General features: G+C 43.1%; 1 protein-coding gene across 1 annotated transcript; it reads left to right on the top strand.

The window, feature by feature from the left end:
* Positions 1–71,595: 71,595 nt before the first annotated feature.
* On the top strand, positions 71,596–205,370 carry fat4 (FAT atypical cadherin 4; the record flags this gene model as incomplete). The annotated part of the gene is made up of 17 exons (XM_083890634.1): positions 71,596–76,698; positions 145,591–145,722; positions 154,066–154,327; positions 155,440–155,790; positions 158,009–158,931; positions 160,767–160,941; positions 177,783–177,963; positions 181,653–181,903; positions 182,211–186,560; positions 188,102–188,206; positions 189,596–189,903; positions 192,556–192,641; positions 193,876–194,055; positions 194,250–194,374; positions 196,255–196,472; positions 201,346–201,607; positions 203,464–205,370. The coding sequence occupies 17 exons, from the start codon at positions 71,596–71,598 to the stop codon at positions 205,368–205,370; spliced, it is 14,919 nt and encodes a 4,972-aa protein (XP_083746760.1).
* Between the last annotated feature and the right edge of the window lie 82,433 nt (positions 205,371–287,803).

Genomic DNA, 287,803 nt, shown 5'->3' with positions numbered 1-287,803 from the left:
CCGTCCTACTGTAATTATATATCTTATTTATACAAGCTCTGTGAAATTAAAGTGGAAGCAAACTGAGATTTTTTTTTTTTTTGGGTGGTGGTGAGTGACGAAACAAAACTTTCCCATATTTTACATAAACAACATTGATGATGTTACTGAAGCGAGGATAAGCCGAGTCCGTCGGCTCCCGAAGGTTAGGACAAATATTTTGAAATGATATCTGTTGTTTGTGGCGATCTTCATTGTCTGTGAACCGGGGGGAAAACGTAATAACCATGGTAACAACGTAGCTGACATTAACTGCAACAGTTTTAGACGAATTTAGCCCGAGTTGTCCTCTATCATTAGCTAAAAGCTAAAAGTTGGCTACCAAATGGCAGCATTCCACTAGCTCTACTCGACCCAGTTTGGTATCGGTTGGAACCGGGTACTATCACTGATAGTAGTCGAGCCATACTACAACTGTACGATAGAAAACAGCTAAGCTATATGCTAACTTTTTACAATCGCGTGTTTGTTTTGCTGCATTTTAGCATGTTAGGATGCTAACAGTTGGTGTACAAAATACCTATTTACAGGTAAAGCCAAGAGTTTGGGTCTTTGCAGTGCTACATTGCTAGCATGGCTAAGACTATTATCTCAGTATGTTGTCACCTGAAAAACACAACTTAAGCTAACAAATTAACTCGAAACAAAGCAGTAAACTGAGTAAACTAATCCACCGTTAGCCGACCAGAATATACCATATAGTGTTTGTTTCGCTGCATTTTAGCATGTTAGGATGCTAACAGTTGGTGTACAAAATACCTATTTACAGGTAAAGCCAAGTGTTTCGGTCTATAGTCTTTTGTCATCAAAGTTATTTATTTATTAATTAATTATCTTGTGGAACATGCAGCTAATGCTACACTATTTAATGAGACATCCCAGTCAGAATCAAAATGGTGGACAGACAGGATGTTGTCAGTGCTACAATGCTAACATGGCTAGGACTTACATGAAAGTTAAATTGTATAATTATCTCAGTATGTTTTCACTTTAAAAAATACAACTTTACTTATACTCGTGCTAACAAATTCACTCAAAACAAAGCAGTAAAATCACCACAGCTGTGGATACGGTGAATATTTAGGTCAGGTCAAACTGTGACACTGCAGTTCTCCCTTGGCTCAATCTTTCATTTGATGGCTCCATCACAGAGTCCATCACTTCTTGTTCTTGTTTGTTTCTTTGACTCCTGGCTCCTTTAGCTCATGTCAGTTGTCTTAATATGACGGCCGCGGGAACCCACAGGCCTTTTGGTAGTAAATAGAGATTTTCAATTTTTTATGACTTTTTATATATTTTTTTTCCTCCCTCCTGTCAGATCCGACAAGTTTCCCTCGCTCAGTATCCTCGGGCTCGTACACGAACGGTTGACGTGATGCAGATGAGTGACCCCGTGGAAAAAAAAACGAGGAACTCGCTTGGCAGATTTCGAGGCTACTGAGCAGCGGAGCGTTTGAAAGCCGTATATTATGTTCTGTTTGACTGCACCGCTTTATTTAGATCACCGGGATCAGATGTGGTGATGAATATGTCAGGACTTTGTTTTTGTTTTTTAAAAAGGCAGGAAAAGACTGTATCTAAATGCTAAACGGATGGGAACAAATTACGGCGTCGCGTTTTCCTGAAGGACAGTTTGAATCTTTTCTAATTAGCTCGCGTTGCTCTGTCGCGTAAATGACAAATGGTTCTGCCATAACATTAATTCAACTTATACTAACTCCTCAATCTTTATTTTATCTCAAAATGTTTCTGATTTATTCTCAAATAGAGCATGTGCTTGTTTTTACTGTGCGTGTCAACAGTTTATTGTCTAAAGTGAATTGTGAAATTGGACGTCACCTGCTCTCGCCGCCTGGATAATTTGACAAGATTATTATAATTAGTGTTCAGTGATGAAAAGTTAGGGACTGAAATGTTGATTATAGAGAATCAATTTTATTAAATTTCACAACTAAAAGCTTTATAAGTTAGTACTAGGAAAGAAAATGACTGTTTTGATAGGGGTCAAAATCTACCTACCAAACTAGCAAGCTATCTAGCAACCTAGCAAGCTGTCATTTTAGCTAGCAAGCTATAATTTCAGATAAACACAGCTAGCTAGCCAAGTATCTATCTATCTATCTATCTATCTATCTATCTATCTATCTATCTATCTATCTATCTATCTATCTATCTATCTATCTATCTATCTATCTAATAACTGTTTTGATAGGAGTCAAAATCTACCTACCAAACTAGCAAGCTAGCAAGCCGTCATTTTGGCTAGCGAGCTAAAATTTCAGATGACAAGAAAACGCAGCTAGCCAGCAAAGTATCTATCTATCGCAGTCTGGATAATTTGACAAGATTATTATAATTAGTGTTCAGTGATGAAAAGTTAGGGACTGAAATGTTGATTATAGAGAATCAATTTTCATTAAATTCACAACTAAAAGCTTTATAAGTTAGTATTAGGAAAGAAAATGACTGTTTTGATAGGGGTCAAAATCTACCTACCAAACTAGCAAGCTATCTAGCAACCTAGCAAGCTGTCATTTTAGCTAGCAAGCTATAATTTCAGATAAAGACAGCTAGCTAGCCAAGTATCTATCTATCTATCTATCTATCTATCTATCTATCTATCTATCTATCTATCTATCTATCTATCTATCTATCTATCTATCTATCTATCTATCTAATAACTGTTTTGATAGGAGTCAAAATCTACCTACCAAACTAGCAAGCTAGCAAGCCGTCATTTTGGCTAGCGAGCAAAAATTTCAGATGACAAGAAAACGCAGCTAGCCAGCAAAGTATCTATCTATCGCAGTCTGGATAATTTGACAAGATTATTATAATTAGTGTTCAGGGATGAAAAGTTAGGGACTGAAATGTTGATTATAGAGAATCAATTTTTATTAAATTCACAACTAAAAGCTTTATAAGTTAGTATTAGGAAAGAAAATGACTGTTTTGATAGGGGTCAAAATCTACCTACCAAACTAGCAAGCTATCTAGCAACCTAGCAAGCTGTCATTTTAGCTAGCAAGCTATAATTTCAGATAAACACAGCTAGCTAGCCAAGTATCTATCTATCTATCTATCTATCTATCTATCTATCTATCTATCTATCTATCTATCTATCTATCTATCTATCTATCTATCTATCTATCTATCTATCTATCTATCTATCTATCTATCTATCTAATAACTGTTTTGATAGGAGTCAAAATCTACCTACCAAACTAGCAAGCTAGCAAGCCGTCATTTTGGCTAGCGAGCTAAAATTTCAGATGACAAGAAAACGCAGCTAGCCAGCAAAGTATCTATCTATCGCAGTCTGGATAATTTGACAAGATTATTATAATTAGTGTTCAGTGATGAAAAGTTAGGGACTGAAATGTTGATTATAGAGAATCAATTTTATTAAATTCACAACTAAAAGCTTTATAAGTTAGTATTAGGAAAGAAAATGACTCTTTTGATAGGGGTCAAAATCTACCTACCAAACTAGCAAGCTATCTAGCAACCTAGCAAGCATTTCATTTTAGCTAGCAAGCTATAATTTCAGATAAACACAGCTAGCTAACAAAGTATCTATCTATCTATCTATCTATCTATCTATCTATCTATCTATCTATCTATCTATCTATCTATCTATCTATCTATCTATCTATCTATCTATCTATCTATCATTTTGGCTAGCAAGCTTTAATTTTCTATATATCTTTCTATCTATCGCTAACAGCTAACAATTGACATGCTAACAATTGATATCTATCTATCTAGTGCATCATATTAGCTAGCTAGCAAGCTATAATTTCAGATGACAATAAAACTATCTATCTATCTATCTATCTATCTATCTATCTATCTATCTATCTATCTATCTATCTATCTATCTATCTATCTATCTATCTATCTATCTATCTATCTATCTATCTATCTATCTATCTGAGTGTGTTTAATAAATGCTTGTAGGTTCACTTATGATGCAACAAACGACGTTTCAGATGTTAACATCTTTTCCATCGACTCGCTCTTCCCCAGCGGTGAAGCTACTTGTTGTTTGATTAATAATTTAGATTCTCAAAACGAATCGACGTTTTATTTTGTTTGTTTGTTTGTTGTTTTTTTGGTATCAGAGGCAGAATCTAACAGTCCACACGGGAACAGACATTTTGAGATTTTTTAAAAATCAGTTAACTCTGAACATCTGGCGTCTTTATGACGATAAGCAAAGTCGGAAAATAAATAAAGAATTGACCGGTGACTTCCTGTGTATCTCCAGTATCAGAACTGCAGAACCATTTAACCAGACTGGTTAAATCAACTTTATATTGTCTACATGGGTCATGAACTCGTGTCCCTTTTTCTCCAGGAACTGGTATTCGCTCCTTTGCTACGGGCTCGTCTCACCCAGCAGACTGGAACTAACAACAACTCCCTGAAATATTGATGTCCCTGGAGAGTGTGTGTGTCTCTGTGTGTGTGTGTGTGTGTGTGTGTGTGTGTGCACCACAATAAAGCAAAGGTTTTTCCCCCCCGAGTGCCTTACAGGCCCCCGTCCTCTCACTGTAACCTCCTGCAGAATTCTTTGTCGACAATCGCAGAAATGATTTGCGTTTTATCTTTGACATTTTAATTATTGTTTCCAGGGCATGTGGGCGTCTTAAATCTTCATTACATCCTAGTTTGTGAATTTCTTTTTTTTTCCACGATAAACAACGATAATTTACAAGAGGACGACTTTATTTCATGTAAATTGGGCTTCTACAGTTTTATATTTAGAGCTCTATCGCGGGAATAAGACATTAGCATTACAGCAAAATGCAATCGGGGCAGAAAGTAACGACACAGTCACCTATAGGTTTCAATAAATTTGGGATTTTCTAATAATTGTAGTTTTAAATCCTTACGCACTTTGTTATTGTATATTTTGAGCAACTTTTACAGTAAATGTCATATACATAAAAAAAAGTCACTTCAACTTCTACCAAAGTCATTTTCTGGTAACATACTTTCACTCAAGTATACCTTTAATGTACTTTATACAAGACTTAGACAAGACAATATAGCATTAGATCTGCAAGCGGGACAGATTCTCATTAATAATCACTCATTATTTTTATGCCAATTGCCATTAATCAACCTTGTCTCATAAAAATGACAATTAAATTAGCCGTATTCTCAATTTTCTGCACCAAAATCACATTATTTAATCAGATTTACTTAAATGTTTTGGGTTGTTCTGCTTGTGGATTTGTGTTGCATTTAACCCTAGATCACTATCGCTCAAATTCAAAACACCGTCACTAACTCCGGGTGATTTTTACCCGAGATAATAAATACACCCAATAAAAAGTACTTGTATTTACTATTACTGGAAAATTAGGAATATGGGAACAAAACAAATTCTAAAAAAAATAATAATAATGAAGATGAAAACTTGGTTTTCATGAAAATCACATAAATGTATTTGCTCGGGTAAAAAAACCACCCGGCAATGAGGAACTGGTTCAGGCCGGATAAGAGTGTGTGTGTGTGTGTGGTCTTGAACTGTTCTTGAACCATGTGGTGCACACGTCATAAACACACACACACACACACACACACACACACACACACACACACAGACAGCAGAATGTCGTCATAAATAACCGGCTGCAGATCTTCTGATGTTTGGTGTCAGTCTGGTTTTGAACTGTGAGGTCTCAGCAACATTGTTACGCACGACGTCGCCTTCTGTCTCGTTAGGTCTTTGCCTCAAATGCGCGTGAACTACGACACTATCGGTAAAACGTCAGGAACAATCAATCACCGGGGAGAGAAAATATATCTACTTTAATTTAAAAAAAAAAAGGTAATTGATTATGCAGTTTCATTTTATGGGAGTGTAAGTTTTTTTGTGTCACAGAAGCTACTGCGCAGTAAAATGCTAAAATGGGAAATAATGATTTCATTATGGAGGGAATAAATCTGCTCGTTCAAACAGAATACTGGTATAAACGAAAACAAACTGCTGCTTTTTGTCCCCGCTCATCCTCGTCTCATCGGAAAACTTTACGTGCCGCGGGATCCGGAGTCCGTTAGCTCCTTTAGCGCCTTTAGCACGGCTACGGTCGAACTGGAGCAGTCTGTTTATTACACGAAAAGAGCAGCGCTGCAAATAACCAGCGTACCTGTGTACTGCGTCTGCCGCCTGACATCCCGCGCGTCTTTATCCGTGCAGTCGTCATGGAAACGCGTCATGCGTTGACATTGCGTTAGCACGACAAGCGCTACATTTTTGTGCGTGGGCAATAGGAGACACAACTTGACGAGTTTTTGACCATTTATTTTTTACCACTTCCAGCGATATTTTCACATGACAAGCTAGCTAGCTAATTTGATAACTTGCTAGCTCGTATCGAGTGATACCAATGACAGGTGTTTTTTTTAGAAGTCTGAGTGCTTTATCGTTTTTGTAATCCAATGTTAATTTGACCTTCTAAGCAGTTTTTCCACATGTTGTTCTTGGTTTATTAAATGAAACGACCATGTTCTTTTTTTTTTGTCATTTCAACATTTTCACCTGCGGTCACCCGGACAGAGAGCATCTCGTCGTCCTCGCTCTGGAACATTGGATGCCTCTTCGGTAGAGCAATACCACTTGAGATTGCATTCACAGAGAATGGCAGGCTCGTCCGTGCAGATGAGACATAATCACACAATAAGAAAAGAATCGATGGCTGACGCATTTAAAAAGCAGCGCTGAAGGTCAAACAGTGCCAGAGACATGTCTGCCCAAATGTAGTTGAACATTTAGCAGCTATGACAGGGGCATGTCAAAAGTCCTTGGGGGTTCCGGGCAAAAGGAACTCAAGGGGGCCCTACATTAGACCACTGATAATGGAATAATGGATAATGGAAACACTTGCTGCCTCCGCAGAGAGCAACTTCACGGCATACATGTCTGCGGTTCAGTACGTATTTAGAGTCCACGCATGTGTTCCCCATCTCATATTCCTTTCATTTGGTGGGAAATGTCTGCACTGTCAAAGTGCATCAGGGCAAATGGATCATTTCCTGAATTTCAAAAATTCATTAAAATTATTCCTTAAGAGGTTTGCAAATATTTTCAACAGATCCTTGTTCAGGGCGATGGCGACTATTACGAAGGTAAATTTCAAGTCATTTCAAGATACTTTTTTTTTAAAAGAAACTCAGCTCACTGTCAAAGTGCATCAGGGCAAATGGATCATTTCCTGAATTTCAAAAATTCATCAAAATTATTCCTTAAGAGGTTTGCAAATATTTTCAACGGATCCTTGTTCAGGGTGATGCCGACTATTATGAGGCTAAATTTTAATTCATTCCGAGATACTTTTTGTTTTAGAGAAGAAATTCAGCTCACTGTCAAAGTGCATCAGGGCAAATGGATCATTTCCTGAATTTCAAAAATTCATTAAAATTATTCCTTAAGAGGTTTGCAAATATTTTCAACTGATACTTGTTCAGGGCGATGCCGACTATTATGATGGTAAATTTCAAGTCATTCCGATGTACTTTTTTCTTTTGAGAAGAAAGTCAGCTCACTGTCAAAGTGCATCAGGGCAAATGGATCATTTCCAGAATTTAAAAAATTCATTAAAATTATTCCTTAAGAGGTTTGCAAATATTTTCAACAGATCCTTGTTCAGGGCGATGCCGACTATTATGATGCTAAATTTCAAGTCATTCCGAGATACTTTTTGTTTTCAAGAAGAAAGTCAGCTCACTGTCAAAGTGCATCAGGGCAAATGGATCATTTCCAGAATTTAAAAAATTCATTAAAATTATTCCTTTAGAGATATGCCAATATTTTCAACGGATCCTTGTTCAGGGCGATGCCGACTATTATGATGGTAAATTTCAAGTCATTCCGAGATATTTTTTTTTTTTTTTTTTTAAGTAAGTCAGCTTACAGTCAAATGCATCAGGGAAAATGGATCATTTCCTCAATTTCAAAAATTATACAGTGTATGTTTTTTTTTATCGGCTCCAGCTACGATCAGCAGTGACTTTTTACAGCGGACTTGTGGAGTCTGCTCCAGGCTGCACCTTTTCCAGTGCCAGGGTTAAGAGTGAAGTGAAAGATTGACACTTGTGGTGGTCGTTCATGGTGCATTTGTGACGTCAAACACAAAACAGTGCAGGAAAGCAGAAAGGAGAGGTTCACCCTAATCGTTACCTGCTCGTTTTAACAAAAAATGAGTCATCACGTTTAATTATTTATTATCCTATTTAGGGTAACCTAAAAAAAAGACCTCACAAATAATGCCATTGCTTATGTAATTAAACTGATTTTAACAATAGTCCATGATTCACTAAACATTTTAAAATACTTCTGCCCCAGTTTTGGACTCAATGCATGTACCAAAGCAAAAATGGAAGAAAAAAACACACAAATGGAATAAACACATAAAGTGGTGTGTTTAAATAATCCCATCATTTATTTTCCATCATAATGAAAAACAAAGATTGAAAGCAGAGTCCTCGTCCTGCTCCTCGGTTTGTGCCGTAATTGCAAACAGATACAGAATTTGCGATGAAAGCCAGTTTTTCTGCACTAAAGTACCAAAAACTACCAGACCAAAATTGGCTGCTTATGATGTTTGCTGGAAGAAAAAAGGCGGCTTTGGATTTAAATGGGATTCTGAGAAAGTAAATGAATGAAAATTGTCTTTTTTGTTGCGTGTTTTCCTGATGTTTGTCGACCTTCGACTCCAGCCCCGTTTGGTAAGAGGAGCCGCACTGTTGTGCTTTTTACGACGCTGGTTGTATAAAAGGACACACAAACACTCAGCTGAGGCTGCAAGTCTGTGTTTGTGGCCATAAAGTCAATTAGAGCGAGGTTTCACTTCCTCTGTGGACGACGAGGAAAGCTATGGGGTTGATGTGATACTTTCAGACAAGTCATGAATTTACCAACGTGGGAATTAGAAAGTATATTAAATCATTCATTTTTGACCAAAGGAAGAAGACGACGGAAGACTGAAACTACAAGAAATGATAAAAAAAACAAGATAAATGAGTCATCTAAACGTACTGTATATGTATAAATAAGTACAGGAATATATAGTAAATCATTGAGATTGAAAAAAGGAACTTTAGTGATGAAATGTATGGAGGGCAAAAAATAAAGACCAAGAATAGAATACATGACTTAAAGATGTATATAATTACAGTACAGAGATAAGTACATATATGTACAAACTGTCAGAAAATGAATGAATACATGACTTAAGTACAGAAATGATGAAGTAATAAGTCAATATAAGAAATAAATCCACTTTAGTGATGAAAATGTATGGAGGGCCAACACTGCCAGAATTAAAAACACAATACAATCCCTGTTGTTGTTTCTATATATAAATTTAATTGATATAGAGTATAATTCTACATTTATTTTTTTATTGATTTAACATTTTGGATATTGTGTTGTCTATATATATATTGTGAAAATCGGCAATTGTATAAATAGAGAAAACAACATGCAAATGTGTACATTCAAACTCAAGTTAGCAAGTTATATGGCGGCAACTTGCTAATGTTGCTTAATACGCCATTTTTTTTTTTAATTTCACAATATATACAGACAACACAAAATCCACTATATTAAATCAAAAATAATACATATTTAAGTATATTTATTAATTTATTTTTAATTTGTTGTTGTTTTTTTGGTAGTGTTGGCCCTCCATACATTCCATCACTAAAGTGGATCTAGTTATGTTATATATATATATATTTTTTTTTTACATTGAAAGAACATAATTAAGTCATTTTATTCAACCAAAACCTTGAAAACCCCCGACTCTGTTGCTCTATAACATTTTTTTCGGGGGGGGGAAGGGTTGTTTTGCAGTGACCTTGCAACAAATGGTTCAATTATCCCCGAGGTACCACCACCACCTCCACCACCAGACCTCATGCATTCTTTGGTTAACACCCCCCCCCCCCGTAGCTGTCACATGCAGTCACACCAGCGCTCACTCAAGCGTTCACTGGCCGAGGAGGTCAAAGGTCAGCGCACTCTTTTTTACCTTCTGTGTCTCTCTCGCTCTCTTTTTCCACATGGACTAATTTGTTGACTTAATGACCATCGCTTTTGCGAGGGCAGGAGTTAAAGGAAACTGAAACGCACGAGTCTGAAGGTTTGAGTTCAGTGGAAGCTTTTTAAAAACACGCACTTTGTCATAAAAACACCTCAGATTTAAAGGTGAAGTAAGTAGTTTATAGTGCCATCTAGAGGAGAGGCTGAAAATGTACAACAAAGAACTGCTCCTCTGCTCACCCCCTCCCTTCCCCGAGCGCTACGGTGTCCTCAGCCGGTCAAATGTCGTCCTCGTCGTCTTTCTCCGTGTCAGCAGATGAGGTTCGTGAGGCGAGGGAGAGGGCGGAGCTACCGCGGCCGTAGCAGACGAAGCGGAGAGAGAGGAGGCGGGACTTCCTGCTACAAGTAAATCGACGCTTGATTTGTTCTCACGCGTTTGTCCTTACAGGCTCCGGTAGAAACATGGCGTCTCTCTGCTAACAGTGGCTATGCAACCGCGGCCCGCGACCGTGTTATTTTACATGACTTTTTGAAACATTTACGAAAATGAAACAAAAACTATTATACAACGACTAGACAATGCAGGAGCACATAATATGTATAAAAAAGTGGATTTTGGGTTATATAAACCCATAAATACTACACATTGTCCCTTTAACAAGAGACTCTTTGTAATGAGGAGGATGTGGTTTTTGGTCCTGTGAAAATTTGAATTTGTGTCATTTATTTTCACGTGAAACATCGGTCACATGCATGCGTATTTGTTATTTTAGGGGCCACCGTGTAGCTGTCGGGATTTTAACTGACGTGTGTTGCCTTTAATAAGTTCTACTGTATGTTACACTACAGTCGTGACGTCACCAATATGAATCTGAACTCTCTTTTTTGATGGTAGTTTGGGCTCACTTGGAAATGTCCTTATTTTTGAAGGAAAAGCACTTTTTTTCAAATACACTCTATACATTGTTAATGTGGTAAATGACTATTCTAGCTGCAATCGTCGGTTTTTAACAACAGTTTTTAACAGAATATGTACATAGGTGTATAGAGGCCCATTCCCACTGTTCTAATGGTACATTGTGTTTGCTAATCGCATTAGAAGACTATTGGATGATTAGAAAACCCTTGAAAACCCCTTGTGCGATGATGTTAGCACAGCTGAAAACAGTTTTGCTGGTTCTTTGACTTTTTAAAAATGGTGCCCCAAGGATAAAGGGTAGCTCCATCCATGACAGTCAGCCGATTGGACGACAGAAGAACATCACTCCCTTGCGATCGGTGTGAAAATATCGCATGGAAGTCGAAGCAAACTAAGTAAAAGGTACATTCTGCTCTCAGTGGAAAAGTGGAACTGTACCGTGATGGAAACAGCATTATGTAGCTTTGGAGAAAAATCAATAAGACACAGAGAAGCACAAGAGCAGATAACTGGAAAGGAGAGAAACTCTGCAGGGTCATAGTTAGGTAAGAAAAAAGTTTAAAAAACATCAATTCAATAGTTGCCTGTGTCTCTGAAAATGTCTTTTTTTTTTTTCTACTTGCGCAGAAACAAAGTCAGAAATACTTCTTCCGGAGTGTTCTTCACAAACGACTCGCACGCTTCTGCGGGGACCTTTTAAAGGTGAATAGGAATAGCAGGCGCATTACCTGCAAAATACCCCGCGAGAGCGCGTCGCGTGGATAAAAACCTAACGACGTTGTAGTCGAATGAAAGGCATTTTCTGCAAATCTCCAGCACCTGGTGTGCGGCAACGCGGCCCAATTTAGTGGATAATTGCAGACGGGGCTGCGGAGGAGACGGAAGTGTCACGCTGTGAAACGCCAACCTTTACAAAGGTTGACAGAGCAATCTTCTCTGGAAAGCACTGAGGGAGCAGCGGAGCGTGGTTTAGAGGAGGGGGGGGGGGGGGGGCGTGGCACGGGGAGAAGAAGCCAGACGCTAAGCTAACGTCACAGATCCTCTTATATTTCTTTCAGGCTTTTAAGTCTAACCTAGTTCCCTGGTGTCCTAGTGAACATGTCTGTGCTTTGCACAAAATACCTTAAGGATGAAGCACCACAGCAGTTCAATCACCCTGACAAAACAGCCCTGTTCAGAACGCTCGGTGTAGTAGTATCTCTTTAGGTCCACCTTAAATATCCACCTTAAAAAAAAGTAAAACGAAACTTAAGTATGGAAGTAAATCTGTGCCATCTGAGTTTGATTTCGAATTTCTAACACTGAATCGAAATTAGACTTTGAATTTTAAAATCCATCAAATTTCAAGCACTGTTTTTTTTGCCATTGATTTTTTTTCATCGTTGAAATAAATTCAGTGTAAAAAAATTTGATGTCTCAAAAAATTCTGTTGCAAAAAACGTTTTTGAAAGTGAATTTTTTTAGACTGAATTTTTTGAGACATCAAATTTTTTGCAACGGAATTTTTTGAGACATCAAAATTTTCTCAAATTTTTTTTTTTCTATGTCTCAAAAAATTCAGTTGCAAAAAATTTGATGTCTCAAAAAATTCAGTCTAAAAAAATTCACTTTGAAAAACGTTTTTTGCAACTGAATTTTTTGAGACATCAAATTTTTTACACTGAATTTATTTCAACGTTGAAAAAAAAATGAATGGCAAAAAAAAAAACAGTGCTTGAAATTTGATGGATTTTAAAATTCAAAGTCTAATTTCGATGCAAAAAAATTCAGTGTTAGAAATTGGAATTCAAACTCAGATGGCACAGATTTATTTCCATACTTAAGGGACAGGAAATGACATCAGTGACAGAGGCTACTGGGAGCTAACAGCAGTTAGCATTTGGAAAAGTGATAATTTCCAGGCTCTAGCAGGCACATTGCCGTCATATATAACATGTATCCACTGGACAGATAAATCCCCTGAGGCTGGAAGTTTGTGTAGAACTCTGTGCTGCACTGTGGAGCCAAGGATAGAACTTTTTCGCGGATTTTTCCGTTTTTTTGATATCGTTGCCCTCGACAGCACTCTCGCGTGTTTTAACGATCAATGCTGAGCTCCGCGAGACAACAATTCCAGGAATTTAGCGCATCGCGGCGTCCCAGTGAGCGCGTAAGTTAACATCGCGTGTTTTACCTCCTGTACTAAGACTCAGGAGGAGCACTAAAACACGAGTGAGTCATCTTTTTTCACACTTTGCCGATCGATAGGACCTCCAGAGTCCAAAATATAAGGATTTAAATGATTTAAAAAGTTGATTTTGCATAATATGTCCCCTTTGAATAAAAGAAAGGCAACTAAAGATGCTACGAGTTTTGAAATCTCCTGCTGTAGGATCAACACCAGTGGTTCCCAAAGCCTGGGTGTCGCAGGACATTGTTTTAGGCGAAATTCCTGAAATTTTATTTAAGATTCATGTGAATTAATATATTCAAAATATAATACAATACTAGCTTTGCCAACCTAATGGAGACACAAACAAGGTTAAGTTCATTAAAAATCAATGTTTTGATTTCGTTTTTTTAAGTCTAAAATCATTTACTTACTTACTTTGAATCTTTCTGTTTATTTTCTTGCTATAGGAAGGCTAGGAATGGAGAATAAAATAAAATACAATTAAAGAAAAACTTAAAAAAGGCAGAATTGTATATATCATAGAACTGCTTTTTCTTAGTCCTTAGGTGGTGATTATTATTACTCATAATGGACCCTTTATTAAACCTCATTGATACAAATACATATATAATGCTTGTTCGACATGTTTTTGTTTTTTTTAATTCATCACTTTCATGACATTTCCAGCACATGCTGCGTTTGAATAATTAATGTGGATTACTTAGCTCTTACAGCTGTCGCATCACTGCCGCCTTATTTTTTTTAATCAAAACTACAGAGACTTCACAAGCAGAAGGGGAGATGCAGAGAAGACAGATGTTTGATCATAATTTTATTATTTCTGTTTCTTCCTCGTAACCTCTGGGCAACCCTTTTTTTTCCCTCTCCCACAGCTCGGGGGTGGGTCACTGCACAAACTCTGAAAAACATCCTCTAATTTTAGCATTAGGTTCAATTGCTGTGAGCGATGGAAATAGATTAATCTCACTTTCCCATCTGCGTCTGTACGCTTACATATTTGCTTTCCTCATTATGTAAACACAGTCAGATGATTTACTTCCCCCGCGTTTAAGCTCTAATTTCCACGTGTTTATGCTATTATGTTTTGTTGTTTTGTTTTTTTACGATGGGTGCAACAGCCTAAATTACCGTCGGTGCAGTAAATGACCTGAGAAAAAGAGCAGATATATCCACTAAAAATACACAAATAGAGAAAAGGTTCAGATAATCGCTGTCTTCATAGGAAACTTGGGCCCTGAATAGACGTGGGTCATTGAAAGTACTTAGAATTTTGTGCAAGAAAGAACCACCTGTCCACTGTCTCTCTCTCTGCAGAACAACGAGCGAGTAAAGCTAAGCGAGAGAGCGCAAATGACCACAAGGTGATGCCTGGGAAATTGAGATTCCAAGGTCACTGTCTCACCCAAAGAAAAGGACAAAGACTGAATTTGACCAAGATCCCAAGGACAATCACTTGTCCAGATGGAGAGCGTGCTGCAGATTAATAAAAGTGGGATTTGAATTTGAGGGAATTGGTCCTGGACTAGTCCTTGAATTTGAGGGAAATGGTCCTCGACTAGTCCTTGAATTTGAGGGAATTGGTCCTGGACTAGTCCTTGAATTTGAGGGAAATGGTCCTCGACTAGTCCTTGAATTTGAGGGAATTGGTCGTCGACTAGTCCTTGAATTTGAGGGAATTGGTCCTGGACTAGTCCTTGATTTTGAGGGAATTGGTCCTCGACTAGTCCTTGAATTTGAGGGAATTGGTCCTCGACTAGTCCTTGAATTTGAGGGAATTGGTCCTCGACTAGTCCTTGAATTTGAGGGAATTGGTCCTGGACTAGTCCTTGAATTTGAGGGAATTGGTCCTCGACTAGTCCTTGATTTTGAGGGAATTGGTCCTGGACTAGTCCTTGATTTTGAGGGAATTGGTCCTGGACTAGTCCTTGAATTTGAGGGAATTGGTCCTCGACTAGTCCTTGAATTTGAGGGAATTGGTCCTCGACTAGTCCTTGAATTTGAGGGAATTGGTCCTGGACTAGTCCTTGATTTTGAGGGAATTGGTCCTCGACTAGTCCTTGAATTTGAGGGAATTGGTCCTCGACTAGTCCTTGAATTTGAGGGAATTGGTCCTCGACTAGTCCTTGAATTTGAGGGAATTGGTCCTGGACTAGTCCTTGAATTTGAGGGAATTGGTCCTCGACTAGTCCTTGAATTTGAGGGAATTGGTCCTCGACTAGTCCTTGATATTGAGGGAATTGGTCCTAGAGAAGTCCTTGAATTTGAGGGAATTGGTCCTGGACTAGTCCTTGAATTTTAGGGAATTGGTCTTGGAGAAGTCCTTGAATTTGAGGGAATTGGTCCTGGACTAGTCCTTGAATTTGAGGGAATTGGTCCTGGAGAAGTCCTTGAATTTGAGGGAATTGGTCCTCGACTAGTCCTTGATTTTGAGGGAATTGGTCCTAGAGAAGTCCTTGAATTTGAGGGAATTGGTCCTGGACTAGTCCTTGAATTTGAGGGAATTGGTCCTGGACTAGTCCTTGAATTTGAGGGAATTGGTCCTAGAGAAGTCCTTGAATTTGATGTCAACCGAGGTGTGGCGACCCTGGATGTCCAACAAAGAGACAGAGAAGATATCTGGTATCTTACTGTCTCACAGTGTGGGTCATTGACTATTGTGTGATGTGTAAGGACCATGTTGAATGCGGTCAACGGTCATTTGCATTTTACTCGTCTGGGTTTCACACAATGCCTTCCATTTGTATACAGTTTGGGGAAAACAATGGTGTATTGATATATAATTCAACAGCCCGGTCTTTTTTCTTACCATGTGTTTATGTTCCTCTGTGCAGCGGCAGCAGACACCAACACTGGCGCGCGGGGCAGTGGATATATACGCAACACAACTGAGGCACTTCTTGTGTTGTAAAAAAATAGCTTCTTGTTGAATTGTGAAAAGCTCGTCTTTGTTAAGAGGAGAGAAAAGCTTCCCTCGAGCTGAACTGAGGACAGAGCTCGCAGATGGTCGAGCCGAGTGTGAGAACGTCGAACGGTGGAGGAACCGGAGAAATGCCTATTGAGCTATTAAATTTAAGTGATGGGTGCTTTTTTCGCCACAGGTTATGCCAGAAATAGGGATGAAATTTCAATGTTCCCTTAAGTGCTTTCAGGTTTTCGAATGATCCCATTTACATCAACCTATTATGGAGCTTGGAAGATTAAATTTTATTGTTTTGGACGTGTAGTTTCATAGGCTAAGAGTATTTTTTAACAAGCGCTCGTTATTTAACATTATCTCTGAGAGCTGTGGAGTTGTTTGTGTGTTTTTTCTTCCTCCTTCACGCACAAGGATCCATTTTTGCCAGCGATTTGCGGTGCAACGTACGTCTTCCAGCCGCAAGCGTAGTCATTAGCATTAGCATGTTTCTTACTTTTTTCAAACTTGGGACAATCCTACATATGATTTATTTCATTAATTGGCTCGTCTAAAAGATTCTTCTAACTTCTTAATCTCCTCTATTTTTGACAACTTCCAGTGCAATACTATGACGTGACATATAGCTGCTAGCATAGCGGTTAGCATCAGTGTTTGTAGCGATTTGTACTTTTTTTATAGCTCGGGACAGCCTTATATATCATTTAATTACATTAATCGGCTTGTCTTAAAGATTGTTTAAAAGAAAAACTGGGGTAAAAGATGCTAACAACTATAGCCACCGTAACATTATCACTTTTTTTTTCTTCCTGTGACTGCTCGTGTTTTGTTTCTGGTTACATCCATGACATGAAGTTCCAATTCATACATTATCAACAAGATGTAAAGGTGAAAAACCACCACGGAGCAAACCAACTTCTTCATCACCTCTATTTTTGCCAATGATTTGCCATTTTTCCAGCGCAACACTACAACGTGACACGTTCTGGCTGCTAGCATTAGTTAGCATCAGTGTTTGTAGCGTTCCTTACTCTTTAAAGCTTAGGCCAGCCTTATATATCATTTATTTCATTAATTGGCTTGTTTTAAAGATTGTTTAAAGGAAAAACTGGGGTTAAAAGATGCTAACTACTTTAGCCACCATAACATTATCACTTTTTTTCTTCCCGAGTTTTGTTTCTGCTTGTATCCATGAAATGACGTCACAATTCATACACTGTTGACATGAGGTTAGGGTGAAAAACCACCACAGGGCAGACCAACTTCTTCATCTCTGGCTGCTAGCATAGCCGTTAGCATCAGTCTTTGTAGCGTTCCTTCCTTTTTAAAACCTTTATATTGATAGAAAGAAGCTTTACTGATGATATAATGGTCCCTTAAGAGTAAAGTAAGGAAAAAAGTGAGGTGATGTGTGTCGATTTCTTCACTATATCGTTCTACGTGACACTAAAAAAGACACAAAAGACAAATCGTAAAAAAAGCAAATTTCACATCTCTGTATAGCGTGAACTCATTCGGACGTGTGTGAGGACGGAAAACCTCGGAAGCCGTGCAGCAGACTCTGTGAGCTGGCTCGTAAGTCGGACTCCCCCATGTCCCTCGCACCATCTGGTCATGTATTCTGGAGACCTGTGGGTGATGTGTGTGTGAGTGTGTGTGTGTGTGAGAGTGTGTGTGAGAGTGTGTGAGTGTCAATGCCGTGTGTGTCGAGTTCGTCAGTGTTTTTTTGTGGCTGTGCAGGAAGCAAAGCCGGAGCATATGGCCTGTGAACCTTATATCACCGCGGACCAAACGAGGGAGGGCGTTTGAGGCTGTGAGTGGTGACGCGGTGACACTGATTTTTATGAATTAACGCATTTTATCCAACGTCAGATTCCTGGTTATGGTCGAACTAGAAAATGAGAATTCGACTTTGGCTTTACAGAGAGTTGTTGCATTTATTTTGTGATCGGTTACCGTAAAATTAATGTATGCATCCTAAGCGATGGCGTATGTATATAATACATATACAGAAATGGAGCTGAACCATTCCCAGACTTCAGACAGGAGCACAAATGTGTAACAAAAATGGGGGTCACATGACCGTGGACCGTGGTGGGGGGGGGCGGGGTCCTTCATCTCGACTCGCAGATCGCGATACAAAACAAACGAGTTCCCTCAGATTTCCCAGCCTGTCCGCGCGGCATGCGGAGAATGTGTGACGGGACTCATAATGTGTCCATTGTCTGACTCGCCGTTTGCTCCGGCGAGCGAACGACGTCAGCGTTTACAGAACGAGTGGTTCGGCCCCCGTCGCTGACGCCGGATGGTAATGTCCAAGCTGCCCTGCGATATTACAAGAAGACTCACTGACACTCTGGTAAACAACGTGTCCGATCGCGTCACGCCTGCAGCTGAATTCTTTAAATAAAACAATCACAACAGATTTTATCGACATCGAAGTCCAGTGCGTCACATTTAGGGTTGTTTAGATTAACGCTCTTACACACTGGATCTTTAATAAGTATTAAGACTTACTTAATAATAATAATAATAATAATAAGTCTTAAAAGTCTTAAAAATATAAGTATTAAAAGTGTGTTTTTCCAGCACCAAACTCCACTGCTGGGACACGGTTAACTGCTTGTCTCCTGCTGCCTAGTTTAGTAAATTTTTGTTACTTTGGTTAATATGAAGGGAGAATTTCAAACACAAGAGTCACAATATAACTTATTTAAACTTAATAACGACTGTATAAGTGGATCTATAACCCCTTTTTGCCTTTCTGTAAAATTGACAGTTTTCTCTACGGGATTTGGTGCAGGAGAGAGAGCGAGCGCGCTTTACAAACCTGCGTTTCCAGCCAGAAAAGTCTGTCAACAAACATATTCTTAGGATAGTATTAGTTTTAAAGGTGCATTATGTAATAAATCTAAATCAACTGGACCATAAAATCCTCATAATATGTCACAGAGACTCAGGAATAATGTTCATATAACAAACTGAACTCACCAACAACAACAGTACAGACAAAATATTTGCATTAAAAAAAATCTTTTGCAGACTGCAAATCATGTTTATGTTTTGAAATCATGTTTTGGCGTCATGTGGCGCCACCTACTGCCATCTACCAATCATTGCAGTCAGTAGAGTCTCAGCTGCCGCGCAACCGCGGGTTACCAGTTACGTCAGAAAACGAAACTTAAAAGACCTCGGTATTTTGAATTTTAATGTAGTAACCGTTTTTGGCCACATTCTTACATATGGCACCTTTAAGCAGGTGTATTATGTAAATATATTTGGCTCCTGGGTGGGTCCGTGGAATGCCATGCTTTGCAAACAACAATAACAATAAAAAAACTGAATAAAAAGAGATGCATTCAAGGACTCACGTAACATTCGGGGTCATTCGAAGTTGTACGCTAACTATTTATTCCATTCCAGCGACGTAGTTCAAACGTCCGTCGTATTTCACACAACCGTTTGCGTGTTTGTGTCAACGCAGGTTGCCGTTGTCGTCATTAATCAGTCTGTCGTCACGACGCGAGCAGACGAGACGGAGTTTAGTCTGAAACGTTGAAAAATGTGTCCACGGGCAAGAAACAAGGGGTTGTTGAGAGGAGATAGATACTGTGAAGAAAAAACACAACACACACGCACACACACAGACACACGGAGAAACACACCCACAGACCACAAAGGTCTCTGCTGTCACAACAAACAGAGCAGCGGTGATGACCCGCGGAGGCAGGAGGGGTCTCTGAAATCAGCTGTCCTTGTGTTTTAAAACAAAAACACAGTCGCCTGCTGTTTGTGCAATCAGGTCGTTCTGAAACCTGGACACCAACGTGGAAACGCATTGAAAATCCAGATGACATGGTGTGTGTGTGCGTGTGTGTGTGTGTGTATGTGTGTGTGCGTTAAGCTCCGACAGCCGACAATAAATCTGAATTATTGTGATTGATGTGCTTCACTTGCAGTGAAACTAAACTCCTGAAGCACTGAACAGGTGCAAAACTTCACAGTTTTAGTGTAAAAGTACTGAAATTACACAAGAATCTGCCTCTCTGCTGCCTCTCTGGTCAAACACCAGCTACACACGCATGACGCGTTTCCATGGCGATTGACCGTAAAAAGACGGAAAGTGACGTCATGTTTACGTGACTCCCGATTGTTAAAATGAGTCTCCAAAGTAACGCTCAAGTTTAAAACCAGATTAGCAGCACACAGGTACGCTGGTTATTTGTATCGCTGCTCTTTTTTCGTTCAATAAACAGACCGCTCCAGTTCGACTGTAGGCGCGCTAACGCCGCTAACGACGCTAACAACGCTAAAGGAGCTAACAAACCTACATATGCACTGTAAACACAAGAAACAGATGTTTCACCGATTTATCCAAGAACGCGAAGAGAGTGCTGGATTTGCGAGAGTTTCGTTAATGTGGTTCAGTGAAATATGATAATAAAAAAAAAAAAAAAGTCTCAGTACCCCTCTCAAAAATGTCTCCGCTCGAGGAGAAGGAAAACAAATACAACATTCAGACCCTGGGACGATGCATCTGAAACATAAAAACACAAGACCCAGGGCATTCGGTGAACATTTAAAAGCCACAACTGAGAGTGTAAGTGTTTTACAGTGCATTTCAAGTGCTTATAGCATGGACCGCAGCATCGTTACATGTAGAAAAACACGAAGGAAATATGCCAAACTAGAGAGACGGAAGCCACAGAATCTTTGCTTCTTAACTTAAAAAAAGAGCAGATGCTGGAGTGGATTATTTTCCCCCATAACGAGGAAGCAGAACGCCTGTTGCTGGAACAGCTTTGTATATATATTTGTGCATATTATGCATGTACACATTCTAATATTGGGTATAAATACAGCTTTCTTGCTTCCGTGTTTTGGAAACTTTGGCAACCACAAATATGGCAGGCTATAAAAAGTCCAAAGTTAACTTCTAATAACTTTGTTTCTCAGATAGATAGATAGATAGTGGTGTGAGGTTCCCTCCTCCCCCTCGGCCTCTCGCCCTCCTGCAGACATGCGAGTCAACTGTGTCATTGGCCTGCTAATGGGAGGGATCACGCATGGCCGTATAGCGAGAGCAGGGGGAAGCTGTCAGCGGTCCTCTGACAGGTGCAGCGCTCCCAGAATGCCTTGCAGCCGCGCTGCCGCAGAAGCGCCCCCGTTCGAATACCCCCTTAAATCTTCCGAGACGCTCGGTGCTGACGAGCCAAATGCATCCGTCTCCCACAGACACAAGTAATTAGTTTTTTCCACCTGGGCCTCAGCCTCCGCTCTCGTCCTCCATTTCAACCTCCCTGATCAAACTACCTCCAGTTTCGTCCGAGGATTGGAGCCCCAGCGGTCGTGCGTCTCTGCTTCGAAGGGGAAAAGAGAAACCAAGGAAATTGCGACGATGACGCACAAAACTCCCACAGCTGATAATGAATCGCTACGCTAACTGCCAAAAACATTTCAGCCGGCAGTGGCGCGTGGGCGCGCGGAGAACCTCGTCACTCAGTCAGAGCCGCTGCACAAACACATCATCACAACAGCAGCAGCAGCGGCGGCGATTTATTTATTCGCATAATTCCGTTACGTAATGAATACGGAGCCCGAGAACAACGGCGCTAATGGCGCGCCTCTGCTGAACAACGGCCGTTCGTTAAAACATTTCCTGCCCACAAAAGAGCATTTTTCTTTTGTACGGCCTTCATCAGTGGCTGGAAAAGGCAAAATACATTTATCTAAAACATTCGAATAAACTTTTTATGGGTCATTTTCAAGTGCTCACAGGTGTTTTTGATGTGTTTTTTGGCTAAAGAAATGGAACCCAGCCATCATTTGATGTCATTATTTACACCTGTGATTCTCCTGCTATATCGTGTCAAAATGGCCGCCATGCAAATATGGCCCGTTGACTATTTGAAAAAAAAAAAAGACGGAAAACATGAAATGGACACTGTCAATCACACTCAAATGTGCCATGTTTTATCGTCTGTTTCCACCCAAATAGGAAAAATAAATTACAAAATTGACATCCTCTTCATCTTAGCCATAACAGCTAACGGCTAACGGCTATCGGCTAACGGCTAACTGTCACTTCTGTTCCTGGGCTTCACTTTTTTAACTTTTAAGACTACGTCTCCTTTCAACAACTTTATGTGGACATGAGGTGTCATGTCTTATTCATTAAAACACTTCCTGCTCACAAAAGAGCATTTTTCTTTGTACGGCCTTCATCAGTGGCTGGAAAAGGCAAAATACATTTATCTAAAACATTCAAATAAACTTTTTATGGGTCATTTTCAAGTGCTCACAGGTGTTTTTGATGTGTTTTTTTGGCTAAAGAAATGGAACCCAGCCATCATTTAACGTCATTATTTACACCTGTGATTCTCCTGCTATATCGTGTCAAAATGGCCGCCATGCAAATATGGCCCGTTGACTATTTGAAAAAAAAAAAAAAAGACGGAATACATGAAATGGACACTAGTTGCTACCATTAATATTAGTTTTCACCTTAAACCAGACTCCTATTGGACGACATCGGCTGTCAATCACACTCAAATGTGCCATGTTTTATCGTCTGTTTCCACCCAAATTGGAAAATTGACATCCTCTTCATCGTAGCGCTAACAGCTAACAGCTAACGGCTAACGGCTAACGGCTAACTGTCACTTCTGTTCCTGGGCTTCACTTTTTTTAACTTTTAAGACGACGTCTCCTTTTAACAACTGTATGTGGACATGAGGCGTCATGTCTTACTCATTAAAACACTTCCTGCTCACAAAAGAGCATTTTTCTCTGTACGGCCTTCATCAGTGGCTGGAAAAGGCAAATACATTTATCTAAAATGTATCTATAACATTCAAATAAACTTTTTATGGGTCATTTTCAAGTGCTCACAGGTGTTTTTGATGTAGTGAGACAGCGAAGTGGCTAAAGAAATGGAACCCAGCCATCGTTAATGTCATTATTTACACCTGTGGTTCCCCTGCTATATCCTGTCAAAATGGCCACCGTGCAAAAATGGCCCTGTTGACTATTTCACAAGCGGCATTTTACGGACTAAATACTCAATTTATTGAGTAAATAGATGAACAGTTGAACTAATTATCAACATAATCCTTAGTTGCAACTGTAATTTGAAGAAGAAGAAAAAAGACGGAAAACATGAAATGGACGCTAGTTGCTAGCATCAATATTAGTTTTCACAGATGTCACCTCCCACCAGACTCCTATTGGACGACATCGGCTGTCAATCACACTCAAACGTGCTTTACTTTATCGTCTGTAGCCATCCAAACGGGACTACAAAATTGACATCTCGTGCTATTGAAGAAGCGCTAACAGCTAGCGGCTAACTGTCACTTCTGTTCCTGGGCTTCACTCTTTTTTTAACTTTTAAGACAACGTCTCCTTTTAACAACTGTATGTGGACATGAGGCGTCATGTCTTACTCATTAAAACACTTCCTGCTCACAAAAGAGCATTTTTCTCTGTACGGCCTTCATCAGTGGCTGGAAAAGGCAAATACATTTATCTAAAATGTATCTATAACATTCAAATAAACTTTTTATGGGTCATTTTCAAGTGCTCATAGGTGTTTTTGATGTAGTGAGACAGCGAAGCGGCTAAAGAAATGGAACCCAGCCATCGTTAATGTCATTATTTGCACCTGTGATTCCCCTGCTATATCCTGTCAAAATGGCCGCCGTGCAAAAATGGCCCGTTGACTATTTTACGGACTAAATACTCAATTTATTGAGTAAATAGATGAACAGATGAACTAATTATCAACATAATCCTTAGTTGCAACTGTAATTTGAAGAAGAAGAAAAAAGACGGAAAACATGAAATGGACGCTAGTTGCTAGCATCAATATTAGTTTTCACAGATGTCACCTCCCACCAGACTCCTATTGGACGACATCAGCTGTCAATCACACTCAAACGTGCTTTACTTTATCGTCTGTATCCATCCAAATGGGATTACAAAATTGACATCTCGTTCTATTGAAGAAGCGCTAACAGCTAGCGGCTAACTGTCACTTCTGTTCCTGGGCTTCACTCTTTTTTTAACTTTTAAGACGACGTCTCCTTTTAACAACTCGAGGCGTCATCTCTAATTCATTTAAAACTTCCTCGCCGTATCTCGTCTTCACTTCCACGGATAACCCTTTAGCCTTTACGTTAGCTTCAGCTGTCGCAGGAGCTTCAGAAGTAACAAGAAGGTCAACGTGGTTCCGTTTTTTCATATTCAGACTTCTTACTTCTTCAAACCCTCGTGGGAGAAAGTAAGCAATGTGCGAGTTTGCCCTTTTGCTTTTTTTTTTTTTTGAAGCCATTTGACAAAAAGTAGGTCAACAGGAAGAGACGGAGCATTTTTTCTTCTTCTTCTTTAAGATGTTTGTATCACTCACACACACACACACACACTCACACAGAGAGAGTCTGAACGGGCCCGATGTAATGTTTTTCTTTTTGGTCGTGTCGCTGAAAAATTTGAAATGATGCATTTCGCTGAGTGCATTTTCTAGGCCAAGGCTGTTTTGCCACATTCACAGCGAGTCACGCCGTGACACTGGGAACAAATTTATCTTGGCAGTCACAGTGTGGATACAGCAGAGCAAGTCATCACTGCAGCCTCTGTAGCTGTCGAGCAGCTTCTGCAATGCAACACACACACACACACACTCACGCACGCACGCACGCAAAAGTGATTTTTATCTATCACGGAGTTGCAGAGTTTGTGTGTATTTGGTGCAACTGTGTGGAAAAAACGGTGGAACGAAATGAGAAAAATAAACTGTCACTCGGTCGAGGTGGTGGTGGTCGTCGTCGTCGTCCTCCACGACTTCCAGACTTCTCTGCTATCGCCTCCACCATCGGGAACGTCGCGAAAAAAAAGTTTGTGTTTACTCAGATTCTGTTTAGACATCGCACTCAGAGGTCCATAAACTCATAAACTCCCCCCAAAAAATGGTGAACTTTTCAGGAAGGAGGAGAATAAAAATAAAAATAAACATCTTGTTTATCTCCACGGCTCAATAACGATAAAACCTTCAGAAGTTTGCACCTTGAAAATATTCAAGAGTGGAGTCAAAGGTCCACCAGGGTCCATGCAACAGCGGGTTGAGTCTGTGTGGACCATATAACAACAACAAGTCTGAAAAGATTAGGTTCGGGTTCGGTCGGAATGGACTGTGAAGGCCTGCACACGTCTTTCGGTTTTCTCATTTTTACCGCCGTCAACAAAGCGGTGTACAATTCAGAGTTCTTTTTTAAAGGTCTGTCGAAGCAAAACTGTGTCACCTCCTGACCTGTTTCCTCTCAGCGAGGTAAGTTGATTTTTGGTTAAAATTGACCAATATTTCTTACTCTTCATAATCTGCAAAGAGGACATACTGCAGGTTAATCTGATTAAAAAAACTTCAGGCTGACTTAGATTGTTCGTGTAGACTTTGTCGGCCGTCCAGAAAATGAATTTGATAGTAATAATATAACTTCAGTAAGAGTCTTAAAGTATATGATATTTACTGTACTTCAATATCATAATATAATACATTAATATAATATAAACGTATTAAAAGTAGTGGAAGGGCGAGTTTGAACTGGAAGGTTGTGGGTTCAATTCCTGACTCTGTCTATATGTGTCTTTGTGCCAACCCTTGGGTCACTGCGGGTCAATAAGTAGTTAAAAGGGGTTCTTAAATAAGTGTTAACTGTGAGTACACATATACACAACAGTAATATGTCTAAACTAGCTAGTTGTTGCTAAGACGCTAAGGAACTAGCTGGTATTTGCTACGAAACTAGCTGGTAGTTGCTGACACCAAGAAACTAGCTGGTAGTTGCTAAAACACTAAACTAGTTGCTAAGACGCTAAGACACTAAACTAGTTGCTAAGACGCTAAGGAATTAGCTGGTTTTTGCTTAGAAACTAGCTGGTATTTGCTAAACTAGTTGCTAGGATGCTAAGAAACTAGCTGGTATTTGTTAAGAAACTAGCTGGTAGTTGCTAAACTAGTTGCTAGGACGCTAAGAAACTAGCTGGTATTTGTTAAGAAACTAGCTGGTAGTTGCTAAACTAGTTGCTAGGACGCTAAGAAACTAGCTGGTATTTATAAATTTGTGTTTTTATTATTTTTTCCTTTCTGCATTACAGAATTACATTAATTTACCTTCTAGCTTGCACAACTGTTAGCTGTTACACATATATAAAACAGTAATATGTTTAAACTAGCTGGTAGTTGCTAAGACGCTAAGAAACTAGCTGGTATTTGCTATGAAACTAGCTGGCAGTTGCTGACACCAAGAAACTAGCTAGTAGTTGCTAAGACGCTAAGGAACTAGCTGGTATTTGCTTAGAAACTAGCTGGTATTTGCTAAACTAGTTGCTAGGATGCTAAGAAACTAGCTGGTATTTGCTAAACTAGTTGCTAGGACGCTATGAAACTAGCTGGTGTTTTTATTACTTTTTCTTTCTGCATTACAGAACTACATTAATTTCCCTTCTAGCTAGCTAGATGCATAACTGTTAGCCGGTGTGGCACTTATTCCAGGCTCATTGGACACAACAAATGACGAAGAATAAACCTTTACATGTGTTTATTCCAGTGTTGGTTAGCATAATAATAATTGAAAAAAAGAGAAAGAGAGGAACAAAGTCTCCAGTGAGTTTATAAAAAGTTAATTGTCTGACCCTCATCAGTATAAAACCATTTCATAAAACGATTGTTTATGTTTGAAAAGAAACCCACACGGATTTTCTCATTCATCATAAAAAATGAGAGTCTCTTTTTTTCTTTTTTGATCTTAACTGTGGTGGAGAGTGAAGGCTTTTACAGCAGCAGCAGCAGCAGCCACACCAGAGTGAGGAGAAATAATGTGCAATGGAAGAGTGAGTGGTGGTGGTGATGGTGGTGGTGATGGGGTGGAGGGGGGAGTTTCTGAGAAAAGGCCAGATCTGCCATCTGACAGCCTCCATTAGAGAAGGAGAGAGACTGGGCTGCAGACCGGGGTTAACTGGTGCAGATCAATCTGATATGGCAGAACAGCAGATGCTCTCGCTCTCGCTCTCATCCACTGTCTGCTGCTCTGTGCAGCTCCTGCTTAACCAGGCTCTTTACGCACCGCGAGGACGTGAGATTGAACATGTCTAAAAAAATACATATATATACATATATATATGGTGTACTATGTTGTTTATAGCAGAGATGTAAACACGCTCTGACGATGACGCATCTGCACTTTCGGAGCTCATTAGCTCGGCCGGTAACGAGTCTCAGCTGTCAGTTATTCAGTCTTTTATCGTAAAAAAAGTACCAGAAAATGACTTTGGTAGAAGTTGAAGAAGTCACTTTTTTTTTGTTGTCTTTCAAATGGAAGGTTGTGGGTTCAAATTCCTGCCACTGTTTAGTCTGTGCGTGTCCTTGTGCAATGACACTTAACCCCGCGCTGCAGCGTGTCAATGTGTGAATGGGTGAAAACTGCAGTGTAAAGCAGCTTCAACAAGACCAGAAAAGCTCTATCAGGGTATCCCCGGGGTCTAAGAAAGTCTTAAATCCAATAATTTGAATTTAAAGGTGCATTATGTCATAAATCTAAAGCAACTGGCCATAAAATATGTTACAGAGACTCAGGAATAGTATTCATATAACAAACTGAACTCACCAACAACAACAGAACAGACAAAATATTTGCATAAAAAAAAATATATTTTGCAGACTGCAAATCATGTTTATGTTTTGAAATCATGTTTTGGCATGTGGCGCCACCTACCGCCGTCTACCAATCATTGCAGTCAGTAGATTCTCAGCTGCCGAGCAACCACGGGTTGCCAGTTACGTCAGAAAACGTAAACCTAAAAGACCTCGGTATTTTGAATTTGAATGTAGTAACCGTTTTTGGCCACATTCTTACATATGGCGCCTTTAAGGCCTTAAAATTTCTAAAATTCTCCTAAAATCTCATAAAAAGGTCTTAAATTCAATTTTGAAAGGTCTTAAAAATCTATTAACATTACTTTTATTTAAAACATGCGTAAACTTCAGTCTCGCTTTTATCGAGCACTACTAGCTAGTGTGCTGTGCGCGCGCCGCGGTGTGTTACAGCCTAGCATAGCAGCGGAGCAAACTTAACGAAAGCTCACAGCTAAGCCGCATTGCTAGCATAAGATGGGTAAGTGCAAGTTCAACGATTTGTGGCTCCAATTATTTGTCGTTTGTACTTTTTTGCCCGTATGGATTTGAAATGGGTCTTAAATTGTATTCATTATGGTCTTAAAAAGTCTTTAAAAGTCTTAAATTTGTCTTGTTAAAACCTGCAGAGACCCTTTCTATACAGATATACCATAATTGCATCTCTTCTTTTTCTTCTGATTTTACTTGGTCGTAACAAGTAACAAAGATAGTTGATAGGAAATGTAGTTGAGTGAAAGTAAAAGTTGGTAAGTAAAGTACAGCTATGTGAATTTTGTAGATAAGTACAATAATGGAACGGAACTGGACTCTGAGATTGAGTCTCGTTTTTTGTACGTATTTTATCCACCAAGTGTGAGTTTGCGTGGGTTTTTTGTGACAATAACAACGTCCACCCAGTCCTTCTTCCTCTTCTTCTTCTCCTCACAAACAAACCAGTGTTTTCCTTCCGACGCTGCGGCTAAATCGGTCCACGATGTCTGGCTAATTCTGTCTGCGAGGGAAACAGTGGAAAACGCAGTTATATTGCGACGAAGCCTCGGCAGGCAAATGAGTCTGGTGTGAGTGAGTGAGTGAGTCATTACTCTTTCATGTCCATTCATGCAGATTGCAATCCGTTTCACCCATTTCTGTCATCCATATTTCAAGGCCTCAGATGGAATAATTGCAGGCTACGCTATTTCTATTTTCGAGGAGTCCTTGGACTGTGAAGCCCCCCCCCCCCCTCTGTAATCAAGCCACTCAAAACCCCGTTTGAAAGACTTGAAATGGAAATCCGCAGTTAGATTAGCACCATTTGTGACATTTCTATTGTGAACAACAAGATTTGCATGGTTAGTATGAAACACGTCTGTGACGTCACAGCATCAACAAAGGTCAACATCACTCATGGCATCTTCACTGTGGGTCAAAGTAGTTAAAAAAAGGCTTCCTGATTAAGTGTTCCGGGATTACACACGCAAAACAATAATATGTCTGAACTAGCTGGTAGTTGCTAAGACGCTAAGAAACTAGCTGGTATTTGCTGAGACGCTAAGAAACTAGCTGGTATTTGCTGAGACGCTAAGAAACTAGCTGGTATTTGCTAAGAAACTAGCTGAATTTGCTAAGAAACTAGCTGGTATTGACTAAGAAACCAGCTGGTATTTGCTAAGAAACTAGCTGGTATTTCCTTAGAAACTAGCTGGTATTTGCTAAAAAAAACTAGCTGGTATTTGCTAAGAAAGTAGCTGGTATTTCCTTAGAAACTAGCTGGTATTTGCTAAAAAAACTAGCTGGTATTTGCTAAGAAACTAGCTGGTATTTGCCAAAGAAACTAGCTGGTATTTGCTAAGAAACTATCTGGTATTTGTTAAGAAACTAGCTGGTATTTCCTTAGAAACTAAGCTGGTATTTGCTAAGAAACTAGCTGGTATTTCCTAAGAAACTAGTTGGTATTTGCTAAGAAGCTAGGTAGTTGCTGACACCAAGAAACTAACTGGTAGTTAGGCTACTAAACTAATTGCTAGGATGCTAAAAAACTAGCTGGTACATCTAAATTAGTGTTTTTATTATTTTTCCTCTCTGCATTACAGAATGACATTACTTTACCTTCTAGCTAGCTAGCTTGCACAACGGTTAGCCGGTGTGGCACTTATTCCAGGGTTCCCACACCTTGGTTTACATCAAATTCAAGGAATTTTCAAGGACTTTCCAGAATCAAATGTGCTGACACAAGCTTAAGACGGACAGGGAGAGCGCCAACAACGCGGCTAATACTTACGACGGGGTCGTACCTATGTTCCCCGGGTCCTATGTTCCCCGTATTTCCAAATAAGGTTCCCCACTTTGTATGTGACAGGGGAACATAGGATCCTTTTTTGAAAAAGGGTAGGGTTAGGGTTAGGGTTAGAGAAAGGGTCCTATGTTCCCCGGTCACATACAAAGCGGGGAACATAGGACCCGGGGAACATAGGTACGGTCCCCTTACAACCTGACGTTTGTTCTGCGTAGGCCTCAAAATTCAAGCACTTTCAATGACCCATGTCTATTTAGGGCGATTTTCCCAAACTTTCAAGGACCCGTGGCAACGCTTCCTTCTTCCATAGCAAATTAGGGGTTATGGTTAGGCTATACTACAATATTTTCTTTCTTAAAATAATCTCCAGATGAGGATTTTTGCCACATATAACTAATCTCAATCTTTTATTTGCTTTATTTTGGAAAATACTACAAACAGTAAGGGTGAAAAGTGCCATCAGAAATGTGTTTTCTTAGACAAATTACGAGGTGAAAGTGAAAGTGAGTGCTAAGATCGTGAAAAGTGAAAGCTAGTATAACTTTGTTTTGATTTCTCAATTTAATTTTTTAACGCAGAAAACCCACAGGTCTTTTACGTCAGCAGTATTTCCAGAATTCTCAGTTTTTAAGGGGGTTTGAAAAACGCCACATTAATGTTGGCCCAGCGTGACCGTGGAAGATGTGACGCTCGTCGGGGAACCAAAAATGTTGTCGTGTGGAACGCGACCGAACCACTGCCATACCTCACAGTTGTTGTAATCAAATCAAATCAAAGGGGATTTGTGGATCATACGTTACCTCGGCTGTTCAACGTGCACATGTGCGACTTTTTTTCACGATTTTCCTGCAGCTCTGAGTGAAATGTGAGCAGACGTGGTGGAAACAGACTCCCACGCAGCCCGGCGAACAAAGATCGTTCTCCTCTGATGGAAAATCTGTGTCAAAAGCAGAAAGTGTACGGTCCACACACTGGTGCTCCGTTATGTTTCTGACATCCATCTGTAACTGTTTTCCCCCGACTGAGTTCAGAGGGCAGTGGTAACAAAGTGCCTCTCTGTTTCGCTGCTGAATAATTCAGAATTACACGGACGACAGCTTGAACCGACCCTGAATCATATCCCGTCAGGTATTTTCCAATCTCATATCAACGAGAAGCTGTTAAAGGAATGACCCACAGTACCTCTTTATGTTTGAGCTCATATACATTTTCCAATATGTCTGCGATTGGGCATTTTCTCGTTTTTTTACGTCTCCGTTTTCTCCCGTGCAGCATTTTCCGACGCCTCGGCTAAAGACACTGATCGTTACCGTGAGAGCAAAGTGCAATTGCACCACTGCATAAAACATAACATAACATAGCTGCAAGAGAGAGAGAGAGCGCCGAGGTTTCACAACATTATCTGCATGGACACAATATCTCCGGCCACAAAGGGAAGAACTGAGAATGATAATTAAACAAAGCACACAATCGATAAGATAACGGGACGACCTGACGTCGACAAACAGCGGCGGCGGCTCCGACGCGACGCGGCGGCTCCGACGAGACGCGTCGAGAGCGGACGTGTCGCGTCGCAATACGCGGCGATAAACATCTCCTCCCTTCCCCTCGGTTTTCGGCCTCAAGTTTGGCTCTCGTTGTGTTTGTTGTGACTACAGTGGATCAGATGTTATCTCGCGTGAGGAGATCTCAGGGGAAAGTCAAGGAGCCACCTCCGACACCACGACATAGTCCCGTCATAGTCGGGGCGGATAAGAGAAGAAACGCCAATGTAACTGCGTGTCCAGTCCACCTAAAGGCCACATTATACTTTTCTCCGACTGCGTCACCACGGAGACCCCCTCGAGCCTTTATAGTTGTCCGTCGCGGTGCCGGACACGCGCTGCAATTTCCCGCTCCGATCAGTAGGGGTCGCTACGCAAGGTTGTTGTGCGTCTGGCTACAGTGAGCAATGGCGTCCGAGAGAGAAACACTGTTGTTGTTGTTGTTGTTGCTGCAGCGGAATAACATTGAAACAGTGGCCATTTCTCACCTGAAATAAATATTTTTCTGTCCCGGAACCACTGTGCGAAATACAGGGGGGTCCTAGGGGGGCTAGACCCCCCTGATTAACATTTGAGAGCCCCTGAAAGCCTCAAATGCAAAATTTGAGGGGGGTTTAACCATCAAACATTTTTTTTTTTTCCTAAAGATTTTTGTAATTTCCGTATTACATATATGATCTACATACTTAATGCACTTTGCATGCTTTCTTATCCTTTATAACCAGACAACATGTAAATTATTTTATTTGTAATACTGCAGGGTGACACCCGGGTGGTGACACGGTATTGCACAATAATTGGGAGATGGGAGATGGGACCCTTCCGACCCTTTTTTAATGGGTATTTCGCACACTGCCCGGAACGCAGTTTTAAGATAATTTGAGGCTAAGAAAATTAGCCATTTAGAGTCTAAACATGTGGTGTTTGTGTATTAAGATATGACGTATTTATAGTTTGGCAGCGACGTTGTCGGCGGTGATCAGCTCCGCTTCTGTGGACGCTCGGTGCTCACTGTGAGCCGGCACAGAGCAGCGTTATCTCGGCCTGTCCTGAGGACCAATCGCAGTCCTTGCCGTCGCCGTCGTTGTCGTCCCGTGACGGAGTGACGGACACTTAGAGGGGTCTCCGTCGTAACCTACGTAGAGCACTTTACGCAGGAGTATAAATTGGGCTTAACGCGGAAAAACTGAACTTTTCCTCAGGCGGGTTAAAGCCTCGATGATGCAGTTTTCAGACTCATCCAGGTGACAAATGAAAGGGATTTTTCATATTCTCCACCTGTGCCGATGACACCAAGCGTCTCACTGAGGAAGGCTGAGCACCCGGCGCTAATGAGACCATGCGTGTTTGCCGCTTTCTTTCCTTCAAAGACATTGACATCTAATCAGCGGAGTGTAAAACGGGAAACGAACGGACAGTAGAAGAGTTTCCACACAAATCAGAGCCGTAAATACAACACCAATCAATTAGGAATTGACGTGCAGCAAAGCAACGAGGTATAATTTCCCCTCATAGACAGCAAAGTAAAAAAAAAAAAACAACCTTCTGCTCCTCCTGTAATAACTCACCCGTCGCTCGCTGATGGAACTGGACAGCTGTTAAAGGATCGGACATGAAGCGGGGGAAACAAATCTCCCACCGACAGGACGCTGATCTGCAGGAGTGAATCCCGGTCTGCGTGCGCTGATGGAGTCCGGCACTTTTAATTGAGTTGTTTAGTGTCTTTCAAAGTGGCAGATTAATTGTGGAGCTGATGTCAAAGGCTGAGCGAGCGAGGAGGAGGAAGAAGAAGAAGAAAATTTTTAACTCTTTGTACCTTTTGAAAAAAAACGGAGCTGAATGTTAATTATTATTATAATTATCATTCGTAGGGCTGGTGAATCCCTGCAGGCCGCTGTAATTGAACCTCGGTTTCAAAGGGAGGTGAGTTTTAGATTAACTGTATCGTTTTGGTTTTTTTTTACACGGAAAATGACTTTCTTCATGACAGTTCGTTATACGGAATTATCGTTCATATCAATTTCTGTCATTGTGTAAATTGAATTGAACAATACAATAGTTTCATAAGACATGCATACAATGATTAACATATCAAACATATGTCTGGTTTACCTGCTCAAATAAATATTAGGCGTTACAGAAATGTCAGTAAAGATTTCGTAGTACGCACAAATTGGCTAAATCGGTTGGTTAACGTATGAATACACAAACAAGAATAACAAACAATAAACCACTAAATAACCTAAATTACCATTTTTCATAATAATTTGACAAATGTTTTAATTGCACAATTTTTTTTAACAAGAAAAATTAAGTTTTTTCACGACAGTTCGTTTTACGAAACCGCAAGAAAGCGTTTGCAGTTTTTCAACCTTTTACCGAATATATATTTAATATGAAATGCATCAAATTATGTTGTGATTAATATATTAAACATGTCTAAAAAAATAGCTGGTTTACCTGCTCAAATAAATATTGGCAGTAAAGATTTCGTAGTACGCACAAATTGGCTCTATGTTGTAAATTGTGATTTGGTCATTGTTGATGTATGAATACACAAACAAGAATAACAAACTTTTAAACACTAAATAAACCTAAATTACCATCTTTCATAATAATTTGACACATTTTTGATTAACTGCATATTTGTTTGTTTTTTTTAGATAAAAAACTACTTTTCTTTTCATGACAATTCGTTTTGCGAAACCACTAGGAAAATGTTGTTTGAGGGAAATGATCGTTCATATTCATTGCTGCCATCGTGTAAACAGAAAGTAAAATTTAATTGAATTATTGAACAATGAGTTTGCAGTTTTTCAGCCTTTTACTGAATATGTATTTAATAAGAAATGCATCAAATGATGATGTTGTGATTAATATATCAAACGTATGTCTTGGAAATGGCTGGTTTTACCTGCTCAAATAAATATTAGATTTCGTAGTACGCACAAATTGCACTAAATCACCATCTTTCATAAGAATTGGACGGTTTAAATCTGTGGTGTGTTAAATTGACGAATAATAAGACAGTAAAGGAACTATAATGAAATTATTGACATTATTATGTTTTTTTTTCTGTTTTCCTCCCACGATGCAGACACCACAGTCAGCTTCACTCACTCCACCTTCTGCCCGACGGTCATAGATCAGCTCAGGATTAACGGCAGGCGGAGGTCGGCACATAATCACCAGTGATGAATATGGAGGAGGGCCTCTGGGTTAACATGGGAGCGCTGCCACAAATGATAACCACCCCCTACAGCAACCGTTACAATGCTCTCATCTCAAGGTTGTAACTGAAGCGGCGGCTGAAGCTCGTGGCCTCTCCAGTCACGAGCTAATGTGGTTTATAAAAGGTTCTGAAATGCGATCCGTGTGTAACCTCACCTGCGCGTCAACTCAAAACATCAATTTATGACGCTGAGAAGACCGGATGCTAACAGACGCACGAGTGAGACAAAGCAGTTCGCCTTTCTACCACATTTATGTATCATGATAACCATGGTGATGACGGTCCCGTGACCTTCAAAGTTAGACGACTGCGCTTGTTTCACTGTCTAATCCAAGAGGATTCTTCAGTCCTCACTCTGTGGTGTAAAAATCCAGGTATGTGAAGGCTGAAAAGAGTCGTTAAGTCATACAATGCAGGTCGTTCACCCCCCCGACCCAGTTTCAGGTCGTTGGTTTTATCTGAGTGGAGATGTGAAAGGAGGCTGTTTAGGTTGAGCTGGGAGAAAACAGTCTGCTATTGTGAGGCGAGTTCACCTGTGAGTGAGTGTTGAGCAGCCTGTGCTGCATTTGACTGAACCCAGTTCAGGTGGAGAATCTAGAAATGCAAATGTTTCTCTGGCTAGCCACCGGTAGCCTTTGTTAGCAATACCAGTTGATAACAAAACTCTACATGATGGCCACATGTGGCCCAATAGCAACCACTTATGCTGCTTTTCCCATTGCTTTTCCATTAGCGATAGTATCTGGTACTTTTTCTAGAACCTGCTCTGGTGACGTTCCAACTAGCAAATGTGTCGTCACTGGAAGAGCGATTAGCGCGACGTCCGACACAAGAATCAAAGTGAACATTCCCAAACTGTAGATCAGTTAAAAAGACTTAAAAATCCAGAAAACGTGCATTCATTTCTAGATAAACGTAGATTCTGGTAGCCTTTGTTAGCAATACCAGTTGATAACGACACTCTACATCCACTCTATTCAAATGGTGGCCTCACGTGGCCCAATCGCAACCTCTTATGGTGCTTTTCCACTTTTTTTTTAGATAGTAGACTACTTGGTACTTTTTTTTAGAACCTGCTCTGGCGACGTTCCAATCTAGCAAACGTGGCGTCAACAGACTGCCAGTGTCATCACTGGAAGAGTGATTAGCGCAACGTCCGACACAAGAATCAAAATGAACATTCCCGAACTGTAGATCAGTTAAAAAGACTTAAAAATCCAGAAAACGTGCGTTCATTTCTAGATTAACGTAGATTCTGGTAGCCTTTGTTAGCAATACCAGTTGATAAAATTTTGCATTTGCATTTTTGATATATTTTGATCGTGGGCTGCGAAAAATGTCCGGCCCAGCTAAATTTCCCGGAATATCACTGCTCTACATGGTATTTTGTGCACATAAGAACAAATTAAACACTATTATTTACCGTGAAACAAATACTACTACTTGAGTTTCTATGCTAAACACCCAGGGTTGAAAATTCCGTGTTCCGACTAAAAACTGAACACCCTTCACCGTTGAGTGATGTTTTGTCCAGGTTAGACGGACGTTTCCTTCCCTTCGTCGTCATCCATCCGTCTTCCTTGAACCCGCTCGTGTACATTCTCATCAACAAAAGAGCCGTAGAAACATGGCAGCACATGATCGAGGCCTCCATAAAGCGAGGCACTTGTCTGAGGTACATGTCTGCTGCGTCTCACACAGATCAGGTGCTTCTTTTTCTTCCAGCAAAACCTGCTTTTAAAATCCTCCTCTGCACTCGTGTAAAATGAACGGAATCAGTGGAGTGCTTTTATTTTGATGCAGGAGGAAGAGCGTGTGACATAACGAGCAACAGGTTATAGGCGCTGAAACTGTGAAGAAAGATAATTTTCACCGTCTATTTTTTTTTTTGCAGTGAGACACGAGCACACGCGGTAAAAATAGATGAGAGGTCTATTCCCAAAAAGAGCCGCGCGTACGTCTCGCACGGGCGGCGGGAATGTTCTCATTAGTAAATATGTGTGTCTGAATGAAAATAGCTCTCAGTGTGAGACGGGACTTAGCTTACGAAAGGCAAACAGGACTTTTACAATTTTACAATGGATAATATAATTTTATAGTAATGTTAGCGTGCTAACGGCGGTTAACGGCGTCGACGTTGACGCGCATTTACACATGACGCATTTCCATGACGAATGACCGGAAAAAAAAGACACGTGTGAGTCCAGGCACCGTTTTCCAGTTAGCTGCGTTAGCTCCTTTAGCGCCGTTAGCACGCCTACAGACGAACTACAGCGGTTTGTTTATTAAAACGAAAACAGCAGCGCTTCAAATGGCCAGCGTACCTGTGTAACTGCTGCACATGTGGTTTCAAAGTTTAGCATGACTCATTTTAACAATCGGGACGTCACGTAAACATGACGTCACGTGCGTCTTTTTTATAAATCTAAAATAGTGCTGTCAAACGTTAACGCGTCAACGTTAGCGCATGGCGGGTTTCCATGACGAATAACCGGAAAAAGACGCGCGTGACTCTCCGATTGTTAAAATGAGTCTCTTAAGTAACGCTAAACATCAAAAACAGAGGCACACATACGCAGTGCACGGGTACGCCGGATATTTGTAGCGCTGCACTATTCGTTTAATAAACAGACCGCTCCAGTTCGACTGTAGGCACGCTAACGGCGCTAAAAGGAGCTAATGCAGCTGACGGAGCTAACTGGTAAACGGTGCCTGGACCGCTCCGGTGTTGCCTCATTCGCCTCTTTTTCCGGTCAGTCGTCATGGAAACGTGTCATGCGTCAACATGCGTTAACGCGCGTTAACCTTTTGCACAGCACTAATATAAAAAGAAGTGTCATTTTTGGGCATTATTGTGATGTAAACGTAAAATCGTGTGTGTTGTTATCGTGTGCACGGCAGATAAGCAGCGATACGTCCTCTCCTCCCCCGCGTTGCAGATGAGGTCATGGGTTTCAGAGGATAATTAATATGGACAGAGCAGAGTGTGACAGGCTGAAGGATGGTGTCTGTCACCCGCACTCATTTCCTCTTATCTCCATCAGCCACTCAGCAGCTTCACCCTCCTCACTCACAGGCTCAGCCTCGGCTGCACGATAACGCCACGCACTGGAGTCTCTCTAACGGCTGCGTTTAAGAGAGAGAGAGAGAGAAAAAAAAAATTAAACGAATAAAAACAACATTTTAAGGCTCTCGTTGTGATGTGATCGGGAGCCAATTTCCACCACTGACATGTTTGGCTGGCTCCTCGGCCTAGTTTTGGTTTGGTGATTAACACTGACAGACTATTTTTCATTATTCATCCAGGAGTCAAGTGAGAGTGATTAGGAAACTCAGTCCGACCACTAAAAATAGCCCTTTTAACGATTTCACGTCTTAAATATCTGTCAAAATACATTTTCTATCCGCTTCCTGAGCTCAGTTACAGTTTAGCCTGAACTCCTTCGCACTGTCAAGAAAAATCAGGAAGGCAAGAGGACGAATGTTTACGGATAAAATAATAAAATAGAAGCTAAAAACCTAGAAGATATAAAGATGACTGAGTCTGATCAGTGGGGGGAGATTTGAGGGGCGGGCAGAGGAGTCATCCATTTGCTGCAATCTGCAGTCTCACCATTAGATGTCACTAATTCTTACACACTTGATCTTCAACAGCCCAATTCGCACAGGATTAGTATGACCTGGGCACCTCATGTTATTTAGAAAAGATCTCCCCACGTCTTTAAGTGTGGCACAGGATGCTCACAGGATTAGTGAAGCCTGGGATTTTACTCGGATTTAGTGACATTACCCTCGGATATGAGGTCAAGGCTTGACGTTCGAGGCGCTTGCTGGTGGAGAGGGTCGCCTTTAGTCTTTGGTCCACTCCCTGACCTGCCTCAATCCCGCCCCTCATTTGGAACCTCTGGCCTAGCGTGGTTGCAGTGACCAAGGGTTAGGGTTAGGGTTACCCTCCTTGCGCCAACCGGACCACCAACAGGACCGGGTACCCTGCTATCCTTTGGAAGGTGGTGAGTGGTTGGTGGTCTCCTACCCCTACACCCAAACAAAAGAACGTGTATGATGTTAAGGTCATATACAAGGTGGCCTCTATTGTTCTTTTTGACCAGGAAAGAGACAGAGAAATGGCGCAAAAGGAACAAAAACGTAGATCCCTTCATATCACAAACATGTCGGGACCAATGTTATCACGAGACCTCGATGTGTGCCGGAATGTGGTCAGTAATTTGCTTTGGAGGCAGTTTGTGGTGTAATTTCTACATTACAAATTACAGATATGGATGATTCGCATGGGCTTTATCATCCAATCTGTGCCAATCTCATCTGACATACCGCCGGTCCATCACAGGGCCACATATACAGACAAACAACCTAACACCTAGGGTCAATTTAGAGTGTCCGATTTGTCTATAATCCCCCACATCTGCGTGTCTTTGGACTGTAGGAGGAAATCGGAGAACCCAAAGGCAACCCACGCACACATGGGGAGAACAGGCAAACTCCATGCAGAAAGGCCCTCGATCACTAGAGATCCCCCCAGGTAATCCTAATCCGGTGCAAATAAGGGCTTTCAACACCAAGAAGGACCAAATAAATACACTCTGGAACGGTGTCAACTCTACCTCCTTTACTGTAACATCAACACTGCCTCTGAAGGACACAACAAGCAGCTGCATTTGGATGCAGACACTCAACACAGTGAGGTCGAGACCTCACAAGATTATAGGGAGAAACTCAACAGTTTCCCACAAAGAGTAAACAGTGGAGAGAACACAAAATCCCCCTCTGTATCAGGAGAAGACGCCTCGTGTAAATGGTCACGGTCCCACAATATGACGAAGAAGAAGACGAGACCACACCTCCCCCAACCCCCCACCCGCCCTGCAGGACCACCTCTTCTCAGATGTCATTCATCGGTCTCCATGGCAACCAGAGGAAGCCTTGAGAAACAGAATAAAAACCACAATAAACGCAGCGTCATCAATTTCAGGTTCGGCTTTAAAGTGTTTCATGTTGGGCCGAATCAAAGTAGCCTCATTCATTAAAGTGCATTACGCTAACAACCTTTCGACAGTTTTCAAACCCCCACCTCCGCCGCCTTCTTTCCCCTCCATCTGTGTGAGTCTAACCAGACCAACATGTCTGGTGGAGGCTCCTTCATCTTTTTTTATTTTTAGCCAGGCGGTGCATAGCGTAACCTCACAAGCCCGCCTACGTCCCGAGGGGAGAGCACCAATCTCGCCACTCAACCGCACACGGTTTGGACTGGACTCATCCCTCGATGGGGGGGTGGGGAGGTGGGGGGGGGGGAATGAAAAGGCTTAGTCCAATTAATGGTTGCGATGATGCCCCCTTGAAGAGCAGCCGCACTCAATGCGACCGCCACCACACCCAGAAATGAGCCACGAGGCCCCGAGAGCGTGGTGTCCCTGCCCGCTAAATACATCTGCACTGTAAACACCACACATGTTAGTCATTTTTAAAACATGCCGCTTCTTCTTCTTCTTCTTCTGACTCGGGGGTTATGTAATATACAGTAGATCAGTAGACTTTCCCAAAATCTCCTTATGGGGACCCACTGTTGTGATCCAATGTTTTAACCACACTGTAAAATATTTCTTCAGTTGCAGTAAATTACTGGCTAGTCTACACTAATTTAAAAATATATAAATGTTTAAACTTAGATCTGCTGCTTACGGCTTTAAAGATTGAACTTCTATTTACAAATGTACTTATATTGGACTTATATGAGAATCTACTTTGTAGGCGGGAGTTAGCATCACATTGCTAAACCAAACAAACACTAAACTATCATATAAACACAATATTTAACATATGGTGATGTATATTTGACAGGAGCTGAAACAAACAGACACGCAAATGAGCCTAAACCAAGTTCAATAATGACATACAGCATGCGCCACGAGTTAAGCTAGCTCACATTACTGTAGCATTAGGCAAATGCTAACATTGTGTAATTCAGCTGCAGTATTTTACTGTGACTAAACACTAATGATGCCTTACAGTAAAGTATTGTGATTAATAGTGATGTTGTATGTAAATACACTATTTAATTGATAAATCACACTAGGAAAGTGTATTTTAATTTTTTTTTATCCCAAATTGGGATGTCCGATTGAACTTGAACTTGGTGAGTATAACTTAAGTGTTTAAAATTAGGGAGACGTTCAAACCTCAAACCTGAGAAAATCAAATTAGAATTTTTTCGAAATATACAGCCTACAAGCGCTTCAGACTGCGATAAGTAATTAACAAGTTGCCCAGTAGAGGGCAGTGTAGCCTACGTATCCACGCCCTTTTGATTCATCAGAAGAAGACAAAGGCAATGTTTTGTTCCATACTTTAAAAACCACTTACTATTATATCGATTATAATAATATACTGTATTATTAGTTTGAATACATTAACCAGAGGTAAGAGTTGGATCAAAACTTTACATTTCATGCACATAGGATTTCAATAAATCTTAAGTAAAAGCCTAGAAAAGAAAAACAGAGTCTCTGAGAATGAGTCTGGTGTGGAAGTAGAAGTCAATGAGCTTTGTCCGTGCAGCAGGCTGGTGCATTGTCATCTGTACTTTATGCTGCAGGGTGACACATGGGGCGGTGGGGGAACAATAAGGGCGAACACCTGTGTGATATAAAAGCCTTTGTTTTCAGAGTAAATTATTTCAATTTCATTTCCCACAGATTCAGATTTTTTTTTTTTTTTTGTTAGTTTTTTTTTTGACTGAAACAGCCGTTATCGTTCCATCTATCCCCCAGTGGTCTGGATGATTTCTGCTCCACTTCTCCGCAGCCTCGCTGCTGCCAGAAGTCAATATACAAGATAATAAAGACAGAAACCCTCCGTTTTTATATGTGTCGTCTGCTGCTCACTGTTGTCTCTGACCCAGACTGTGACAGAAGCGCATGTAACTGAGCTCATTTGCATAGTAATAGTAGAACAGTGCAGTGAAGTGAGTGCAAAATAAAAATTCTGACGAAATGACTAAGTTGTGTTTCCGGCTACACCTGAAGCAATCGGTCAAATTCTCTCAGTCACTCACTCATCTTTTACTGCTTTATCCTCCGCATGAGGGTCACATGACTGCTGGTGCCAATCCCAGCTGACAAACAACCTGCAACCTGCAGTTAATATAGAGCAGGGCTATTCAACAAGAAATTCCCAGAGGGCCAGCTTTTTCGGACGGCTGTCCAGCCAACTGAAACGGATATGTTTTAAATTATTTAGCACTTATTTATTGAAATGGCTGCAAAAAAGGTAAGAAACAAAACCACCAACATTCAGGTACAAGACAATTTGCGTATAGTGCAAAAAGATTGCAGTTACAGTACCACCAACATTTGGGTATAACAGTCGCAGGGTATCCACGGGGTCTTAAAAGGTCTTAAAAAGTCTTAAATCCAATAATTTGAATTTACGGCCTTAAAATGTCTTAAATTTTCCTAAAATCTCATAAAAGGTCTTAAATACAATTTTGAAAGGTCTTAAAAATTGATTGTTACTTTTATTTAAAACGTGCATAAACTTCAGTCTCACTTTGAAATTTTCTATTCTATTTTTGAGGATGCTCTAGCATAACCACAACATGGAACTAAAGTAGGCCATTTGTGCTGCACGCAGAGAATTTATCAAGCACCGCTAGCCAGTGTGCTGTGCGTGCGCCGCGGTGTGTTATAGCTTAGCATAGCAGCGGAGAAAACTTAACGAAAGCCCACAGCTGAGCCGAATTGCGTTCAACGATTTGTGGCTCCAATTTTACTTTGCGTCTTTTGTACTTTTTTGCCAGTATGGATTTGAAATGGGTCTTAAATTGTATTCATTATGGTCTTTAAAAAGTCTTAAAAGTCTTAAATTTGACTTGTTGAAACCTGCAGAGACCCTGCCGTCAGAATTGGCTTTTACAAAATTGGAGGTAACGACAACATTCAGGTGCAATGGCCACAATAGGCTGTTTTTTGCAGAAATATAAGTAACAGTACCGATAATATTTAGGTACAACTGCTACAGTTGGCCCTCAGTGCAAAATATTCTGGTACAAACATAGGCTGCATACAATTACAGCTTTACTAGTATTTGCCAAAAAGGGACGCAAAGTATCACAAAGTGTCGTGAAGTGCCAGAAATAGGTGAAGCCCCAATGGGCCACGGGCCGGTCCAAATTGCTTGAAGGGCCAGATCTGGCCCCCCGGTCCTTAAGTTGAATAGCCTTGATATAGAGTGTCCGATTTGCCTAATCCCCAAATCTGCATGTTTTTGGACTGCGTGATGGTCAAATTCTACTCATTTGAGTCATTGTGCCCTGATCATAACCACACACCGTATATCCAATCCAATTTGCGATCGTCTCCCGGGACATTTGTGAACGCTGTGTTCAAATAATTTGCAAATCTATGAGCAGCAGCAGCAGCAGCTTCTCCTTCCACGTGAAGGTTTGGTTCAAACAGCAGCTGTGACACAGACTCGTTGGCCTTGAAGAAACATGACCATGAAAATGCTTCATTTGTTTAAGAAAATGTGTGGGTTTTTTTTTTTTGCCTTCCCCAAAAATGACAGAAATGGTTGTCAGGTTGACATGAGCCTGACCTCCTTCTACCAGATGATGTTTTGATTTTCTCCAGTGGGGGGGGAGAGACGACAGGCTGTCATTGCAGCTGCTGTGCTGTACTTAACGATTAATCCCGTCCTCCCGCGCGGAGCACTTAGCACTGTCTCTTAACTGCTGGACTCATTTTAAGTGCCGGGTTTCTCGCAGACCGAGCTGTTTGATTTGCTTGAGTGTAACATGTACGAATGTGGGGCCATATCTGCACGATTAAGCCGTGGCGTTGATGTCAACGGAGACATGCTGTAATTCTGCATTGTAGATGAAAGACACCACTCGTAATTGCACTGGGATGCATTATCAGTGATCTAACCAGGGGGGAAGTTGATCAGACCCCAGCATGGCTCCCCGCCCTCTAGTGGCCTCCTCTGCAGCTTCTTAACGACTCCCCCTCTTCGCTTCATCGCGATGGCCAAAATTGTAAACCCTCTCCAGAGTGAACGTCCTTCCAAAGCCTCAACAGTTCACCTCCGCAGACTCACATCAGGCCCACCATCCCTTGCCTTTGCCATGTGTTCACAAGTTCCTGGTACGTGGTGCACTCCACAGATTTGGACCAGCAACAGCAACGGAACGGTCATCCCACTGCTTGAGTTGTGATCTTTGGGTGTCAAGAAGACAGACGTTGACTTGACGAGTGTAACACTTATTTTCGTGTTAGGTTAAACTCTCCTACACTAAAGGACAATTGGCCAGAGTTCGGCCCCTTCTGACAACCTTGGGTGTCCTCCAATTTTCAGCTGTTTTGAGCAGATTACCTCTGTCAAATTATCCTGTGGTGTGAGGGATTAACAGATCATCGGATGCATCAGAGTATTCCCAATTTCAAAACGTAACGATTGGGGCGTTGTAACCAATGAGAGCAAGTTGAGTGGGAAACGGACTTTGCATACTTTTGTACAAGCCAAGTTGCTTGGGTGTTCTCTACCATGACTTCATCCACAGTTTTTTTGTGTTTCCTCAGCACAAAACCAAGTTTTTGAGGGATAACAAATCCCTGGAATCTCCTCCCCAGGGATTGTGTGGTGCTGTGTCTTGACTGGATCATCTAGTCTGTCTTTCCTCAGGATTAAAACTTGCATTTACAAAGTTTGTTGTGTCTGTTGTCTCCCGGGGTTTTTAAAATAAAGTCAGATTTGAAAATCCTTGTTAGGAGGCAGGCTTTATATGATTTAGAAGGGTCGGGCGATCATACCCTACCAGTGGTGATACATACCGTGTAACAAGTAGCAGTAGGAGGGAAAATCAACAACTAACTCTTCTGTTCTGAAACAGATGTGATGCTAAGGTCCACTTCCAAATGCCAGTCGCTCAGTCCCACTGTTTTTCAAAGAAGGTCTTCGTGAGCAACACTATCAAGCCTAGCAATCTCGTTTAGGTCATGGCATCAATGGTAGCAACCATTTCCAATGCAGGGCTTTGGGACAACGTGCTGAGAAGATGTTCCAAGGATCCTCTTTCTCAGTATTTAGGTAGGTAGGTTTGCAGGACTTGGTGGGGTGTCCTTGGACCAACAATCTTACACAACGGTAGTCTACTTGCCAAATGTTGGGCCATGTGATCTTTTGCTGCTGAACTTTTGAAATGTCCTCCCTACCCTGACCTTTTGAAACTCTTTGTAAACACTGTTCATCAGTGTAAACGTGGAACAAAAATCACCTTTTCTGTTAATATAACTTTGGACTAAAAGACTAAAATCCAATGAAAACACTAAACTCTACAGCATAGAAATACTAACAGGTGTATCCTGTTCCCTTGCCATTGGTTTGGACTCAGTCATGTAAGATGGAAGCAAAATATGCCTATAAAACTTTTGGAAGTGATTTACCTGAGACTACTTTCCCTCTGTGGTACTTTATATTTAAATTCCAAACAACAAAGTTCTGGCCTTGATGGCAGAGACAGTGACACATATATTGTTTATAAAGAAATAAAAACACCAATATATGCCAAAGCACCCATAAAAAAAAAAAAAAAAAAAAAGGTCAGTAATGTATGAAAATCAAAAGTCAGCCTATAAGCTTCCACGCTGAGGCCAATACGATATAGACCTTGGCGAGATGACAAATAAACGGCTTCTCATTGAACGGGTCTTAAAATCTTAATCATAATCACACTCCATGATCAAAACCCCTCACAGCGAGCGTCGACATATTTGAACAGCTTGAATGGAATACGGGCTCACTCCAGATGGAAAGGGCAGAGCGCCACCAAATAAATCAACCCTGGATCTTTTCATACGAGGCCATTAAGACATTACGGCGCGCAGTGAAAGGGAACAGAGGACTTTAGCAGCAAACGGGCGCACGAAGGCACCGAGACGCCGCCATGCATGTAAACACGAGCGGGAAACTCTGCAGGTGCCAATCGTGCTTCATGGGCTGAGTGAATGAGGACAGATGGGCGAAGCGCTCACCTGAATTTCACACACACGCCGCTTTTGTCGGAGAAAACAAAGACGCACGTGCGTGCAAATTCTCATATGTTTATTCTACAGATCTCAAAATATCACAGGATGTTCAGTGGCGACCCCGAGTTTCTAAAGGTTCAACGACACTACGATGTCATGTCGTATTTCCTTGAAGGTCCAGAGTGTGAGAATTAGTGACATCTAATGGTGACACTGCAGAATGCAACCGATGCCGGACTCGGGCAGCTACGGTGGCCTCTCCAGACCAGAAAGGATGCTGTTTGTCTTTGTTTGACAGCTTACAACTTCTCAGCGAGTGTTTGCAAAAGCAAAATGCGAACTCCGAATTCCCTTAAATCCCCCGTCACACCTTAAATATCTCACAGAATCGTCTTCATAAAGCTCCAAATAACCCAAATATGGCCATAGATTAAGGAAACATGCTGAATTTCAATACTGGCTTCACTGATAACAACCAGTTTATTCACAATAAAATTTTTAAAATGTACCATCCGCAACCTGTTTATGTTTGTAATCTGGGTTTTTTGGCCTGTTCCATCCGATAACACAGCTCATAGCACTTTGACACGTGCGTTGCCAGAACATTAAAGGCTCCATATGTAAGAATGTGGTGAAAAACGGTTACTACGTTCGAATTCAAAATACCTTAAGGTCTTTTACGTTTCGTTCTCTGACGTGACTGGCAACCCGTGGTTGCTTGGGCACCTGAGACTCTACTGACTCCAGTGATTGGTAGACGGCGGTAGGTGGCGCCACATGCCGAAACATGATTTCAAAACATAAACATGATTTGCGGTCTGCAAGATATACATAATTCCTGAGTCTCTGTGACATATTAGGAGGATTTTATGGCCAGTTGCTTTAGACGTATTAAAGGTCACAGAGTGGTCCTGTTGCACATATATGTGAGTTATGGAGGTCTACTTACATATATTAAGTTGTTTTTATGGTCAAAATCCTCCTAGTTGATGTAAACGAGCCAATTGAAATCTGTCCTTTTCGAAGCGATTGTCAGTCGCGCTATTTCAGCAATAAATCTCGCCCGAGAAGACAGAGTGTGTTGTGATTGGCCAGCCAGCGTAGAGCCTTCCCACCTGTGTTGTGATTGGCCAGGTATCTGGAAGTGACGTAATCTATCACGTCAGCTCTCAGAAGCGCAGCGCCCCCCTCTGGAGCGGTGGATGCACTGCTCCTCATTATCAAAACATTGTTTTAACAGTGTTTAAAAATAGCTTCTTCACGACTCTCCGCCGCAGTCCCTTTATGAGTTTAAACCGGAGTCAGACCCAGAGTCAGAAGACACTGTTGCTCGTGAAACACCTCCACAACGGACGTTATTCTTCTTCTGCGGTTCAATGTACGCAAACCGACTAGTGCCCGGAGCAGGACGATCGGTTGTTCAGGAGAACCGCTGCTTACGTAACGTTAACAGGATTTTCAGTGATCTCGTTGAGCCCCGAGATTACAATAAAACACAACGTTCTCAGCAGTGGCTGAACTGTTTGTTTTGAACCTTCAGGGCTTCATAAACAAGGTAATGACGCAGATACACACTAAAAAAAACTGCGATAATAGGAACTTCTGGTCTAGTTCCGCTTTAAATAAAGCACCTGTAAGTCAAACTACAGATATTTCAGCTTCCCCTTGTAGTAGGCACCTAAAAAAATGTACATGCAGGTGTGAGTTTTGCATCAATTTTGGGATTGCAGTACCCAGTTTAAACACTAAAGGCTGCAGTTGTACATACTTTACATACAGCCTCTTTTAGTAGACAGTTTTCCTATCCTTTCAGGTGACTGTTGAGCATTATGTGTGATGCAGGTTAGATCTTAGATCATAGTTCTATAGTCTGTAGACAAAAAAAATAAAAAAATAAAACGCTCTCAGGCTCAACAAATGAACGTCCTGGAGTGGAACCTGAGAAGAAAGAAAGGTGCACTGTTGGATGACTTAACAATAACCTCTGCTCACACTGCATGGCCTCAGGCAAGAGGTCCTGGCGTACGATTACATCCCCCCCCCCCCGCTAAAAAAGAAAAGGAACACAAAGCAGAGGCAGAGATAGGGGTGTATTTTCTGTCTCCTTCACCTCCAGGCGTTATCCTCTCGCTGCAGCGAGCAGCTGAACGTGCCGCCGCGGCCGCCGTTCGCCGCTCTCTGCGCCCAGGTACTCGCAGACCACACGGGCTTGTTTTCCACATTCCTCTGGCACTCGGGTCAGGTTTGATTGACACCTGTGGTCGGTGAGTCACAGGTACAGGCCGGGTCTCAAACCCCCAGCATCCAGCTGCCCTTACAAAGACACTCTCTGATGGTTGGTGAGCTAATCCCACAGCTGACGATCGCACAGTCTTTTGGCTTTGTACTCCCCCCTTCACTCCCTTCTCATCCTCCACTTTGCCCTTGGTATTTTCTTGTATCCTCAACTTCTTTATTATTCTTCCACCTTTACTCTACGTCTGTCTATTGTTACTTCGCTTGCTCCACTTCTTTCTGAGTCAACAATCCGTGTCTCTTCTTCATCCTCTGATCAAATTTCTCCTTTTTCCTCTTGAGGAAATGCTTTTTTTGTATCCAAAATATTAGGTACATGTGTACAAGCTAATACTGCATTTCCTTGTGCTTCCTAGCTAACTAGTGTACAATACATTTCACAAGAAAGGTACTATATATGGGTGAAACTGTGCCTATCTGTTGAAGCTAAGCATGCTAGTATCCCTTGCTATTACTATGTTATATTACTGTACTTACCATAAGAGTTTAAGGGTAGCTGTAATGAGTTGAATATTGCATTTATTTGTTGAAGCCACACATGCTATCCTTGCTAAGTAGTTTACGAAACATAACACATGAGCTAAAGTTTAGTTACACAGGTGTAACGCTGGTTTGACAGCAGCTAAACATGCTAACCCCCCTTGCTAAGTAGTTTACTTAACATAACACACGAGATAACGTTTAGTTACACGGGTTTGACAGCAGCTAAACATGCTAACCCCCCTTGCTCAGTAGTTTACTTAACATAACACACGAGATGAAGTTTAGTTACACAGGTTTGACAGTGGCTAAACATGCTAACACCCCTTGCTAAGTCGTTTAGTAAACATGACACAAGGGGTAAAGAATGAATTTGACAGCGCATTTACTTGCTGAAGCTACACACGTTAGCCTCTCTTGCTAAGTAGCTTACTGTAAATAACGCAAGGGCTAACGTATATGAGTTAACAGTGCGTTTATATGTTGAAGCTACACATGCTAGCATCTCTTGCTAAGTATTGTACTGTACGTACCAGTGACCTGACTTTATTTACAGTTACAGACAACGGAAGTCTGAACAATACGGTGCTTAAAAAACACAACAACACATATATTAAAAGAAACTTTGCACAACTTGAAGTCAACATCACTACACAGAAAAACATAATTTTTTATTCTCTAAAAAAATCTCTAATTTGTGGCCACAGAATAATTATAACTGTGTGTTTTAGCATTACCATCAACAGCTTGGACAGCTGGGTAAGCAAACGTAGCGCCCCCTCGCTTGAAACTGTGACACTTGTGCGATTAAATTAAACATTGCTATGAAACAATACAACAACATTTTCATCAAAAAGAGCTGGAGAAACAACGTCGATCTCTACGTGCAGTCAAGACCTTGTCGTCTACGTCATCGGCTTGCGTCTCGCATGTGATGCTGCCTTGGCAGAGGTCTGCGCTCTCCGAGTGCTTTTCTAGTCTGCTTTAGTTCCCTCTCTCTCTCTGCTGTCGCCACCACGTCTTTCGCAGTCTCATCTGATCCATCATTCTTCATCCTTCATCGGTCTCACCAACCCACCGGTGTCTAGACTCCAGGGTTTTTTTTCCCTTCTTCTTCTTCTTCTCCTCGTCGTCGCTGTTCGGAAGCAGATGTCCTTGGCTTGGATTTTCCCCCTTCGTGTCCAAGCCCCAAAGACTCATTACAGACTTTTCAACAAATGATTCTGTTCAATCATCATCATCAATGTATATTTATATACGCGTTGATCTCAGTGGTGGAATAACTACAGGTTGTACGGTCATGTACAGCAAGAGAAAGTGCAGTTTTAATCACATTCGTGTACAAACAGAGCAGGGAGTGGTGAATCGGCACCACTTAGTTATCGCCCATCTGACAAGCGCTCCCCCCTTCGTCCTGAGGGAAGGCGTGGAGGGTTTGTTTGGTTGTTGCAGGTGACCTGTCTTCCTACATAGGCCGTCAAGTCACTGACGCGCCGCGAAGCCTCGGGGGGGGGGGAAACAAACAAAGCTCCCCTGCGCTCATCGGCGAGGCCGCTGTTCCCGACAGTCTGACCGTGTTCGAGTGTAAACACACGGGGGGGGGGGGAAAGCCTCTCCTTTAATTATGTTTATAAAAAAAGGAGCGGGAGATTAGCGCGATGACAGCTACTTCAATGGAGCTAATTGTGAGTCCTTTTTCGTGGAGCGGTTGCAGTTAAAAAAATGACTGTTGGCTCACGGCCCAAACATGTCCATTAAAGACAGCTCTGAGCCGCTCGCAGTAATAGAGCAGTAACCTGGCAGCGATGTTTCGGAAATGAGCTGGAGTGAAACAGTGATTCACGATTCTGTGGCCAAGAAAAGCAACAACTGCACTAAAAAAAAAATCACCCGACTGACGTTGTTTTATATTTATCAACGAAACACAAACTGTCTGCCCGAGCGGAAACTGAAGTTTGATTAAATTACGATAACGCGTTCATCATCACCTCGTCCGTAAAATATGGACTTGAGACTCTGCAACTTGGACGTTGCAGAGTTTTCTGCCTGAACCCGACAAAACCTGACAGGGAGTCTGGCTTTTATGTTTGAACCTGACCTCATCTGATCAGCTCACCCCCCCCCCCCCAACCTTAACTCAGCTTAGGTTTCCTGAGTGTGCAGGCTACTGCCCGGGAAGTATCAAATATCTTAAAGCTTTAAAGCTTGAAAAGACAGTATTAAAGTATGAAAGGCAAAAAGTCAGCCGAAAAGCTTCCAATACCGAACAGATCAAAGCTTGAATAGACAGTAATTTGGCCTGAACTAGTCCTTGTACAGCAGGGATGTATTTATTGCCCACTGAGTTGAGGTTTTTTTAGGGGTTAAAAACACTATTATTCTTATATTTAGTAACTGCACACAGGGGTGTAAAAGGTCCAGTGTGTAGGAATCAGTGACATCTAATGGCGAGACAGCAGAATGCAACAAATGACGCTCACGCCTGAAGATTTATTGTTGGTTTATGCTTCAGATTTATTTGGGCAGAACCATTTGTATTTTACACTCTGTTCAGGCTGGTTTGTCCATTTGGGCCACCGTAGAAAGATGGCAGTCTCCATAAAGCAAGGTCCTTGCCTTGAGTACTTTAAAAAGGCTTATTCCAGGAAAAAAACTTTAGTTTAGTTACACGGGTTTGACAGCGGCTAAACATGCTAACACCCCTTGCTAAGTAGTTTGGTAAACATGACAAAAGGGGCAAAGTATTAATTCAACAGTGCATTTACTTGTTGAAGCTACACATGCTAGCATCTCTTGCTAAGTATTGTACTGTACATAACAGTGACCTGACACCACATCTTTAAATCATGACGAAACATAACAGACATTGAGGAAAATTACCAAGGGTTAGGGTTAAGGTTATTCAGGCCGGTTTGTCCATTTGGGCCGCCGTAGAAAGATGGCAGTCTCCGTAAAGCAAGGTCCTTGCCTTGAGTACTTTAAATCTTTATTTTAAAGCAATTATACTGAACATACTTATGGTTGTATATTTGATTTTTGCCAAAAAACTTTAGTTTAGTTGTACGGGTTTAACAGCAGCTAAACATGCTAACACCTCTTGCTAAGTAGTTTACTTAACATAACACATGAGTTAACGTTTAGTTACACGGGTTTGACAGCAGCTAAACATGCTAACACCCCTTGCTAAGTAGTTTGGTAAACATGACAAAAGGAGTAAAGCATGAATTTAACAGTGCATTTACTTGTTGAAGCTACACATTAGCCTCTCTTGCTAAGTAGTTTACTGTAAATAACACAAGGGCTAACATATATGAGTTAACAGTGCATTTATATGTTAAAGCTACACATTTTAGCTTCTCTTGCTAAGTAGTTTACTGTAAATAACACAAGGGCTAATGTATATGAGTTAACAGTGGATTTATATGTTAAAGCTACACATGTTAGCTTCTCTTGCTAAGTAGTTTACTGTAAATAACAGAAGGGCTAACGTATTTGAGTTAACAGTGCATTTATATGTTGAAGCTACACATGCTACCATCTCTCGCTAAGTGTTGTACTGTACATAACAGTGACCTGACACCACATTTTTAAATTATGACGAAACATAACAGACTTTGAGGAAAATTACCAAGGGTTAGGGTAAGGGTTAAGAACTACATTTTGGATTTGTTGTTTTGCTTTTAATCTCATATATTGATTTAATGGTGTTTTAGATGGACAAATCAACATTAAAGCGTAATATTCACAGTATAGGCGTTGCATTCAGGGGTTGTCGTGCAAATAACACGCTGTAGCATGAAACAGGACACCTCGACAGGTGATCTATCATTTTTTATAATGTTGAGGAGACAGAATAATTAGGCGGAGAATCATTATTGTTATTATGGTGATGGATGTAGCAGCCGCTAACACGCATCAATCACCGTTAAACACTTTGGTAATTCACCAAACGGTATAAAACAATCAGCATTCCCCCCCCCCCCCCCCCCTTTTTTTTGCTTCGTACATCTCCGATAACAAGAATAGACTCAGGTAAATGGAACACACGCGACTCGTAAAAGTCTGAATAAACTTTGATTTAGAGACAATAACAACACAAAAGCAGAGGTAATAACCGCACGTTCCGCGGCTCCGAGACGGACTCGGTCACACATCATTTGCCGAGTCGACAACACAAACCCCCGAGTCCATCATAACAAGTGTGATGAACGGCCCGGAGCTCGCGTACGCAGGAAACACAGGGGCCACGTTCTGACACGGCGAGCATCCGATATGATAAACAGCACACTTTCCCCTCAGACTTCTTTTTATTTTTTATTATTTTCTTTGTAATCTCACTGGCATCAGAGTGGAACCGCGGAAACATCGCATCGCCTGATGAAAGCCGAAGATACGACGCCGAGCGCGGGACGTTTGTGTGCGAGAGTGTATTCGCAGTTCCCTGCACATACTGTACAGTCATTTACGCTGAAGGGGAAGAAGCACATGTAATCTCCGATACCCGATCTTAAAAAAAAGGGCCGCATTCATTTTACACTCGGATGAAAATTATGATACGAATCTCTACTTTCGAGGACACAATAGCTTAACATGGTTATTACAAGTGCATAGAAACGCTGACAAAAGAACAGCGATAAACCTGCTCGAGGAGAGCAAGAGGGCAAATGAGAAACCAGCTGCTTTTTTTTAACGCTATTAGAAAAAACAGATGAAATACGAGATAAATGCTGAGTGCAAAAAAAAACGGGGCTCGCAACCCCCCGATTACCGAGATACTACTGTATGAGCAGAGCACGTGATGGAGGAGATATCATCAGTTTTATGTTTCGCACAGTGATACCTAATACCACTTTGCAGAGAGGACATTTATCCTCAGGAATGCAGGAGCGATAAAAGTGGATTTATGGCCAGTTATGTACACTGGGGGCACTATAAGGCGCACATTGTTGCAACTTAATTTACTTCCATTGTTAAAAACACGTAACACGAGTACTGTGTTTCGCGTTTTTTTTTTTTTTGTTCCACATGTGTACGCAAATGACCATTTTTTTTAGGGTCGTCATATTAAGTTACTTAAACCGGGGGGGAATTAAAGAATGTGGAAAATAATCGAACTCTGCACATGTAAAATATAGCATTTAAAAAAAAAAATAGTGTTAGCTCACAACATGTACCCCCATGTTGTGAGCTAATAAAGCGCAGAACAGTAACATACATTTGGTTACACTTCACTGGGATATTTCTCAAACCAGCCATATATTTTTTCACAAAAGTGAAGTCTGGACTCACACCGGTAGCTGCACAAAATTTCATAGACTGACTTCAAAGGAGAAGCGAAGAGCAGAAATATGAACTATCATAGCAAACTGTAAAGCAGAGGTTTTCCCATATGGCTCCACAGAGATATATCAAACTTACTGCTGTATCAGACGAATCAGACACATTTTGAAGTGTTGGATAAAAACCACAGAGGATGTAGCAGCATGTGGTCTGTTTTCCAAAATCAAAAATATCGCTGTCACAATTTTAGACTGCTGATGGTAAAGAATTCACAATAAAACATTGACCAAACTATTTAATTTTTAAGTATTTACCTCTCATTTTGTCTTTTTCTCAGATACGTTGCAATAACAACTTTTTGGTGGGGTAAAATACAGGGTAACTCGTTTGATATGTGACGCAAAAACAGCTTAAAACAACAGTGCAATAATGTTCAACCAGCTAATCTGAGGCGTAAAGTTCTGTTAAGTCAAAGATGAAATCGACTTTAGCTGATTTAGCAGTGTTTTGAGCTCACTGGGACACAACAGCTAATATTGTTGTCCACTAGCTAACACCTAACATGGTTGTCCACTAGCTAACAGCTAACATTGTTGTCCACTAGCTAATAGCCAACATCAGTGCCAATGGTGCTAACAGCTAGCTAGCTCACCACTAATAGATTAAGCGGGCCGGGGCATCACTCACAGGTTACAAAGCAAATTGACAAACGGTGCAAAAATAATACAGAAATCAACTTTTGCTGATTTAGTAGTGTTTTGAGCTCACTGGGACACGGGAGCTGCTGCTAACAGCTAATATTGTTGTCCTCTAGCTAACCGCTAACATTGTTGTTCACTAGCTAATAGCTAACATTGTTGTCCACTAGCTAATAGCCAACATCAGTGCCAATGGTGCTAACAGCTAGCTAGCTCACCACTAATAGATTTAGCGGGTCGGGGCATCACTCACAGGTTACAAAGCAAATTGACAAACGGTGCAAAAATAATACAGAAATCAACTTTTGCTGATTTAGCAGTGTTTTGAGCTCACTGGGACACAGGAGCTGCTGCTAACAGCTAACATTGTTGTCCTCTAGCTAACAGCTAACATTGTTGTTCACTAGCTAATAGCTAACATTGTTGTCCACTAGCTTACAGCTAACATGGTTGTCCACTAGCTAATAGCTGAAACTGTTGTCCACTAGCTAATAGCTAACATCAGTGCCTATGGTGCTAACAGTTAGCTAGCTCACCACTAATAGATCTAGTGGGCCGGGGCATCACTCACAGGGTAGAACAACAAATTGACAAAAGGTGCAAAAATAATATAGACGACAAATTTTGACAGTTAAATTATTTGGCTATTTGTCTTTTTGCACATTCAGTACATATATTTTAAATGTCTGGTTTTAGTTATGGTAGCATAATAAGTTGACATTTTTCAGTTTGCTTGGATTGGCTCCAGCAGCCCCTGTGACCCTCAGAAGACAACAGACTACAGATGATGGACGGATGGATATCAGCGAGTTGAGTCTGCATAAATGAACCACGCTCAAGAGTCGTTGCTATGTAAACAAACCCACTACAACTTGTGTCGGGCTGAGGTTGTTATTCCGGAGTTAAAAAACTAAAAATCCTGGCAAAACCCAAAAACAAAGATGTCAAACCAATTCCTTATAAATAGAAAAGCTCCTCCGCCTTTCACATTTCCTCCTGTTCTTTTTGCATTCTGAGTCGTATTAAAGGAGATGTCTGTTGGAGTCGTTTAGCCGAGTTTAGCTGAGATTGTTCAGCTGTGCGAAAAACTTTGCACGGGGCCTTGGTTTGAGCGGATATAGCACTTGGCAGAAATAGAAATTGAGTATAAGAGCGTTAAAATTCTACGTAAGTCGTTATTTGGGGCGCGTTTGTCACAAACTGAGCTGACAAACTCAAATTAAAAGAGGAAAAAGAGAAGTGGCAACAGCTCACAAAGCAGTGTCTTTTTTGTGTTTTGTTTTAAATTCTATTATTATTACTACCCAGAAATCCACTTTCTCACAGCGAGCAACATTTCTTAATTACAGACGTGCCAAGGGAATATGCTGGTGGAGTTCAAATGCAACGAATCCGTCCAGTCATTCCTCCGCCCTGCGTACAAAATCGCACCCTCACCACACAGCATGCTGCACAGATTAGCTCCGGGTCGGAAATTACAGAACATCAACCAACCCTCGGTGGAACTCCGTCTGCAGGCTCCTGCCAACGCTCAGCAGCAGCGGCGGCTTCCTGCGACTTCCAGTGAAGCCGCCCGTTTCCTTCAGAGCTGGATAAATAGACGGCTCTGTTCGGAGTTTATTTCTGGCACATATTGTACAGGATGATGGATGTTTACTTTTGCTCGGCAGCGAGCACGGTAAAAGTGATGATATAAATAGATCTTATCCGTATTCAACATATTTTGAATGTACCCCCCTTTTTTATTTTTTACTCGGCTTTGAAAAGTGCGTCCCCCTGCGGGCACTTTGAGGGCACCGGGGCATTCGATACCGATGTAACTCAAGAAATGCTTACAGTGTTAAACTTTGCTTAATGGGGTGCCTCAAGGATCCATCTGCACCTCCTTTTTTTTAACCCCCCCCCCCCCGTACCGCCGCACCATTTTATGACATGCGATCACTGAATCCAGGGACACAAATCAAGGGATCACTTGAGTGTGGACTCGCCGTCAGTCGGTGCACCTCGGCGCAGGGCTTTTCTTCTCCACATTTTTTATGGACGAACGTAGCACTTTCAAAGCTATTATTTTCCGCCTCGACAAACATGAAATCTATCCCCTGGTAGTAATGGAACTGCAGGGGTGGTGGTGGTGGTGGTGGTGGTGGTGGTGGTGGGGGTGCATCTTTAATGTACAGTACAAGATTTACACACTGTGCTTTTAAGACAGCTTTGGGCTTTTATCCGTGTGGGTGTGATGATGCACAGCGTTCACACGGCCACTGAGGACACCGTACCTGACCGCGCTGAGGCTGCCTGCAATCACATCTGAGGGAATACGATATGAGCGCGCTGCGATCCCTGCTGTGAGGGGCATGTAGAGGAGATACTTGACCCTACATGACCGCACACTGGAGTTCAAGCCAATAAAAGTTTATGGGCTATTAAGAGTACGCTAGCTTCTGGAGACTGGCCTTTTATAAAAGTCAGTGATTTGAGCTCACTGGGACACAGGAGCTGCTGGTAGGTCGGAGCTAGCAGCTAACATTGTTGTCCGCTAGCTAACAGCTAACGTTGCTGTAGCCACCAGTTTTTAGGGAGGTAAAATACAGGGTAACTCGTTTGATATGTGAAGCAAAAACAGCAGAAACAATTCTGCAATAATGTTCTCATTACTGTTTTTTTCTTTTTTTTTTAACATTATTTATTGCGCTGACATATTCAGCCAGTTAAGTTGAGACGTTAAGTTCTGTTACGTCAAACAACTTTAGCTGATTTAGCAGTGTTTTGAGCTCACTGGGACACAGGAGCTAACAGCTAACATCGTTGTCCGCTAGCTTACAGCTAACATTGTTGTCCATTAGCCACCAGTTTTTTGGGGAATAAAATACAGGGAAACGCATTCGATATGTGACGCAAAAACAGCATAAACAATTCTGCTTATTTACCTTATTTATTGCACCAGTTAAGTTGAGGCGTTAAGTTCTGTTACCTCAAACAACTTTAGCTGACTTAGCAGTGTTTTGAGCTCACTGGGAGACAGGAGCTAACAGCTAACATCTTTGTCCGCTAGCTAACAGCTAACATTGTTGTCCACTAGCCACCAGTTTTTTGGGGAATAAAATACGGGGTAACTCATTTGATATGTGACGCAAAAACAGCATAAACAATTCTGCAATAATGTTCCCATTACTGTTATTTTTTTTACCTTATTTATTGCGCCAGTTAAGTTGAGGCGTTAAGTTCTGTTACGTCAAACAACTTTAGCCGATTTAGCAGTGTGTTGAGCTCACTGGGACACAGGAGCTGCTGGTAGGTCGGAGCTAGCAGCTAACATTGTTGTCCGCTAGCCAACAGCTAACATTGTTGTCTACTGGCCACTAGTTTTTTTGGGAGGTAAAATACGGGGTAACTCATTTGATATGTGACGCAAAAACAGCATAAACAATTCTGCAATAATGTTCCCATTACTGTTTTTTTTTTGTTTACCTTATTTATTGCGCCAGTTTAGTTGAGGCGTTAAGTTCTGTTACGTCAAACAACTTTAGCCGATTTAGCAGTGTGTTGAGCTCACTGGGACACTGTTAGACACACACTCACGTTGTTGCCCACTAGCTAATAGCTAGCATCAGTGCCAATGGTGCTAACAGCTAGCTAGCTAGCTAGCTAGCTCACCACTAACAGATTCAGCAGGGGGTTCACCAACAGTGTAGAAAGCAAAAGACAAAAGATGCTAAATAATATAGACGACAACTGTTGACATTTAAATTATTTGGCAACTGTTTTTTTTTTGTCATGTGTATTTTGGGAGGTGGGCTTGATGTGATGGTCACAGTTGAACGAAATAAGGCTCAAATTCAGCAGCAAAAATACTCAAAAAGCAATAAATGACACAGGTGAGTGTCCAGGTGAAAACAAAATTGAAAATCAACATATAGCTCAGGAACAGAAGGAGCAGAAACAGGGAACTGAACCGAACAGACTAACCAGAAGACTGGTGAGCACAAAGACTAAATACCCTGGGATGATTGAACACAGGTGCAACACATCAGAGGGAAACGTGCCAATGACAGGAAGTAAAACAAGACAACGTACACATTAGGAGGAGCCTACAAAATAAAACAGGAAACTAACTCAAGACTCAAGGAAAAGCCAAAGAAACAGAAAACACCAGAACAAAAGTCCAAACTGATTAAACCGCACAAATCTCTATTGACTTACTTTCAGTGAGTACCTTATTTAAACTATGGCGCATGGTGTCTGTAATCTGTGGGTCAGCGAGGACAATTTATTGATTAACTTGACTTTATCAATATGGGTCACAGTCGTTGACCCTTCTCCCATTTCCTCTGTGTTTTCAGCAAAAACAATTCAGAGAAAACCACTGTACACACACACACACACACACAGCTCAAACATAACTTATGGTCAAACTTATATGCAGCAAACACCATATATGTGCCTTAGGCGTTGGTGGTGGAGACCAAAACAGAGCTAAAACAGACAGGTTTTGTAATGTTTTGTAAGTTTTCCTCAGCTTTATGTGTTTAGCATTGACTGCTGTCAGTGGACTGAAAACACAATGGCTGAAACATGGTCTGTTATGATGGTTGAATGGTGCCTTGCAGAGATACATTGGTATAATTGTGATGTTTTTATAGCTGTAGCTGAAAATGCCGCGCGTGAAAACAAAAGAAAATTGTTTCTGTTTAAAGTATAACCGTCAACGCTGGGAGTAAATAATTCAGCTCCATTACCGGCAGCAACAGTGGGACACATCTCGTCGTAATGTAACGGCCATAACCATAATCCTCCCGTAAGCATTCGCCATCACGGCGCTGTCATCAGGTCGCGTTGGCACATTTTGCAGAAATTGCTGTCGTGCCTTTAAATGAAACACGAGCAGAACAAAGGCCCCCGGAGGAAACGCTGTGTTATCTGAAGTCGAGGCGAGATGCGTATTGATCCTTCGCTCCGCGAAAAAAAAACGTCCCGAGGATAATTCAGATGCGAAGTCATCTGGACGGACAATCACAGGCCGAGACTCCAGTGAATTACCTGAGCGTCTCAAAGGCTTTAAAGCAGTACTTAACCTGAGATGCCATCAGTCTGACAACAGACCCAGTGAGATCTGGCTGTCGTTGAACCAACATCGTGATCCCTCATTACAGCACAGTTTACCATACATTAGTATATTTTTTATAGTTTCAGAAAATGGTACCCTCGCTGCTCAGGTACATGATACCTTCATTTCACTTTTTTTTGCCAAGTCGTTACCTTTATTTCTACCAAGGGAGCAGTTTTATGATACGGGGAACCTCCTTAACAACACACAGCTATAAAACAAGCTAAAAAAAAACTTTTTACGGAATATTTGCATTTCTGAAACCAGACGGAATGACAAGTTCTTTCCCAAATGCAGAATACAGGCACAACAAAAAAAAACAAGTGGACAGAAGGGATGAAGTGTAAAAGATCCCAAAACAAGAGAGATCTCTGAGTGGAAAACATGTAGAAAACAAACAAGACTATATCTGGCAGGGAAGTGATGGGTGACTGTAGGAGAATATACACGGCGAACTGAAATAACACGGAAATGTGACACAACACAACACCGAGAAGAAACTGCAACAAGACTGATGTCAAAAGGAAAACTAAAAGTACAAATAAGCAAAGCATAAAACTTGACAAAACTAAATTTAAATGTATTCAATACTAGCTTCAACACCATTACAGCAGATTTGGTACAATCTACAGCAGGGGTCTCAAACTCAATTTGCCTGGGGGCCGCATGAGTTAGAGTCTGGGTGAGGCTGGGTCGCATCCACTAGCTAACAGCTAACATTGTTGTCCACTAGCTAACAGCTAACATTGTTGTCCACTAGCTAACAGCTAAAATTGTTGTTCACTAGCTAACAGCTAACATTGTTGTCCACTAGCTAACAGCTAACATTGTTGTCCACTAGCTAACAGCTAAAATTGTTGTTCACTAGCTAATAGCTAAAATTGTTGTTCATTAGCTAACAGCTAACATTGTTGTCTACTGGCTAACAGCTAACATTGTTGTCCACTAGCTAACAGCTAAAATTGTTGTTCACTAGCTAATAGCTAAAATTGTTGTTCACTAGCTAACAGCTAACCTTGGTGTCCTCTAGCTAACAGCTAACAACATCACCACTTACAACTTTGATATCAAATGGGGGGGGGGCACAAAATATCGTCCGTATCGTATCGTACCGCGTGTCTGAGACACGGTCTCATTGAGGCCTGGTCATTTTGACCGCGTATGTGGAAAAAGCCACCTTTCATGCTAAAAATGACCGTCTCACCAAGAAATACACCGTAATAATCTGTATTTTCTTATATTTGTTGAGCGTTGAGTTGTTCTTGTGCGGGTACTTCCGAGGTTAAATCTTCTCTCTTGGCAGAGAGTAGACGAGTTGACGCATGGACTCAAATTGGACGGGTGTTCCCATTCCAACTCTTGCGGAAACGAGCGGTCGAAAAAATTTTACGTGTACGCGGCATACGTACATTATGGAAAGTATGATGTCGCAAATTCTAAAACACAGGCCTTTAAGGGGAAAACCTTTTCTTTTATACTGGTTATTGTCATAGATCTACCAATTACTAGATGTGTCACAGGGTGTCACCTGTTTTTTTAGTTAGTTGCTGTTGTGTTTGAAAGACAAAAACTCGACATCACGAGGAGCTGACATCCAAAAAAATGGCCAAAACGATGTTTAATGAACTCCTCTCAGCTCACTCCCTCTGCAGCCTCAGTCTGCAGCTGTATTAATTTCCGAGAGCACAGTCTCCGACTTCATTTTCTCATCTGCGGATCGTGACGGCGACCGCGTGAGCGGAGCAAATTTGGGCGAGAGCGAGGGTTTTTTAACGGAAGCTGCCGCCGAGCCGCGATCTCAATCTGTTTTCCAAGGAAAAGGTCAGATTGTAATTGAAATGACTTCAGTTACCTCGGATTGTGTAAACGTGCATGGGGAAGGATGTGGGGGAATAATAATAATAACAATAATAATAATAATAATGATAATAACAGGCAGATGGTTCTGTTAAGCCACTTGTTATTGCAAATATCTAACCAGCCAATCACATGGAAGCTACTTAATGGTCAAAAAACGGGTGATGAAGTTCAGGGAATCAGGATTAAACCAAACGGGTCTGATAATATGTCATGTTTTTATTATCAAGGGCTAAAAATATAGTAGTTTTAATAGTTTTCTATCAAAATATGAATATATACATTTTGAATTACATTCTCTTTGAAATAAAAGCGCTAAGTAGAACCATATAAGGTTCTTCGGCTTGTCCTCATAGGAGAAACCTTTTGGAGGGTGCCACCAAGAACCCTTTTAAAATTCAGGAAAGGGGGTTTTAAAGGGTTCTCTGGATCAAAATGGTTCTTACTGGAACCATATGTGTTACCAAGAACCCTTGAAAAAGGGTTTTTCAGAAGTAAAATGGTTCCAGGTAGAACCTCAGAACCCTTTTGGAACCCTTATTTCTAAGAGTGCAGGACTTTAAAGAAACAAAAACACATTTTTAATCTCAGTGTGTTTTTTTTTTCCTGATTAAATTGGTTACATAAAATAAATGAACCAATTACAGAAAGCAATTTATTTTGAATTTGAGATGTTTTGATACAGAAGGTGTCACAGAGGTTTTTTTCTTTACAGCTTTAACTTAGTGAAGTTTGTTCCTGGTTCATATTAGACTTTACTTTCTCATATCTCTATTTTTCTTCTGGGATTTCCATGCCCGGTTATATCTCTAGTGTTCACAGAGAACGATCCGAAAAAGGATAAAAAAAATATCCAGTGAGCAGCAGACGTCTGTGAGAAAAACACCTCGGAGATGCCAGACGTCAGAAGGAGATCGACCCGGGCTGGTTCGGAAATGATAGCGCGACGAGAATAGTAACTCAGATAATTCATTCGCACAATCGAGATCATCTCTACACAAACAGGCAGAAGCAACAGAAAGTGCATTTAACGGCAACCGAAAAACATTTTAAAGTAGTAATTCTGTTAATAAAGCGTCTTGTTTTGGTGAACGAGCCACTGCGGGAATGTGGGGGGGGGGGGGGGGGGAACTTAATTGAAATGAATTGAACGTCTCATTTTGCTTAATCATATTCACTTTTTTTTTAATTAGGTGCCACTCTGGATTATTCATACGTTTTCATGTTTGCGTATTGCTTCTCTCCGGGAGCGTTTCGTCAAAGCAGCGACGCAATACGGTACCAAACACAGCACAGCTAATTAACAAGGCTAATTATTTAAATCGAATTAAATAATTAAGGCGCACGTGCCGTTTCATTGTCGGGCTCTCTAATTGCGACCGTTTATTAATTTTGGTATCACAGGCCCAGAGCCGCGGTGTAGCATCCCTGAGTGGAGATGAAGAGGAAGAAGAAGAAGAAGAAGAAGAAGAAGAAGCGTTCACATAAAATGTTTTTAATCTTTTTCCATCAGCTGCTATAGGACCCATGTTTGTGTGAGTGGGGGAGTAAAAGTGCAGATAAATAATAATAATAATAATAATAATAATAATGATAAATGCTTTATGTCTCCACTGTTCCTGTGCAGTGCAGCGTCTCTTATTTATTAAATTATACAACAGTGACACCCGCTGGTGAGCTACGGTAATTGCGTGCAAAATCCCCAGGCATTGACTTCTTTATTTTACTCATCTATAATCATAAAAACTAAGAGATATAAGAATAATTTTGCTACTTTTGCTAAATTTAAACAATGAATGAATTATTCATATAATGGTATTAAAGGGAATAATCTTGGACTTTTTCTGAGTAGATTTGTGTGATTTTATGATCCATATCTCATAAAAAGTTCACAGTAACACCAAAATATTGCATTAATGACAATTATAAATGGTTTCTTTGTGGATGAATCTACTTTTTGCACTTGATCATTTGTAAAAAATGGGGATAAATACGGATTAAAAGCATTCAAAGAAGCGAAATAGAGCAGAATAAATCAACGTCAATGCTAATGTGGATAGTTTTTCACCTATTTAATGTGAAGCTAGTTGCAGTCCTTGCACCATAAATACTGTAAAACTATAACATTTATTACTTTTAGTTTATTCCTGCTCACATGAACATGATCTGGTAAACACAGATGCCGCAACACCAGCAAATAGCAAACGCGTATATTGCATCGTTCATAATTACACTGTAATAAGGTAAACACTGGCCACCACGAGAGTAAATATTGGGACAAGGGGTGTACATGTCTTTTTTGTTAATATGAGTGAAAAACAATATTCGTTGACATGTGTTGGTTCTTTTCCCCCCCCCCCGACACAGACGTGGCGTCGTCCTGGCGAACATTTGAGTTTACATTTGAACATAAACAGTCAGTCGTCGTATTGTGCGTCCGTCTGACCGCACGATTCAACGTTTGTTGTCTCTCTCTCTCTCAATTCTTGACAAGAAATATCTCAAGTTTTCCTGTTTTAACCATAGATTTGTGACAAAGAGACCAAAAACGCAACGTTTTACAAGCAATTTACAACAATAAATAGACATTTAAAGGTGCCATATGTAAGAATGTGGCCAAAAACGGGTACTACACCTTCTTTTTAGGTTTCATTTTCTCCGCCATTGTAGCTCAGCCGTAACTGGCAACCCGTGGTTACTCGGCAGCTGAGACTCTACTTGCTGCAATGATTGGTAGACGGCGGTAGGTGGCGCTACATGACGCCAAAACATTTTTTAATGCAAATATTTTGTCTGTACTGTTGTTGTCGGTGAGTTCAGTTTGTTATATGAACATTATTCCTGAGTCTCTGTGACATATTAGGAGGATTTTACGGCCAGTTGCTTTAGATTTATTACATAATGCACCTTTAACATATACATTAAATAGAAAAAAACTAAAAGACCCCTAGAAATTGTATTGTACATATGCTTTATTGTCCATTTTCCTCTGAACATCATTTTACAAAATTGTCTTCAGGTTCTATTAAAGGGACAATGTGTAGTATTTATGGGTTTATATGACCCAAAATCGCGGGCCGCGGTTGCATAGCCACTGTTAGCAGCGAGACGCCATGTTTCTACCGGAGCCTGTAAGGACAAACGCGAGAGAACAAATCAAGCGTCTCTTTACTTGTAGCTGAAGTCCCGCCTCCACTCTCTCTGCTTCGTCTGCTACGGCCGCGGTAGCTCCGCCCTCTCCCTCGCCTCGCGAACCCTCATCTGCTGACACGGAGAAAGACGACGAGGACGACATTTGACCGGCTGAGGACACCGTAGCGCTCAGGGAAGGGAGGGGGTGAGCAGAGGAGCAGTTCTTTGTTGTAAATTTCAGCCTCGACTCTAGATGGCACTATAAACTACTTACTTCACCTTTAAGGGAAAAGTTTTATAAAACATTTTATAAGAGAAGAAGAAGAAGAAACTACATTTTTTCCAATAGATTTATCATCAAACTGACTTGTTTTTGCGACCAGGAGCACTGCCCCCCGGTGGCTAACCAATGAACTGTGAACAATGAACCAAACTTGAAGGTTCTAGGTTCAATTCCTGGTTGTACTCGTCTAATTGTCCTTGGGCAAGACACTTGACCCCACGTTGCCCCCTGACAACAGTGGATTTGTGTGATTATTATTACTATATTTTAGAAGCGTCAGGTTTTCATATTTAGTCGATTTAATGGTCTCTCAGGAACCAACAGCAGTATAAATGATGCCAGGATGAGGACGTATTTTTTTTTCAAATTTTTTTTTTTTTTTTTTTAAATTTCAAAAAATGTTTTTTTTCAAAAAGCTTTTTTCCAAAAATTGTTTTTTTTCAAAAAAATGTTTTTTTTCAAAAAGTTTTTTTTTCCAAAACAACTATTTTTTCAAAAGAAAAATATTTTTTCAAAAAAATATTTTTTTCAAAAAAATATTTGTTTCTCCTTTTTATAGCATAATGACCCATAAACAACAACTCCAAATGTTTCCCTCTGTTTTAAATTTAATGAAGTATCCTTTTTTAACAAAACATGAAATTTCAAGTTTACTATTTACAGTATTTTCTATTGATGCGTTACAACCTACAGATCACAGTGGATGTACAAAGGCACAAAACATTTAGTCACAGAAAACAGTAACAGAAAAAATATAGTATATAACATTATTTCTAATTCTTTTCTTTGTTTCTTGCAAAGAAAGCATTAAAACTCAATTATGTTGTTGGTTTGTGGACAAAACGAGACATTTGAGAACATCATCATCATCAACGTTTTCTGACATTTGTGGTCTCTCAGGAACCAACAGCAGTATAAATGATGCCAGGATGAGGACGGATGAAGGAATGAATGAATGAATGAATGAAGGGTGGAGCTGAATTTCTTGGTGGAAAAAAAAACCCCCTCCATATAGTTTATTTGAATGTAAAGAGATTAACGTGAACACAGTCACCATTCCCCCCCGGGGCATTAACTCAACCAGCAGTGGCAGCTTCAGGAGTGATTTAACGTCCAGGATACGACCGAGGCGCTCGCTCACATGTCATCACCGTCCCCTCCCTTTTCCTGCCTTCCTGACTCACTCACTCTCGCGTTGGAAACAAAACACACACAGAACAGGAAAATACTTCTTGTACATTTTCATCGGCGGTAAATTTCCACGTCTCAGCGTGGCTGCAGAACCTCCGCCCCTGAAGTGAGTGACTGTTTGGTTTGTTTGGCAAAGGCCGGCGCAAAACGATATCTCGTACGACAACAGCGGAGTTTTTTTTTTACTGATTGATATTTATTTCAATTTGTCAGACGGTGGAGGAGGCGGGGGGACGTCTGACTGCACAACAAGGGGCTGCTGGGAAAAAAAAAACCCCCGACTAATTTAAAGCCTTACAGAAACATGTTAAACAAACACAGACGTGCAACAGATCCGCTGTCAGCGCTAATGCTCCGGCCGTCCACACGCTCGTTTATTAGGGAAAGAGGGCGGCGTTTGTTTTTTGACGGCGTTCGTTTTAGGGGAGGCGAACAAAAACCTTTCTGTCGATTCTTTCTATTTTTATTTATTTATTTTATTTAAAAAAAAAAGATTCAAACAGGAATAATTTTAATGAATTTTTGAAATTCAGGAAATGATTCATTTGCCCTGATGCACTTTGACAGTGAGCTGATTTTCTTCTAAAAAAAAAAAGTATCTCGAAATGATTTGAAATTTAGCCTCATAATAGTCGGCATCGCCCTGAACAAGGATCTGTTGAAAATATTTGCAAACCTCTTAAGAAATAATTTTAATGAATTTTTGAAATTCAGGAAATGATCCATTTGCCCTGATGCACTTTGACAGTGAGCTGACTTTCTTCAAAAAAACAAAAAGTATCTCAGAATGACTTGAAATTTACCATCATAATAGTCGGCATCGCCCTGAACAAGGATCAGTTGAAAATATTTGCAAACCTCTTAAGGAATAATTTATATGAATTTTTGAAATTCAGGAAATTATCAATTTTCACGGATGCACTTTGACAGTGAGCTGACTTTCTTCAAAAAAACAAAAAGTATCTCAGAATGACTTGAAATTCACCATAATAATAGTCGGCATCGCCCTGAACAAGGATCTGTTGAAAATATTTGCAAACCTCTTAAGGAATAATTTATATGAATTTTTGAAATTCTGAAAATTATCCATATGCCCTGATGCACTTTGACAGTGAGCTGACTTTCTTCTCGAAAACAAAAAGTATCTCGGAATGACTTGAAATTTACCATCATAATAGTCGGCATCGCCCTGAACAAGGATCTGTTGAAAATATTTGCAAACCTCTTAAGGAATAATTTTAATGATTTTTTGAAATTCAGGAAATGATTCATTTGCCCTGATGCACTTTGACAGTGAGCTGATTTTCTTCTAAAAAAAAAAAGTATCTCGAAATGATTTGAAATTTAGCCTCATAATAGTCGGCATCGCCCTGAACAAGGATCTGTTGAAAATATTTGTAAACCTCTTAAGGAATAATTTTCATGAATTTTTGAAAACCAGGAAATGATCCATTTGCCCTGATGCACTTTGACAGTGAGCTGAGTTTCTTCTCAAAAACAAAAAGTATCTCGGAATAACTTGAAATTCAGCATCATAATAGTTGGCATCGCCCTGAACAAGGATCCGTTGAAAATATTTGCAAACCTCTTAAGGAATATTTTTAATGATTTTTTGAAATTCAGGTCAAGTTTTGTTGTCATTTTCCATTCAGGTTAGATTTGATTTTCCCCTCAGAGGAGAATGAATGAGCGGCTGCTTTGGATTATTCCCCTTCATCTCTTTATCGACTCCTCCATTTGATCTTTACAGCCGAGCTTTGACTTTACAATATGTCCATGGATTTTTTTACGAGAGCAGTCTCTGTTGTTTTTTTTTGCTTTGATGCTCTGACGTTGGATTTCACCGCTCTGTGCGACATCTGCTGTGTATATGCGACAAAGATAATCTGATAACACTTTTCATTTCGCTCTCATCTCTTCATGAACATGTTTTTGCCCTCGGGATTTTTCACACGACTTTCACAACCCGACCGTTTCAGATGGGGGTCACTGGAGATTCTTCTGGGCGCGTCATCAAAGGGAATTTACTGAATTTTACAGCCCTTTTTCTTAAATGTATTACCGCAACTATGATTTCTGTCACGTGATTCACAATTTAGACAAACTGCAGTTTAAGTTACAGAGGATGTATGTAGAGGCGACATAAATGCATTTAATTGGTCTAATTTTTTTAGGATTGAACATGTGTATGTTTCCAATAGTGTGGATGTAACTAAATTAGCTTTTTCTTCCCCAAAAAATATTTGTTTTTGTCAAAATAAAAATTCAAAAAAACATTTTATTTTACTTTTTTCCACCAATTTTTTTTTCTTTTTCTTTTTTCAGGAAGTTTTTTTTTCAAAACTTTTTTTTTTAAATGCTTTTTTTTTCCAAAAATGTTTTTTTTCCCAAAAATGTTTTTTTTCCCAAAAATGTTTTTTTTTCAAAAAATGTTTTTTTTTCAAAAAATGTTTTTTTTTCAAAAAATGTTTTTTTTTCAAAAAATGTTTTTTTTTCAAAAAATGTTTTTTTTTCAAAAAATGTTTTTTTTTCAAAAAATGTTTTTTTTTCAAAAATGTTTTTTTTCAAAAATGTTTTTTTTCAAAAAATGTTTTTTTTCAAAAAATGATTTTTTTCAAAAAATGTTTTTTTTTCAAAAAATGTTTTTTTTCAAAAAATGTTTTTTTTTCAAAAAAAATGTTTTGTTTCTTCTTTTTATAGCATAATGACCCACAAACAACAACACCTCCAAATGTTTCCTTCTGTTTTACATTTAATGAAGTATCCTTTTTTAACAAAACATGAAATTTCTCGAGAAAAACAAGTGCAATTTCAAGTTTACTATTTACAGTATTTTCTTTTGACGCGTTACAACCTACAGATCACAGTGGATCTACAAAGGCACAAAACATTTAGTCACAGAAAACAGTAACAGAAAAAATATAGCATATAACATTATTTCTAATTCTTTTATTTACATTTTAATCAGTTTGAAGCATTAAAACAAGATTTCTGATCGTTTCGGCTTCTTAAATGTGAATATTTTCTTTGTTTCTTGCAAAGAAAGCATTAAAACTCAATTATGTTGTTGGTTTGTGGACAAAACGAGACATTTGAGAACATCATCATCTGACATTTTATGGACCAAACAGTGACTCGACTATGAAAATAATCGTCTAAATATATATTTATAAGTTATATTTTTTAACCTCAAGACGTTTCAACGTGAACAGAAAATGTCAACTCCTTCACGTCCAAATGAAGTCTCTCAGAATCATCACTCAGCAGTTGGAAAATGAGCTCAATCACAACAACAACAAGGTGATATTTGCATCAAACGCATCTTCTGGGAACTCGTGACTAAGCCGCTGTAATCTGGTTATAAGCCCGATGTGAGGACGTAATCTGCTGCTGATGCTCCTGTCTGCTACCTTTAAAACATTGAACGTATGTTAGGGAGCGACGTACAGCGAGCACCAGTCTCTCTCTCTCTGTAATTCAATTACACACAGTTGACTTCATGTCCTACTTTAACGTGAAGCCTGATTACGGAAGCCACAAATTGTCAAATACCAAACCTGAATAAACATTTACGTCGCTTTAAAAGAAAGAAAAACAAACCCAGGAGGGCTGGTAATTATAGGCCCGGCTGATGTTATTTCACAGGACAGATGAAGCGCGGCGCGGGAGTTCAGCAGCAGCAGCTTTGAGTTTGTTCCTCGGCCAATTAAGACTTTTTTAAATGAGCTTGTATTTGGACGGAGGCCAAATGTGAGTTCAAACACACGTTTGTTTAATCTGAATCGCTCGCGGATGAACACGAACCCTCTCATCTGTGTGATTGTGAGATTCCACGGCACTGAAATCAGAAAAACAGTCATGAAAACTTCATTTAAGCTATTTATTTTGTGTTCCTTCATAGTTTTTAGGTCTCAAAATCCCCTGATTGTTTGAATCTGACTGAGAGAATGTGCATATGTTAACAAACGTGTGCTTAATCTGATGATAAGTGGCCTTTAAATTGTATTTTAATTTAATTTCTGTATTATTTATGTTAACCTGACATCTTAAATGAACTATTACGTCAACTATTGAGCCCAAAAATGGATGTAAAACAGACTTAAAGTCATCATTTTTCATGTCTTCTCCCTCCTGTTCTGCCTTCAGTTCAGTGAAATGCAGCGCTACCATTATTCGGCCACTAGATGGAGTTGCGCACCCACAATTATCAACCACCCATGATGATCCACAGCAAGGAAAATCAGCAATGTAGAGCCTTATTAGCTACCTGATAATAATAATAACGAGTGAATACATGTTTAACAAGGAAACAGACCTAATTTACATCTTTTTTTCGAGAATTAACCTTGTTTATGTCCATTCTGTCATTTTAAAAATGAAAATGTACATTTATTTGTATGCAATGAGAGAGTAAATATGACTTAATAATTTAATATTTGATGTCTTTAACAAATTGCAAGTTATATCTATAATAATATAATATAATAATACACCATGTTATATATAATAATTTCAAACAGTGAATTGTGGATTTTTCTGGTTTTCATGTTCATTTTTGTTGAATAAAAACGACTCGAACGTGATCATGATGTGATGTATTTTGGATTATTTCATCTCAGACATGGAGATGATATGACTGTGTTATTCCTGCAGAGTTATTTAAATCTCTTGTGCTTTTTCAAGACATTTTTTCATTTTTTTACACTTGTGTGTGTGTGTTATGGAGGTAATGAGGAGAGCTCGGGGCATCGTTACCTGTCTCATTAGATTGACATCCTCATCCACAGTCGTGGGACACAGTGGAGGGAGAGAAGCTGCTGCTGCTGCTGCTGCTGTGGGAGGCTGTGGGAGGGCGGGCGGGCAGGCGCACACTCGCCATCCAATGGGATCCGCGATGGGAGGGAGTTTGTCCAACTCCAGCTTTTGTCCTAACTTACTCAGACTCCTGAGCGCAATATGACTGAAGCGCCTGCACCGTTATTCCACGGGACGCACGGGACGCGCCTCGGACTCTGCGCCCTGTAACTTTTGGATAAACTTTGGGTTTTACGCATCGCCGGCGCGCCAGGAGCTTCTGTTTGTATGTGTGTGTGTGTGCGTGTGTGTGTTGCTTTCCCGTGGACTGTTTGATTCCACTGAGGAGTTGAAGTGAAACTTTTTTTTTTGGTTGTTCCTGATCTGCAGGAATCATTGTCTCCATTCAGAGGATTTAGTTGCAGTGGAAGAGAAAGAGGAGCGCGCAGCAGAAAACCGCTCCTGTGGAAAACTTTTTTTTCTTCCTTTTCTCCTTTTTGCACAATGCGTTAGTGGCTTTTTCCACAACTTTTCTGTGCAGTGGATGCATCATCCGGCATGGACTCTGTCTGAGAACGGTGGACTGGCTCTCACTTGACCATGGCGCGCGCAGGTAGGAGTTTAAGCCGGTTTCATTTGGTTCTGCTGATGCTGTGGACTCTGTCGCGCGACTCCGCGTCCAGCCAAGTGCGCCAAGAGTTCCAGGTGCTGGAGGAGCAGCCCGTGGGCACGTACGTGGGCACGATCGAGACCAAGCCCAGCTTCACGTACCGCTTCAGCGAGAGCCACAGACTTTTCGCCATCAACGGCACCACGGGGGTCATCTACGCCTCCTCCGCGATCGACAGGGAGGTTCTGCAGAGTGATGTCATCAACGTGGTGGTGCTGTCCAGCCAGCCCACGTACCCCACGGAGGTCCGGATCGTGGTGTTGGATATTAACGACAACTCGCCGGTGTTCCCGGACGCGTCCATCGTCGTGTCCTTCAAGGAGGACGCGAGCAGCGGCAGGCAGGTGATCCTGGACACCGCCACGGACGCGGACATCGGGAGTAACGGCGTGGACCACACCACGTACAGGATAGTGAAAGGCAACGAGCGCAGGAGGTTCCGCCTGGATATTACAGTCAACCCGAGCGGAGAGGGCGCCTTCCTGCACCTGGTCTCCACGGGAGGCTTGGACCGGGAGGTGACTCCCTTCTACCAGCTCCTGGTCGAGGTGGAGGACAAAGGGGACCCGAAAAAGTTTGGCCACCTGCAAGTGAACGTCACCATTCAGGACATAAACGACAACCCCCCTGTGTTTGAGCAAGACCAGTATCAGACCAGTGTGTATGAGGACGCAGCTGTGGGCTCCAGTGTCCTCCACATCACAGCCTCAGATCAGGATGAGGGAGCGAATGCTGAAATCAGGTACTTTTTAGACGAGGGCACGCCGTTCCAGATTGACCCCAAAGTCGGTGTGATTACTATAAAGGAGGGTTTGGATTATGAGAGTAAGAAAGAGTATTCCCTGACTATTCACGCTGTAGATAACGGCGTTCCCTCTCTGTCCGGCAGAGCAGAAGCCACAATAAAACTGTTAGACGTGAACGATAACGACCCGGTGGTGAAGTTTAGATATTTCCCCACCACGTCCAAGTTTGCGTCCGTGGACGAGAACGCTCAGATCGGCACGGTCGTGGCTCTGCTCACCGTCTCCGACTCGGACTCCCCGACGGCCAACGGCAACATATCGGTTTCGATCTTAGGCGGCAACGAGCAGCGGCACTTTGAAGTGCAGACGTCCCCGGTGCCCAATTTGAGTCTGATCAAAGTGGCCAGCGTGTTAGACAGAGAGAGGATTTCCTCGTACAACCTCACCGTGTCCGTGTCGGACAACGGCAAGCCCGTGGCGCGCTCCTCCTTTGCCAGTTTGGTTATCTTTGTGAACGACATCAACGATCACCCGCCCATATTTCAGGAAACACTGTACAGAGTAGATATCAGCGAAGACATTCCGAAAGGCAGCTACATTAAAGGGGTTTCTGCAACAGATGGCGACTCTGGGCAGAACGCCAACCTGCGCTACTCCCTGGTGTCTGGAAACGCTTTGGGCTGGTTTTCCATCAGTGAAAACAGCGGTCTGGTTACCAGCGCAGCTCTGCTGGATAGGGAGGTAGCATCTGAAATTGTACTTAACATCAGTGCCAAAGACCAGGGGCTGCAGCCCAAGATCTCTTACACTAAACTGATAATCAACGTCACCGACGTGAACGACCAAGTGCCCACGTTCGCGCAGAGCACGTACCACGTTTCCCTGGTGGAGCACGCGCCCGCCGGCACCGAGCTGGCGCTGCTGTCCGCGTCAGACGACGACCTCGGCGCCAACGGAACAGTCCGGTTCTCGTTCGACGCGGAGACTCCGGCCGGTGTCCGGGAGCTGTTCCGCCTGGACGCTGCGTCGGGGCGATTGAGCACAGCGGCGGAGCTAGACAGGGAGGACCGGGCCTCTTATTTACTGCACGTGCAGGCAGCAGATGCGGGCAGCCCCCCTCTGCACTCTGTAGGGAAAGTCAACATCACCCTGAGGGATATCAATGACAATAGGCCAGTCTTCTACCCGGTGCAGTATTTTGCCAACGTGAAAGAAAACGAGCCCTCGGGCTCTTACGTAACCACAGTTTCAGCCACAGATCCCGATTTAGGTCGAAATGGCACAGTCAAATATATAATTACGGCCGGGGACGCGTCCAAATTCCGCATTAATAGCAACACGGGGAAAATCACCACTCTTGTGCCCCTGGACAGAGAGGAGAAAACGGCTTACCAGCTGCAGGTGACAGCAGCAGATGGCGGCGGCCTGCGCTCGCACACACAGGCCATAGTGACCGTGACTGTCATAGACACGCAGGACAACCCGCCCGTCTTCAGTCAGAGAGTCTACAGCTTCGTCATGTTTGAAAACGTAGGCGCGGGCGCGGTGATAGGCACCGTGTCGGCCACGACGGTCGATCTAAACACAAATATATCGTATCTTATCACCTCGGGCGACCAGCGGGGGCTCTTTGCCGTAAACGGCGCAGGTCAGATCACAGCGTCCAGTCAGATAGACAGAGAGGAGCAGGGCTTCTATCAGCTGAAGGTCGTAGCCAGAGCAGGCGAGATCACAGGCGAGGCTTTGGTCAACATCACCGTGAAGGACCTAAACGACAACGCCCCTCGCTTCATTCACGCCGTGGAGCACGTGAGCGCCGTGGAGAACTGGAGCACGGGCCACGTCATATTCCAGGCCAAGGCTGCGGATCCCGACGAGGGCCCGAACGGCATGGTGGTCTACAGCCTCAAACAGAACCCCAAGGGCCTGTTTCACATTCACGAGAAGCGAGGCCTCATCACGCTCACCGGGCCACTGGAGGTCACCACGAGCTCTTACGAGGTGGAGGTCGTCGCCGCGGACACGGGGGTCCCCCAGCACACGTCCAGCCTCGTCCTCATCGTCAGCGTTTACGACGTCAACGACAACTCGCCGGTGTTCGACCAGCTCTCGTACGAGGTCATCATCACGGAGGCGGAGCCCGTCAACAGCCGCTTTTTCAAAGTGGAGGCCACCGACAAAGACTCGGGGCTCAACGGGGAGATCGTGTACGACATCGCCGGCGGCAACGTGGGCGACGTGTTTGGCATTTTCCCCGACGGGCAGCTGTACATCAAAACAGAGCTGGACAGAGAAGTGCAGGACAGATATAACTTAGTGGTCGCGGCCAAGGACAGAGCGGTGGAGCCGCTCAGCGCCGCCGTCAACGTCACCGTGATCCTGGACGACGTGAACGACAACCGCCCTCTGTTTAACAGCACCAATTACGTGTTCCACTTTGAGGAGGAGCAGAAGCGGGGGTCGCTGGTCGGCCGCGTTTTCGCCGAGGACAAGGACTTCGGTCCAAACAGTGAGGTCAGATACACGTTTGAGACTCCGCAGGCCAACTTTGAGCTGAACACCATCACGGGGGAGTTGACCAGCACGCTGCAGCTGGACCGCGAGTCGCTCATGAGACAAAGAGGCGCCGCGGTGTTCAGCTTTGTGGTCGTCTCGTCGGACCAGGGTCTCCCCCGGCCCCTCAGGGACCAGGCCAAAGTGCAAGTTTACATTCAAGACATCAACGACAACACGCCTAAATTCACCAAAGACATTTACCAGGCCTCCATCTCGGAGTCGGCACAGAACATGACACAGCTGCTCAGAGTCTCCGCCTCGGACGTGGACGAGAACAAAAACGGACTGGTGCAATATCGCATCACCGAGGGCAACGAGGAGGGACAGTTTTTGATTGACAGCAGCTCCGGACAGGTCACGTTAGTGGGAAAGCTGGACTATGAATCTACATCCTCTTATTCTTTGAAAATCATAGCCGCTGACGCCGGAGCTGTGCCCCTGTCCTCCTCCTGCATGCTCAGCGTCAGCATCCTGGACGAGAACGACAACTCCCCCTCCTTCCCTAAATCCTCCCTGTCTGTGGACGTCTTAGAGAACATGAGGATCGGAGAGCTGGTGGCGTCTGTGACGGCCACCGACGCAGACTCGGGCCAGAATGCAGACATAACTTACAGCATCACGGCCACAAACAACCACGGCACGTTCAGCATCAGCCCCAACACCGGCAGCATCTTCCTGGTGAAGAGGCTGGACTTTGAAACGCAGTCGTTCTATAAGCTCAACATCACCGCGAAGGACAACGGCCGACCGCAGCGCTCCTCGTCCATCCCCGTCGTTATTCAAGTCAGGGACTTTAACGACAATCCTCCCGTATTCACCCCCGGTGACATCTTCAAATCCATCCCCGAGAATCTCCCCATCTCCTCCTCAGTCATGATGATTACAGCTCACGACACGGACGCGGATATCAACGGGGAGCTGGAGTACTCCATAGTGCAGCAGATTCCCCGGGGAATCCACTTCAACATTGACTCGAGCACCGGGCTCATTTTCACCAACAGAGACATAGACAGGGAGTTCTCCAACCTGTTTGAGCTGACCGTCAAAGCCACGGATCAGGCTTTCCCCGTGGAGTTCCGCCGCTTCGCCCTGAAAAACGTCACAATATGGGTGACGGACCTGAACGACAACGTCCCCGCGTTTCTGTCGCAGAACGCCCTCGTGGCCGAGCCCAACATCGTCATCGGCTCCATCCTGACGACAGTGGTGGCCTTTGACCCCGACGAGGGGGAGAACGGGGAGGTGGAGTACGAGCTGGTGGAAGGCGACTCGGACACCTTCATCATGGACAGGTACAGCGGCGACATCCGCCTCGCCTCGCAGCTGGTGCCCTCGCGGCTCATGTACACGCTCACCGTGTCGGCCACCGACCACGGCGCGCACCGCAAGACCTCCAGGACGGAGATGACCATCCTCCTCCAGGGGCTGGACGGGCCCGTGTTCTCGCAGCCCAAATACATCACCATCCTGAAAGAGGGCCAGCCGCCGGGCACCAACGTCATCTCCCTCGACGCCTCCAGCCCGCGCGGCTCTGCCAGCAGAGTGGAGTACTTCATCGTGGCGGTGCGGAGCGGCGGGAGAGCCGCGGGGCGCCTTTTCACCATCGGCCGCAACACTGGAGTGATACAGACGGCGGCGGAGCTGGACCGAGAAAAGGGCTCCGACCTCTACCTGGTGGACGTGTACGCCATCGAGAGCGACGCCAACCAGCCCAGAACGCAGCGTGCTGAGGTCAGTGCTCGACTAACCGTGTTTCTTTTCCCCCCCTCTGCAGACACTGGGAAACGCCACCTTTATGTTTTTGCACGATTTCAAATCGAATCAAATATGCTTTTATTGTTCCCACAGGGGAAAAAATTGAGTTGCACCTGCCTTAAAACACCAAAAACAAGGTTTAGCATACATTGAAATGTAGGAAAAACAAAATACTGTAAAAACAAGGCACCAAAAACCAGCAAATACAGCGCAAAATGTGCCAGAGTGAAGTGCCAACGTTTATTTAGATACGTGACAGAGAGTCCTGGCCTCTTGGATTTTTGAATGAAACTTTAATCGGATCAAGATCTAAACAAAAACAAAAAAAAACCCAGAACGATCTATTTAATTTGTCTTCTCATGAATTAAATTCCTCCCGATATTAAATCATAACCTTCTTGGACACGAGAAAGAAGGCCCTGTTCTTTGGCTCGGTCTAACTTTATTGTTCCCGTGTCCAGAAAACAAACTAGCCGTAAAAAAATTGGTCTTTAATGTTCCCTTCTCTAATGTCTAATGTGCGGTCCAGGGGAAATGAACGTTGCGTGTCATCGGCATGAGCGCTCGTTCGTGTTCTCGTGAGCAGAAATGTTCTTATCAGCGGATATGAACTGTACAAAGAACCCTTATTTTTTAATTTCCCTCCTCTGTGTGGACATAAAATCGTCCAGGTTTCTCCTGTTTCAACGTTCAAAGCCCATCATGGTTTAAGTTAAAACCAAAAAAAAAAAAAATGGTTTGTATCATGAAGGCCGGTGCTACTTCTGAGCCTTTGACCCTGAGGCTGTTTTGGCAGCAGGGGTGGTCCTGAGGTACCTTCATACCACCACCAACAAGGCAATAAGTGACCATTAAAATTGGAATGACCTCTTAAGACTCTGTGAAAAGACGCCAAGGGCAGAGAGAGAGTGAAATTTAAGCTGCTCGTTGAGTTTGCATTGTTATGCGATGAACCCTGTTTAAATATTTTTTCCTTAAAGTAACTGAAGTAAATTTTGAACTCTTTTTTGGGGGGGGGGGGCATTGTGCGGCATTTTGAGGTGCACATTTTGTGGAAACTACCAGCTTTATTGTCTACTTATTCAATTTTTGTTAATCTTTCATATATTTACGCAGGACACTTAGCATACAGCTGTATTAGCTATGTGTTTGTGATAGCGCTGAGCAGCGGCAGCGTCAACGTTCGCGCAATATTAACGCATGTGGCTAGTTTCCATGACGACCGACCGGAAAAGACGCGATTGACGTCACGTTTACGTCTCTAAAGTAACGCTAAACTTTAAAAACAGAGGCGTAAACTGGTTATTTGTATCGCTAGCTCTTTTTTCGTTCAATAAACAGACGACTCCGGTTGGACTGTAGGCACGCCAAAGGAGCTAACGTAGCTAACGCAGGTAACAGTGCCTGGACTCCGGTGCCGCGGCACGTAAAAACATGGCGTCACGCACTTTTTAGTCATCGTGCGCTAATGTGTGTTATCGTTGACGCCATATTACCACCAAAAACAGCCGAAAAACTCTGAAATATTCCTATAGTTACCAGGCGTTCTGTAATTTTCTGTAAACATTGTTAAAAGTTTCTAGCTCACCTGCGCTTTCTTCCCACGAAAAATGCTCGAGATGTGAGCTAAGCGCGATTATGCAAGATTTCATCGGAAAACATGGCGGTGACGCGACTGCTCGGAAGCAGTTGAATCTGCGAATTCTGATCACATTCGATAGGGCGTCAAATTTCTTATTATTTTCAGCTAGCTCGTGTTGCTAGCTAAAAGCCCGGGCTCGGGCGTGGCCACCAGTCTCTCGTGTTGTTATTTCAGCCTTTAAAGACACTCACACTTCATACGAGCCGTTGGAATTTTCCCCGAGCAAACACGAGAAAGGTGTGACTTTCTTCACGTGGAGAGAAAAAAAAAAAAAAAGCCCTAACGTGAAATTATTTAAGCAGCTAAAGATTAGCGGGACGCCTGCGACAGATGTAATTGATGCCGCGTATGTGGAAACTGAAACCAGAGACGGCCGCGTGTGTTCTTCCGAGACAAACTGGCATATTATTGAAATCAAGGATTACTGGGGGGGGGGGTGGGGGGATGGGTGGGGGGGGCAAATCGTGTTAGCCAAGTTAACTTAAAGGCTTTCTCTGGACCAAATGGGAATATCAAATGTTGTCTCGCTTCGCCTGCGGCTGAGATGACAATCTGCTTTCCTAGCAGTACTCTTACCGTCGGGTTAATGACAGAATATATATATTGCTTTGCTTTGGTTTCCACCTGGCCGTCCACTTTTGAGAAGCGTGAGATCCAAAAAAAAAAATGTGGGGAGAAATCCAACGTTTTTTGAGCGCGGCCATTTTTTACGTACAGAGCTTTATTTGTTTTTCTCGACGGGTCAAATTCAAAAGGTGTCGGACTCGAAGCGCGTGCTCTCGTACAATAGTGTAAACCTTCAGACTTAGACTAATGTTTTCCCAGGTCTGTGTTTATGCACCATATACCCAGTAGCAACTGGGGGATTATTTCCATCCCTGGGGTTGTGACCCTTTCACATTCTCCGTTTCCCCATTCGGCCCATTGATTGGATGTGTAAGGGGGGGAAAGTCGGCATGTTTGACCCCCCCCCACCCCCCCCGCCCGCCCCGCAAGACCCTCCTGTGTGCACCATGTGTGATGTTTTGGAAACACTCGGACAAAGAGAACATGCTTTATCGATGACGGTGATCTTACACAACTCGGTGTCCTGCGATCCCGGAGATTCTGGCTCCTTTTTAAAGGGATAGTTTGGAATTTTGGACACAAGACCTATTTTCCAACTCAGCCGGTGTCACGGAGACGTCTGGAGACGTTTTCAAGAAATTACATTCAGTTCTTCTAGTTGGCGAGTCCGCTGGTGCCATGGCTAGCGCAAGTCAATGGTACCTGCAAACATTCTATCAAAAAAACAACAAACAACAACAAAAAAAAGGCTTACATTTGATGAAATTCAGGTCGCGCGCTACGTGATTCACGACTGACGTAACTCTTCCCTGTTGATACTGGGGGGGGGGGGGGGGGGGGAAGCCTGTGATCCTACACATAAAAGAAGAAGAAGAAGAAGAAGGAAAAACAGCTCCTATAACATCGCGATAAAGGCATCACAGAGATTTCCCTGTCACCTCGACTGTCTCTGTTTCTCATCTGCCTTCATCGGCCTCCTCCTCCTCCTCCTCCTCCTCCTCCTCCTCCTCCTCCTCCTCACGTTCAAACCCTCCAAACCTCCAGTTAGAGCCGAGTGTTTTACACTGTTTTCTTAAACTCTGAGAACGGGGCCTGAAGTGCCACATCAGTCCTTACCCCCCCACCCCCCCCCCCACCCCCTCCCTCTTAGAGGGCATTGTTCTTGGTTGAAAGTAAACACGGATCAGAGTGTTTTTCAGCGGGGGCCTTCCTTTGTTTTGCCTCGGCGAGATAAAGGCGTTGCACGGCCCTGTCCGCAACCCGGGACAGACTTTTGTTATTTCTTGGTCTGTGCCAACGTCTTTTGCTTTGGCAGATTTAGGAGTGTGTGTGTGTGTGTGTGTGTAGACGCCGCTGTCCTCCCTTTTTCCCTCCTCCTTCACCCGCTAAAGCGATGTAATGTACTGACTTTACGTGTTATTGGGAGTTGTGGGAGGTGCCAGACGCAGGATCAGTAGCCGGGGGAATCACAGGGAGGAAGAGGCGAGGGCAGGTTCAGGTAGTCGAGCAGACATTTGACATTTGAAATGTACCTCTCGGGTCATTGTTTATGAAAAATCCCATTTGAGACGTAAAATTTCAAAAAAATGGCGCCATTTCCAACTATCTGTTACATCAGAATTTCATTTCCTGGGCCGATTTCAGTGATTTTGGTGTCAAAATTCTCTCTTTCTGCCATTTACTCTGAATATTTTCTAAAATAATGAACAAATTTGCATTACAGATGTGAATGTGAAAGATGTACGTTGATTCTGATGTTGTCATTGGTTCTAACATGTTGTTTGTTGTACGCCATGCTGTACAAATGATGATGTACAGTAGTTAAGCAAAGGATTCAGCTCCTCGTGAGCAAATACATTGACCATTTTTGTACCGTTTTCACTGGAATAATGTTGCGTTTGTGCACATTTTGTTCATTGTTTGAGAAAGTATTCAGATTAAATGGCAGTAAGAGCCGTGAAAAGGATTTCTGATTTATAAATGAGAAGTTTTTACCGCTCATTTCACACCAAATTCACCCAGGAAATGACATTCTGCTGTAAAAGACCGAGATTTAAGTGCCTACTGGGATGCGTATCAGTCACATTTTGGTGCTTCTTTCCACTTGTGAAAGATGTTCCCTGAAAAAAAATGCAATAATCTGCTCCACATCACGTCTGAAGAAAGATCTGATCTGATCTGCTCGGAGATATTGAAAAACCATCGCTCTCTTTGTCGCCATGGATCGCCTAATCTCTGATTTATCCATCGCCCCCTCCTCAATCCTCAATCCTCAATCCTCAATCCTTTGTGTCTCTGGGAGGCCGTTTGTGTTTCCCCTCTTGTGTTGTGGATCGGCCAGATTCATAAATCTCATCGGCGGCCGACTTCAAAGTCTCTTTTGCCTCCTGAAAAACATCTCCATCCAACGTGAAACATGGGGGGGGGGGGGGGGAGGCAAATGTGATTAGAGAGAGAGAGAGAGAGAGAAAGAAAAGCCAGAGTGAAATAGAAAACCTGTTAAGGCAGCCAGGTCAACCGGAGCGGAGAAGGTCGTGTACGGCCGGACAAACTCGATACGCTCGCTCGGTTTTTGTTTGTGTATTTATTTCCTTCGCGTGAGAGAGTTTCAACGCCGCACTGAGACGTCGATGAGCGAATTAAGGGCCAATTCCAATTCCTATCTTAACCCTTAATCTTAACTGGCCCTCAAAACCAGGTGTTGAGGGTTATTTTGTCACTTAGAAATGGGACACCCCCCCTTAAATGCAGATACGTCTTCAGACTGTAGGGGGCAGAATAACGCGAAAAAGCTGCGTCCAGTCTGTCAACTCCAAAAAAAGAAGAAGAAGAAGAAGAACGCATTTACGTCACGATTATATATTTTTTTATTTTATTTCAGTCAAGTTATACGGTTGTCAGTTAGTTATAAGATGATACTCATACAAATATTCAGCTGACAGTTACCACACACCACGACTTATTGAAAAGTAAACGCTAGCAAACGATCGCTTGTCCGCACCGGTTAGCTATTGACCAAAGATCGTAAAATAAGAATAAATGTTACGCATTAATGACATCAATAATCCATAATATGGGCCTAAACTAAGATAATACAATGGTTTTCATCATTTTTATATCTCTATTAACAAAGAAAATACTTCATTTGTAGCGTACTCGTTTCGCTGCTTTCGGCGCCATCTTTGTTATGTCAAAACACGCAATGCATTCTGGGTAGCCCTTGCTCCCAAGGGTGGTCTCGGAAAATCTCAATATTGAGGGCGATACAGCCCTTAAACTTTGCCCCTCAACTTAATTTTTCTGAGAATCGGGACAGCACTAGCACTAGCGGGAGCGCACATTTTTGAGATTGAGGGTTAAGATTGAGGGTTAAGTAAGGAATTGGAATTCACTCCAAAACCCCCAAAAACAGCTTTGATTGCGTTTGTTTCATACACACGCTCCGTATTAAAAAAAACTCCACGCTCCGTGTCTTTACGAGAACAGGACGAGGGCCGACGCGGAACGAACCGCAATTCCTTGCGTCATGTGTTTCATGGTCTAATTGCAATATTTTGAGTGTGTCTTTTCTCATGCACATGTGCTTGAATAACAGGGGGGGGGGGGGTGTTGGAGGAGGTGGTGGGTGGTATCGCTGCCGTCCAGGGCCGTGACCGCACTCTTGTGTTTCGCGCAGTGAAACGCGGCTTGTTTTTGAAACGGTCGTCGAAGAGTGCGGCGCGCCTCGTCCGCGTAGGTGGTCGCCGAGCGTCCGTCCGTTTTATTAGGCAATCGCCGTAAAAAAGAAGTCGGATAAACATTGGCTCATGCCACGGACGCGCGAGAGAGCCAGAAACAAACGCGCTCGCCGCAAAACTCCCTTTAATGGTCTTTCATTGAGATTATTGTGATTATGTCACTGTCAAATAAGATCATCGCAGAAACCCTGTGAACTCTGTAATGAAGTTATATCGTCTCATGGCGTTATTTATTAGTGTTTATCTACGTCTGCACAGAGCGTGACTTTATTTTGAAAAGCATTTTGACCACATTGGACCAATATTAAAGCTTCTCTTTGGGGGATTTTGGTCCAGTTTTAAACGCTCCTGACGTTTCTTTATTCTGTCAAAAGGTCAGGAGCGCGGTCGTATTTGTTCTTCTGTGCCATGTTCTCTGTAACCGAGCGTCACGGCAGCGAAAAAAGAGCAAAACTCGCTCTTAATTTTGGCCACAAAAGCGCTTTGAAGCTTCAACAGTCACTTTCAATATTTAACAGTCAAATACTGGTTTGACTTCTTTTTTAACCTGATTATAACCTCTGAGAAATGGACATAGGCACAAAATCTGAATAAATGTAGTAATAATATGGGAAAAAAACACACACATTAAATGATCTTTATAGTGCTTTTCTGGTCTTTTTTAAAACACAGATTATTCACTGACTAATTTAGGTTTCAGTTTCTTGCCCAAGGACACTCAAGCACTCATACAGGAGAAGCCTGGAATTGAGCTACTGACCCTACAGTAACAGTAAAAGTGACGTACATCACAATTTGACAAGATTGTCAAAACAAGACGAGGTGCCATCGAAATCTTGACTTATACCCTAAGGGGAACTCAGAGACGATGAATTATTTTACATAATTGCCCGTAATTTGCTAAATTGCATTGTTTTAACCCTGACAGCTCCTTATATGGACATCCTGGGCGTGTGTGTGTTTATAGGTCACATATTCAGGCTTTAAAAAATGTGTATACTTATATATTCTTGGTTTCTAATCATCCAATAGCCTTCCAACGTGATTAGCAAACACAATGTACCATTAGAACAGTGGAAATGGGCCTCTATACACCTATGTACATATTCCGTTAAAAACCAGACGTTTGCAGCTAGAATAGTCGTTTACCACATTAACAATGTATAGAGTGTATTTCTGATTAATTTAATGTTATATTCATTGAAAAAAGTGATTTTCCTTCAAAAATAAGGACATTTCTAAGTGACCCCAAACTTTTGAATGGTAGTGTAGTTGGTTGGTTGGTTGGAATAGTTTGTTGGTTGGTTGGTTGGAATAGTTGGTTGGAATAGTTTGTTGGTTGGTTGGAATAGTTGGTTGGTTGGTTGGTTGGAATAGTTGGTTGGAATAGTTTGTTGGTTGATTGGTTGGTTGGTTGGAATAGTTGGTTGGTTGGAATGGTTAGTTGGTTGGTTGGAATAGTTGGTTGGTTGGTTGATTGGTTGGTTGGAATGGTTAGTTGGTTGGTTGGTTGGTTGATTGGTTAGTTGGTTGGAATAGTTGGTTGGTTGGAATGGTTGGTTGGTTGATATAGTTGGTTGGTTGGAATAGTTGGTTGGTTGGATTGGTTGGTTGGTTGGAATAGTTGGTTGGTTGGAATAGTTGGTTGGTTGATTGGCTGGTTGGAATGGTTGGTTGGTTGGAATAGTTGGTTGGTTGGATTGGTTGGTTGGTTGGAATAGTTGGTTGGTTGGTTGGTTGATTGGTTGGTTGGTTGATTGGTTGGTTGGAATAGTTGGTTGGTTGGTTGGTTGGTTGGTTGGTTGATTGATTGGTTGGTTGGAATAGTTGGTTGGTTGGAATAGTTGGTTGGTTGGTTGATTGGTTGGTTGGAATAGTTGGTTGGTTGGAATGGAAAAACTAGACGTTTGCAGCTAGAATATATATATATTAACAATGTATAGAGTGTATTTCTGATTCATGTAATGTTATATACAGTGAAAAAAAGTGCTTTTCCTTCAAAAATAAGGACATTTCTAAGTGTACGTGATAAAAAAAGAGAGAGTTTTGCTTGATAATGTCACTGAACCTGGTCCTCAGACCTTGTTTGTTTTGATGTCGCCACGGTGACGTTAGCATCGGTTAGCGGCTTCGGCGTTTTCGACCGCGTCAGTGAAACCGATACAGTTTAAAAACCCCAGTGTAAATAAACCGAGGCAGAAAACGCTGGTGATTTTCGGCGACGCTCGCTGAACTTCTTGCAGCTCGACTTTCGCCTCTCGCTCGCTCGCTTTTCTCTCTTGTGGCGAAGTGAATTGTCCTGCTGCGGCCGCCACTCCCTGCTGCTTCTCTAAACAGGTTAAAGGGCGAAAAAAAATATTATTTACACTCTCTATTTTTAAAAACCCTCTCTAAATGATGTTTACAGAAGCGGGAAAACGCACATGAGTAATAAAAGAAAACCTCGAGTGTCCTAAAAACTCTCCCTGCCTTAACTTTCTGCTTCATGCAAAGTCGACGCAGGACGTCAGGTTAGAATAATAAACCAGAGTTTAGCATCATCATCATCATCATCATCATCATCATCATCGGAGGGGTTTATTTTTATATACGACAGACGAATTTCTCTCGTTCTGCGACTGTTCTGTGATCGTCTCACGCCTCATTTGGGCGCAGGGTCATTCCCAAAGGCCGGCACATGTTCAGGACCAAAATGTGCGACTGGAATAGGATTAATAATCGTCCTCCTCGCAGGTTTTCCTCCTAGAATCGTACGCAATCGCCGGAGAATCCTGGAATTGAGCGACGGGAACAGTAATACTTTAGAGTTCAAAGTAGAGATGTGAATCTTTGGGTGGCTCACGATTCGATTCAAAATTGATTCTCGATTCACAAATTGACACAATGCATAGTGTGTTCAGGCAAATGATGGCATCAAAACAACACAGTTTGAATAAGATAATGTGATTTTTAAAGGTGCCATATGTAAGAATGTGGCCAAAAACGGTTACTACATTCAAATTCAAAATACCGAAGTCTTTTAGGTTTCGTTTTCTGCCGTGGTTGCTCGGCAGCTGAGACTCTACTGACTGCAATGATTGGTAGACGGCTAGGTGGCGGTAGGTGGCGCCACATGCCAAAACATGATTTCAAAACATAAACATGATTTGCAGTCTGCAAAAAACGTTTTAATGCAAATATTTTGTCTGTACTGTTGTTGTTGGTGAGTTCAGTTTGTTATATGAACATTATTCCTGAGTCTCTGTGACATATTAGGAGGATTTTATGGCCAGTTGCTTTACATTTCTTACATAATGCAACTTTAAAAGCGACATATTTCACAACTGATCTTCAAAACAGGACGAGGTAACCGTCGAAATATTGACTTTTATACACGAACGCAAGAAGGAGAACTCAGAGATTATGAATTATTTAACCGAATTCCCCATAATTGGCTAAATTGCATTGCTTTAACCCTTAGAGCTCCTTATATGGACATCCTGTGTGTGTGTGTGTGTTTATAAGCCACATATTCAGGCTTTAAAAAAAAAAAAAAAGGGTTTTCTTATGTGTTGTTGAGTCAAAGTTCTGTGACTTTGATTGTCACAGGGTCATTCCCAAAGCCCGGCACATGTTCAGGAGCAAAATGGAGGCGAGGAGTCGTTTTTTCCTGTTTTCCTACCGGGATTCGAGGTGCAATCAGAAGTTTCCGAGCTTTATCGTCGCTCGACCGTGACGCGGTTGATTGGGAGGAGGTGGGGAGACGATCAGGTGGTCGCTGCCATTGTGATTGTGATTTCTTCATCGCTCCTCTCTCTCTCCTCTGTTGACTCTGGAGGGATCGTAAAAATATGACCGAGTTCTAAAAAAAAGGAAAGGAAAGAAATAATGTTCCACTACTTTCACTTGTAAAACACAGGGAGTTGGAGAGAAGGAGGTAGAGCGAGGTGGTGGAGGGAGGAGGGAGGAGGGAGGAGGGAGGGTTGATTTTGGCTTCGCTCCTCTGCGGTAATAATGGATCCCAGCTACGGAATGATTTGTTTCGTACCGCGTTGACTCCGACCGGCGCGTCAACAAACGCTCGCGCATCTACAGTTTCCATTGTTTTGACCTCGTCTCCGTGACCAAAAAAAAAAAAAGACAGAATCTCACTTCCTGCTCGCCGCCGTCCATCAGCGGCGCCTCCGCAAGGTGACATTTAACGTCCTCCTCCTGGGACATCAAACGTTGTGCCTCGTTGGCAGTGTTTCCACAGCTTGTGGTAAGACAAGCGACCCCCGGGGGCAGGAAGAGGTATCAACCCACAGCCCGGACAGATAATTCAGAGTCTACGGCTTTAGTGTCGGAGACGAGCAAAGATAGACTGGCACCAAGCGAGCGGGAGCCTGTGTTATTGTTATCTCCCCCCCCTCTTTCTTTATTTTATGAGTTTTCCATCAGGAGATGCTCTGCAGATCCTGCACACGCTCCAAAAACTTTATTAAGCCTTATTGTGATCCAGCGTTCGTACCTATTTGAGGTTTCCTCGCCATTGTTGTTGTGATTATTCGGAGGGGGGGGGGGGGTTTAAATTGCATGGTCTTTTCTTTGCCGTCTCTGCTCTGCAGGGTCCTTTAACCCACGAAAAAGAAGAAGAAGGAGGAAAAAAAAGAGCAGCCGCAGTCGATTAGCAGCTGGTTTCAATTTTGGAATTGAAATATTTCAGCTCTCAAAAACGTCCCCGCTCGACTTTTTTTCCGGTGCAGAATTTCTATGCACGTTGTTAAAAGTTAAGTTAAAGAGTGTCGGTCGTAAACTCTGCTCGTGCTCTTCATTTGACGGCCCGTCGAGGCCTTGAGATTCCTCCGACTTATCTCCCGTGATTTAAGGCCGTTCTCCTCTTTTATTACAGCCGTTTTTCAGGGTTTTCGTTCCTTCTTGTTTTCTAACCGTTCGCTCGGTAAACGAATCTGAACCATTGACAATTGATCGCCAAACACTGAAGTGAACTTTCAAGTTCTTTTCAAGAATATTCCCCTTTAATTTAAAAAGCATAGCATAGGAATGAGTTTTAGGGGAGAAAATACTTATATGTATATATATAATATATAGATCTCGAACCACTCCAGCAAAGTTTTCTCAGACTCTTAGACCACATTTTTACTACTTAAAAACTTCCCTCGGGGAAATGAAAAGGGAAAGTTTGAGTGGTTGAAGGACCAGTTCACCATAAGAGCAATATTTTTTCATTTAATTTCTTCTTTTTTTTTTACATCCAGAGGTGTCTTATAGACACACTTTCCCAGCAAAATGGCAGATTTTAGTGTGACGTAAGTAGTGCATATTATCCCCTATGATTTCATCGTTGTACGTCATCCAGATTGGCATCCAAAACTAATCCCGTTCAGTCGTAGAAGCACTTTAACACTTCAGTGATGAATGGGTTCATAGATGAGGTGAAGGCAGAGAACACAAGCAAATCACTGAGCACAAGAGATCTATGAGGTCTTCAGGAGGAGCCTCAGAGTGACTGAAGAACCCAGGAAATAAGTGCTGAGGTGCTCGATGATCAGATTGGGAGCAGGTGTGTTCTCTCCGTCGCAGGTGAACTGATTGCAGAGTGCAGGATAGAAAGGAGGAGGAGATTTTTCTATAATCCTGCAGACAAAAAAACAACAACCCAACAGATTTTTTTACAAAGGGGTTAAAATGTAAAGTTACATAATGGTGGAGGTAAAGTTGGGGGAGTGTCACATGACCAGTACTCTTCAGGCAAACAATGATCGAGATCATTGTTCCAAAACCAGGGAAACACAAAAATGTTACTGAAAGTGGAGTCTTTTACAAGGATTACGGCACAACCTTCAATAGAAACACCTGCAAGTTTTAGAAATATTGCTTTTATTGACTTTGACTTTGTGAGGTGTGCATATAGGGACATTTTGGATTTACTGTAATCACGCTGAACAACCAACCTTATACAATTATTTTTACCTATTCACTCACATATTTTACGTAACATGTTGTTTAACTTAAAGGTACAATGTGTAGTATTTATGGGTTTATATAACCCAAAATCCACTTTTTTATACATATTATGTGCTCCTGCATTGTCTAGTCGCTGTATAATAGTTCGTGTTTCATTTTTGTAGTGTTTCAAAAAGTCATGTACAAGTCATGTACATGGTCGCGGACCGCGGTTGCATAGCCACTGTTAGCAGCGAGACGCCATGTTTCTACCGGAGCCTGTAAGGACAAACGCGAGAGAACAAATCAAGCGTCTCTTTACTTGTAGCTGAAGTCCCGCCTCCTCTCTCTCCGCTTCGTCTGCTACGGCCGCGGTAGCTCCGCCCTCTCCCTCGCCTCACGAACCTCATCTGCTGACACGGAGAAAGACAACGAGGACGACATTTGACCGGCTGAGGACACCGTAGCGCTCAGGGAAGGGAGGGGGTGAGCAGAGGAGCAGGTCTTTGTTGTAAATTTCAGCCTCTCCTCTAGATGTCACTATAAACTACTTATTTCCCCTTTAAGTTTCTTTAGATTTCTACTTTACAAACCTGCAAATAGAATAAATAAACCTGCAAATAGAATAATAGTCAAATTTTCTCCCGACAACTGCGAAGTGGTCGCCCGACAACTCAGCGGGAGTCCCCGACAACTTGAAAGTGCGTATAAAGAGAACGCGTCGGGGTCGCGACACAGCGGGAGGTCAGGGTTTAGGCGATTAGCATATAGCGAGCACTTATTAGCATAAACCGCGGGACATTTGTTCCCCAAAAAAAAATGGCGAGGGTGAAGGAGGGCGCCGGACACTGTACGTGGAGCACCTCCCGTAACTATTGACTTCTTTGTAAGGTGTGCATATGAGGACATCTTGGATTTACTGTAATCCAGCTAGCAAACAAACAAACAAACAACCCTATAGACAAACTAGAAAAGTACGCGAGAGCGCGCCTGAGACCTCTGCCAAGGCAGCTCAGCGCGCCTGGGTCAGTCACCGAGCGTTGTGTAACCAGTGATAGCTATTTCCCTGGTCCCATTGTGGACATTTCCTGAAAATGTCATCCAAATCCGTCCGTGACTTTTTGAGTTACGTTGGACATAATCTCATTGACTTTGAGTTCACTTGATTGATTGACAGGTGTTCCTGTTGACAGAAGCCTCCAGTCCTCCCTCCCTCCCTCCCTCCCTCCATTTACTCACTCGTTCGCATCATCGTCCCTTGGGCGACTTTGCAGAAGCGCTGCGGTCGTTGGAGCACGAAGCCTCACTTTAGCAGGGTCATTATCTCACTGGAGGAGATTGTTGGACCAGAGTTGCTGCTGCTGCTGCTGCTGCTGCTGTTGCAATAATCCTGAATATTTATGTCTTTTATGGATTATTGTACAACAATCAAAAGTCAGAATCAGAAAGAACTCCTGGCTCGGGTGCACGCCGCCCGTCCTCCCCTCGTCTTTCACCGTGTTTCATTGAAAGCAGCTGCTGCAGCGGTGACGTCCGCGTCCTGTTGTACCTGAGCTGCACTCTGTGTTTTTTAATGTTTTCATTAAAGTCCGACTGTTGTTGAGCTCTCGCAGAAAAGCAGCGGGTTTCTGGTTTCCATTACGTTCGGTTGACAATGTGCTGTTTTGACGTCTTTTGATTTCTTTTCTCCATTTTCCCCCGTCGTCCTCGTTTCACCCGGCGCTTTTGTCGGCGCGAAGGCGTCGAGGTGCGATTTAACAAAAGTGTCGTCCTCGGAGTTGACCTGACGCTCTGTCCTTTTCAAACACAAATCTGTCCACACTCTGTATGCATTGTTTGTGTGTCTGTGTGCGCTCATGTCCTCCTATTGTGAGGACACATCGCGGCTGAATGACCACTGTCGTGAGGACACTTTGTGAAGCTGTGAGGACACTGAAGACATATTTATGTGTCGGCACGTTTGGTTGAGAGGACATTGTAAAGACATCATGTAATTTCCTGCTTGTCAACATGTCCTCACAACAAAAAAGTGTCCTCACCCTGCAACAATGTCCTCTCAATGTCAGTTGAGGACATTTTCAAAGTTATCAGGACACTTTGGTATGATGAGGACACATTGACACTGTGAGGACCTTATTTCCTCAAAATGTCCTCACAAAACAAAAGTGTCTCCACAACGTCAAAGTCTCCATACTTCAAAATGTCCTCATTGCACTGAAGTGTCCTCACAATGCAACAATGTCCTCTCAGTGTCAGTTGAGGACATTGGGGACAAAGTTATCAGGACACTTTTGTATGATGAGGACACATTGACGCTGTGAGGACATTTGTGTGCACCACTTTAAGGACATGCTTTTGAAGAGTGGACATGTTTGACGATGACATAGTGTCCTTTAGTGTCTTTGTTGTGAGGACACATTGGCATTGGGAGGACATTACCTAGAAAATGTCCTCACGAAAGTGTCTTCACATATTCAAAGTCTTCATACAGCTTCAAAATGTCCTCACAATGCAACAATGTCCTCTCAGTGTCAGTTGAGGACATTGGGGACAAAGTTAGTCCCCAATGTGTGCATTTGTGTGCACCACTGGAAAGACATGCTTTTGTTATGAGGACACATTGGGAAGACATTACCTCACCAAACTGAAGTGTCCTCACAATGTCAGTTGAGGACATTTTCAAAGTTATCAGGACACTGTGAGGAAATGTTTGACAATGCTATAGTGTCCTTAAGTCACACATTGGCATTGGGAGGACATTACCTCGAATATGTCCTCACAAAACGAAAGTGTCTTCACATCTTCAGTCTCCATATAACTTCAAAATGTCCTCACTGAAGACAATACACATTTTTGACATTGTGAGGACGTTGCCTCTCAATATCAAAGTGTCCACACGATGTCAGACGAGGACATTTTTAAGTTGCAGGGACCATTGTGTGCGGCATTGGGAGGACATTTTTGTGTTGCGAGGACACGTTAACATTGTGAGGACATTTGGGTTTCGTAAGGACAATTTTAGAGTTGTTGCGAGGACACTGATGTTTTTGAAGACCTTTTGACATTTTGAATTTGTGAGGACAATTTGTCTTTGTGAGGACATTTCAGGGATTCAGGTTCAGGTGTTTTATGTGCGTCCTCACACACTTACCTAACCAACACAAACCTTCAGTCTCAAACACACCTTTTTTTCTAACATTCTTGGCGCTCTGTCCTCAGCGTCTCCGTCTCTGACACGTCGCTCGCCGACATGACGGAGGAAACTTGGCCCGATTGACTGACGGATCGTTACGAACTCCCTGTCCCGGAAAAAAGTGTGAAATTATATGACAATAACATCGAGGGTGATCAGATATTACATCGACGTGTGTTTGTCGGCTGCTGTGGCCATTTTCACTGACCTCAGAGCAGCTCGATGCTGAAATAACAGAGTTCCCCGAGTGCTTTTTCACACTGAGAAACAAATATAATTGATGGATATTATTGAGAATGTTGGACAAAGAAAACGTCTGGACAAATCTTTAAGTTTAGAAAACACTGGAATTGTAGTTGTAACTTCTACTGTAGGAAGCCATTTTGTATTTATATTAACATTTTAACACCCCACATAGATATAAAGCATGAATATGAAATGTAACTCATAGATGACGTGACATAGGGACTATTCACTCACATATTTTACGTAACATGTTTTTAACTTAAGGCTCTTTAGATTTCTACTTTACCTACAAACCTGGAAAAAGGATAAATCTGGAGTCAGATGTGATCGTACAGGCCGTATAAAATCTGCCTGGCTTGACTAGCTAGGATAGTCTAGTCTAGCTAGGCTACCCTAGCTAGTTTTTGCTCCTACTAGCTAGTTTTTGCTAGTAGAAAAAACGGAATCGTGACCTTAAAGTCACAGATTTGGAGAATCGTGACAGCCCTACCTACTAGGAATACGCTAGGCTAGCGCTACACGTATGTAGCTATTGCGCTTCCATCTTCTCAGTCGTGACTTAAATGTAATGGTGTGAATGTAGCGGACATTTGTTTATCTTTGAAAGTCACACACACACAGCAGCTCTAATGTTATATATAAATACCTTTTTATTAGAGAGGAAACTCAATTTTCAAACAGAGAACGAGACCTTGTGTGAAAGCGTCGGCTAGCTCGGCACTAATCCCTGCACTTTGTTTTTGCGGAGGCTTCCTGTCACGTGGAGCGCGGTTGTTTTGATAGTGACCGAGTGATTCCGCACTCTTTAAGGACTCCTCGCAGTGAATCACGTGACCTTTCACCTCACTTGGCAGCGACACTGAGCGGAAGCACTGCTTCTTGTCTTGGCAGCTAAACAAGCGCCGTGTGTGTGTGTGTGTGTGTGTTAGCGTGTGTGTGTGTGTGTGTGTGTTAGCTCTTTTGAAAAAGCAGTGATTGTGTTTCGTCAGGCGGATAAATGCGTGCGTACAGTATCCTCGTGTTGGACCGACGGCCCGAGCGTGAACTCTGCGTGCTTCCCTTTTTCAGCCTCCTGACGACTGACAAGACGGAGGCACGGCTGGTAACGATGTGGTTATTACTTCCCATCATGCCTCGCTGCAGGGCCCGGCAGTAAAAACGGCGCGCTACATTCAGTCTGTCTGTCCCTCGTGTGCTCGCCACCTGTGGGGGCCGACGCTCTGCTGCTCTTTCATCGAGCTTTTTGATTTTCTAGTCCCAGTACTGGAGCATATTTATATATTTAAAGGTGCATTATGTCATAAATCTAAAGCAACCGGCTGTTAAAATCCTCCTAATATGTCACAGAGACTCAGGAATAATGTTCATATAACAAACTGAACTCACCAACAACAACAGTACAGACGAAATATTTGCATTAAATAAATATTTTGCGGACTGTAAATCGTGTTTTGGCGTCATGTGGCGCCACCTACCGCCGTCTACCAATCATTGCAGTCAGTAGAATCTCAGCTGCCGAGCAACCCACGGGTTGCCAGTCACGTCAGAAAACGAAACCTAAAAGATCTCTGTGTTTGTGAATTTGAGTGTAGTAACCGTTTTTGGCCACATTCTTACATATGGCACCTTTAAGAGTAAATAAACTCCACTTAGTGAAGAAAAACTTTACTCTGAGGTCTTTTCGGACAGTTTGGAACAGTTAAAAGCGAGAATACCGACACGAACAGTTGATTGTCGACAACAAAGAACGGATTTTGACTCCAGAATCCAAACCTCAAGTAAGAATTTACAAATAAATCAGTTCGGGCTGCGACTAATCTGACCATTATTTTCTCATTTGGGCAAAATAAAATGTAAGAAAATGTTGAAAAATGTTCAGTATTTCCTAAAACCTCAAAATCATGACGTTGTTAAACGACGATTGATTTAGTCATCGTTTAATAACCAGTTAATCGCTTCATCATTGCAGCCCTAAAACCTTTGTTTGTTTAAAGTTGAATTTGCATTTTTTGGGGGGGATAAAACACATGTGCCACTCCCACTATTGTGTTTTAAGGTCCAATCCTATCCAATTTTATTTATTAAAGCCAATAGCTGTACATCAGAGATGAATAAAAACACATAAAATATAGCAAACAACTAATAACAAACAATAAAACAGACAATGAAACGATAAAATACTGCAGATAGTATGAAAAACAACACAAATAAACAAGTCGATTGGTCAAAGTGTTGTTCTCTCCCGCTTCATTGGCATTATACTCACAGTTTTTTACGCAAACTTCACAAACATTAAAAAAAGTCACATTTTCACCCTTGGATCTTGTTAATGAGGTAAATAATGTCAGTGTCACCAGCTGTTTGTTTGTTTGTTTGTTTGTTGTCCTTTTCTTAAGAAAACTCTTCAAAGCTGCACTTGATCAATGATTAAAGTGGATTTTTTTAAATGACTCACTCGTGGTAATAAACTCGGAGAGAATTAGCAACAAACCTTTTAACTTCCTTCTGTGCTTCTTCTTTTTTTCCCCGTTTTTTTTTTTTTGAAGTTTCCTAAGTTAAATGTTGTGGTTTTTGCTTTTTAAGAGAGCACAGCTTTTTACCGTATGTCTACGTGTCACTCGTTAATCTGATTTCCAGCTGTAAGCAGATGGTTTTTAAGCTCTGAAAACCTCAGTGTGCACCAGCTGCTCAGCACCCAGACATTTTCCTCAGCAGGTTAAATACATTTAAACTGGGACGTTATTGGTGTGTTTGGATAATACTTTCGAGTGCATAAATTTTTTGTGCATTTTTGACGTGGCCAAAATTGCGTTGAAGGCGCCATATGTATGAATGTGGCCAAAAACGGTTACTACACTCAAATTCAAAATACAGAGGTCTTTTAGGTTTTCGTTTTCTCCGCCATTGTCTCCACCACGGGTTGCCAGTGGTTGCTCGGCAGCTGAGACTCTACTGACTGCAATGATTGGTAGACGGCGCTAGGTGGCGCCACATGACGCCAAAACATGATTTCAAAACATAAATGTGATTTGCAGATTGCAAAAGTTTTTTTTAAATGCAAATATTTTGTCTGTACTGTTGTTGTTGGTGAGTTCAGTTTGTTATATGAACATTATTCCTGAGTCTCTGTGACATATTAGGAGGATTTTATGGCCAGTTGATTTAGATTTATTACATAATGCACCTTTAAATGCTTAAATTTTTTATTTTTTGTGTCTAAGTCGCACATAGTTGTTCCGATTTGACCCAAACTTGGTACACGTGTTGCTCCCATGATTCCAAACAAATTTCTAATGTACTTCCATTAGCTCTGCCCAACCTGAAGGCGGCCATTTTGGAAAAAACAAAAAAATGGCTAGTCCTAGCATGATTGAGCTAGCCACCTAAAATTTGGTACATATGTTCTCGACGAGATATTGATTAAAAGTTGTCAAAGGATTTTCTCTGCTTCAAAAAGTGTTGCCTCAGCGCTCCGACAAAGTTGACGTTAAAATGGCAGGGGAAAACTAGCTTAAAATTCCACTTTTTTGAAAGCTTTAACATAAACAGAACTTCATGATATTTCTCACAGTCGTCAGATATGACGAGCGTCCTAGTTTACTGCGTGTGTCCTCATATGATCCTCCTCATTATCTGGTCTGCAGCTTCCAACTAATTAATTTAATAGCTGAGCATCAGCGTTCTTTCTCTTGTGCTGCAGAACTAAAATAGTTCTTTGATGCGATATGAATTTATTAGCTGAGGGGGTTTATTTGTTTGGTTCCGTTGTAACCGAGGATACTCGGGGTAATGATGCCGCATCGTTGGCGTAATGTTGTCATTTTGGCGAGCGATATTTTTTGTACGCGAAACCAGGCACGACGACCGAGTCAACTTTGGGTGAGACGGAGCATCGCGTCTGCACGCCTCGCAAGTTTTATTATAACATCGCTGATTATTCACGAGTCTGATTATTCCACACCAATCTGGAAACCTCTCATCTTTTTTCCTTCTTGTTTGTTTCCCCCCGTTCTCTCATTAATCTTTGCTCTCCTCGCGTAAAAAAATAAAACAGCATCATGACACAAATTAGCCCCTCTGCAACCATTAGCCCCATTGTTTACATTGTTGTTTTTCCCCCCGCTCATCTGCATACATTAGATCCAACTCCGGCTGTAATTAATTCACGCATTGAAATGAACTTGGGCGAAGTCCCGGGATGATTCATTTAGTGATATGCGTATATGATTAAGACCAGCCGGGGAAGATCAGAGGCTCTGGTTTATTTATTTTTTTTAAATTCTGCAGCACCGATGCTAATTCATCAACCAACCCCCTTCAAAACCCACCACAACAATCAGAAGACCCCCCCCCCCCACACACACACACACACACAGCCTCCTGAATAAAAATGAGGTCTATCATCTCTGCAGCGATTACATCGCTGGCCGGTCGGTCGGTCGGTGGCTGCAGAGCGCCGCGCTCCTCTGGCGAGACACCAAACGCGACCCACGTGACTCTTTTCAAACCCAGCCATTGTTAGCGAGGGATTATTCTTGGGCTTGTTATCCCATTACCGCTGTAATGGTAGCAATTTTCTGCTTAGGAATTTGGCTTTTTTTCTGCCGGGGTGGGAAAAAACGCACGCCAGAGCGTTTATCACGTGTAATCTGTAACACTTGCTGGATTTCCACAGCTGGTGACGACGACGACGCTGGAGATGACTGCCTCGGTTGTCCTCAGGGACGAAAATATATTTATTTGAATAGACACTGAGCGCAGATCTCTGCACTTATATCGTTATGGAGAAAAAGGGGGGGTTTTAAAATGAGAAAATCAGTTTGTATAACACAAAAAAAATCGAATTATTGTGTTTATCTTACTTAAAAACAGTACTTTTAAACTCTCTGTGGCACAGGCACAAACGGCAGTAGGGTTTAAGTCACAGAAAACAGCCGGACTGTGACTTATTTACGAAATTCAACAAATTCAATCCGTTTTTAAGGATTTTTTAGCACTTTTTGTTTTGCTCAGGTGTCTTTATAAAGTTAATAAATAAATGGAACAAGACACTCTATATTGCACTTATATTTGAATAGCCTCTGTATACATGTTTTAGATAGAATATAGAATATAGAAATGAAGAAACCCCTAGTGTTCTCAGGGTTAAAATAGATAGTTAAGTTGGACAAACTGGCTATATACAGTATATATATATATATATATATAAATATATACATAAATATCTGTACATACATATATTTGTATATATATACACATATGCATATATACATATATACATATACATTAAATTTGTCTAAGAAGACACAGAATCATCTCCAGATGCGCTATTAAGTAGTAGTTTTGGTCTTTAAAGTAAAAAAGTCAACCAAGCTGAAAGGGGTCATATCGCCACCTAGTGTGGACACGCGGCGGACAATTAATTAAGATGCCGATATGTAAAAAAAAAAAAGTCCTGAATGCGAATTGAGTCAAATTCCTTGAATATTCGGGGAATTAATTTTTCCCCCGGCAGGAGTCAAAGGTCACTTCTTTGTTTATGGAACAGAAACATCAACAAGTCTTTTCAAAACTAATGCTCTTAACAGGTCATTAAGCTTCTTCTTTTTTTTCCTTTCTTTCTCTCTTTCGTTTCTCTCTCACTCTCTGGTTTTTTTTCTGTCACTTTGCCCAAACACTAAAACCCTGTGTCTTTCACGTCATGATTAGTGACACTTTAATAAAGTCGTTTAAAGTTCAGCGGACTGAATTTTCCACCTTTTTCGGCCGTTTCTATGGCCACCGAGGGGGGGGGGGGGGGGGGGGGGGGGGAACGGGCCGCATTCAGTGCCGTCGCGCCATCTTTTAAATGCAAATCCTTTTAAAAGTAACTGTGTAATTCTGTCTTTGGAGAACTCTCTTGCTCTCTCTTGGCCGCGAGAGAAGGTGTTTAAAAAAAAAAAAACGAATATATATATATATATATAAGGCAACCACGGCTGTTTTTCTCCCTGTCTTCTTGATCTGACAGCAATTGACTAAGCCAGTCCTTAAGGCGTGACAAAAGCTTGGCAAAATCTTTACATTTCTTTTTTTCCCTCCCGTCTGCGAACTCTCCTCGGATGGGCCAAGGTGGACAAAGCCTGTCTTCTCTTCCACTTGATTGGGTCAGAAGGCTGAAGTTAAAATGTTTGCCTCAAAAAATCGTCTTTAGCATTCCCGGGCATCTTGTTTCCTTTTTCCTTTTTCCTTTTTTTTTCCTTCTTTCTTCTTCTTCTTTCTGTGTTTTTTCAGCGCTCGGAGGGGGGAAGCCGAAAAAATAAAAAAAAAGGGCTATGTCGAATCGGCCACAATCGAATCATTTACGGTGAGCTCACAGCGAAGGAATTAATGCATTTTATATGAGGATGCCGAGTCTGCGGCCGAGTCCCCTCAGCAACATGTGAGAGAGAACTCCCTCTTTTCTCCGCTCGCTCTGTTTTACTTATTGAAATTATAGCTGTCACCCACTTCACAAGGACGAGAGCCAGGGGAAGCAGGTCATTGACTTGATTTTCATGGGAAGGCTGATTTCGGGGGCCATTCAGGGTCTGATAGGTCCAGTATTGACAGCCCCTTTTGCAGCGAGGGGAGGGGAGCACGCCGCCTTCATTGTGCCCGCCGGTTTGCGAAGGAAAAACAAGAGATGGCTTGCGAGACAAAGCGCTGAATGGGAACAGTAGCCCCTGTGTCCCCCCCCCCCCCCCCCTCCTGCCTCTGACTGCTGCTGCTGGGAGGCTTGTGTCTTCCATTCTGGGCCTCAAGTGCTACTCCCACCCTCTCTCTCAAACACTCTGCCGCCCTTGTCGGCCGCTCTTTTCTTCACCCCCCCGTCAAGTGGCTGCGGAGGTGTTTGCCGTTTCAGTCTCTGACCTCGGCGACTCACTCTCTCCGAGTGCAGAAGTTGTTTGTCATCTTCATTTGCAGGAGAGTGCTCTTCACTTACAGGGAGGGAGGCCCCTGACGCCAAGACTAGTGTTCAAAGTGCAGAATGCACATAGACCACAGGTGTCAAACTGCCGGCCCGTGGGCCATATGCGGCCCCCCAATGGATTACATGCGGCTCCCACTTAATATTGGCCCACAACCTCACTGTCTTTTAAAACACATACTCAACAGGAAGTCCGGCCTTTTTGAAATTTGGGACGTCCATTTTGGCTATTTAGCGAATCCACGTACAAGTCTATCTACGTTTCTACAAATCTATGTAGGAGCAATGTTAGCATTGTTGTCGGTAAAAAGGTTTTGCGGATTCAAAACGGCGCGAACATGGCAACCCTTGGTGAAATTCGACCATTCGCCACGATACAGGAATTGCCCTATGACTTCGGCATAGATTGAATTCCACCGAATTTCCCCCGAAATTTGGCGGGAAGACCATGCATGGCCTCAACTCAACAGGAAGTCGGCCTTTTTCAGAATTCTGGCGATTTGCACCCTTCGTAAATGAGCTAGACACATCGAAAAGTTGACAAAAGTTGTTTTTTTTCCCCACTTTTTGTTCTCTAGGCCGGCCCCCTATTGACCATACTAGCTGTTCATTGGCCCCCAGGTCATTTGACTTTGACACCCTTGACATAGACAGTGGATGCAAAAATGACAATAGTCTACTGTAGAGCTCAGCAAGTATAGAAGCTCATTTTCCCATAGACTTCCATTCAAACTGACTTATTGTTGCCCACTGGTGGCTAACTTCTACGTTTGTCCTACTTCCTGGTCCTTACTTTGCATACCAGAAGAATAGATCAGTTCTTATAATCAGGTATTATCTAGTCACACTTTTTCCTCCGTGACAATAATTCACATTCTTTCTACCCCAGGCCTTTGACCTGATCAAACCGGCAACGTCGAAGTTCATACAGGCCAAGTTCCCCATTTCCACTTTTATGGTCTTCTACTACAAAAGTACTTTTGGTACAAATGTTTAGGGTAAACATTTTGGGGGAGAACCATTTATTTGGGCACAAATTTCCAAATTCTTCTCAAAAATATTTAAATATTTATTAATATCGATGTTTTCCAATCTGTCAATGGCTCCGTTCAGCGTAATTCCAGAAAATAGCCAATTTTAATGGCTACACGTCTACTGTTGGTCATTCTCTCCTAGTTTTTTTTGGAAGTCTTAATGTCGCCAATGGATATGGAATGTAAATTAGAATTAATTAATCTACTGCTTGATCCTCCGCTTGAGGGTCACATGGTTCCAATCCCAGCTGACATAGGGTGAAGGAAATCTAAGCATGTTCTTATCATTGATGACCTTTTTGAAATATTTCCAGGAAACAACCTTTTTTTTTCGTCCCCGAGACCTGAAACAAAAACACACATTTTAATCTATCGTCCGTGTTTAACACCGGACAATTGCTGCTCTCGAGCTTATTGGGGTCTTGTTTTTACAAGTTTCACGACACCCAAAAAGAGCCAAGTAGTAACAACTGGCCCGAGGGTTATCAGGTCGCTCTTATCGAGGGCCCGTCTTTGAAGTCGGCATCCCGGCCTCTGTTTCCCTGCTGATAAATACTGCATGTGCTTCTCGGTCTGGGCCGACGTCCAGCAGGTTGTTGTGACGGTGGAGGTGGAGTCATTTTCTGGTCGTGTGCTCCTCAGCGAGTTCCTTGAGTTACAGGAGCTAGAGTGTTGCAGCCAAGGGGTTTGCCAAAAAAATCATTTCTGGAGCATTGGGTTGGTGGAGGCTTTGTCATCATTCTACCATCGCTGCAGGTCTACTGATGTGGTTCTCAGTAGGAGGCTACATCCATGCTTAGGTTAGGGTTAGCATAACAATATTTCTTATCAGTCGTACTTCCTGACTGATAGAGGAAAGAATCAACTTCCTGTTTACAACTGCAACTGAGCATACCCAGGGTTAGGGTTGGGGTCGATCGGGACGTCAACAGACTTGATTTGTCACCACTGGGCCAATGAACCGACCCGTGGTTTTTGTCATTTCGAGTTATTCGCCCTTATTCATCTCATGCCCCTTTTTCACGGCCAAATCTTGTAATCTTGCACACGGATTAGGAGAGCAAACTTAAACCAAAGGAATTATGCGATTTGAGATAATGCGAATACAAAAGGCAGTCGTGCTAGTTTTTGCTGCTCCCGTCGTAGGCGGGAGGGACGGTGGGGTTGGGTGGGGGGTGGGAGGGGGATGATTGACTCTGTGGGTTTTACGAGCGGGCAAAAGAAATACAACAGCGAGAGGCTGAACTCTAACCCCTCCTGAGCACTTTTTGACCTCTAACCTTTGGGCCCTTTGGCTAACCCAGGAAATGACACCCCACCCCTTCTCCCACACACACACATCCCTTCTTTCTTGACAGCGCTAGCCTTTTGCGAGCGCTTTCCCGACGTCCGGTGAAAGCGAGCCACATAATGAGATCACAACAAGAGCGACCAACTGTCGGAAAATCACGCGGCGTTGACAGTAGGAGGTTGCAGGCGGCGAATTTTCGAGGCTTTAAAACATCACAAAAATGATGATAAGGCGACTGGGAACCATTATGCTCTTTGAAACCCGGGCCATATCCCTCAAAGAATTCCGAGAACACACACATTAACATCTCAGTTCCCTTCAGATTTTTTTGTTTTTTTTCCTCCCTTTCTTTCTTTCTTTCTTTCTTTCTTTCTTTCTTTTCTCTGGGTGACCACAGTGGATTGGCATCGCAGACTTTGTAGAGGGACTCTATCCTCACACACCACCAACCACCCAACCCCCCCCCCCCCCCCCCCCCCTCCTCAGTCTAATACTGGCTTCTTTTGAAGTGTGGATTTTCTGCAGAAGTGCTTCACCACTGCCCACCCCAACCCCCCCCACCCCCTCACCCAAATCTGTCTATTGATGTATCGGGGGGGCCTCGGCGGCTTTTCATACGGGGGATATGGTCCCTCGATTTTTTTTTGGGTCCTGAGCTCTTTATTGTAATATACTGTATCAGGGAGTGCTTCTCTCCTGGTATGTGGGGGGATTGAAAGGAATGGTCATGTGCTGGACTGATTAAGAAGTTGGTGGTGACCCGAGGTTAAACCCTTGGAGAGGAGGCGGGCGGGCGGGCGGGCGGGGGGCATAGGCGGGGAGGAGGGGGGGCCGAAAATACAAAAGCAGTCAAAGTGAACGTAGCGGACGGATCGAGGTGGTAAAATGGGTCACACGAAAGGTTCAAGAAATACCAAGAGATCTGAAGACTTTTTGCAGGGAGCTGAGGATGTGTGTGGGGGCTGGGGGGGGGGGACTCGTCACAGCCGCTAAAAGTTAGCGATGCGGCAGAGATAATAACGTCTTATAAAAGTTTAGTGACATCCGAGAACGGTTTCCACGCGCCGTTTAAGACGAACGATGGCCGTAGCTCGTCCTCGTCCCACATCCGCAATACACACAGGTGTCCTCCTGAAGCCGGCCAGGAAATAAGAGTATATTAAATAGCCACTAGGGGGTGACTCCAATCGTTGCAAAAACAAAACATAACATCAGTTTCAGCTCTTCTACGACAATAACGGATGATCTAGAACACTATGAGCGGACGACGGGGCTACAAAGGTACGCTAGCTATGCTAGTCTACATGCTGCAGTGTCCTTGAAGTGCATATAAATACCGTTTACCAATACAACGGTGTGCGATTGACAGCTTTTGTTGTCCGTAGTGCTTTTGAATTCCCGGTTTTGCTAAAACCTCGACACGGCGCCAGAGGAAAACGTGAATCTCCAGGCTTTCAAAAAACAACCGGTTAGCACTTATACGCTAAGCGCTCGCTGGGGATTGACTTATTGAATGAGTTGTGTCAAATTGGTCTCATCTCACAGATGATAGAAACTGTAGCTAGTCATCAGCATATGAAGTGTTTGCAGTTGACGTCCAGTTCTTTACGTTGACAGGGGGCGTAAACACGGTGTCCTCGTGTCGACGTGTGTTTTTCTTCTTCGTCTGTTATTTCCAGGTCTCAGCGTGTGGTCAGGAGCCGCGTTAGCGTGTGCAGATGCCCTTTGGCCACTTTGAGTAATTTGACTCCCCCCGTTAGTCCGACTTTGAGACCTCTGATTTAGCGCCCGTAACTTTTTTTCTTTCTCCTCTTATCCTCAGTGAAACGTACCGTGTGACTTGTGACTTGTTAAGTCAAAGACAAATTTCCCCCTCATGATAATCCCACTAATTTGAGATTACGTCACCCGAGCGTCTCTCTCTCTCTCTCTCTCCCCTCTCCGTACCCTCGCTTCTCATGATTGGAGGCACCAGCAGACTGTTTTCGTAGCTGGATCGTCTCCTAAGAGGACGTGGGGTAAACTCGATGGTGACAGCTTTGCCTGCCAGGCCAGAGTTGTGTGCTCTGAGTTTTTTCACTCTGTGTTTGATGAGAATCAGACAGATTTAGTCGAGATTCGAGCGAGCGCAGACGTCAGCTGGCTCGCGCTGAGATTACGTATTAGCCAGGCTGAGATAGCGATATGCAAATAAATGGTTTGTTGCATCTTCGCTGTCATTTTCAAGTGATTTCTCCAATGAAAAATATGAATTTTTTGGGGGTCAGGGAACTCCTGGATGAGATTATTTTTTGTGATTAACTGTGCAGTCTTTTCCACTGCGAGCTATCGGAGTGACTCAAGAGGAGGAAAATGAATGAATGAATGAATGAAATAAAGTTAGAAATGAGGGGGGGAAAGAGTTATGGAGTGTGACACAGCTGCTCAGACATATTTTTTCATTCTTTTTCCGTCCCATTGACAGGCCTCGTCGTATAAAAAGTCTTATTTTAGGATTTCCTCTTTGATAATTAACCGTGCGGCGGCTGCTGCTGCTGCTGCTGCTGTCGTTTCTTGGCAGCAAAGTAAAAAATGTGAAAAGCAACTGACCCGTTTTTGGCGGTTAACTGAACCCAGCTGAGCGACGCTCACCCCAGCGATCGTACGTACGGTAACAGTTTAATTTGGAAAAAAATAACTAGCGCTGACCACGTTAACGGCGTTAAAAAAGACGCGCGTGACGTCATGTTTAAGAACCGGAGTCCAGGCACCATTTACCAGTTAGCTCCGTTAGCGCGTTAGCTAGTTGAACTGGAGCAGTCTGTTTAGGAAACGAAAAGACAAATGACTAGCGTACCCGTGTACCGCGTATGTGTGCCTCTGTTTTTAAACTTTAAGCTAAAGTTACTTTAGCGTTAGCCTCATTTTAACAATCCCGCAAGTTTAAAACGGACCTAGACCGGAAGTTCCAATTAACGCTGTTTTTTTTTAGCGTGTATCTGCGTCACTTCCGGGTATTGGCCAATCACGAGACAGTTGGGAAGGCTCTACGCTGGCTGGTCAATCACAACACACTGTGTGTCTTCTGGGTGTGAGATTTATGTCTGAAATATCGCGGCTCAGCACAGCGTCAGAAAAGACAGATTTCTATCGGCTCGTTTACAGCAACTCGGAGGTTTTTGACCATAATAACAAGTTAATGTATGTAAGTAGACCTCCATAACTAACATATATGCGCAACAGGACCACTCTATGTGAGCTTTAAGTGCCGGAGTCCAGGCACCAGTTACCAGTTAGCTCCATTAGCTGCGTTTATCGCCTTTAGCTCCAGTTAGCGCGCCTACAGTCGAACTGGAGCGGTCTGTTTATTGAACGAAAAGAGCAGCGCTACAAATAACCAGCGTACCTGCGTTCTGTGCCTCTGTTTTTAAACTTTAGCGTTACTTTGGCGTTAGCCTCATTTTAACAATCCCGCGAGTTTACGTCTGTCGGATCGGAAACCCCGCTGGTCAAAGACGGCGTTTTCTTTTCTCTTCTTATCAAACTTTGTCGGGGGTTGTTTTTACTTTAGCCGCGGCAAGTGAGTGAAGACGTCTCAATGCCGTCTTTGTGGGGAAAACTCTGTCAGTCAGTGCTCGGTGAGAGCCGTGCAAAATTGAGCTAAGTGGAATTAATGAGCGAATTTTGCCCCAGAGACCTGCGCTGCCTCTGTCTTTGTTTGTTAAAGTGAGTGTTTTCACTGGAGCCTCTCTCTCTTTTTTTATTTTCTCTTCCCGTGGCATGGGGGGGTGGGGGGGTTGGGGAGGTGCTTGCTTGCCAAGATCTTTTGGGTCCAACAGGTAATTCCCAGGCATTTCCCCCCCTTGTTTGGCTAAAGGGGGGTTGGGGGTTGGAGTTGGAGGGGGGGGGGGGTAAAAGCAGTCTCGACCCATTCTACCCATCCGTGTATGTTAAAGTCATCAGGCTGAAAAAAAAAGAAAATGAACAAAAGACAGAGAAAAAATGAGGTCGCCGAGCGCGGTGGCGTCTTTAATGCTGATTACTTCATTCAGAAAAGACGCGTCTCATCCTGGGAAAATGTTTTTAAAACGAAAGGAAGAGGAAGAGATGGAACACGGTTTATATTAAAGGCGGAGTTGTGTATGCATTTGTGCTCGGAAGAGAGAATAAACAGCGCTTTTGATTTAAAAAGGTGACCCCACTTCAAATTAAATTGTGCTATTAATTTTCGGGGGGTTTTTTTGCCTGTGAGAAGGTTCCCGTCTGGAAATGATGTCGTAAAACTAAACATCCCTTTTCCATTACAGAGCACAGGGACACTGGAGTATATACACTGTTTTTTTTTTTTTTTTTTTTAATAAGGTGGTTTTTGAAGTTACAAACCAAAACATCAGTGTCTTTTTGTGCAGTGCATTGTGGGTGTAATGTTCCGTGTTTATGAACAGCACAATGTTTGACCCACTGAGGCTGGACATAGGCTTTTAGACTTTTAATCCACATTTATTTTATTACCTTTAACCCTAATCTCATATCTTATTTCCCCCAAACAAACTCCTTTTGCCTTTCATTCTTTTTTTGTGCAAAAACATCACAAAAATTGTATTCACCTCCATGTGCATTTTCTCTTTCCTGTAATACAGTGTATGGGTTTCTTTCCAGTATATCACACTCACATTTTAAATTAAAAATATTAATGCTTTTGAAATGACTTATTTGTGATATCTATCAAATTCAAAAATGACCAGAAAGTAGAGAATCACAAACAAGATTCACCAGTGTCATCACTGGAAAACTCAATTAATTAAACATTTTTGACAATTCCACAGCCGTAAAATCAAACTAAATCAAGGCGGAACGGATTATCGTGATGGTTTAACACATTTATGACAGAGTTTCATTATCTCTATCACCCCGTCATTGATCTGTGTATGAAGTGATCCTTCCATGAATGTTTTCATTGTGTGTGTGTGTGTGTGTGTGTGTGTGTGTGTGTGTGTGTGTGTGTGTGTGTGTGTGGCTGCCGGCGTGTCTTGCTTTTGTCGGTGTTAGTGGGGATCCTCCCGGGCCCCTGTGGGAAGACGATAAAAGCCTTGTGTGACGCTCAATCGCTGGCCTTTAGAGGATTTCCACGGCCCTGAAAGGCAACTGTGATAATTCAGGGACAATCCTCCTCTGGTGGTCTCTCCCGAACCCCCCCCCCCCCCCCCCCCACCCCCCATTTGGCATCCTCTAATAACTATATTAAGCAATTAAGAGCCAAGGCCGAGCTGCGATGAAGCACAATCGTCCACCCCCCCCCCCCCCCCCCCCCCCTCTCCTCGCTCACGTCGGCCTGTGAGAAGACATCATCCATGTACTCTTTAACCCTCATTCATTATGGTCTCACCATAATAGATAACAGACTCCCAGATAATGTCATTTTACCGTATAACACTATGCGGTGCCGTGTTTATTTTCAGTCGCCGTCCCTCTGGCGGTTTGCGTAAGATAACAAATGGCGCTGATGGTGGAACAGCTGAGGGCAAGTGAAATTTAGGGGTTGAGGTCGCAGCAGATATGGGAATTATTTCAGGCCCCCCCTCCAGCCTCCACCCCCCAGACATTTCAACACCTCCAGGCACAGTGAGTGATGTGGAGGAGGCCCGGGCAGGATTTCCTCCTTCTCAGAAATTCTTTCTGGGAATTATTTTTTTTGGGACAAATTCAGGATCAGGATAACCTCGCCCGCCGCTTTAATTCCATAATCACGATTAACTTTGCCGTTTCTCAGGGGCGAAATTTTCGAGCATCTGTCAGCTCACAAAGTTTGCACAGAGCTGTTGTTGATAAAAGTAATCCGCACGGACAATTTTAAAACTGTCCCTCGTAAACATAACATAACATATAATACCGCAACGTAACGTAATGTAGCGCAACGCAACGCAACATATAACATAACGTATAGTAACGTAACACAACATATTGTAACGTAACGTAATGCAACATAGCGTAACGTATCATAACGTAACGTATCGTAACGCAACATATAACATAACGTATCGTAACGTAACACAACATATTGTAACGTAACATTATGCAACATAGCGTAACGTATCATAACATAACGCAACATATAACATAACGTATCATAACATAACACAACATATTGTAACGTAACGTTATGCAACATAGCGTAACGTATCGTAACATAACGTATAGTAACGTAACACAACATATTGTAACGTAACGTTATGCAACATAGCGTAACGTATAATAACGTAACGTATCGTAACGCAACATATAACATAACGTATCGTAACGCAACATATAACATATCGTAACGCAACATATAACATAACGTATCGTAACGCAACACAACATATTGTAACGTAACGTTATGCAACATAGCGTAACGTATCATAACGTAACGTATCGTAACGCAACATATAACATAACGTAACACAACATATTGTAACGTAACGTTATGCAACATAGCGTAACGTATCATAACGTAACGTATCATAACGTAACGTATCATAACATAACGTATCGCAACGCAACATATAACATAACGTATCATAATGTAACACAACATATTGTAACGTAACGTTATGCAACGTAGCGTAACGTATCATAACATGATGTATTGTAACGCAACACAACATATCGTAACGTAACGTATCGTAGCGTGATGTAGCTTAGCGTAACATAACATATCATAACATAACACAACATATAATATATAACGTAACACAACATAACATAACATATCGTAACGTAATGTATCGTATCGTAGTGTAATGTTGCTTAACGCAACATATAACATAACACAACATAACGCAACATAAAACGCAAAAATAACATATAGCATATCGTAACATAACATATTGTAACGTATCGCAACGTAACGCAATGTATCGTATCGTAGTGTAATGTAGCTTAACATAACATAACATATCATAGCATAACACAACATAAACCTCCCTTGTGTCTTTGGGTTGAAATGTGAGCAGTTTCCACCAGTGAGTGATTTTCCAGTTTGACAATAATGTGTATACACATTTAACGTTAACCACCATATTAATAATAATAATAATAATAATAATAATAATATGACTCCATCATAATAAATGAAGGACACATTCTAAAGACTTCATATAAAGATCCCAGTTCAGCTTTTTTAAAGTATGCTTCTATGAGGACACAATGAAAAACAGACTTGGCTCCGTCTGTGATATCTCACAAATATGTTCCCCCCCCCGCTTTATCTCGCCGTCCGACAGCCGTCACTGACTTTAATCGTAATCTGCTCTAACTCTCCCTGCACCAAACCCCATAGAGAAAGAAAATCAACAATTTTACACGGCAGCTCACAGCAGTCGTTGAGCCACTGCTGCCTTCATTAGTCATTTAAAACATGTCATTTTGTCACTTTGGTGTTTGAGATTTATCGTTCAGAGTAAACAGTGGACACAGTTTTATCCAAATGCAGATTTTCTCTATGGACTTTGGTACAGGAGAGTGAGCGCTCTACAAACTTCACTTTCCTGCTGCAAAAAAGGCTGCGTCACAGTGATATAAGATATTTTTAAGACGTGACGCCGACACTGCGTCAGGAACCGTGTTAGCAAACGCATTTTGAGTGTTATTTTAGTCCCGCGTCTGTTCTCAGGACTATTTATAGATAATTTATGGCTTTTTTTGGCGCGATCACGCGGCGGTTATCGCCTTCCTCGCTCTGCTGTACGGGTATCGATCGGCAAAAGTTCAGTTTACGGGTATCCTCGTAGTGCAGAAGCAGGAGAACACGCGTCGGTCATGACCAGCTTTATCTGTGTAGAATTGTCTCGAACGAGCTCGGGGCTGTAGAAAACACATCAGTTACCGTCAACCACAGAAGTTTGGAGGATTTTCGGAATGTAAGCGTGGTGCTATTTTCTCCTCCTCCTCCTCCTCGTCGTCGTCGTCTCCCAGCGTCTCACAAACCCTGTGGTCAGCGAACGTTGAGAAGTTATGGATGAGCATACTGATTCTTCTGATGAGCAGCCCCCTCCTCCTCCTCCTCCTCCTCCTCCTCCTCCTTCGCCTCACCCCGTTATTCAATTCTGTCCTAATAGGAAACAGGAGAGATTCATCCTCCCGCGATTGTGGATGTGTGTGTGGTTGTGTGTGTGTGTGTGTGTGTGGGGGGGGGGGGGGGGGGTTGGAGAAAACCAGGGATGACAAATAAAGGTTGAACCCTTGAATGGTCGAGGTTCTGCTTCCCGTGGCTCTGTTTGCAGCGCGGACCCCGGAGGCCACAGCACCTCCGCCCGGGGGGTTGTCAGTTACTGATGGCGCTGTTGTTGGTTTCCAGTGTGAAGGGGGCCGACGAAGCCCCACCACAATCCCGCTTGTTAAATAGCATGAATTAATGAAGTGGCGGAGCTGGGAACTTCCTACCCCTAAGCAACTCAACTCGGGGCGGGAGAGAGAAAAAAAGAGGGCCACTTCCTTAGCATTTCTATGGGGCCCCCCCCCCCCCCCAACTTCTTTTCATCCTGTCGCTCCCTCCCTCTCCCCCCCCACCCTAAAAAAAACCTTCTTCTTCTTTTTCTTTAATCCTCAGGATTTTATGCTGGGGTTTTTTTTGAGGGGGAAACACAGCTGATAAGCAGCAGCCGCAATAAGCAGAAAAAAAATAAGTATATGAAAAATGCAAATGTGAGGACTGGTCATGGCTAACGGCACCGAACAGTTGAGATGAAAGAAAGTTGCAGATGTGAATGTTGTCGTCGTTCATTTTTCCCCCCTTCCTCACATCCTGCAAACTATTTTTTATTTTTATTTTTTAATCTGTTAGCTCATTTTACAACTCGCGCTCCAATTTAGTCGCAGACTTTGTCTCCTCTCAAACACAGGGGTATCCGCGGGGTCTTAAAATACAATCATTTGAATTTAAGGCCTTAAAATGTCTAACATTCTCCTAAAATCTCATAAAAGGTCTTTAAAATACATTAACATCACTTTTATTTAAAATGTGCCATATGTAAGAATGTGGCCAAAAACAGTTACCACACTCAAATTCAAAATACCTTAAGGTCTTTTAGGTTTCGTTTTCTGACGTAACTGGCAACCCGTGGTGGCTCGGCAGCTGAGACTCTGCCGACCGCAACGATTGGTAGACGGCGGTAGGTGGCGCCGCATGACGTCAAAACATGATTTCAAAACATAAACATGATTTGCAGTCTGCAAAATATTTCTTTTAATGCAAATATTTTGTCTGTACTGTTGTTGTTGGTGAGTTCAGTTTGTTATATGAACATTATTCCTGAGTCTCTGTGACATATTAGGAGGATTTTATGATTTATTACATAATGCACTGGTCTTTAAAACATGCATAAACTTCAGTTTCGCTTTGAAATGTTTCCATTTTTGAGGACGCGCTAGCATAACTGCAACACGGAACTAAAGTAGGTCACCTGTGCTGCCCGGGGAGAATTTATCGAGCACCGCTAGCTAGCGTGCTGCGCGCGGCGGTGTGTTACCACTTAGCAAAACTTAACGAAATCGCACAGCTGAGCCGAATTGCTAGCATAAGATGGGTAAGTGCAAGTTCAACGATTTGCGGCTCCAATTTTCCTTCATGTCTTTTGTACTTTTTTTGCCAGTATGGATTTGAAATGGGTCTTAAATTGTATTCATTATGGTCTTTAAAAAAAAGTCTTAACAAGTCTTAAATTTGACTCGTCGAAACCTGCAGAGACCCTGCAAACAAGCGAGCCTCTGATTCTGAGTGAAATCTTTAAATATCCCCCTTTTTCAAAAGACAGCAGGACAGCGTTCCCACGGCGCACACCAGTCTCCAGTATTCTTTATTGCTGCGCCCCGACCGTCTTAATATACGTTATTTATGAAACGGCTTCAGATTGAGTTTCTGCTTTATTGGTCTTGTGTTACTCACGCCGTGCCGTCTTCTGCACACCTGATTTACACAGAGACAGAGACACAGTAACACTTTTATAGAACTGTAAACTGCGGCGGGTGATGCTGATGGATGGCAGCAGCAGTACACTACCTCGAGTGTTGCACATCATGCAGGGGCGCAGCTCGTGAACCTGGCAAGGCAGGCAACCGCTCGGGGCCCCCGACACTCGGAGCCTGAGGGCTGTTTTTTTTTTAACTGAAATGTGCAGTGACCAGCCGCATCCCCGTCCCCCTTTAAAAAACAATGGCCGATTTGCAATGACATCTCAGTAGGAAACCCCCCCTAAAGGGGCCCCACGTCACTTTAACCTGTGTGAAGTTATCGTTCTGCAAGATGGAAAATGAAGAGGATTATTTGCAGTGTAATGCATATCTTTTTTACTCAGTTTATATATGTTTTTTTCCAGTTATTTACAGTATTTTATTGTTCTACATATTTATATTGTTTTATAATGTGGATTCTTTACAGTGTAATGAAGTTTATATAGTTTTTTAAAAGCTATTTACAGTATTTTATTGTTCTTTACGTGTATATTTTCACATACTTTTTAATTACAAGGTTTTTCCATGTTATTTCATTCATTTCGAAAAAAAAACAAAAAACATTTTGAACTCATAAATTTTTCGTTGGTGTCAGATTATTTGTAACATAATGGTGATGAACACTGGTTGGAAGGAAGGGCCCCCTGGGAATTTTTGCTAAGGGCCCCTACAGACTCTAGAATCGCCTCTGTGCACATAGAGAAAGGGGCGGGGTTTCAAAATCCCCTTCAGAACCAAACACGGGGGCCAATATTTATCAGCTTGTAAGTGAAACGGCACAAAGACAAACGCCACCTGAGGGATATTTGTGCCTCGTCGGTATGCATCTTCGCTGTTTTCCACGAGGACGCCGAACTCTTAAACGGTCCGCGAGGCTCATACGTGTTGATTTAAAGCGCTCCTAAAAAAAAAACGCAGGGTTCACGCGCGGGATCGCTCGGAGACGTGATACGCAACCGATTCCAAACACGCTGACGCTCTTTGTTTTCCGACGCTCGGGAGCGAACGAGTCAACTTTATAGAGACGGATTGGTCCTTTTGGACGGCGGCTGCACCTAGACCTGGCTCATCTCAACGTCCTAAAAAAAGGCTCCTGCAGTGAATCATCTCGCAGACGCAGGGCCAAGGCGGCTTTGCAGATAACGCAGATCCCTTTGAGGTTAAAGGCTGGTTGGACGCCAGTTCCCTAATGGGAGCTTGTTTATACTTTTGTGGGGTTTTTTTTATCTGTTGTGAAGGGCTCTCCACCACGCAGACGCTGGAATTCCTCTCGCAAAATCTCCCCAAAAAAACATAAATAAATGAAAGGAATAATCAGTTAAGGTGGGTTGGAAAGGCTGCAGTTTGCAGCCGTCGCATGCAACAAACGGGACCCGTGATGGTATCTCGCTGCTCTTGGACCAGACGTCCACGCAGGGTCCACTTCGCTGTTGAAGGCGGGAGCGTAAACACGGCCCCAGATCTTTCGGCTCGCTCGCTCATTTTCGGGGGGGGCAAAACACTTAAAAGTCTCTGATCCCGAGCTCTGATAGGGTTCTTGTTTTCCAAGACGGCAGCGCTTGCTTGCGTGGCGACTCCAGCCAGGGCAAAAGGAACCGATGTAGACGTTTCACCGTCTGGACGCACCAATTTTCGAAAGGCGGCCGTTTAACGCCGCCGTCGTTAGCGCGCGGTTAATGTTTTTTCTCGGCGCAAGAGCGATTAATGTCCATTTGCTCGAATGTTATGTCGAGCGTGTCGCATCTATTTTCAGCCTCATGTAGGAGAAACGACGCTGCTGCCGGTCAGTCGGCAAACAGAAAATTAGGATTTCAGTCGTTTCAGTTTCCACTTGAAAAAATGGGAAAATGCATGCAAGGAACTAGCTAAATCCTTCAAGCTCCTTCCCACATTCTAAGCTAAGCTAAACATAAATTTGTTATTTACTTGACCAATATAATCTGAATAATAATAGTGCTTTTCTAATATAAAGTTGTAGCACTAATCACCTGGACTAGTACCTGGTTCCTGGTGCGTCTTTTGGTACCTGCTCTGATGAGGTTCCAAGCTAGCTAAGCTGATTAAACATGCTGTGTACAAAAATACACCGCGGTACGTCAATGAGGTGCAGACCCTAATGATTAATGTTTCAAGGATTTGTATACGTACAATTTTGTATTATTGATTAAGTTTGTATCATTATGTCGTACAGAATGTCGATTGAGGCTAAGCTAACCGGTGCTATTTTGCATTTAGCCTTCATTTGAAACGTGCTAGCTGTGTGGGGTTATGGGAAGTAAACTCGCAAGTAATTTGACCACATGTACGTCTTAATTTTTCAACATTTCTTCAAGCTAACATTAGCTTAGCTGCTAAAAAAGGTCAATATCTCTGCTTGGCAAGAAGACGACTAAGCTAAGTCATAGTTGGGCTAAGCTAATGCAGCCACTTCTTAAAGGACGGTGATTTTCCACGTTAAAAAAAAAGACTTCAAACACTGTTTTCTTTCACAAACGACCGCGTAAAACATGCAATTTTTTATCCAAAGTGCTTGTTATCGGTGATATCACGGCAGCAACCCCCCCCCGGGGATGAAATAATGAGCGGGTCATGGATCTCGTCCCGTGGACAAAACACTGGGAAGTGACCAGCTTCAAGCTGAGAAGCAGAACTCGCTCTCTCTGTCTGGGTGCAACGACATGGCCATTATCTGCCACCTTCCACCCTCCTCCACCCTCCAGGCCACCGTCTGACTCTCATCCCCCCCCTCGGCAACAAAGACCAGAGGAGCTGCAGGTAGCAGATGCCGAAAACTCCTGGCTCCTGTTTTTTCCTGCCCGTAAAAAAGCGAGGGCCGGGGGCCGGGGGGGCCTCAGTGAGCGCCCCCTTTGAGAAGTTTATGAAATTAACCAATTAGGGCCTGCAGGGCAGCGAGATAGAGACAAGAAAATGGGAGAAGAAAGACCCTTCTCTTTTTCCCTCCTTCACACACTCACTCACTCACTCACTCAAACACACACACACACACACTCTTGCAAAGCCCAGCATGGATTAATCACTCTGTCTGGACGAATGAATGGCCGCTCACATCGCCGAGGCCTGTTATTTACAATTAAAAAGTGAGACAATAAAACTCACGCCGCGGAGTCTGCTCCGTCCTCCGCGGTCGTCTCCCGCTGTGTTTCGCTTTTTTCCCCCCTTCTTTTTGTCAATATCCTTAACGTCGTACACCTCTGTTTTGATTTATTTCTCTCCACACGGTTTCCCGTCCGAATCTATTTTCACATCGATTTGTTTGCGTGTCTCCTCTCCTGATTTTTCCTTTCCATTTTTACCCATTTTTTTGGGTCTATTTTTAATACTTTTTCCCCCCGCCGTTTCCCTTCTTCTTATTTTGCCTTTGGAACGAGGCAGAACCAGATAATGAGGCGAGGAAAGGTCCCGCGCCATTAGCTTCCAACGGAGGAGCGAGAGGCACATTTTGTATGACTCTTTTGTTTTCGGCGTTGCAAACACACACACTGGTAAACATATTGATATGCCGACCGACGCCGCGGATAAACACGAGATCCGTCGCGATTTCACCATCGCCAGGCACTTTGTTGGCATTCATATATTTAGAATTCACACAAAAAACGAACGTTTGTCGAAATGATTCCCCGATAAAGTTATGCGGCGTAAAAAAGGCTCCACGTCTCTCTGCTATTTGATCATTTGTCTTTGTGCTTTCTGTTCTTCGGAGACGAGTAAATGTCAGTAAATGGCTTCCTTCTAATGTCTCCGAATGTGCCGTCACGGTGGGGACGGCGATTCCCACAGAGCTGGTCGTTGCTCATCCTCCTCTAATTATGATCTTTTCTGCACACCGAGGAACGAGACCGTGAAAGTTTGGATGTTTGAAAGATGGATCGGACTGGAGTTTACTATCAGTTATATACGAGATATGAGTGAGTGAACTCTGAGCCTCGGGTTCTTCAACAAAATGCTTTTTTTTAAAAGCCAGAGAGAAGAAATGTCGGTGAACCTTTTCCACCTGCGGAACTGCGCCGAACACAAAAAAGCTAGCACTCGGATGTGAGCTGTCAAACTCTTACGTGATACGTTGGAGAGTGCTTGGAAAAGGTTTTTTAGAGCTTCATTTCATTTTTGCTGCCAGAACAAACTGTGACATTCACATTCAGAGCGCTGCGACTTCTGCTCTAAAAAAGGTTTGCGTTAAGCCTGCGGTGAAGCCGGGGAGGGAAAACAATGGCTTTTTCGCTGCTGCTGCTGATGTGTTTGCAGCGACGCGTCTCCGTGTGATCACGCCCTCGCAGTCTAGAATTTAGACCTTAGCCGGAGTCTGTAATCACGACTAAAAGGCCGTCAATTATCCGACAAAACGCTAATTTTATTGCGTTCGCTTCCCCCGGATTGACACGTGCGGCGATTACCCTCGTCCGCCGCCGCTGTGTACACAGTGGACAAAATGTGTCATTTTACAGCAGTCTTTGTTTTCTACTACTGAACGACACTGAAAGCACTTTTAGCGAGAACTGAGATCTTTGGTCTTTGTTAATTTTGACTTTAATTGTAAGAAAGAAAACGAGCAAGCGCCGCACACGACGTGCGCGCATACAAAGTTTGGGGTCACTTAGAAATGTCCTTATTTTTGAAGGAAAATAACTTTTTTTTTCAATGAATATAACATTAAACGAATCATAAATACACTCTATACATTGTTAATGTGGTAAACGACTATTCTAGCTGCAAACGTCTGGTTTTTAATGGAATATGTTCATAGGTGTATAGAGGCCCATTTCCACTGTTCTAATGGTACATTGTGTTTGCTAATCGCGGTAGAAGTTAGCGTTAGCTATTGGATGATTAGAAAACCCTTGTGCAATGATGTTAGCACAGCTAAAAACAGTTTTGCTGGTTAGTATTTCTAATCTTGTCCATGTCTTGACTATATTTTCTATTCATTTTGCAGCTCTTTTGATGAATAAAAGTGTGACTTTTAATGGAAAACACGACAAAAATTGTATAGGTGACCCCAAAGCTACAGTCGCGCTGCATTCGCAGACAGACGGCGACTTGTGTCACGGTCACTCGTGTCCCCCCCCCCCCACCCTCTCTTCGAGAGTCAGCATTTACTACAAAACAAATAACAGGAAGCCGAGCTGAACTGCACAGTGAGAATTCCAAACAATCCCCGCCCTTGTGTTTGGTTCCTTCCCCTCCTTCTCCTGCTGACTTAACTTTTACGACCTCCTCCAGCCTCGTGTCGCCACGGTCAGATCTGCTCCACAGTGGTTTGACACCGGGCAGCAGCAGCAGCAGCAGCTCGGCTGTCTGGGCATTGTTTTCCGTCACGTGGAAACGTGCTAGCTGTGTCATTCAAACCACCAGTTTATATATAACAATAATTTGACCACTTGAACATGTTGACGTTTCAACATTTCTTCAAGCTAACATTAGTTTAGCTAGCTAATATCTCCGCTTGGTAAGAAGAAGACTAAGAAGTAGCTGCATTAGCTTAGCCAAACTTTGCCTTATAGCTTAAAGAGCGACGATACGGTGATTTTCCACGTAAAAAAACATACTTCAAACAGTGGAGCAGCAGCTCGGCTCTCTGGGCATTGTTTTCCATCACGTGAAAACGTGCTAGCTGTGTCATTTCGTGTTTGTTGAGTTTTTTTTTAAAACCATCAGTTTATATATAACAGTAATTTAACCACGTGTACATCTTGATTTTTCAACATTTATTCAAGCTAACATTAGTTTAGCTAGCTAATATCTCCGCTTGGTAAGAAGAAGACTAAGCTATAAGGCAAAGTTTAGCTAAGCTAATGCAGCTACTTCTTAAAGAGCGACGATACAGTGATTTTCCACGTAAAAAAATGTACTTCAAACAGTGGAGCAGCAGCTCTGCTCTCTGGGCAATGTTTTCCATCACGTGAAAACGTGCTAGCTGTGTCATTTCGTGTTTGTTGAGTTTTTTTTTAAAACCATCAGTTTATATATAACAGTAATTTGACCACTTGTACATGTTGACGTTTCAACATTTCTTCAAGCTAACATTAGTTTAGCTAGCTAATATCTCCGCTTGGCAAGAAGAAGACTAAGCTATAAGGCAAAAAGTTTGGCTAAGCTAATGCAGCTACTTCTTAAAGAGCGACGAGACGGTGATTTTCCACGTATAAAAAAATACTTCAAACAGTGGAGCAGCAGCTCGGCTCTCTGGGCATTGTTTTCCATCACGTGAAAACGTGCTAGCTGTGTCATTTCGTGTTTGTTGAGTTTTTTTTTTAAACCACCAGTTTATATATAACAGTAATTTGACCACGTGTTCATCTTGACGTTTCAACATTTCTTCAAGCTAACATTAGTTTAGCTAGCTAATATCTCCGCTTGGTAAGAAGAAGACTAAGCTATAAGGCAAAGTTTGGCTAAGCTAATGCAGCTACTTCTTAAAGAGCGACGAGACGGTGATTTTCCACGTAAAAAAAAATACTTCAAACAGTGGAGCAGCAGCTCAGCTCTCTGGGCATTGTTTTCCATCACGTGAAAACGTGCTAGCTAGTTTTTTTTTGTATATATATACACAACAGTAATTTGACCACATCATGATTTTTCAAGCTAACATTAGTTTAGCTGCTCAAAGGTAAATATCTCCGCTTGGTTAGAAGAAAGCTAAGCTAAGTTTGGCTAAGCTAATGCAGCCACTTCTTAAAGGTCAGAGCGAAGAGACGGTGATTTTCCACGTTTAAAAAAAAAAAACTTCAAACAGGCATTTTTTTGCCCAATTTAGACCTGAATACCCAAGAAGATAGAAAGATAACTGTAGCGCTGGATTGTTGCAGGATTTACTGATTTATGTCGTTCTTTCTGTTTCATCTCCTTTTTCTTTCTTCTGTCATATTGGAAATGCAGTTTCTTTGATTACTGTTGGGGCCATTTTTTTTATCTTTTTCTTTCCTTTTCCCCCCATGGGGATTTTGTTCCAGGTAATTTGGTCTGCTAAAATATGTTAGTCTTGCTCTGAAATGAAAAAAAAAAACTATGCTATTTGGAAACACTGCAGCACTTACATGTCAGTAAATAGATGTCATTGTGTCTTTTATAAACAGTCTTGTTGCAGATAATAGAGCCGAGTTGTTGTCTGCTGTTAATCTCCACACATGTAGAGTCGCATACTGCGTCGACGCCAGTGGTGAGCGGCATAGGTCGGGGCTGTAAATCCCACTCGCGGGTCGTAAAAAAAAGAAGCTGATTTACAGACGCCACGGTCGCTTTACAGTTTTGAACTCCAGCTCTGCTTATCTTCTAAATCCAGACGGCAGAGGAACCTTTCATTAGTGTCGATAGCGGTCGAATGATCCCGCGCGTTTTTTCACGGCGCGTATAAATACACGCGGAACGTAGAACGAGTGTCCTGGAACGCCGGCGTCGCCGTCGCACTCGGCGAATAAATCTCGACGGGTGCGGGGAGGAGAGGGTTGATCTTTATAGTCTTGTACTTATACACAACAAAGGCTCGGAGCCCACACTTGACCAAAGCAACGAAATCAGAAGTCAGTGAGTTTTACCATAAAGTAGCATCGCTCGTTCTTTTGAGCGACGGCTAGCTTCCGATTTTTCAACATTTATTCAAGCTAACATTAGTTTAGCTAGCTAATATCTCCGTTTGGTAAGAAGAAGACTAAGCTATAAGGCAAAGTTTGGCTAAGCTAATGCAGCTACTTCTTAAAGAGCGACGAGACGGTGATTTTCCATGTAAAAAAAAAAATACTTCAAACAGTGGAGCAGCAGTTCGGCTCTCGGGGCATTGTTTTACATCACTTGGAAACGGGGTAGCTAGTTTTTTTTTTGTATATATATACACAACAGTAATTTGACCACATCATGATTTTTCAAGCTAACATTAGAACTTAAACATGGCCGCTGCCGCCATCCTTGGACAATGTCGTTTGAGATGGAAATGATTACAGACCGCCGTCGAAATCGGAGCCCACACTTGACCAAAGCATCGAAATCAGAAGTCAGTGAGTTTTACCATAAAGTAGCATCGCTCGTTCTTTTTTTGCGACGGCTAGCTTCCACTGTGTTTGCCAAAAAAAACGACATCGTGCGTCGCGTGAAAGGATGGATCACAAAAAAAACGACCAAAAAAAAAAAGTGAAATAAAAATCCACATTTCACTCTCTTAGATCGCCTCGTTTACCATAAAGTAGCATCGCGCGTTCTTTTTCCGCGACGGCTAGCTTCCGCTGTGTTTGCCAAAAAAACGACGTCGCGCGTCGCGTGAAAGGACGGATCACGTAAACGACCGAAAAAAAGTGACACAAAAACCCACATTTCGCTCTCTCAGGAGGCCTCAGCGGCGCGGCGCTAACACTTAGCCGCTATCTCATCTCGTCCGGTATCTCCCAAAAAACAGACCGGACCCTAAATTAGGGCATTTGGATGGAGGTTCGTATACACCGTATCCTGCACGCGGTTTGACTCTGAGCGGATAAATTGAATGTTTGTTTTCCTACGTGTGCGCGAGTGTAGGTGAGATAGTGCAGAATACATCAGCCGAGAGCTCAAGATTAGGTTTTCGGGGGGGGGGGGGGACCGCGGTGAGTGATGCACTTCTGCCTTATCTTAATTCCTTAAGATAAGGCCGGACTTTTTCTCAGACTCCCACCGCTGTCTCCATATTTCACCGCCGGTCGCCGTCTCGGATGAACTTACCTGTTGGCGGGGAAATCAGAATCTGTTTCGTATTCCGTCGTTGGAATCCTCCAAAGTGAGCGCGTTTTGGGGGTTTTTGGCCCCCCCGGGGGGTTCAAAAGAGTAATGAACATTTTCCAGTTTTTTCTTTTGCCCCCCCCTTACTTTAAAAATCTCTTTTAAAGCATCCAGTTGCTTCCACTCACGGTGACAGACACCATTCATTAGTGCCCCCCAGTATTTGTCTTTGGCCGTTGAGTCTTTTCTAAACAGTGGAAGACGGAGCTAGCATGAGCGCGCCGGAGCGTCTTAACGTCCAACCCAGCTGTCGGCGCACTAATTGCGGAGGAGCTCCGTCACGAGACCCCGCTGATGGATCTCGGGGGAAACCTGTCGGGAGATGAGACAAACGCTCGCCAGCGCGGAGAGGACAGCGTTACAGTAGATCACCCCCCCCCCCTCGAGATCAGCTTTTTTTTTGATGTATAGCTTCCTTTTCCAAACACAGCTGCCTTGTCAGGTTTTTGTCCTCTTCGTCTTCCCCCCCTCTCTCTGCGGATAAATGTCAGTGTCCACTCACACCTGAAATCACTCGAGGCAAAAGTATGGGACGCGTTATCCGCGTCGTCCACCTCTGGAGCGGCCGTCGTAAATTGTAAATGGAATAGTCCCATCTGTTGACACGTTGAACCTTTAAAGCAGTGTTTTCAACCTTTTTTGAGCCAAGGTCCATTTTTTTAATTGAAAAAAAAAATCACGAGACACATCACCAAACAAAAATGTTAAAAAAAAAATTAACAATGTCGTCATTCTTATCAAAGTGTCTTGAATATTTATATCCATATTATTTGCAGATAATTCATTATTATGTTTTCAAAAAATGTTTTTAGACCAATTAGGTGAAATTGGATAATTTCCCACGGCACACCTGACGATCTCTCACGGCACACTGGTTGAAAAACACAGCTTTGAAGCCTTCGTTTTCTGTGAGATGCATGAAAAATACAGGGAAAATTTAGCTCGTTTTCACAATTATTGAAACCCGGAATTTATTGTAATGTACTTTCACAGCAACGTGAACCCACAATGACTCGAATTCAACTATAAACTTGCATTGAAAAAGCCCCAGTTTTGGATAAACACTATCGGGAGCAAACACAATGTACCATTAGAACAGTGGAACTGGGCCTCTATACACGTATGTACATATTCCATTAAAAACCAGACGTTTGCAGCTAGAATAGTCGTTTACCACATTAACAATGTATATAGAGTGTATTTATGATTCATTTAATGTTATATTCATTGAAAAAAAAGTGCTTTTCCTTCAAAAATAAGGACATTTCTAAGTGAACGCTAGTGTCGGCTCCCCGTGTGTGCGTTGCACTCTCTCGCTGGCTAAGTCTCCTCTGGTATGCGGTGAGAGCCGCAGAATGTAAAGTATAGCACTTGATGCCATTTGTCATTGTTGGGAGAGATTAATCCGCAGCGCCCCCGCGGTGCCACGAGACCGGAGCAAACTTGGCAGCGCCGTGCGCGACGCGACACGACGTACTCGACTCTATAACTATAACGGTCCCTCAGTGACACAGCAGCGCGGCGGCGTTCCAAGGTTGTTCGTGAATTCGCAGCTTTAGGGGGGAAAACACAGCATATTATGACTGATTTCTATTGTCACTTTGTTGTGGTTGTAAGCAGATGCAAGCGTTCCGTTTGCCAACAGCTATAAGTCCTGTGAGTTGTCCAGGATTGGATGCTGTTATAGTGTTACGCGAAACACTTAAAATAACCGTATAAATACTGTAGTTCCTTCAGTTGCTGTCGTTTTGAACCACTTTTCACCGGACTTCGAGCCTCAAACGTGCAATTTTGTACGTTTTTTTTGCTCCTTTTCTTTGCACCGTTCTCTGTAAACTCTGTTTATGTTTGGGCATGAAAGTCCCCGTAGATCAGTAGTTTTTGGCACAACCACCAAAGACGTCTGAATGATGCTCAGTTTGATGTTCAGCAGGTCATTTTGACCAGCAGGTGTACCTAACAAAGTGGCATTTGACTGCACATCAACGCGGAAAAAGACCTCCAAGCAATTTCTTTGCTACCGATTGTTAAAATTAGTACTGGTTAACCGCCGTTAGCGCCGTCAACGTTAGCGCACATTAACGCGTGACAACTGACTGGAAAAAGACGTGCGTGACGTCACGTTTACGGAGTCCAGGCACAGTTTACCAGTTAGCTCTGTTAGCCGCGTTAGCCCCTTTAGCTCCTTTAGCGCCGTTAGCGCGCCTACAGTCGAACTGGAGCGGTCTGTTTATTAAACGAAAAGAGCAGCGCTACAAATAACCAAGTTAAAGTTTAGCGTTACTTTACAGACTAATTTTAACAATCCGGAGTCACGTAAACATGACGTCACGCGCGTCTTTTTCCAGTCAGTCGTCATGGAAACGCGCCGTGCGTTAGCGTGTGATGCCCAGCACTAAATATTACTCAAAAAAAAAGTCTATGACATTTACTGTACTTAAGGATTGAGCCACGGTGGCTCAGTGTTAGGACGAGTTTTCACCTGGAAGGGTGTGGGTTAAATTCCTGGCTTTGCCAAGTCTCATGTGTCCTTGAGCAAAGACACTTAACGTGTGTCGTGTAAAGCAGATCATCGAGACTAGAAAAGCTTTCTCTATAAATACAGACCATAATACCAAGTACTTGTACTTATATACAAAAAATCTCCAAAATCTGTAGATTATGTATAGGAAAAATGAAGAAAATGTGACCTTGCCCTTCAGTGTGCACGTATCAGCCAATAGGAGGCGCCGTCTCAAAAAACTTCTCATCCCATCATGTAACGGATCCTTCAGATTATTTGATCCACATAAAACTAAAAAGGATAATAATATTATATGTCACTAAGTTTGCCTACCGCAGTTTTAAGTGTCCCAGCTGTCTCTCACACACACACACACACACACACACACACACACACACACACACACACACACACACACACACTGTCTGACCACATGTCTCGCCGTTACTTTACTCTGATCAACACGAACGGGATGGTGCTGTCGCCACGGCAACAGAGAACTATTTTAACACATTTTGGCATCTGTCAGAGACAGACGTTCACCGCTCGCCGGTCATCGTCTCCGCGTCTCCGTGAGACGAGATTAAGACGGACGGCGGACGCTCGTGTCGCACATCTGCCGACCGCATCTGCTCACGCTATCGCGTAACGGTCAGACTCGGTCTTTTCCCCGATTTTTCACTTCAAGCAGGAAAACAAAAACGAGCCAGATCACGTGCGAAGATTACGAATAAAATAAATAGATAAATAAATAAATAAAGCACCAGTGTCGCCGCCCCGGTGTTTGTCTCACGTGAGCACGTCGTCGTTTGGCTTTCGAGTAATAATCCCCCCGATCCAGCCGGGCACGGCGAGGCCGTCTGCGGCTGCCGTGACCTTAATCTGGATTAGTCCATTTTCCTTCCCCCCCCCCCCCCCCCCCCCCACTGGGATTAACAGCTCGCGGCTTCAATTAAACATCACGCAGCCCAGTGGGTTCGAATGAGAACTGAAAAAGTTCTCAAACTCGCAGTGTTTTCCCTCCGTGGGAATCAGCGGCCTGCGCCGCTGTCAGGTGGCCAAACCATCTGGCCCGAAAAAGACGATTTTTCTCTTTTTTTAGTCAGGGCCACCGTGCGACGACGCACGGGCATTCCTAGACGATGTGGAGTCACACACACACACACAGAAGTGAAGTAGTTTTAACTTTAAAAAAAAACAAAAAACAAGGGGACACTTCTGTGACATTTTTAAAATCAGTCGAAGCTTTAAGCGTAACGGAAAAGAATTGTGTTACACGGCGAATGCCAAGTCAAACAGCTGGAGAGGAGAGTGAACACATGTTGTGGCGTCTCTTATAACAGCTTTATCTCCCTGATAAAGTTATACCCTGTTAATGAATAATGTCACAAAATGACATCAATTTTACACATTTTTTGTTCTCAGAAACTTGATAAATGCTGAAAAATGCATTAAATCTTTGGTTTTTCATCCAAATTTAATTGGATAAAGTCCAGTTTTTCTAAGTAAGTCATTAAAGTCTATTAATAGAACACCTTTCACAGCTTTATCTCCAATAAAATAATTCCGTTATTGAATAATCTCACAAAATACCTCAATTTAACAATTTCACCTACTTTTCTATGCAATATTACACATATTTGTTCACTAAATGCTGAAAATGCATTAGAAATATGCTTTTTCATCCACATTTAATCGGATCAATTCATTTTTTGACCATCCACTCCTTTTATTTAAGTAAGAAAGTAAGTAATTAATGTGTATAGAGCACTTTCACAGCTTTATCTCCAATAAAGTTATTCCCTGTTATTGAATAATGTCACAAAATGTTGAAAAATGCATTAAAACTTTGCTTTTTCATCCACATTTAATTGGATTAAGTTCATTTTTTTTGACATCCGCTCCTTTTATTTAAGTAAACGCGTAAGTAAAATGGATTTATAGAGCACTTTTCCCACAGATAAGAATCACAAAGTGCCGTACAATCGCAAAAATAAAACACTACAGCGAGGAAAAACAAGAGCACAGTTGTCACAAACCACATTTATCTCGTTCGTTTCTTTTAAAATTCAAGATGTTTAAGTGCACTGCAGACTCAAAATGCACACAGAGAGACTGAATATAAGTGCATTAAATCAGCAATAGAAAAACCAATATTTGTCAAACTTTTATTCTGAAGAGCTCGAAACGACGTCTTCCAGAAACCCAGTGAAACTTATGACACCTCGAGCGACGGCTGCTGAGTCTGAACCTTGAAGGAACTTGAATTAAAACCTTCTTCTTCTTCTCACTGGAGGGAAACCGGGCCCTCGCTCACTCACTCGAGCCACAACTGCACCACTAAAGCTTCTTCTTAGTCACCAGCATTTCATGCAGCAGCTCCCAGGAGTGTGTGTGTGTGTGTGTGTGTGTGTGTGTGTGTGTGTGTGTGTGTGTGTGTGTGTGTGTGAGACACAGACTTTTGACAGAATTCAATGGTCCAGTGACGAGCCCAGAACCCGTGTCAGATGGAAATTATATCACGGTAATGGAAAATAAGCCTCTCGCTGTGTGACAGTCTGCTCTGCTAAATGACAGTTAGACTGTTATGTTGGAATATTCTTCTTTTTTTTTAACTTATTTATTCATTCATTCATTCATTCATTTATTATTATTATTTTTCCCTTCCCTGAACCCCGGAGCTATTGTTTGAGGAGGTACATAAGCTATAAACAGTGGTGGTGACCCAGGAGTGGATTTACTTGAAACCTGAGCTGCCGTCAGTGGAATCTCAAATGAAAGAGGAGAACTCTCTCTCTCTCTCTCTCTCTCGCTAGCTTTGTCGTGCAAGTGGAAAAATAGAAACAGGAATTAAGTCGCCACAGAGGGAGAGACTGAGGCTGGAGAATGGATGTGGCGATGATAACCACGTGACTTAGACTTATGGACGGATATTGTGTGTGACATATCTTTGATTTAGTAAAAACCTTGTTTACTATTCTCACAGTGTATGTGGATAAAAAACAGTAAAAAAAAACATGGTAACTGGTGAGATATTGCCTTGTTTTCTTTTTTGAGTCAGAGGTCACAGGCGTTTTACTAGCAAACAGCTGAATACATTTGAAGGTGACTTCACCTTCGATGGCTCTCGCTCATTTTATGTAGCGCGTAAATCGCCAAAATGGACAACAAAAGCCAAAATGGCGAACTTCCTGTTAAGTTGAGGCCATGGTTACTGTCGACTTTTTTGTTCGTCTCGCTCTATAAAATCTTCCCACCAAGTTTCGGGGAATTCGGTGGAACTCAATGTGAGCCGAAATCATAGGGCACTTCCTGTTTCCTCCATTAATGTGTCTGGTACAAATTGGCGCATTTTTTTTAACAGAAGCAAAAATGGCGAACTTCCTGTTTAGTTGAGGCCATGGTTACGGTTAACTTTTTTGTTCGTCTCGTTCTATAACATCTTCCCACCAAGTTTTGGGAAATTCGGTGGAACTCAATGTGAGCCGAAGTCATAGAGCACTTCCTGTTTCCTCCATTGATGTGTCTAGTACAAATTGGCGCTTTTTTTAAAAAAAACAAAAGCCAAAATTTCAGACTTCCTGTTGAGTTGAGGCCATGGTTACGGTCGACTTTTTGGTTTCGTCTTGGTCTATAACATCTTCCTACCAAGTTTCGGGAAATTCGGTGGAACTCAATGTGAGCCGAAGTCATAGAGCACTTCCTGTTTCCTCCATTGATGTGTCTAGTACAAATTGGCACGTTTTGTTTAACAAAAGCCAAAATTGCAGACTTCCTGTCCAGTCGAGGTCATGGTTACCGTCAAATGTTTTGTTCGTCTCGGTCTATAACATCTTCCCACCAAGTTTCGGGAAATTTAGCGGAACTCAATTTTGCACTTTAGCTGGCGCTATAGAGCCCATTGATCGGCTACTGATTAGTAACTTTTATAGACCGGTGTTTCACCCAATCCCATGCTGAGAACTACTTTTTTCCCTCCACTTTTTGTCCACTTTCCAGTTTCCCACAGGTTTTCCCAGATGGTTCTCTGTAACGCGTCAGCTTGTGTTAAATGCCTCCTTCTTTCAAGCTTCAGCTTTTTCTTTCTTTCATATCAGATATATTTCCTCAGGTTCTTGGACAGCTGTTTTCACACGAGCTGTGAGAGCGTAAGGTGACCTTTCTCCAAAGTCGGGCTGCTCCGTCTGAGTGCCCCCCCTCCGAGGTCTTAAAAGAAAACGTATAAGTGCATTAAAGTGATTTATTTCCTGTTGAAACCCTGTGTGTAGGCAGCCTGTAATACAATGAGGGATCAATCCAAAATATGGAGCAGGCAGTTTGACCGAAAGGCCGAGGTGACGACTTTTATTGGTTTGATTTTTTAAAAATTATGTCTGGGAATTTTTTGGTTTGCGATTACCAGTAAAGATTTACTGCTTTTTTCGGGTTAGTAACATTTTTCTCAGAGAGGTCACAGGGTCGTTAAACTGTTGCTGAAGTTACATGGACAGCGAGATTAAGAGATTCTCAGAAAAATGAAAGAAATAATGGGATTATTTTAGTGGAGTCAATGTTGACGTTTGGTTTATGAAACTGATTTTGAGAAGAAAACACACATTTTGGTTAAAGTTATTTCATTTTGTCCAAGTTTGAGACATAGTCCAAAATTTGGACGGTACCATAAATGTATTGAAGTTTGAGACATAGTCCAAATTTGACATATAGTCCAAAGTTTGGACCGTACCAATGAAGTATTTAAGTTTGAGACATAGTCCAAAGTTTGGACCGTACCATAAATGTATTGAAGTTTGAGACATTGTCCAAATTTGACATATAGTCCAAAGTTTGGACCGTACCAATGAAGTATTTAAGTTTGAGACATAGTCCAAAGTTTGGACGGTACCATAAATGTATTGAAGTTTGAGACATTGTCCAAATTTGACATATAGTCCAAAGTTTGGACCGTACCAATGAAGTATTGAAGTTTGAGACATAGTCCAAAGTTTGGACGGTACCATAAATGTATTGAAGTTTGAGACATTGTCCAAATTTGACATATAGTCCAAAGTTTGGACCGTACCAATGAAGTATTGAAGTTTGAGACATAGTCCAAAGTTTGAACAATGACACAAAAGTATTGAAGTTTGAGACATAGTCCAAATTTGAGATATAGTCCAAAGTTTGGATCGTACCAATGAAGTATTGAAGTTTGAGACATAGTCCAAAGTTTGGACAGTACCATAAAAGTATTGAAGTTTGAGACATTGTCCAAATTTGACATATAGTCCAAAGTTTGGACCGTACCAATGAAGTATTCAAGTTTGAGACATAGTCCAAAGTTTGGACCGTACCATAAATGTATTGAAGTTTGAGACATTTTACAAATTTGACATATAGTCCAAAGTTTGGACCGTACCAATGAAGTATTTAAGTTTGAGACATAGTCCAAAGTTTGGACAGTACCATAAAAGTATTGAAGTTCGAGACATAGTTCAAACTTTGGAAGGTACCATATAAATATTGAAGTTTGAGACATTTTCCAAAGTATGGAAGGTACCATAAAAGTATTGAAGTTCGAGACATTGTCTAAAGTTCGAGACATAGTCCAAAGTTTGGACCATACCAATGAAGTATTGAAGTTTGAGAAACAGTCCAAAGTTTGGAAGGTACCATAAAAGTATTAAAGTTTAGGACATAGTCCAAAGTTTGGACGATGCCACAAAAGTATTGAAGTTAAGGACATAGTCCCAAGTTTGGACAGTCCCACTAAAGCATTACAGCTCCATACACAGGCCCTTGCAGTGAACATTTCCGTCAGCTTGGGGACATCAGAACATCAGATCATGTCCACTTCCATAATCCATGTTTTAAAGCGGTAGCTGCACAACATATTAGTCGTCTGGGAATAAAAGCAGCAGCACAGAGAGGACGGAGAGGACAGAGGAGAGCTTTAAAGTACAAAGTCTGGAGGAGGGGGGGGGGGTTTAGTTCAAGAGAAAAGCAGAAGAGGTTAAGAGGAGAGAAGAAAAGAAGCAGAGAGGAGAAACAAAGAGGTTCGGTTGACTTTAGGGCTTCACTTGTCTTTCTCTGCTCTCTCAATTGCTGCCTCATTTGCCTTTTTCTTCTTCTTCTGTCCTTCTGTCCTCTGTCGTCTCTCTGTGTCAGTGTTCGGTCAGAGCTCCTGTCGCTGATACGATCATAACCGTAAACTCTTCTTAAATCTTCCTCTTCTTGGTTTTTTCCCTCCTCTTCTTCCATCTGCGGCGGTGAAAACACACAGAGTCGTAAAAACTTGTATTAACGTCGACAGTCGTGCGGCTGCGTGGACGTCGCGTTCTCCCCCCCCAAGTTCTTGAAAAGGTCATAAAATCGGTACTTAAGAGTTCTGTGTGTTATATATACTGTTGTTTCGGAGCATGTAAATGATGTTTTTTTTTTCAAATCCAAAATCCAGACAGCGTGACCTTTTACATCAGCGATATTGCGGCTTTTATGTTTTTATTCTCGTCGATGATGTGACATTTAAAGTATTCAAACGGACGAGCGCTCGCAGCTGGGACCGTTTAGACGAAACCCAGCAAGAACCTGCCTCAAATCGTCCGACTGTCTGTGCCGAGGCAGTGAAGTGGTGAAGCTTCAACTCCTGAACCGGGGGCGTCCTCAGCGTTGCCTTTTCTACAAGTTTTTCTGATTTAATGAAATGGCCAAACATCTTCTTTTCTGGTTTGGCGTCTTTTGATCGTGTCCTGAAGTCCTAGAGTTGTCTCCCTTGGACGGGTTTTTGTTTAAAAATGTTGTGTAAATGTTGAATTAATATGTCACTTCTCCGGGACGGCTGTGTTTGTGTGTTTGCTTGGTTGTATCTCCGGTTTCCCTGTTTCTCTCACATGTTGTTTTCTCGTATATATATGTTGATTCTGACTTTCATTTTTTTGTTGCCGTCGCACTCAGACTAAACATTTTTTCGCAAAAAAAACCCACTCGTCGGACTTCGCTGTTTTAAGACGGCCTTTTGTTTCTTGTGATTGCTGGTTTCACTTCCCCGAGCAGGAGCAGGACATGCAATTGCGCCTTTTGTTGTCTGAGTATTTTCTCTCTCAGTCAGATTCAACCAAATAACCCACAAGTCCTGGTCGTCTGCTGTGGCCTGTCTCAGTTTTTTGGGGGGCTAAAAAGTCTGCAGGATTTATTCAAAGAAAGAAGTGATTGAAATCGAGGTCACCTAACAAATGACACCCTTGTGCTAAACAGAGGTTCTGACCCCCCCGAGACGAACCAATGAGTAAATCATCACCTCCTGACTTAGCGAGCTGACCCCTTCAAACCCCGGAGAGAACCTGGAGGTGTTGGATGGATGATAGCGGTAGATGCAAAGAAAGGAAAAAAGGGAGAGTGAGAATCCTTAGAGTACAAGGAGCTTCCTCTCACATGAGCGGCCGTCCATGGTCCCTTTATGAGTCGACAATTAATAGTCTCCTGAATGGGGAATTGAGACGAATTGTCTCTCGGGCCATTCGGCTGCGTTCAAGCGTTGCCACCAGACTCAAAGAAGAAAGAGGCGATGATTCCCCCCCTCCTCCCCCCGATAAAGCAAAAAGACCCCTCATGCTCTCTGTCTGCAAAGTGACCACCACCACAAAAAAAAAAACCACCACCACCGCTGCCAGACATCTGCCAAAACAGAGCTGGCGTAAAAAAAATAGTGATCTGTCAACACGTCTTCTCGCTGTGAAGCGTTTAGCCACGGGTAACCGGTGAGGGAAAACAGATCGTACCGAGGCCGACGTTTGTTTGTTCGAGGCTCGACGTCTGAAGCCACAGTCGACTTTCCAGACTGTGAGGCACTGATGCTACAGGAGGAGAGCGTGAGGGACTCTGAAGGCTTCATGTCCGTGGAGAAAGTTCTGGAACATCGGAGTTGAGCTAGCGTTAGCGTGTGTCTTTACTGAACCATGGATTGCATGGATTGCTTTGGACGACTCGCCTCTGAAAGCAGCTTCAGGTTCGTCGTGTTTTCTTGAGTTTGTCTCCGCGTGGCCTACAGAGGGTTTCGTCTTACGTGACATCGTACGTGAAACTCCGATCATATGTCGTCTCTTCTCTTTCTTCGTAACGCAGTCGGTTCTGTCGCTTTCCTTGCGTGTCGTCCAAGTAGATCGACCTAAGCACATTTCGCAGAAAGATTCGTCTGATTCGATCACTTCTTATTCACGCCAAAGTTCTTCTAGATTTTTGTCGTAGTTTTTCCTTTTTACCAACTAACGCTGGTGAGGGACTCTGAAGGGCTTCATGTCCGTGGAGAAAGTTCTGGAACATCTGAGCTGATGAAACAGCGATAGCTTGTGTCTTTACTGAACCTTTTTCATGGATCTTTGGACGACTCGCCCTCGAATGCAGCTTCCGGTTCGTTGAATTTGTCTCCACGTGGCCTACAGAGGGTTTCGTCTTACGTAACATCGTACGTGAACATTCCGATCATATGTCGTCACATCTCTTCCTTCGTAACAACATCAGTTCCTTCCCTCGCGTGTCCTCCAAGCAGATCGACCTAAGGACCGTACCTCGCAGAAAGATTTGCCTTTGATTCGATCACTTCTTATTCTCGCCGAATTTCGTCGAGTTTTGTGTCGGTAGGTTTTGTCGTAGTTTATCCTTTGACGAACACTAGCGCTGGTGAGGGACTCTAAAGGCTTCATGTCCGTGGAGAAAGTTCTGGAACATCTGAGTTGAGCTAGCGTTAGCGTGTGTCTTTACTGAACCATGGATTGCATGGATCTTTGGACGACTCGCCTCCGAAAGCAGCTTCAGGTTTCGTCGCGTTTTCTTGAGTTTGTCTCCACGTGGCCTACAGAGGGTTTTGTCTTACGTAACATCGTACGTGAAACTCCGATCATATGTCGTCTCTTCTCTTTCTTCGTAACGCAGTCGGTTCTGCCGCTTTCCTCGCGTGTCCTCCATGCCGATCGACCTAAGCACCGTACCTCGCAGAAAGATTTGCCTTTGATTCGATCACTTCTTATTCTCCCCGAAGTTTGTCGAGTTTTGTGTCGGTAGGTTTTGTCGTAGTTCTTCCGTTAATGAAAACTAGCGCTGGTGAGGGACTCTGAAGGGCTTCATGTCCGTGGAGAAATTTCTGGAACATCTGAGCTGATGAAACAGCGATAGCTTGTGTCTTTACCGAAACCTTTGCGTGGATCTTTGGACGACTCGCCTCTGAATGTAGCTTCCAGTTTCGATAAATTTGTCTCCACGTGGCCTACAGAGGGTTTTGTCTTACGTAACATCGTACGTGAAAATTCTGATCATATGTCGTCACAGATCTTCCTTCGTAGCGCCGTCAGTTCTGCCGCTTTCCTCGCGTGTCCTCCAAGGAGATCGACCTAAGCTCCCGTCTCATTCGATCACTTCTTATTCTCGCCGACGTTCGTCCAGTTTTGGGTCGGTAGATTTTTTCGTAGTTTTTCCGTTAAAGAAAACTAACGCTGGTGATGGACTCTAAAGGGCTTTAGAGGGAGAAAGATCTGGAACATCTGAGCTGATGAAATAGCAGGGGTGTGTGTCTTTACATTAAGGATTCTTGGACGACTGAGTTTGTCTCCACGTAGCCTACAAAGGGTTTCATCTTACGTAACATTATACGTGAAATTCCAATATGTCGCCTCTTCTCTTCCTTCGTAACGCCGGGTAGCTCGACCTAGCCTTCACACCTCGTGGAAAGACCAGAACTGATTGGTTCTCTCCCCATTTTCCTCTAGTTTTTATTCATTGACGAAAGTGTTGGTAGATTCCGCCGTAGTTTTTTTGGCTTCATTTTTATTTACTTACCGTCTCGTTCTCGTCTGTTGACTAACATTGTTCGCCATAGTTGGAAAGTTGGAGAAAGTTCTGGTTCGCATGCCTAAAATGCAAAGGACGGAGCAGTGGGAGATAATGAAATGTACAGACGACGTTGGGGAGCCCATTGATGTTTTTGTGTGTGTGTGTGTGGTTTTTTTTGGTAAAATCCACTAATGATGTCTTAAACCCCCCGAGAATCCGTCTTTTGGCCCGCGGGATTGCTTCCCATGCTAGTTTGTCTCGGGGGAATGAAGTGCATACAAATGGCCTGTTAATTAAGATGGATGGTTGTTGTAAAAAGAGCCCATCTTCATGATAATACCAGAGAGCGGAACATGCAAGAAGGTCTTTGCGGAGGTATGCGTGTGTGCGCGAGCGAGCGCCGCGAAGGCCGACGCACATGCGTGAACGAGCGTGTCATCGCCCATGGTGATCGGGTGCCGCGGTTTTTTGCATTTACATCCATTTTGTTTTTCCGTGTGAGGAAGAGAAAAGAGTGGCCGAGCTAGTATCTCATGGCCCTCCGGTCTGTTAGCATGAATGGCCTCAGCGGGGGGGAAACTGTCCCTCATTGTCAAGTCATTTGGCAGAAGTCTTTTTTTTAGCGCCACCTCATGTTATATTCATCAACATTTCTCTGTCAGTTTCTTCTTCTTCTTCTTCTTCTTTTTGCCCTCCTTTAGAATGTCTTTGCACCAGGTTTTTTTTCTTCCTGCCAAGCTGTTTCCTCCTGAGGTCTAAGTGAAATGGCCGCGGCAGATGTACGTACCTCCAAACCTTCCACGATGGCCACGAAAGGAGATTTGTTTTTGGATTAGACGCAACGTATTTAAATCAAATGTTTTTAAGATGTTTATTGGGGACGATCAGGGTTATTTTGAGGCCTGTTTACATTATTCATGTGCTTGTTTTTCCAGTTTTTTGTGATGAACTGACAATCTTATATTTCTTGAAGGCTTGATTTGGTTTATTCCAAAAAATCTGCTATAAAACAAACACAAAAGAGCTGTTTCAAATTCACCTGATAATGAATATTAGGTCCAATATTAACATTTCTGGAAGAAGTATCTGGTTCTTTTACTCAAAATGATATAAAAATGTGTTTGGATGATGCACTGTTTTCTTGTTGAGAGTCCGTTGTTTGTTTAGCTTAGCTAAGACTTGAAATTAAGGGGAAAAACTGCGAACTTGGCTCCCTTTAAGAAGTTGGAAAACACACACTTAGCGGAGCATCAAGAGTCATTAAACTGTCTCTCAGTTGTTTAATCTGGACAAAACGTAAAATCAACAATTTGTGGTTTTTTACGTCATGACCTAATGCTAATTAATTTTCAGCAGCTGGATCCTCGCTGACTTCCAGGAGTCTTGTCGTCATCGTTGGTTGTTATAGCTACAACACATGCGGTATCTGCCCATAACAACGCACCTAAAAAAACCAATCGCTTTTACATTTTCTGTTTGTGTTTTGCAGCTAAGCTACTAATTTCCCGGCGATATTTGCCCGTAGCGCGTCATCCGTGGAAGTCTGTGTTGTCGAGTTTCTCCCTTTTTTACGAGAGAATCGGTGTAAATTGAGAGTGAATTTCGCAAATCATTGTTTCACATTTCGGGGGATAAATATTCAAAACCGCAGTCGAAGGCAGCGACCGTGCTATAAACTGAACTTCTGTTGTGTTCCATTGTTTGGAGGTGAAGTGACAATCACGTCTTTAGTTTAGTCAGCAGAAGCTCTGTGTGTGTGTGTGTGTGTGTGTGTGTGTGTGTGTGTGTGTGTGTGTGTGTGTGGCTTTCAGGTTTCCTCTTGGGGCAAAGGTCACCCACGGGGTTGACTACTGTGTCACACACACACACACACATATAGAGACACACACACACACACACACACAAACTGCTCACAATGTTGATGCTTTCAGGGGTTTTTCACATAAACAGTGGCTGCAGGGGAGCTCGGGGCTTTTCTCACAACAATCTGAGTCCTGTTTTGAATTAAACCCCCCCCCCCCACACACACACCCATACACCAACCCTTGTATGGTGTATACATACACACACACACACACACACACACATGCACTTACATTCCTGACTCACTATCCTCCAATCCACCACTCACATCCATTTAAATGAAGTAAACACGAGTCAAGTAACATCTTCTTTTGTAATTTTCACCTCCGTCTTTTTGCATTTTTCATAAAAATCTCAGGCCGATCCAACCCCAAGCCCAACCCTAACCCTAACCCCAACCCCGACCCCAACTCTAACCCTATCCCGGCTTCAACTCCAGATTTCCAGAAAAAAACTTATATTGATTATTAATTTAACTTAACTTCACAATGGGCCCCCTCTTTCCTGCCCTGAGCTCTGCCTGGGGATCGTACCCTGGTCCCCTGTCTGCTGGACCTGGAATGGACCACCATTACCACAAACCAGATTAGTAGGCCTGTGCTATAGAAGTTTTATTTCCTAAACTCCTAACCCCAACCCCAACCCTAACCCCAACCCAACCCAACTTAACCCAACCAACCCAACCCCAACCCTAACCCTATCCCTAACCCACTGCTGAAAGCAAACCTGACATATTCTGATATACGCTCATCGGTATCTTTATAAAAAGGTACACGGGACACCTTAATAGAGCTGTGGCGTGGTCTCCTGGTGCTGTGGACCATCTGCCTCAAGGTCCTCTTCATGGTCTTTTCTATCATTTTGGAACCAGTGTGGGCGTTCACATCGGGCCTCTGGCATCAACAAGGCATTTTATCTGGATATTTTCCCTCTTTTTAGACCATGTCCAGTAGACGAGCAGCAGTTTCGTGAAATTACTCGGACCGGACCATCTGGCACCAACCCAAACCAACCACCAACCCGAAAGTCACTTTTTTGTCCTATTCTGATGCTCACTTTTGAACTTCTCAACCATGTCCACGTGCCAAAAAATACATTTAACGAAATTGGTTTAGAAATTAGGTCTAATCCAGACAGACACGTTCACCGACGCATTTTTCCGTCCCATAAATCACATGCATTTATCAGTGGGAGCGACAGTGCCTATAAAAATGGATGCCACAGTATTCTTTAAAGCCTCTTGTAGACCCTTCCAGGAGTTTGGAAACATCTGCTCTCTGATGTTTATGGTATATCTTGTAGATTTTTTGTCTGTATTAAAAAAAATCCCTCTGATTTGAAGCCTGACGTTATAAAAACGGGCCATTTGGAAAAATCGTTAAAACATCATAAGACGTTTTTGTCTGACGGCCTCGTGAAAATTGAAGAGTTTGCGTGAATAATTCAAAGTCTTTTTGACGTCGCCATTGGTGGTACGAGTCGAGTAAAGACCGGGGAGAAGAAGTAGACGTAATTCTGGTTGAAGGAATACCGTCTTCACTTTCAGCGCGTTTAGTTACAGCTGCGTTAAACCTGTAAGTCAAACGTTGACGGTTGTAAGCGAACCAAGAGGCGATGACTCACGCTGACTTGTTTAATTTCTCGCCGCGTGATATACGGACGTTTTTTTGGAATCGGCCAACTTCAGGGATTTTCTTTCTTTCTTTCTTTTTTTTTTCAAAATCACTTGAAGGATTATAACACACTCAATCTACAGTGCTGGAAGAAAGGAAAAAAAAAAACATTGGCTGACCTCTTGTCCTTTTGTAAAACTGTCTCGAGGTTTATTTCCATCGAGATAAAAAAAAAAGCCTGAAAAGTTGACCGTGTTATCTGAGAAAAGTACAAATGAGTTTATCTTGTTTTGTTGAATGTAGAAAGGTTTTTGGAGGCAAAGTGAGAGGAAGTTCAGCCAAGAGAAGAAGAAGAAGAAGAAGAAGAAAAGTTCCCATTGTTTGGTAGTAAGATTTAATGTTAAAGTTCATCACTGCTTGTATTTAACTACTTTCTTTGTAGGATATTGTTTATTCCAAGGTTTTGATCCCGTAAAAAAACGGAAAAATCTTGTTCTTTTTCGGCAAATATTTAAGTGCGGTTGCTCTCCCTTCCATGGTCTGCCTTCGAAGGCCGTAATTGGAGGTAATTGTGTGGAGAACAGAGTGATAAGGCAGAGTCAGACTGACAGACGGCCGACTCCTGTTCTGGTCTCCTTCCAATTTTTTAAAAAGACAAAAAAAAAACAACTAAAAAGTGAAAATACATTTCTTTCCCGACTGACTTCAAAGCATACTTTTCACAAATAGGCTAATTATTTTGTTTTTTACCTTTCATCTTTGCGAGAAGTGGAAAAATGCTTTTGTTTTGATGTTCTCCTAACCTTTTAATCCACGGATGCAGAAACACGCCGGCGTTTTTTAAATAATAATAATAATGATAATAATAATAATAATAATGATGGGGGCTCTGGTAATTTTTTTTTTCGCGACGACGGCTTTGAATTTGAGGAGGAAGGAGCGGCGCTAAAATCACGCCCTCACCTCCATTAGCTCCGGCTCTGATCTTGGGTGTCGAGGTCTAATTAAAGCTTCCGTGTTCCCGGGGTAAAGAAGAGGTGGGTGAAGAGTTACTAACCCTGTTTAGAGCGAAGAAGAAGAAGAAGAAGAGTTTGTGTCCAGATACGAGGTCAAAGTTGTTCAAAAGTTTTGGGGTCGCTTAGAAATGTCCTTATTTTTCAATGAATATAACATGAAATGAATCAGAAATACACTCTTTACATTGTTAATGTGGACTATTCTGGCTGCATCCTCCACTCACGTCTGTTTAAATGAAGTAAACAGGAGGAACATCTTCCTTTGCAATTTTCACCTACGTTTAAAAATCTCAGGCCTCCAGTGATCAGGAGGCCCAATCACCCTAACCCCAATCCTAACCCTAAATTTGGGGTTTGCTTAGGAATGTCCTTATTTTTGAAGTAGAAGCACTTATTTTCAATGAATATAACATTAAATTAGTGTTCTAATGGTTCATTGTGTTTGCTAATGGCGTTGGAAGGCTATTGGATGATTAGAAAACCCTTGTGCAATGACGTCAGCGCAGCTGAATACGTCATTATTTCTAATCTTATCAATGTCTTGATTCATTTTGCAACTCTTTCGATGAACAAAAGTGTGACTTTTAATGGAAAACCTCAAAAAAATTGGATAGCCTAACCCTAACCCCAACCCCAACCCTAATCCCAACCCTAATCCCAACCCTAATCCCAACCCCAACCCTAACCCCAACCCCAACCCTAACCCTAACCCACTGCTGAAAATAAACCCGACATATTCCGATATACACCAACCGGTATCTTTATTTTTTAAAAAAAGATACACGGGACACCTAATAGAGCTGTAGCGTGGTCTTCTGGTGCTGTAGACCATCTACTTCAAGGTCCTATCATGGTCTTTTCTATCATTTTGGAACCAGTGTGGGCGTTCTCATCGGGCCTCAGGCATCAACAACGCATTTTAACTGGATATTTTCCCTCTTTTTTTAGACCATGTCCAGTAGACGAGCAGCAGTTTTCTGAAATTACTCGGACCGTACCATCTGGCGCCGACGACCACGCTGATGTTCAAAGTCACTTAAATCGCCTTTTTTGTGCTCACTTTTGAACTTCACGACTCTGTCCGCCACGTGCCAGAAAAAAAATACATTTAAATGCACCAACCTATTCATTTTGCAACTAAAAGTTTTGACTTTTAATGGAAAACCTCGAAAAAAAAAAGATTGGATAGGTGACCCCAAACTTTTGAACGGTGCTGCATATCGAGGGGGAAACCTCCGCTTTGGCAAAGGGTTTGCAGAGGGAGGGAGGCGAAGGCGAGCAGGGGCTTTTGCTGCAGACAAACAATCTTTTAACAGTTGGTGAAGTGGTCCACTGAGAGGACAGTGATCCCCTTTATGAAAACCACTTGTCCAACCCCGTCTCCCCCCCACACCCCCTCCCCCCCCGCCTCAGTGTCGGTTACACAAGGCCAAGGTGCTTTGTGATTGTTTGCAGGCTCTGCCGTTTTGTTTCGTCTGTCTCCTTCTCTTAATCACTCCTTTCTCATTTCCACGGCGCTGCAGCGGCAGAGACTCGATCCTCGTATCCTGACTTCACTCTCGCCGAGTGCATTGCGGTTTTGGCCGGCGTCCAAGTTTTTCTTCTTTTTTTACCGGGCACATCCTCATTCTCCCTGGCGCGCACTTTCGTCCAGAGTCTGATGACTTTGCGGTCGGAAGACGAATTACTCCGCGGGGCCGTTGTTTGACAGTTCAAGGCAGAAAAAGGCTTTTTTCGGTTACATGTGTTAAAGAAGAAGAAGAAGAGAGATCAGTTTGACCTTGTCGTGATTATTTAGCCGACTTTTTCCTTGCGTGGCCAAAGAGAGGGGCATTACCGGCGTCCTTCACCCGCAGGACCCCGCCGACGTTCTCGAGACTCCATAAATCTGGGGCTAAGAGTCGATGACGTTTCTGCCTAAACAACCTCAAGGAGAGAAGGGAAGTGATGATGAAGTGAAGCCGTGGCCTTTGTTCGCTTGTCTTTCAGTCAGAGCACGGCACTCTAAGCGCCTCGGTAGAGTCCGACGCAGCAGCGCATTCGTCAGACGTGCATACGGTTTTCAGATCAGGGCGAAAAAGAAAACACAGACGCTCAGTAATCCTTTCCCCAACGATGAGAGGATGACAGTTTTTCCCTTCGCACAACACGGCGGAGCTCCGAAATAGAGCAGGAACGTTGGCTCCAGGTTTGGTTTTCCAGTATGCGGAGAATTCAGAAACCTCTGGAAAGTTCTGATCCTTTTGTCGAAGCGAGTTGTGGTCGCTAAGATGTCCCGACTGAACCTGCATATGGGTGCGGTTCTTTGAAGGGTTTCTCTGGGAACTCGGATGACGACGACTCCACTGCAACGCAGAAAAGTCGCATCCTTTGAATTTTTCCCTGCCCTCTGTCACGATCCCCGGGGGCTAAGCCGCGGCAGCCGTCGCCTCCCGTCAGCGTCAAAGAGCGCCGCCCTCGTCTGTTAGCGAGGCGATAGAGCGGCATAACCTCAGATAACCATCATGTCGGAGCGTAAACAAACACCCGCATTATACCTCAGATTAGATCAGTCGGGCTTATTTATTCATCACACATGAACGGAATCAGCACAGTCTTTTGTTGCTGAAAGGGTTTTTTTTTTGAGGCATTACAAAAATTCCCTTTGTGCAATTTAATTGTCCGGTTTTTTTTTTTTAGTGCCAAACGCTTGAGTAATTCCTTTTATAAAAAGTTTATGTGTCTGGCTCTGGCTCCATGATGAAGTGTTATATTTGGAATTGATTTGTAATCCCCGGGTTTTTTTTTTTTTTTTTTTCGTCGGGGGCTCACGTGGATGATGCAAAGTGGAACCGTTCAATCTCGGAGTTCCAGGCGTAACGAGAGCTGGAAGCCGGCGCTTCCCTCAGCCCTTGACCCCGGCTCGTCAGCAGCATCTAATGAGACATTTAATCATTTTTTCAAAATGATTGTTTCCTGCAGGAGACGCACCCTGCTCCAGTTTTTTCTTTTTTTTTTACGACGCGATGAGCTCAACGCTAACAGGCCAACTGTTGCATCAGTTGCACTCGGAGGTCAAGATCTGTTTTGTAGGGGAGGGGGGGAGAAGCGTTTTTCTGTGCGCTAATGATGTGAATGAATTTTTTTTTTAGCCTGCTTACTCAGAGGTTTGGTTTGGTGTTCAGCATGCACTGAATTACTCATCTGTAAATGCAAACCATCGCTCGCTCAATTAATCAGATTCTCTACCGGTTATTAAAAACAACTGAGGCTGTAACTGACAAAATATGTGCGCGGCAGCCTATGTGGAATAATGTGCTGGAATATAATACATCACTCCCCCCGTCTGCGTGTGTCTGTGGAGCGTTTGGCAGGAGTTGCTCCGTGTGGGGAACTGTGGTCGAAACGGCAAAAAGGTTGTTTTGCTGTCAGTGATACAGGTGAAGCTTTTACCTTCAGTCAAAACCACAAGCCCTGGCGTCTCCTCCTCTTCCTCCTCCTCACAGTGGTGGTTTGGAGTATGCATTTATGCATATAAAGTTTGGACTCGAGCTGCAACTAACGATTATTTTCTCGATTAATCGATGAATTGTTGGGTCAAAATTTAAAAAAAAACACGTTGGGTCAGTGTTTGTCAAACCTGGAAATGACGATGTTCTCGAGTGTCTTGTTTTTGTCCACGAACCAAAATGATTCAGTTTTAATGATTTCTTTGTTTATGTGGCGCAAAGAAACAAAGACAATATTCACGTTTAAGAAGCTAAAACAATCAAAAATCGTTTGATTTAATGATGAAAAAAAACTTCAATCCGATTATAGATTATCAAAATAGTTGACGATTAATTTAGCAATCGATGAATCGTTTCGGCTCTAGTTTGGACTATACAATTTTTTGCTGTTGTCCATCAAAAGAGTTGCAAAATGAATAAAAAATACAGTCAAGACATTGACAAGATTAGAAATAATGATTTTTATTTAAAATAATCAACTTTGCTTTCGTCAAAGAACCAGCGAAACTGTTTTCAGCTGTGCTAACATCATCGCACAAGGGTTTTCAAGGGTTTTCTAATCATCCAAGAATAGTTGTTTACCACATTAACAATGTATAGAGTGTATTTCTGATTCATTTGATGTTATATTAACTGAACATAAAAAGTGCTTTTCCTTAAAAAATAAGGACATTTCTAAGTGAGCCCAAACTTTTGAACGGTAGTGTATGTTCTTTTATTTTTTACTGGATTTCGTCTTTGCGTTAAAAAAAAGGCTCTTTGGTGGTCTTTGTGAAAGCAAAGGTTCTTGGTTTTAAAGCAGTTACACACTTATACAAACATTCTTGTGGACAGTGCATTTAAATTTAAGCCAAAAACTCTTTCTTCGTGCTACAAACTGGACCTTTAAACGTGAAGTAGCTTGAAGTAAAAAAAAACCCTGCAAACTGACCTGCTGCTGCTTCACATCTCCCAGCTTTTATACCTTGGCTTCTGATTGAGAACATGTGTGCAGACATCATCGTTAGCACCTGTGTCTCAGAGCAAGAAGGTCCCATGGTTTGAATTCCAGTTCACTTTGTTCTTCCCATGTCTTCTGTAGCAGTTTTTCTCTTCCTCTGAAGGTCCAAAGACCTACTTGGACTTCTTTGGAGATCGTATAAGAATGTTAATGTCTCCGTATGTTGGCATTGTGATTAGAAATGAGCTGATTCAAATTAAAGTCAGAGAGTCAAGGTTGAGATGGTTCGGTCAGAAGAAGACCTCAGAGAAGGTTCATGCATGTTGTGAAGGAGGACATGAGGACACTTGGTCTAACAGAGCAGGACAAGAAGGTAGATGATCCGCTGTGGCGCCCTCTAAAGGGAGAAACCAAAAGGGACATTTGGGACGTTTGTCCTCTTGGAAGTTCTGATGATGATCTGTCCTCAAAAACAAAAGAGGCCAATGATCCCACAGTCAACAGACTTAGATCTTAAGGGAAACTTAAGGGTTCCACTGAGATATGTTTAGTATTCACAATAACTGGGACAGAATTTCGTCGTAAACAAGTTGTTTTTTTGAATTCCATCCACCACCGTTATTGAGGTCACTGCAGAAATCCGAAACATGTAAATATCTCCAAAGATATTCCTGTACTGATATGTAGATTCTTCTAATCTGAGTTTAAACAACCATATTATTATTCCTCCACGTATCACAGGTTGTTTTTTACCAGGTCTTTGGACAAAAACCTTCCCTCACGTTAGGTTTTTTCCCTCTTCTCCTAATCGACAGCACTCAGGAGCCGCTTGACGCGTGAATCATTCATACGTCTCTCCATAAATAATAAAATCCCGTAACCTGAAGCAGTCGTTTGGCGAAATGCAACCTTTTAACGTTGTATTACTAATGTGTTTCACCTGCGTCGACGTCTGGCTGCACCGCAGACAGGTGGACGGAGTGAGAATGCGCTCTCTCTCCTCTTCCTCCTGACCTCGCTTCCTCCTCCTCCTCCTCCTCCGAATGAAGCCCTTTGATAAACTCTGGCCCCCGTGGGAGCGTTGGTTAATGCACAAGTGCGAGCGCGAGGAGGCGTAATTATCTCTCAAAAGTGCACTTCTACCCTCATTAGCGCACTCCTCAGAAGTGGGCCTTGCATTATTTACACATCAAGGAGGGGGGGAGGGGGGGTACGATAAATATTCATTGTTTGTTGACTTTGCCTCGGTCCCTCGGCTCAGGCACAGGTCGGAGCGGAGAGGCCGCTGTCACAGAGGCTTATTTATATACGACTTCTGCGCCGCAGAGTGCCCCGCGTCACCATTTGTCTCTGTGCTTGTGTAATTTATCTGCACTCGTCTTGTTTGGACACCGACTCCAGCCTGGGTTTTTAAAAAATGGACAACATTGAGTGAATCGGCGCCCATTTTTCCCTCATAACTAACAAACAAACATATATACGACCGTTCAAAAGTTTGGGGTCACTTAGAAATTTTCCTTATTTCTGAAGGAAAAGCACTTTTTTCAATGAATATAACATTAAATTACGACTAACAATTTTAACCAACCAACCAACTATTCCAACCAATCAACCAACTATTCCAACCAACCAACCAACTATTTCAACCAACCAACCAACTATTTCAACCAACCAACTATTCCAACCAACCAACCAGCAAACCAACTTTTCCAACCAACCAACCAACCAACTATTTCAACTAACCAACCATATTCCAACCAACCAACTATTCCAACCAACCAACCAACCAACCAACTATTTCAACCAACCAACCATATTCCAACCAACCAACTATCCCAACCAACAAACTATTCCAACCAACCAACCAGCAAACCAACTTTTCCAACCAACCAACCAACCAACTATTTCAACCAACCAACCATATTCCAACCAACCAACTATTCCAACCAACCAACCAACTATTTCAACCAACCAACCATATTCCAACCAACCAGCTATCCCAACCAACCAACCAACTATTTCAACCAACCAACCAGCTATCCCAACCAACCAACTATTCCAACCAACCAACCAACTATTTCAACCAACCAACCAACTATTCCAACCAACCAACCAGCAAACCAACTTTTCCAACCAACCAACCAACTATCCCAACCAACCAACTTTTCCAATCAACTTTTTCAACCAACCATTTCAACCCAGGCCCATTTCCAGTGTTCTAATGGTACATTGTGCTAATAGCGTTAGAAGGCTATCGGATGATTAGAAAACCCTTGTAAACCCTTGTGCGATGATGTTAGCACAGCTGAAAAGTTCATTAATTGGAATAATAATCTTTATTTCTAATATTGTCAATGTCTTGACTATATTTTCTATTCATTTTGCAACTCTTTTGATTGAATTAAAGTGTAAAGTAAAAAAAAAATGTATAGGTGTCCCCAAACTTTTGAACGGTAGTGTATTATTATTCAGTTTTGTCCCTGAAGCGTTTTTTTGTTTGTTCTGGGTCATTTTTTTAAATGAGCTGGACAAAAGGAGTCGGAACTTCCTGCTTCTGTTTGTCACCGGGCAGATTTGCAGAGGACGTGTGGAGTCGGACTTTTCCTGTCACTGGCTGATATGAATAGGTCGCTGCATTCGACCCCCCCCCCTTCCACCCCTCCACCCTGACCTTGACGCCTATTGTCTTCTAACACTGTTGCCTGCTGGGAAACTCTTTTTAAAAGCTGCGTCCATTGCCTACTTGACATCTCCCCTCCGCCATCTAATAACCGCGTAGTTGGATTCTCTGTGTGTGTGTGTGTGTGTGTGTGTTTCGAGAGGTTGACGACGACGACGATGATGCCGGGCTCGGGGGAAATTACCATAATCACTGTCAACATTAATGGAGATGCGATCGCTGGAGAGAGTTTCAAACGCCCGGCTTTTCCATATTTATGGAGGCGATTAACAAGAGAGGAGAGCGCGTAGCAAAAACGTCTGTTGTGATTCGAGCGCGAGTCGTGTTTACTGGCTTTGAAATGCATATTTTTTTGGGGGGGGGTGGAGCGGATGGGGTGGAGCGGATGAGGTGGAGCGGATTGTAGTGGAAACGTATTATTACGGCATAAAAGTCTCACTCTATGCTGTAATATGTATTTATTTTTCTAATATTATAGCGCTGCTTAAGTCATTGGAAGAGTGGACACAAGTTAGCCAATAGACAACTTTGTGTTATGATGTTTGAGGTCCAGTGTGTAAGGTTTAGTGACATCTAATGGTGACACTGCGTATAACAAACGGTACTGTCTACAGCCTCTGTAAAGTAAGCCTCTTGGTACATACAAAGGCTTATTTTAAGACCTTACATATCTCGGTTTGATTATTTTTAAAGTGCACACATACCTCTACAAACCAAAGTCTACCAATAAACACCCGTAAATGTCCACTCTGGACCTTTTAAAACTGATTGAACAGTGTAATGGCCACAGAAAAATGATGTTGTACATATTTGTATTGGTCTGATATATGTTATTTCTCGCTCGGCTACAGTTAGCCACCAACGCAACAAACTAAAGGTTCTTTTTTTGGAGCTATTGAGATTTTTATCACAGATTAAATCACATTTTTAAGGCTTCAAAATGTCCATTTTTGTTTATTTTAAGCTTGAAGGGGTCAGGAAATGTCCTGTGAGTCAGTGCTTCTGCTCGTTTTCTTCCAGAATACTTAAAACTTCCAATATCTGGCAGTTATTTACAATTTACTGCAAATTAAACAGTGTTTTTCATAATTTAAAACATCAAAAACACCGCAGTTGTACATGACCGACACTTTTTTGCGTGTTAACCTCAAAATATGAACAGTATAAAACATATTTACACAAACGAGTCTTTGTCCCGATGTACAAAAACAGGCCAAAAATCGAAAGTATGTAAAGGTGAAATTAGTGTAAAAAACACTTTGGACAATTGGCAATTTCTTAGCTTTCGGAAACCTAGCTTTCCAACAACATAAACCGTTGTGTAACTATGGTAATGCAAACATGTCGTCATGGATACACTCTGTGTTAAAAGGTCACTTAGCTTAGCTTAGCTCACTTAGCTAGCTAGTTTTGACCTAACAAAGTGTATCATTCCTGTGATTTGACCTTGAAGTGCCAGCTTTGTTCTCAATAAATGACTAAATTAGACAAGATTTAACAGTTTTCTGCACCTTTAAGCCTTTGTGGAATCAGAGAACGCTAAGTTTCCACTCACGGCGCAGCTTCTCTGTGAATCACGTGCTAACAGCTGTAGCAGGGCCTCAGTTTTACGGAAACTGTGGTGTTTATTCTTCTTCTTCTTCTACTACTTCCTCTGCAGGTGGAGATCACGCTGCAGGACGTCAACGACAACCCGCCCGTTTTCCCCAACGACATCCTCGACGTGACCATCGAGGAGAACGTCGGCGACGGCTTCAAGATAATGCAGCTAACGGCCACCGACGCAGACGAGGTGAAGCTTCTGTTCCGTCTCGCCGTGTTTTTTTTTCTTTACGTCTCCGTGCCAGTTTTCCACTCCGCTGCTGTCAGAGAAGTCGACCTGGGAGCGATTTGAATTAAAAAGTATGCTCTCCGGGTGTTTTATTGTATCACAATACAGTAGATAAAAAAATGCTTGATACCTGAAAAGTCAACATTTTCTGTAAATTGCAGATATTCAAGGCAGGAAACGTGGAAAAGTTATCACAAAAGAGTGAGGAAATGAGTAGAATACATGTTATTGACTATATATTTATTTCAAAATAAAATAGAATCTACCAAATAGTTGAACAAACCAGTCAAAATTGACGAGAAAAACACATTATTTACGCAGATAACACAATTACGGACTAAGGAGATAGTGAAGACACAAGGAAAACCAGATTTTAGGTACTTAATAAACTCATCTGATAAAGTGTACACTCCAGGACGGATTCAGAATACGTTCGTCACTTTTTTTTGGTGTTTTTTGTGTCGCTTTTCTCCCGCACCAAACCCCATTGAGAAAACACAATTCTACAAACTCAATTTGTAAATTCACATTTCTTATCTGATAAATTCGGCTTCTAAAATCCTGTGTTCGGATTCACCTCGGCGACACAAACTGACCAAACGAGACAGCGGTCGCGCAGCAGCTCGTGTCCGCGTGAGCTAAAAAAACGCTCATTTTCTCTATGGGATTTGGTGCAGGAGAGTGAGAGCTTAAGTTTCCAGGTTTCTGGAGCTAAAATTGCTTTAAATCAATTTTTTTTTAAAGAGAATTGAATCAGAATTGTCATTTTCTATCTTGTGTGTTGATGTAACCTGACAAACACACACACACACACTCTTGTACTTGCTGCATACTGAGGACTGGGTTGCTGACAAAGTGAGGACCAGCAAAAAAAAAAATTGGTCCAAAATTTGACAAAAAAAAATTGACCCAAAATTTGACAAAAAAAGTCAAACTATACTATGTCGTCCAAAAATTAAAAAAAAATTTGGTCAAAAATTTGAAAAAAAAAATGTTGTCCAAAATTTGAAGAAAAAAAAGATTTGGTCCAAATTTTGAAAAAAAAAATTGCGTCCAAATTTTTGAAAAAAAAAATTGGTCCAAAATTTGACAAAAAAAAATTGACCCAAAATTTGACAAAAAAAGTCAACTATGTCGTCCAAAAATTTAAAAAAAATTAGAAAAAAAAAATGTGGTCCAAAATTTGAAAAAAAAAAATTTGGTCCAAAATTTGAAGAAAAAAAAATTTGGTCCAAATTTTGAAAAAAAACAATTGGTCCAAAATTTGACAAAAAAAATTTGACCCAAAATTTGACAAAAAAAGTCATACTATTCTATGTCGTCCAAAAATTTAAAAAAAATTAGAAAAAAAAAATTTGGTCCAACATTTGAAAAAAAAAATTTGGTCCAAATTTTGAAAAAAAAAATGTAATACTATTACTAAAAGTAATAGTATTAGTATAGTATTATATTAGTATAGTATACTATACTATGTCGTCCAAAATTTGAATTTCTTTTTTGACAAAATAGTATAGTATGAGTATGAGTATAGCATGTTATAGCAACCTAAGGAAGTGATTTCAAAGAAAACAAAGTGAGGACCGGCCAAAATGTCCTCACTCCATAAAAAAGACCTCACTTTGTTGGCTAAAAACCCTCACTGGTCCTCAGTATGCCGCAAGTACAAGAACACACACACACACACACACACACACACACACACACACACACAGCTCAGTGGTCAGTGATTGATTCTGTTGGCCTGCTCCTCCTGACAGTCCATAATAGTTCACATTACATCACGAGCATCACACCGGATTAGTAAAAAGCTCCATCTTTTAGCTGCTTTTTTTTATATACACACAGGATACGGACATTAAATCCTGTAGTGAGAAGAAATCTCAGGCCCTCACTTTTTGTTTTCTGTGAGAAAAGAACCAAAAAGTCTAAGATTGAGCGTAAAGCTCAGACCTGGAGATCAGGTCAGTCTCTGCAGCCGAGGGATTTTAGGGACACGATTTAATTGTTTTAAGCACCAAACGCTCGCCCGCTTTGATCTTGAAAGGCTTCACATATGGTATGAAAATCAAAACGCCGCCGCTGGTCACTTTTTCCCCCTCACAAAGCCTGCGGTCTGTGAAGCGGAACTCCAGTTTCTCTCGCTCTGTATGTTGAAAATTAGACATTATTTTTATTTGCAGATGCAAAAATAAGGATGTAGAAGTCTTTCAACTCCCAGAATCCCCGGCGTGTTTCACAAATTCCAGCTTTTTACTCCGAGCCAGATACGAAAAAAAAAAGTCCTCCCTTTGCCCACATCCTTAACGCGGAAAACGTAAGTCGCGCTGACACCAGAGCGCACGGAACGCATTGGAGCCGCCGCTGCTGTTACTTTGGAAAGAGCCACACGTGTGTGAGCAGCCAAGCTGTCGGCCAGCTGACAGAAGGGCCCCCGAATTCAGACATCACAGTGATCCCCGGGTTCACTTTAACAATGCTTACATGTGCGATTCATGTGAGAGAGAGAGGGGGGGGGGGAATTAAAAACGCTGTTTTAGACGCTTTTTTTTTTTTTGCTGCCCAGGAAATGGTTGCATTTTTAAAAAAAAATGGTTTTGTCTAAAGAAAATGTTTCTCGGCCTCATTTAAAAGAAACTACGCTGCCCTTTGGAAACGACTGCCACTGTGTTTTATTGCAAGTCTGACCTTATGTGGAAAAAAACACGCTTTTAATGAAGAAAAAAGTGGAACAATGGGTGTTTTAGCAGCAGCATGTGTGTGTGTGTGTGTGTGTGTGTGTGTGTGAGAGAGTAATGTGTTCCAGAGCCACTTTATTAGGTACACCTGCATAAAGAACACATGACGTCAGAATGTGGCTGTTTCCTGCACTGTGACTGTGAATTTATAGTAATATTTTTCCATTTGAATCCGACTATGAATAATATACAGTTTATATTCAACATGCTCAAATTTTGCAATTGGCCACACGTCGTTCACAAACCCCCAGAATTTCACATCTGGGATATCGGGTTCTAAGTAAGAGGAGTCGTGCGATTGGCTGAATAATGATTTGATTTGAGGCAAAAAACTTGAGGGCTGGTTTTGCTTGTCCTTGACATTCAGTGAAAGTTTGGTGCTGTGAATCAAATTCATAGCATTCTGATTCTAGCATGTATAATTCGAAAGTGTTTTACTCTTTTTAACCTCAAGAAATAGGAGTGAAAATGAGAAAAATGGCAATTTAAAGAGAGAGAAATCTTGCGTTTACAAATTCTGGTTCCAAAAATGGTAGAAAATAACAGCTCATGAATGTAGAAAATGTCAAAACGTGTGACGTAAGACGTGTCGTTACGCATCCTGTACCTAATAAAGTGGCCTGCGAGCGTATAATTACCAGGCGTGTTGTTGATGCTGTGGCTTAGGTTGAACTGCCTCGAACTTAAAGCCGCTTGTTTTTGAAATTTTGGGCAAATTATAAGCGTTAATGCAGCTAACGGCGCTAAAGGAGCTAACAGCGCTGAAGGAGCTAATGCAGCTAACAGAGCTAACTGGGAAATGGTGCCTGGACTCTGGTGCCGCGGCACGTAAACGCGGCAGGCGTTAAAGTTGACGCCATTAGCGTGCCTAGCACTAGCGCGTTAACATGTCTAGCACTAGTTGTTGAATGTATTATTTGAACGTTTTAATGCTCTTTTTAAGCTCAAGAAAAAAATAAGTGAAAAGGGAAATTTAATGAAAATTTAAATTTAAAAAAATTTCAACAAATTCTGCTTGAAAAATTATATATATATATATATATAAAACACGACCACAAATGAATGCAGAAAACGTCAAACGTGTGACGTAGACGTGTCATTCTGCGCCCAATGAAGTGGCCTGTTTCTGCCGTTAAAGGAGCTAACGCAGCTAATGCAGCTAACGGCGCTAAAGGAGCTAACAGCGCTGAAGGAGCTAATGCAGCTAACAGAGCTAACTGGGAAACGGTGCCTGGACTCTGGCGCCGCGGCACGTAAACATAACACGACGTCAGGCGCGTTTTTTTTCCGACTGTCAGTCTGCATGGAAACGAAACAGGCGTTAAAGTTGACGCCGTTAGCGTGCCTAGCACTAGCGCGTTAACATGTCTAGCACTAGTTGTCGAATGTATAATTTGAACGTTTTAATGCTCTTTTTAACCTCAAGAAAATTGAAATTTAATGAAAATTGAAATTTAAAAAAATTTCAACAAATTCTGCTTGAAAAATTATATATATATATATATAAATCATGACCACAAATGAATGCATAAAACGTCAAACGTGTGACGTAGACGTGTCATTCTGCGCCCAATAAAGCGACCTGTTTCTGCCGCGATCGTGTACCGGCTTTATCTTAAAGCTGGCTTGTTTTTCGGCCGTCTGTGTTGTGATTGGCTCGCTCGACCCTCTGCTGCTGCTGCTGCTGCTGCTGCGTACAGGAAGCTCGCTCCCTGCCAGGCGCTGTCTGCTTCACACCTCTCTCTCGCTTCTCATAGGAACCGCTCGCCTCCCGCTCATCTGCTAAACGAGTTTCCTTCTGCGGCTGCAGTCGGCTTCAGACTCTGAAACGCTGCGGTTTAATTGGTCGTCTTTTTTTTTTTTTTTTTCCCTCCGTCTCCTTCCCCCCAACAAGCCATTGTGTCTTTGGAGAGTTGTAAAAAAAAGTCGTCCGACTCTCGAGTGGAGGTCAAGAGGGCGACCGTGTGAGTGAGTCTGCGGGACTCGACGTTAATTACGTATTTTAGTAGAACGACGGGGAGGCCAGAGGAGAAATGAGTGCATTAAAACAATGTGTGTGTAAATGCTTAAGCATCATTTCATAATGTGTGTGTGCAGACCCCCCCCCCCCCCTCCTCCTCCTCCACCCCTTCCTTGCTTGGCTTTTGAACCCTATCAGAAAATTAATTGGCAAACCTGCGGGTGTTGGGTTTCCGGACTGTGGCCCAGGTGGCTGATGGGATTGCCAGATCTGGAGAACTCCGATTGACGACAGCAGGGTCCCGAGATGAGCAGAGTCTCACTCTAACTCAACTGTATTTAACTTTTACAGTTAGTTTTTCTTATAAAACGTGGACAAAACTCTATGTATCAGTAGATTAACACTTATTTTCATACTCGTATACGTGCTGAATTGACGGTAAATAGGTTTCCTGGGTGTTACGTGCTAGCTACAAACAAGTAGTAAACACAAGGTTGATTTTAACCTCGCGCTGGGCACGGTAACGGCGTTAGCGGCAGACGTTTACGTAACTCCCGATTGTTAAAATGAGTCTCTAAAGTAACGCTAAACTTTAAAAACAGAGGCACACTTACGCAGTACACAGGTACGCTGGTTATTTGTAGCGCTGCTCCAGTTTGACTGTAGGCACGCTAGCGGCGGTAAAGGAGCTAACGCAGCTAACGGAGCTAACTGGTAAATGGTGTCTGGACTCTGGTGCCGCGGCAGGTAAACATAACGTAGGTAAACATATTTGTAGCGCTGCTCCAGTTTGACTGTAGGCACGCTAACGGCGGTAAAGGAGCTAACGCAGCTAACGGAGCTAACTGGTTAAACGGTGTCTGGACTCTGGTGCCGCGGCAGGTAAACAAAACGTAGGTAAACATATTTGTAGCGCTGCTCCAGTTTGACTGTAGGCACGATAACGGCGGTAAAGGAGCTAACGCAGTTAACGGAGCTAACTGGTTAAACGGTGTCTGGACTCTGGTGCTGCGGCAGGTAAACAAAACGTAGGTAAACATATTTGTAGCGCTGCTCCAGTTTGACTGTAGGCACGCTAACGGCGGTAAAGGAGCTAACGCAGCTAACGGAGCTAACTGGTTAAACGGTGTCTGGACTCTGGTGCCGTGGCAGGTAAACATAACGTAGGTAAACATATTTGTAGCGCTGCTCCAGTTTGACTGTAGGCACGCTAACGGCGGTAAAGGAGTTAACGCAGCTTACGGAGCTAACTGGTTAAACGGTGTCTGGACTCTGGTGCCGCGGCAGGTAAACATAACGTAGGTAAACATATTTGTAGCGCTGCTCCAGTTTGACTGTAGGCACGCTAACGGCGGTAAAGGAGCTAACGCAGTTAACGGAGCTAACTGGTTAAACGGTGTCTGGACTCCGGTGCCGCGGCAGGTAAACATAACGTCATGGAAAAGGCGCCATGCGTTAACGTTGACGCCATTAACGCGTTAACGTGCCTAGCACTAGTTTTTTGATCGTACAATTTGAACAGACAGCTGCAGTTTGACTGTAGGCGCGCTAACCGGCGCTAAAGGCGCAAACGCAGCTAACGGAGCTAACTGGTAAACGGGCGGCACGCAACCATGACGTCAAGCACGTCTATTTTCGGCCAGTCGTCACGCGTTAATGTGCGCTAACGGCGGTTAACCAGTGCTAATTTTAACTCTTGCTAGCAAAGAAATTGCTCGGAGAATTTTGAATTAGGGCCCGAAAAAACACAAAGAAAGAGCACAAAGTGTGAGAAAACCTATTGTTACTTCTTGTGATTATTATTACGTAATACTCACACCCCCGTGGCTCTATAGCGCCCCCCAAAGTGCGTTTATGAAATTTGTGGGAATTTATTGGATTTCCATGACATTTTGTCCAGGTTAGAGGTCTTTAGGAAACTCAAATATGACTTTTTTTTCATGTTTACTACAACCTCAGTGTGCTTGCTATTGATTGATGATATATTAAGTGTTTTTTTTTTTTTTAAATACAGTTTATTTAAGATAAAGATGAAGTGACTGTAATCGTCGATTCACAGACGCAGCAGCAGCAGATTCTCTCTCTCGCTACAGAAGCCTCTTCTTTGTCCTGACGAGATCAAAAAGCATCACAGTGGAGAAAAAAATATGACAACATAGACATAAAGAGTCTCTTTTAGAGATCTGCTCTTAACCGAGTGAAACCAGAGCCGTCTGACGCTCCGTTTCACTGAATCGCTGCTGAAAAGCCGCCCCGACATCGAGACGACGGTCGTCTGATCTCTCGTTGTAGCCGCGGCACAAATACAAATGTCAGGCTCTGTCGACACAGTCGTTCACATTGTCACATCGCTTTTCAGTCTTCAGCCTTTTTCTAACCCCCCCGAAGCCTCGGAAGCCTCACGCGAACGCTTCCCTGTCCTTTAGCCTATGAATACATGAATATTATGTCATTTTTTGGATCCTTATCTTTCCGATATGTCACGTTAAACCAATTCCGTGGCATAAATTAAAGGTGCATTATGTAATAAATCTAAAGCAACTGGCCATAAAATCCTCCTAATATGTCACAGAGACTCAGGAATAATGTTCATATAACAAACTGAACTCACCAACAACAACAGTACAGACAAAATATTTAAATTAATTAAAAAAAAATATTTTGCAGACTGCAAATCATGTTTATGTTTTGAAATCATGTTTTGGCATGTGGCGCCACCTACCGCCGTCTACCAATCATTGCAGTCAGTAGAGTCTCAGCTGCCGAGCAACCATGGGTTGCCAGTTACGTCAGAAAATGAAACCTAAAAGACCTTAAGGTATTTTGAATTTGAATGTAGTAACTGTTTTTGGCCACATTCTTACATATGGCACCTTTAACCTTTTTTTTTTCAATATCTTGTCAAAAAAAAGCAAACTTTAGACTTTTACATCTTCGTATTCAGTCTCTTACGTTAATGTACATATGTTGAACTTCCATTAATGAAATATATGGCGACTGTGGCTCAGTGGGAGAGCGAGTCATCTTTCGACTTGAAGGTTGTGGGTTCGATTCATTTGATGTGAATGGGTATGAAAGTGTGAGTGAATGGGTGTGAATGGGTGAATGGGAACTGTAGTGTAAAGCAGCTTTGAGTGGTCATCAAGACTGGAAAAGCGCTATATAAATACAACACCATTTACCATATGCGGCTATGAGGTAAAAACACACTTGTTGATATACTTTATTGATCCTTTTACGTGACTTTTAACTTGATTTTTGTGCAGCCGTGCCGTTTTTGTCGCGGGCGTAATTGCTTTGCGTCGACTCTGCCGCTTTGATTTGATTTTGTCGTGTCGTTTTTGAAGCGACGAGGTTTCCCTTTGTGCGGCGTCTCTCTCTCTTTTATCTGTGTGTGAAAGGTGAGGAGTGAAAGAGTTCCATTCATGCGAGAATAATAAAGGTGGTTTGATCTGGAGGAGACGCGAGACACGAGAACATGTGCTGAGCAATCTGATTTCCCCGACTAGACGCAGCTGCTTTGATGCTACGTTGTGCTCTGACAACGTTTTCCCACTCATCTTTAACTTCCAACGTTCTTATTTCCCATGTTTTTCCCCCCCCCCTCAGGGTCCCAACGCTCTGGTGACGTACACCATCATCAGCGGGGCGGACGACAGCTTCCGCATCGACCCGGAGTCCGGCGACCTCATCGCCACCAAGAAACTGGACCGGGAGCGACGGTCCAAGTATTCCCTGCTGGTGCGCGCCGACGACGGGAAGCAGTCGTCCGACATGAGGCTGAACATCACGGTGAAGGACGTCAACGACCACGCGCCCAAGTTCTCCCGTCCCACGTACTCGTTCGACATCCCCGAAGACATGGCGTCAGGTACGGTCTACTCCACGCGTCTTCTAAGGCAAAGGGGTGTCAAAGTCAAATGACCTGGGGGCCAATGAACAGCTAGTATGGTCAATAGGGGGCCGGGCCTAGAGAACAAAAAGTAGGGGGGGGAAAAAACAACTTTCGTCAACTTTTCGATGTGTCTAGCTCATTTACTAAGGGTGCAAATCGACAAAATTCAAAAAGGCCGACTTCCTGTTGAGTTGAGGACATGCTTGGTCTTCCCGCCAAATTTCAGGGAAATTCGGTGGAATTCAATCTATGCCGGAGTTATAGGGCAATTCCTGTATCATGGCGGATGGTTGAATTTCGCCAATGGTTGCCATGTTCACGCCGTTTTGAATCCGCAAAACCATGCTAACATTGCTCCTACATAGATTTGTACAAACGTAGTACATAGATTCGCAAATAGCCAAAATGGACGGCGAAATTCAAAAAAGGCCGACTTCCTGTTGAGTATGGTTTTTAAAAGACAGTGAGGTTGTGAGCCATGTTTTCATTATAACATAATAATAAGTGGGGGGCCGCATGTAATCGATTGGGGGGGCCCCGCATATGGCCCGCGGGCCGGCAGTTTTACTCCTGTGTTCTAAGGTCATCAAGTCTTTTGGGAGCAACGTCTTCTGTGTCATTTTACAGGAATAATTTTCCCTTCAACTGTCTTTCGAACACGATATTTACGACCGTCGTAGCTCTTCCAAATCCACTCAACGTGGGGAAAATTGAGGGTTTAATCGGCGCAGATGACAGTAACTGATATTTGATTTATGTGGAAATCTATCGTCGACCAGCGGGATTTACAGTAACACTGACAAATATCTGGCAAAGCTCCTTAATCCCTTTCATTGTTTCAATAACAAGGCAGAAGGGAAAAGAAGTTTGGTACTATACGATAAACTCAAATGAGCTTTTTCCTCATGACATAAAACACCACTGGCTCCTACATAGCGTTTTTTTTTTTTGTTATTTTAGCAATTGGCAACACAATCCCGAAGTCTCTGGTATTAATAAAATCCCATAATAACCCCCTGCGGGTACATTAAAGTCAGTTTGTTCAGTAGGGCAGTTAAATCTAAACTTTCTCGCCGTGACTCTCGCAGGCTCCATCGTGGCGGCGATCCTGGCCAGTGACTCTGACTCGGGGGTGAACGGCGAGGTCACGTACTCGCTGGAGGACGACGACGAGGACGAGACGTTCCTCCTGAACCCGGTGACCGGCGTCTTCAACGTGACGCGGCCCCTGGACTACGAGTCGCAGCAGTACTACATTCTCACGGCGAGGGCCCAGGACGGCGGCGGGCAGAGCAGCGCGGTCCGGGTGTACTTCAACGTGCTGGACGTCAACGACAACGCGCCCGCCTTCAACGCCACCGCGTACGGCGCGTCCGTCTCCGAGGGTCTGCCGCCCGGGTCCAGCATCATCACGGTCGGGGCCAGTGACGCCGATGACGGTACGTACAAGTAAATAAAGAATACGTTTTAGCCGAAAAGAACCAATCAGAAATTAAATTGTATTCCATTTTCCTGCCTTTTTGGACGGCTTTAAAACGCTGAGGTCATTTAGTTGGCAAGCGTATCCAGAGCAGAATTGATGTAATTGTAGCCCATGTCAACGTTTTAGCTAGCTTAGCTCTCGACTCAAAAATTAATCCAAAACCGCTAAAGTGGCGGTCATCTCTGCTTGTGAAGTTTTTTTATTAGTGAATAAATTTGTTAGATGACCTAGAAAAGGGGCAGCTAATGGCAGAAATGTACAGGAAGTTAGCCAAATTGCTAACACCAGCTTTAACGTTTGAGATGTAAAATACAGTGAAATACGATATAGTGATTAAAATCTGACGGAAAATTAAGATAAATTAAAGATGTGTCAATGTGTACAACAACAACAACAACAACAACAACAATACATGGAATAAGTGGAGGGTGGCTAGTTAAAATCCCAGTGCTAGCCACTGCTCCCAGCTTGTGTCTGTTCTGCTGATATTTTTCAATTTTTTAACCTCCTTGTGGGTTTTAACGTTATTATATGCGTTTATTTTTTTTTTCTTATCTTCTTTTTTTGTCATTCCCTTATGGTTGTTTATTTATTTCTGTGATACTGTACAGTATGTGCTACCCCCCAACTCAAAGATGACATGGTACAGCTCAAGGGGACGTACCAAAAACAAGTCTTTTTGCTTCCGTATGTGCTGCTACTCTGTTTGATTTGACTCTACTCAAATATAAGGACATATTTTAAACACTATACTTAGAACGAGCATCAGGAAAAGCTGCATTAAGCCACAGAATGTACATCACGTTCTAAATTGCTGTTAAATCCCAGCGATGTCAGTATATTTAAGGACAATCTCAGTGTGAGAATGTCGAGCACGGACGCGCTTTACTTTCAGATCGGCGCATAAATCAATCGCGAGTTACCCGGAGCAGATTAATTTAATGTTGGCCTGTCATTTTGTTATGAGAGTCGGTTCCACAGCAGCTTCTCAAACCCTGCATTTCATTTTGTATTTTTTCCTTTTTTTTCATGTCGCACCACGCTTGAGCGACTTGATGAAAAATAGCATCTTTAGCGTATGATTAAGTGGCCCTGAGTTTATTTCTGCGTTTTTTTTCGGGTGGTGGGCTCTGTGTGTTTTTTGCGAAATAGCCGCGCGGTATCCGAAAACGGTCGCCGCCACACTCTCCTCCTCCGCTGTAATTACCGCTTCGCCGAGGCCCCAAAACGTGGTCACGTTGACCTACATTCCTGGGAAATACGCTGAACTGGTTCTCCGCCGGAGTCTGGCTTCATCCCTCCTCCACAGTCCGCGTCTTCCTCACAGATATACTGCCGCCGCTGCTTCACCGCAGTCGACATAAAAACGCCTCCATTGTTAGCGCTTCCTAAAGCCGTGACCTTTGACCCCACCCGTCAGACTCTGTCTCGAGACGGCCGTAGAGCCTAAACTCCAGTGGAAGTAGCGCTCGAGCTTTTGATAAGGGATTACTTGCGTACTGTAAAATACACAGTGGAGTGTGGGAAGGTGCGGACGCTTTCCACATGAATACCCCGTTGAGTTGAATTACAGACGCTCAATTTAAGCTCATTTTAACCCTCCCCCCTCACACTTCCAGTGGAGTGGTGCGGATTAGGCCCGATTTCAAGGTTAGGTTGGTGCACTGTGTCAAACTTGTCAAACTTGACTTGTCATTCAAATTAATGTCTCAGTTGTAAGGGACTTCCCACAAAGACACAATGGCACTATCAGTTCTGCCGCGGCGTTCCCTCTTGATCGCAATCTGTCACGCCGCATGAATGGATCCGTCCACTGTGGAGGACAAGCGAGGCCCCCCCCCTGCTGCTCCACATGTACAATATGTGGAAATGGATGTTGATAACATGCATGTAGGTGCTTCGTTCCGACACATTCAGCAAATTTAACAATTGCGTCTGGAACAATGGATTCCTTTCCAAAGAAATATCCACTTTTGACCTCCGCTCCAATGATATCTGTGTTGTTGTAAAGCAAGGTCGTATGAAATGATAGAAAGCATTCCGCAGATTAGCTTAAATAACAAAAGAGGGAAAGCACCAGTGAAGAGCGTCCTTCAACACCGCTCCTCTCAAGAAATGCTAATTATTAATAGAATATGTGGTTGCTTCAAACTTGCTCTCTGTGTGTTTTCCAGGCCCTAATGCCCAGCTCCTCTACAAAATCGCCTCGGGCGATTCCCAGGGTCACTTTGTCATCACCAAGGAAGGGGTCCTCCAAACCAAGAAGGCCTTGGACAGAGAAACACAGTCCTTCTACAACCTGGTGATCACCGTCAACGACCTGGCTCCGCCTCCCATGACCCGCTTCACCAGCACCGCCCAGGTGTCGATCATCCTGCTGGACGTCAACGACTGCCCGCCAACCTTCACCTCGCAGAGGATGACCTACATCCAGGAGAACACGCCCGTGGACACGGTGGTGTTCACCGCTCAGGCGGTGGACGCCGACAGCGGACCCAACAGCTACGTCGAGTATTCGCTGCGAGGACCCCACGGTAGCAAGTTCAGCATCGGCACGGTCGACGGAGACGTCAGGTTGGTCGGGGAGCTGGACCGGGAGGAGTTTTCCAACTACACCCTCACGGTTGTGGCCACGGATAAAGGAGAACCCGCTCTGTCGTCCACCATGGACGTGACCATGACGGTTCTGGACGTCAACGACAACACGCCGAGCTTCTCGCAGAACATCTACGACATCGAGATCGAGGAGAACACCTTGACGGGCACGGACGTCATCCAGGTGTTTGCTACGGACGCGGACGAGGGCACCAACGGCCAGATCCGGTTTTCAATCCCGGGAGGCAACAGCAACGCTGATTTCAGGATCGACTCGGTCACGGGCGTGATCTCCGTGGCCAAGCAGCTGGACCGCGAGGCGCGCTCTTCCTACTCCCTCGTGGTCCAAGCGGCGGACCGCGGCAGCAGCCCCAGGGTGGACCGCGCCACGGTCAACATCGTGCTGCTCGACGTCAACGACTGCTCGCCCGCGTTTGAGCTCTCCCCTTACACCGTCAACGCGCAGGAGAACCTGGAGAGCCTGCCGAAAAACATCCTGCAGGTCAGTGTGTATTTTGTTTTTGTCCAAGCCTTCGTTGAATTGGAGCGGTCAGGACGTCGTTAACATTCGCAGACAAGACGTCCCGAGTGGGAACCCGACAGAGGTTTGAATGACAGTCCTGAAACCTCAAACAGGTCAATGCCTTAACTAAATTTGTGCTAATGCTAACGTAATAAGTGCAGGTATGCGAGCAGTATTTGCACACTAAACCACTCAGCACGGCGGTCTTATTTTGTCAAGTGGCGTGACAAATATCTGACAGAAATGAAAATTATACGTGGCTGCAATTTGCTTTGCCCAATTTGAGCTCCGTGGGCTTTTGACTGAAATATGAAACGAGGCTAAGAGGCTTGATGAGGCAATTAGGATCCGTGATGGCTACCACCTTGATGACTAAATGAGCCATATATATATATATGTAGTTTTTCAAAAAAATGGAAACACTTGGTTTCCAGTGAAGGGGGGGCTGTTCCATTTACCTTCTGAGGAAATGAGGGAACAGTTATGCGAGGAGATGGAAATGGTGCATATGTGGTCGGGTTTTTTTTTTTTATTTTGCCACACAAGAGCTCACATCTGTGCGCTAACCTGGCGCTGCCTGTCTGTAGCGTGCACGACAGGAAGGGCTGGGGAACCCACAATGCATCGGGCACAACACTGAGCGAGCGAGTTAGACTGGCCAGAAGCTGAAAGAATGTCTGGTCTTGAGTTCCAAAGGGGGGTAAGAAACCTTTCGTGATGCTCCGGTTTCCCGTTTTTTTTTTTTGTGGATTCCCTGGGAAAGTCTGATTAGACAAAGTGAATAAGTAACGATCTTCCTTCCCCCGACAATTACCTTCATCATGCTCCTGAGCACCGTGATGGTAATTAAACCTTTAGCTGCTTCAGTGAAAAGACTAAGTAAGGGTGGTGGTTAGACTGGGTCTCTCCCAACCAGGGTTTAATTTATGTGGTTGTAAAAGGAGCAATCTGGTCCTCGCAAGAATGCTCAACTTTCAGAATTCCTGACGTGAAGTTTTAAAAAAAGACCGTAATCCAGCAACTAGCAGCTAGGTCATTTGGCCGGTGCACATAAACGTCAACTTTTTATGCACGTTAGGAGCCTAAAAACACGGGTTTGTCTCCAGTGATGGAATATAAGTACAAGTCCTGTACAATTAAAGGTACTTTACTTTACAAAAGACCATCAGTAGACGCAGCACAAGTAGAGCGAAGTCTGTTTTATTAGCTATAAATAAGCTAGTAGCTGAAGCAGTGTCAGTTTTGTTTTTAAATGGTATTTTCCACTATGTTACACTGTGAAATGGTGCATTATTATAGAGTTAATAGCTTAGTGAACATTACTGTATCAATAATAAGCAATAAAACAATACAGGATGACAACAATAACATTCTGTATTGTGTTAGCATGGCCTTTGAGTTCAAGCAGTTTAAATGCTAACGCTAGCATTGGAAGTAGTGACATATTTGATGTAAAATATCTGCTTTTAACGCTTTTATTAATAAGAATTTTAGAAACGTTATGAAGTACAATTACCAGCCAAATATACTCAACGATTAGTTTTACGTAGCCTCCGTGGAGAGAAAAGTGGTTTTAAATGCATTCAAATCAATGAGCAAAATTTCACATTTTTATTCCTGAACTGTCAAGGAAATTAAATCACTGGAAATATCTCAAATTCGTATTCGAGCTCAGCGCATAAAATGTCCCCGTTTTCCAGCGCCGATGCCAGAACTGCAGCTCCCACCAGCTTTCCTGTTCCATTTATCCCAAATAAACATTTGGTTTCTCGAAAATCTCCCTAAAGGCCCCGTTTTCTGCTTTTTTTCTCCAGGTCGTTGCCAGAGACGACGACCAAGGTGCCAACGGCCAGCTGAGCTACATGCTGAGCGGCGGCAACGACGAGGGCGCCTTCAGCCTGTCGTCCAGCGGTCAGCTGAGCCTGACCCAGACTCTGGACCGCGAAGTCCGGGGGAAATACGTCCTGCTGATCACAGCCACCGACTCAGGTACGACGCCGCGGCGCTGGAAGTTCTCGGCTGTTTGACAGGCTTCCTTTTTAAGTAATGGATGGATTTTTATGCTTCCTCCTGCGGGTTATGTTTCTGTTTATAGTGCTCCAGGATCGGTTGTTTATCATCCATAATCTGCCGGTTTCTTTGTAATGCGTCCCCGCGCGGTCACAGTTGAATTACGGCAAACATATTTTTGGGGGTATTCGGCCGGTCGGAAAACCGAGCTGTAAAAGAATATTGTATGTCAACAAACAGCATTTCGATTTCACGGCGCTCTCTTTGTGTGTGTGTGTGTGTGTGTGTGTGTGTGTGGCACAATAATCCAAACATCCAGGAGTTTTTAGTTTGCAAAATTTTTTCTCCAGTGATGGAATATAAGTACAAGTCCTGTACAATTAAAGGTTACTTTACTTTACAAAAGACCATCAGTAGACGCAGCACAAGTAGAGCAAAGTCTGTTTTATTAGCTATAAATAAGCTAGTAGCTGAAGCAGGTTTAATGGTATTTTCCACTATGTTACACTGTGAAATGGTGCAATTTTATAGAGTTCACTAATAGCTTAGTGAACATTACTGTATCAATAATAAGCAATAAAACAATACAGGATGACAACAATAACATTCTGTATTGTGTTAGCATGGCCTTTGAGTTCAAGCAGTTTAAATGCTAACGCTAGCATTGGAAGTAGTGACATATTTGATGTAAAATATCTGCTTTTAAAGCTTTTATTAATAAGAATTTTAGAAACGTTATGAAGTACAATTACCAGCCAAATGTACTCAACAATAAGTTTTATGTAGCCTCCATGGAGCGAAAGTGGTTTTAAATGCATTCAAATCAATGAGCAAAATTTCATAAGCTAGTAGCTAGCTAGTAGCTGAAGCAGTGTCAGTTTTGTTTTTAATGGTATTTTCCACTATGTTACACTGTGAAATGTTGCATTATTATAGAGTTAACAGCTTAGTGAACATTACTGTATCAATAATAACCAATAAAACAATACAGGATGACAAAACAATGCCATTATGTTAGCGACAATTCTTTAGCGTAGCCTCCACGGAGGGAAAAGTGGTTCTAAATGCATATATTCAAATCATGTATTATATATTATATACCCATAGGTTTTAGAAAAAAACAATTAGCAATATATCACATTTCATTCCTGAACCGTCAAGGAAATTTCTGTTTATATTGCTCCAGAATCCGTTGTTTATCATCCATGATCTGCCGGTTTCTTTGTAATACGTCCCCGCGCGGTCACAGTTGAATTACGGCAAACATATTTTGGTTATTCAGCCGGTCGGAAGACCGAGCTGTAAAATAATATTTTCTCTCTACAACTAACGTCAATGTCAACAAACAGCATTTCGATTTCACGGCGCTCTTTTTGTGTGTGTGTGTGTGTGTGTGTGTGTGTGTGTGTGTGTGTGTGTGTGTGGCACAATAATCCAAACATCCAGGAGTTTTTAGTTTGCAAAATTTGTCTCCAGTGATGGAATATAAGTACAAGTCCTGTACAATTAAAGGTTACTTTACTTTACAAAAGACCATCAGTAGACGCAGCACAAGTAGAGCGAAGTCTGTCTTATTAGCTATAAATAAGCTAGTAGCTAGCTAGTAGCTGAAGCAGTGTCAGTTTTGTTTTTAATGGTATTTTCCACTATGTTACACTGTGAAATGGTGCATTATTATAGAGTTAACAGCTTAGTGGACATTACTGTATCAATAATAACCAATAAAACAATACAGGATGACAAAACAATGCCATTATGTTAGCGACAATTCTTTAGCGTAGCCTCCACGGAGAGAAAAGTGGTTCTAAATGCATATATTCAAATCATGTATTATATATTATATACCCATAGGTTTTAGAAAAAAACAATTAGCAATATATCACATTTCATTCCTGAACTGTCAAGGAAATTTCTGTTTATGGTGCTCCAGAATCCGTTGTTTATCATCCATGATCTGCCGGTTTCTTTGTAATACGTCCCCGCGCGGTCACAGTTGAATTACGGCAAACATATTTGGGTGGAAAACCGAACCGTAAAAGAATATTCTCTCTCTCTACAACTAACGTCAATGTCAACAAACAGCATTTCGATTTCACGGCGCTCTCTTTGTGTGTGTGTGTGTGTGTGTGGCACAATAATCCAAACATCCAGGAGTTTTTAGCTTGCAAAATAGCGGGTGTTTTTTTATATATATATATATATATATATATATTCTCATTTCCCCCCCCCCCCTTCAGCGGGTTCGATTCAATAGCATCCTCTGTTTATTTGGATACGGCGGTAGAGCTCGTTATAGCCAGATAAAAGGTTAACTTGTTATTGCATGGAGGCCATTTAATGTGCAGTTTAAAGGAGCACATGCGTATCCCCGTTGCAGCCAAATCACATGGTGTGCCAGTTAAGTATATGTTTCCCCCCCCCCCCCCCCTTCGGAGCCGCTCTGGCACGGCCGTCACGGTCTGAGGGTGGTTCCGTTTCATTCCTGGACTGGGCCATGTGACCGATTGTTGCGCCGCGTGTATTTTTGACCGTGCAACAAGCTCTTTTTGGTGAGAATTGGGACGATGATGATGATGATGATGATGATGAATGGTTGAAAATGTGACCGTGTGTTTGGATATCTGTCATTTTTGCGGCTCAAAAAAACAGATCATAAACACTTGAGTTGCAGAATTGTTCTCCTTCTTGAGTTTCTTTCTTGCCTCATATACTGTTTAGAGGTTCCTCGCCACATGGACAAAGTTACCCAACATACTAATTAGGATTTGATCCCTTTTTTTTTTTTTTCGTAGGCTTGACGAGGAGTCCATATTTAGATCCCTGACAACAATTCCAAAATATTTTGACAGGACATCTCAGTACAATGTTGGTGCAAGGAGCAGAAAGAAAGAGGGATTTTTTTGGGGGTGTAGAATATCAAAATATCAAAAAAAAAAAAAAAAAAAGCCATAATCATAGTTCAGGCCAAATTACCCGGCAGCATTTTCTCACATTTTTGAGGCCGAGACAGTGCAGGGAAAATGGTTCTCCCAGGCTCGATCTGGCAGGAAAACGTGGAAGGTGGATGGTTGCAGACATGTCTGCGAGGCTGCCGTCTACCATGACCCATTTTTTTACAACCGCAGACGTATTCGTCTCCACGCGCTGAACAGTCCCGCTTCTATCTTCCCGTGCTAACAAACATGAGGAGAATTGTGTTTCAAACGTTGCGAGTGCTACATGAGCTCAGATAAGGCAGATGTTTTTTAAAAAACCTCTATTCCCATAAATGACTCGGGCAGAGCTGCACGTGTGCCTGCCTGTGTGTGGACGGATAGCGATAGCCCGCCCTCCACCCGCCCTCCGCCCGTCCGTCCGTCCGTGCGTCCACCTGGAACTCCTTCAGACCTTCTCGGTGTCAGTTAAAGTCATTAAATGTGGCCTGAGCCGGGATTCGGGAGCCACAGAAACTGATGGAAACAAAAGAAGCTGGTTTTTCATAATGGCCTTTGGGTTTTTTGGTGAATCTGGCCGAGCAGAAGTCCTCCGAAATGTGGCTTCCATGCACATAAAAGTTGTTTTTTTTATACGCGAGAGGAAACCAAACGTGTGGATTTTTTCTGCTTTTCTCTCTGTTTGTGTTTACGGAAAAGTTGTTTGCAGTTGTTCTGAGGTCACTTAGCTGTTGCAGATACAGGAAGATAACTGGGGGTCTACTACCCCCAACATCTGGATCAGCTCCGGGGCAAAACCACCCGATTCCTGAGCCACTGCTTAGCATCATCCAAGTTATGCCTGCATGCTCGGAAGAATGTAAAACAATGAGATCTCCAACAGAGTTGCACAATAAAAACGCTCTTTGCCAAAGCTCATGTTTTGCTCGAAGCGGTCATGCGTGGTTGTAGGAAACGTAACTCTGTGCAGATTTCAGCGGGACCGACCGTGGGTATCTGCAGCTGATAAAACACCAGGATGTCTGTTAGCAGTGCTTAAAAAGCGTCTCCTTCTTGTTCCGTGTTTGAAATTTTTCAATTATACCAAGACACTGGGGGACAACTTCTTCCCTGGCATTAATTATCATAGATATATAGCATTTATTCTGGTGTCCTCATCCGTAAAAAGTCAATTTTTACTCCAAAAAAAACATGTGGAATTGCGACCAAATAACTCCTCAGATTAAAGGATCAGTGTGTTAAAGGCCATCTTTGTCTGTTTCAAATAGCCAAACTCGTGCTCACGTCCACGTCTTTCATGTCTCTCTGGCACATCGCTCCATAGTGTCCCACTGTTTCTATATAATGTATATGGTCCTTTTCGCCCCCCGGTGGGTGAGGAGGGGCAGCAGCAACGACCGCTTAGCAGATCAAGAATTTTAATGACCAGGCCCTAATTAAAGGCGGCATCTTTTATTCTCCCTAAAATGGCTCCCACGGATCCGGTGCATATGTAAAACCCTAATACTGTGTCATCCACATTGGCCCCGGACAACGCAGGACAAGTAGACATAGAATATCTATGTCACTACATTAATACTATGGTGTTGTTTTCCAATGCTAGCGTTAGCATTGAAACGGCTTCAACGCAAAAGCCATGCTAACAGAATACAGAATGGCATCGTTTCATTGGTTATTATTGATACAATAATGTTCACTGAGCTGTTAAATCTATACTAATGCACCATTTCACAGTGTAACACAGTGGAAAATACCATTAAAAACAAAACTGACACTGCTTTAGCTACTAGCAGAAATGGCGAGTTCCAACAAAAATAACCTCGTCATCGGCCTCAAAAAAATCCTTGTTTTCACCACTGTTTTCTTTTCTGAAAACAGAGAGAATCAACTAAACTTTTAATATGCGCTGAAAAAAAAGTATAAACTTGCTAAAAAAAAAAAAAAAAAAATTATGTTGAGATATCACGTTTAAAACATTTGACATCACATAATCTAAATTATTAATAAAAGTTAATTTTTATTATTTTATGTTGATGTAGACAATAATACTGCACTTGGCCCAACCTTAATCCAAATGATTTTCTAGCTAGCCATCGCCAAAGCTAGCTTGCTAGCTAGCTATCTTAAATTTGGCTACTCTTTGCAATTTTCACAACACAAAACACTGAAACATATCCGCGATGTCTCTAAATGCAAAAAGAATGAGTCTCACAATCAAATCAATATTTTTTTATTACTTTTTTCAGTGTGAAGCTGTAACGCTCATGTGGACACAAACGGATTCTTAAAACGCCGTTTTAAGTCAAAACACGCTCAGCAAATCCATCCATTTGTGTCTTAGGAGTCAAACAAAAATAATACGGCGCATACGTAAACACTCGGTAACCCGGTGTTAAAATGGCATCACTGTCCAGTCTGGAGTGGCAACACGAGACATGGCCAAATAAAATATCAGGTTCCTCCAAATGAACTTTTAACAGCAGAGCAGTAACATTGTGGATCAGCTCTGAAAAAAAAAACAACAGCTCTGCAGCAACAATGCGGTCTCTTTTCCACTCGCTGCTGCAACACTTTAACAATCGCTGGATCTGGATGTTTGTGTAAATAGCTCTGGTAAAGAAAGGTGGTGCGGGGTTGGGCTCTGGCGAGTTCCACTTCTTAACGATGTTTATTCGCTTTCTGTTCCTCCGAGGACCAGCGTTAGCAAAACAAAGCTCGTTTTCGACGTTGTTCACACTTCTCCCAACGTCATATTTCACGTTTGTACAAGCCCAGTATGAACATTATTGACTCTTTCCTATGTTTCTCAGTCGCCTTAAATAAGAAAACAGCTACTGGACCGTGGACAGATGCTAAATGGGATTTCTTCAACAATGCGGAGGGGGGAAAAAAAATAAAAGCACCATTGTCATAAAAACCCACAGTAAAAAAAACAAAGTCACTTCATTACATTTTGGCCACGAGCTGGAAAAGCGGAAAAAAAAAAAAGCAGCACTTCTCGTCTGTCGATATGTTTTCCTTGTCTGCCCGCAAACTCCTAAACCCACCGGCTCTCACATATGGGGATGAAATTATGCAAAAGCATTCATATGTAGCACTCCATCAATAACTCCAGAGATTGTCATTATTATTATTAGCATTAGCATTCACCTCCGCCTCGCTTTTGCACACGGTGTAGCATCAGAGATATCCCCTCTTTCATTATTATTATATTAGCATTAGCATTCCCCTCCTCCTCTCTTTTGCACACGGTGGAGCATCAGAGATATCCTCTCTTTCATTAGCATTAGCATTCCCCTCCTCTTCTCTTTTGTACCAGTGTAGCATCAGAGATATCCCCTCTTTCATTCTTATTATTATTATTAGCATTAGCATTCCCCTCCGCCTCGCTTTTGCACACGGTGTAGCATCAGAGATATCCCCTCTTTCATTATTATTATTATTATAAGCATTAGCATTCCCTTCCTCCTCGCTTTTGTATACAGTGTAGCATCAGAGATATCCCCCCTTTCATCATTATTATATTAGCATTAGCTTTAGCATTCCCCTCCGCCTCTCTTTTGCACACGGTGTAGCATCAGAGATATCCCCCCTTTCATCATTATTATATTAGCATTAGCTTTAGCATTCCCCTCCGCCTCTCTTTTGCACACGGTGTAGCATCAGAGATATCCCCTCTTTCATTATTATTATTATTAGCATTAGCATTAGCATTCCCCTCCTCCTCTCTTTTGCACACGGTGTAGCATCAGAGATATCCCCTCTTTCATTATTATTATTATTATTAGCATTAGCATTCCCTTCCTCCTCTCTTTTGCACACGGTGTAGCACCACAGATATCCCCTCTTTCACCGCGTCCGCTTGTTAACTGTGAGAAAACCTCTGTTTGCCTGTGTTATATTTGGCAAACGTGGCGGCGGCGCAGCCTCGCACCCCTGCGCTCTGCGGGGACATTCACAGGGTCGCATTAAAAGAAGCTTTGTCGCAAAGCAACAGGTTCTCAGAGGCAGAAAAATGTCAATTTTGCTTCAGCCGAGGCCAATTCCCCCCCCCCCCCCGCGCTCTCCCTTCTCCCCCCCTGAGTAATGGTGTTTTATTTATGCGGTCTCTTAAGAGCACAATCTAGCTGCAGTCCATAAACCGTAATTAACCGTTTAGCCTTAAGCTGCAGGGCTACAGATGGGCTGTCTCATGAATTTGCGCATTCATCCGTCTTCCCCCTTAAGTCAACTTGTCCCTGAACTTCCCAGGTTGTTCCCGTCGTTCCGGGGGCTTTGTCCCGAGGCTCGGTTCCGCTTTTTAAACGATCACAATTGTGTACATAGAGTGAGGGACGAGATAATCTCTTGTGTCAGCACGGACACTCAAACCGGCTTCTTAGCGGGCGGCTAACGCCACCTCGCTTGCCTTTTTCCCAGGGACGTAGGTTGCCGCTGCGGTAGCTCGTAGCAGCTGCGGCGATCAGAAAACACGCAGCTTAATCGTCATTAAGACGTGTGTTTGTACCCCCCCCCCCCCCCTCCTGTTCACAGAGTGTGGCGGCAAGCACCGTCATCCAGGTTCATGTGATTTGTGCGGTGGTAATGGACACTGATAAGGTGCTTAGACGCTAACATATGCTTACGCCAGACAATGCTCTGTGGGTCTGAGAGGCTTAGAGAGGAAACTGTCTGTGTGGAGCAGGAGGCAGCAGATGGGTCAGGACGTCCAGGTCCAAGCTCGTCCATTTGGGTGCTGGTATATGTTTTTTGGGGGGGGGGGTTACTGTGAGGTCTCAGACCTGGTATTAACATCCGGACTCAGTCACTCGTGGCATTAAACTGGAACCATTCAAGATTTTTACCCTAATCTAACAGCTTCAGAGTCATTGTATTGTTGTCGGGGAGATCAGGTTGTCTGTCAGAATCAGGAGGTCGCGCAAAGTAACGGGTCTTGCGTGAAACACCTAGAGCTTTACGGCATTAAAGGCAGCAATAGCGACATTTTAGACGCTCATTTCGGTAGAGTTCTTAGAAAAAGAAGCAGAGAAAACCGTTGTCAGAGGAAGTAAGGAAGTGGAAGAGGAAACGACTGTAGGGGGGAGCTTCAGCGAGAATAAGGTGAAGAAGCGATCCAAAGAAGACAGTAAAAGATCGGATCTGGCTTCTCGCGTCATCCTTTATTTAAATACATACTGTACTGACATCATGTCCGTTCACGACGCCAAAATTAAGTTTTTTAGTGAGTTTCATCGTCCGCCGTCAGTGCGTTTTAGCATGTGTGAAAGCTATACACTGCTCTACTTACGCTGCTGCAACATGAATTAAGTTTTTTACTCTTTTACAGTGGCTGCAAATGAATCAACATGTAAAGTAGTGCGGCGTACGTTAACGGCATTAACGTCCGTTAATGCTCCAGTTAGGCGTGCTAACGGCGCTAAAGGAGCTAGCGCAGCTAACGCTGCTAACAAAGGTAACTGGTAAACGTTGCCTGGACTCCGTCGTCACGTAAACATGACGTCACATGTGTCTTTTTCCGGTCAGTTTTCATGGAAGCACGTCATGGGCTTGACGCAGTTAACGCTAACACCGTTAGCGCCCCAGCACTAACACAATGCCATAATCACAACTGCTCTGCACGCGATCAGATCGCCGAGAGTGGACGTAATGCACGAGGTTCTTGTGTAACGTCGACCTACCGCTCAGCTCCGAACCGCGTCGCTCACACATGCGACGGGGAATGTGTTTAATGAAGTGCTAACCGTATAGATTCAATTAAAGCAGGGAGGAATCCTCACGAGGCTCAAGATCGCTCCGAGCTCTCCGCGGCGGATTTAGCCGAGGTGCACTGACGCCAGCGTCTTTTCCCGATTGATCCTGCAAGCGTAACAGAGTGCTCGTGGGATAAAAGCAGGGTTATCTGAATACCATCGGGCTGAGGTCTTCCCCCCGTGGAGGAAACCATCAGTCCAGGAGACGAGCGTTATCACCGGGACTTAGCCCTCGGATTTACTCTTTATGGTAACCATACCACTTCAGAGCTCAGAGACTCACAGCGCGGCTCTCTGGGGGGTGAAAGAAACCACCTCGTGGAAACAGAGTACCACAAGGTTCCACTATTTTCTTTACTGATTGAGGGAACGTGGACCCCCCCAAAAAAAAAAACCCCATTTCCTCGCGTGTAATTACAACAGAGATGAAAATTGGATAATATATATAAAAGAAAACGACGACGACGCAGTTTTCCAGGCCCCGCCGCAGAAATGCTGTTGTGAAGAATGTTGTTGATAACGTCGTCGCGAGGCCGTAATCGCGGCGTCAGGTCAGGTTCTCGGCGATCTGCTTTCCTGAGTGACCTCAGATTAACCCGTCTGAAATGAGATTACGCTCGTGTGGCACAAACTTCAAACCCCCGAGGTGAGGTAGTGCCTCGATTGCCTTATCTGTTTCGGTGTGGCTTACCAACGTGCATATAAGCCGCATACTAGCCCTTTATTAGTAAATGTTAAGCACGTATTAACACCTTATGTAGGAAAAATCTTAATACATGTCGTAATAGAGGTAGAATAAGGTTACTGATTACTAATAAAGGGCTAGTATAGCTACTTATATGTGTTAGTAAGCACCTAGTTACTGGTGAATATGTGTTTCCTAATGTAAACACTTGATAATAATGATAATAACACAGCATAGAGTTAACAAAGTGTGTTGGCAAAAGCACCAAACTCATCGCCAGAGACTTGAGAAAAGCCATAAAACTACCAAATACAGAGGAAAGTATGAATAAAAAAAAGAGTGGTGTGATGATTGCAAAAGGTAAACTGACAGATTTTTGGACAAAGAAGAAAACTATTAGATTTATTTCCAAAAACAAAACAAAAACAAGCAATTAGGGGGAAAAAAGTGTCAAAGGAACAAACAAAAATACTCAAAGTAAGAATCCTGATACGGTGGTTCTAAAATAACGAGAATTAAACAGGAAACAAACAACTTTAACAAAATAAAAGACAGCAGGAAGTGGCCCCACGACACACAATAAGAAACGACTTGAAATATAAAGAAGTCACGTCTCCACCTGATCTGATAACATAAGCTCACGTTGCTGACAAGCTGTGAAAGTGATCAGTATTAAAATGAACAGGAAGCACGCATTTTTTTTTCCGGCTAGAATCAATAAATGTGTGAAAATCCCGAGAACTGCGGCATAAAAAAAAAAAAAAAAAGAGAAAGAGTAAAATATCTGGGGATGGGATCTACCAGTGGAAAAAATTCCTCTCTAACCACGCGAGCATGGCAGGCAGCCGCCGGTAGGCAGCCGACTTCCTGCTGCAAATTTCCACCCTCGCTCCCTCTCTCCCTCCCTCTCTCTGTCTTTCTCTTTCCAACATGAAGTCATTTGTCGTGGAGCCCTGTGCCAAAATTGTGCATTTCCACATTTAGGCATCCATTCCATCCCTCTTCCTCCTCCTCCTCCTCCTCCTGGAGGTGACACCGCTGCATTTGTCTAAATCATCGACCCTGACGCTCTCTGCTCACCCTCTGCCAGATTCCAGCTAAGACGATGATGGCATCTCTCAGCACTGTTGGAGAGCATTCCTCTCCTGTTGAGTCACTCAACAACAAAAAAAAAAAAACAGAATTGAATTCTGTCGACAGAAACTATGTTGGGATTGTTTTTTCTTAGTCTTACAGGTACGGCATCAGTGTCAGCAGTGACTTTGTCCCTTGGTGACAAAAGGTGCTGCAGCAGGTCAAAGGTCACCCAAGAGAGGAAGTTCGTATCGCTCTCCCCGAGGCAGTAAACAGGCTGTGACATCACTTCCTGTGCAGTGTTTTCTACACACACACACACACACACACGGGTCTGCAGAGTTTTTCGTTATTGTTGTTAGGAAACTGTTCAAACTTTACCTGACCACAATTCACAACTTTTAATTAGAAGACTCAGAAATGAGGTTCCGCCTCACGAGGGACCGGGTTTTTCGGTCTCCGGGACGAGGTCAGGGTTAATGGGTAGAGAAAGTACACACACACACACACACACACACACACACACACACACACACACACACACACACACACACACACACACACACACACTGTACTCGACGTGTTGCTTCCGCTCTCTGTGGAGAAACAATGCCTCTGAAATATAACAGCCTTGTTCTCTGTGTGTGTACACTCAGTAGCGGTTAGCACGTTTGCCTCACAGTAAGAAGAAGAAGATGCTACGTTGGATTCCCGGGAACTTCTTTACTGTACTTAAGTACACAATTCACATACCTGTTGCTTTATTTTTCTTTATATTTTTGAGCAACTTTTACTCGGCTAACTGTCTTTGTTACTCGTTACTAGCGAACGAAATCAGTAGTGCTGGGAACGTTAACCGCTAAGCGGGTTAGCATCGTTAACGGCATCGATATTAATGCACATTAAAGCGTGATGCGTTTCCAAGACTGGAAAAAGACCCGCGTCGCCGTCACGTTTACGTGCCGCGGCACCACAGTCCACACGACGTTTACCAGTTAGCTCCGTTAGCTCCTTTAGCGCCGTTAGCTCGCCTACAGTCGATCTGGAGCGGTCCGTTTATTAAAGGAAAAGAGCAGCGCTACAAATAGCCAAATAATAACGTTGACGCCGTTAACGTGCCCAACACTAATAATTAGAAGAAGAAGAAGAAGAGCTGGTATTATGGTCTGTATTTACTGCTTTTAATCTACAGTTTTCACACATTCATGAGCTACAACATGGGGTTAAGTTAAGTGTCTTTGCTCAAGGTCGCATATGAGAGCCCGGAATTGAACCCACAACCTTCCAAGTTGGAAAGGCAACTCACCCCTACCATTGAGCCACAATGGCTCAATACTTACAGTACATTTTATATCAGAAAATGATGATTTTTGATACTTAAGCACAGTAAATGTCATATACCAGCTCCTCTGAATGTGATCCTCTGGGGTAGAAGATAAACAGCAATAATAATAATAATAGTAATCAGAGGGAAAACCAACAGGGTTTCAGCGCCGCTAATAATTGCCACGATATCACTCTCTAATACAAAACTATTACCGTGTTGTTATGTTAAAGTCTTGTTTTCCATCACTCGGACTCGAGCAGCTTCTCTAAAAAAACAAAAGCCACTTATATCAGCAGCGACTCTTCAGCGACACCTTGCCGACTTGGGCCGCTCCTCAATTTTAAGAGGATCATCAGCTGCAGGAGGAGGAGGAGGAGGAGCTGTTGCCACGGCAACCGTGTCCAAATCATGACTGACGTCAATTCACTTAAGTTGCACACTTGTGTGTGTGTGTGTTTGCGTCGTGCGTCGATGAAGAAACTCCCGCTGACTGCACACTGGTCTGGGATCTGCTCCACATGTTGCGGTCCCTTGATTACACAACCCGCCGTAAACCCCCCCGTGATGAGACGCTGTTAGCTTAATGCTACCACAGTTTACGTTTCCCCCCCCCCCCCCTGCTCCCATCGTGTTTTCTGCCGCCGCCAATTCTTCTTGCGTCCGGAACCCGAAAAGTAATCTGAATTTTTAAATATTTTGCTAAAGGTGGAAACACAAACTATATTTGGTTATAAACACGGGCGTCCCTTTCAAAAAACAAAAAAAAAGTCGTCTACAGAGGACATTACTCATTTTTGCGGTATACGGTTGCTGGATTAAAAAAAAAAAAAAAAAAAAAAATTGTTTACTGTTACTGTCTGTTTGTATCATTTATTTTTCGCTTCTGGAATTCAGCTGTGTTTACCCTGAACATTATAGCCACTTCTGTTCTGACCAGAAAACCTGGATATACACGACACGGTCGAGGTCGGACGACTGTTTATTATCGTAGAGCCGAGGGCCGAGAAGTGATGTTACAGTAAACTCTCTCTGAAAAACGGCATTTCTGCAAAGAATCTGAGAGGAACCTGAGAGGAACCCACTGGGGTGTGTGTGTGTGTGTGTGTGTGTGTGTGTGTGTTCCTCAAGTTTGTTGATCTTTGTTGACCATGAGGAGGTCACAGGTTTGTGTCAGCAGATTACAGCAGCGCGGGGATTTCACTTCTTGCTCAAAGACACTTCAGACAGTCGCAAACGCCAATTTTTTCTTACCTTACTGGTGCTTATTTATGTACGTAAATGTACAACGGGGGAAGTTTGTGTGCTCATCAACATCGACGGTTCAGTTTTAAAGGTGCATTATGTAATAAATCTAAAGCAACTGGCCGTAAAAATCCTCCTAATATGTCACAGAGACTCAGGAATAATGTTCATATAACAAACTGAACTCACCAACAACAACAGTACAGACAAAATATTTGCATTAAAAAAAAAAAAAAATTTGCAGACTGCAAATCATGTTTATGTTTTGAAATCCTGTTTTGGCGTCATGTGGCGCCACCTACCGCCGTCTACCAATCGCTGCAGTCGGTAGAGTCTCAGCTGCCCGAGCAACCGCGGGTTGCCAGTTACGTCAGAAAACGGAACCTAAAAGACCTCAGTATTTTGAATTTGAATGTAGTAACCGTTTTTTGGCCACATTCTTACATATGGCACCTTTAACTAACCCTGGTCACGTTAGCATGCTAATTGCGTTAACGGCGTCAACCGGAAAAAGACGCGGGTGACGCCGTGTTTACGCGCCGCGGCACCGGCGTCCAGGCACCGTTTACCAGTTAGCTCCGCGAGCTGCGTTAGCTCCTTTTAGCGCCGTTAGCGCGCCTACAGTCGAACTGGAGCGGTCCGTTTATTAAACGAAAAGAGCTAGCGCGACGAATAACCAGCGTACCCGTGTACTGCGTATGTGTGCCTCTGCTTTTAAAGTTTAGCGTTACTAGCGTCAAACTGGCGGCCCGCGGGCCATATGCTGCCCCCCAATCGATGACATGCGCCCCCCCCCCCCCCACCTCCATTTAATATCATGTTATAATGAAAACATGGCCGGTGAGGTGACGGAATATTCGGCACAGATTGAGTTTCACCAAATTTCCCAAAACTTGGGGTGAGACCATGGCCTCAACTCAACAGGAAGTCGGCCTTTTTGAATTTTGGCGACCATTTTGGCAGTTTGCACCCTACGTAAAGAGCTAGACACATCGTAAAGTTTTTCTTTTTGTTTCTTTTCCCGCACTTTTTGTTCTCTAGGCCGGCCCCCTATTGACCACACTAGACGCTCATTGGCCCCCCTAGGTCTTTTGACTTTGACACCCCTGCTTTAGAGACTAATTTTAACAATCGGGAGTCACGTAAACATGACGTCACATGGCGTCTTTTTCCAGTCAGGATTAAAAAATAAAGGATAATTCATCAGAAATTCAAACGGGGATTATTTGGCACCAAACACGACGAGCATATTGTGAGCAGATTTTCCTCTTATCTATAATAATATACTAATATAATCCGCGCTGGCGCAGGAACAGAGCCGCGGCGTCCCTGAGGTTTCCTCCTCTGACCCCTCCACGTCCTCCTTTTCTCACATTTTCCATGTTTGGATTTAGAAGGAAATGTTTTTTTATGATAATTATAATTATTATTATTATTATTATTTTATTAACCCAGGCCTGTGTGGTAGACGAGCATCTGGTGTTGTCCACAGCTGTGTACACAAGCTTTGGGGTGTGTGTGTGTTGTGGTGTGTGTGTCGTCGCTCTCACACACACTCTGTTCACAGTTATTCCTGAACAGAGCCGCGGGAGGGAAACGGCGCGTCTTTCAAACGCAATCCTCAGGTGATCTCTTTCACCTCCGCGTGAACGCGGCGTAAAACGAGAGTAAATCAAAAACACGTCTTCCCAAAAAAAAAACTTTGAATCCGTCCCCAGATGTCACACCGTGAACCTCCTCTCTCTGTTTGTGGAACATAGATCGGGGCCTCTTTAATGTGCCATTTAAGGCAGGATTATAAAGAGCAGCTCAAGCTCGGCAGATGTCTGAATCCCCTTTTTTTTCCTCCACAGGTTTTTCTGCATTGCGGCATGTTTTTCATCTGCTATTGATTTAAATCCGTCCCCCAGGGGGCCCCAACCAGCCTTATTTCGTCACCCGAAATTTTTTATTTTTTTGCTGAAAATAGAACTTCTCCTCACTCGGATTCCACAGACACCTTAAAATAGACACCTCTCTATCTGTGTGTGTGTGTGTGTGTGTGGAGATTAAATCTATGTGTGTTCAAGACCCCGGGAAGGACGCCTGAAAGATTGGGTTTCAGAGACATTGAGCCCTTTTGATGTGTTCTGCGCTCGTGTGTGTGTGTGTGTGTGTGTGTGTGTGTGTGTGTGTGTCGATGTGGCCGACGGAAACCCAAACCCGGTGGCAAGAGACAGAGAGAGAGGTTAGCTTGAATTAAATGCAGCAGAAATATTGTGAGTAGTGCCGGACATGTTAGCTGCGCATGCTAAAGGACACCCGTGACTCCTGATTGTTAAAATGAGTCTCTAAATCAGGGGTTCTCAAAGTTTTGATACCTGAGGGCCAATTTAGGAACCCAACGTTGGAAAAAGAAATCCCAATTTTAATGAGCAGATTGCAGTTCTACAGTTTTACGCTTTATAATTTACTGGGTAATTACCCAGTATTTTGGCCATTGTTCTTACCTTCTAATTACAGGTTAATACCAAGTAACACATTTCTGTTCCCATATATTTACTGGGTAAATAGCTAGTAATTGGGGGCTGTAGCTACCTGCTTATTACCAGCTTATAACCCAATAATACACTAAAATTCACCATATAGAAACCAGGTAAATACCCAGTATTTTTGTTTACACTTATTGGTCTGTATCCAGTAATGTCCAATAAACATTTAACAAACTTAGTACCTCCTGGATTAAAACTATCAACTGTAATTCATTGCGGGGCCGCAAGAAATGTTTCTGCGGGCCGCCATTGGCCCCCGGGCCGCACTTTGAGAACCAATGCTCCAAATTAACACGAAACTTTAAAAAACAGAGGCACACATACGCAGTACACAGGTACGCTGGTCATTTGTAGCGCTGCTCTTTTCCTTTAATAAACAAACCACTTCAGTTCGACTGCTAATGGCGCTAAAGGAGCTAACGGAGCTGCCTGGACTCTGGTGCCGTGGCATGATGTCAAACGTCTTTTTCTGCTCATTCGTAAAATCCTCCTAATGTGTCACAGAGACTCAGGAATAATGTTCATATAACAAACTGAACTCACCAACAACAACAGTACAGACAAAATGTTTGCATTAAAAAAAATATTTTGCAGACTGCAAATCATGTTTATGTTTTGAAATCCTGTTTTGGCATGTGGCGCCACCTACCGCCGTCTACCAGTCGGTAGAGTCTCAGCTGCCGAGCAGCCACGGGTTGCCAGTTACGTCAGAAAACGGAACCTAAAAGACCTCTGTATTTTGAATTTGAATGTAGTAACTGTTTTTGGCCACATTCTTACATATGGCACCTTTGAATAACGCTAATTGCGTTAACGGCGTCAACCAAAAAAAGACGCGGGTGACGTCACGTTTACGTGCCGCGGCACTGGAGTCCAGGCGCCGTTTACCAGTTAGCTCCGCGAGCTGCGTTAGCTCCTTTAGCGCCGTTAGCGCGCCTACAGTCGAACTGGAGCGGTGTGTTTATTAAACGAAAAGAGCTAGCGTTTCCATTCGTCAGCCGATTAGCAAACACAATGAACCATTAGAACACTGGAAATGGGCCTCTATACACCTATGTACATATTCCATTTAAAACCAGCTAGAATAGTCGTTTACTCCATTAACAATGTATAGAGTGTATTTCTGATTCATTGAAAAAAAAGTGCTTTACTTTCAAATATAAGGACATTTCTAAGTGACCCCAAACTTTTCAATGGTCGTATACTGTCCGGTAACCGATGTCCTCAAACTGCGAACCCTCCCGACGGTCCTAACCCTTCACCCCTTTCCACCCTCAGGTTCTCCGCCTCTGAGCGGCACGGGGACGGTGACGCTCCTGGTGGACGACGTCAACGACAACGTGCCCGTCTTCACCTCCTCGTCCTTCCACACCACCGTCACGGAGGACGCGCCCACGGGCTCGGACGTGCTGCTGGTCAACAGCTCGGACGCGGACGTCGGCGTCAACGGCGTCGTGAGGTAAATCCACTGTTTTTTTCCGTGTGTGTTCCGCCGTATGTGAAGTCACGGGGGTTTTTCCGTCCCTTTCTCGTGACCCAGTTCTGCGGCTTTTTTTCCATACATATATTATCTTGCGCGCGAGGCTTGTTTTCGTGCTTTAATTAGAGAGTTGAGGCAGCGAGAGAGAGAGAGAGATGTGGCGACGCACAACAAATGCCACTGTTTACATCTATGAATTCCCCCCCGCGCGGCTCGGAATACAAGAGCCACATCAAACTGTCAAAAAAACGCAGGTTTTTCCTCTTTCATCAAATTATAAAAGGTGGCCTCACAATGAAATAATGACAGGTTACGGCAATCGGTGGAAAAATAAGGTTTTTTAAAGAAATTGTCAACAACTTTCTTGAGCAAATTAAATTCTACAAATTAGGCCATTTTTTGGGGGTATTTTAAAAGGAGCCGTAGACCATAGTGGGACCCAGAGAACACATTTTAAAAACCGTATTTGAACTTGTAGATTGAATTTAAAGAAGCCGTAGACAACATTTACAGCTGTACATCAAGCAGCCGAAGTCATAAATTTGTTCAAACTTGATTTTTGGAGTTGAAAAGTAAGTTGAATTTAAGAATGAATACGTCTTAGAAGCAGAGAAGTATTATTTAACTATTTTGTATAGTATTCTGCTTATTTTAAGATTACTTTGTGTATATTTTAGATGCTGCTGGTCTTCATAGTTGGTTTTTACTGCTCTGCTGCCTGTAAATGACTTTTATTCCTGGTTAAATGAAGGTTAAATAGAAAAATTACGATGTTAGCACGTAGACAGTGGATCGTATATTAAGTATATTGTGATCGCCCGTGTATACAGTCCAAAGCGAGATCCGTCTCGGTCCAGTCGCTACTGGGAGTAATCGGGTCATTTCTCGTTTGCTTGGATCCCCCGGTGTGAAAATACCCTTTCAAGACGATACAAGACCATGGAGGGAGTTGGGGCGGGGCGGGGCGGGGGCGGGGGCTGGTAGTTTTGGCTGGGCCTTTAGCAGCTTCAGTGAAAACGCTTCACCTCAACACCGAGAGAGCTTTTCTTTTTGTGGCATTCCTGGCCATTGATGACAGTTCAGTAAGAGAATGCAGGAGTCGTCGCCGTCAACGCCCGACGTCATTGTTTGGAACCGCTATTCACAAGCCGGCACGACGGCTCTCACACTCCCAGCCCCGCCCCCCTTCACTCCTCCACCTCCACGGGGGAGCTTGTAAGAGCTTCTGGTCCGGCCGGACTCAAGTGTGACCCCGCCTCTCTCCTGTGTCTATCCCCCCCGCAGGCTACACGTCGGCAAAGGGGATAGATACCACTGTGTGCTCCAGTTTCCCCCAAAACATGGTAAAGAGGATCTTAATTGTCCATGACAGTACGAGTTGTGCCCATCAGGGGGTTCCAGGAGGGGTGGGGATGGGGATGGGGGGGGGACGGGGGGGTTCGATGGAACCTTTAATGGAGACCAGAACCCAGTTTACCTTCACTCATTAAGTTTTGATTCTCACAGCCCATTAAGTGCAAGACCCCGGGAGTCTCTACCTCGGATCTGGACAGCGTTTTGAGATCGCGAGCATCTGTTGACGGTTAAAAGTGTTGCTGATGTTGTGCAAGCGCTCGTTTTTTTTAAAGGAGCTCAGCATCTTCTCCACGTTTCACACGTTGTTGTGTGATTTGTTCGTTCCGTCACTGCTTTGTTTTATTTGTTTGCTTTTTTTAAACTTAACTTATACACCCCTTTGTGGGTCAAGGGCGAGCCATTATGGTTTTAAAGATGGAGTATGGGACTTTTAGATATGAAAGAACCAAACGAGTTCACACAACTCCGATTGAGTCCATCAGCTGGTTAGGGTTTTCATGATCACAATTCTACCTTCTTGCAACCATTTGATCCTTTTTAATTCTAGCGGATTTCTTTCCAAGACTTCTTCTATGTGGCTTTTTCCTCTTTTGTAAGTCTCTTTGGATAAAAGTGTCTGCTAAAAGCTTAAATGTCACTTCCTGGATGCAGTCAGGACAAGTAACATGACAATAAAAGCCAGATATACGACACGTAACCCGCGTAAGAAAAAATCACTAGAGACGCCTCCGTTTCCGTCCCACGCTTTCTCTGCGTTTACTTGACTGGGAAAAACTACGTCAACTCAGGTCCACAGGGGGCGATAGAGGTTTCCGAACTTGGAACTTTAATCCTTTTGACGTCTTCCTCTAAAATTAGACTCTTTTACAGTCTTGGCCCAAGTGCAGTGCACTCCGGTGCTTATGTGACTTTAATCAGTCGGTAATGATGAGTCAGCATTTCCAACTGTCGCCTTTCCCTGTTTTCTTTATGATTATTATTATTATATTATAGTGTTTCTTGGATTAGTTTCTATGTAAACCATCAGTTTTTAGCCTTTTACAATTTTCAGAAACTCACAGTTATAATGGATGGGAAAACAGTTAAAGTGTAGTTAATATAATGTATGGCAAATTTAACAAGCAGAAAAAAAGGATGAGGACGAATTTAAACAGTGACTCAGCTTTATTCCAATGATAATAGTAGTTAAGACACAGGTGTGTGTGTGTGTGTGTGTGTGTGTGTGTGTGTCAGGTCTCATTCATGTCCGGGTTTGGCTGCAAAACCTATATTTCTTTATTTGTTTTTGTTCCCTTTTATTATATGTGATAGATTCGCTTTACGAGTTCCATGTCTGATAACGCAGATTCCAAAAACGAGGAGGATAAATTGAATAAAAAAGGATCGTGTTGCTCTCCAGCGTCGGCAGATATAGAGACAGAGAGAGACAGAGAGAGACAGAGAGAGAGAGAGAGAGAGGAGGCAGCCGGAGCCACAGAGGCTCTGGTTGTGCAGCCGAGCAGAAAACAGTGGCTGCACTTGATAGAAGACGGAGCTGGATGCCTCCGTCAGTTAACTCACTGATTTGATGGCACGCCAGCACAATATGGTGACCATTATTGAACATACTTCTGCCTGTTTTTCTATTAAATCTGGTTTCTGGGAAAAAGCTTGAAACAGTGCCCTCTATAGATCACAGTGTGACAGCTCCACACAAGTCTTTAGATTTAAAGACTGTGGGGGTCCTGACATCCAGTGTGTACGTTAAAAACAGCTCCGATAAGAATGAAAAATAAGACGTATTATGTACATGGCACATAGTTTATAAGGTGATTTGACAGAAACAAGAGCTAAAGTAATCAATCATAGGAGAAATAACACATATATAACAATAACTTAGTTGTAATCGGTGATTATAATGCAGGGATAATGTGTCTTTTCAAAAGAATTCAAATAAATTAATGTATAAGCACTATACTCGTCAACTTTTATTGATTGTTTTTTTGTTCAGTTTTGTTTTCAAAGCGTCTCTAATGCACTTCTGTTTAGAGCTAATTACGTATAAACAAATTGGAATCTCTACTGGCAATTATAAGAGAAACGAGATAAGAGAAAAGTGATTAGCAGCAGTCGTGGAAACGTTTATATAAACGTAAATAACACACATTTCACACCCAGGGAATTGGTGTTGGCTTTATTTTTTACTTTTAGAGAGTCGCAAATCAGCCGGTGCAGATTTAATTATTCATCCCAGTGAACTCGCAGCTCCCTTTGTTTTTCGTCAAACTTCACTGAGACACTGAGGCATCTGTCTGTCTCTCTCTCTCTCACAGCTACAGTCTGACCGGAGGACACGGCCAGTTCTCCATCAACCCCGCCACGGGACAGATCATCACCAGCTCCCTGCTGGACCGCGAGGACCGGGCTAATTACCAGCTGCTGGTCGTGGCCACCGACGGCGGGCGGCCCGAGGGCCTGTCCAGCTCCGCCACGGTGTCCGTGACGGTGGCCGACATCAACGACAACCCGCCGCGCTTCCACCACCACCCTTACGTCACGCACATCCCTGCCTCTACCGCAGCAGGTCAGTAAACACGGACACTCGGAGAAGAGATATTGTACTCTTAAAACGACCAGTTTTTAACCATGTGGGTTTTTTATCAGCTTTAGCGCAGACATTTCTAGTCATGTTTATATTTCATGCTGCATGATGTTTTATCTCTTTCAACGTTATCTTGTTTTTTTGATCGTTTCATGCCTTCAACCGTTATCTCAGTTCTCGATTGAGCGAACTTAATTTCCTCCTTAGGGATCCGATTCTGATTTATTTTTGTCAAACGTCATCAAATCTAATCAAAATTTCTCCCTCGTTTTTTTTTTGGTGTCCTCAGGCTCGCTGGTCTTCGCCGTCACCGTCACCGACGAGGACGCCGGGTCCAACGCTCAGCTCCACTACTCGCTGATGGGACGCAACTCGGAGAAGTTCAAGATCGACCCGGTCAGGGGAGCCATCACCGCCAACGAGAAGCTGACGGGAACCTCGGAGGTCACGCTCACGGTCCGAGTGAAAGACGGCGGCGTGAACCCCAAAACGGACACGACGACGGTCACGGTCCGCTTCGTCACCGGAGGAAACTTCCCCGTCATCAAGGTGAAGGAGCACGCCTTCACGTTCCCCGAGAGCCAGCCGGCGAACCACGTCGTCACGACGGTGACCGGATCCTCGATGCGAGGCGGACCGCTGTCGTACTACATCGCCAGCGGCAACCTGGATAACGCTTTTCACATCGACCAGCTCTCGGGCGAACTGTCAATCAGGCACTCGCTGGATTACGAGCACATTCAGAAGTACGTTCTCTGGGTGGAGGCCAGAGATCAGGGCTTTCCGCCGTATTCCTCGTACGAGAAGATGGAAATAAACGTGCTGGATGTGAACGACAATCACCCGGTGTTTGATAAGGATCCTTCCCACGCTGAGATACTGGAGAACCTGTCACCTCAGCGGGTGCTGATGGTCTCCGCCGTAGATCTGGACAGCGGGCCGAACGGACAGTTGGAATATGCCATCATGGACGGCAACAAGGAGAACAGCTTCAGCATCAACCGGGCGACTGGCGAGATACGGACCACCAGGCCTCTGGACCGGGAGAAGGTGGCTCAGTACTCTTTGAAGGTCAAAGCCACAGACAGGGGTTTTCCGCCCAAGAACACAGCAGTCAAAGTGTTGATCAGCGTGCTGGACGTGAACGACAACGCGCCCAGGTTTTCCAAAATCTTCAGCTCGACGGTGGCTGAAAACGCCCCGGTGGGTTACACCGTCACCAGGGTCACCACCACGGACGAGGACGCCGGCTCGAACGCCATCAGCCGCTATTCCATCACAGACACGAGCCTCCCGTTCAACATCAACCCAAGCACGGGAGACATAACGATAAGCCGGCCGCTCAACAGAGAAGACACTAATCATTACATCGTCAAAGTGTCTGCGCACGACTCCGGCTGGACGGTGAGCACGGACGTCACCATATTCATAACGGACGTTAACGATAACGCGCCCAGATTTAGCCGTCCCTCTTACTACCTGGACTATCCCGAGCTCACCGAAGTGGGTTCCCTGGTCACGAGGGTTTCCGCCTCGGACCCCGACGAGGGTTTCAACGGCAAAATCTTCTATTTCATCCGCTCCCAGTCTGAGTTCTTCAGAATAAACGCCAGCACTGGAGAGATATTTGTGAAGCAGCAGTTGAAATATCAGAACTCGAGCGGCGCCAGTAGCGTGAACATAAACCGCCACAGCTTCATCGTGACGGCCTCGGACCGGGCGGTGAAGCCGCTGATGAGCGAGACGACAGTCATCGTAAACGTCGTGGACAGCAACGATAATCCTCCCGAGTTTGATTCCCCGAGCTACTTCACTCCGGTCACCAAGAGCGTCAAAGTTGGCACCCGACTGATTCGAGTCGCGGCTCAGGACAAAAAAGACTTTGGCCTGAATTCCGAGGTGGAGTACGTGATCACAGGCGGAAACAGCTCGAGTAAATTCAAACTGGACAAAGCCAGCGGGTGGATTACCGTTGCTTCCTCCCTCACGTCCGACATGAAGAAGATTTTCCTCATGGACATCACAGCGAGCGACAGAGGGAATCCTCCTCTGTCGTCGCGGACGTCGCTGCGGGTCGTCGTCACGGAGGAGAACCACCACACGCCCGAGTTCTCGCAAAGCCACATCTCGGCCACCGTGCCCGAAAGCCTCGCTGTGGGAACAGCGATCAGGACCGTGTCTGCCAGAGACAAAGACAAAGAAATGAACGGCCTCATCGCGTACAACATTACTTCAGGCAATGAAAAGGGTCTGTTTGCACTTAATAGCAGAACCGGAGTGTTGTCCCTGGCCAAACCTCTGGACTTTGAAGAGAAGCAGCAACACGAACTGAGGGTTACAGCCACGGACGGAGGCTGGATCGTAAAAACGAGCTACGTCTCCGTCACGGTACACGTAACGGACGTGAACGACAACCCGCCCGTGTTTGACCCTGAAGAGTACTTCCCCACCGTGCAGGAGAACGTTCCCAGCGGCACGACCGTGGTCAAAATGAACGCCGTGGACCGCGACTCGGGAGCTAACGCGGTCATGGCTTACGTGATACAGTCGTCGGACAGTGACCTCTTTGTGATCGACCCGAACACCGGCACCATCACCACGCAGGGCTTTTTGGACTACGAGTCTAAGCAGGTCTACCATTTAACAGTAAAGGCCTTCAACGTCCCAGACGAGGAGCGCTGCAACTTCGCCAATGTCAACATTCAACTGAAGGGAGCCAACGAATACGTGCCCCGCTTTGTCTCCAAACAGTACTACTTTGAAATATCTGAAGCCGCTCCAAGAGGCACAGTGGTCGGGGAAGTGTTCGCCAGCGATCGGGACCAAGGAGACGATGGAGTGGTTTACTACCTCATTTTTGGAAAGAGCCGAAAGAAAGGCTTCAGCATCAATAAGAAAACAGGTCAGATTTATGTCACAGGTACTCTGGACCGTGAGAAAGAGGAGAAGATTTCGCTCAAAGTTCTCGCCAAGAACGCGGGGAGCATCCGCGGCGCGGACATCGATGAGGTGTTTGTGAACATCACCATCCTCGACGCCAACGACCCTCCCGTTTTTACCCAGGAACTGTACGACGTGCAGGTCAGCGAGGGTCTCTCGCCCGGTGGTCTGGTAACCTTTGTGAGCGCCGAGGACTCAGACTCTGTTCCAAGCTGGAGCCGATTTACTTACTCCATTTCTCCAGAGTTTGATAAAAATGTTTTTACTATCAACCCGAAAACGGGCCAAGTCTCCGTGGCCGCAGAGCTGGACAGAGAAACAACTCCTGTTTATAATCTATCCATTCTAGCTGTGGATACTGGCACACCTCCCGCAACAGGAAGCACCACCGTTATTGTGAATCTGGAAGACATCAATGATAATGGTCCAACTTTGACAACTGCTTATGCTGAAGTAATGGAGAACCAGAGAGCTGGCACTGGAGTTGCAACACTAACAGCCTCTGACCCAGATCTGCCCCCGAACCAAGGCCCTTTCTTATTCAGCCTCCTCAGCTCTGGCTCCGCTAACAGCTACTTCAGCCTCAGTCCAGCTGGAGTGCTAACAACCAGCCGAGAGATAGACAGAGAACAGATAAGCGACTTCTACCTCTCTGTTATGATCAAGGATTCTGGCGTGCCTCAAATGTCCTCCACGGGGACGGTCCACGTCAAAATAAACGACCAGAATGACAACCCTTCAGAGCCCAGGTCCATGGAAATCCTCGTCCACTACTTCGGGAACATGTTCCCCGGCGGTTCTTTGGGCGACGTCAAACCCCAGGACCCAGACATTCAGGACAGGTTCCACTGCTCCCTTATCCCCCCGTCTTCCAGCCTCTTTAATATCCCAACCGGATCCTGCAACCTCAACTCTAAATCTCGTTCAACAGACGGCACCTTTGAGCTAACCGTCCGCAGCAGCGACGGCGTCCACGGCTCGGTCAGCAACACGGCTCGAGTCGTCTTCATGGGCTTCACCAACGCCACAGTAGACAACAGCATTCTCATTCGCCTCAACTCGCAAGGGATCAAACACTTCCTCACGAACCACTACCTCAGTTTCCTACGCATTGCCAACTCTCAGCTGGCAGGGCTCGGCACAGGAGTGCTCCTCTACGGAGCGTTTGAGCTGAACAATCAGACTTTCCTGATGGCAGCTGTTAAACGGGGCCACGGACAATATGTCAACCCCAGCGGCGTGGCCACATTCTTCCAGAGCATCAAAGACATTTTACATAGACAGAGCGGGGTGCAAATAGACGCGGTGGACCATGATCCGTGCACACACAACCCGTGCCAGAACGGAGGCAGCTGCAAGCGGCGTCTCAGTGTCGGGCCCGACATGAAGACAGAAGAAAGCGTCCCAGTGATCCTCGTCTCCAACCACCCCCTGCAGCCGTACGCCTGCAGCTGCAGGCCGGGGTACACGGGGGCCCTGTGCGAGACGGACGTCGACGAGTGCCAGCCGTCGCCGTGCCACAACGGCGGCACCTGCCACAATCTGGTGGGCGGCTTCTCCTGCACCTGTCCCGAGGGTTTCACCGGCATGGCCTGCGAGAGGGACATCAACGAGTGCCTCTCCAATCCCTGCAAGAACGGGGCGCTGTGCCAGAACTTCCCCGGTGGCTTCAACTGCCTCTGCAAATCCGGCTTTGCAGGTACTGCACACACACACACACACACACACACACACATTTTTTTATTATTTCTGACCACAGTCACTCGTGAGGCTTAGAAAACGACTGGGTCACTCACATGATAATGCACTCACAGACACCGCTTTAGGTCCAAGGAAAATATTTTCCCCTCCGCCGAATGTTTCCAGGACGTGTTGTAGCCATAGCATGCGAGCGAGGTCGCCAGGAACAGTTTGATTTTTTCGGATTTTTACGAGTTGGGGGGTATCGGACGTGATGTATATCAGCCTGTCATGTTTGCTTTAATAAAAAAAGGATGATACAAAGCTGACCCGGTCAGGACTTGAGTGTAGACTCCACACGCAGGCTCCCCCGGTATCACATTTCTTTGTGTGCCTTTCACGGTGCATGCAGCGATGACCACACACACACACACACACACACACACAGATGCATTTTCTAATCCGAGCGTACACAGAAGGGCTTCTTAATCACAGATTTCTCATTTGGCTCCGGGTTTTGAGCTTGTATGACAAACGAGCAGCTTCATAAAAAGATCCAATCAGGCTTTTTTCCAGTTTGGGAAAAGTAATGAATACTCATGCATTATTACCCCCCGATACAAGGGGGGGGGGGGGGGGAGTGGATTTTAAGTGGAATTACTCGGTAATTTAAATCCTGTGTGATGTCCAGCTGCTGACTCGCAGCATCTGAAAGACATTTTCAGAGCCCAGTCGAGTCATTACTGTCCCTTTTTATTACGGCGGATAAAAAACGAGCAGAAATCTTGGAGGGTCCATCGAGACGAATGACCCCCCCGTGAAAGAAACGCACCTATTGACTTACGGTAGTTTGCGTGCCCTCGTGGTGAACTCTCAACTTCCTGTTTTCCCTGCCTGGTTTCTGGCAGCAGCCGGCTCAGCCTCCATTAAGTAACTTGTCTGAGGATTTACAGCCTTAAAAAACCCTCAGTATTTGTTCTTTGTGAGTCCTCGTGCATTTAACCATTCCTGGTTGTTATTATTTTTTATTTTTTTTAAATCATTCCATATGATCACCTGTACTGTGTTTATGTGAAACGCCATTGAACTCACGTACATTGTTTTTTCTGCACTGCAAAAAGGAAAAAAAAGGGGAGCGAGAGTCTTATCCAAACACGCTTAGATTTTGCAATAAATTATAAAATGTCATTGGAAGAATCTTCCAGTTGTGTGAGATCATTTTTCCCTATTAAAATTTCCAAGATGTTGTTTTGGATAAAGTGATGTCATCGTTTGACAGCGTCTGCCAAAGTTGTTCCAAAATAGCATCTTGTATTTCCCAAAAATACAAAAGTTAAACAGGTGATATCACACGTTTTTTAGATTAAGCGTTTAAGATAAAGCTAAATTGAGGCTCAATCTGAGGCCCTTCTTATTCTTTTTGCAGTGCATTGCTCAGCTGTGAGGTGATGGAAGGCCTTGCATGAAGTGAACTGTGCTCCCCTCGCCTCTCGGGGGTTTTTTTTTCCTGTGTTGTCTGCCACTCCATCCATTTTAATTTGTGTTGTTTTGTGAACCCAGGCAAAACGTGTGATTCCATCATCAATCACTGTGAGTGTAACCCATGTTTTAATGGTGGCTCCTGTCAGAATCGGGTGGATGGATATTACTGTCATTGTCCGTTTGGTAAGTAATGGTAGGGAAAAAAAAAAGAGCTCTGGCAAATTGAAATGCAAGATGGACAATTTTCACATGTGAAGACTCCCCAAAGAATAGAAAGTTAAACCATGATTTCCAAAGCAAATGTGGACATTTCATTTAGTGGCTCCATTTCTCATGCTTTTTATTGTTGCCCTATTAAGGGCCAATTCCAATTCCTGCCTTAACCCTCAATCTTAACTGGCCCTCAAAACCAAGTGTTGAGGGTTATTTTGTCACTTAGAAATGTGACACCTCTTAAATGCAGATACGTCTTCAGACTGTAGGGGGCAGAATAACGCGAAAAGCTGCGTCCAGTCTGTCAACTCCAAAAAAGAAGAAGAAGAAGAAGAACACATTTATGTCACGATTATATATTTATTATTTTATTTCAGTCAAGTTATTAGCTTGTCAGTTAGTTATAAGATGATACTCATACAAATATTCAGCTGACAGTTACCACACACCACGGCTTATTGAAAAGTAAACCATAGCAAACGATCGCTTGTCCGCACCGGACGGCTATTGACAAAAGATCGTAAAATAAAAAATAAATGTTACGCAACAATGACGTAAGCAATCCATAATATGGGCCCAAACTAAGATCACACAATAATTTTCATATCTCTATTAACAAAGAAAATACTTCATTTGTAGCGTACGCGCTCGTTTCGCTGCTTTCGGGCGCCATCTTTGTTATGTCAAAACACGCAATGCATTCTGGGTAGCCCTTGCTCCCAAGGGTGGTCTCGGAAAATCTCAATATTGAGGGCGATACAGCACTTAAACTTGACCCTCAACTTAATTTTTCTAAGAATCTGCATTTTTGAGATTGAGGGTTAAAGGTGCATTATGTAATAAATAAATTTTAAAAAACTGGCCATAAATTACTCCTAATATGTCACAGAGACTCAGGAATAATGTTCATATAACAAACTGAACTCACCAACAACAACAGTACAGACAAAATATTTGCATTTAAAAAAATCTTTTGCAGACTGCAAATCATGTTTTTTTTGCAGTCAGTAGAGTCTCAGCTGCCGAGCAACCACAGGGTTGCCAGTTACGTCAGAAAACCAAACCTAAAAGACCTCTGTATTTTGAATTTGAATGTAGTAACCGTTTTTGGCCACATTCTTACATATGGCACCTTTAAGATTGGGGGTTAAGCGAGGAATTGGAATTCACCCTAAATGGGCCTCCAGTTTTGGGGGCTATAGAAGTGGAAACGTTCTGTGATATCTCATTTGTTACTCAGTAAAGATTCCACTTAATCTGCAGACATTTGTTTTAATCTCAGCAGCAGCAGCAGCGTGAATCATTCATTGGCTCCGTCTCTGATCCGTCTCTTTCCCTTTTTCTGCCTTTTGTCCTCAGGGGTTTTCGGCAAACACTGCGAACTCAACAGCTACGGCTTTGAGGAGCTCTCTTACATGGAGTTTCCGTCCCTGGATCCCAACAACAACTACATATATATCAAGTTCGCCACCCTGCAGAGCAACGCTCTGCTCATGTACAACCACGATAACCAGACCGGAGACAAGGCGGAGTTCCTGGCTCTGGAGATCTTCGAGGGACGGATGCGCTTCTCCTTCAACCTGGGAAGCGGCACTTACAAACTCATGACGATGATCAAGGTCGCCGACGGGCAGTTCCACACGGTCATCGCCCGGAGAGCCGGGATGGTAAGATCGCTTTGACTTTTCTGGTATAAAAAAATCAACTCACGTGACTCTAAAAAGGTGTGTGTGTAGTGTTTATGTCCAAATGTGGCCTTATATTCTTCTTTTGCACCATCGGATTATAATTAACTCGCTCGAAACCACAGCTCATGGTTTCCACGGTTTGTAATTATATTTTATCGCCCGTTGTGATGTACAATAAGAGGATCCAAAATGGCTCTGAAGGTCGAATTTCTGTCTCCTGTGCTCTGAATGAGAGGCTTCGCGCTGCCAGCAAACGCAGTGGCAAGGAAAGAAGGGGCTGTCAGACCTTTCTATAATAGAACTCTCCTGCTGGAATATCGAATCTGTCGTTTCTCACCGTGCGCCGGGGCTTTCGCGGGAGGCTGGTAAAATCGTTAAATTGTCAGTTTTGGAGATGGTGCAGAGCGACGGGGACGGAAAGGAACACGGCAAAGAAAGTGCGAGTCTGTCCCGAGTACGCCGAGGCGGTCACGTTAGGGCTCTTGAAGCGCCGACTCCCTCAAGAGGTGTAAAGTGAACCCAATCGCCATGGTTTTTGTTTTGGAAAAAGGTGTCGTGGAGGTCAGAGCTAACGTCAAAAGCAATGAGAGAGAAACCGAAAAAGGACGCGGTCACACTCGGCTTCAAACCGGGGCGAGATCCAAGTAATCAGAGGCAGCAGAAAGTCCATAGATCCTGTTACGACGTTTGATGGATCACCGTTGCCACCCTAATCACTTTATTCCTCCATTACCGCAAGAGCAGTGCTTCCATTGGCCGCCGTACAAGCCGGCGAGAAATTGATTGAACGTAAACTAAACAGTTACCGCGTCGATTTAGCAACGCACACGCGGGGGGAAGTTCAATGTAGTCAAAACACGGCTGTTAGAAATCAAACACCCTCATTCTAGTGTTTGACCGTCGTCCCAGAGCCTTTGTTTTCAGATTGTGGAAAGACTCATTTCTCACATGATATTTGCCTCATTGAAAGGGTCAACTCGTAAGTTTTGTTTTTCACATTTTTGGTGTTTTAAAAACTACACACCGTTAGCGCCGCGGAAGATTTGTGCGGGAGATTCAAGCCGGTGTGGTCCGTTGTTTACTCAAGGTCCCGGAGAGGTGGAGCGCGATTGCCCCCGGTCTTTCAACGCTTTCACACACTTTTTCCGGACAGTTTCCTCACCAGCCCATTTCTTTTCCCTCTCAGGGAACACAAAGAGAGAGAGAGAGAGAGAGACAGAGACAGACAGGGAGGGAGAGAGAGAAACAGTCAAAGCCACATCTGTGCAAAAGATTTAGTGCCATTAACGGGAAATAGGAAATGTTTGCTGTAATCTATGTCATTTTTATGCCACGCTCCCGCCGACCGCCGTACGGGCACGATGAAAAATAATTGGCCTTACATGCTTTGTGGTGGACGGAGCTCACTCGAAACCATTGAACATGACTTAGTTGCACAAATACCCAGTGAGAAATGAATGGGTGGAACCAGAACCCTGGGGTGAAAGTGGTGCCCACAGTCTATGAGAAGATATTTGGTGTGACGGTTCCAAGTCGCCCTAAAGATCTGCACACACACACACACACACACACACACACAGTGAAGTTCTATTAGGGCGGGGAATCGCGTCGCAAATGACAGACCTTTGACAATTTTCAAATCTGCTTTCCCTTCTGTGGAAACCTCAACGCGCACTCGTGTTAACGTGCGACACGGCCCGCGTCGCTCTGCTGCGTCAGTCGCTGGGTTTCCGTCGAAGTTCTCCTTTATTCGATTAAACGAAATATGCCATGATGCCCGTTTCCACAAGTTATTTCGGAGGGACGCTTACATAAAAGGTCATTTCAGAGCCCAACATGAGCCAAAATGGTTGCCGTTAGCTAACAACAACAACAACAACAAAAATGTTCCGACAGCTTCACTCACATTTTGTTTTGGATTTGGATCATTGGTTAATTCAATCACATCACTTTCCAATGTCACGTTTGGAACACTGAGGCAAGCTAGCTTGGTTAGCTAAACTGGCTAAGGGATGAGCTTTACTAGCTAAAACCAGATTTTGCCAATTAAAAGGCTCACCTAATACAATCTATGCCCACTTAAGTATATATATATATATATATATATATATATCTTATGTTTGCCTCTTTTTTTCTCACAATTAGACAAACCTTTCTGACTGTGAACCGAAGTTTACACTGGAAAAAAAAGACTTTGTAAACCGGCCGTTCTCCCACTGACATATACGCAACACTGGGGCAAGCTAGCTTGGTTAGCTAAACTAGCTAAGGGATGAGCTCTACTAGCTAAAAACAGATTTCTGCCACTTAACAGGCTCATCTAATGAAATCTATGCTCACTTAAGTGTATATCTTATTTTTTCTCATAATTAGACAAACTTTCCTGACTATAAAACAAAGTTTACAGTGGGAAAAAAATGGCCGTTCTCCCACACCAAAGTGCATAGTAAATTCATGCATTTTAGTTTGTAAATTCTGTTTTTTTGTAATCCTTATTTTGGATTTTTCACAAGTGAAAATGAAAATCTTCACTTATGCACCAGGTGCATAATTTTTTTGTACAAGCTTTGGTGCATAACGTAATAACACATGTAGTAAAGTACTCATTGGATTTCGGTGTGTCGTGCACAGGCTGCTTCTTTGACCGTGGACCTGTGCGGCGATGACCATGAGCCAGGCTACTGTGCCGTTAGCAACGTGGCAGTGCACACCGACTGGTAAGGAAATCAAACGCTCACACACACACACACACACACACGCACACACACACACACACACACATACACCAGTTGACTGTTTCTGTTCTGCAAAATAATGGAAAAATAACACAGATCCACTTTATGTTGTTTACATGTACCTGGTATGACCGTGAGCACATAGCCTAAAAGCGTAATTCCTCGCAGCTGCTGCTCTTCACTCTTCACATTTGTGCAGCAAATCAACAAAGTACAATCACTACGCTGGAGTTTCCGTGAAACACAGAGCGCAAGTTTTCCCCGTCAGACTTTCACTCTTCCACTTTTGACCCGTTGTCACCGGTTGCACGTCGACCGGATTTGACAGCTTCAACCAAACACACTTTTTTTCCCTCCTGGGTTAGGAAACAGTTTACGATGGCTTCTCCAACTGGGTTTGACTCATCCAGCGAGATGGAAATTTGCTCTGACCCCGAGAAGAAAATAACAAAAACAAATGAATATTGTGATAGTTTACTCCGCGTCTCTTCCCATTTGAGCATTTTTATTTTATTTATTCTGCACGGAATAAAAGGACGGAAACTGATACAGATCCACGGAGCGTTTTCTCATGTTTTGTTTTGGCTTTTTTTTTTTTTTGTTTCCATCCATCACTTGCTTTTATTGTGAAAAGGTTTTGGATGACAGCACCAGGATTTGTTAAAGTGCATTTTCATACTTTATTTTCTTACAGTTTTATTAGGAACAATTGGTGAAAAACGAAGTTATCTGCTGCAAATGTGTAATATATGATGTAAACCTACATTGAATTAGTGGATTGTTACAGCTTTAACACACACACACACACACACACGCACACAGACAATGCTGAGCCAAGCTCTGTGGGGTGAAAACTTGAGACTGTGCATGTGTTTTTGTGTATGTTTGACAGTGTGTGTGTGTGTGTGTGTGTGTGTGTGTGCATGTGAGAGAGTGGGTGAAAAAAACAGAGCGATTGATTCAGCAGATGAGAAAAGGCCAGAAAGGTCTGCAGAAGGTTTATTCTATGATCGTCTCGGGACCATGTTGTTGTGAAACTCACTGACCCGCTGTGTCTTTCTGTTGTAAGTGTGTGTGTGTGTGTGTGTGTGTGTGTGTGTGTGTGTGTGTCTGAATACTTCAATGCATCTGTGAGCGTTTGGATTCCCCGTGCATATGGACGTTTTCCGTCTCAGTCCCTTTGTGAGCTTCTGTTCATCCGCCTGTCCGTGTGCAGGATCCTGGACGTGCAGCCCAACCGGCTCTCGGTGGGAGGCGTCAGGTCAATAGAACCCGTCCTTCACCGGCGCGGTCAGATCGCCACCCACGACTTCGTCGGCTGCATCATGGAGTTCGCCGTCAACGGCCGCCCGCTGGAGCCGAGTCAGGCGCTGGCATCGCGTGGCATCCTCGACAGGTCAGCGGAACCCTCTCGACCCTCCCGTCTCTCTAAACCTGTCCGTCTTCTCTAACCTCGCTGTGGGACTTCTGTTCACACTACTCAAACCGTCCCGAGACGTCTTTTAATATGCTAATTCTCTCTGAGGTTCTTTATTTGCAGCTCTGCATGGGTGAGATAAATTATTTTCTCTTTCCGATTCCGTCCGATAGATGTCCGAGACTGGAGGGAGCCTGCACCACCAGCCCCTGCAGACACGGGGGCACCTGCTTGGACCGCTGGTCCTGGCAGCAGTGCCAGTGCGTGGACGGCTTCACGGGCAAATTCTGCGAGAAATGTAAGTGTTTTTTTTACGCTGCCGCCGCCCCCCCCCCCCCTTTGAAGTGTCTTTCTGTCTGTAACGCTGAGGCTGCAAAGATTATTATTCCATCATGATTATTTATGATGCTTCCTCCATGAGTCATCAAAAGGCACCAACGCACTGGAGCGTAAATGTAGGCCACAATGCTGCGGCACACTATGAGCCTTATTATTTCAAAGCAATTGTGTTTTATTTATATATATATATATATATATAAATGTATCTACAAATACTCAGACGAGATATCGGCAAACTAAAACAGAAGAAAGATAAGACTCACAGAACCTGTAGCTACTGTCTGAGATGAATAAATCAACTATTTTAGTGGGTTTTTTCCAGTAGTTAAAACAAGCTTTCTGATTTTTCAGCTGGTTCCTTTGCTCCATATAACAAATAAATCATTAAAATGGAATAATTTCAGTTTCCCGGGACAAAACAAGACACTTAAGAAGAAAGTAGAATGTGTGTAACGAGGCAACAAACTCACACAAAATATCATATATTATCTCACATATACTAAAAATAAAATAAGTGGATCCAATTTTTTTTTAAAGATAAGCCACTGTGACGTGTTTGAAAACATAAACTCATAAAACGTATGTGAAAGGGTAGGAGGAATAAGTTAGTATAGTATGGCGTTTTTGTCAAATTTTGGACCAAATTTTTTTTTTCAAAAAATATTTCACATTTTGGACAACATAGTATCGTATGACGTTTTTGTCAAATTTTGGACCAAATTTTTTTTTTCAAAAAATATTTAAAATTTTGGACAACATAGTATCGTATGACGTTTGTCAAATTTTGGACCAAATTTTTTTTTTTCAAAAAATATTTCAAATTTTGGACGACATAGTAACACATGACGTTTTTGTCAAATTTTTGACCAAATTTTTTTTTTCCAAAAAATATTTCAAATTTTGGACGACATATCGAATGACGTTTTTGTCAAATTTTGGACCAAATTTTTTTTTTCAAAAAAATATTTCAAATTTTGGACAACATAGTATCGTATGACGTTTGTCAAATTTTGGACCAAATTTTTTTTTTTCAAAAAATATTTCAAATTTTGGACGACATAGTAACACATGACGTTTTTGTCAAATTTTGGACCAAATTTTTTTTTTTCAAAAAATATTTCAAATTTTGGACGACATAGTAACACATGACGTTTTTGTCAAATTTTTGACCAAATTTTTTTTTTCCAAAAAATATTTCAAATTTTGGACGACATATCGAATGACGTTTTTGTCAAATTTTGGACCAAATTTTTTTTTTCAAAAAAATATTTCAAATTTTGGACAACATAGTATCGTATGACGTTTGTCAAATTTTGGACCAAATTTTTTTTTTCAAAAAATATTTCAAATTTTGGACGACATAGTAACACATGACGTTTTTGTCAAATTTTGGACCAAATTTTTTTTTTCCAAAAAATATTTCAAATTTTGGACGACAGTATATTATGAACAAGTTAGCTAACTTGCTAACTTTAGCTAATAACTAGGAGCTAAAATCTTAACTTCCACGACAGAAAGCAGCTTCCTGTGTTTTGGAGGCGGAGCGTTGACCAAATCCTGCTTTTCTACCTCCGTTTACCGTAGCTTTAAGTTCCTAAAAAAAACAACTCAAATTTCACACTCACAGGCCGCTGTGAGGAGTGACCTACATCTTTCATTTACAGGAAGACATTTCTAACCACGAGTGACAAAGTAAAGACCAATTTGTGGTCGCGGCAGGAAAATCGTTCAGACCTGAGCGCGTCCCTGAGCAGCAGAGTGATTATATTTTATACGTTAATGTTTTAAAATTGCCTGTGAAACTCCCGCTAATAAGTTATAACTGTCGATCTCGCGCAGACATTACGGCGGACACCGCCCTGTCCCTGGATGGCACGGGCCGCCTGGATTACTCCCTGAAGCCCGGCCCCAAACGCGACGTCCTGCTCCGACAGTCGCTGCAGGGCCGGTCCTCGGAGCGCGTCGGGCCCAGCAGCCTGGAGGTGAAGTTCAGGACGCGCAGCAAGACCGGCACGCTGCTGCACGTGCAGGAGAGCAGCAACTACACCACGGTGAAGGTGAGCGTCGTATATATTTTCAATTCTAAATTGATTGCAGGTCATTTCCACTACATTTCATCCACTAACAGCAACATAATTACAGGTCGTAGATAAGAGCAACGATTATTCAGCGTCTGCAGCATCTAATTCCCTATCATAAAAGCACCCCCTAAATCACGCTTTCACAATAAAAGCCTTGGCTGAATGCCCAGCTGAGCTGCTGCAGGTGTTCACGGGAGGAAGTGGAAGTTTGAATTATCTGTGCGCATAACGGCAACGACAAATTACATGCAGGTCAAAGGTCACAGAGACTTCCTTTTAAAATGTAGTTGAATTTTTGAGCTACAGAAAAAACGAAGCCATTTAAAGCAATTATACACTTATACAAATATAATTATTACAGTTTTTTCCCAGCAATCCCTCCTAAATGTTACACACCGAAAAATACGGCGTAATATTGAGTATACGTGTCACGCAATATCCATATTTCACAGGTTTACCCGAGTTATTGTGTGATTATTTAGCTAGCTAATGACAAATGCTAACACCTGCACACTGACTCATTACCACGAGCGTGTATCCAACTGCGATCTTGTGAAGATCCAGTTTCTGGACGAACGTCGATCGGCTTTTGTATAGTTCAGTTTGCTCTTTGAATAACCTCATACCGACGTGATGTGCTTAGAGCGGCTTAGCTAACTAGCCAGCTCATTTGCACAGCAACCCCGCCGTTGCTATTAACGTTAGCGCTCAGCCACGAGAATACGTTGTGTGTGGAGACTTTCGAGGCATTAATTCATGATCATGATCAGTTTCGGGGGGGCAGAAATCAGCTTTAATTTGAGCTGAAGTCTTGCAGTATGGCTGCCAGATGAGCATGAAAAAGAAACATCTCCCGAGTATTTGGACCATCAAAAGTGAATCATCTTGTATTGATGACTGTGCTGATAAAAAAAAAAACAAGTTTATTTCCAGACTGTTCTAATTAGTAGTGCCACAAGGCGACGACATGCATTTACAGAAGTGAGGTTCTTTGAATGCATCTCGTAGAACACTGCTCCCACAGGGCGACACAGACGCAACAGACTTTGGAACTGATATTTACACGTTTTAATCTTCAGACTAGACACTATGACCACACACTTGCCATTTACTCAAACCGTTTTAGGGAGGAGATTCAAGGGATTTGGGAGCTTGAGATACATCTTGCAAGGTGATGGACTGGCAACCCGTCCAGGTTGTACCCTGGCTTTGCCCTAGATCAGCTGGGATTGGCACCAGCGACCGAAGGGATGGATGGATGAACATCATTAACTCGCAATTGAGAACATTGGCTCCTTTAGGAAAATTAGTATATATTTCCTATCGACCTCTGTCGAAACAGAAGTGAGGTTCTTTGAATGCATCATGTAGCCACTGCTCCCACACTTTTAAAGAACGTGGGCGACACAGACGCAACAAACTTTGGAAATTATATTTACACGTTTTAATCTTCAGACCAGACACTATAAACCCACACACTTGCTGTTTAATCAAACCATTTTAGGGAGGAGATTCAAGGGATTTGGGAGCTTGCGATACATCTTGCAAGGTGATGGACTGGCAACCCGTCCAGGTTGTACCCTGGCTTTGCCCTAGATCAGCTGGGATTGGCACCAGCGACCGAAGGGATGGATGGATGAACATCATTAACTCGCAATTGAGAACATTGGCTCCTTTAGGAAAATGCGTATATATTTCCTATCGACCTCTGTCGAAACAGAAGTGAGGTTCTTTGAATGCATCTCGTAGCCACTGCTCCCACACTTTTAAAGAACGTAGGCGACACAGACGCAACGGACTTCGGAACTGATTTTCACACATTTTAATCTTCAGACCAGACACTATGACCACACACACTTGCTGTTTAATCAAACCATTTAAGGGAGGAGATTCAAGGGATTTGGGAGCTTGCGATACATCTTGCAAGGTGATGGACTGGCAACCCGTCCAGGTTGTACCCTGGCTTTGCCCTAGATCAGCTGGGATTGGCACCAACGACCCGAAGGGATGGATGAACGTCATTAACTCGCAATTGAGAACATTGGCTCCTTTAGGAAAATGAGTTTATATTTCCTATCGACCTCTGTCGAAACCGAAGTGAGGTTCTTTGAATGCATCTCGTAGCCACTGCTCGCACACTTTTAAAGAACGTGGGCGACACAGACGCAACAAACTTTGGAAATTATATTTACACGTTTTAATCTTCAGACCAGACACTATAAACCCACACACTTGCTGTTTAATCAAACCATTTTAGTGAGGAGATTCAGGGGATTTGGAAGCTTGAGATACATCTTGCGAGGTGATGGACTGGCAACCCGTCCAGGTTGTACCCTGGCTTTGCCCTAGATCAGCTGGGATTGGCACCAGCGACCGAAGGGATGGATGGATGAACATCATTAACTCGCAATTGAGAACATTGGCCCCTTTAGGAAAATGAGTAGATTTTTCCTGTCGAAACAGCATTTTTTTTTTTATTCCCACCCGATTAGCTTCACTGGCAAATCAGAGGACGGCGTCCATTTTTTTTTTTTTTTTTTGATTGATGGTCTTTGCAGCGGAGCCTCCATGCAAAGCGATAATCTGCAGCGCCGCCATCGGCCCGCTATCGGAGCCAGAGCTAAAATGATAAATGAACAAAACGGATAAATCGGTCGACCTCGCGTCTCCTCCTCCTCCCTCCGACTCCGGCGTCTCTGACATCGTCTCACGGCTTTGCACCACAAATCACTACCGCGCTCGCTCTTTTTGGGTGTAAACCGTAAACAAACTACAGTACATGGTTCTTCCTCATCCACTTCCCTACAGTCCCATTCCTCTTTCTTCTCCTCTTATCCAGCTCAGCACCACCACCACCACCACCACCACCCCCCGCTCCCTCTGACTGATCCTGGGCAGCTGCCCAGCGAGGCCTGCGGGCTCATTCATTCTCTTCAGTTTTCCTTTTTTAGACCCTAACCCTCCACTCTCACTCTCACCACCACCACCAACCCCTTTCTCCCACTTAGTATCAGATGATGTTGTTTTCCAGCTTTTCTGAGCAGCTTCTCATCTCCCCTCACTCGTACTGGTCGCGTACATCATGTCAAGACAAGAAGAGAAAACTATATTTATACAAAATTAAAAAACAAAAAAAAACAAAGATGTTTAACAGATAAACCCTGTGATTGATTTTCCAGATTTAGAGCACTCGGTTTTCCTCGCCTTGGGGCGACTCTCTCTGCTTTTCCCATTTAAAAAAAAAAATCATGTCTTCCGGAAGCTACTTATCATTGCTGATTTTTGGTGTCCTTTGAAAAAGAAGGAGATGGGATTACTTTTCCATCAGCGCGGGGAGGACGCACGAGAGGATTCGTACACAAAGTTGTTGCACGCTTGATTCATTTCTTTTAAAAGACGCTCTTTTTTTGTGTTTTTGTTGTTTGTTGTTGGGAAGTCCTTGATCATCATCATCTGAAGACGTGAGAACGTGATAAACGCGGTTTGCCGCGTTCTTGTTTTCAATCTTTGACCTCGACAGTAAAGTCGGGCAAAAAAGCGGCGGCGTTTGGTTGTAGCTTTTGTGGAAAAATTCCTTTCATCACTTGTCATTCAAGCGGACATGATAATTCAAAAGAAGGAACAATCAAGGGGGAAAAAAAACCAAAACTTTCATTCTCAAAGCCCAGTTTGTGTCCGTTCTCCCCGAAAAGAACACTTACTGCACGTCTCATGCAGTTATTTTATGCCGTTACGTGGTGCGCGAGGATTGCGAAGCTCCCGGCGCCAAGTGTTTCAAAAAACAATTTGGACGATCAATCGCTCGTGTTTTTGCAGACTGTTTTTCAAGTGACACCATATTGAAGAATCAAATTTAAATCTGGTTCCGGGCACATTAACGGCAAAAAGACGTGCTTGACGTCATGTTTAATGTGTCGCGGCCCCCGGAGTCCAGGCACCGTTTACCAGTTAGCTCGGTTAGCTCCTTTAGCGCGCCTACAGTGGAACTGGTAGCGGTCCGTTTATTGTAGCAGCGCTACTAATAACTAGCGTACCTGTGTACGGCGTATGTGAGCCTCTGTTTTTAAAGTTTAACGTTACTTTAGAGACTCATTTTAACAAAATCGGGGAGTCACGTAAACATGACGTCAGGTGCATCTTTTTCCGGTCGGTTGTCATGGAAACGTGTCACGCGTTGATGTGCGTTAACGTTGACGTGCCCATCGCTAATTTGTGTGTTTGCTGAAAGGCGGCAAACTATTGTCCTTCTTAAAGGCGCCATAGGTAAGAATGTGGCCAAAAAACGGTTACTACACTCAAATTCAAAATACCGAAGTCTTTTAGGTTTCATTTTCTCCGCCATTGCAGCTTAGATGTACTGTAACTGGCACCCCGTGATTGCTCGGCAGCTGAGACTCTACTGACTGCAATGATTGGTAGACAGGTCACATATTTTGTCCGATCTTCACGAAACTTGACGCACGTGATCCTTGGACCAAGCCTCGCAAAAGTTACCAGAAGGATTTTTTGATTTTTCGGAAGCATTTGCCCGTCACAGCCGGACGAAATCAGCGGTTAGCTTCCAAACAGGAAGTTAGCTCATATACCAGGAACGCTTTCACGTATCGAAACCAAACTTTGTACATGAACTCGGGACTCCAATTTGAGGAAGCACAAGATCTGAAAGATGAAGTATTGATGAAATTCTCAACACACCCTCTTACACTAGCTGCTCGGATTAGCGAAATGCACCCGAGCAAGCACACGCCCCTGGAAATGCATTCTAGTTTAATCATAAATATGTATGAAATATGAAATTAGAGACTTTTAACATCTGTCGTGCTCATCCGCCATCTTTTTTCCCCCTCAGCTGAGGAACGGCAACATCCACTACATCTCGGACGCGGGCGTCGGCGGGAAGGTGGAGCGCACCCTGGGGGACGCCGTGCTGTCCGACGGCCAGTGGCACACGCTGCAGCTGGTCAAGAACGGCTCGGCCACCGCGCTGCAGGTGGACGGCGGTCACCCCAGGGTCATCCAGCACGTCACGCAGGACTTCGGCGGTCTGGGCGTGTTGACCTTCTCCCTGGGAGGGATCCCGCCTGGGCCGGCGCAACAGAAAACAGCAGCAGGTGAGGAGGAGGAGGAGGAGGAGGAGGCCGCGGGTTTATGTTTTTGTCCATAATCGAGTGAAGAGATTGTAGTGTGTTTTCTGGAGTGTGTGATTGGAGGGGGGGCGGAATAAATCACACCAGGGGAAATGAAAAGAGAAGTTTCCCACTCATTCAGCGCTTTTGAGCAATCGCCTTAATCCCCAACTGCGCCGGACACAAACCCTTTGATAAGAGAAATGATAAAATTACGCAGATTTTTCAGCGTAGAGGACGTAATATATAGGGTCCGAATGGGTCATGCTCCTTTTTAGGAGCCGCTAAACTGTGCTGCAGCCATAAGTAACCCTATTATCACGAGCCTCGCCGTGAAATAAATCCCGTCGAGAAAACATTTATTAGGAATTTTCTTGCACCGTTTTTGACAAGGAATTTGTCATATTTTAGGCCTAAAAAACCCCGCACTTTAGATACGGCTCTATCCGTAATTATGACAGCTATACCCTTGTCGAAACGCGCGGCGTATTTACGAGCGAGCCAGCGAGCGCACACGTGTATTTATGCGCCGTGTCAAAACGCGCACACATGCCGAAGCTCTCAAAAGCTGGCGCCGCGCCAAGAATCTCACCCACGGCTCTTTACCTGCTGTAAATTACCGCCGCGGACCGTGTTTTCTCATGTTATGGAAACCTCTCTTTTTTTTTTTTTTTACACACGCTTAAGTGTGTGCACATGCACGTACAGTACATATGTGTGACCCGTGAGCCCTTATAAATCTACGCCAAACTTCTTCTTTTCCCAACCCCCCCATCCTCCTCATCTACTCAAACTGCTGACCCCGACAAAACCGAATCTGGCCCTGAAATCTCGCGTCTATTTGACACTGCGGAGATTTAACTCCGACCGATTTACAGTAGTTGAACAAACATGTCTTTATCAGAGCATCATTTATTCACAAAAATAACACATGTTCATTTTAATCTGACCCCCGGTCTTGGTAAAGCGCCTGCTTTCAATGTTTTTCGTGTACAGTTGAATCACGGACGAGATGTCGTGAAACGCGAAATGGGGAGGTCGTAAAAAAGTACATTTCTAAATTTCAGGGGGAGTAACCTTAAAGCTATGGACTAATATGGTAAAAAAAAAATGAATTTGAATGATTTCTTGACCTCCTCTACACGAGGACTGGGGCACATTTCAAAACAAACATGTTCTGAGCACGCAGGTCCGTGGCACGCTGCCCGGTAACTAACCCCGTACCTCGGTGCCGGAGCCGGAGCGGTCGTGTTCCTCTCTTGCGCGCTCGCTTTTTTTTTTTCGAGAGCTAATGAAAAAGACACGAATGGATTTAATCTACACTGGGATAAATTCAATAAAATCTATTTACATCGGTGAGGCAGCGCTGTTAGGCAACACACAAAGCAAAAGATTGAATTAGACACAGAGACCTTCATCCAAGCCAGATGTATGTCTCGGAGCGATAATGGCACCGGCGATGGATTCTCTGTTTTAAAAAAAAAAAAAAAAAAGAAAAATGATTCCTCCTCTCAAATTGGCCACTGATAGATTAAGTCCATTTTTAAAATATGGATTTTTTTCTGAGGAGGTGCTTTCTACGAGGAAGTTTTTTTTTTTTTTTTTTGTCCTAAGCTTGAACCAATTACCCGTCTAAACAAAATTCCTTTAGCTCTGATGATAACTCCCAGTTCCTGTTATTTTCAAGCGAGCGATCCAGCCTTGGCATACATCGTGAAAACCCATCAATTGGAAATGATTCCCCTCCAGGACACGGTTATGTCCTTGTTAGCTGCTGTTGGCTGTTTCTCCTTTAATCTGATCCACATTTTTTTTTTTTTTTTGCTCTCATTCATTCGCAGGTTTCGATGGCTGCCTGGCCTTTGTGAAGTACAACAGGGAGAGTCTGCCGTTTACCGGCGAGCACAACCTCGTCGCCTTGACCAAGACCAGCTCGTCCGTCAAGATCGGCTGCAGAGGTCCCAACCTTTGCGAGAGCGGTCCTTGCTGGGATGGCCTGATGTGCGTCAACCAGTGGTACACGTACCAGTGCGTCCCGCCCGGCGACTGCTCTTCTAATCCCTGCCAGAACCACGGCAGCTGCGTGCCGGATCCGCGCTCCGGTTACACCTGCGCCTGCTCCGAGTTTTACACGGGAAAGACTTGCGAGACCTTGGTGGCCTGTTTGGGTGTCCAGTGCCCACAGGGTACCGTCTGCAAAACGGCCAACAACGGCGGGTTCGTCTGTAGCCCCAGCCCCACCGCCGAGACAATGGTCCTCCCCATCTGGGCAGTGCCGGCGATCGTGGGCAGTTGCGCCACCGTCCTCGCCTTGGTGGTTCTCAGCCTGATCCTGTGCAACCACTGCAGGGACCGCAACAAGACGAAAGTGCCAAAGGAACCCAAGGAGAAGAAACCCAAGGAGAAGAAGAAGAAAAAGAAGAAGGGCAGCGAGAACGTCGCGTTCGATGACCCGGATAACATCCCACCGTACGGAGACGACATGACGGTACGGAAACAACCGGAAGGCAACCCCAAACCGGACATTATCGAGAGGGAGAACCCTTACCTGATCTACGATGAAACCGACATCCCCCACAACAATGAGACCGTCCCGAGTGCTCCCTGTGCTCCCTGCAACGTGCCAGAGGCCGATATCGAGCACTACGACATAGACAACGCGAGCAGTATCGCTCCGTCAGACGCCGATATCATCCAGCACTACAAACAGTTCCGCAGCCACACACCCAAGTTCTCCATCCAGAGACACAGCCCGCTGGGCTTCGCCAGACAGTCGCCCTTACCGCTTGGAGCGACAAGCTACACCTACCAGCCCCAGTACACACAAGCGCTGAGGTCCACCCCGTTGAGTCACTCCCACTCGGCCTGCCCCACCCCGAATCCTCTCTCCAGACACTCGCCAGCCCCGTTCACCAAGCCCACGTCCTTTTACCGAAACACCCCGACCAGAGAACTCAACCTGGCTCGCCGCGAGGGCAGCCCAATGGACCTGCACAACGACATGTGCCAGCCTCCGCCCATGTTCAACTACGCCACCCGGCTGGGGAGACGCAGCAAGAGTCCGCAGACCATGGCCAGCCACGGCCACACCTCCAGGCCCGGCAGTCGGCTGAAGCAGCCGATTGAGCAGATCCCCCTGGAGACGGGGCCTCCTGTGGGGCTGTCCATCGAGGAAGTGGAGCGACTGAACACTCCGCGCCCACGCAACCCCAGCATCTGCAGCGCCGACCACGGGCGCTCCAGCTCCGAGGAGGACTGCCGCAGGCCACTGTCAAGGGTCCGCAACCCTGCAGACGGCATCCCGGCACCAGAGTCCTCTTCAGAAAGCGACTCTCACGACTCCTTCACCTGCTCGGAGATGGAGTACGACCGGGACAAACCGGTTTCTTACACCTCGCGGGTTCCCAAGCTCTCGCAAGTCAACGAGTCGGACGCTGACGACGAGGACTACAGTGGGAGGCTCAAGCAGAGGCGCTACTCAAGTCGGAGGCCAGAAGGAGGGCCTGGTGTTGCCCAAATGCCCCCCAGTGAGCAGCACTACACCCTGCCCCATAAACTGGGCCAGCAAGCTGGGGGCTTCAACTGGGACAATCTCTTGAACTGGGGCCCCGGCTTCGGGCATTATGTGGACGTATTCAAGGACTTAGCCTTGCTTCCGGAGAACGCGGCGGCAAAAGACATTGAAATGAACAGTGGCGACGGTTCAGTGACCATTCTAAACGAAGGAGAAGCTGAGCAATATGTATGAGACTATTTATTATGATGCTGATGTACAATATGGTGATGTTCTCCGTTTTTGTTTTGTTTTAAAGAAGTCTGTATATTTCAAGAGAGCATCGGACGCCGTGTCTTTTTTTTTTTTTTTTTACATTATTCAAAAATAATAAGACGACTTTCAATGCAGTAAGGCAGAAAAATGGCACCTGTAACTTGACCTTGGAACAGTTTACCAGTCTTTTATATATATTTTTTTTTAAGCGTTCAAATTCTCAACTGCACAACCGTCGGAGGCCTCATTGCGACGTTTCCGTTGACGTTGAGCGACTGCGTTATCGCGATCTGCTCTTTATTATGCTAACGTTGCTTCTGTCACATCCACAGCTCAGAGATAAAGAGGGCAGATCGTTTTTTTAAAATTCCGACAGGCCATAAAGTAAAAAGAAAAATCACGGTCTCGAGGCTCAATTTTTTGATTTGCCTGAAAAGAAGCATGTGTGCGTTTGATCCGACTCCACCTGTTACCGAGAGGACACGGTGTTTTCAGACCCCACCGACGATAATAATCCTTCATCTTTGCCCCCTTGTGTGTTTTCTTACGGAAGACTGGATAAACGCTCCAACAGTGGGGGGGGGGTTCATTACGTCTTCTCCTGCCTTACAGACATTTGAGGATTTCAGTTCCGGGGGGGGGGAAGGACTTTTGGTCTATTCCTTTTTTTCCCTGGTTGAGTTGGAGTTGAGTTTTTTCTTTGGTGGGAGGGGAAGAATGTCTGCTATAAATGAGCATTTTCTGACAAGCCAACTGTTTTCCAGGCAACGACGACGATGATGATGATGATGTTGATGTTACTGATGTATGATGATGATGATGATGACGTGTAAACATGACCCCAACTAAAACACTATGAACTTGTGTACATTTTTTTTTTTTTAAATTCATGATAAATCATGGAGTCATTTGTTATTGTTGGTGTCCCTCGTCCATTTTTATTTTTTTTATTTTTGACATGTATGGTTTCCTACATTTTTTTTTTTGTACTGTTTATTAACTTAAAATTACTTAAGCTGTGTTTTTATGGATATTTTTCATACGCTGAAAATGTATGTTCTTACTTTCGGGGAAAGTAAGATTGAAGACTTATTTTTTACATTTTGTTACGTATGTAACATCAGTATTTTCCACTTTTGATAAAACTATAACATGCTGTATGCTTTGTACTTGTAAAAAGCCAATAACAGAATAAAAAAATATTTATTTAAACACACACTATGTAATTTCTCCGACTAGGGGTCTCACAGAAAAAATATAAATATATATTAAATATCCAGAAATACAGTGTATGAGAGAGGGAGAAAGAAAGAGTTAAATACATTTGGCTAAAGTTGCCCCCACTATGCTAAAACTTTTTCTTCGCCGTCAGTCATCTATATTTCAACATATCTCCACTGCAGTCAGGTCACTTTTTGAGAGGGGTGCTGAGGCTTTTTAGGTTCGCTTTTGTTCTAAGAACAGACACAAAACTAAACAGAAGAGGACATTTTATTTTGTGAACATATGAGTAAAGCCATTATTTCAATTTATACCCAATTCCTTAACCTCTGATGACACATGAAGGTCATTTTAAAGCCAATGATGTTGCTAACTTGGATAGCAGCTGATTGTGTAGCTAATGGTGTTGCTAACTTGGATATCAGCTGATGGTATTGCTAATGATGTTGCTAACTTGGATAACAGCTGATGGTATACCTATGTTGCAAACTTGGATAGCAGCTGATGGTGTAGCTAATGGAGTTGCTAACTTGAAAAGCAGCCGATGGTGTTACTAACGTGGATAGCAGCTGATGGTGTAGCTAATAGCATTGCTAAATTGGATAGCAGCTGATGGTGTAGCGAATGATGTTGCTAACTTGGATAGCAGCTGATGCTATAGCTTATGATGTTGTCTTGGCTAGCAGCTGGTGGTGTAGCTAATGATGTCGCTAACTTGAATAGCAGCTGATGGTGTAGCTAACTTGACTGCAAGACCGATTAAAAAACCTCAACATTTGTGATAAGGAAAATAACCAAATTAAAAGGGTTAAAATCTTCCAAAAAATTATATAAATTTTGAATTTTGGTAGTTTTGAGCAGGGCTGAAGTTGTTTAAGACATTTATGCTGGAAAAAGTTTTTGAAAGTGGACATTTTTGTCCATTTCGACTTAAGAGGGCAGTAAATTTGAAGTGAAGCCCGAGGGTTAAATATAGCCCCTTTAATGCTGAAATGTTACGTACTATATCTTTAAAAAGCTGCACATGTAAGCAGCTCATTTAGATGCATGTAAGCACTGGCTATTTTTGAAGAAAATATCCACCTTCGAGCTCAGATTACCTCCTTTTACTCGGTCCTCTGTAAAGGAGACGTGGTCCACATTCAGGCGCTCCTGCTGTGCACGTCTTTAAATAATACCGAGTCTGAACAAAACATTTAAAAAGGCATTCTGGGACCCGAATGAAACCGAGCCGGCTCGCTCACAGCCAAGCAAAACATCAAGCGCGGTCTGCAGCAATGCAGGGCTCTCTATATTGCTTTCAGCAATTATTTACATCTGGCTTATTGAGCAGAACTTCTTTCTTTTTTTTTTTTTCTGCGATTCAGTGTGAGCAACATGCTTATCTTCTCTGTCATCGAGAGAGGCCGCGAGAGAAAACGCAGGGAGCTGTGACCTCGGCGAAGAGTGACAAGTCCAAGTCTGGGTAAATCACTGCAGCGAGCTGGCGGCGGGGCCTCGGTGGAGCCTGCAAGAGAGCTGTGTTGACCGAAGTCTCTCTGGGAAGTCTGGACGACGCCGATGCTCAGATAATAACAACAACAACAACAACAACAACAACAACAACACTCGCAAAGATAATGACTGTGCGGGCGAACGACGGGCCGAGCAAATAGGAGATGAATTCACAGCGTCCACTTCTCTGAAAGACACCAGAGGAACTCCCGCCCTCTAACCCACCCCCACCTCCCTCTCTATAGGTGAACAGGATCAGCTTATATACACACACACACAGGGCACATTGTTCTACAGTATGTTGGGATGTAAAACACTCACGAGCAACTGACATGAATCTGTCTTCTTGATTTTCTTTGGGGGGGGGGAGAGACGGGCGGTGAGTGCTGTTTTTGGATGTTATCCAGACGGCTGCTGGACTTCAGCGAAGGGCAGAGGAGCTTATGATGTGTTTAAGGATTCATTGGGACACACACACACACACATATATATCCTCAGTGCAAACATTGCATGTTGCATGGCAGGACTTGCCCTCGCCCCCCCGCCCCCCCCCACAGAAATACAATACAAATGGTCTGTGAGCAACAAGCTATCCGTTTTATAAATGATGCAATAAAACAAGCAAATCAAAGCAAGTAAAGCAAATCTCTGTTCCCCATAAATCCCTAAAATATATTTTAAGGGATTAAGGAAAGCAGTCGATGACGTAGCTGATGAATTGTTCTGCTGTTGATGGAGCTGATTGCTAACGTGAAACATGGCTGATGGTGTAACCAATGATGTTGCTAACTTGGATAGCAGGTGATGTTGTAGCTTATGAAGTTGCTAACTTGGAAAGGGACCGTACCTATGTTCCCCAGGTCCTATGTTCCCCACTTTGTATGTGACCGGGGAACATAGGACCCTTTCTCTAACCCTAATCCTAACCCTACCCTTTTGGTATAGCTAATGATGTTGCTAACTTGGATAGCAGCTGATTGTGTAGCTAATGATGTAGCTAACTTGGATAGCAGCTTATGATGTAGCAAACTTGGATAGCAGCTGATGGTGTAGCTAACTTGGATAGCAGCTTATGATGTAGCAAACTTGGATAGCAGCTGATGGTGTAGCCAACTTGGATAGCAGCTAATGATGTTGCCAACTTGGATAGCAGCTTATGATGTAGCAAACTTGGATAGCAGCTGATGGTGTAGCTAACTTGGATAGCAGCTGATGGTGTAGCCAACTTGGATAGCAGCTTATGATGTAGCAAACTTGGATAGCAGCTGATGGTGTAGCCAACTTGGATAGCAGCTGATGGTGTAGCTAACTTGGATAGCAGCTTATGATGTAGCAAACTTGGATAGCAGCTGATGGTGTAGCCAACTTGGATAGCAGCTTATGATGTAGCCAATGATGTTGCAAACTTGGATAGCAGCTTATGGTGTAGTTAATGATGTTGCTAACTTGGATAGCAGATGATGGCGTAGCTCATGGTGTTACCAACTTAGATAGCAGCTGATGGTATTGCTAATGATGTTGCTAACTTGGATAGCAGCTGATGGTATAGCTATGTTGCAAACTTGGATAGCAGCTGATGGTGTTGCTAATGATGTTGCTAACTTGGATAGCAGCTGATGGTGTAGTTAATGATGTTGCTAACTGGGATAGCAGCTGTTGTCTTGCTTGTAGCCTATGATTCAGTAGGCGTTCTTCATCATACTCATTGTCTTAGCTTAAGTTCATCAGATCTGTGTTGCAGAACAATAATCAGGGTTACATGAGGTTCTTTCATCTAGTTTGTGACAGATGTGTAAAAAGTGGACAACTTCTAATTAACAAATCACGCTGACAATAAAGTGAACACATGGGAAAAACTACAGCAACAAAGCAACCCCAGAACAAACAAAATAACCCCACGTAGACGCTGTGGAGCTCAGAGACTAAATAGACCGGGGAGAGCAGGTGACACAGGTGAGACTAATAGGACACAGCAGGTGAATCACATTAGGGCGGAGCAACAATCAACTCAGTCACACTGAACAAGGAAGAAGGACAAAATAATATAATAACATGAAACAGGGAAAACCAAGGTTACTAACTTTCCATCGAAGACAGTAAAAGATGAGCAGCTGTTGTGGACCGTGAGGTTAAATGACCGTTTTTGTCAATGGACTTTGGTGAGAGAGTGTACACCAAGTAGATTTTATTTGGTCAGACTTTAGTAAAATGGCTAAAATCTAAAGTTTTTCTTTGTTATCACACATATGAGCCTCATACAAACCCACTTCAAAAATCTCAAACTAAAGTTTCAGTTGAAACAAAGTGACTTTGATGCCAACAGCTTGGCCTTAATGTGTTTTGCAGATCTGCACAGTGGACTTTATTTATCTTGAGCGAAAGGTGAAAAAAAGACACGTTCGATATCCCACAGAGTCAGACCGCCTCACCCCCCCCCCCCCCCGTTAACCCCCCCCCCCAACTGAATCCACAAACGTCATCAAAACATAATTCCCATTAAGACGATTTCCATGTTGACTTAAGCCTTTGCCCGCTATTTATAAAAGGATGTGGCACAGAGAGTTTGTCCTCTCTGCACTCAAAAATACGAAGAAAAAAAATCCTCCCTAAAGCTTGTTTATAAGGATTGATTATTCAGAGTAATCGTGCAGCGACAGCGCTCGCTCCGAGTTTCACATAAATGTAATTAAAAGCACATTCTTCGTTGGAACAACAACAACTTAAAAAGCCATTTCACTCCGCTCCACACTGGTTAACAGACGTTTAATTGTGACATGTGAGCAACAGATGACGAGAGAGCGAGAGATCGGCGCAAGATCAAAAACAAAAAAATAAACAACTAGAATTCAGATATGCGATAATAAATAAGTCTTTTTTTCTGACTCAGTTGTGAAAGCAGCTGACGAGTGAGATTTGAAGATAGATGCAGGTGTGAATACTTTGAAATGCTACTTGTATTTCACAGTCTGTTATTGTTGCCTTTTTCTGTCATCACTCTCCTGCTGCCGATCGGAGCAGACGCACTTTCGATTGCAATCTCGGCAAAATTAGCGGCGTCGCCGCTAGCGCACATTAGCGCATGACGCGTTTCCATGACGACTGACCGGAAAAAGACATGCGTGACGTCATGTTTACGCGCCGCGGCACTGGAGTCCATGCACCGTTTAGCAGTTAGCTCTGCTAGCTGCGTTTAGCGCCGTTAGCCAACTACAGTTGAAACTGGAGGCCTCTGTTTCTAAAGTTCCGCATTGCTTTAGAGACTCATTTTAACAATCGGGAGTCACGTAAACATGACGTCACACGCATCATTTTCCGGTCAGTCGTCATGGAAACGCGTCGTGCGTTAACGTTGACGCCGTTAACGTCCGCAGCGCTACCAAAAAGCTTTAGTTCAGATTAACTGGTGGGGAAAAATCCACATATTTAGCCTCTGTGGAATAAACACCGTTCCGAGATAGTTCTGTTACACAACACTGACATCACACAATCCCATCATGCATCAGTGGTAATCAAAACAACGCCATTTTGGAAAGCATTTTTACCAGAAGCCCCACCCCCAAAGATCCAGAGAGAAGGTAGGATGGAGCAATCCGCAGGTAGCCTAGATTAGCATCGTGGACCATGTATCATAATTATAATCGTATCATCATCAAACCGTTTGATCACTCTTTATATTTATAACTAAAAGTGAACTCTGAAACCAACTCTGGTGCTCATCATTTTCGCAGAAGCTTTTCCTGCCAACATCGTCGGCATAAACAAACCGAGTCATGTGACGCCCGGAGCTCGAAAAAAGTGCAAACTCCTTGTTTATGGCTTTCAGAAAACTTCCTGGCAACTCACACCAATCTCCAATATTATGGACTGGGATTGTATTCTCTGTTTTTTAATGGTTGCAGTTTTACACAGAGCACCTTTAACGTCCAATCTTTCCTGCCACTGTCGTCTTGGACCGAAGCCATAATCGCGTGCGCGCAGATGCTTCTTAGCGCTGACATTTGCAAATCCCCCCGTCATTACAACGACCTCAGTTTACAGTATTCACACCTCCCCGCCGTCGCTGGTGTACAGTAAATACCCCTCGCCCTCGCTTCCCCAAAGGACCGATCCATACGTCTCCTCTCATTAGCTTTAGAGTCTTCACATGTCTGACGGACAAAATGGCCCGGCTTTGTCTCTCCGAAAGGGGGCTCGCACATTCGAGACGACGTTAACGCTCCGCGAGTCGTCGCCCCGTCCCTCGGAGGCAGAAATCCATATCACATGTGCATCAAACGCTTTCGCGAGGGCTCGTTTCCGATAAGTGTTCTCTTCGTCCGCTGCCAGACGCTTGCCTTTCAACACACATGAAAGCTCTCGTGTGTGTGTGAGACGAAGGCAAAGACGACGGCTGCCTCCTCTCTGCGAAAGACTTCTGCGGTTTCGCTCCGGCACTGTGGGTCTTGAATTAGGCCACCAGCTTGAGAGCATTTATAGAAGTGTATGATAGATGCTGAACAGACAACATCATCATCATCGTCGTCCTCCTGAGAGCCTTGGCTCGGGTGTCGCAGCGCTGTCAGGGAGCCACCGATGATGTCGGTGGCTCCGCAGAGGCAGCGACATCTGGTTCTCGTCCGCACACCGGTGTGACATTCCTGCTGCTTCAGCGATTCTCCGCGTTTTGTTTCGTTTTTCTAATTGGAGGAGATGCTGCCCGAGTTAAGTGCCGCTTCAGTCGCTGAGTGTTTGGCATCCAGCCGGAGCCGTCGCTGCTTTGAGAGAAAAAAAAAAAAAAAGATTCTCCCAGCTGGTTCCCCTACGCATTCTTACGCTGTGACAGAGCAGATGTCGTTATTGTTTAAACGGACTTGGGTTCAAATGCGGCACCGAGGGGCAACTTTGGTGACCGACGCACACTGAAGGGAACACAGTGGGTCAATGTAGTTTGATTGTTTGGATGCAAATGTCCTCAGGTCTCCTCGCCAGATGCCCGAGCATCTTCCATTCTGACCCGAGGCAACGTCTCCATCTCTGAAAGGCCTTTACTGACATGTGTTACGTCGCTTTAATTTTGCTAATCTCTTTAAACTTGTTTTTTCGGTTTTTCAATAAAAGCAGTCATCAATGCATGTTAATAAACTCCTCCCCTTGTTACACATCATTAGCTATACCATCAGCTGCTATCCAAGTTAGCAACATCATTAGCTACACCATAAGCTGCTATCCAAGTTAGCTACACCATAAGCTGCTATCCAAGTTAGCAACATCATTAACTACACCATCGGGTGCTATCCAAGTTAGCAACATCATTAACTACACCATCGGTTGCTATCCAAGTTAGCAACATCATTAACTACACCATCGGGTGCTATCCAAGTTAGCAACATCATAAGCTGTTTTTCAATAAAATCAGTCATGTTTGCAACATCATCATCAGCTATACCTTCAGCTGCTATCCAAGTTAGCTACACCATAAGCTGCTATCCAGGTTAGCAACATCAATAACTACACAGTCGGGTGCTATCCAAGTTAGCAACATCATTAGCTGTTTTTCAATAAAATCAGTCATCAATGCATGTTAATTAACTCCTCCCCTTGTTACACATCATTAGCTATACCATTAGCTGCTATCCACGTTAGCAACATCATTAGCTACACCATCAGCTGCCATACAGCTTAGCAACACCATTAGCTGCTATCCAAGTTAGCAACATCATCATTGGCTATACCATCAACTGCTATCCAGGTTAGCAACATCATTAACTACACCATAGGGTACTATCCAAGTTAGCAACACCATCAACTGCTATCCAGGTTAGCAACATCATTAACTACACCATTGGGTGCTATCCAAGTTAGCAACATCATAAGCTGTTTTTCAATAAAATCAGTCATGTTTGCAACATCATCATCAGCTATACCTTCAGCTGCTATCCAAGTTAGCTACACCATAAGCTGCTATCCAGGTTAGCAACATCAATAACTACACAGTCGGGTGCTATCCAAGTTAGCAACATCATTAGCTGTTTTTCAATAAAATCAGTCATCAATGCATGTTAATTAACTCCTCCCCTTGTTACACATCATTAGCTATACCATTAGCTGCTATCCACGTTAGCAACATCATTAGCTACACCATCAGCTGCTATACAGCTTAGCAACACCATTAGCTGCTATCCGAGTTAGCAACATCATCATTGGCTATACCATCAACTGCTATCCAGGTTAGCAACATCATTAACTACACCATAGGGTGCTATCCAAGTTAGCAACACCATCAACTGCTATCCAGGTTAGCAACATCATTAACTACACCATTGGGTGCTATCCAAGTTAGCAACATCATTAGCTGTTTTTCAATTAAAGCAGTCGTCAATAAATGTTAATTAACTCCTCCCCTTGTTACACCTTTAGGAAAGTTCTGCATTAGCCCATCCTGTAGGGGCTAATCCTTCTAGTGAGAAGCACAGGTGGAACTCGAACCAACAACCTTCCAGTTACAGTCAAGTTCTTATTCCACTTGGCCACGACTGCCCCAACTGAAAGACACGTGCCAAATCAAGATCAAGAAAATCAACAATTAAGACTTGTTCAGCACGGTTAATACGGACTTTAAAAATATGAATTCTTGAACTTCTGTGATTTACTTTGCTGCATGAAAACCTGCCAGAAACTCGCTGTTATAGTGGAAACGTGGTTGCCAGCAGCGACAGAAGGAAAAACAAACTTCAGTTTATTAATAAAAGACCCGAACCTAATGAAATCCATTGTCCAAAGACAGTCTTTCAGACTTTCAGACTGAATTCCTTCAGTCCGCTGAGGAGACAAATCTGCATTTTTTAAACCACAAGGACATGGGATCTGTTGCTTTTACTGCTAAAATCCATCTTCTACTGCTTTGTCCTCCACATGAGGGTCAACCGTCCCACTCTCCCACACCTGTGGTCAATAGGACACTACGGAGTGTCCAATTTTGCCTTATCCCCCAGATCTTTTTGGACTTTGGGAAGCCGGAGAGAACCCCAGAGAAATCCCATTCACACGCAGGGAGAACGTGCAAACTCCACGCGGACAGACCCATGGTTCTGACCGGGGGTCGCGAACCCATGTCTTCTGTCATTCGGTAAATCTGATGTACCAATGTTCAAGGCTTTCAAACACCTCGATAAAAACCCTGTATTTTAAAAAGGGAAAAAACCTCATACGACCAAACAATAACTGCTATCCCGACCTATCCGTTTACCCTCGGTCTCTCTTGCGCGGCCAGATCTCTTTGCGTGAGAAGAACGGAACCGTGCGAGAGAGAGAGAGAGAGAGAGAGAGAGAGAGACATAACCTGGCAGTAGCTGCTCCAGTGAAGGCACAGCCAAGCCTACAGGCAGAGGCCGTGTTACTCTGAGAATCTCTGTCAATGCACTGTGGCTGAAATATCTCTAACCTAATCAATAGTGAATCTAATAGGGACGAAAATTGAATCGGGATGTCGGGGGGGCCGAGCGGGTTGTGGGGGGGGGGGGGGGGGAGTTGGCGGTTGATTCCTCGGCGGTTCGCTCTTGACCATGGGAAACGTTACGGCTCGAGGACGAAGCTCCACAGTTCCCTCGAGTTTGTTCGGTTTCTCTACGAAAATGCAGAAACGTTATGGAAACAGCGAATGGAAACTACTTCTTCGCTCTAATGATTGAGCAAACCTGGTCTAATAATAGGAGTAATTGAGCGCCGCGGAGGCTCCAGAACAAATAAGTAAGATCGTGAGTTATAAACGCCGCTCTGTGATTGATGATCGGGATATTTTTATTAAAAAAGGTGCACAATAAGGCTCATTATTATCAATTAGCAGAGTTATATTTGGAGCGTCAACAATGAGATTAGGTCATGATCGGAATCGTTCGTTCATTTAGACCCAGATGGTTTTATTGTGTAAGACAAATCTATATCTGGTTTTTATATTAATAGCTTGAAATGACCACCGTACGTGAAGTCTTCTTCTAATATTAGCGCCACCGCCGTCTCGACTGTTTGAAACCAGAAAAGACCATATTTGGATGAGAGGGTGGAGCAGCTAGCGGTGGATTTTGTGATGCGCTCATATGTACGGTTTGCCTTAAAGATCGAGTGTGTAACATTCAGCGGGGTGAATTATCATATTATTAATAGGTTTCACAGTGATATTTCAATATATGTAATGTCTGTATAATTCATTATCTGTATCACCTTTTTAAAAACCCCAATTTGAGCTAGCTTAACGGGCTTCTCCGCAAAGTCAGGTAATAAGACCGTCACATGTACCAGGAAAGGATGCCCATTTTTTTTCACAATCAGCCATGGGTTGCACAAAGCTAAAGATCTTCCCCGTCCCTGGGTGGGTTCGAACCACCGACCTTTCGGTTAACAGCCGAACGCGCTAACCAGATTGCGCCACAGAGACGTTTTGCTTCGGTTCCCGAATCTGGAAACACATCGTCATTGGGAAAGAAAAGAAAGAATGAAGTGATGCCTTTTTTGTTTGTTTGAAATTTGTCTTTTAATGTCCTGATTGTATCTAGGAAACTTGGAGCCGCGTGGTGAAAGGAACAGCAGTGCTTTTGACCCAGTATGAGACGTTGTTTTTTTAAAGTTTTTTTTTATATGACCTGTTTATTTGTGTTATGTTTATGTTGGGTTCTCCGTCTTAGACCTCTGTAGAAATATGGTATTTCATTATCATCCATAGTCGTAGCTGCGTTAGCTCCACTGTTAGCTCTGCTGTTAGCTCCACCACATCGGCAAAAAACAGCGCTCTTCCTTTCTTTTGCGCCTTTTACTCCTTTAAAACAATTATACTTTTGGACAATGGAGACAGCGAGTGTGAGACAGACAGACAGGGAGAGACGAGAGGAGGAAGATAAATCAGATAAAGAACAGAAAAGAAACTTCATAAAAGGCACATAAAACACAGAGCTTTTTAATCCAGACACACTCTGTACTTTAACAAACAAGAACAAAAGGGAACCTTAATGTACAAATTCTATTCCTAAAAGTAGTCATTTGAGTTTAAGACGCTTGTTTAAAGTGCAAAGTGCTTTCTTTTCCCATCCCATCTTGGCCTTTAATTTTACTTTTATTTTAGTTTTGACTGCACATGAAAAAAAAGAGGATTCCTTTTTCTTTTTTTTTTTATTAGAAGGCTTATTTAAAATCCTTCCACTTCACGTTTTTATTGCATTTCAGTCCGTTATTGACTCAAAACACCGCCAATAATACGACGAATAAGACGACGTTTTGGACCTTTGCTCGAGGAGATTTTCTCTGTGTGGACTTGTCTGAATTGGAGCTCGTCCTCGAGCGTCTCCTGCTTTATTGTCCGTTTGACTCCAGAGGGGACCATAGTTTATCAAAATGGACATGATGTTTTGTTGAGGACAGAATCAGAACGAATAATTGAGGTCATTAACTCTTGAGGAAAGTGTTTAAAGAAGTGTTGGGCACGTTAACGGCGGTTAACGGCATCAACGCTATTATTTGTACAGAACAGCCAAAATATTTGCATTAAAACAATATTTTGCAGACTGCAAATCGTGTTTATGTTTTAAAAATCATGTTTTGGCATGTGGCGCCACCTACCGCCGTCTACCTATCATTGCAGTCAGTAGAGTCTCAGCTGCAGAGCAACCACAGCTTGCCAGTTACGTCAAAAAATGAAACTTCAAAAACCTTGGTATTTTGAATTTGAATGTAGCTAACGAAGCTAACTGGTAAACGGTGACTGGACTCGAGTGCTGCGGCACGTAAACATGATGTCATGTCACGTTGTTTTTCCCGGTAAGTCGACTGTAGGCGCGCTAACGCAGCTAATGAAGCTAACTGGCAAACAGTGCCTGGACTCCAGTGCTGCGGCACGTAAACATGATGTCACGTTGTTTTTCCCGGTAAGTCGACTGTAGGCGTGCTTTGGCAGCAAACGAAGCTAATGAAGCTAACGGAGCTAACTGGTAAACGGTGCCTTGACTCTAGTGCTGCGGCACGTAAACATGATGTCACGTTGTTTTTCCCGGTAAGTCGACTGTAGGCGCGCTAACGCAGCTAACGCAGCTAACGAAGCTAATGAAGCTAACTGGTAAACAGTGCCTGGACTCCAGTGCCGCGGCATGTAAACATGATGTCATGCAGCATTTTTTTTCCAGGTAAGTCGACTGTAGGCGTGCTAACGCAGCTAACAGAGCTAACGAAGCTAACGGAGCTAACTGGTAAACAGTGCCTGGACTCCAGTGCTGCGGCACGTAAACATGATGTCACGTTGTTTTTCCCGGTAAGTCGACTGTAGTCGCGCTAACGCAGCTAACGAAGCTAATGAAGCTAACTGGCAAACAGTGCCTGGACTCCAGTGCCGCGGCATGTAAACATGATGTCATGCAGCATTTTTTTTCCCGGTAAGTCGACTGTAGGCGTGCTAACGCAGCTAACGAAGCTAACGAAGCTAACGGAGCTAACTGGTAAACGGTGCCTGGACTCCAGTGCTGCAGCACGTAAACATGATGTCATGTCACATTGTTTTTCCTGGTAATTTGTCTGTAGGCGCGCTAACGCAGCTAACGCAGCTAACAAAGCTAACAAAGCTAATGAAGCTAACTGGTAAACAGTGCCTGGACTCCAGTGCCGCGGCATGTAAACATAATGTCATGCAGCATTTTTTTCCCCGGGTAAGTCGACTGTAGGCGTGCTAACGCAGCTAACGAAGCTAACGAAGCTAACGGAGCTAACTGGTAAACGGTGCCTGGACTCCGGTGCCGCGGCACGTAAACATGACGTCATGGCGCGTTTTTTTTTCCCGGTAAGTCGTCATGGAAACGTTTACGTTGAAGCCGTTGACGCAGTTACCGTGAACCAGCACTAGTTTAAAGTCACATCTTGACGGTCACCGACTCTGAACAGTTAGACACAGTTGTTTCAGAGCAATATTTTACTCAGAACTGTTCATAAAAAAAACCATAGTTTTGAGCTTCATGACAGGACCAAGATTTATCATTTCTGTAATGTAACTACATTTTAACATGTGGTTTCTCTCTCCTCCCGTTTAAGAAGTATTATTATCTCCTAGGATACGACACGAGCGCTCATGCCCGGTTTGACTGGAAGGTTCCCTTCCCCTCACAGTTCCTGCAGCACAGGACAATTAGACGCATCATAAACGGTAACGTTTCGATTCATGCGTCATCACGGGGTTTTCAGACTCCAGTTTCGGCCCGAGACCACGACTTCGAGGTCTTTTTGTTACCAATCACTCGTCCTCTCTGGTGGTAAACAGATCTGAAAACAAACTTGATCATAAACGATGCTCAACGAGCAAATCGCACACATCAGAAACCCCGTGTGGTCAAATATGATGGTGTAGGGTGGAGCGGGCTATCTAAATGTTTACTGTTCCTCCAACTACTGCTTCGACCTAACACCCACTTTCAACGACCTCAACTGTAATTTCAATGAAAACACACACACAGGAAAATCCCCGTTTAGGCCTTTGTTGAAGAGTTTAGTTTAAAGTCTGACTTTATTTGCGTATGAACAAATAAAGTCAAAAAGCAATAGAAACAACCACCACCACCACCACCACCTACAATACACAGAGCAAAAACAATAACAGGAACTGAGGAAACTTCCGCTGTAAATCTTATAAATTACAAAAGAGGGAAAAACCAAAAATGCAGGTAAACAAACAAAGTAAAAATGCATGAAATATTAAAAGAAAATGTGAAGTAAAAAGCAAGTAAAACCAGACACGAGTACGAGGTTTTGACAGGAATCTTCATCACAGTTCAGGAAATGCTCTTCTCCGACTTTAAAGCTCCTTAATGCTTGTGATTACTTCAAAAATTTACTTTTACGGACAACAGAAAAAATCCTTCTCTACCTTCGAGATCCGTCGTGTGTTTGACCTCGTGTTTGGTTTTCTGTGAATTCTTTGGGGCACTCGCTAACTGTGTGTGTGTGTGTGTGTGTGTGTGTGTGTGTGTGTTTGGTCAGAACAGTAGCACTTACAGTTATTGTGCCGAGTTAAGGAGAAGATTACAGAGACACGGGGAACAATACTGCCTCTGGTGCCAGCTCCTTACTTTCAGCAAAACAAACCAATCCCCGAGATGTCGAGCCCGGCGTCGTCCAAACCGCAGCCACTAACCGTCTGCAGAGGTGAAAAGTTTAGCCTCGGAGAGTTTTCACATCGGAAAAACGTTCGATATTGTCCCCGTAGAACAGTTCGACTGCGATGCGACTCGCGCTGTAATTTCAACAAGCTGTTTTTTTTAATTTATTATCTTACTGATATTGTGTATTTTTAGGTCTATTTCGCCTCGTTAGTTTATTTTAAAGTGAACCAAAAAGGAACAGTGTTTCTGTTTGTGTGTATCAAAAGTGCCATATGTAAGAATGTGGCCAAAAACGGTTACTACATTCAAATTCGAAATACCTTAAGGTCTTTTAGGTTTCGTTTTCTGACGAAACTGGCAACCCGTGGTTGCTCGGCAGCTGAGACTCTACTGACTGCAGTGATTGGTAGACGGCGGTAGGTGGCGCCACATGCCAAAACATGATTTTAAAACATAAACATGATTTGCAGTCTGCAAAAGATCTTTTTAATGCAAATATATTTTCTGTACTGTTGTTGTTGGTGAGTTCAGTTTGTTGCTTTAGATTTATTGCATAATGCACCTTTAAAGCTCCAGTGCCGAACCTCTATCGCCCCCTGTGGAATTAACAAAACAGTGCGGCCTCTGTGACCTACTTTTGTGTCGAAAATAAGAAGGAAAGAAAGATGTGATGCATTTTTTTTTGCTCTAAATTTGTCTTTTAATATCCTGATTGTATCCAGGAAACTTGGAGCCGCGTGGTGAAAGAAACAGCAGCGCTTTCAACCCAGTATAAGACACTGCTTGTTTTTAATAGTTTTATTGTATGACCTGTTTATTTGTGTCGTTTTTTATAATTTCTACAATATTTTATTGTTTTATTTGTTTGTTCTTAGGTCTATTAGGTCACACGTTTGTATGTTTTATTTATTTATCTCCGATGTAGAGCACTTTGTTTCAGCTGCTGTTGTTTTCAAAGTTGCTTTATAAATAAAGTTGGATTGGATCGGACGTCTTGTTGAGACAAACGGCCACAAACTGAGCTGCTGGATTTCCTCCTTTGTGGTCTTTTGTTGTCATCGTTTGTTGAAACACAAACCTGACTGTACCGTACCATGACGGAAACCTAGCATAAGACTATGGCTTGTGTTTTTCTTTGATGTCTCCACTACAAGGACAGAGTTTCTCCTGCAGATTGTGATAAAGAGACAAACACAAAGATGTGAGCAGCAGCAGCAGCAGCAGCAGCAGCAGCAGCAGCAGCAGCAGCAGCAGCAGCAGCAGAGACTCAGCTGCTTGTTAAAGGCGCCCACAGGAGTTTTCCATTGTAAACAAACAACTTCCAGTGGTTTTTCCTGACAAACCGCGAGCTGGATTTATTCCTCAGGTTTGAGGGGACGCATTGGACGGACACCCGACAAAAAAAAATATTTATTTTTTTTATCCCAATTTTCCATGAATTGCAGTGAAATGAGATTTCCTGTCGCCCGCTAGAAGATTATCAAGATACCATGTGTAAATCTGTGTTAAATAAACTTTAAGACATTTTAAAATGACCAATGAATGACTTTAATCGTCTTGCGTAAACATTTATTGGGTGAAGTCCCTCACCTCACTCTTCTCTTCTCAAGTGTGTTACTCAGAGGACGGTTAGTTTGTAAAGTCATTTGTGGTCCAAAATGGCCGCCTCTGTAGATCTGACCCTGCTCCTCGTATGCCTATAAAAAGGATGATATTATGGGCTGATGAAAAACAACAATTCATACAATCAGGTACACAGTATTTCCTTTATTTATAGTCTTTAACTGGTGTGTGTGGATGCAGCAGTGAGAAGCTTCTGAAGGTGAACTGACGTCGTCCAGGTGTGTGTGATTGTGATGGTGAGCAGGTATATTGAAATAAATCAATGCAAAGTTGAATAAAAAGAACAATCCATCACAAACGATGAGCTCAAAATCAGTTTAAAGACAACATATTAAAGATATAAGTCTGAAAAAGAAGAAAAAAAAAACTAAATAATATCATAGAAATAAGAAATAAACTTCAGATTAAAGGTTATGTCCATGTAAGAATGTGGCCAAAAACGGTTACTACACTCAAATTCAAAATACCGAGGTCTTTTAGGTTTTAATTTTCTGACGTAACTGGCAACCCGTGGTTGCTCGGCAGCTGAGACTCTACTGACTGCAATGACTGGATTTTATGGCCAGTTGCTTTAGATTTATTACACAATGCACCTTTAAAATGACAGAAATGATATTAGGGATCAACAAGTGACAATACAAACCAGAATACAACCAGAAAATAACATAAATACAGCAGGAAACTAATGTGTTTTTTAAGGAAACTACGTCCACAGCTGCTCCACGTTTGGCGTAATTACCACATATTTCTGCAGCCTGTTGTTGTGATGTTGATGAAAACTGAGTTTTTCTGCCCCACACACACACACACAGTTAACAGCTGATAAACACACACACACACACACACACCAACATCTGCAACTGCTCTCTTTGACCTTCCTGTTGCTCCTCGTGCGTCGGTTTCCAGGCAGTAACACTGGATGCTTCTTAGCTGCGATGCCTGTAGGTAAATGGCAAGGGGCGAAATGTCACCATCCACAACACAAGCGTGGATAATCTGCTTCCTAATTTTGAAATTGGCTGCTCCGGTTAGGCTGGGGAGAACTGTGCCCGTTATTACGCTACTCGGCTATGCGCGCCGAATCCGAATAAAGTGGATTTCGGGCAAAGAAAGAAAAGAAAAGAAAAGAAACGCATCAACACGTGAAAGGACGCCTCATTAAAACCATTAACCACACGACAGGCTTCCTCCATTGACACATGACGGCCATTTAGCCCCCCGCCGTCCAGTAACACATTCCCACATTTGCTAACACCTGGAGGAATTCTCGTCCGCGCCGGCGTCTTTCACCGTCCTGACAGCTTCGCGCGGACGTGCGGCGGGAAAACAAAAGTCACGTACGAACAAAAAACGCCGCCTTTTAAGGACGAAGGAATGCACGCGTACTTGGGAGCTAATAGGGAGCACGTTAATTTTCACCCCCCCCCCCCACGAAAAGAAGAGGAAGAAATGTCCCTCGTTTTCCCTCATTGGCTACTTCAGTCGCCCCGTTTTCCCTTTGGATTTTCCCATGCCCTGCTATCTTTTCTCAAGTCTTAATCTTTTCATTGGGCCCGGCAACGCTCTCCGCAGCCTCCACACTGCATCCAAAAGGTCTGGGCTTCATGCTAATTGTCCCTCAATGGCGCGGTTACCTCCCACCTACATAATGCACCTTGTTTCCTCCAGCTCAGTCCAGGCCTTCACCATCTCGGCTCATTCAAATTCAGGAGGGAGGAGAAGCAGTGCCTTGGGGGGGGGGGGGGGGGGGGGGAAGGCGATGCAAAGCAAAGCAAAGCTACCGCCATTTAAAAAAAAAAGGAAAAGAGAATGGTCTCCTTTTGTTTTTGGGAGGAAAGTTTCAGTGGGTGGGCCGACCGGTGGGACATTTTGAAGGATGAAGTGCGTGTAATTGCTGTTGTGTTAAGACAAAAGTACATTTGTCAACCGAGAGTTCTCCGCGTCAGCGTTTATCGCCACGTAGCGGCCAGCGCCGCCGAGTCCTGCACGCTGTATTATCCGAATTAGCTTCACTTTTTTTTTTTTGCAGTGATTCTGATCGATTGTCCTTAGATGCAGTTTTTATTTTTTATTTTTTTTATTTTGTTTAGCCAGGAATACGGAAGAGGATTCAACAATTCTGACTTTAAATCCAGAACTACTAAGAATAAAGTCAGAATTCTGTGAACTCAAATTTTTTTTTTTCCTGTGTGGCCCTAACCCTTTAAGGTACGCACCAAAAAAAAAAGCAATATATTTTTTAAATCAGATCCTATATTGTTTTAAATACAGGCCTCTACCAAACGGTTGAGATGTCAATTCATAATAAACCTGGTTTGCATAATTCATAAAGTACAACATTCAGAACAAGTCACATTAATTTAGTGTTAGTGAGTTCAGCATTGATGCATTTTTCAATGAGATACAGTGATTTAAAGTGTGCTCGACCAAATGGTTGAGTCGTACCTTAAAGGGCTAATCCTCTTCCGTACAGGAAGGTCCTCCTGAGATACAAGATCTTCTTACCGACAAGATCCTTAATCTGAACCCGTCAAAAAAAAAGCTATGCTAACCCCTCTGTTACCATCGTGTTGTTGCTAACAGCATTTAGCATGCGTACTTCTCATTTCCGTAACTCCTAGACCGTTTGCGATATCTAGAATGCCGATCTATCCTGGGTGAACTCCGCCTACCGCCCTAAGTCAGCTAAGACACTGCCTCGCGACCCTCGTGTGGAGGATAAAGAGGTAGAAGAAAAAGTTTTTGGGCGGGAACGACCGTCCAATCGCAGACGAGATTTGTCAACTTCTCAGTACCGTAATTCCGAAACGGTTGAATAACTGCCGGATATTGAGATAAGTGAACGTTATCTTGGAAAAAGGGGTAAAAGAACTCACTTATTTGATATTTTGACAATTCTACAGCCAAAAAAATCAATTGGCCTGAATGTCATGATATCAAAAGTCGAGCGGTAGACCTGGTGCTGTAGCTGCTGAGGCTAGTAATGTAGGTAGCTAACCTAACAAGGCCTTGATCGTAAAGCAACATATGCATTTTCCTCCTCTGGTTGAGAGACAACCATCCTATAGATTCATACAAAACACGACGAGTGTGTGTGCGTGCACCAGCGTTTGTTATGAGAAGTTACGAGACGAGATTCCGTCTCGCTGGTTAAAGTGGTAAGAGTGCTGACGTGAAAAAAGGCTCACATAAATCGGGCTAATTGCGTCCACGTAGACCCACCGAATTGGCTGTTTTTCTTTCACTGGGGAGTTCTCTCGCCACTCAGGACCAAGACGACAGCCACGCACCATTAACATCCATCCAAGTGCACACAAGCTTTGATGTTCTCCGAGAAAGAGGGAGGGAGGATGGGGGGGGGGGGAGTCGCAGAGGGGATAGGGAGCAAAAGAATCATCAACAATTCAAATGCGCCCAATTAATGGACCACAAATAAAGCTCTAATTAGCATAAATTGCTTCCACATTGTTTCTATTTTTACGTAGTTTCTCCTTCTATCCAGTCGCTGCTCGTATGGTGCGCACAGGCCCCCGCGTAACTTATGATGGATATGCCTAATTTCATTGGGAAATTGCTTCTCTAATTAAAACTGGTGCATAAATATTTGCATTTGGGATCCACATGCACTTTGATTTGGACACACACACACACACACAGGCATTTAAAGCTGCAGTGCATCATTTGTGTTGATTGCTGTTATGCTACGCTGTTAATTTGCCTCTGAACAGAAACAATCGAATGGTATTTGTTGCATTTGCTGCGTCCATCTGAAAAAACAGGCTCTGTCAGGCAAAACTATCAGACCTAAGTGAGCGAGAGCTTGCGTGTATACAGCAGCAGCGCAGGGACGGGCGGCTATTAGCATTTATAAGTACTTTTATAAGTTATAAGTCCTTTTTGTGTACACATGTATTCGTGTTTTGAGTCCTCTCGCTTTATGCTCGAAAATGTATCACTTCCTGTTTGCGGCGCGTAAATGTAGCCAGGCAATACGAGATCTAAACGCCGCAATAGGTCCAGGGTGTAAGAACTAGTGACATCTAATGGTGAGACGGCAGAATGCAACACTCACCCCTCCCTTTCTCAAACTACGGTGGCCTTCAGATTCCACTACAGCTGCCGTTTTGTTCTACTTCGTTGGTATTTTTACATCAAAAATGAGCTACTTTTTCTGTTTGCTTTAGCTGGTTTTTTTTTGTCTCCTTTAAGCTAGGCCCTCTGCCCTAGAGCAGTGGATCCCAATCCTGGTCCTTGGGGAACCACTTTCCTCCATGTTTTAGATGTTGCCCTGCTAAAATGGTCAACAAACCATTTGAATCAGCTGTGATATACGTATGCTAACCCTTCTGTTACCACAAACATACATGTGGGTCATATATTCAAATTCTGCCATTTAACCCTTTTAAAAGTGACACATTGGACACATATAATCAGTATTCCCCACCTGCCAATGCAGCATCTGAAACCTTTTTGGATTCAGAGCCGTTTTTTAGCTATATGCGGACTATGCGGTTGCATAGGGCCACCTACCACAGCCACCAGGGGGCCCCCAAACTGTAAGTTCAGACTCATATTTTATTATATTTTTGGGGAATTAAAAGTACCTGTCTTTATTTGCATGTATCGGATGCATTCATTATGCATATATTTGCAAAGCATGTAAGTGTTTGTGAAAAAAAAGTTAGGAATCTCTACCTCGAGTTTGAAAAAAAAAAAAAAAGGGGCCCCAAATAGCATCTCGCATAGGGCCCCCAAACAGCTAGAAACGGCCCTGTTTAGACTCCCAACTTTAGTTTATGTTGGGATCTTAGCGAGCAGATATTACGCCAGTTCAATTTTTTTTTTTTTTTTTAGGGAACAGAGGCGAGGAAAGTACCGGACTTCTTCTCACACGTCTGCTTAAAAAAATGGTTTTGTACTCACTCGTCCCTCCGTTATTGAGTCTGAGAGACTGGCTGCTTTGTCTCGTTTTGGGTTTATGAAGTCACTTTTTTTTGAAACACAGAAACAAGGAGGCCAGGATCAGGGGCTGGATCGCGGGTTCTTTCCCAGCGTCTTCTCACTCAACATTGTTTTTTTGATCAGAACACACCGGGAAATCTCCCCGAAATGGAAATAATATCCCACCACTCCCACCGTTAACCCTCAGCATCTGTCTATCTAGTTGTCTAAATATTCGGCCGCAATTGCCGCGTCTGCAATCAAACCTGTCGGTTATTCTTTCATTTCCCTGACCGGTAGAGAGCGTGATTGTTAATGAGGTTTAAAGATGGCGTTTCCCACGCAGGAACTTGAAAACGAGCTTTACGTCCTCGATGCCTCGAGGTTAGAAATCACCGCCGTCTTTCTCCCCGCCGCTCACTCTCAACACGTCGGGCCGCCGGTCTCGCCCTGCCGCTTGACTTCAAGTCGCTCTTTTGTTCTCCTGTGGTTTTTTAAAAACTTTTCACGTTTTTTATTACACGCACCAATTCATCCAACTCCAATTTATAATCACCAGTCTCGCAGGCACGGAAGGTTACAATAATAAACCAATACCCTTTTTTTTTTGGTTTTAATGCTTTCCTTGGTCACTGCTGATGTCATTTGACCAATAAAATGCCAAAAATGACTTAATTGTTATTTCCTGCCAAGTCGAAGAAGAAGAAGAAGGGGGAAAAAAAAAAAATCACAATGATTTCCAATAAGTGTCCTTATAGATTAGTGCGTGGGGTTGTTTTGGGTGGTGCCGGGTGTGGTTTTCGTTTGGTGCGTTTCTGGAACCATTTTTGTGAGCGAGTAGGAATAAAGAAATAATAAAAAACATCCTTCAGAGCATTATCGGAGGGTCACAGGAGGAACTGGAGAACAATCCCAGCGTTCACTGGGCGAGAGGCACGGTGTAATAACCTGGAAAGGTTGACCTTATATGGAGCAGAGGTCCAGAATCTAGGTCACAGATTCCCTTTGGTAATCATTGGGTGCACCTGTGATGGTCCACAGCTGAGGGCAATCAGCCTGGCTGAGGTTATATAGACAGGTTGGAGAGTGTGTTCAGTCACTGCAGAGGGTCGACACCTTCAGTTGACTCTTCTGGGTGAATTGTTTGTGGGGTTTAAAAAAAATGTGTTTTTCGTTTCTTTTGGGAGTTTTGTTTTCTTTTCCAAGTCCAGTGACTCATATTTGTCTTTTTTTTGGGTCATGTTGCCATTGAATTAGTCGGTTGCTGTGGGGATTTTATTTGCCTTGCCATCTTTTTGCCCATTTTATCTCCTGAACATCTACCACCCTGAACTTATTGATTTAGTTTTCTGGGGGGAAAAAAACCTAACAAGAAACACAACAATCCACACATTTGGTCAATGTAGAGTCTAATTTCAACTCTGGGAGAAGGAACTGGGAAATTAGGGACTCAAACCCAAGGATAACTTCTTATTGTGAGGCACTGGCTGCTGCCCATGAATGAAAACATTCTTTTGAAAACTGGAATTTGAGGATTTATACTGAAATGCATCAACCTAATCAACTTAAGTGTTTGTTAAAGTTCAATGTATTTGCCACAAATATGCTAACATATAGCATACTTTGGCTCACTATGAAGACATTGTGCTGGGTTTAAAAATGACAAAAGGACTATTAAACAGAAGTACATGTACAAGTAAATGTTACGTACTCGGAAATGTGCCACACGTACACGATATTTGACAAGAATGTCCCTATGAAAAGTTCATGCTACAGTGACATTCTACCATAAAAGTAGGGCTTTTAAGTAGAAGAATGCAATGGTAATTTCTTGATCTCAAACGAGCGCTAACACCGGTGGCAATAGCACAACAAAACATCTCAATGTCTCAATAACTTGATCAATTTTAAAGTGTTGTCTTGGTCTGATGATTTCAAAATTTGAAAACAAATTGTCATTGAAGCAGAACTTTTAGTCGTCCAGTAACTATTGAAACACTACATCAGAGAGTAGTTGGGTTTTTGTGAGTTGTGTACTGTTGTAATCTCAGGATTTATACTGAAATGCTAACATGCTATGCTAGCAACATGAAATATGCTAACATTGCACACTTTCCTCTCTCTGAAGACATTTAGCAGAGTTTACAAATGACAAAATAAACTATTAAAAGACTGTGTACTCATAAGGGAAGTTGTTACGTACTCTGAAATGTGCCACGGTCAATTAGCAGTCCATTAGCACCAGCTACATCGTGTGTGTGTGCTGTGACCACTTTCAGCTCATTTCATTTTCACCCCCAACTATGACTTGTTGATTCTCACCACTTTCTTCTGTGCACATTTGTCTCTTTTAGAAACCAAATACAAACTGCTTGTGCAGAACTAAATAACAAAGGACATTTAGCATCTAGCTAGTAAACGTTTAGTGGCAATAAAAAGCCACATCCAGCTTAGAAAACAGATCAGTGCTGTTTTGATAGCCTTGGAAATGCTCCATGCTCATTTTTCTGCATTATTTTTGAGCACTTTGTTGGCTCCGTTAGCAGCAGCTAGCCTGGTTGCTATAAGGACACGCATCCATCTACAGTAAAAGCTTATAAATTAAGCCAATACGATTTGTCTTAAAGTGTAGAATCTTTGAGTTGTGATTAGTTTGGATGTTTCTTTGCGTTTTTCCTCTCTTCTCTTGCCGTTGCCAATCGTTCACTCACCGCAGGAACCGTTGCGTTTGTCTCTATAACGCGGTCGGGCTTTGACGTTTGTGTGTAAAGTGCCTTGAGAATTGAGATTTTGCACTATACGTTTTTTAAAGTGGAGTGAATTGAATCGCGGGGGTCACGTACGGGGAGACTCTTTCTTGGACGACGCCGTTCTGTTTTTCCAGAAATGTCAAGCTCGAGTTCTCCCTATAGAGCGATTTTTATCCCCCTCGCGATGGTCCCGTACAGACTACTGTACATCGACTATTTCTTCTATGTTGCGTGTCCAGTGTCTGCTGCATGCATTAAGACCACGTTATACACAATACTACTGTAAGCTGAGAGAGAAACAACAAGCAGAAATAGATTTTGAACATATAAGCAACAGTATGTTGTAAATCAGAGGCGGTTTTGGTAGCGATTACCTCGGGTTTTGACACTTAATATTTTTGGCCATTGCTGTGTTGTTGCTGTTTTTTGAGAATTGAGAGTTAGCATGTTTGGTTTGGACGGTGGACCTGACTGAGAGCTCATCTACACCTGCAATTGTGCACCGTTTGTACGATTTCTGGCCTTTTTGTCCATGGTACAGATTTAGTTCTAATCGACTCTACAATGTGGCCATAGCAAGGCTGTGTGAATGACACAAATTGGTTTCCGGTGTATTGAATCAGTTAATGAAAGATTTGTTCACATACTCGTTCAGGGGGAGCAACGGGTTGTGATTCGGCTCACAAATCGCCAGGCACTAAATACACCAGACTCCTGTTAAATATTGAGATTTTAGAACCGTCCTCACTACTAAATGTTGGATTGATCTTCAGTGGTCAACAGTATCGGCTCAACTCTCCTGGAACCTTTGCCAGAGCAGGTACCAAAAAAGTACAAGGTACTATCGCTAATGGAAAAGCAAGCAAAACGCCGCGAGTCGAGTAGCTCTAGGACCGTGTAATGGAAAAGCGCCAATAGCGACCTCTAACTGCGAGACTACATATTGCATGTATGACTTTTTGGTCAAATTTTTTTCAATTTTTTTTTCAATTTTGGACGACAGTATAGTATGACGTTTTTGTCAAATTTTGGACCCAAAATTTTGGGTCAAATTTTGGGTCAAAAAATTTGGGTCAAATTTTGGACCAAACATTTTGGGTCAAAAAATTTGGGTCAAATTTTGGACCTCAAATTTTGGACCCAAAATTTTGGGTCAGACGAATTACAAATAAATAAATAAATAAAAGTTTTCCTGCCCTTTTTGCTCTGGGGCGCCACCTGCTGACATTTTATGGTACTGCAAACAGTAGTTCTTTGTAGAAGTAGATATTTGTAGATATTTGTAGATATTTGTAGTTGTGTTGATTTATAAAGTGGAAATACTGGTCCTCACTTTGTCAGCGACCCAGTCCTCAGTTTGCAGCAAGTACAAGTGTGTGTGTGTGTTTGTGTGTGTGATTGAAGCTGGCGTTCAACTGTTGAGGTCAACCGTGTCTTCGCGGAGGACACCGAACCCAGAGACCACCTCTCCGTCCATGTCGATCAGTCGGAGAAAACCAAACACTGCTCTCGCTCCTCATCAGCCACAATGAAATCAAGCATGCAAGAAGAAGAAGAGGGGGGAAAAATAACTTTTCGCTCTGTGCAAATGCAAAAGTCCAGCCTTTTTGTTCGGAAAAGCTCCTATCACGGCTGACCCACCGCTGAACCTCTCCGCTCTGTCTCGTAGCCACTGCCAATGTAAGCAGATGCCTCTTCGGGGGTTTTTCTTTCAGTCTCTTATTTATGCATGGGATGATAGCGCTACCTCGCATGTGATACTTTCGAGAGAGAGGGAAGAGTCAATAACTAATGGAATTCATGCTAAACAAGCACTCCTCTTCCCCTTCTTAGTTTACCACCCAGGTTTTTCCGCCGATGCGCTCACCTCGGCCGAGCCCACACAGTTTGCCACAACAGCTTTAGCTCAATTACGGCAGGCCCCGCTGCATTGAGCCCTTTATATCTCCAGCTGGGAAAGCTCACTCCTCTAAAGCCCGGGAGTGGGGAGGCTTTTGGAAAGATCTATAAAATGGCATCCAGACTAAAAAACGCTCGCCCAAATTGACTCCCCTCCCTCCCTAACCCTTTTTGAGTTTTACAGTTTGAGAAGAAGGCATAAGTCCGGCAATCGGATACGTTTCAATACGAGTTGTGCAGCAATCAGAGGATCCACGCACAGTTTGAGAGTCATCGCGGTGACGCGGACGTAGAATGAACAAAATCAGCGATACGCCGCTTTAGTCCGAGTTTTAACAGGTAAAGGATCGGACGATGAGCGCTGAGATGTTTTCTGGCAAAGGCCACGTCCAGCGTCTCGCGTTTCCAATCGTCTTAGGAGGTGAGAAAGAAACGACGAGAGTTCGTCAACTCGACGTGGTTTGATGGGATGTTTGGTTCCAGTCGTGAACTTTTTACCCTCTTTGTTTTTCCTTTTAGCTTCAGTTCAAGTTTTACTGGTTTTACTTTTATTTATCCATGTCATCAGATCCATTTAACTCTTAAAACTGTCTTTGGATATTTATGCATCTTACTTTATGGTCTGTATAATGGCAGCGTTTGTTTTTTGCGCTTCTCGGCCTGGATTCTTTCGGTAATTGTAATTTATCTGAATACAAATTGTTTACGCTATAGAGAGAAAAAAATCGCCATTAAAGCGACTCGACGCAATCAAAACAGATGCTTCCAATTATTACAGCACCGACTTTTCCTACCCCGGCTCAATACTGTTGTACAATGTCAGCATATATTACTTTAAATGGCACAGTGACAATAAATATAGTGAGCTCCAAAAGTCTGAGACCACTTTTGGACCAGTACATAAAAACTGGATTTTATCTCTTAAACCAAGCACGATTTATCTTGGTTTTTCTTTTTTGTTTCTGCTGAATTTATCCAGAATCCCCTATGGGGTCAACACAATGTCACGATGAAAACACTCTCGTGTTGCTTGTATTTTCCCCGGTAATGGAAAAGTTATTTGACAGTTCCTTCACTTTTTTTTTTTTTTTTTTTTCAATTTAATGGAACTTTGGCTTCTTTGCTGGCGAAAAAAAAAAGTTTCCCCAAATAGCAACCTGGCCCCAACTTATGATCCATTCAGAAACATTTCCAAAACTGCAATAGCTGGAAACAAAGGGGGGAGGTAGCACAGTGGTGGTGGTGGTGGTGGGGGAGCATGTTCATTTACAGGTGTGATTCCTGACAGGTGTGCCACAATAATGGCAATAAATCAAAAGTTTGGAGACTTTGGATGAAAATTGCATACTATAACGTGCACGTGCCAAATGCGTTGTGCATGTGTGCATAGCTAGAGGGAATTTCCACCTCCTACGATAGGTCGGTTATTAACGTCTAAAAGGCAAAAAAAATTGAGAACATTGCTTCTTTTACAGCAGCTAAACACGTGTGTGTGTGTGTTTTCCCCCCCGTGATTGACTCTAAATTATCTGAACAAGTGTGCAGCTGTAGCGCGCGGTAACCTTATATGATGTATGTCGAACGGACTCCTTTAAGTGCTCCGAAGAAGGCGGCGTAAGAAGGCGGCATGTGAGAGTTCAGCGGGTCACAGAAGGAAAAAGAAAAAAGGGTCTTTGCCTGTGAATATTTCCAGGCAATTAAATTCAGTGGCGAGAGTCTTGTGAAGACCCTCCAAACTCTGCACCTGGTTCGTATTCCCGTTCCTCGCAATCTGCTTTCTTTGGAACGCCGCATCTTCCTCTCATTTGATTTCAACTCTTTGAGATATAAAATACATGCTGATGCTTAAAAAACTGTCTTTGGGGACGGCGAGGATGAGGGGGGGAAAAAAAGAGAGGAGATTTGGCAGCACTGTTTTTAGAATGAGACACACGGTCGATAGAGACACAATTATGGGATCTATTAATGAATCGAAGCTGGGTTCTGTTCAGGTATTTTTAAGAGGCCGTTTCAACAGACTCTGCGTTTCTGTGTTTATTTGCACTCCAGTCAAGATGGTCTACGTTTATTTCTTTTACTACCAGGCAAATGGAGGTGGCGGTGAGGTTAACAGATAGCAGTAAATTCCAGCGCTTCGTGCCATTATCTTGAGTAAGGGCAGGTTTAATGCAGCGTGATGGGTTTACTGGTGCTCCGAAAGTCCTCTCTGGCTATAAGTATGGAAAGCTACTTTTTTTCTGCTGGCAAAAACAAAATAATTCATCAGAGACACGGAGATATTCACATAATCAAAGCTGGAAGACGGTGGATGCCGGTGTCAGCGTTGACGGCGCAACCAAAAAAAAAAACCGAGCTGCGTGAACCAGTTTCTCAGCCGTAATCTCCCGTAATCCAAAAAGCGTTTTTGCTCAACATGCTTCTTTTTTAAAAAAAACCCCCCAGACGACGTCGTCTGACTCCGTCTAATTCCAATTTTCCATCGAGGCAACCCCGTGGTAATGTCGAGTGTCCTTTACAAGGCAGGAATAACGGCGGATAAAAAATTCATTTCGTTGGAAAAATTTAAAGAAGACGGTGCTGAAAATATGGCAACCGTGCACATTCTCAATCAGTCACCAAACCAACAAACCATGGGAACAATCAGCGAAGGTCCCCTCGGATCACTCCGCTGCTGCTCGATGCTTTATCAGCGGCGCTTTCCAACCATGAGGTAACAATAACTCAGACTCCAGTTGGAGAATTACTGCATGTCTGAATTGGTGCTGATATCATCAGCTGCTGTTACCAGTTTGTTCTGCATATTAGTCCCTAATGTAACACACGACGGACACAAATCTGGGTGCAATGCTACGCTAACAAGGACGTAGGAGATGTGTTGGCTTTTTGTGAAAAGTCTCTCTCACAGTAATATCAGTGGGTAAACCCCGAGTTATAAAAAGTGATTAAACGCCCTTTTCACTGCCAACTCTATGTTCTATCTTACCTTTCTTTCTTTTAATTGATTTGATTATGGTTTGCTACAAACACTCATTGCTAATGTCTATGCTATCGGCCAGAAATAATGCAGGAACTAGCGTTTGACCCGAGTCTTGTGTTCCTGCCAAAACTGAAAACCCTACCGTCTTACTTTTCTTTCTTTTTATTGATCTGATTAAGGTTTGCTTCAAACACTCATTGCTAATGTCTACGCTAACAGCCGGAAATTATGAAGGAACTAGCGTCTTTGCCGAAAAAGAAGCAGACCAATTAAGAAGTTAGCATGTTAGCCTGGGTCTTGTGTTCCCGCCAAAACTGAAAAGACTACTCTCTTACTTTAGTTTCTTTTTATTGATCTGATTAAAGTTTGCTCCAAACACTCATTGCTAATGTCTATGCAAACGGCAAGAAATTATGCAGGAACTAGCGTCTTTGCCGAAAAAGAAGCAGACAAATTAGATGTTAGCCTGGGTCTTGTGTTCCCGCCAAAACTGAAAACCCTACTAACTCGAAACGTTAAAAGAACATTAGCCCATCGTTCTCCTGAGACGTCGAGGGAATATTATGTTGGACTTTACAGACAAGATCAGTGGATCTACAGAGGTTAACAGATGTAATATATTATGTTTCTGTCATGGTTAAAACATTTAATATTTATTTTTGATATAATTGGGGCACGGAGGTCAAAATGCGATGTTAGCATAGTGTCCTTGGACCATGCGTCGAAAAACGGAGCCAAAATTGAGTTCCACCGAATTTCCCGGAACTTGGTGGAAAGATGTTACAGATCTAGACGAACAAAAAAGTCGATTGGAACCATGGCCTCAACGCAACAGGAAGTCGGCCATTTTGAATTTTCGGCATCCATTTTGGCGATTTGCAACCCTACGTAAACGAGCAAACTCCAGAGCGTGTTGAAAAACTAGTAAAGCATATTATTGATTGATTAATTTGTCATATTGGAGATTTGGAGGATTTTGGAGGAACCTCTCACGATTTGACATTTGGGAATACTAATAAGCTTAATTATCGTTTGCTATTTCAATATCGATTAATTGATCATTAATCAATGAATTTCAGTTTCAGCACCATATCGGAGGTCAGTTGTGGAGCGTCTCTCCGGGGTCGCCCTGAGCCTCGGCGCCTCGTCGCTCCGCCGTCGGTATCAACTGTCTGAGCCTGCAATTAAAACCCTCTCCGAGAGCACGTCCTCAAAAACCCAGTGGCCTAATCCGCCACTTAAAGACAAGAGAGACGTTAAAAGACGGAGACAGTTAGAGGTCGACCACAGCTGTGATCCGCAGATAATAATATGTGGTCTGGTAATTGAGGGACACTTCTTGGCCGAGATGATTCACAGCCTCCTGGTGTGTGTGGATTTTTTTTTTTTTTTTTTCCACACTCTCTCCAGCACCTTGGCATCTGAGACAAAAGCAGCCTGTGCTGCTGTTCACTCGCAGGGATGAGGCACGATTGAATGTGAAACGTCTGGAGCTGAAATCTCCACTCGGTGATGAGGTGAGGCAATGAAATGTTTCCTCGGTAGTGTATCTGACGGCGCTGCCTATTTTTGATATCCCCCAAAAAACTGGGCTGTTTTTGGAAAAGAGTCCAATCCCAGCTTTATCCTCGGGTGACTGCGGGTATCCAGAGCCTTTCCTGGTCGTAGACCTTTTGGCCTATAGTTTGATTTTGAGTGCTTCAATGGTCGTTTTTTATCGACTTTGTTAGCCTCGTCCAAGCAAGAGTCGTCTTCACCGCTCCACCAAATGTTTGCTGTTTTTTCTTTTTCACGTCTGCCTTTAGAGTTTCAGGCTGGATAAGAGAGGCAGGACACCAGAGATCAGCCAACGGGGCCTGGGTTTTCCTGGCACACAATGGCAGGAAGTGCTGCCACACTATAAATGGAAGCTGAAATAGTGGCAAAACCCAGTGAGCCTGGAGGCCTTTCTACCACCGGCCAACATAGGATTAATGTGCCTCTCTACTCCTTTTCCAACTGTGATAATGGAATTAAACAGAGCGTAGAACCAGGAAAGTTGTGCGTTGAGGCCAGACTCGATTAGTTTTTCAACCAACGGCCTTTGAAAGCTGATCCTGACGGTGATATTTTGAGACTGAAGCTGCCAAAAAGCTCATCGCGAGTTGCCAGAGTTCTGTTACATTTCTACCACTTCTTCTTTTCTGCTTTGAAAACCTCCAGTGATTCATTGATTTCTCCCAGTTTTCAGTCTTTGAAGGGTGAAAATGCTATAATGGCTTCTTTTTGTGTGTGTTTGTGTGTTTTAGGTGTGTTAACAGCTCCTCGTGACAATGTTGGCTCTAAAAACCACTATTAAAATCAAATCCCATGAAATAAAAAATCTCGAGCGTGCTCCATCAAAACCCCGAAACGAGCGGTTGTAGTTATCGACGTCTTCTTGGAGCAGACGCGCAACCGTGTAAATGTGAGGTAATTTGTCACAACTCGACAAAGCTGATGCTGGAATCACGTTTTTGTTGCGTCGATTGTCCGCAAACGAGAAGCCAGACCATTAAGACTTGTATAATGTTAAGTGCAGCTGAAAATAAAGGACTGCTGAGCTTTTTGTTACCTTACAATGAGCCTTTACTGTGTTTTGTAATGTCTATAGAGAGAGAGAGAGAGAGAGAGCAGAGCCTCTTCCATGTAGACCCATGTTCTACTGTGGTGCAGATTCAAACTCTGGCTCTCACGACGGCCATTGTAGTCTCTCAGATTTCCTTACCGGCCACTTTATTAGGTACAGGGGACATCTCGTAAAGATGTCTGGAGTCTTCTGCTTCAAGGTTGGACGTGTTGTGTATTCAGAGATCTTCTTCATACCTTGCTTGCAATGAGTCGTTTGAGCTACTGTTGGATTTCTATCATCTCTAACCAGTCTGGTCATTGTCCTCTGACCTCTGGTATCATCGAGGCATTTTCTTCCAGAGAACAGCGGCTTACTGTAGATGATTTTGTCTTGGAAAAATCACAGAAGTTTCTGAGATATTCAAAGCAACAACCATAAATCACCTTTCTAATACATTCTGCTCTTCAGAAGGTCATGCGAGTGGGCTGATTTTTATCGGAAGTTCCAATTAACGCCGTTTGTTTGTGTATCTGCGCCATTACCTGGTTTATGAAGCCCTAAAGTTTGAAAGCAAACAGTTCAGCCACTGCTGAGAACGCTGGGTTTTATTGTATTTTTGGGCTCTACGAGTGGTCTGAAAGAGCCTGGAATCGTGACGTAAGGATCCCGTCTCCTGAACAGCAGGACACTAGTCACTAGTTTGGGCACATCCGGTTGCGTACATTGAACCGCAGAAGAAGAAGAACGTCCGTTGTGGAGGTGTTTCACTTGCGACATTGTCTTCTGACTCTGGGTCCAACTCCGGGTCAAAGGCGTAAGCTATTTTTAAACATTGTTAAAACAATGTTTTGATAATGAGTAGCAGTGCATCCACCGTTCCACAGGGGGGAGCTGCGCTTCTGAGAGCTGACGTCACTTCCAGGTATTGGCCAATCACAAGACAGTTGAGAAAGCTCTCGTTGGCTGGCCAATCCAAACGCAGTCTGTCTTCTGGGGGTGAGATTTCAGTCTGAAACACGGATGTCTTACATGAACTGGATAGAGCTCCGCCCCCTTGCTTCCGTTCATTCCTATGAAGCTGCTCACCCAGCGCATATGGCCAAAAAAGTTGTTGACTTCCGCGTTTATTTCCGGGTTATGGGGCCCATAGAGCATGCGCAGTAGTGTCACTACCATGTAAAGATCTATAAAAGCCCGTGTCCATGTCTCGAGGTGTCCTGTGGACACGTTTACAGGCGTCTCTTTTACTATTGCGGTCAATGGGAAAATTGCTTTTGGGCTCCGTTGGGTTTTCTGTTGCAGTACCCAGCGCCTGACGAGAGCTTCAGTGAGGAGAGATTTTGATCGGCTGGTTTGCAGCAACTAGGAGGTTTTTGACCATAAAAAAACAAGTTAATGTATGCAAGTAGACCTCCATAACTCGCATTATGTGCGATAGGACCACTAGACCGGAAGTTCCTATTATCGCTGGTTTTTTTTAGTGTGTATCTGCGTCATTACCTTGTTTATGAAGCCTGACGGTTCGAAACAAACAGTTCAGCCATTGCTGAGAACGTTGTGTTTTATTGTAATCTCGGGGCTCAACGAGATCACTGAAAATCCCGTAATAGTTACGTAAACAGCGGTTCTCCTGCTCCGGGCACTAGTCCGGGCACATCCGGTTACGTACATTGAACCGCAGAAGAAGAATAACGTCCGTTGTGGAGGTGTTTCACGAGCGACAGTGTCTTCTGACTCTGGGTCTGACTCCTGTTTAAAGTCATAAAGGGACTGTGGCGGGGAGTCGTGAAGAAGCTATTTTTAAACACTGTTAAAACAATGTTTTGATAATGAGGAGCAGTGCATCCGCCGTTCCAGAGGGGGGCGCTGCGCTTCTGAGAACGGATGTGCTGGATAGTATTGGCCAATCTTAAGACTCTCTTCTGGGGGTGAAAGTTCACTCTGAAATATCGCAGCAGAAAAACAGCGTCAGAAAAGAGGATTTCTATCGGCTAGTTTACAGCAACTATGAGGTTTTTGACCATAAAAACAAGTTAATATATGTAAGTAGACCTCCATAACTTACATATATGTGCAACAGGACCACTCTATGTCACCTTTAAGAAGCAGTTGAACAGGTGTACCTAACAAAGTGGCCCGTGACTGTATTCACTGTGTTGCAGTAGCTCCTTCTTCCACCGTCTCTGTTTTTAGAGTTTGACGTTCGTCACTCCTGGAAAACGCATCACAACCTTCACCTTGGAGGAGAACTTCCCTCCCGTCCAGGGCCGTGTGGCTCTCTCTCCCAGGAGTCCACGAAAAACTTGACAACCCCCCCACCCCCCCCCCCCCAAAAAAATGTCAAGGGTAACCTTAGTGAGAAGAGCAGGTGGGAGGCAGGAGGACGGGGGACAGGACGGAGATCCCCCCGAAGATCTCTGCACAAATGTTCAACCATCAGGGCTTGAGATTCAGGTACAGATACGGAATCTTTTCCTCCAAGTCGTGCCATAAATATGTTTTGTAATTCCGCGGAATTTAACGGCAAGAGGCCAAAATAAATCACGCGGAAGCGCGCAGTCCTTTTAACGTTTATTTTTAGACTCTGGGAGGCGGGAGTCGTGCGGGCAGAGATACCTGCACATAAAAAGCAAATCTGTTTTAAGAGTGCAGTGTTTAGACAGCGGTCTTTAAAAGTCCATCACATGGATTAACCCCGTGGCCTGTGTGAAACAGACTGCAGAGATAATAGATTTGTTTACAGCACAATCTCTGGTTTCAAAACTTGAACGTGGCGTCGGTATCGGTTTCGCATTCCTCTGCGCCGGCTTGGCCGCGATAAATCACCGCAACTTCCTGCAATTTCACGCGTTTTTTAGAATTCACTTTTCTCGCCCTCTCTCTGAAGTTTTTTTTTTTTTTTTTTTTTGATGCCAAATTGTCGTGTCTTTGCCAGAAGACTTTCATGAAACGGTTGCGAGAGTCCACATTCCTCTTTAGCACAAGGACACTCCGTCAAATCTGCAGCGAGAGCGTGTGGAATGAGGCGGAATCCTTTTAGTCCGGTTTCGTTCACGTCACGCGAGCAGGTCGACGCTGGACCTGATCACGAGTCGTACAGTAGAGACGATTTACTCCGCCAGCGCAGCAGTGAATTAAGACGTAATAATGGAATGTGAGGTCGAGATTTTGTTTACTCACCACTTGTGCTGAGTAATTGAACAAATGACTCGGTTTGGACTGGTGAATTTGGCTTCCTGCTTATGTTTTCTCAGACATCGGTTTTCGGTTGCGCTGCACTGTGAGTCGTTTGTTCCCATTTTCTTCCTGTCCTAATCCAGTTTCCTTGCTTCCCTTGGTAATGTTTCACAACCATTAGGCTGTATACGATAATGGGATTTAAGTCTTCTGGTTTGAAAAGTGAAAAGTTCAGTCGTGATAGGGCCCCATCGCCCCACGCAACTCGTCATATATCATGACTGAGACATTTCATCTAGTTCTGTTTACGTTAAAGCTTTCAAAAAGTGGACTTTTAAAGTACTTTTCCTGACATTTTAACATCAATTTTGTCAGAGTGCTGAGGCCAAGTCTTTTGTGGTAGAGAAAATCCTTTGACAATTCTTAATCATGAACTTGTCTAGTACATATATACCGAGTTTGACACGGCTAGCTCAAACGTCCTTGGACGAGTTTGTTCAAATGGATTAGGCATTTTTGTTGTTTCCAAAATGGCCGACTTCTGGGTGGGCGGAGCTAATAAACATGTGTTTGGAATCATGAGAGTAACGAGTGCACCAAGTTTGGTTTAAAAACGGAACAACTATGTGCGACTTAGACACGATAGAAAAACATCAGAAATTTAGCATTTAACGCAATTCTGGTCACTTTCCAGTTGGTATCGTCCAGTAGGAGCCTGGTTGTTTCTCTCAAGTGTTAAGATCTCATGTTCTTAGACCACATTCACGTACTACGCACATAAAGTAATTTGGTTGATGTCGAGACAGATGGAGGCAACAGAAACATTGAGCTAGTAAAGCAAGACGACTGCAAACTGATTGGAGTTTACTTTATGAAAACCTAAAGATGCGTCCACAAAAGGTTTCATAAGTTATTTTTCTACTGCTAAAAAAATAAAATGCACTGTATAAAATCCCGCTGTCTACACACATGCTGATAGTTTTGCTTGACGGAGCAGTATTTTAACACTTAACTCCTTTAACACTTGAAAAATATCAGTGTTGAGATTATTTTTGACACGACGCTGAGCTTCTCTGCAGACGGTATCTCAGAGACGTTACGTTATCTCCTCTTTTGAAGAGATTTGTGATCTCTCCTGGAAGCCGTGGCAACTTTCCTGCCGTTGTAAATCTCATCAGTCTAAGCCCGAGCGTCGAGGGTTTGTGGGTCATTCTGCCAAAGCGGCCGCTCGGAACACCGTTGGCAACGTAGAGGAGCTGTAACATAAAGTCGTCAGTCGCCGTGCGAACAATTTAGAAACAGGAAAAGGTAAATGGTCAGGAAAGATAAGTAACCGTCACAATCGGGAGGAATTTGTTAGCAGCAGCTGAAACGTGTCTGCGTGATTATTCTCACGAGTCCATGTTTAAATATAGTGACTGCAGTTTGTCTGTAGAAGGAAACTTTGAAGGAGTACGAGTTGCGTTACTACTATAATGGAAGGTGCTACATGAAGTCTGATTGTTCACAACAATCGAGGCCTTGTTCTAGGTTATTTTGTGTCTGCCGTATACAGCGGGTTATGAAACACAAGCAGACCTTAAACTGGATACCACTGGTTGCGATGATTGGTTTAGGTCTCACGTGTTGGGCGTTGCGTCGTGCTAACTGTAGGTCAGTGGGACCTTTTGGACAACCGCCATTTTGACATTGTCACAGTTGGGGGGGAAAACGACACGTTTATCGATTTTCTACCGCTTCATCTACATGAGGTTTTGGGGCCAGTGGTATTTGTTGGAGCAAATCCCAGCAGTCAATTGAGCGTGACCAGTTAACCCATCGGTTCTCAAAGTGCGCAATGAATTACAGTTGATGGTTTTAATCCAGGAGCTACTAAGCTTGTTAAATGTTTATTGGACATTACTGCATACAGACCAATAACTGTAAACTCTGGAACTGCAATCTGGTGATTAAAATGATTACAAATGGGATTTATTTCAGTTTTTTTTTCCTTTGGCGGCCCGCGGTCCAATGTTGGCTTCCTAAATTGGCCATCGGGTATCAAAACCTAACCTTATCTCAAGTTTTTGCATGTCTGTGACCTTCTTGCTGTGAAGCCTCCACAATCCAATCCAACTCTATTTATAAAGTACATTTAAAACGACAGCGTTTCACCCAAGTGCTATACAGTCTTACATCTGTCTTTAAAAACACCCACAATTAGTAAAACATCACAAATCGCATGTGGCTCAAAAGCTAATGAAGACAAATGTGTGTTTAAAAGAGAATTTTAAAGGCAACTTATTCCAGAGTTTGGGAGCTGTGACTGCAAAACGCCCAGATCCCCCATGAGCTTCAGCCTGGTTTTAGGGCCAACCAAAAGGTCAGGTGGTCGACCCGAACCTCAGACCATTCATACGTTTATATACAATTTAAAAAATCGATTCTAAAACACGCAGGGAGTCGACAAAAATGGTTGAAAATATCTCGACAAAAAGCCTGAAGTGGCATGAAATCACACTCTGTCGTCGTGTAGTCACTTGACTTCCACGTGTTCGTGCGGCGGTTGGATCAGATCGGGGACTCAGCAGCAGCAGCAGAGATTCAATCCTCCGTCTGAGCCACAGCGATCGGCCTGTTGCGTTTTATACGCTGTGAAATTTAAATTTGGGGCTCATCATCGCAGTTTATCGCGTGCACGCGTTTGATCGTCCGATCGCTCGGGTTTTCACAATAAAAAAAACAGCGATGGCGACTTTAATGAGGCGACTGTCCTCGCGTTGACTGAGGGATTTCATGTGTATCGCATCCTATTTGCAAACTGCACGACACATAAGCTGCTTTAAGGATCCCAACAGATGAGGAAACGCGTGTTAAAGCTCAGTTTTCCAGAGTTGCAGTAGCAGTTTCCAACGATGAGACCATGAGTTTTGACCTCAATTTCCAAACCTATAAACATCAGGAATAATCAAATAATTAAAAAAATATGACACAAATTGTGCTAAAAGAAGAGAATTGAGGCTGAAAGTTGGGGTTTTCAAACCCTCCTCGTCCTCATGTTTGATCAACACATGCTGATACTCTTCAAACGTTGCTGATTGGATCCCGGCAGCGAGCGCGACGCGGTCGATCGGTGACGACGCCACCGTTGCGGCGTGCGAGGAATCTTGGCGCGTCCGTGGAATGATAATCGTTACGCCCGCTGCGCCTCGCTCCGTGTAAACATTGGCCTCGGGCCCCAGCTTGGATATAACATTTCTGACCGGCGTGCACCTGTTCGCATGTCACAGGCTAATTCATAACCCTGCGAGCGCCACGCTACGTGGTACGGAACACATTTCAGCCCTCCTCTTAAACGGCTCCATATGGAGAGGGGGAGAATACACTTGCTGAGAAAGATCCCGGTCCACTCTCCGCTCCGTGCTAAATTGCCTCCATACGTCGCGGGGGCCGTTATAGGCCGTGGATCTAATTGCAGCCATAAATTTGCCTGCAACGGTTTGCACGGAAGACGGACGCTTTGGCGAAAGACTTAATAACGTAATTAGCGCCGCGCCACATGCTGCGGCGGTGCCTCGGTTTGCGTTTGATCGGCTTTTTCAGGTCTGAATGTGGATGCGAATCGCGCGTCACTCACTGCGTGGAGCTTGTATAAAAATCGATTTGAGCCCCGCAGCGTATTTTTTGTGTCCAAGTCCCTTTGTATTGTTCCTGTGTTTCATTTTGTGCCAAAGGTTTGTCATAAAACTGAAATGAGAAAACGCCACAGTCCATATTACGAGTGCAAAAATCTGTTACGAGTTCTCATGATTTTTTTTTATTTTCGTCCCGAAATAGCACTCGTACTCAGTTTGGACGCGGACGACTGAAGACAGAGGTGTTAATCTGAATATCCTGCAGCGCAACATCCACTACGGTGGCACATTTACACCCTCACTCACCCACGTTTTCACCACTGAAGATTATGTTTGAATTATTATTAAATCAGTGGATTTATCAGCAAGACAAAAAGTCTTTATGTGCAATTTGCAGCTACATAAATGTGATTGATTTTCTTTAATTATCGGTTTATCTTGATGATACTCTTGATTTAATTAATTACTAGTTTCATCCATAATATACAAAGTTTGTTATGCTTTTTTTCACATTAAAAAAAGCTGAGATTAGAAATTAAAACGGTCAAAAAACAAAATCAATAATGAAAATGGTTTGCAGTTAATACTGAATTCCCACTGTAATCCTATTTTACTTATTTACTCCACTGTTTTATGTAATTGCCACTTTAATGTCTATGGATGTTTTTTTTCTTTTAATACAGTGGGTCCTGAAGTGCAAATGATCACAACTAACATGAAAACACAACACAAAGGAACAAAGGAGCTTATTAAAAACACAAGATTTTACTTTAACACACAAGCAAACATCGGAGAAATCTCAGTAACGCACGAATGTGGCGGTTTTATGTGGCTTTTCATCGTCTTAATTGTGATTTTCCACTTCAGGGCCACCGTACTTATGTATGGGCTGTTTTTGCTTTTAATCGTAAAAAAAAAAAACGCAGTTGACAGGTTAACTGCAAAGTGTTTAAATTATAGTGCTGGGTACGTTAATGCGCGATGCGTTTCCATGACGTCATGTTTACGTGCACCGGACTCCATGCACAGTTTGCCAGTTAGCTCCGTTAGCTAATTTAGCGCCGTTAGCGCGCCTACAGTAGAACCGGAAGCGGTCTGTTTATTAAACGAAAAGATCAGCGCTATAAATAACCAGCTGTTGGTGTTTGTTGTTTTAGTTGTTGTTGTTTTTCCAGGCGTGACTTTTTGACCTAAATGCGTAGTTTGGCAGAATCACACGGCACGACGGATTCAGTCGATGTGTAGGAAGTTTGTGCAGATGAATATTTGATGACGTATTTTACGTATTCTCAATAGTGCTGGGTACGTTAACTCGTGGCACATTTCCATGACGACTACTGGAGTCCAGACACCATTTACCAGTTAGCTCTGTTAGCTTCGTTAGCTCCTTTAGCGGCGTTAGCGCGCCTACAGTGGAACTGGAGCGGTCTGTTTATTAAACGAAAAAGAGCAGCGCTACAAATAACCAGCGTACCCGTGTACTGCGTATGTGTGCTTCTGTTTTTTAAAGTTTAGCGTTACTTTTGAGACTCGTTTTAACAATCGGGAGTCACGTAAAGATGACGTCACGCGCGTCTTTTTTCCGGTCAGTCGTCGTGGAATCGCGCTATGCGTCAACGTGCCCGGCACTATCGAATCAACATCTCAATTCAAAAATGCGTCGTCCTCCTCCAGCGTCCCGTTTACTTGCAGCAGCATCGCAACACGTCGCTCCGCGCGGCACTTATTTTCGCAGATGACTGAGCTCGTCATGGCGACGCTCCTCGCTCCTCGGAGCGATGAAAGGGGAGCACAAAGCGCCGTCTTCCCCCCCCCCCTCCTCACTCCTCAATAACTTTGAACTCTCCTCAAAAACAAGTCCTGAGCTCCCGGTTCTCACACACACGTCAGCCCCAGAGGTGAAATCCTCGTGAATTGAGCTATAGATCGAGAAAAACCAAACCTCCCAACCCCACCCCGGAAGAAATCCCGCTAATTAGCTCAGATGTCCGGACGCACCGCGGGAGACGAGGGGAGGAACAAACATGTTGTTGTTCTTAAGCATCTAAGACGACGTCTAATTTAGCGTGTGAAAAAAATAAAAAAATAAAAAAATCTCACCTTACATGAATTTACCAAAATCTGCTCATATCGCCTCATAGAAAAAAACAATTTTTCAGAATTATGAAGTCATAACGCGCCGCGCGCGGGCGATCAGGGAATCCCTCGACAGAAGAGGTGAAGCCACGCGGAAGCTACCATATCCAAACCCAGCGGGGGGGGAAACCTCTCTCCAAAAGTTTGATTTTGATTGCACTGATCAAAAGAATCATATTCAAAGAACATGCGACTACAAAGACCGTCGTCCTAATCCCGTTTTGGGATTATTTCATTAAGGTCTCACGATTATTAGACGGAGAACGCGGCGTGGGGTTGTCATGACGCAGGAGTTCACTCCCTCATCATCATCATCATCATCAACGTCGTCACTCTCAGGATGTTGTGTGATGAAATCTCCTGTGTTTTTCATGTTTTTTTCCTGCACTTTTATAGGTTTTGGCACAAACCCGCTCTTCGCATTTTGTCTCGGTTCATCGCACAGGTTTGTTCTTTGTTCGTTTAATTCGTCGTTCCAGAGAAACATTCCCCAGCGCGGTTTAGATTACTTCACGATGGTCAAAGGGGGTAAAAAAAAAAAAACGGGCCGAGATGTGATCGTAAAAAAAGCCACGTTGGATGTGGAAGTGATGTCATGCTGGGCTATTCTTGGATGTGGTGAAACTGCTGGGTTGTTGTTGTTTTTTTTCCAGGCGTGACTTTCTGACCTAAATGCGTTGCTTGGCAGAATCGCACAGCACGACGGATTCAGTCGATGTGTAGGAAGTTTGTACGGATAAATATTAGCGAGGTATTTTACGTATTATGGATAGCGATGGCATGTTAACGGCGTCAACTCATGAACCACTGACTGCAAAAAGATGCGTGTGATGTCATGTTTAAGTGCCGTGACACCGGAGTCCAGACACCGTTTACCTGTTGGCTGCATTAGCTGCATTAGCTCCTTTAGTGCCGTTAGCTGCTAATCTTGATGATTTACTTGATTTCATTAATTACTAGTTACATCCATAATATACAAAGTTTATGGTATGGTTTCTTTTGCTCAAAGAGTAAAAGAAAACACAGTCAACAGGACAGCACAATGTGTTTCCAGGTAGCTCCGTTAGCTGCATTAGCTCCTTTAGCGCCGTTAGCGCGCCTACAGTCGAACTGGAGCGGTCGGTTTATGAAACGAAAAGAGCTAGCGCTACAAATAACCAGCGTACCTGTGTACTGCGTATGTGTGCCTCTGTTTTTAAAGTTTAGCGTTACTTAAGAGACTCATTTTAACAATCGGGAGTCACCAAAAACATGACGTCACGCGCGTCTTTTTCCACGTCAGTCGTCGTGGAAATGAGTCGCGCGTTAACGTTTAAGTAACGTTTTTTTTTTAGTTATCGGATTGTCTTGATGATTTACGTTAACGTGCCCAGCGCTAATCGTCAACACTGACTTTGCGAGAACTGAACTTCATTCGTCAATTAGCCACGCGACACAAACTTACCGAACGAGGCGTTTTTTAAACGCGATAAACGGCTCCAGTGGTGAAAACTCTTCTCCTTGAAGACCCGACTTTCCCGTGAACGTTCTCAACTGGAGTGCTTGTTATTCCCTCTAAGGCACATGTGTCAAACTCAAGGCCGGGGGCCAGATGTGGCCCGCCATGTCATTTTAAGCGGCCCCGCGATGGATTCATTGGTCTTGGACGAGTGAAATTGAATAGGTAATAAATACAGAAAGTTATTTAGCAATATGTTACGGAGGTGTTACCTTTAATTTACATTAGGTTACATTTATTCTGTATGACCGTTACATCTGGCCCTGTGAGGGTAACCATTATGCTGATGTGGCCCTCAGTGAAAGTGAGTTTGACACCCCTGCTCTGAGGCTTTGTCTGTCTTGATCCGTCCAAAATGCCGGAGGGGACAAAACCTCGAGAGCATAACATCACTCCTGTTCTGGCCTCTTCAGGATCCATTTTAAAGATCTTTATTTGCTTTTAAACGTCTGGCACCTGCCGACCCGACGGAGCTCTTGAAGCTACACACTCGAGTGCCTTTTTCTGTGGCTAAGCCTCTTTTACACAAGAGCTGCCCCGAACCCTTGAGCAATTAAAAAAAACAAACTTCTGAAGCCTCACTGTTCCGCGCCGTTGTAATTTACTTTTCTAACGTTCTACGATTTCATTTTCCCCTTGTGCCGTTTTTACCTTTTTTGGTTTTATTGTGTCTGTTCTCGGTTGCCTGTTTTTATTGTTGCATTGTTTTTGCTCTCGTTTGTGTTTTTTACTGTTTTGTTTTGTTCGGTTCGCGTTCCCTCCTTCCTCTTATGTTTTAACATGCTTGTTGTGTTGTGTGATTGTTGACTCGTCTCCAAACGCGGCTTCTTTCTTTCTTTATCCGTGCCTTGTAATAATATTGGACGAGCCTTCATGAGACTGATGAGAGCGCGTTGCGGTTTCCTCGAACCACAAACCTCTGACCCGTCCGTCGACTCGTTTCCTGAACGCTGCTATCAGTCGTCTCATTACGGACGTCAGTTTTATCAGAGAGAGAAACTTTCGTTTGACTCTGTTTTGGATAAACGAAAAATAAAAAAAAGCCGCATTCCAGCGCGAGTGCAGATGTTTGTGGGCAACGTGCGGAAACACGAGAAACACTTAGTGGAGTCTGTTGTTGGTTATTGTGGCTTTGGGAGGAAACCAAACTGACTGTGAGAGTCTAAACAAGAGGAGGAGGAGGCGAGTTCATACTGTCAGGTGTCCGGTGTCTCTGGCCTTAAAGACAGACGGTCATGGACCCTCGTCCTAACTGGAAACACAGATTTGAACGCTGAATTGATAAATAATTGCTCATTGTCCTGCAGTTTCAGCTTCCAAGGACACAGGAGCTGCTGTTTCTGATCTGCTGCTGTCTCGCTTTTTTTGGCTAAATCGGGACAAAAGAACACGTTTGAACTTCCCAGCAACTCCTTTTTGGAACTTTTGGGTCACAACATTTCCAGCCAACAACCTGTCGTCTGTATCTTGGTTTTCACACATCGACGTTAACCTGGGATTTCAACCAGGAAAACTTCCTGCTGTGAGGCAACAGCGCTAACACGCGTGACATGTGCTTCATAAACTCGCTCGACGTCCAAGTGCTAACTAGCTAGCCAACACGCCTGACATGTGCTTCATAAACTCACTCGACGTCCAAGTGCTAACTAGCTAGCCAACACGCGTGCCATGTGCTTCATAAACTCACTCGACGTCCAAGTGCTAACTAGCTAGCCAACACGCGTGACATGTGCTTCATAAACTCACTCGACGTCCAAGTGCCAACTAGCTAGCCAACACAAGTGACATGTGCTTCATAAACTCACTCGACGTCCAAGTGCCAACTAGCTAGCCAACACGCGTGACATGTGCTTCATAAACTCACTCGACGTCCAAGTGTTAACGAGCTAGCAACACGCGTGACATGTGCTTCATAAACTCACTCGACGTCCAAGTGCTAACTAGCGAGCTAACACCTGTGACATGTGCGTCATAAACTCACTCGACGTCGAATTGCTAACTTGCTAGCTAACACCCGTGACATGTGCTTCATAAACTGTGAAATGCCTCATAAACTCACTCGACGTCCAAGTGCTAACTAGCTAGATAACACCTGTGACATGTGCGTCATAAACTCACTCGACGTCCAAGTGCTAACTAGCTAGATAACACCTGTGACATGTGCTTCATAAACTGTGACGTGCTTCATAAACTCACTCGACGTCCAAGCTGCTTTCTCTGTGCAACAACCTGTGCTTTAGCCTTGAATCACCAGTGAGCTAAATAATCATAATGGAAAGGCAACGCCGCTAACTAGTTAGCTAACACCTGTGACATGTGCTTCATAAACTCACTCGAAGTCCAAGCTGCTTTCTCTTTGCAACAACCTGCACTTTAACCTTGAATCACCAGTGAGCTAAATAGTCATAATGGAAAGGCAACGGCGCTAACTAGCTAGCTAACAACTGTGACGTGTGCTTCAAAAACTCACTCGACGTCCAAGTGCTAACTAGCTAGCTAACAACTGTGATGTGTGCTTCAAAAACTCACTCGACGTTCAAGTGCTAACTAACTAGCTAACACTCATGACAGGTGCTTCATAAACTCACTCGACGTCCAAGTGCTAACTAGCTAGCTACCACCTGTGACATGTGCTTCATAAACTCACTCGACGTCCAAGTGCTAACTAGCTAGCTACCACCTGTGACATGTGCTTCATAAACTCACTCGATGTCCAAGTGCTAACTAGCTAGCTAACATCTGTGACATGTGCTTCATAAACTCACTCGACGTCCAAGTGCTAACTAGCTAGCTACCACCTGTGACATGTGCTTCATAAACTCACTCGATGTCCAAGTGCTAACTAGCTAGCTAACATCTGTGACATGTGCTTCATAAACTCACTCGATGTCCAAGTGCTAACTAGCTAGCTACCACCTGTGACATGTGCTTCATAAAGCTGCTTTTCTCTGTGCAACAACCTGCGCTTTAGCCTTGAATCACCAGTGAGCTAAATAGTCGGAACGGAAAGGTTACAGCGCTAACTAGCTAGCTAACACTCTTGACATGTTAATAAACTCACTCGACGTCCTCAACATCTAAGCGCTAACTAGCTAGCTAACACCTGTGACATATGTGCTTCATAAACTTACTTGACGTCCAAGTGCTAACTAGCTAGCTACCACCTGTGACATGTGCTTCATAAAGCTGCTTTTCTCTGCGCAACAACCTGCGCTTTAGCCTTGAATCACCAGTGAGCTAAACAGTCAGAATGGAAGTCAGATGTGAGCCACAGCGGACGTTTAAACCTCGGTAAAACTATGCAACACAGTGGGAATTCATTAAGTGCCTGAGAACATCCTCTCTTTAAGTCCTTAAACTCTGTGACTTTACTACTTTTTTCGAGTTTATTTGGTTTTGAATAAATCAAAAACAAATCCAGAGATATGAAGAAAGAAAGTGTTTCATCTGCTGTTTTTTTTTTTTTTTTAATGGACATTATTTGCATAAGGTCATGTTATTCCCTTCCAAATAAAGTCAACGGGAGAATTTGCGCATCTCTCAAACATTTCCTAATTTGGCTGATAAATTTGGAATCGTCCAAAAATGCGTTATGATTTTTTTTTTTTTTTTTTTTTTTTTAAACTCTTGGCTGCTTTTGAAAGTCTGCGAAAAATAAGGAATCAATTACAGAGCGTGCACCCATTTTTATTTTTTTCCTCTTCTTCCCCCTGTGTTCTTGGAGGAGCAGAGTCGTTTGCCTGGTTTTTAACTGTGTCAGTGCGCTGTGATTAATTAGCCACAGTGCAGACACACACATCCCAGAACGCTTCCAAACAGCCTCCAGCTTGTTACCACGACCTGCCAACTGCAGTTAATGTTTCCACCTGTTCGCTTCAAGACCACAACACTCTCCCCGCCCACCCCCCCCCCCCCCCTCCTTCTTTTCGGGGCCCCATCTTTCATTTATCCGACGTCCGTCGCGGCCTCAGACGCGACGATGGCTTCAAATTTAATATATATACGTTTTTTTGGCCGAAACCTTCGCACCTTATTGAACGCAGACTCTGTTTTATGTCGCCGTGAGATCACCGTTGCTGACGTTCTGGCATCGTGGGTCAGTTTTAATCATCGCTCAGAAATGCAACAAAAGAGGGAGTTTTAGCAAATAAACCGATGTATTAAAAAACCTGGAAAGGAGTTTGTTATTATCGAAGGAGCTGGAGTTTAAGTGTTGACAGTAATGGTAATCGCATAATATTCTCAGGGCTTTTTTTTTTTTTTTCACTTTCAGGATGTCATTCTTGGTTTGTGTAGTAAGATTTTGTGTGTTTTAAAACAAAAAACACATGCTCGCGATTGTCCAGACTGTTGTAGAAACACGGCAACACAAGATGGCCGCCTCTCTAAAGCAAGGCCCTCGACTGAAGTACATACAAAAACCAAAATGTTTACATTTTCAAGTGATATACAGTTATAAATGTAATTTCAGTATTTAATTGAATACACTGGACCTTTAAAGCTGGGGTATGCAACTTATATTCTATATATGGTTACATAATTACCTTATATATTGTAAATCAAGTTCAGAAGCAGAAGGCGTCTCTTATTGTATGTTATCGGACTCTTGAGGAAAAAAATATCGCAATTCTAGCAACGACGATGTCCACTGGGAAACAACACACCTAAAACAAATGAAAGTGAGACTTGACCTACATTTTTAACGGCGTCAACGTTAACGCACGATGCGTTTCCATGACGACTGACCGGAAAAAGTTGTGTTGTCAAAATGAGTCTCGAAAGTAACGCTAAACTGCTAAAAACAGAGGCAGACATACGCGGTACACAGGTACGCTGGTTATTTGTAGCACTGCTCTTTTAGTTTAATAAACAGACCGCTCCAGTTCCACTGTAGGCGCGCTAATGGCGCTAAACGGAGCTAATTCAGCTAACGGAGCTAACTGGTAAACGGTGCCTGGACTCCGGTGTCGCGGCACGTCTTTTTCTGGCCAGTCGTCATGGAAGCGCGTCATGCGTTAACCTTTTGCACAGCACTATTTTTTAAACTAATTTAAATGGTCTATCTGCATCTCTAATTCTCATTAAATCTGAAAACCACCACCCACTGGCCAACCTCCAGTACTGCAACCATGTTCAACAAGAGCTGGAAGAATAAAGTCGATGTTTTTGCACAATTTAAGTTTAAACAATGACCAACAAATTTGATGTCACGTTTGACGATCTTTCATGACACACCAGTGGACTGCATCCATAGTTGCGTTCTATATGGATAAAACTCAGATATACACTCAACAAAAATATAAACGCACAAAGGAGAAACTTGTAGTGATTGGTATGTGATAAAAAACCAAAAATAACAGTACAACTTTATCAATAAAGTGGCTTTAATTTGCGAGCATTAGGATCAATTTCAAAACAAAAGTCCTGGAGTAATGGCAGGAAGAACACGACGGGGGTCGACGATCCAAGTTCACAAACTTCAGTAACGTGTGGATCGGTACACCGGCGACGCGTGGACATCACCGGGTTGTCGATCGTGGCCCGGAATGATCGTGGAATGATGCACATTCAGTTGTGTTGTGACATCTGTGGCATATCGTCAAGTGCCGAAAAAGTCCACATTTTGGTGTGCCCTTCTATTGGCCAGACCGTAAGGAGTGTCTGTGTACTGGTCACGCATTTTGACCACCACTCTGCCATGACTCTCATGAGTTGAAATACACAATCTGAGATTGTAGTTAATAGGAGTGGCCAAGCGACACTGGACTACTGGGTAGTCCAGTGTTGAGTATACTTTTGTTACTTCTGATAGGCTGCCAACCTATCAAAGAACTAAGGTCGAACAAAAAACCCCACAACCAACCACCACTGCCAAGGAAATAATTGGTCTACAAACTCCTTGATACCTTCAGCCGTCTCCACCTTAAACAAAATGGTTAAAAGATAATGCAATTCAACCAAGTCAAAGGCCAGAAAAAGCCCAAACACAAAAACCCTCAGTGACTATTTTGTCCCGTCTTCTTAAGCAGCTATGACTTTCCTCGACGCGTCCAACAAGCTTTCAAAACAGGCCTGAAATCCACGGCGGTTTGAGACGCTCTCTCTCTCGCTACATCCGTCTCCGCGTGAGACGCATACTTGAACCACGGCGCCTCCCGTGTGACCCATACGTCAGTAAGTGTTGTGTGAAATTCGCACACAGCAGAGTCTCTGGCCCCGGGATGACGGCGGATCGAGATACAGGTGGAATCTCGTCTTATTAAAGTGAAGCGAGGGGCGGGGAGGGGGGAGGAAAAAAATCAACATGTCGGGATAAACAGCTGCTGCAGCAGTTACTGGATTCCTCCGATATTCCTTGTTTTTGTTTGATCGGTTCAGCCACAACACGACTTGCACAGATGTGGGAACGCTGACCCCGTGTCAATCGGAGCACGTTTTTGATTTGTTTGAGCGATTTGTCCAGGGAAGTTCGCGATCGGACCCAGAAGGAATCAGACATGTCGTCACCCCAGTGAGAACCTGAAATCCCATTTTTGAATCATCGAGAGATGTCGTTTTGGCCGATGCCGCGTTGGAATCGGCGGTTCGCAGATGTTACCTGCAACCCAGGTTCCCTTTGGACGACACTGTCCAATTTATTTCATCTTCTAATCTGGATTATGTTTGACAAAATCAAGACTCGGCGCTCGCGTTTCAGACCATTGACTCCCCAAGATGATGTTAACTGACAAATCGAATTAGAAGTCTTTCCCCCGTTGTTCCTTCTGAAGCCAACGAGGAAATATGTTGAATAGCCACTAGGGGGCGACTCTGCTGTTTTGTAAAAACAAAAAACAAACTCGCTTTGGGTCTCACAGTGACGCAACACCATCAACGAGGATGATAATCCCGAAGACTCATGAAGACCTATTTTCATAGACAAGATGAAGACAGATTCCAGCAACAGATGCTCTGACCCCCCCCCTGAGAGTCAGAGTGAGTCAGTCCGGGATCACATGAGGAGACTAATGTCCCCCCCCCCCTCCCCATCTTCTCGAGGAGTTTACCGGCACCCATAAAAGGTTCTGCTGATGCAAATCAACGGCTACAGCTGCAAATTACTAATCCCCGGACTATGCTGTGCGTCAAGCAGGTGTCACTTTGACCTCCACTGCAGGAAAATAAAGCATTTCCTGCGCACTCGTTATTGGCTTCCCCGTGCTCTTTCCTGTTTTTCGCAGTACTGTTGGTGCAGGAACACAGGAACAGGTGCCGCCGTCAAAGGGTTCAGACGGACTAACCTGTAAATGACCACAATTATTTTGGTTCAACCATGAACAGCTGACATGTAAACCCACCACCCCCTCCCCCCCCCCCCGCGCTACACTTAAACAACAATGACTGCAGGATTAAACCTCGCATCTGACGATGGGATTACCGCGTTAAAGAGCATTCGCCAAGTCACCATTGTGCTTCCTGCCCCCTCTGTGTCGTCTCAACTGTTTCAAATCCGTTCAAAGGCGGCGACCCTGTTGTTGTGGTGGGAGTTCTCCCGCCGAGCTCGTCCTCTGAACTCTGCGCTGACGTTTAACTCGAGCCGACGGGTTAACTTGGGCACGAAATGATCGGCGCCCGGGGTCTCTTTGGGCTCTTTCCTCCACCTCTAATTAGTGATTCTGGGACTGAAAAGGAAAGAAAAGGAGAGGATGAGTCACATTTGAATTATCCCCCATAGCTCTGTAACTTGTCTTACTCTGCAGCGACACCACACATGGACCAGAGAGGATGCAGTGCAGACCTGTGGGTCACCACAACACCTGTTTATTACCATTTGATTTGTAACATATTGAGGAGGGGGGGGGGAGGAGGGGGGTAATACTTCTGGGAATAAAACAAACAACCGTCGCTTCTCGAATCTTGTGTCCAAACTGCTTTGAAGGTTCAAGGAGGGCAGGAGAACAAAGCTATAACGCGACTTTATGGACGTTATAGACGGTAACCGTTGACCAAACACGCAAATAAATATCTTTAATGAGCAAGTGCTGGTAATTAGATGATGTTGTTGTTGTTCGCCGCAGTACAAAGGTTCACCACTGGGTTGTGTTTGTTGCTGATGTCAGGTTTGAAGTGGAACTTGGCCAAGTCTGGTCACGTTTTCACCCTTTTCTCTATAGAGCTCCCCCTACAGTTTTGGAGTAAATATGGTCACACCATTTGAAACTTGATCTTGGGTGTGTGTGTAGTCAAGTTCTCAGGTCTCGGCCTTCCGATTCTGAGGACTTCGGGTTAGCAGCCCTGATCTTGCGAAGCTGGTTTTCCTCTAACAGACAGTAGATGGCAGTAGAGACGGGCCCTAATCTTCCCACAACAAGACATTTAACCATCACAATAGCTATTTCCGTTACAGTTTTTCGCAAAAATTAAAGCGATATTTAAAAAAAATTACAAAGTGGGTGTATCCATTGAAGGGCGTTTTGCATATGAGCCGAAATGATGAAATCTTGACAGTTCTGCGGGTCACTTTGAGTAAAATGGCCGAAAGCGTTTCCGAGGTTTTAGACCCTGATTTGCGATTGCTCCTGTTCATGGTGACCATTTGCGTCGTGTCCCGTTGACGCTGGTGCTTCAGTTACACTTTTGCGATAAACTTTTATATATTGACGTGTCTGAAAATCCGCCTTATGAGAGCTTAAGATAGTCGAGCGTTGTCTGTTTGAGAGGTTTTCCGAAATGTTAGGGTTTCCATTACCAGTTTTTATTGTGATATTTTGGTTTTGCACATTTCTAAGGGTATTGGAAACCCAACTGCTCACTAAGGGTTAGGGTAAGTGTATTATTGATGCAACTTAATCAATAATAAACTATGTAGGTTTTACAACCCTAACCCTAGGGTTAGCCCTAACCCTGAGCCTAGGGTTAGGGTTATAAAACCTACATCGTTTGTTATGGATGGAGTTGCATGTTGCATCCGAACATCCATCCCTCGCCTCGCTCTTACTTTCCAAGTGTGTCGGAGAACCTGCGTAGCCTTCGGTTAGCGTCAAAACTCTAAAAAAAACGTGTTTATTTTCGCTCCTGGGAGCAGAATCTGGCTCCACCCGCGCAGTCCGTCGTCTCTCCCCGCGTCTGCTGCTTAGCGCTGTGCAGGTGGTGCACAGTGAGTTTTGTTGAATGTTTTTCATAAAATACATTTGACTGGAAACAGCTGCGCGCTGCTGAAACACGATGGCTCTGCGAGCGGCGAGAGTGGAAACAGGTCCGGGGTTTTTTTTTTTTTATTCGACACCAGCCCCCGATCGCTTTGTTTTCAACGATGTCTTTTTAAATGGAAAATTATTACAAAAATATTGATCATGACCACCGTTAATTGCGGAGCAGATGGATTTCGTTGCTGGTAAACAAACACAAACCGCCCGATGACCACATCCCGTCAAATATTTCTTTTTGCGAGTTCTCTGCCCCCGAGATGTTTTTAAAATTCAACTAAGAGCTGACTTTATTTTGATTTTTGAAGGAGATGCCTCATTTTTCAGAAACTTGGCCGGCGTCGCTCACTCTAGAAATTAGCTGATGTCATACGGACAATCGCTGCGGGGACAGAAATAGTCCCCGCTTTTCAGTCGGGTTTCGCCAAAAAATAGTTTCCTTACGTCCTGCGCAAACGAAGAAACCGGCGTAAGCAACGGGATACGCGGCCGCGGCCGAGCCGCTCCTGCTCGTCATTTACTTTAGAATTAAGCGCAACTCCGGTTTTATTTATGCCCGTATTGTAAACATTCCCAAATACATAACAAACATGGTCTGCGATAAATTTAATTTCAAATCATAACGAGCCATGATTTGCCACAGTCCTAGCTCCGCATCTGAAACAGATGTTTTCATAACTCGCTCCCTGGAACGGTGGATTTGTGCAGGACCAGAAACAAAAACCCTCAGGACGCTCTTTTTTCCCCCTCTGTGTCTCTTCACGTTGCAAACATTAAAATTAAGACATTACACAAGGGGATATTTACTCTCGGGGGCTGCTCTCATGCTGTGTAATTCTCCATGTATGCTCTCCTGCCCTCGCACGAATCTCATGACATCACGTCACGGAGGGGATTCTTGCTGCCGCTTCATTTTTTGCTACCGCGGCGCGATCACGTGATTCCTTTTTTTTTTTTTTACAGCTTTAGAGAGGGTCAACTTAACATGGTCATGAACTCAACTGACTGAACTGGAGCGGTAAAAACAAGCAGTTGAGATGAGGAAAATTGTGTCGTAACTCATCGCGGTAATCGAGGCGATAAACGTTAAATATTCAACACGGCGGTGTGTTTTTGTTTTGTTTTGCATTTAAATGGTTCTTATAAATCGTCCTCAATGGCGGCATTTAAAAAAAAACAACACATAAATGAAGCAGTTTGCAGAGGAGCCTTTCAAAATAAAATCATGACTATATGAAGCGTTATGACTGCTATATAAATGATGTATTACAGCCTGCAGTACCTTCACGGCCCAGCAGGGAGCTGTGGCCCAATTTGAAATCTGAAAATAGTCTACCCAAACCAATCAATAATTATTATATACTATAACATGTATTAGTATTATTATACTTGCACTGAATACTTACTTATAAAAGGTCAAAATATTGCTATGTATACCTGCTATACGAGGTCAGATATACGGAATAAAACAAAGCTATGGTGTTTAAATTATGTTATTTTAAGAATTTATTATAATCTATTGTACATAACTCAATCACAAAAAAAGGAACACAAAAAATGTATTGACCTTTTTACGGCTCACCTGCACTACCGCAGTGGCCCATTTGGGGGATGTAGCCCACACTTTGGGAATCACTGATTTAGTTATAAGGAATTCTTGTTGTTGTTTTGAAAATGTTTGATTACATACAAACATTAAATGGTTATTACTTTCATTTACATAAAAATGTTGCTGTCCGTTTTATTAAAAATGATATTGCTGCCTCTACAATTTAACTTTATTGTGTTCTAAAAAGGTAAACTCAAGTAAAACTATTCACTTTAATGGAGCTGGTTAGACTTTTTCCAAACTCCCATCATCCCTCATGTTCCCTCTCTAAGTCCTTACCATTTCTAGATGTACTGTCTTAATGAGTTTAAAGTATCTAAAGCCTTGTGTTTTTTGGTGGGAAACAAGTGAGGCGTGGACTCTTTTTCTTCTTCGGTGGTTGTATTTTCAGAATGTGACAGCAGCATATTTTTATCATTTTAAAGTAATAAAAGAAAACTATTGCAAGTGAAACAAATCTGGTTAAGGTTAGAAGTGCATTTTAGGCTCGGTATGCCTGTAGTGCATTTCCTATAACAGGCAGCCAGACAGCTGGCTATCAGTACAAAGTGCTGCAGTACTTTTACTCGACAGGGAACCCTCTTAGATTCTGCACTAAAAAGTCTCTGATGACCCGATGACAGGTCCATATATAGCGCAGGGCAGAGCTCTGTGTGTTTGAGCAAAAAAACCCTAATGTGTGTTTTAGTAAGACGTACATTGACCTGAGCGATCGACAAGACGGTCACAAAATTCCATAACAATTGACGATAAATCAAGTCGAATCACGCTATACTTTTGCGTTCATGTCTCCAGGTCTGTGATTTCAATGTACAGATCATTTTCTAACCTAACTGATGAGTTAAAAACGATGTAATGTGGCTGTAGCTCCACTTTTTTATTCCGTTATTATTTTGCGGGCATTTTTCAAAGTTTCGTCAATTTTGACGAAATTTGCTAAGCTTGCTGACCCCTCACTCTTAAGCGCCTCCCTGAATTTTGAGTTTTTTTTTTTTACCAAACAGGAAGTCAACCATGTTGGATTCGGCGTCCATCACGATTCGTAAAAATGAACTAACGAAACTCGTCCGAGCACGTTTATTGTACCAACATAAACAAAAAAAACAACAAAAATGTGTCAATTTGTACGAGACACATCGAAGATGCAAACTTACCAAAAGGTTTCACAGATTCAAAAGGGCGTGGCCACAGTAACCATGGGAATTTTCAAAATCAAATTTCGCCCCAATCGCTACGAAACAGGAAGCGCCCTGTAACTTTGCCATACATCGACCGATCTGTTCGAAACTTCCTAGATGACACAAGAAACCAACCCTGAACAAGTCAACGAACAATAATTTGACCGAACACAAAGTCGGCCATTTTGAATTTTGCCGTAGTTTCGCCACGAAACAGGAAGTGCCCTGTAACTTGACCGTACGTTGACCGATCTGCTCCTGAATAAAGGAGAAGTGAGCTGACTGTTAAGTGAGGGAGATAGTGAGGTCCATAACTGCGAGTAATACATTTTGTCATATATATAAGACAAAATGTACCACCAGAGGAAGCTCCACACTTTGAGAACTATGAGGTTAGACGATCTGGAAGTAAGTGTCCCAGCAAACACACAATTTGTTAACCTTTTGTAACTTTGGGGATTCAGTTCTGGAATGGAACGGCAGCCGTGGCCGCCGGGTCACCACAAACTGACTTGGCTTAAATGATCATCCGTCACTGTCGGGCGGCATTTCCACATGACAAAGCGGTGGAAAGAATTTTTGTATTAATTGAAGGACATGAAGTATGTTTCATGGAACTCGTGGAGACGAGGCCGTTCTTCTGCTCGAGTCGTAGATTGTGTAAAAGTGAACAAAACCAACTGCAGTTTTGAAGCGTCGAGAATCACAAACTGACCGTTGCCAACATCACTCGTATGTGCTATACTGAAATGGAAATAAAATGTACATCATGTGCTGTTGAAGAAATGCCCAAAACGTTATAATCAAGTGGGAAGTAGCCTCATTTTCCCATAGACCTCCATTCAAACATTTGTATGCTTTATCTTCCATTTCCACGACCTGAAACTAGCGAGAGAGATGATTAACTCCTACTGGAAAATGTTAATTGAAGTTCCAAAATCATGTGAGAAGCTCATTTTCCCATAGACCTTCCGTTAAAAAAAAGTGTTATTTTTACAGCCAGTGGTGTCGCCCCCTGGTGGCTTCTGTCTAACTTCCTGGGTTTTCACTTTTCAAACCAGACGTCTACATACATTTGTGTGTCGTGTGTATGTTTCAGGTGCTGTTATACAAACAAACATGTAACACAGTGAATGTTTTGTGAGGCTCATTAAAAAAAAAAGGCATGTTTTTGGTTTAGAAAAATAGGTCAACAGAGTTTGTTCTGGGGAATAATAGAAGCGGGTTAAATGTTTAATCTTGTATTGTGCCTCATTCCTTATTTAACTTGTCCTGTGTGGATAATTTTTATTTTTTTCATTTTTTTAAATCCACCCTTGTTGTTTATTATTTATTGTTGTTGCCACAGCATAAATTCATTTAAAGCAAACATTGTTTCTCTCCGCCACGGAAACCATCAAAAGCGGCGTCCTGGCGGCTCGGCGGTGCAAAACACATGCCGCGTAACCACAACGATCTGGGTTCAAGTATCGCTGTTGCGTGTCGACCCTTTTCTCTCTCGACATATTCTCGGTTATTGTCGTGAATGTAGCTAATTAAAGACCAGAGGGGAGGAAGGAAAAAAAAAAAAAGGGGGGAGGTCGAAAAAATACAGAGCAAAGAAGGATGAATGAAGACTTGTGGATTCTTGGCAAAACCCTGCGCACAAATGGCTCCGTAACAAATACAAATAAATGTTATTTACGAAAGGTCAAAACCGAGCTTGACAAACAAAGAATTTTACAGTTTGTATAACACAGGATGCCCTTGGTTAAAATAAAGAAACTTTACCCACAAAAGTGGAAGAAAAGAGACTTTTCCAAGTCCTGGAAGTTGGAATAGTTTGTGTTTATGTACTAAGAGAATGTACTTATTCACTTTCATATGATAATAGAAATAGGGTAGAACCTCTAAAGTGCTCAGATTTACTTTGCATACATTTTTTTGGAAGAAATTGCACTTAATTAAAGGTGCAGTCTGTAAGTCTGGAAAATCGCACAATCACAGGCCACACGTTGGGAAAATGACATTACGATATAAACATATAGGGAATTAAATTAATTGTTTATAATTTTCCGTCATGGATAAAGTAATGCATGATGGAGAAAAACATTTAATCAAGTTAAATCAGTTTAACTTTTCCTTTATTGTTGTCATTCTGTGTTGTCTTTCAATGGGACGACCTGTATAAATACATGTTAAATTAAAATTGCAGTGTTTTATTCTGAAAAAACCACAGTTTCTACATCGAATATATACATTATTAGCTTACAGGGCGCGGCTGCCCCCATACCAAGATGGCAGATTCACTAATACGAGACTGGGCTGAAAAGTTTATTATGGGCTGACCGTGACGTTTATTTTTGAACAAAGTCTCCCCTGTGGTCTCCGCACTTCTTCCGTCAGCGTCGCAAAACGCTCGGATGCCCTCGGTGTAGAAGCTCATCCCACCCTGACGCTCGTAAAGTCCTCAACAGCAGATATGACCTCATCATCATCATCATCATCATCATCATCATCAGGCCGATACCGTTTACGAGCTAAGCGTTTTTTTTTCTTCCATGTTGGGGAATCAGGGGAAGATTGAGGGTGACGGACCAGGTCAAAACCGCAGTCACACACTAAGGCTAGATCTAATTTAGCTAAACATGAGACGACACAGTTACAGTTAGTTTAACTTGAATGTTTGAATGTAATGCATTTCATTGCTTTCATCCTTCATTCAAGTTTTATTGACGAACTACAGTGGAAATACATAAATACGGACTAATAACAATAGGTAGCAAATTCTGTTTTTGTTTAAATTTGGTGAAAACTGTTCGTAAACCATCCAGTAGGACTGAATCCACACTGAAAATCGTAAATTTTTGTCAAAGTTGCGCCAATTTCGAGGAAACTTTTTCCAAACAGGAAGTCGGCCATGTTGGATTTGGAGTCCGTCCTGCACGATTTGTAAATGAAGGAACTCGTTTGAGCACGTTTGTCGTAGTAACGTAACAATAAAGAGTCAATTTGTACGAGATACATCAAAGATGGAAGGTTTCGCAGAGTCAAAAGGGGCGTGGCCAGAGCAACCATCGGAATTTTGGCCAAATTTCGCCCCAATAGCTATGAAACAGGAAGTGACCTGGAACTTCGCCATACGTTGCACGATCTGTTTGAAACTCCCTACTTGACACGAGAAACTGACCCTGAACAAGTCTACGAACATTGAACTCAGTTTGTTATGGTTGCATCCATTTATTAAAGTATATTAAAGCTCTCAGCAGCCATTTATTTCTGCATTGGGTTGAGTGAACTGCTCCAAATGTATATGTGTGTGTATTCTATCAGTTTTCTGTGTACTTTTACTGTTAAAGTGTGTTGCTTGTATAGAAGCAAATACTGTGAATTAGCATTGTTGCTATAATCCAGCTAAATAAACCATAAAATGACATATTTCCTAAATGAAGGAAGCCTGACGTCATTTGTCTTTTTAGTCGTCTTCACACACGTCTTTTGCGTGTTTACCGTGCAGCGCGCGGCCGCGTATCAACTTTCACGCCGCTGGGGAAAACAGCCAAGACGTTTAGTAACGACCGCCCGCTCACAGAAGTCTCATCTCATGAAGGCACGAGGCCGAGAGACGAATCCGTGTGCAACCACAACAGTCGCCGCTTCCTCGGCGCGGCAGCGGTGACTTCACGGCGCTATTTTGAATCCGGAGTCTGTCCGGGGCCACTTCCACTGTGAAATCAGAGGAGCATGTCTGTGAGATGTGTGTCAGTGAGCTATGCGTCGAGAGCGCCGGGGCGTCATTTATCAGCGCGAGCGCTCGGGGCCGCTGGGAGAAGGAAACTCAACCGGACACCGGAGCCTAATCCGCACAGGTGTCTCTCTGTAAACCTCCAGCTGCTCCTGACATGCAAGACCTCCATTTAGGGTTCTGCGGGTGTCAGCCGGGGTAATACAAGTCAATTTATTGAATTTTATGTCCCCGCATCATATGGAGTGTGTGTGTGTGTGTGTGTGTGTGTGTGTGTGTTTGGCGCTTTCATTAACACCAAAAAAAAAAAGAAGAAAGAATTAAAAACCTTTCCAAGTGTCCCGGTCAGACCCAGTCTCCAGGATCATATGTCGCTGTTGTATATATTTCTGTGAACCACAGATATGCATGTGTGTGTAGACGTGTATTGTTTCAGAAACGTGAGCACGCACACACACACACACACAGACATATTGATGTGATCATAAAAGGAGGAAACAAGCGTGTTTGAACCATAACCATTTCCTGGTTAGCTTCAGGTAACCAGGAAATGGTTACCTGAAGCCCTGAAATATGTAATTTTATGTATTTTGTGGTTTATTTAGCTGGATTATAGCAACAATGCTAATTCACAGTATTTGTTTCTATACAAGCAACACACTTTAACAGTAAAAGTACACAGAACACTGATAGAATACACACACATATACATTTGTAGCAGTTCACTCAACCCAATGCAGAAATAAATGGCTGCTGAGACTTACAAACTTCGGGGCTAAGTCCACAAAGTATTGAGGTTCATAACCGAAAGTCGGTCAAATTTCACACATCGTTTCAAGTGTTCGGTTAAATTAATGTTCGAAGACTTGTTCAGGGTCAGTTTCTTGTGTCAAGTAGGGAGTTTCAAACAGATCGTGCAATGTATGGCGAAGTTCCAGGGCACTTCCTGTTTCATAGCTATTTGGCCAAAATTCTGATGGTTGCTCTGGCCACGCCCCTTTTGACTCTGTGAAACCTTCCATCTTTGATGTATCTCATACAAATTGACTTAATTGTTACGTTACTACGATAAACGTGCTCAAACAAGTTCCTTCATTTACAAATTGTGCAAGATGAGCTCCAAATCCAACATGGCCGACTTCCTGTTTGGGGTCCTGTAGTATCGCACTTCACCATCGGGTGGCGGTACAAGTCTGAACGATGGGAATAGGACAAATTCCTACCGTAGAAGAAGAGAACGATGATACAGCTCCCTCGGAGACATCTGGTTTGAGCGACTGACAGCTGAAAGGCCTGTCAGGGCAGGTTCTGTTGTCCAGGCACCGTTTACCAGTTAGCTACGTTAGCTGCGTTAGCTCCGTTAGCGCGCCTACAGTCAAACTGGAGTGGTGTGTTTATTAAAAGAAAAGAGCAGCGCTACAAATAACCAGCGTAAATATGATGTCGCGCTCGTCGTTTTTTCCGGTCAGTCGGCATGGAAATGCATCACGTGTTAATGTTTCATGTTAACTTATTAACATGGCCAGCAATAGTTTTTTTTTTATTCTTGGTAAGTGAGGCTCAATACGCCACCTACTGGTGGGGTGGAAATTTAGTTTGTGCATGCACTGTCCACGCACACCTGCATGAGGTTCCAAATCTGGCCTGTGGGTGGAAGCTTATCAGGGTCTTTAAGGTTAGATTAAAACACACCAGGATGCTCTCGTCATGGGATAAAGAGGAAATATGTGATGTTTGAGAGCCAAGAACTTGAAAAAGATCAGATTATTAATGATCCAGCTCGGTTATAATCAAATGTTGGTGATGGTGTCCACTGAAAATGCCTATTTTCAGCTTTGTAAACAGAAGATCAGGCGGTTGTTGGACAATACCAACTGTCAATCGCATCGGTTTTCCTCAAAAATGTGAACTTAATTTTGAAAAATCCTTAACACTTCCATTCAGAGTGAATTTTTCAACTTGGGTATCACCCCCTAGTGGCTATTTCATATACTTGGTTTTTGGATGATTAGTGAATATGTCCATTTAAAAAAAAAAAAAATATTGCAATAATAATAATAGCCAATAAATTGTGTATTTGTCGATTCATTGGTAATCATTGCAGTTCTACTTTTTACGACTTTGTCTGCAAACAAATCATGACCAAACCGGTGGTGATCTCATGCTTTAATTCAACAGTAATGGACCACAATAAAAACAACTTCAGGATTAGGGGGGGAAGGGGGGGGGGGTTGTTCCTGCTCTGCTTTACGAGCGTAAGCCTTTAAATTATGTGTATTCTCGGTCAAAGTTTCAATTAATCACTGAAAACCCTCAGACCCAAACAACACGTCGGAGGGCGAAATCCAACTCTTCGGTTGACCGTAAAAACGTCCAGTGTCGGCGTACGCGGGGGCCGAACCTCCCGCCATGCGGCGCTCGAAAGCAAACATGTGCCTCTCGGCCTTTTTTCGACATCACCTCTCGGTCCCGGGGTCCCACGTGTCAATCATCTGACCTCTAACTCTTTGACGGTAAATCGCATAGTAGTCGTAGTAGTAGTTTGATGGAGTCTTAAGGCCACGTTATACTTCTCCGACTGCGTAATGCGTTATCCGTCTGCGTCGCCACGTAGACCACTCGAGCCTTTATACTTCTGCGTCGTGGTGACGGATAGGCGCTGCAATTTCCCGCCCGATCAGTAGGGGTCGCTGCGCAAGGTTGTTTGTTGCTTTTGGCTACAGTGAGCAATGGCGTCCGAGGGAGAAAGACTGTTGTTGTTGAAACAGTGGCCGTTTCTCACTTTTCTGTGTCGCGGAACGCAGTTTTAAGATAATTTGAGGCGAGAAATTGGCCATTTAGAGTCTAAACATGTGCTGTGTGTGTGAAGATATGACGTATTTATAGTTCGGCGGCGACGAAGTCGGCGGTGTTCAGCTCCGCCCTCTGTGGACGCTCGGTGCTCACTGTGAGCCGGCACAGAGCAGCTTAGCTCGGCCTGTTCCTGAGGACCAATCGCAGCTCTTGCCGTCGCCGTTGTCCCTTGACGGAGTGACGGACACTTAAAAATATTTTGTGCAGCCGGAGACGACGAAGAGGCTCTTCGACAGGTTCTGCGTCGACGCAGAGGACTCTGCGTAGCCTACGCAGAGCACTTTACGCAGGAGTATAAATTGGGCTTTAGATGAGAGAGGACCCACGACCACAGTGTGTCGTCTGTGCTCTGAAGCCTCTCTCCCGGGTTTTAGTAGTAGTTCTCACACGATTCTCAACAATGTGAACGATAACTGTCAGAAATGTCAGTTAAAGTGGTTATAACGCGTACACTACAAAAGTTTGGAGTCACCTATGCTAATATTTTTGTTGTTTTCCATTAAAAGTCACACTTTTACTCATCGAAAGAGTTGCAAAATGAATATGTATATGTACTGTATATATATGTGTGTATATATATATATGTATTAATCTATCTACATAACTACCTGATCAAGCGGCTGATTCGCAGCAGGCTTTGGCGAATCCTACGGCTCGATGGACTCACGCACGGCGGCAAAAGAATCTCCTCTGATGTTGTTCTGACGTCCCTGAAAGCGTGAAGCGATCCGTGGTTTTTTTTTCTTTCAAGAAAAAAAGAAGGAGAAAATGACATTTAAATGTGTGTTTTAATGGGTTATTGAGCAATAGGGTTCTGACAGACATCAGCAGCAAGTCCAGCCCCAGGTGAACATGCTAATTCCTTCTTCCTTCATTCTTCAACAGCAGAAGCTTGTGGGGTTTTTTTTGTCAGGCTGGCACGCAGAACACGAACGTATTCTACCATGAATCATTTCTCGGAGCCAGCGACTTCAAACGCTCCTTTCAAATGCGTCCACGGATGAGGGAGGGATGTATAAATCTGTTCCATGGATTATGTTTCCCCTCCGGTTCACGTTCTTCGTCCAGTTTTCTGGTTGGCGAGCAGCGACAGTTCGTCCTTCGTGGAGACTTTTTCGCGTCGTCGTGCATGTACGTCGGGTACGCACTGGGAGATTGTGATGTGCAGGGGAAATAATGATCTATAATAACATTGACAAGTCTGTTTTTGAGAATGTAAGGAGTAGAGCGTACAGATGTGTGAAGTAATAATAGAAAGTCGTCAGGAAGTGCAGAGACCTGAACAATCCGATCCAACTTTACCTACACTACCAAAAGTTTGGGGTCACATAGAAATGTCCTTATTTTTTTAAGGAAAAGTGCCTTTTTTTCATTGGATATAACATTAAATTAATAACATTGTTAATGTGGTAAACGACGGTTCTAGCTGCAAACGTCTGGTTTTTAATGGAATATGTACATAGGTGTATAGAGGCCCATTTCCACTGTTCTAATGGTACATTGTGTTTGCTAATGGCGTTAGAAGACTATTGGATGATTAGAAAACCCTTGTGCAATGATGTTAGCACAGCTGAAAACAGTTTCATCTATTCATTTCGCAACTCTTTTGATGAATAAAAGTATGACTTTTAATGGAAAACAACCAAAAAATATTGAGGTGACCCCAAACTTTTGAACGGTATTGTGTATGAAAAAGGAAAAACCATAAAAATGGTAAAAAACCAAACAGGGGAAAAAAATGTGTTTTCAGAGAGGAAGCTTAAAGGTGCCATATGTAAGAATGTGGCCAAAAACGGTTACTACATTCAAATTCAAAATACCTTAAGGTCTGTTAGGTTGTTGGTGAGTTCAGTTTGTTATTTGAACATTATTCCTGAGTCTCTGTGACATATTAGGAGGATTTTATGGCCAGTTGATTTATATTTATTACATAATGCACCTTTAAAACAGGAAGTGAGTCGGCACCGCCCCGGTGTGCAAAGGCAACTCCATGCTTCCTCTTTGATATCTTTGATAGTCGTCCCTTAAGACGATGGCTGATCGACCGGTACTGAGGGAGCAGGTCGGACAGATGCCGTAGGGTTAAGACCGACATGTATATGTAATAATATGTAAATAATACGTCTACTTTAAAGACAAATAAGAGAATCCGGAAACAACCAACAGTTCTGAACCAACTGTCGTCCAGCAAGAGTCGTCGAGGTTAAACCCAACATGGAGAAATCGACTCTGAAGTAAATTCTATTTCATTACGTAATCTGATTGAAACGACAGCACGGACCTTAAAGGTGAAGTAAGTAGTTTATAGTGCCATCTAGAGGAGAGGCTGAAATTTACAACAAAGAACTGCTGCTCTGCTCACCCCCTCCCTTCCCTGAGCGCTACTGTATCCGCAGCTGGTCAAATGTCGTCCTCGTCGTCTTTCTCCGTGTCAGCAGATGAGGTTCGTGAAGCGAGGGAGAGGGCGGAGCTACCGCGGCCGTAGCAGACGAAGCGGAGAGAGTGGAGGCGGGACTTCTGCTACAAGTAAAGAGACGTTTGATTTGTTCTCTCGCGTTTGTCCTTACAGGCTCCGGTAGAAACATGGCGTCTCTCTGCTAACAGTGGCTATGCAACCACGGCCCGCGACCATGTTATTTTACATGACTTTTTGAAACACTACGAAAATGAAACAAAAACTATTATACAGCGACTAGACAATGCAGGAGCACATAATATGTATACAAAAGTGGATTTTGGGTTATATAAACCCATAAATACTACACAGTGTCCCTTTAAATTTGCTTTTCAGGCACAGCAACAAAGGCTTGGAACACAGATATGGAGGATATATTTCTCTGGAGCCTCTTCTGTGACCTCTCTTCATAGCCTTTGTTCCTTTATTAGCACCGGTTTGACTCGGAAGCAGAAGCCCGTTCAGTCCTGCAGTGTCCTCGTCACGACGCCAGCCATAATCTGTCCGACAGCTCCTTTCAGCAAATTTAATTTGAGAGAGAGAGAGAAATGAGATAATAATCCCGGTGGGATGACTGCAGATCCGGCGTTGTTGTTGTTGTTGTTGAAGTGGGAAATGAAAAGGTCTCCGTATACGTTTGTGTAAACAGGAAATCCAACGCCTTGTTCCTGGAAAGAACTGGAACTGACGACGTGAACGGGAATTATTGAGTCCTTAAAACCCGAAGCATCCGAGAAAACTTGGAGTAATCTCGACGGTTTCATTTCGATGATGTCACAGACGGAGCTGCACAGTGTGAGTTTGTTACCATGTTACCGCCGGGTCAACATTGTGAAGGGAATCGGCCGTAATCCAGTTTTCCATCGCTGGAAGATTTTTTTGCTTTTTCTGGCAAAAAATTAGAACAAGGGAACTTTTTGGAGCGGCGGATAAAAAAAAAAAAAAAAGTTTTTTACTTTGTAGTGTCTCTGTTGTGGCGTTAAACGCTGAAGCCTGGTACGTGTGTGTGTGTGTGTGTGTGTGTGTGTGCCATCGTGTGTTGCTGTTTCAACAATTATGGGAAGGGAGAGGAAAAAACGGGGAGGGAAATGAGTGGGAAATTAATAAATCTAATTTAGGACATAAGAGTCTGACTAAGACACTGGCCTGCATGTGAATAATAGCCTTTTCTGACGCTTGGTGATCTCTGAAGGTTCAGATAAAGGTGAAATGAGGCAACGTTAAAGACGCCAAGTGCCTCGAAACACCAAAGAAGAAGAAGAGTTTTCTGATTTCCTTGACCCAGGGTAAGGTTAAGTTAAGGCCCTGATACACTTTCACGCACATGCATGTGGCATTGTATATCGAGGAGTCTGGTATACTCGCATGTCAGGGTCCTGTAGCTGTTTGCACATGCACTTAATTCAAAATAAAGAGTATTTTTTTTAATCTGCTGTTTAATCTGTTTGGGGTCACATATACAATTGTTCCAAGTTTTCCATTAAAGGTGCCATATGTTAGAATGTGGCCAAAAACGGTTACTACATTCAAATTCAAAACACCGAGGTCTTTTAGGTTTCATTTTCTGACGTAACTGGAAACCCGTGGTTGCTCGGCAGCTGAGACTCTACCGACTGCAATGATTGGTAGACGGCAGTAGGTGGCGCCACATGACGCTAAAACATGATTTCAAAACATAAACATGATTTGCAGTCTGCAAAATATTTTTTTTAATGCAAATATTTTGGCTGTACTGTTGCTGTTGGTGAGTTCAGTTTGTTATATGAACATTATTCCTGAGTCTCTGTGATTAGGAGGATTTTATAGATTTTTTTAGATGTTATGGCCAGTTTCTTTAGATTTATTACATAATGCACCTTTAAAAGTCACACTTTTATTCATGAAAAGGGTTCAATAGAAAACAAAGTCAAGACATTAGATTAGAAACAATTATTTTTATTATTATTATTAATAATAATAATAATAATAATAATAATAATAATTAATAATAATTTTGCCCTTCAAACTTTGCGTTTGTCAAAGAACCGGCAAAACCGTTTTAACATAATTGCACAAGGGTTTTCAAATATTCCATTAAAAATCAGACGTTTGTAGCTAGAACAGTCGTTTACCACATTAACAATGTATAGAGTGTATTTCCGATTTATTTAGTGTTATATTTATTGAATTATTTATTTATTTTCCTTCAAAAATAAGGACATTTCTAAGTGTATGAAATTGTATTTGCCTGAACAATGAACTAAGAAGTCCACTTTTCCATGTTTAGCGTCCAGCACAGTCGCGCCCCCTGGTGATGAACTGCTCCCTCTACATCCCAAATCTGTGCGTTGAATCAATATCGAGGCTAAATCTTGAGCTAATTTCGTCGTTTCCTTAATACCCCGGTGCTTCCCCTGTAATCCGCTCATTTACAGTTGCTCAGTTCCCTCTGGCGAGTGGATGGATGTGTTCTCTTAAACCACTTCATTGTTTGTGTTTCCGGGCCTCGTTTTTTAATTTTTTGCCCGGTCTACCCAAAGCAAAGCATGTGTTTTGAATCTTTTTGTATCATTTCTGCATTTCCTCTCCTCTGGACAATGTCTATAATTTCAAGTGTGCTGTAGTTGGGTCTCTGTGCACCGGACTCTCCCCCCCTGAAAAAAAAGACTGAAGCAGACATTGTTTTCTACCGTTGTTCGAAGTCACGCGTAACTATACCTCCAGCCAATTATGCAAAAGTGCTGTAAACACAACCAGTAGGATCAGGATAATCGGAAAAATATGTCCCACAGCTCTCTTCTCTTAGAATAACAAACGTTCTCCGGGCCAAGAAAAGGAAATTTCACCGTGAAACACTGGGATGGTCCTTAACGTCCTACCTGTTGTCGTTTTGTTTACAAGTGAGTGAAAGACGTCGGAATGAACCAATTATACAAAAAGAGGAAAAAGGAAAATGTCAGAAGCCTCGCGGGGCAGTGCCATAAAGGCCTCCTTCACATCCTGTCCTTTTGTCTTTGTAATTAAAGCAAAAAAAAAAAACAAAGATGGAGAGAAAAAAAACAAACGTGGGCATTAGTCATAACTTTCACACGAGGACAAAATTATAGGCTGTGAGCTTCGCTCAAACAAGGCACTAAATCACTTCACACTTTCTCAGATGTTCCTCCAAGAAACAAAAAGGAAACCTAAGTGATATAAAAACAACAAAAAAAAAAAAATATGGTAGTTTAAGAGCTATTAGGATACCCCGAGAAAAGATGACAGACATGTGCTATTAATGACCAACATCTGCGACGTCAGGACGATGTCGGTGCGGAGTGGAAGACGCGTGCGCTGCAGCCAAAACCTTTAGGGCTCGGGCAACGCAACAGCAACCACCACGGTCTGCTCGACACGGGCACAGCTGCTCAGTCGTTCAATTCTAAACAGACGAGAAGGCTTTGATAAACTCGTGTTGGGCCAGTCTTCACTGTTTGCGATGAACCACATTGAGTCGTGTCATACCCGTATGAAGTCACTAAAGTGGAAACCGCACAGCGTTTGGTGCGCGTTTTCATCCCCCCCGTGTGTTTTTCAAAAGGCTGGAAGTGTTGCAGAGACTGAGTTGTGTGTGACTCAGGGCCTCCGTCCACCGAGTCCAAGTCTCAAACCCTGACGTCCCGGTTCACAGGAAGTCAGGGACAAACTGCACAAGAGTATCATGTAATAAAAGACCGGAGCAATAAACACCAAAACCCCGGGGTTTCCGTCCAGCTCTTTCTGCACGGTTTGACGTCCAGCGTGGAAGAATTCGTGACTATCTAATTGGGTTGACGGCAGACAGAATGGCCGACGTCTCCAATCACACAACTATGGGTTGGTTTTTGCAAAACAAGAAAGGACTTTCTTTTTTTTTCCTTCTTGACTTCCTGCAAAATGCACACTGTGGCTAGTTTGAGTCCAAATCCACAGGATTGTTATGTTGAAGTGATAATGATACACCTATAAAAACATAGTTACACTACCGTTCAAAAGTTTGGGGTTTTCAAGGGTTTTCTAATCATCCAATTAGCCTTCTAACGTGATTAGCAAACACAATGTACCATTAGAACACTGGAAATGGGCCTCTATACACTTATGTACATATTCCATTAAAAAAAGTTCATTAAAATTATTCCTTAAGAGGTTTACAAATATTTTCAACGCATCCTTGTTCAGGGCGATGCCGACTATTATGATGGTAAATTTCAAGTAATTCTGAGATACTTTTTTTTTGGAGAAGAAAGTCAGCTCACTGTCAAAGTGCATCAGGGCAAATGGATCATTTTCTGAATTTCAAAAAATCATTAAAATTATTTCTTAAGAGGTTTGCAAACATTTTCAACTGATCCTTGTTCAAGGTGATGCCGACTATTATGATGGTAAATTTAGAGTCATTCCGAGATACTTTTTTTTTTTTTTGAAGAAAGTCAGCTCACTGTCAAAGTGCATCAGGGCAAATGGATAATTTCCTGAATTTCAAAAATTCATTAAAATTATTCCTTAAGAGGTTTGCAAATATTTTCAACAGATCCTTGTTCAGGGCGATGCCGACTATTATGATGGTAAATTTCAAGTCATTCCGAGATACTTTTTTTTTTTTTTTTTGAAGAAAGTCAGCTCACTGTCAAAGTGCATCAGGGCAAATGGATCATTTCCTGATTTTCCAAAATTCATTAAAATTATTCCTTAAGAGGTTCGCAAATATTTTCAACAGATCCTTGTTCAGGGCGATGCCGACTATTATGATGGTAAATTTCAAGTCATTCCGAGATACTTTTTTTTTTGGAGAAGAAAGTCAGCTCACTGTGAAAGTGCATCAGGGCAATGGATCGTTTCCTGAAATTCAAAAATTCATTAAAATTATTCCTTAAGAGGTTTGCAAATATTTTCAACTGATCCTTGTTCAGGGCGATGCCGACTATTATGATGGTAAATTTCAAGTCATTCCGAGATACTTTTTTTTTTGGAGAAGAAAGTCAGCTCACTGTCAAAGTGCATCAGGGCAATGGATCGTTTCCTGAAATTCAAAAATTCATTAAAATTATTCCTTAAGAGGTTTGCAAATATTTTCAACTGATCCTTGTTCAGGGCGATGCCGAGTTTGGCTGACAGTCACAACATCAAGCTACGCTACAGCCAATTGAAAATGAATAATGCTAGCCCTAAGCTAATGCTAATTGTAGCCTCTCTAGCTTACCTTTGGAAACGTGTTTGCCAAGTTAGCAGCAAAATAATTCATAATATTAATATTATTCATTGAAAAAAAGTGCTTTTCCTAAAAATAAGGACATTTCTAAGTGACCCAAAACTTTTGAACGGTCGTGTACTTGCAGGAACTAAACATATGTTCAGTTGTGTCATCTTATGACTTCATTGCTAAATTGTTGTTAAATTACATTTAAACGCTAACCCAACTCCTGTGTCCTGTGAGCTAAAAAAAAAAAATCACTGTTTTTGTCAATGGACTCTGGTTTTGGGGGGAAATGACAAAGCGCAACACAAACTTTATTTCCCTGTTTTTGGGGGTAAAAAAAAAAAAAAGCTGTCAAAGAGCGAGATAAAGCAGTGAGCAACACTTAAGAACACTTACGCTCATTTACATTACATCATCCGTTCAATGAGCCCTTTATTAATTTGCCAAAATCGTTCTTTTTTTTTTTTTTTGTACGCCACACATTTTCCCCCAAGGCCCCACTTTACAGTGCTCCTCACACGAGAAACACAATCATCTGTAAGACTTTTGTGCGAATACCTCATGCAACCCCACTTCAAAAAACACACAAAATCCTCGGTATCCACTTAATGAGGCGGGAGACGTCTTATAAAAGCTTCATATAAAGAAAACTTTCATATTTTCTCACAGTTCTCACACCTGTTGGACTTCATAATCAGGTGTGGACTATGAAGGACGGCATCATCTGTCCTGTGTCTCTCTACAGTAACGGCAGGTCGATGTAAAACAGACGGACTGGCGCACAATGTTTGGTCTTTTTTCACTTTTGTGTTCCCGTGTCTTATGAAATTCCCCCATTTTGGCGTGATGTAGATTTACTGTGAACATCTGGTGCTTTTATCGCTCCGTCAGAAGAGCTTCACGTTAGAGATATGAGCGGTTTTTTTGACTCTTTTCTGACGGTTTGCCACGTTTTCGTTAACAGCCCAGCACTCGCTGTAGCATCCCTTGATGTATTTAATAATGGCAGAGAGTCTCGACAGGTGCAATTGTCTTTATTTGGTAGCACCGTGAAAACTAAAAATAAGCACAGAATGAATTTAATTAATAACATGTTAAATTTGACAAATCTCATTTCCACAGTGCATCTGAATTCAACTATACACTACACATAGAAATGCTTAAAGTGCTTCAAAAATAATAAACAACAATAATTAGATTTGGCTTAATTAACACAAGTCTGTTTACAACTTACACAAACACAATATACAAGATACACACCTCACATTTCGCTCACCAAGGGTGCAAAAACCCACACATGGCTGTTTCCTCTACGTGCTGTTAGCTTGATAGCCTCTTCAGACGAACAAAAACGGCACACAAATACAGCGCAGGTAAGACTAATTATGCACAAAACGCATAGTACAAGCAATTAATAAATGTAATCAAAACCAAGATGATACTGTATGTGCTAACTTACTCGAGTGATGTGAAGAGTCGGGAGAAATAAGTTGCGGATTAGCGTGTTCACGGGCTCACAGTGACGTATTGTAAACAGCAGAAGCTAGACTTACAGGTTCCGGGGGTTACAATGAGGAAACATGAATAACAAATAAGCTACTCACGTACGAGCACTCTCGCGGACTTCCGGTGTCGAATAGTAAACAAAGGAGCCAGCCATACAGGTTCCGGGGTTACAACAAAAGACCGTGAATAGTGAATAAAGTAGTCACTTACACTCGCTGTATACGGTCACATACGTAAGTGCCCGTAAAACTGTCCCTGCACCTGTTTCTGGAGCCGCAGTCACAGACTCAATCTTGTCACTTTAGCCCTTACGCGTTAACGGTTTTCATTGCAGGAGACGGCACCGGGATGACGACGTGATGATCGATGTGTTACCGATCAGACTGTGTTTGAACTCGATGGCTTTTGTCGGCGTGACGAAATAAACCCAGTTTTTGTGTTTCAACAACCATGTCGCGCGTGTGTGTGTGTGCGTCTCTCTCGGTGCCCGTGTTACAGATTATAGTGTTTTTGTGTGCGTGTCTAATTTTGAGTTTCATGCCTATTTTCCAACATATGACGCACACATTTCCCAGCAAAAATAAACGGAGGGAAAATCTGTTGACATGCTAATGCCGCGTTCACACCACATGCAAATTTTCCACGTTACACCACCATCATCGCGACTTCTTCGCTGACCATTTGCCACGCTCTCTCCTTTTTGTTGTTGTCAACGTTAGCATACAGGACAAAGACGCGCAACGTCATGTTTACGTGCCACGGCACTGGAGTCCAGGCACCGTCGACCAGTTAGCTCCATCAGCTGCGTTAGCTCCTTTTAGCGACGGTTAGCTCCCCTACAGTTGAACTGGAACAAATAGTTTTTAGATTAACGCAGATGAGTGAAAAGCAGAGTTTTTTTTTTTACCTTTCAAGAATTGTAAAGTATCTCTAGACTGCAAGTACTGGATTAGAGTTGTACTTTTATTTCTTGACGCATTTCCATGACGACTGACCGGAAAAAGACGTCATGTTTACGTGCCGCGGCACCGGAGTCCGGGCACCATTTACCAGTTAACTCCGTTAGCTCCTTTAGCGCCGTTAGCGCGCCTACAGTGGAACTGGAGCTGGAGTCTGTTTATTGAACGGAGAAGAGCGGCGCTACAAATAACCTGTGCGTACCTGCGTGCTGCGTATGTGTGCCTCTGTTTTTAAAGTTTAGCGTTACTTTAGAGACTCATTTTAACCACTGGGAGTCACGTAAACATGACGTCACGCGCCGTCTTTTTCCGTTCGGTCGTCATGGAAACGCGTCATGCGTTAATGCCCGTTAACGTTGACTACATTAAAGTAGCAGTTTACTAGCACAGGTCTTGGTCTTGGGTTTACACTTTAAAAGAAAAGCACAGAAAAATCAAAACAACCAATTTCAATCCACCCACTTGACTGTTATGACGTGATAAAACTCTAAAAATCCTGAAATTTCAACTTCTAAGACTACAGCAAGTCCTTGCTACAATAGAAATGTACAAAGTTAAACACTGATAAAAACATAAAAAAATTATCATGGTTTTCAAGATAAAGTGCATGTTCTGTTGATTGAAGCTTACGTATACTGTGTAAATCTCTCTCTAAGTTAGCTGCATTAGCTCCTTTTAGCGCCGTTAGCGTGCCTACAGTCGAACTGGAGCGGTTTGTTTATTAAATGAAAAGAACTAGCGCTACAAATAACCAGCGTACCTGTGTTAACTGCATATGTGCGCCTAAAGTTTAGCGTTGGAGACTCATTTTAACAATCCGGAGTCACGTAAAACGTGACGTCACAGGTGTCTTTTTTCGGTCAGTCGTCATGGAAACGCTAATGTTTGACAGCACTAGATTTAAAGGGACACTGTCTAGTATTTATGGGTTTATATAACCCAAAATCCACTTTTTTATACATATTATGTGCTCCTGCATTGTTACGAACCTCATCTGCTGACACGGAGAAAGACGACGAGGACGACATTTGACCAGCTGAGGACACCGTAGCACTCAGGGAAGGGAGGGGGTGAGCAGATTTTGTAAATTTCAGCCTCTCCTCTAGATGGCACTATAAACTACTTACTTCACCTTTAAACCATTTTAGCACCTGTGTCGATTCTTCTCTCTGAGAAGATTGACGTTTGAATCAGAACGTGAAGTCACAATCATACGCCACAAACCTGCAGTGTGAACCGGGCTGGCTTGGTTTTACAGAAGAAGATCTGAAGTTTCTTGTGAGGAGAACGTGTGAAACAGACCAGACGAGGTTTCACGTTCTTTGAGGAACACAGAATTGCGGCTCACTATTGCTGACTTTTGTTCATGCGACGGAGCGACGGATCGCGTGACAGTCGCGGCATTGTTGTGGCGCGAGTGCGAAAGAAAAATAAAGAGACGGGGTTAGCACAATTACCCCCAAAAATGTGTCGTATTTTTAGATTAGGAGTGAGCCTGATTTGCATAATGTTTGTTCAATATTTAAACAAAAACACACGGAGCGACTTAAGCGCTCTTTCATGATGTGGCCCCCGCGAGACAAAAATAGGAAACAAGAAAGAAACACAACAGCTAGGTTGGAGATGATAAATCACACGCTAAAAACCGGCCTAGACAACACTACTTAAGCTTTAAGTGCTGGTGTGGACTTTTGTCCCGTGTAATCTGGCCGGCATACGCAGCTGCATTCTCATCTCAAAAAACCAAGCCACTGGGGTCGAGGATTACTCCAGTTGCTCCGACGAGGCTGTTTAGTGTCCAGCAGCAGAAGAGGAATGTGGTCGGAGCTGGACGACTGCCAGCTGTAAATGTCTTAAAATAATTTTTTTTTTAAAAAGTGTATGCATTCTCAGCAAATCCATTTTTTGGATTAGTGAAATATGGCGGAGAGAGAGAGAAAGAGCAACAGCACGGTACTGTAAATCAGAAATCTTCACACAGGACTCGAGGTTTTAATTTCAACGCGCTACGGAGTTTCTCGGCCTACGGAGGTTTTTTTTTTTACGGAATTGAATAAACTCACATTTGAGTGTGGAGGGATCTTCCAATCGAAAAACCTAAAAACAGTTTATATGAACTGCTGTGCTACGCTACGCTACAGGGAGCGCGAGCAACTCGAACTGTAGGTGTGCGCCACACGTTCGTCCGCGTAGACAAGTGTTCAAAAGTTTGGGCTCACTTAGAAATGTCCTTATTTTTGAAGGAAAAGAAAATAGTTTTTCAATAAAAATAACATTAAATGAATCATAAATACACTCTATACATTGTTAATGTGGTAAACGACTATTCTAGCTGCAAACGTCTGGTTTTTAATGGAATATGTACATAGGTGTATAGAGGCCCATTTCCACTGTTCTAATGGTACATTGTGTTTGCTAATGGCGTTACAAGGCTATTGGATGATTAGAAAACCCTTGTGTGATGATGTTAGCACAGATGAAAACAGTTTTGCTGGTTCTTTGACCCCAAACCTTTGAACGGTAGTGTATATGGACGCAAAGCTTGATTTTTCTGCTTTATCCAGTATCCGTCCATTCATCCATCTTCTACAGCTTTATTATCCTCCACATCGCCAGTCCATAGTTTTTTAAGAATTTTCTAGATATCAAAAAACAGTCTAGGAGTTACTTTGCCCACTTCTGCTCTGCTGCTGTATACACAAAAGCGCTCCCTCAGTCAGGTCTGATAGTTTTGCAGGACAGCGCCTGCTATTGGATGATTAGAAAAACCCTTGAAAACCCCTTGTGCAATGATGTTAGCGCAGCTGAAAACAGTTTTGCTGGTTCTTTGACGAAAGAGCAAAGTGTATTATTTTGAATAAAAATCATTATTTCTAATCTTGTCAATGTCTTGACTATATTTTCTATGCATTTTGCAACTCTTTTGGAGAATAAAAGTATGACTTTTAATGGTAAACGCAACAAAAAACTTCTATAGGTGAGCCCAAACTTTTGAACGGTAGTGTAGCCTCAACTCTGAAAAACAGGCTAGATGACAAAATATAATCCTTCCTGTATCAAGTTAAACCCAAACACTACATTAATACTTGTTCGAGACTTATGTCTTAATCGCTCCATTGTTTGATTTGGTTTGCTCCGCAGCAGATACAGAAACATAATCTACCACAACGCAGGTCCTGAGTGTACCGAGCGTCTGTAACGCCCCCTCCTGTCTCACTGCTTTAGCTTCTTATCCAATTGTCTGTTCTGATCCTGCGGAGCGTGGATAACAACAACAAACGCAGCGCTGTCCGCTCTCCTCATCAGTGCGAAGAGAAACAGCTCCAGCTTTGGGCGGCGGACAAGTTCCCATACGTACGACGTCCAAAATCAACCTGTCCCAGGTGCTTAGTTTTTGCTTCCTTCCTCTGCGTGGCCCACATCCTCTCACAACGGCGATCGACAAACGTCTCTAGCAGATACGGAGACATTTCGCTGGCTGCTTGTGCAGATCTCACCTCTGGACCGCGGAGCGCCGTCGTTTAACCCATTAAGGACCTGAAGCGCCTGGAAAAAAATGTCTCTAAAACCTGAGCTTCAATGGCGACTAAATGACTGATTTCTCAGCCTCTGTAGCAGATATAGGAACACGATTCAAAAGGTATTTGAGAGCTCACACCTGTGTACACCCCCGGTGGTATTTATCGTCGTTATCGCCGACCTCGTCGCCTTCAAACATAATTATGTCTTGAAGCTCACATAGAGTGGTCCTGTTGCACATATATGTTAGTTATGGAGGTCTACTTACAAACATTAACTTGTTTTTATGCTCAAAAACCTCCTAGTTGCTGTAAACGAGCCGATAGAAATCTGTCTTTTCTGACGCTGTTTCCCAGCCGCGATATTTCAGACTCAACTCTCACCCCCGGCTTCCCAACTGTCTTGTGATCGGCCAGTACCCGGAAGTGACATATTCAGCACACCCGCTCTCAGAAGCGCTGAGAAGCTCCCCCCTCTGGAACGGTGGATGCACTGCTACTCATTATCAAAACATTGTTTTAACAGTGTGAAACACCTCCACAACGGACGTTATTCTTCTTCTGCGGTTCTATGTACGCAACCGGATGTGCCCGGACTAGTGCCCGGACTAGTGCCCGGAGCGGGACGATCTGCTGTTCAGGGGAACCGTTGTTTTATGTAACCGGACCGTGTTTTTTCAGAGATTTCGGTGAGCCCGAGATTACAATAAAACACATTGTTCTCAGCAGTGACTGAACTGTTTGTTTTGAACCTTCGGGGCTTCATAAACAAGGTAATGACACAGATACACACAAAAAAACAGCGTTAATTGGGACTTTGCGGTCTAGGTCCGCTTTAACCATAAATCCCGGTCGATTTGTTCAGAGCGTTCGAAGTTATCAGCGATGACGCCATCGAAGACGAGAAACTCTCCGATGTCAAAGTCCTCCACGTTTGCGCGAAGCAATTTCAAAACAATGTCGCGAGGAACCCTTATACCCCCCCCCGAAAATTGACGTATCCGCTTTACCGGCGTCTATGGTAGAAATGCGGCAATGCTTTCCCGGCGTCAATGGGTTAAGGGGGGGGGGGGGCTTATCTCATGTGCAAAAATGAGTCTTGAATTCCAGCTTTATTGAAAGTGCACCCTCAAAAAAGAAGTGTGATTCAGCATGAAGATCTTGCAGCTACCACATGCGGTGGCGGACGTCCAAGGCAAACACTCCCACCGGTGTATACACCACCAAGACAGATGACTATAGGACTCCGAGGCCTGGCTAGCTACGACGTGGCCCTATTCACTATTTATTTTCACAGTTCAAAGCACTGGCAGCGGCACCACTTAGCGTCTGCAGTCCAGTTCCAGTTCCAGTTCCAAACGCAGGCCCCTGATTGCCACAGTGAGGCTTCGCAGCACCACAAAGTCGTATTCTTCAACTCGTGCCAGCAATAAACTCCACCATCTGCAGCGCCCCCCCCCCCCCCCCCAAAAGAAGTGGCGAGGCAGCATCCAGGAGAGGGGAAGGAAGGAGGCTAGGCTCGTAGGGTTAGGGGGGTAAGGGATTCCACTGAAACCGCACTTTGCTGTGGGTTGAACGGCTGCTTTGTGCAGCTTGGCGTGATCACACACACAAGCCACATTAAAGGGCAAGGTCTGCTATTCGCCAGAGCAAATGATAAGTAATGTGTTGCAGATCCCAGCGCTGAACTTGGGGTTAGGGTTAGGGTTCCTGGAGGTTGAGGAGTCGATGACTGGATCTCGCCACAAAGACAATGTGATATACAAGCCTCACCGTACTGCCGTGGATGCAGATGTGGAGAGAGTCGAGAGGTGTCTCCGGTTTCTTCGGATACTTTTACTGTCTGGGAATTCCTCGTCTCTTGTGAGGGATTTGGAGTCAGAGAGAGAGAGGGATAAAGGTGGAAAATCTGTTGGATGATTAAGATAATGCTGTGGAAAAAAATGTTTGAAAAGCGATCACCGTGTGGGAAGGAAAAAAAAAGCTCGGCTCACAGCGGCGTGATTACAAATCTGGCTCATTTTGATTTTCATTGTGAGTTTCCCTACTTTTACATTTCCGCAGCTTCGACAGCAGGTTGTTGATGTTTAAAAAAAAAAAAAAAAAAAAAAAGAAGTAAAAGGCCAGTTCCCCGCTCTCCATTTCAATAATCATCATAACTGTGGGTTTGACTTCAGGATACGGCTCTCGTGAAGGATGGGCGTATTTAATTTTCCAGCAGAGCCTGAGAAAACAAGGACAAATTGGATTTGATTTATTGCGACATTAAAAAAAGGGATAATTTACGTTTTCTGAAATGTCTTTGAATGAGGTATTGACATTATCAACACAACCAAAAGGCTCATCCAATAAAATCTACTCCTGGTTAAGTGTACGATATCTAAATAACTAGGGTTAGGGTTAGGGTCTTTTTAATTTTTTTCATGCATATTGTTCAAAAATTTTTCAATGTATTTTTTTCGGTGCTTTAAAGTGTTTTCATGTGATTTTTTTTTTTTTTGTCCATTCTAAACAACGTTAACAAAAATAGTCACGTTAACACACCTTTGCACCAAAATGTGCTCATTGAAACCCATTCAAAACACTATTTTTTTGATCCTGCTTAAATATAAAGTGAAAAACGTGAATCATCAAATTTTTTCATATCATTTGAAAGCAAAGGGCTTTAAATATGTGCTCTGACAGATTTCCATCAAGGGCACTCCCAGTAAACCCCGCCCCCCCTTCTCTCCACACAATGTCCATTACGGTAATTTTACGTGGGTGTGTGAGTACATGTGTGTGGGCATGTGTGCATGCGAGTGTGCACGCGCGCACCTGTCTTTAACGTGCACGTGCAGAAAACTACATTTTGTAATCCGCTCTTTATCCTACATTAAACTCCATAGAGAAAATTTGCGTTTTTTAAGTCTGTGTTTCTAAGGTTTTTCTGAAAAAAGGGATTAAATATACTGAAATCGCAAAATGACACATTTGGACGCCTTGATGGACGTTTTTGCGTGGGTTAACGACTCCTGTGTGCCGTGCTGTAAAATCAGTGATTTTCTCCATGGACTTTGGTGCAAGGGAGTAAAGCAGCTACATAGCGAAAAAGACTAAAAGATAATGTGTCAATACCACACAAAATTTCAAATAATAATCTAGAAACGTACTTAATGAAACCAGGCACGCCAACAATATCTTATGCTTGGATGGATATGACTTGAGTTTCATCCAGAACGTTACAATTCAGAAGGTAAAAATTAACCCAAATTATTGTTGCACTGTATTTCTTGTCCCGTGCTCTGCTGACCTGACCCCACGAGAGCTGCCCCCTCATCACGATGTAATGGCTACGAGACCTAATCGAGGTTGTCCAACACATACATACATACAGTACATACGCTGTGTTTTCACTGCCTGGCTCGTCCTCATGAAGTTCCCCCCGCTCCAAGTTTTCAGTCTGGACTCCGTCAGCTGCACTCGGTAGCTCGTGTGCTGCCGTACATGCGAACTAAGGGATATTATTCACAACAAGCTCATCGGGCCCTGACTGCGTTGGATCACCGCTCTGTGCTTATTAGTCTGGGCAACGAGTGCGACGCAGTAAAGTCACTCGTGTAACTGTAACTCCAGAGACTAGAGAAGTATATCTAAATATATAGTCCTTTATTCGCCATATGGACATTCAACGAAGTCCATGTTTTGATTTTCCTCGGGTCTGACCGTGAAGCGATAACTCCTACAGTGATCTCACTTTCAAAGACAAAAGGGAGGGGCGGTAAAAAAAGACTATATTCTCCATCAACTGAAGGACAGATGTGCAAACACGCCGGCGTCCAGGCCTCGATGTTATTCCGTCACAGTGTGCACCTGACCCCACGCGGTTCAAACCGCAGGTAAACTGAACTGGAAACTACATGATCACCTCTCGTCGTGGAAGAGTCGAGAGGACGGAGGGAGTTTCGTGCAAAAACAGCGACGAGGAAATGCGTAAACTAGCGACTGATTACTCGTGTGTATGAAAACGGTGAAGAGTAAAAGCATCTGGTTCGCGTTCCGTTGTTTGCTACGCGGCGGTGACTCATCAGAATGTTTTTCTGTCAATGACTCAGTTTGGAATTTCAAGTGAGATTGGTGTCACTTGGTGGCTAAATTTAGATGATCGGCTGATTCGGATCAGATTTGACAATTTTTGACATTCTTAACACTCATAGACATAATGCACTCCCTAACCCCTTACCCTAGACTAAGGCCCCGTCCCAATACCTCCCCTAACCCTACATTTTGCGTGTTCACGTGTAGGGTGGAACAAGGGGAAATGCGATTTTTTTGCCCTTAATCAACCCTCAGAAGTAGTGAGCTCTGATGCGGGCTTAAAAAGAAGTGGAAGATGAAATTACCCATGATGCTTTGCGAATTCAGCGAGCCGGCTGATATTTTTCAACAAAGATGGCGGCCACATCTACCGAGGAAAATTTTTTCGTTGTAATATATTTTCGCAAACAAGCTACGTTACAATGTCGAATTGTGTTGGAATATGTTGGTTTGATACACATCCAAAGGACCGTTGAGCTTTGAACACTTATGTCAGAGAAAATATGTGACGATTTATGAAAGCAGTTAGCTAACTAGCTAGCGAGCGGCTACCCGGCGAACGTTCCGAGAGAGCACGCCCGCCACGCAGACGGTCTCGAAGCACCCGGCAGCTCTGCTACATCTGGGTAGTTTTGTCAGTGTTTGGATGTGTGTACCGGCATTCACTTGAACCCTTGACTTGTCAGATTTTAATAACATTCGTGATATAATGTTTACAAGGACGGAGAAAAAACAGCGTTGACGGAAAAAAAACAAACCGCTGTTCCACCGGCATTTTTCCTGAGTGAAACTAGTAGCACGCTAAATTGTCAACATGTGACGTAGGTTAGCACGTTCGTTACGTTCACTACGCTAATCTGTATGTCGCGATGTCCCAACAACACTTCCCTCAACGAGGGGAATTTACGGTTGAGGGCGCTCAAAACCAAGGGGAAATTTTAAGGGGGAGGTATTGGGACGGAGCCTTAAACTATTTTTCACTTTTTTTCAATGAATATAACATTAAATTAATCAGAAATACACTCTATACATTGTTATATATTAAGCCCATCTCACCAAGCAGAAAAAAACATTGTGATAACAGAAGAAGTAGTTGCCAAGGATCGTCATCCGAGCCTGAGCTGCTCGAACCAGACGTGTCCGAGGGAGCTGTATCATTTCCCCTCTTCTTCTTTATTCACTGCGTCCGAACTTGTACCGCCACCTGATGGTCAAGTGGGATAATACCATACCGTAAAACGCGAGTACACCAGGGTCCACGATATGCGACCAGGGCCTTAACTCCAGGACCAAGCACAGTGTCCTAACTTTCACAAAATGTCTCCGTCTCTTGTGTTGCGTTTTTGTTTTTTAGTCCTTACAAAGATTCAAGTACACATACTCTTGCCACCCCGGGATTTAAAGATTGCTCCCATTTCACTGCAACTCGTCGTCCTTTATCACTTTTATATTGTGTTGTTTTGCTACTCGTTTTTTCCACCACTTATCTGTCTCCGTCTCTAAACGGACGAGGCGAGAGTTTGTTTTTCTGAAAGGTGGAACTCCCCTTGACGGATAAAGAGAGGACCGGTCGATTGCACTGATATACCACCAGCTGCAAATTACGGTTAAAGGGTGGTGATGTGCGCTGATTCCGCAATTAGCTGCAGGCTCGGTATGTTCCAACGTAAATTAAAGAGGCACAGAATGCACTCTCGCTCTCTGCAGGCGAACCCGAGTCGTTGTTTTACACCAGGCTCGCAAACGTACGTACGTACGTACATCTGCTCCCGAGTGTTTATCTCCGACCCTGGCAGGCATGGATATGTCTGCTGGCGGTGTTTTGTTTTGGTTTTAGCATAAAAATCTACACAAGATTTATAGAAATTATCCGTCCACTGCCTGCCAGCTAGGAGACATTGTCTCGGGGAACACAAACAACACGAGAGAAAACATTCGGAGAGAGTGCAAACCTCTGCCAGGGCCACTTAGACTTACTTACATCTCAAAAGACTTGACTCGAAATGCGTCCCTAGACAAACGCGCAGCAGATTGTCTCATGTACCTTTCGCTGAGTCTGGCGCTTTAATAAAATTCTCACATCAAAAACTCTCCGGCTTAAACACCAGTCCAATTGATTCCGAACAACAGCTGGGAGTTGATGGCCACATAAAACAAACACTTACACTGCGAGCGCTCCGGGCTGCTGTTAATTACCAAACACATCTGTTATCAGCTGTTGACGGAGACAAAAGCCGCTCGCTCGTCCCTCTGCCGGGCGTAAGACATTTACTTCATCTGATGGGATTGTGGGTAAATTAAAACATATTAAATACCACAAGTGGCCGTGAGCCAGTGATCGTTTCCTACTGAAAATGGGCATATCCTTGCTACATTGAGGCACAGGTTTTCTGTTTGTGTACTATTGTTCTGTTGTTATTTCCTGTTTTATTTTGTACACACTACTTCACTTCCTGTTTGACTTTTTTCTAGTAGTTTTTCCCTCAAAAGAGTGGTTTTGTTTGTTAGCTTTAGCTCTGTTTATTGTTAGTAGTTTTTCCCTTAAAAGAGTGGTTTTCTTTATTAGCGTTAGCCCTGTTTTTTGTTAGTAGTTTTTCCCTTGAAAGAGTGATGTCTTTGTTAGCGTTAACCCTGTTTTTTGTTGGTAGTTTTTCCCTTGAAAGAGTGATTTCTTTGTTAGCGTTAGCCCTGTTTTTTGTTTGTAGTTTTTCCCTTGAAAGAGTGATTTCTTTGTTAGCGTTAGCCCTGTTTTTTGTTAGTAGTTTACCATCAAAAGAGTGGTTTTGTTTGTTAGCTTTAGTCCTGTTTTTTGTTAGTAGTTCTTCCCTTGAAAGAGTGGTTTTGTTTGTTAGCTTTAGCCCTGTTTTTTGTTAGTAGTTTTTCCCTCAAAAGAGTGGTTTTGTTTGTTAGCGTTAGCCCTGTTTTTTTTTTAGTAGTTTTTCCCTTAAAAGAGTGGTTTTCTTTGTTAGCGTTAGCCCTGTTTTTTGTTAGTAGTTTTTCCCTTGAAAGAGTGATGTCTTTGTTAGCGTTAACCCTGTTTTTTGTTGGTAGTTTTTCCCTTGAAAGAGTGATTTCTTTGTTAGCGTTAGCCCTGTTTTTTGTTTGTAGTTTTTCCCTTGAAAGAGTGATTTCTTTGTTAGCGTTAGCCCTGTTTTTTGTTAGTAGTTTTCCATCAAAAGAGTGGTTTTGTTTGTTAGCTTTAGTCCTGTTTTTTGTTAGTAGTTCTTCCCTTGAAAGAGTGGTTTTCTTCGTTAGCTTTAGCCCTGTTCTTTGTTCGTAGTTTTTCCCTTGAAAGAGTGATTTCTTTGTTAGCGTTAGCCCTGTTTTTTGTTAGTAGTTTTTCCCTTGAAAGAATGATTTCTTTGTTAGCGTTAGCCCTGTTTTTTGCTAGTAGTTTTCCCTCAAAAGAGTGGTTTTGTTTGTTAGCGTTAGCCTTGTTTTTTGTTAGTAGTTTTCCCTCAAAAGAGTGGTTTTGTTTGTTAGCTTTAGCCCTGTTTTTTGTTAGTAGTTTTTTCCCTCAAAGAGTGGTTTTGTTTGTTAGCTTTAGCCCTGGTTTTGTGAATAGTTTTTCCTTCGGAAGAGTGTTTTTGTTTGTTAGCTTTAGCCCCGTTGGCCCAAGCTGCAGTCTGACGTGAAGTCCTGCGTTCGAGTCTTCAGTCTGAGCTACTGTAAAACATACGGACGAAAGCTCAATCTTATGGAGTTCATTTAGTCGTGAAATCGTCGAGTTGCACCATGAAAAAGTCCTGAGGGAGACGGTTTAGTTGTTACTTAAAGCTGGGATTGTTGTCAATTGCTAAATTTAACTTGCATCTTGACATGTTTTATGTTTTTCTCCCTTTTTTTTTGTCTGAGGTAAATTCCATCAACGATCATCCCACCAATAAATTGTCATGTTTCCATCTCAATTTTTATCGGTTCCTTTTGCCATCAAATGAACTCTGTATTGCAACATGTGGTCCTTCACCACATGCAGCCCTTCTTGCTGTCAGAACATTTTTTTTTTTTATTTGAGCATGAGAAATGTCTTCAGCATGCAGCGATGGCATCCTTTCAATTCTATTCAAAACCTTGGAGACAATTCCCTAATTACAGAGCTGTTACAAGAGAACTGTCCTTCATGTAAATCA

The sequence above is a fragment of the Microchirus variegatus genome (genome assembly GCF_963457635.1).
Source record: "Microchirus variegatus genome assembly, chromosome: 6".
In the NCBI taxonomy this organism is placed as follows: domain Eukaryota; kingdom Metazoa; phylum Chordata; class Actinopteri; order Pleuronectiformes; family Soleidae; genus Microchirus; species Microchirus variegatus.
Note: the sequence above shows the minus strand (reverse complement) of the source record. Positions and strands in the feature narration are given on the sequence as shown.